Source organism: Sturnira hondurensis, unplaced genomic scaffold (genome assembly GCF_014824575.4).
Source record: "Sturnira hondurensis isolate 20B ecotype Veracruz unplaced genomic scaffold, ASM1482457v3 Scaffold0019835, whole genome shotgun sequence".
In the NCBI taxonomy this organism is placed as follows: Eukaryota; Metazoa; Chordata; class Mammalia; order Chiroptera; family Phyllostomidae; genus Sturnira; species Sturnira hondurensis.
In genome coordinates, this window is record NW_028092466.1 from 4040157 (window position 1) to 4276455 (window position 236299).

Here is a 236299-nt window from a genome sequence, read left to right on the forward strand (position 1 = left end):
ACCAGCACAAGCGCTGGCATATTCGGGTCCCCAAACATCCTCTCTTGTAACTAACACCATGCAGGCCCCGGGGAAACACTTCTCATCTCTAACCTAATAGCCCTGGAACGAGGGTGGCCGTGTCTAATGCATGAATATGTGTGAGTCGTGCTGCGGCCAGCACTGGAGATGGACACAGCTTTGAGGTATGAGAGGATCTGAGCAAGGAAACAAGTGCTCAGGTTAGAGCAAAGACGAATGAACTGCAGTGCCCCGCCCTTCCTCCGGCACAAACGCAGTGGAGCGCCCACTCACGAGAAACAGGTGCCCTTTTCTCCCCCACCTGGCCAAGAGGGTGTGCGTGCTGTACGACTTCTGGGTTTGGGACAGTCTGGTAGGTTACAAATAGAATCTGGGAGTTTTAATTTTTACCGTTCTTATTATGAGCAAGTTGGAGCATTTTTCATATGATTAAGGACCATTTTCTTGTTTTCTTAATTAAACTTACTGGGGGGACATTGGTTCATCGGGTCATATAGGTTGCAGGTGCACATTTCTACGATACATGATCTGTGTGTTGCACTGTGTGTCCACCACCCAAGTCACCTGCTGTCCTCATGTAATTGGTTCCCCTTCCCGTTTACTATCCCCCCACCTGATTCCCTCTGCTAACCATTGTGCATGGTAAGGACCATTTTCATTTCTTTTTCTATGAATTATCTATTCATATCTCTAACCCATTTTTCCGTGGCTGTTACTGGTTATTTTCTCTATTTTTAGAGGCCCCTCGCATGCTAGAGATGTGAACCTTTCTCTGTGAACACCTGCGGCCGTTCTCTACGCTGACTCTGGATTAGATTCGGTGAGTCCAACAAGATGTAGGTCATCGCCCATGCTCTAAAGGAGTTCAAAAACTAAATAACAACAAGAAATATAAATAATATGAAACAAAAAGAAAATATGTTCAAGGAGTACAGAATTAATTATCAAGTATCATGACCTTAGAAGTTCAGAGAAAGGGAGCAATCCGTCTCTGGGGCCCAAAAGGCCTTCTCTAAGGTGTGGTCGGAGAACACCAGTTGGGTCTTCAAGAATAAATCGGAAGCATGTAAAAAGAAGTTGGAAGGTGGGAATCCAACTTCTAGTAGGAAGAGCCTTAAAAGCCAGGTCCAGGAGTGTGGTCTTCTTGGGAAGGTGGTAGGAGAAGAATGACATTTGCTAAGATATCAGATGAGAGAGTCCAGGACATTTCCCTGGAGGCCAGAGTACCTACCTTCCCCCGGCAACTCCCGGACTTCCCCTCAACCACAAGGCAGAGTGAGCCACTCACCCCCCTCCGCGCGCTCCAACACCGACTGAGAGAGAGATGCAGGGGGCAGGGGCAGGGCAGCTATCTGAAAGACTGAACATTACCTGAAAGGACTATTTAAGTAACAAGATGAGACAAAGATTTCAACTGGATTAGCCACTTAGTTCATCCCACTCTCATCCCATGTGAGTCAAGGGGCAGGGGACTCAGAGAGAAGGCCTGATCAGCTACGGACACAATGAGACACTGACATTCTCTCCACACATCTCAGCTGTAGTCAAGTTACAATTTTTGACCTTGCTATATCATAATACCTACTTCATAGGGCTGTGGGAAGGAGGACACGAGAGAATACACACAAAGTGCTAAGCACATAGGCACTCAAACAGTGTGAGTTATTATTACTAGGTGATCATAAAACAGTCACAGGGGGAGTGAATCAAAGGATGAGTGACTGGCCAGTTGGCAACAGTCCTCACCAGTAACAATAAGTGCAATGAGGGTCAGACAAACTGGTGCCCCATGCTGCTCTCCCGCCTACAGCCATGGGCAGCCCCTGCCTAAACCCACACTTTCCCAGTGGGAACCGGAGCTGGTCTGGCACACGGATTCCTTGGCTGTGTTTCTTCCACAATTATAGCTGAGGAATTCAGCTTATTTTGGGTGAGATCCCTGGAAGTCCAAGTTCAGATCTCAGTCTGAGCGATGCAGCCACATTTTCCAATGAGTAACTCCCTCCAATATAACTCCTGGCAAATGACCCTATCAGTCGCCGAGTGTGCCGTCATGCATGGTAAATAGTAAGACCACTGTGTGAGGCTTGACTCATCCGTCAGAGGAGTATTTTGAAACCTTGACCTCATTTGCCAACATGTGTCTGAACATACCTCTTGTCAGATGCAAATTTTCCGATCCCAGGATAGCCCTTCCAAATTCTCCTTGAAATGAAGGACATGGCTATGAAGAGAGAAACTTTTAATAGGTCTTGACTCCAGGTATATTCCAGGGAAGCTCATCTGTCTCTAGGCCAACTTCTTATTGACTCAGGAGCCAGGACTATGGGGACAGAGAAGCAAAGTACCAGATGATCACAGCCATTGTTTACTGAGGAGTTACCTGTGTCCCAGGCACCGTGATTACCACTGTATGGCTCCTGAACCCACATGGAGAAAGAAAATTGGAGACACAGAGAGGCTGAGTAACTAGTCCTAGGTCAAGTCACTACCGAGCTGGGATTTGAACCAGGCTACCCACCTGCAAAGCATCTCTGTTTAACCACTGCACTAGACATTATCTGAATGTTACCTGCATATACATATGCATGATCATATGTATGATCCAAGAGCCTCTGCCCATCCAGTGGGGACCTGGAAAAAGTTTGAGGCATTTCATAGGCTTTCAAGCCTTGTGGGAAGAGAAGGTAAGTGGAGGCTTCTGTGATTTGTAAATAGACACTTTGGGGAAGACTGGGCATCCTTTTTAAAAATCTCCCTCTGGCTTGTAGGTCTGGCTCCCCATCACCCTGACGCCCATGCCTTCCTCTCCACTCTTGTGCCCGAGCTGAGCACAGCCTGTTTCTGTGGATTCTTTCTCATTCCTCCTCAACCCCTCACCTAAACACACCAGCACCTTCTGAATTCTAGTGACTCTTCCTGAGATGATCTGTGTTATTTCCCCCCACAAATGCTAGAAGCTCTGTATACAATAGGAGCACCACAACATTACTGTGGCTGACCACGAGGACACACGAAGGACCCTGGATGGAGATGGGGCAGGTGATTTAGGGCTGAGCCCTAGCTCTGCACTGATTTGCTGTGTGCTCTTAGGCAAATCTCCCACTCAGACCCTCAGCTATGATGTGATGACCGGAGGGCTGCCACAGCCTCTCCTGTGGGAGTCTAGATTCTGTGATGCCCACATACCCACATGAAGGGTGGACACAGAGCCTGGACTCCATCAATAAAGCCGGGTTGTATAGCCAGGCAGTGAAAGACAAATACCATATGATCTCACCTTTAACAGGAAGCTAGCAACAAAACAAACAAGCAAGCAAAATAAAAACAAAGACACTGAAATAGAGAACAGGCTGACAGTGACCAGAGTGTAGAGGGGAGGGAATTTCTGGGGGAAAGGGGAAGGGTTTACAGGAACTAGTATAAAGGACACATGGGACAGCAACTAAGGGGGGTGGAAATGGGAGGGAGGTGGGGAGCATGGCGGCGTGGGCCGGGATGGGAATAAAAGACAGAAAACTGTACCTGAACAATAATTAAATAAATTAGTTGATTAAAAAAATAAAGCCAGGTTCCTGGGTAGGCTCTCTGTCTCCCACCCACAAGCCAACTTTTAGACACCTGGAGCAGAAAGTGGTGTAATCAGTGGGTTCACGATCATCAATGTTTTCCACAGAAGAAAATTGGGGAATCCCCCTTCATGGGCAGAGCAGGAATCACCATGTCCTAATGTGCCAACAACACAGCACAACTGATGAGGAAACTTGGGTTTCTCACGCTGCAGAGCTTCATTGAGGCTGCCAGACACACCGAAGCCAGCGGTGCCCTTGGGGGCTCCCCAGCCACCCACTGGCCAGACTCCTTCCAAAAAAACTTCACTAACTTAACTAGGGTATTCATGCTCGTATACAGATGGGATCCTGGAATCACTCTCTCAGTCTCAGGTGACATGTGCATCTTATGGTGGCACTCTATTGCAGTGGTCCAAACCAGAAGAGTCATTCGAATGGTGGGAAGTTTTGGACGGATGGCTGGGCAGCACCATGGCAAGTCCATGGAAAAGGGTGCCCGGACAGAGAGAGCCTTGCACTAGCCCCTGAGAGCAGGGACGGAAAAGGCCACATACTTTGTCAAAACAACAGGTCCGTCCTCACGTAAAATACTGTTGAACGCCCAGCCAGCATCCCAGAGTGCCTGCCCTGTAGGGTGTTACCCTGGCAGGTCTAATGTTTGCTGCACTATTGCATCAAGAAGAGTGAGGTTTGGAGGATATCAAGGACTTAGTCCAGTCTAATAAAAAATCCAGTTGGTGTTCCAGCCTCTGCCACAGATGCCTCACTATCCTGGTAAGAGTTTTGGCAGCTGCCACATCTGAAAACTGCCTCTTGAGTCTGTTCCTTGGCCCGGCCACCGTTTAAGTCCCTAGGAGAAAAGAAGTAAAGAAGCAAATTGGAAAGCTAACATGAGCCAGAACAGCTGTTAGAAAGCATGTGGTTTACTAATTAGATGATTATGAAACAGGAACCATCATTCAATCAGTCAAACTTGAGTCTATATCAAATGTCTTTCAAGAACCTACAAAAGACGCAAGAGCATGCCCTAGTGCCATGGGAGTACAGAGTTAAGCAAGGTATGGTTCTTCCTTTAAGGTCTTCACATGTCTAGAAGGAAACATGTCTCATTTACAAATCACATGAGCACTAGAAAGATTATGATCAGTGTTATAAGGAAGGGACCTGGCCAGGAAAGCAACCTGGGTCCATGAGGCTTCCCCACAAAATCAGCTGTAACATGCGCATGCCTGGGGGGGGGGGGAGAGCATCCATAGCTTCTGTGAGATTCTCAAAGTGGTCAGTGATTTTTCTTGGCAAAACTGTGTTCGAATTTAAATCCACGGTTCCAGAAATTAAAAGAAGAAAAGATCCACATTTCGTTGGGCTGGGGGTGAGATAGGGAGTAGAAGCGAGGCCTTTTGGAGAAAGAAGCAGGCAAGACAAGCCTCCAGAAGCAAGTAGAATTTCAGCAGGCGGAGACCCAGGGAAGTCCGTGGCAGAGCAAGTTTTGGTCATAATGAGAAAGTGTGGAATCCAGATTAATCCAGTCTACTGAGTCATCAGGATAAGGACCAGAACAAACTGAATCAACATTTGCTATTGAGCCCTGGCTGGTATGGCTCAAGGGATTGAGTGCTGGCCTGTGAACCAAAGGGTCTCCTGTTCAATTCCCACTCAGGGCACATGCCTGGGTTGCAGGCCAGGCCCCCAGTAGGGGGTGCTCGAGAGGCAGCCATACATTGATGTTTCTCTCCCTCTCTTTCTCCCTCCCTTTCCCTGTCCCTAAGAATAAATAAATAAAATATTAAAAATATATTTGCTATTGATTAAATATTTGCCAGGGGCCTGCTCTGTGCCTGCCTCGGGGCTGGATGGTCTCTATTTTAATTTAGAGGGGAAAGTATGCACGGGCAGAACACAGTCGTTTTAAGTACCACAGGAATTTATAGACAATTTGGCTAGAGTGTTCAGAGAAGCTTCAGGAAGGAGGTGAACTTGGAGCTCAGCCTTAATCAGTGGGGAGGACTCAGCCAGGTGTATTTGTGGAGATAGGGCCTTCCAACAGGAACTAACACAGACTAAGGGGAAAAGGCCAGAAAGAAACAGGCAGGTGGAGAAGACGGGGGAGAAAGGACAGGGAGAAGCAGGTGTGTTGAAGAGGCAAGAAACATAAATTTGAGGCCAGATTATGCTGGATTGTGAAAATCAAGCTGAGGAATTTCTTATTTTCTCTTTGATCTCATTTTCTTTTCCCTAGAATCAAGTCTCTCAGTAGAGATCATTATCAACAAAAAATTTTTTAAATTTCCTGTTATAGACAAATTCAAATATATGAAACAGTAGAGAGAATAGTAATGCAATGGAATGCATGTGTCTATCCCCCTGATTCCTGCTGAGCCTCTGGGAGGTGATTAGGTCATGAAGGTGGAGCCCTCATGAATGGGATTAGTGCCCTTATAAAAGAGACTCCAGGGGCTCCCTTCCCCCTTCCTCCATGTGAGGACACAATTTGCCTCTGCAAACAGTCTCTTATTTAATTCTTAAAACAAGTAAAACTCTTAGTCTGTGCTATCATCATCACCATTTTACAGATGAAAAAACTTGGTCAAGGCCACATAGCTGTAAGAGGTAGAGCCAATTAAACTGATTGCCAAGTTCAGACATGTATCCACTGTGCCATACTACCTACTTCCAAATGCTGGTTTTGTGTAATGTCAAGGTGCGTTGAAAATATCGGGATTTTCCTTCATCTCTTCACATTTCTCTTGCTTAGATACACAGAGCAAATGCTCCTAAGTTCATGGAGGTATCTCTTTGTCTATCAGAGTGGACCTTTCTATGAAAGGTTATTTTGTGAACTTATGTGTGTATACAACTTCCAGTTAGCATTATTTTTCTTTTTCTTCTTTTTTTATTAATTATATTTTATCAGTTATGCTATTAGAATTGTCCTGCTTGTTTCCTCTTTACCCTCCTCCACCCAGTGCCCCCTACTCCCTCAGGCAATCCCCTCACCGTTATTCATGTCCAAGGGTCATGTGTACTCCATTTCCTATACTGTAATTTACATCCCCATGGCTATTCTGTAACTACCTATTTGTACTTCTTAATCCCCCACTTCTTCACCCATTCTCCCCCTCTGCCCTCAGAGGGAATCTGGCAACCATCTGATAACTAACTTCTTTTCTCTTGCTGCTTTCAAGTGTCGCTCTTTATCTTTAAACTTTGTCCTTTTAATTATGATGTGTCTTGGAGTGGGCCTGTTTGCATCCATCAGAATTGGGGCTCTGTGCTTCCTAGACTTGCATGTCCATTTCCTTAACCAAATTAGGGAAGTTTTCTTTCACTATTTTTTCAGAGAGATTTCCAATGTCTTGCTCTTCTTCTCCTTCTGGCACCTCTATGAGGTGAGTGCTGGGCCTCTTAAAGTTGTCCCAGAGGCTGTTTATATTATCTTCATTTTTTAAATTCCTACTTCTTCCTGTTGCTCTATGAGGGTTTTTGTTGTTGTTGTTGTTTGCTTCCTTGTGTTCCAAATCATTAATTTGATTCTGGGCTTCATCCACTCTACTGTTATTTCCCAGTAAATTATTCTTTATTTTAATGAGTGTATCCTTCATTTTTGACTAGGTCTTTTTTATGCTGCTGAGGTCCTCACTAAGTTCCTTGAGCATCCTTATAAACAGTGTTTTGAATTCTGCATCTGACAAATTGTTTATCTCCATTTCATTTAGCTTTTTTTCTGGAGTTTTGATCTGTTCTTTCATTTGGGCCATTTTGTCACTTCATTTTGGCAGCCTCCCTGTGTTTGCTTCTATGTATTAGGTAGAGCTGCTTTGACTCCGTGTCTTGGCAGCATGGCCTAAAGTAGTAGGTGTCCTGTAGGGTCCAGTGGCACAGCCTCCCCTATCACCCAAGCTAGGTACTTGAGGTGCACCCTTCATGTGGGCTGAGTACACCTCCCTCTTGTAGTTGAGCCTTGGTTGTTGTTGGCACATCAATGGGAGGGATTTACCCAGGCCAGTCAGCTTCAAGGATTGGCTGTGACCGATGGCCACCAACCTCCACCATCTGTGGAGCATTGACTGTGCAGGGGCAGGGTGGTGGTGCTCTGACATGGTCTGTAGCTATCCCTGGAGTTTCCCAGGTGGTGCAGGCCAAGGTCAGCCCCTACTTGTGCTTCGCCCAGGGAATCCTGCCTGAGCTGTAAAGCAATCTGAGATGCTGCAACTTGTGCTGGGCTTGGAGATTCCCAACTGAAGCCAAACTGTGACTCTAATCTGGCTGCCAGATTAGAGTCACAGATTAGAGAACACTGAAGCCAGCTGTTCCTTGTTTGATAGGATTTAGGAGCCAAGACCAGCCATTCTTATGGAAAAGTAGCTTGGGTGGGCCTGTAAGGTGGGTGGGGCAGAGCCTCAGGATTATCTCCAGGGCAGGTCAAACAGTGTTCATCAAGTTGATGGAGTCTCAGATATGGCACCAGCTTACTGGCTCTGTGGGAGGAGGGTTTAGCCAAGGGACAATGGCCTCTGCTCACCTTGATGCCAGACACTTCAGTTTCTCCCTGTGTACTGTGATGCCTTTCAGGCTGCTACCCTGCTGCTGGAGCTCAGAGGGAGAGTCTGAGTAAATGAGTGTGTGGGTGGGTTGGTTAAGAGGAACTGCTTGGAGATCCAGAAGTTTCTTCCACCAACTCAATCGCATTCGTTTTTGCAGCCAGAAGTTGTGGGGACTTATCTTCCTGGAACTGGAATCCTGGGCTGGGGGCCCGGTGTGGGTCTGGTACTACTCAGTCCTGAGATATCCTTCCTGAATTTTTGTCCATATGGGTGTGGGACCAGCCCATTCCGAATTTGTGCCTCTCCTCCCAGTCTGGATAGATGTGGTTTCTTTAATTCCATAGTTGTCAGACTTCATTCTTCTTGATTTAATAGCTGTCAGACTTCCATTCAGCTCAATTTCTTATGTTCCTGAGTGATGGTTGTTCTATATTTTAGTTGTAATTTTGACGTGGTTGTGTGAAGAGGCATGCCATATCTGCCTATGTCACCATCTTGACTGGAAGTCCTATTTTTCTATCGTATATTTTTCTTATATTTTCTTTATAAGAACTTTGATAGCCTTAGGTGACTTCTGCAGGTTATGAATTTTTCACACATCATTTAAAACTCTATACCAGGAACAACACTCTTATACACTGATAGAGAATAATGGAAGGAGACTATTAATTCCTGTGAAAGGACCTTTTCAAAGGACTTTTGAGAAGGTAATGATTCTGATGATGAATATAATAGTAATAATAAAGAGTAACTGGGACTGATTGTTAACCTGCGTTATTGTCATCCCTGTTTTGCCATTACATTAAGGCTCAGAGAGGTCAAGGACTTGCTGAATATCATGCAGGATATTTTAAACAAGAAAAACCTTTGATAAATGATACCTTTGAATGAATTTGGGTTTTTTAAAACAATGAGATGCCCATGCACTTTTTTCCCTGAAGAATTATATTTATTTTCATTCCATCTAAGGCAATTTCTTGATTTTTCTCTCCACCTGGTGAGTAGGACAGACCCAAAGGAAAGCAAACCAGCCCTTACTCTTTCAAGACCAGGTGGCAACAGTGCTGTGCCCTGTGACAACAGTCATGCCCCATTCGAACCTCAGGCCTCTGCACCAACACTTGGCTCTCCACGTCCCCACCAGGCCCGATCTACCAGGGACCAGCAGACACTCCGAGACGCAGGACACTGTTTTCATTTCTATCCCTGGACCAGACTTCAGACTTCTCCGACTACCTCCAGTAACCGGCTCTTCTTCCCATCACCCACCAGGAGGATGATGCCCCGGATCCTCTGCCTCGATTTCCTATGTTTGTTATTTGCCTACGTTAACACCAGCCATGGTTAACTACTTGTCTAACATTTTCCTTTCTTTTTGTAAACCTTTTCTCTCTTCTGTTACCTCTTCCTCTCACTTCCCTTTTCATTTTTTTCTTAAATATCTACTGATGGAAATTACACTAGAAGCTTGAGAATCCCCCGATGTGTAGAGAGTTTGGTGTCAGCTTTGAGGAACCCCCAGGGTGTGTACCATACTTTCATCAAGCGCTGCTACTTTCCACCCTTTCTGGTGTCACTTTTCTTGCCTTTGCCCATAATTTGGTTCCTGGCAGCCCACCATCCTCTATCATCACCTGTGCTGTAGTCCTGCTCACTTTTGGGGCTCAGCTAAAATGACCCCTGGATATTTGGAAGAGACCTCCTCATCCACCCACCCACCCATCCATCTTTCTATCTGACAAACATTTAATGGGCACTGCAGCACTGAGTTGGTTCCTTGGGACACAAGCTGAACACACTGGCCTTCCTGGCCAGAAGTTGGCAGTCTAGCACTAGGCTGTCCTCTGGGGCGGCCGTCGGTTACTCGTAGCTGTTGAACACTTAGAACGTGGCCAGTGTGAAATGGCATGTGCCATGTGTCTGAAACTCACATTTGATTTTGGATACTTAGCATCAGGAAAAGAATGCAAAGCATTCTATAAATGATTTTCAATTGGTTACATGTTTAAATATAATTTTTTATGTTGAGTTAATGTTATTAAAGTTAATTTCAATTATATTTCTTTACTTTTAAAATATAGCTCCTAGAAAGTTTAAACCTACACATGTGGCTTGCTTTGGTAGCTCACATTCTACTTCTCTTGGATAGTACCGGTCTTAAAGGGGGTAAGAAAAGAGTGAAAAATAAAATGAAGTCACTGTAGTCCAGTTGCTAAATTACTAAAATTAAGTAGCTTGAGGCATGAGGAAATGAGTCCACTCTTATTTTAACTAGCTTGGGAACTTAGGCTTTTGAACTCTCCAACTATGCCTGGAGATACATATGCATATGTGTATAAATTCTACAGATAACCCCCTAGTTGTCCCCTGAAGGACTTGGGAAAGAATGTCCAGATACCCAGACTGCCTAACATCCACTCTCCAGGCAATGGGGAAGATTATCATCTTAGACCAACTGAGAAGTAAAGAATGCAGGGCTGATCCTTGTCAAGAACGAACTTTTCTCTACAATAACTTTTAGCTTCTTTTTCTTTTTCAGAGTAGTCTGGGTATTGCCCAGTTGTGTTTCTAGTTTAAAAACCCTAAGACCCCTGAATAAATTTTTATCATTCAGTTTTAGCCAAAGCCTCCTCATTTACACTCAGTTCACATGCGGTACAGGGATGGATTTGAAAATGTGTAAGGAATTTTTACAGGTGCTTTTATAAAAGTATGTACAGGATACTGTGAGGGATCATGTTCAATTCAGAAGGCCATGAGAAGAAGGAGAAATGAAATCAATTTGTAATGCGTCCAGCATTACACTAGGCATTATAGACATCTCTGTGCACTATGCTAGGCACTTTAATATCTTCATTCATTGGCTTGGTACCTTAAAACCCCCTTAACCCTTTAACCCTTGCAACAGCAATCACCACACTCTGACCATGTCTTTCCGTCTGCTGTCCTCTGATGAGACCAAGCCACCCTCCTCTCCGAGCTGGACCATTTGCTATTGCAGTCTCTTAACTGGTCTTTCCTGACCCCACCTCAACCCATTCTCCACGTTATGACCAGAGTGATTCCTCTAAAACACAAACCTTCTCATGTTACTCTACCAATCAAAACCTTTCTATAGTTCCCCATTGTCCTCTGGATAAACTCTGCATTCTGCCTCATGGTTTATACTTACAGTAATACCCCCTCAGTCCCAGCTTTCGCCACTTCTCTGCGCTTGTTCTCTCTCCTCTGGCTGCTCTGAACTTCTTTCTGGGCTTGAAAACACCCTCCATTCTTCCTCCTGTCTGCTGCTTTTTCTGGAAGATTTTCCCTCCTGTTTGTCTGGTTAATGTCTTACTCTTCAGATTATATTTTCAACAAAACTTTTTCTAAGACTTTCCAGAACTTCCCTTCCCCCCACTCCCGCCACAGTCAGAGTGAAGTGTCCCTGGATCTTGCTGTACTTCCCCTAATGTAGTACTTACCATACTGTATTGCATTCTCTCAACCTTTTTGGATTGGAGGTCTCTATGAGAATCTTCTAAAAGCTATAGATCTTTCTGGGGGGGGGGGGAAGCCCCAGCACAATAAATTTTGCATACAGTTTCAGAGGTTTTACAGAATCCGTAAAACTTTTAGGTTTCCATGGACTCCACATTTAACCGCCCTGCTTTATTATAATTTGCTGCCTGTTTGCTTACATTTCCCACTAGCCTACATGCATCTTAAGGGTATGTTGATACAGGTATTTCCTCACCACCTGACACAATCCCTAGACATAAAGAACACTCAATAAACATTTGCCTCAGGTGTGACTTGTCCTAAGACATTAGGACACAAGGACTACCACACTTTCATTTTTCTAAATCAAATTAAACCTCACTTAGCCTTATTCTACACGGTTGGCAAGAGGTTCTAAATTAGTAATTTTCAGGAACTTCTCATGGTTTCCCCCTGAACTCCAGAGCTTAAGGGGCACAAGAAAATTCTGGAAGGTTCCATCTTTCTCAGATTACCAGAGTCTCTCTTGATCATTACTCCTTTTATTTCGAGATGCCACAGTTTATTGTTCACATAGGTCAGGTATGATTGCCCTGGATGGGCGCTGAGATGGTGACCACGGTCCGCGCCCCAAAGTCCTACCACCTCCCAGGGTTCATGCTGACAGGAAGGCCCTGTCTGTACTTCTCAAGGACACTCCAAACCCCCTACTCCTTCACCACAGTTGGTGAACAGCTCTTCAACTCAAAAATACCACCTTTCTTCTTATCTCTCTGGAAGAAACTGACATGAAATCCCTCAACACGTGACAGGGACTGAACACTAAACTAAATGCCTAAAAAGACCAGGCAAAGAATGTCAATGAACAAAGCAAGTCAAGTTTAAGAGACAACAGGGAATAGTGGCAACTGCAGCACCCTGGAGAGCACATGCTTTCTTTAAAAAGGAGCAGCAGGTAAGGCATCAACAAATTGTTGCTAAATTTCCAGATCTTCCAATTTTTCCAGGGATGCCCTCCTGGATTTTCATGTGCTAGCTCTTTTTTCTTTATCTAAAAATTTACCTACAAAGATACATTTTGCAAATTATGTAATTCACATTATAAAATTCAATGATTTTTAAAAAGTAGATTTACCGCCCTGGCTGGCGTAGTGCAGTGGATTGAGTGTGGGCTGTGAACCAAAGGGTCTCCAGTTCGATTCCCAGTCAGGGCACATGCCTGGGTTGCAGGCCAGGTCCCCAGTAGGGGGCGTGTGAGAGGCAACCACACATTGATGTTGCTCTCCTTCTTTCTCCCTCCCTTCCCCTCTCTAAAAATAAATAAATAAAACCTTAAAAAAGAGACTTCCTTAAAAAAAATAAAGTAGATTTACCAATTGTGCAACCATCAGCATAAATAGTTCTAGACGATTTTCCTCATTGCAATCAGATACCTCATGCCCACTTACCATCGTTCCTTCTGCCGTCCCTCCCTTCCAGGCAACCACTGTTTCCCTTTCTGTCTCTGTAGCGTAGGTGTTTATCAACATTTCACATAAATGGAACCACATAACACGTGGTCTTTTGTGACTGGCTTCTTTCACTGAGCATATTTTTAAGGTTCATTCACATTATTGCACCTCTCTGTAGCTTGTTCCTTTTCATTGCTGAATAGTATTCCAGTGTGTGGACGTAAGACATCTTGTCTATCCATTCGCCGCTTGACAGCCATTCTCCTGTTTTTGCTATTGTGAATAATGCTCCTATGAACACTTGTGCACAAGTCTTCTTGTCCATATATGTTCTACTTTTTGTTTGTTTTTCTGGTGGGTACCTATGGGTAGAATTATGGGTCACAAGGTAAGTTTATGTTTAACTTTTTAAGAAACTGACAAACCATTTTTCAGAGACGCTGCACTATTTTGCATTCCCACCAGAAATGACTGAGGGGTTCTGTTTCTCTGCATTCTCATCAGCATTTGTTATGGTCTATCATTTTAATTATAGCCATACTACTGGGTGTGAAGTGGGATCTTATTATGGTTTTGATTTGCACTTTCTAATGGCTGATGATTTTGGATAGACCTTCATTTTTAAATGTTGGAATTCATTCAATTTTCTTTAAATGCTGCATATCAGCTCTGTGCAGATGGAACAAAACAGGTTCATGGGCGGGACCTACACTAAGGGAACAAGTTTGGACTTCTGACCTAGACTCTGAAAAACAATGGACTGTTAACTTTTCCTTTCAGGGCTAAAATCAGCCTAGACCAATAGCAAAAATTACTGTAGAGAGAGAGAAAAATTTTCTCACTCTTTTGTAATGAACTTGTAGACTAGAAAAAAAGAGATAATTTTCTATCTATATAGTCCTAATACCACTTTTATCCCTAGTAAATCATCCTGTTATACATTTATTGAATGAGTCCTTTACACATATATTTGTACCCCCTTTTTAAACATGAGATTGAGAAATTTGTCAAAGATGGATTAAAGCCAGGTCTATCTGGATTTAAATCCTGTATTTTCCTCATTGAAATGGCAATAGGTTCTGGGACGGAGCTACACGGGATGAGACTGGAGTCAGAAGTCCCTGGCCGGATGGCTGATAGAGGTGGAGGGAGATATGACGTAGGAGCAAGGGAAAGGGATGAATGAAAGAAGTTTCAAGACTGGTTTCAAGACAAAGGAGGTTGGGAAGAGAGAATGTTTTAGGTGATGGCGTAAAGTGAGAGTGGGAAGAAAATAAATTTGGGACTTTGCAGTTTTCCTGCCATCTAGGCAGAGATGCGTAGTAGACAGTTGAATGTAGGGCCTAAGTGCCGGAGAGTGCCTGCTCCAGTGATACATGCAGTGACATTCTCATTATTATTGACTTCTCATCAAGGTTAACATCTTTGTGCCCTGGCTGGTGTAGCTCAGTGGATTGAGCACGGGCCTGTGAAGCAAAGGGTCTCCAGTCCGATTCCCAGTCAGGGCACATGCCTGGGTTGCAGGCCAGGTCCCCAGTAGAGGACACATACATGAGAGGCAGCCACACATTGATGTTTCTCTTCCACTCTTTCTCCTTCCCATCCCCTCTCTCTAAAAATAAACAAATAAATAAAAGATGAACATCTTTGTGATGTTTAATTCTGGTGAGCTTCCTGCCCTCCTCGTCTGGTGGTCCACTAAATTTGTTTTAAAAATTATGGGAAACCACAGGCTGGGTAGCTAATGGGGCTATTCTTATGCGGATGCTCTCAGCATGGAACACTGCATTCAGAAATGACTTGGGTGGCTCGCAAAGCTGAGATTCAGGCCTTAGAGACAAAGTCTTTGGTTTTCTCTAGGAAATGTTTTAAAATTCACAATAGGAATATCATTCACGTTTTGCACAGTTCACTTGTACTACACGTGCGGACTGCATTAAGGATAGATCTCTTTATGCAGCCAAGTCACAAGACGGGGCAGCTTACCTATCAGGGACAAGGGGCAGCTTACCTATCAGGCAGGTGGGGATGGGAGACCAAGTGCCCTAGGACAAAGGACAATACAGGACCTGATTCGGACTTCCCCAGGAAGGTCGCTGCAACTGGCCGCCTTGGAACCTTCTCTGAATTCCACCAACCCTTCCTTATCATTTCCTGCCTTTTTGTTTTTTGCTTTAGTCACATTTTTTTTTTTTTTACTCCAGGCTGGATGTTTCCTGAGCTTAGCCACTTTCATCATCTCACGCATATTAAAATGCACAATGCACCCATATCCAACATGAAGTAACTATATCTTGCTGTAAAATTTTTTCATTTTGATAATTTTTAGTTTTTGTAAAAAATCATTATTTTTATTCTTGTGACTTAAACTTTGTTATATCTATATATAATCATTTGAGTCGTGTGGCGTTGACTAGATTCTGCAGACATTCCACTAAATAGTTATTTAATTTGATCTTTCCAGTTTCTTTATTTTGGAGCCATTTTTTCTTCAAGTCTCAAACATTTCTAAGGCTTTTGAAAAGCTTATCGGACATGAGGGGATTTGACCGCCCAGCAGAACCTCTTATAGACCTTGTCACGAAGGAAACTCTACTTGATGAATGAATGAATGAATGAATGTATGAATGAACAAATGAATGAGGTGAATTAAGTCCTTCTCCCAAGTCTTCTCTTCAAGGCGGGAGGTTTCACATTCTTCTGGAATCTAAGCCCAGCCTGGAGGCTGGGTAGGAAGTTCCCTCCCCTCGAAAACACTAGAACTGCAGCAGCGGAGGAAGCTGTCCCGAGTCCAGACCTCAGCAGACCTGGACACCTAGAATGGAGACAGTGGCCAGAGCGTGAAACACAGTCGGTGCCCCGGCCGAGCGGGTGCGCATGGGCAGAGGTGTACCCCGAGCCCTGCCTCCCCTCCCCCATTGCAGGTGAGCCGCCGAGCCGCGGTCCCCACCCCCTGCAACCCCGGGGGTGACGTAAGGCCTCTGGACTGCGCTCCTGCCCCGCCCCTGCCGGCAGCGCTAGGGGCCGCGACTCCGCGGTGGAAGCCGGTCCTGCCACAGGACGCGCCGGCTGCAGCAAGCACAGAGCAGAGCAAGGCGCTCAAGTGGGCTGCTGCGGCGGCCCGACGCCAACGCGAGGCACGTCGGGCAGAGCTCTGTGTTCCTACCGCGGCACACCTGCCCCACTGTCCGCACTGCCGCCGCCCCAGCAGAGTCCGCACCGGCTGCCCCGCGGGATCGCCGGGCGTTCTGCCAACCTCAGCTGTCCATCTCTGCCCAAGCCAGCCAATCGCCCGGGACTGCTCCGGCCGCACCTCCCGGAATCTGTGACGAGCGTGCAGATCAGCCTATGAGATTGGGGTTTCGGCGGCCAGGGTTGGGAGCGAGAGCCAATGAGCATAATTTCAGGTGGGTGGAGGGCGCGGACCTCGGGAAGGTAGCTTCGTTCTGGTTGCTAACGTCTTCCCTTGGAGATGGGCGCGCAAACGGACCAGTGGGTCTGGGGGCGGCGGTGACGGGCGTGGAGCTGGCCCAATGAGGCTGGGGGTGGGTGGGGCAGTCCCGAGCAGCAGTGCTAAAGGAGCCCGGCGGAGGCAGCGGTGGGTTTGGGACTGAGGCGCCGTATCTGTGGTCGCGGCTCGGAACGTGCGCCGGCGCCACCATCTTCGGCTGAAGGTGAGAGGTGCTGCTGTACCGGTCCGAGAGCGGCGGCTAAAAGCCGTGGGACAGTTTGTCGGGTAGGGAAGTATCCTAAGTTGGGGGACCCGTTGGCTCTGGACGGCAGGAACGGAGCCGAACTGGGACCCGGGGGGAAGCTAGAGGGGCTCTAGGCAGAGGATTTGTGGTGCGGGGGTCGTAGATTCATCCAGGAAGGGACCAGGGAAGTGGGGTAACGGAACCCCAGTGGGTGGAGAGACTCCTGGAAGGGCCGGGAATGAGGCCCTTGAGAGTGAGACCCCTGCAAGGATCAGGGCCTGGGTGTGCGGGAGGACCCTTGGGGGGCTGGGGATGGAGATCTGGGGTGGGGATGTAGGGAGCTGGTACTCGTTGTGTGGGGTCCGAGTGCCCCGGGGTTTGGGGTCCTGGTGCCTAGTCCCAGGGTGTCCCGCGAGTCTGTGTCTGACCCCCAGGAGGGGAGGGAGTCTTGGGCGGGCTGTAAAGCGCGATCCTGGTTGGGGGTGGGGAGACGCTGGACGTGAAGGGCTCCTGGTGGGTTCTTGGGGTTAGGCCGGATTGGGCACTCTGAGTACGCTAAGGGGTTCGCCGAGGGCTTGGAAGGCGGGCGGAGCGCCCCAGACCTGTGGGGCTGGAGGAACCAGAGGGCAGGGGCTCTGCACCGCCGGGAGAGCGCGCCGCGAGTGAGGGTCCTAGGAGTCAGCCGCCAGCGTAGGGAAGGTCGGGCTCAGCTGGTTGCGTGAAAGAAGGGCAGGAGCTGGTGTCCAATAATGCGCTCCGTGGCCCGCGGGAGCCGGGGTGGACGCCGGGCAAGGCCCCGGCGGTTTGGGGGGCGAGGCGGGAAATGTGGCGGGGGCGCGCTGCAGCAGGGCGGCCGGGGGGAGGGTCAGCCCTCGCTTCGGGATCCCTTTATTGTGTAAGTGATCTGGGAATGGCTCACCGCAGAGTCTTCCTGGCATTTGGGGTCACAACCGGATCCCATAAAATCAAACTGGAATGGGGTCGGAGGGAAGTTGAAGCCGCAGAGTCCTAGACTCTGCAGGGCTTTGTGGGCCTGTGGTGGGCGGATGGGGCTCAGGGACCCGGGAGGCCCCTAGCCTGGCCTGCCTGGGAACTCGGGCCTTAGGAAGGAGGTTAGCGACTCGGTGGGTTTGAGCTTAGCTAGGGAGGTTTGGGTAATGTGGCCTCTGCCTATGACCGTTATCTGTTTCTTAGGGCCTCTGCAGCTCCCTTCAAGATCACTGCGGTTGGTGGAAGGGGGTGGGGTGGGGTGGGGTGGGGATAGGGGAGAGCAGGCGGGGTAGATCCAGACTGCAAATGAAACAAAGACTGCTGTTTTCGCCGAAGAATATAATACAAAATATAATACTTTGGCTTTGCTGAGATTTTGCTTATTAACATTGAAACTGAGAATTCTGGAATCAGGCTTAATTGTTCATGATAGTATCTCAGTCAGGAAAACTTTAATCTATTTATTGTTTTATTTCCTTAATCAGTCTGTCCTTATTAATTATGCTTTTAATCCCGTGCTTTTAGTGTTTACGTATGCCCTGTCTGTCTCAGATTCTGGAAAAGTGGCCATTTTATGCATCTCCTTACTTCTGCATCTTAAATTCAGTTCTTCCCGTGCTTATCTGGAGAAAGCATATGGTGTAATTGGGTGATATAACAGGAGCTTTTGCAGCAAAGGGATGTGACCCGAGAGCCTGGCTTTTTATTTGGGCTCCTTGGGGAAATAATTACAATGAAGACAGACTGCATGGAAGGTGAGATGGAGGAAATTCTGAAGGGCATGTTGTATGGTGAAAGACTATATGCTGCTGCGGTTTATGTACTTTCTCATCATATATGAATTAAAATTCCTGGTGTTGAGTTCACATTTCAAAAATATGTGACACAAATATTAACTGAGAGGTGGTGCATGCCATGAATAGCCATAGCATCCTTTTGCATTTGGTTTGTATTTGTGATCATTTGATTAAGCAGAATATTGATAAATTAACAGACTTGCACTATGTCTGTAGCGCAAGTGACCTCCACAGTAGCATTACACAATTGGAACAATTCTGTTTTTATCTGTCTTACAGGGATGCTGTATCATGGAATATTTATCCATCATCTTTGTTTGACTTTTTGTACAAGATATTCATAAAATTGAATTGTTTTCCAGGATCCACACTGATAGTAGGTGCTGGGAGGCAGTTGAGAAATTTTCTGTGTGGCATTTCATTGGAAGAGGGAGGGAGTCAGGAGTGTGTGCACCTACGACCAGTGAAGGCCGTGGGGTTTGGACTGTTCAGATAAATGATTTAACTCTATAATTAGGCAGTTACTTCAAATAATGCCAAGAACCTTTGCATTCTTTATGTCTCCTGTAAAGAGGTTCCTATTTATTCCGCGCCCCCCGTCAAGTATAAGGGTTTTTCCTTTCTCTAAAATATAAAGTATTTTCCAGATTGTGCAGGTGTGTTCATTGGCTGAGCCTCTACTCTTGAAGCCATAATCGATAGGGTTTTTATTTAGTAGAGAGGCACTATATAGTGTACCTTGTGCCCTTGAAAATTTCCTTCCTCTTACCTTCTATCACTGGAGAATGAATCCAGGAGCTGAACTCGGGGTTTAATCCCAGCTCTGCTACTTGTTAGCTCTGTGATCTTGGGCTGGTTTTTGGCTTTCTCTGTACCTCAGGTTCCTCATCGGTAAAAAGAAGATATATGTAGTGCCTACCTCATAGGGCTATTGTGAGGATTCAGTTGATATATGTAAACTGCTTAGAATAAACAGTGTCTGGCCATAATTAGTGATGTATAACAACAGTATTTGCTATTTTAAAAATTATGGTGTTATCCTTTCTGCAAGGCAAAGCATTTGGAAGTGGTTCACTATTAAATACCAGTTTTATCAAGATCGGGTTCCAAATATACAACGGAATGAAAAAAATACAGCATATTTGGCAATCACAAATGAAGAGTAAAAATAAACGAAAAAAGTCTTCACTGGCCTCGTGAACACTATAAATTAAACAGCAGCTTGAATACCTACTACCTGCTAAGCCGTCTGGGACATGCAAGGGAGGGCAAGAAAAATGCCGGAAGGGCAGCACAGAATGTTAGAAGGATGGGGATTAAATTGCCAGATTGACCTGAAAAGAATTTCTGAAAGGGTGTCATTTAGGTCAGGCTTTGAAGGCACGGCAGGTTTTTGGTTGTGGAGGAGAAGCCTACTGTGAGAGAGAGGGTGAGGACAGGTTACATAATGTTCAGTCAGTGCTTCTAGGCCCCTTGATGGACAGGGAGTAGACCAAGTGCTTACCATGTAGCAAGGGACAAGAAAGTGTCCTCGCAGCGTTTATTAGTTCATTGTGGGAGGCTCTGGAAAAGTAAAAATATGTAATCAATTTCACTACCCAATGAAGACCCATGAATAATTTGTGCCTGCTTTAAAAAAAAGAACATATATGTAATTTCCACCTACGAAACCAGGAACATTTTGTAATTATACTTTTGTGATATGTTGGATTTTCCTTAAATTATAGGCATTTCCCCACCAAAATAGTACTGATTTAATCAATTTTAAATCCATAATTTACTTTTAAAAAAAAGACCTGTTATAGAAATAATCTAAATTATTCTAATGTACAGGCACCTGCTAAATTTAAGTGTACCCAATGTAAAATTAAAGAGCTGTGTGGGACTGCTGGCAGTAGGACGGTTTACGGAGTGTTGTATGGGATATACAGTTAATACCTGACAAGAATAGTAAGACTAACTTGTTATTGTGTTTTATTATAGTTGGATATTTTCACTTTTGATAGACTCTCCTTTAGGCAGGATGTTTGTCTGGATGTCTCCAAATCCATCCAGGATAAGTCCCACTTCAAAGCTGTGCCTCCTTGGCAGTGCTCAGTGTAAAAGACAGAAAACTTGTTAATAACCTTACAGAGCAGCCCCTAGAGGTACCAGGCTTTTGAAACCGTTCTTCAGACAGATTGTACATGTGTCCACGAATATTTTCTATAAGAAGGCAAATGCAAGTTTGGTTGAAAAACATGTTAGCACTTTTATTTGTAGAAGTCGTAATGTCACATGTTTTGGGATTTTTGGCATTTCATTTTGGGATTTTTGTGTTATCCAATTCCATTATCCTTAAAACATTAGCATAGTCTTTAAATCTTGGTATGAATTAGTCTAGAACATTGGTTTCCAACCCCCCCCCCCGCACCTCAAATACCTGTTAATGACAGCGGCTCACTGTGGCAGCCCGAGAACTAGGGAGCAATAATTCTCAGTGTGCTCCCGGACCAGCAGTGTCAGCATCACCTGGGGATTTGTTAGAAATGCAAATTACTATTCTCCACCCCAGATTTACCGAAATCAGGAATTCTGGGGATGGGGCCCAGCAGTCTGTGTTTTGATGAACCTTGCAGGTGCTGCTGCCTGGTGTACATGCCGGCACGTGAGAAGCGTACTCTAGAGCAGTGGTTTTCAGCCTTTTTCATCTCATGGCACACATGGACTCATTCCTGAAATTCTGCAGCACACTAAAAAAATGTATTTTTGTCAATCTAACAAAAAACGATAGGTATAATTTTGATTCATTCACACCGAATGGCTATTGTTGGGGTGGCTGTTGTGCAGGGGACAAGAGGTCAGTGCCCCTGACTAAGTAGTCACGTATTGCATGTTTTAAAAGTGCTTGCAGCACAGCAGTTGAAAATCTGCTCTAGTGCCTGGGTGTTCATGATGCATTACAATGTAACAGATAATTTCTGAAGACTCTTAGTTACTTGATTCTAGTAAATTCTTACTAGAGGGAAAGGGGTAGTATCTATACCTGCTCTCAGTGGTCATTAATCTTTTAGGACACAAATAGATCCCTTTAAGAATCTGAAGAAAGTCATGCGTTTTCTCCTTTTAGAAAAGCACACATGCACGTATATAGTAAGTGTATAACATTTTTATACCATTTCAGCTTGAAATTTATCTATGGACTCAAGGTTAAGAACCTCTTAACTTTGGACTACTTTATGGTAAACCTCTCAGCCTTCTATCTTGCATACAAAAAATCCCCATCATTTGGGGAGTGGAAGAAGTTGGGAGGACTTGGTGGAGCAAGAGCAGGTCCTCAGTTGGCATCTTGCATTCATTTGGATGAAGTCATGGGTGAAATCCATGCTTACAAAGTTTGTAATTGGGAGTGATAACAAAAGTGTTTAATGATGGTATTGGATTCCAAAAAGATGCTGTCAGCTAGGAATGATTAGTCACATAAGAAAGGTGAGTGAGGAATGTAAACTCTGGTCATTTGATCCAAAAAGCCAGTTGCGTGAGTGTAAGCAGCAGGGAGGTGACGCAGAGCAGCACGTGTGGAGCTTTGGCTGATAGTTCATGTGAGCCAACAGTGAACGAGTGCTAAGTAGACCAACTAGGGCTTGCGATACGTTAATTGTAGAAGTCATAGAAACTGCTTTCCCTAGTGTGGCCCTGTGGTTGTTAATGTTTCCTTTTTCTTCTGTACTGGTGAGACTGTATCTGGAATGTTATGTTTGCTTCTGGGTCCCACACTCCAAAGGGGCAGAAGCACATGGAGTCTGTTTAGAGGCAAGAGCTCAGGGTAGTGGAATGAGTCTTATGAATGATGGAATGCTGAAGACACAGAGGGAGTAGGAGCAGCTGCAGGGATGGGAGTGGAGACCTGAATAGCTACCATCACATACTTGAAAGGCTGTTGTGTGAAGCCAAGTTACGCTTGTCCTCCGTGGCCTTATTTGATCATATTAAGACCACGTTGGCCATAGGTAAGCTATGGGGGCCTGCTTAGGGGTATTCGTAAGGCAGAGCCTTAAGTGTGTTGTCTGAGGGTAGAATGGGAGGCCCGTTTTAGCCCCTGTGCTTTACTCTTCTGACCTTCCTTGTGTGCTCTGTAGCTATATCCTGGTGGTCAAACTAATCTTGGTACCACTCCATAGGCCTTTCATTATGAATCATTTTCTTTTTCTTCATTCTCCCTTCCCTTCTTAATTCTCTGTTTGATTTGTGGTGAGGGTAAAAGAGGAGATAAAGAGGAAAAAAGGTCAAACTGGAACTTTACTTTTTCCTTCTGCTTGTTTTTCAGTCCTCAGTAACTGAGGGCCTGTCTTGAGTGGTCTTCAGATGACCAGAGTCATAATTCGTGGTCACCCTTGAAATTTACTTTGGAAACTCGGTCAGTATGGCTCTAAAGAGGAATACCCCAGCTTCTTAACTCAAAGTGTATGTTTTCTGTTTACCAAAGGTTTTGTTTTCATTTTCTTAGAAGAGTAAAATTTGTGGGTCATTTTATATTTTAAAGTGCCTAACTTTATCCTTCTCTTTTCCTAGAGGCGACTGCCCTTGGATCCTTGTGTTTACGATGGCACAGAGGAGTGGACTTGAAGATCCAGAGAGGTATCTCTTTGTGGACAGGGCTGTCATCTACAATCCTGCCACACAGGCTGATTGGACTGCGAAAAAGCTAGTGTGGATTCCATCCGAACGCCATGGCTTTGAGGCAGCTAGTATCAAAGAAGAACGGGGAGATGAAGTTATGGTGGAGTTGGCAGAGAATGGAAAGAAAGCAATGGTCAACAAAGATGACATTCAGAAGATGAACCCACCTAAGTTTTCCAAGGTGGAGGATATGGCAGAATTGACGTGCTTGAACGAAGCTTCTGTTTTACATAATCTGAAGGATCGTTACTATTCAGGACTTATCTATGTAAGTATGCTCTCTAAATAAACATGTGAAATGTGGTGACTGGGAATTAGTGTAAATTACATCTACGGTCATAATCAAATGAGAATGTGGACTGCCCACACTCTCTATTTAACATTGTTTCTATTACAGGTAGTCTCTTTCTCTCCCCAACTCTTGCTGTGCTTTAAATTTTAACACATAATTTTAAATAATCGAGGCTGCAGTTAAACAGACTGAATGGTATGTGAAGACTTTTGTGGTGTTGCTCTGGAGCATAATGAGATGGAAGCAGCACGTGGCGGAAAGACCAGGGAGCTTGCTGGGGGCTGAGGGTCGCATTGACAGTAGGATGCAGGCAGCAAGTGGGTCGGAAATCCAGAGTGTACCCAGGAGTGGAGAGCGGGAGGGCTGCAAGCTTAGCGGTTCGGTGAAGAGGAAGAACAAGTTCGCTGGATACAGAAAATGGGAAAGATGAGACTGAGGTCTTTAAGAGGAAATAGTTCAGGGCGAGATTGAGGCTGGGGTTGTCCTGTGGTTAGTGGTCCACCATACATATGTGGCAGTCACTGACAGTGGTGCCGACCATATTAAAGTTATTGAAAATAATAAGGGATACGGTAGAGAGGAAAAATGCAAGCCAGGTACTGAAAAAATCTAGAGTGACAAAACAGGTTTAAAGGGATGGTAGATGTAGTTGGCAAAGTTGTAAAGAAGGTGGTATAGCTAGAACTTAGACTTAAATTGAAGAGAAGTAGAGAGAAAAGTCGACATAGTAATGGGCTGAATTGGGAAAAGAATTTTTTGCAAGGGGCATGATAGTGAAGCTCATGCATAACCCAAAACTTCAACAGGTCAGAACTAGCTTTACTGGAGGAATTAGTTTATTTGGTGAATACTTGCTGAGCACCTTCTGCTGGGGAGAGTGTTGTGGACAGGACAGGTCCCTACCATCCTGATACATCCTATACGGAAGTGAAACACAGTAGAGTGAATAGGAGACTGACTTTCCACAGCAGGTCAGTCAGTGAAGGGCTCTTTGAGGAGGTAGCATTTGACCTAGAATATGACAGATAGGAGGGAGCTAGCCATGGGAAAATCTGAGAAATGAATAGTTCATTCATGACCTTCGCCAAAGAAGTTTCAATCAAACCCAATGGCCTCTCTCTCTCTCTGTTCTGCCATGAGGCAGGATGTAAAGTAAGAGAGCAAGAGGCACCAGGTTTGAGAAGGTGGCTTGAGGGGAATGGGAAAGGTTTGGAAAAGAAGAGAAGCCAAAGATAAGAAAACAGTTGGAGAGTAGCTTTGAGAATCCAGCTGAGACTGAATGGCATGTGTACAGGGGCCCCATTTTTGTCTGGCTGTGTGGTTTTGCCAGATTTATAGGCTTGTCCCAGGTCTGTGAAGGCGGGGAACCTGTTCACTGTTGTGTCTCCAACTGCTAGCAGTTCCTCTCCCTCCTGTCCCTTACCAAACAAGGCGAAGGGGTCTGGAGCAAAGGTAGTGGGAGTGAAAGAGGGAGAAGACGGGAAAACTCAGAGAGCGTGGTCAGATCTTAATGTTGACAGCAAAGATTTGAGCTGCCGGTCAATTTTGGACGACAGGTGGTGCAGCGACCTGTGCAAGGCTGGAAATGTGATGGCACAAGCAAAAAGCTGTGGAGGACTGGAATGTGGAGAGGAGCCAGGCTCTCTTTCCGCCAGTCTCCACTTTGCTTCCCCGCCTTGGACCCTGTAGGTTCCTGCAACCAGGAGGAAGAGGGAGAAATGGAAAGGGGAAGGAGATTGTGGGTGAAAGACACGGGTGAGGGAAAAGACGTTTTATTTGTAGTCAGGCTTCATGATTCTTCTACAGCTTTCTTTGCAAGTACCTTTTATTACGTTTCAGTTTTTCCAACTTAGGTACAAGTACAACCTGAGTGAATTTCTGAGTTTCCTTTCAAAAGCATGGACCCCTTGGTCTTTAAAGAAGGGAAATGAGAGTTTTTCCTGAAGTATTAAGGTCACAGCAGAAGGGAGGTTTTCGAGGATCATGTCTGCAATTTGTGGGATGGAGAAAGGGTTTCAACCCGAGGTTCAGGTTGGAGCACTGGACTCTAGAGAAATCCTATATTGAGAGCACAGGGCTGTGGACAGCCATGGCTGCTGGCGTTGTGATGCGTGTGTGTAGGGCTTGGGAATTAACCAGTCAGTTGAATTGATCAATTGAGGTGCCAAGATATCAGCACTTTAAAAACTTGCATTGGATCTTTTTGTACATATATATTTCTACAGATAAGATACAATATATGTTCATTTAAATAAGTTGGTTATTCACAGGTTTAGTTTCCTTATTTTTTCTTTTATTCTCCCCAACATACATCTTCTCATCTTTTCATCCAATATTCATTTTTTCTAATAAAACAATTTGAGAGCCGTGAATATTCCCTCTGATACTGATTTAGATCGCTTCACGTGTTTTGATCTGTAGTATTTGTATTATTTAGTTATAAATATTTTCTAATTCCTATCATAATTTCTTCTTTAACCTATGAACCATTTAAAAGTATACTTTTAAAAGTTCCAAATGTTGGTTTTTAACCTATCTTTTTGTTGTTTTTAAATTAATTGCATTGCAATCAAAATTAATTGCAACTGACAATGGTATATGGTCAGTTTTTATGAGCATTCAATATGTGTTGGTAAAGAAGGCATATTCTGTTATTATTGGGTGTGGAGTATATGGTCCTTAGACTAAGATTTTCAATTGTTTAAATCTTCTATAGCCTTACTAATTTTTGTCTGCTTGGTCGCTCAGTTGCTGAGAAGTACCTTAAAATCTTCCAGTGTGTTTTATCAACTAAGTATGCATTCCTAAACCACACAGTTTAGTTTTGCCTATTTATGAAATTTTTATATGAATCTTATATAGCCCTTTGTGTCTATTTTTTATTTGCTCAGCATGGCATTTTAAAGATCCACCCATATTGCTTTGTGTTGTTACAATTTAGTAGTTCTCAAAGTGTGGTCTGTGGACTCCTTGGTTTTTTCCCAAGACTCTTTTGGGGGATCTGCGAGATCAAAACTGTTTCCATGATTATGCAAAGATGTTATTTGCCCTTTTCACTGTTGCCATTGGTAATGATATCAACAGTGACAAGGCGGTGGTCAGGAAACTGTTGACACATTATCATGAAAGGCAGTGACCCCACTAGGTGCAATGACCTTATGGTCACTTTAACTCAGTTTCACTCAAGAATGTCTTTGATAACACTCCTCCTGGGAGCACACCCACACCACGTGTCTTCCCCCACAGGCGCATCTCCTGAACGCATCTTCCAAAAAGATCCAAGGTCCCCACAAGACTTGCAACCAGGGGAGCATCGGGCACTGGCAGCTCATCCTGGCTGACTGCCCCCCCCCCAGCCCCGAGCCTGTCTCTAAGGCCCCTTTCTCTGATTTTCTGAGGAGCTGACAGCAGCCCCGCCTAGACTCTCCCATTGCTTCTTCTGTCCCAAGCTTTTCCCTGTTTCACTATCCCCAGCTTTCATAAACGTACTTTCAAAATAACAATAAAAAATAAAAGAATGTCTTTGATAAAGCAGAGAAATGATTAGTTTCATTAATTCTTGACCCTTGAGTACCTCTTATTAGTATTCCATATGGTGAAATGGTGAGTATGCGTTAAGCACTTCTGCTGCGTGTTGAACTATAAGGGGTGCCCTGAGGAGAAGCATGTAATTATTTAAGTTGCTTGATACCGTTATTCAAAAGCCTTTCTGATGAGATAGGTGAATGCAGTTATGAGTGCAATGTCATTATTTGGAAGACTTTCATACTTCAGTGAATCTGTTTTCCAAGTGATGTGTGTAGATGTTCCAAAATTGTGCGTGGGTAAAAGATTTCTTTCAACATGCAAAATAAGATGGTGGATTTCGCTGAACATAGCTTGAAAAGTTCACTGACAGGTTTTCAGAAGCTACACTGCCCCTGATCATTAAGAAATGGTCAGTTGTTGAGTTTCGGTGTAGTATCAGAGAATACCCACCATTGGTTGAAAAGACTGTTTAACTGCTTCTTCCTTTCCAACCGCATACCCGTGTCAGGCTTTCTTCATATGCTTCAGCCAAAACAAAATATCACAACAGATTGAATGTATAAAAAGGTATGAAAATTGTGCTGTTTTCTGTTAAGCCAGATAATAAAAGATTTGCAAAACATAAAAAAATGCCGCTCTTCTTACTTTTGTTTTAGGAAACATAATTTTTTTAAAAACAAGAAATGTTACTTACATTAACCTATATTCATTGTTATTTAAAATGAATACGTATACATTTCAAAAGCTCAGTTATATAAAGCAAAATGTCTTTGGAATCTTTTTGTAAAAGTGTAAAAAGGGCTCTGAAATAAAAAAAGTTTGAGTTTTTTGTTTGAATGTAATATTCCATTATACTTTTTTTTTAAGAGAGGGAGAGAAATATCAATGTGTGGTTGTCTCTCAACGCGTTCCCCGCTGGGGACCCAGCCTGCAACCCAGGCATGTGCCTAGACTGTGAATCAAACAGCGACCCTCCACCTCGCAGGCCAGCACTCAGTCCCTGAGCCACACAAGCCAGGGCCCATTATATGATTTTTTGACCCATTTAAAAAAATCCAAATGTTTTTGGACATCTGTTTTTTCCAGTTTGGAAACTGGAACATTATGAACATTGATTGTTTCAGTGAACAGCACTGGACATGTACCTAGTGCATATAGGCACGCCTTTGTGTAAGTTACAGCACTAGGAGTAGGGTTACTGGATGTTAGAATATGCGTATTTTTAACTCGTATTTTGAGCTTGTTTAGGTGACACCTGATTTAGTCAGAGTCTAACCGGAAACAGAAGGCCCTCAAAGTAGATGTTCTAAAAGTTTTATAAGGGGACGATTTACAAACATGTGGGTAGAGTTTAGAAAACAAATGCTAGTTGAACAGTATCCAGCTCTAGTGGTGGCTGAGAGCCCTCGATACAACTTGATCTTTAAAGGAGCTGTTGCCTCAACCAGCAGAGAATAGCTGTGTGGACAGGACTTCCTGGTAGGAATTGTGTCCACAGCTCATGACAGCTGGCAGGAAAGATCCTGGGGCATAAATATCCTGTCTCCTTTCACCCCAAGTCTCCTGCTAATGTCTCAATTGGTCAAACTCAGTTTGAAGCCAGAGGAGAGGAGAATTTCATGATACATATTTTAGGCCATTCTCAGCCCATTTGCAGTTGAATTTATGTACAGTGAAAGATTAATTTTCTTTTGCAAATGGCTCTCCAATTGACCCGGTGCTATTTAGTGAAACTCCAGTCTCCACACTCGGACATGTCACCTTTGTTATAAACCAGGTGTTCCTAACTCCCTCGTCTGCTTCATGGGTCTGCCTGCTTGTGCTTGGACCAGTAGACAGTGCTATTTAAAAGTGGTGTTCTAAATGTTCCTTTTTAATTGTTATCATTATGTACAAATACAGTTGCTGTATATTTCTTCTGTAGATGAAAGGAAATCCAAATCTATAGATAAATTTACAAGAGTTTGAACCAAACAGTTGAGGACTGACCCAGAGCAAAATCTCAAAGGATTGAGAAAATGCTCTGGAGAATGACAGTTTTGCAGTTTCTTCCTTCTTCCCTCCCTCCCTCCCTCCCTCCCTCCCTTCCTTCCTTTTCCTTCCTTCCTTCCAGCTTTTAAACCAGGCTGTGGCCAGTTTTATTCAAGAAAAATTTTTGCATGATTTACTTTTACCAGTCTGTTCTGACATGCTTCTGATATCTGAATCACCTGGATCAGTCATGGCTAGTGTGTGTACTTGGTGGTATTTTCCACACACTGTGCCCAATTCAGTATCATCGCCACTTTGGTGATGGGCAGCAGTCTTCGCCAACATGGTGTAGTGCTCTGTTTCAGATTTCCTCGAGGTTGGACATTGCTGGCAAGCATGACCAGTTTCTCTTTGCCTTGTCTGATCATCAGAGTCTGCCTGTACCCCACCACATACTTTCCACTTTTCATAACAAGTTGGAGCCGAGAGTCGATCGACTCCGGTGACTTTTTCATCTCCTTCGCAGCCACCATCTTCCTGCCTTAGGAGCGGGATGGCCTCTAACCGAGAGAAGCCTTTTTATACATTTGGAATCAAAGGAGGTTACATGCAATCCATTAGTTGTAAAGAGGTGGGAGAAAACCAGGGAGAGGTGTTTCCAGGATTGATACAAAGCAAAATGGAGAGATACATACTTGTTTTACATCAGTGGGTACAGGACAGTGAACATTGAACTTTTCCAGTAAATAGAGATGGTATGGGACAAGACCGTGAGGAGTTTTGGGGTCATCCTGTGAAGGAGGGTGGTTATGCCTCTGTCATGTCTGGAAAAGATAGTTACTGACATTCCAAGGGTATGTTCTCTTAGATGCACAAAAACAATGGACAGGGCTCCCTTAAGGCAAAGATTGACCTTTTATTAAGGCATCTGTAAGTCCAGCACATGACTACGCCCCATGACCTGCCCAGTTAGGAAATTTATGATCAGACCATTCTGTGTGTCTATGTGGTCCCTGCCCTTGTTAGGCTTGCTACAAAGCCCCTCTTTTCCATTCACACTTTAGCTTGCTTTATTGCACTGTTCAGGACCCTCAGTAAATAAATGCATGCTGAATAGAAGGACTGATTGGAGTCATCTTTCTACCATTTCTGATTTCAGAGGGAAAGCTTTCAACATTACGCCATTAAGGATGATGTTTGCTGATGAAAGGAGATGTGGCTTGGGGTGAACACACAATACAAGGTTCAGATGATGCACTATTGTACAGTCCTCAGAATTGTATACCTGGCCCTGGCTTGTGTAGCTCAGTGGATTGAGCATGGGCTTGCAAACTAGAGGATCGTGGTTCAATTCCCAGTCAGGGCACATGCCTGGATTGCAGGCCAGTTCCCAGCAGGGGACACACGAGAGGCAACCAAACATTAATATTTCTTTCCCCCTCTCCTTCCCTTCCCCTCTAAAGATAAATAAATAAAATGTTTTTTAAAAAAGAATTGTACACCTGAAATCTATATAATTTTGTTATCCAATGTCACTCCAAAAAATTTAGTTTTAAAAAATACCATTTGGAGAATTCTTACCCTGTTCTTAAGTTCTCCACAACATCTTTTTTTTTTTGTAATTTCAAGTGTTAAAGAGGCATTCATGAGAACAAATATTTAATATGGTAAAACAAACCAACAATAAAACTTATTTATATTTCTTTCTGTAATCTATGAAACATTGCAAGGTTCCATGATCGTGAAAGATTTTCTTAGTAAGAATAGAATTCTAGATGAGTTCTTTTGTGTTCTATGGGGTAACTTTTATGGAAGGTGACTGACGAAGAATAAAAAACAATGTAAACTAACTACTTAATTTCTACTATTTTAATTGACATATTATAAAACATTAATTTATGTTTTAAAAAATGCAAAATAAAGGTTTCTTAAATTAATAAAAAATGAATGATCTTTGTAATGAACTGTTATTCAACCATTAAAAAAATGCATGAACTCTTGCCATTTAGGACAACATGGATGGATTTAGAGGATATTATGCTAAGTGAAATAAGTCAAACAGAAAATGACAAGTACCATATGATTTCACTTATTTAGGTAATGCAAAAAACAAACAATGGTCACCAGAAGGGAGGGGGTGAGGGGGATCAGGTGAAAAAGGTGAAAGGGATTAAGAAGTACAAATTGCCAGCTATAAAAATAGTCACAAGGATGTAAAATATAGCATAGGGAATATAGTCAGTAATACTGTAATCATTATTTATGGTGTCAGATGGATGCTAGACTTATCAGGATGGTCACTTTTTTAAAAGTATTTTTTATTGATTATGCTTTTTCAGTTTTCCCAGTTTTCCCCCTTGATCCCCCTACCACCCTGCTCCCTGCAGCCCTCCAGCATTCCTCCTTTTAGTTCATGTCCATGGGTTGTACATATAAGTTCTTTGAGTTCTCTGTTTCCTATACAATTTTTTAATCTCTCCTTGCCCATTTTATGCCTACTAATTATGCTGCTTCTTCTCTGTACCTTTTCCCGTCTATTCTTCCCCTTCACCTCCCCACTGAACTCCCTCTGTGTGATGTCCATTTCTCTGATTCTGTTCCTGTGAACTGGCTGTTCGCTTAGTTTTTGTTTTCATAGTTTTTCTTTTCTTTTAGGTTCATTTGTTGATAGTTATAAGTTTGTTGTCCTTTTATTGTTCAAATTTTGTATCTTTTTCTTAGATAAGTCCCTTTAACGTTTCATATAATAATGGCTTGGTGATGATGAGCTCCTTTAACTTGACCTTATCTGGGAAATACTTTATCTGCCCTTCGATTCTAAATGATAGCTTGGCTGAATAGAATAATCTTGGATGTAGCCTTTCATGACTTGGAATACTTCTTTCCAGCCCCTTCTTGCCTGCAGGGTTTCTGTTGAGAAATCAGTTGATAGTCTTATGGGATTCCTTTGTAGGTAACTGTCTCCTTTTCTCTTGCTGCTCTTAGGATTTTTTCTTTGTCTTTAATCTTGTATAACTTAATGATGATGTGCCTTGGTGTGTTCCTCTTTGGGTCCAACTTGTTTGGGACTCTCTGGGCTTCCTGGAAGTCTATTTCCTTTGCCAGACTGGGGAAGTTTTACTTCATTATTTGTTCAAATAAGTTTTCAATTTCTTTTTTTTAATATTTTTTAAATATATTTTATTGATTATACCATTACAGTTGTTCTATTCCCCCCCTTCATTCCCCTCCACCCGCACCCACCCTCCCCCACCATTCTCCCCCCCCTTAGTTTATAACCACGTGTCTCAAGTTCTTTGGATTCTATATTTTCCCACTGTTCTCGCCCTCCCCCCTATCTATTTTCTACCTACCATCTATGCTATTTTCTGTGCCTTCTCCTCCTCCCACCCCCCTGTTTCTAACCCTCCATGTGTTCTTCATTTCTATGGTTCCACTCGTGATCTAGCTGTCCTCTTGGTTTGCTTTTGCTTTAGGTGTGGTTGTTAATAACTGTGTGTTTGCTGTCCTTTCACTGTTACTATTTTTCATCTTCTTTTTCTTATATAAGTCCCTTTAGCATTTCATATAATAAGGGCTTGGTGATGATGAACTCCTTGAACTTGACCTTATCTGAGAAGCACTTTATCTGTCCTTCCATTCTAAATGAAAGTTTTGCTGGATAAAGCAATCTTGGCTGTAGGTCTTTGGATTTCATGACTTGGAATACTTCTTTCCAGCCCCTTCTTGCCTGTAAGGTCTCTTTTGAGAAATCCGCTGACAGTCTGATGGGTACTCCTTTGTAGGTGACTGTCCCCTTATCCCTTGCTGCTTCTAGGATTCTCTCCTTCATTTTGGTCTTGGCTAATGTAATTATGATGTGCCTTGGTGTGTTCCTTCTTGGGTCCAACTTCTTTGGCACTCTCTGAGCTTCCTGGATTTCCTGGAAGTCTATTTCCTTTGCCAGACTGGGGAAGTTCTCCTTTATTATTTGTTCAAATACGTTTTCCACTCGTGGCTGTTTCTTTCCCCCTTCTGGTACCCCTATAATCCGGATGTTGGAACGTTTAAAGATGTCCTGGAGGTTCCTAAGCCTCTCCTCATTTTTTTGAATTCTCATTTCTTCATTCCTTTCTGGTGGGATGTTTTGTTCTTCCTTCTGGTCCATTCCATTGATTTGAGTCCCAGTTTCCTTTCCATCACTATTGGTTTCCTGTGCATCTCCCTTCATTTCAATTAGTTTAGCCTTCATATGTTCCTCTAATTTGTGACTTTGTTCCTCTAATTTGTGACTATAATCTACCAGTTCTGTGAGCATCTTGATAAATAGTGTCTTGAATTGTGCTTCTGAGAGGCTGGCAATTTCTCGGTCGCTTAGAGTTATTGGCTCTGGGACTTTGAGTTCTTCTTGTGCCATCTTTGGGGTTGTTCGTGCCTGTTCCATAGCAGGATCAGAGCCCTAAAGTGTTCACTAGAACAGGGCAACTAAGTTGCTGGGTTGTGATGCTGCATGTGGGGGCGGGGTCAAAGAGGGACTATGGCGTCCTGTCCGCCGCCTGCCGCCACGGCCCTCACCGGTGCCGCAGTTGCTGCAGTCACTGGGCCCACGCGTTTCGTCCCACTACACGCGAGTGTGCCACCGCCGTCAGCCCTCGCCCCCTGGGGCCTGCGTGGTCTGTCTCCCTGTGCATGAATATGCGCCGCGGTCTGCCCCACACCCCAACTGGTTCCTGTCTGGCTGTGCGCCTGGGTCAGGGGGCCCTGTCCTGCCCGACCCTGCTCGCTGCTGGCTCCGCCCCTCTTACCGTCCCCTGTTGAACGGTTAGATGTAGTCGGACTTCCGTATAATTCAATTTTCTGTCCTTTGGTTGTGTCTTTGTTTCTCCAAACCTTTGTTGTATCCAAACTTGGTTGTGGGAGAAGGCACAGTGTTTCCACCTATGCCTCCATCTTGGCAGAAGTCTCGGGTATTTCTCCAGTTTTCAATTTCTTGTTGTTGCTCTTCTCCTTCTGGCACCCCTATAATTCTGATATTGGAACGTTTCAGATTGTCCTAGAGAGCCCTTAGCCTCTCTCTGTTTTTTTGGATTCTTCTTCTTTGTTCTGATCCAGTTGGATGTTTATTTTTTTTCTCTTTTGTTCCAAATCATTGCTTTGAATCCTGGTTTCCTTCTTGTCACTGTTGGTTCCCTAAATATTTTGCTTTATTTCATTTTGGGTATCTTTCATTTTTTGACCAAGCTCAGTCAGTTCTGTGAACATTTGTTACCAGGGCTTTAAATTCTCCATCAGTTAGTTTTGCAATGCCCCTGTCGCTTAGTTCTGAGGTTTTGCTGTGTTCTTTCATTTGGGTCATATTTCTTTGTCTTGGTGCCCCTAGGATGGTCACTTCTTAAGTTATATAAATGTCTAATCACTACATTGTACATCTGAAACTAATATATTATGTGTCAACTGTAATTCAAAATTAAATTTAAAAAATGTTTTAAATGGTGCTTGCTGTAGTTTTTATTTTGAATATTCTTTTTTCAAATTAAGAGAAGTTTCATTCTACTCTTAGTTTTTACCCTGCATGGATGATAGTGTGATTTTTCTGATTATTTTGTAATTGTGGTGAATTTTAGTGTAAGAACTAGCCTTGCCAAGGACCCAAATATTCTTTTTATGGATATGTTTTATGTGTGGTACTAAATTCCTAGATTCTGTATTTTGTTTAGGATTTTTGCATCTAATGAGTGAGGCTGAAACTTACAATTTTCCTTTCTTGCACTGTCCTTGTCATATTTTGCTAGCAAGATTATGCTGGCTTTGTAAAATGAATTGAGTAATAGTTTATCTTCATGTGTTCTCTGGAAGATTTTGGATAGGATTGATGTTATTTCTTTTAAAATAATATAGTTTTCTTTGTGGGGCAGTTTTTCTTCAATAGTTGTATCAGTTTTGGTAACTTTTTCTAGGAATTTGTCCATGTTATCTAAATCTTCAAATTTATTGGCCTCAGGTTGCTCATAATACCCTCTTATTTTCTGCAGGATTTGTAGTGATGTTCACTTTCATTTTTGATACTAATAATTTGTTCTCTGTTTTTTTAATGAGTCTCATCAGAGGTTTATCCATGTTATATGGACAGGAAGGGGCTGCATACTAACCTCAACAAGCTCAGGGAGGTCTGCATGGCAGCCTCACAGACTCAGACCAAAGTAGTCACTTAGGATGGTCTGAAATGAAAAACTTTGTAACTAAAATTAAGTCATGGCAGGCAATCATGTTCTAGGCTGGAATTTTCCCTGACAAAAGTCAGCCTTTGCCTTAACTGAGCCTGTCTCCTGTCTCGTTTTTTTGCATGTAGGATAACAGACCTTGGGAATGTCAATTCCCAGACCCCTCCAGTGCACAGGCACTGCCCCGGGGCAGACCCCAGGTCTCCTCATTGTTATCGTTGTTGTGTCCGTTGCTGACTGTTAACCACCCCATACCCATCTATGTAAAAGACTGCCCATCATTTTACTTTTTATCCAATCCCAGAGGTTTCCCCGCTTTGCTTTCTTCCACCTCTCTAATATATCAACCACGGCTTTCGTGGAACCCACTTACGTCTTCTCTTTTTATTGTAATGTATAAAATAAGGTGCAAAACTGCCATTTTCCAGAGCATTTCCTCGGTCTGTTGAGGTTCTGCTTTCTGGCAATTATTGTTAGTTGGCTCAACTAAACTCATAAAAATTCTTCCAGGTTTGGCCATTTCTTACAATGGCAGTTATTAGCCTTTTCAAAGAATTGACTTTGTTGGTGCTTCCTTCCCTCCCTCCCTTACCTCCTTTCTTCCTTCGTCCAACCACCTTATTCTTTACCTATCTATCTACCTTTAATACATTTGTTTCCTTCTTTTACAGTCATCTGCCACATGATGTTTTGGTCAGTGATGAACTGTTAATATGACCGTTGTCTCAAGATTATAATGGAAGTGAGAAATTTCTGTCACCAAGTGAGGTGGTACTGTTGGAGCACAAGGCATTACACAAATGCTCACCATGGTGTTACAGCTGCCCACAGTATTCAGTACAGTAACATACTGTACAGGTTTGTAGCCAGGGGGCTTATAGGGGAACAGAATTTGTCACCCCAAAATATGTCCCTGGCTTAAGGATTATTTTAGGCTGGTTAATTTTTAAGAAACAGCAGACTTGGGAGAAGCTCTGAAAGCACACAGCAGTTACCCTTTGTAAAAGGTGACTTAAATTTGTAAGGGAGATCTCCGCTTGTCAGGGTGCCTCCCTCCTGTACCTGGTAGAGGGGGTGACTTTGTCTCTAGAAACTGAAATCAATTTGGAATATTTCTATCAGCCTAACAGCCTTACCATGTTTACTGGCTTCTTTTCCCTAGTAAGATTCCATAAATCACACCCCACCCCCAAATCTTTTGTCTTCAGCTGACTATGGTATTTAAGGTAGTGGCTTCAGCCATTTTGGAAACTGAGCCAAAACTGAGCCATTACTCAGTTTTCCTGGATCTTCCCATGTATATGGGAAGTATACGTGTTACTAAGCTTCCGTTTTTTTTTTCTCCTATTAATCTTTTATTATAAGGATGCCTCAGACAGGATCCCAGTCAGAGAGAGAATTATTTTTCCTCCTCTGCAGAGCAGTAGGCTGTACTGTGCAGCCAGATGTGCAGTGGTTATCGCACCCGGGTTTGCGTAATGCGCCCTGTGATGTTTGCGCGGGGACGCAGTCACCTGACGCCCTGTTTCTCAGGTGTGCCCTTCTCATAAGTGGCCACCATGCTGTACCATTAACCTAAAAATAAAGGGCCAAAGTGAGAGACAACATGCATTTATTTTGAGGAAAGCACTGATTAGGCAGATGCCCAAATAATCCTTCCATTAGGAGAGAAAGGCAAAGGGCCTTTATGAGAAAGGGAAGGGGAGCAACAACATCTGTGGACGGAAGGCGTTTCTATAGGTGCAGATAAGCCAACTAGTGACTAATTCTAAAAAACGTTTTTTAATTTTTCAGTCTGGTAGTCATCAGTCCTAGTAGTCATAATAGCTGATTTCTTGTCATCTTTGCAAACAATTGAGACACGGTGCGTTTTAGGTTCAGTCCAAGGCTTATTCCGCGGCTTTAACGTTCTGAAGCTTTGAGGCGTGTGATCTGCAAGGTAGGTCCTCCAGGATGGGGCTCCGACTCCATCTGAAGTGGGTGTGCCCGTCCCCCCACCCCACAGAGTCCGGCAGAAGTAAGGCCTGCTTGAGTGTGGTTGGTAGGGTAATAATATGGGTGTAATAATTGACAGTTTTAATTTCAACATTTCATCTAAAGTGTCATATGGTGTGCTTGAGTGTGATATTGTTATGATTATAGAACTACATGCTTATGATTTTGTAATAAAAATGTTATTTGTGTTGGATGCTGTATTTCTTTTTTATAGTACTTTCTATGAGGTAATTTGTTCATTATCTAATTTTTGAGATGGGTACTTAGATCACTGATTTTTTTTCAGTTAGTCATTTTCTAATAGGTACTTTAAAGGATATATATCTCATTCTAAGTAATAAACTTTAGCGGTATTCTACAGGTTTTAATGTGTGTTTTTTTATTGTCATTTGGTTCAAAATAATGAGGATATCTTTGTTGCCTTCACAAGTGATTTAAAACTAAATTGCTTAATTTCCAAACACAAGATGATTTTCAGATTTATTTTGTTATTTCTAATATAATCTTCCCATGGTCAGAGAACACACCCTGAATGATTTTAGTCCTTTGAAATCCATCTCATGATCAGTTTGGATAAGGGGGTCGTCGTACACCTGAAAAACATGCACGGCCATCACTGGGCGCAGTGTCTCTTACACGTGCATTGTCATTCAGTCTTACGTGTTCCTACGATTTTTTATTTGTATCTGCTTGTTCCATGTTACTGTCTTTGTTTCTCTTTTTAGTTCTGTCAATTTTTTGCTATATACTGCTGAAGTTATCACATATGTACAACCGTAATTTTTATATCTTGCTAGTGAATCATCATGATTTCTTCTCTTTTTTTAGAGACAGAGAGGGGAAGGGAGGGAGAAAGAGAGGCAGAAAAACATTAATGCGTGGGAGATACATGGTTGCCTCTCACATGGCCCCAAGTTGGGACCTGACCTGCAACCCAGGCATGTGCCCTGACTGGGAATCAAACTGGTGACCTTTCGTTTCACAGGCCTGCTCTCAATTCACTGAGCCACACCAGCCAGGGTGATGATCTTTATTTTCAGTGTGCAGCTTTGTCTGACATTAGTATTAGATTGGACCTCAGAACCCTTAAACTCCATTTACTCCTCCCTCCCAAAGTTATGTGCCACCGCTGTTTAACACTCTGTGTTTCAAAACCCACAAGATACTTATTCCTTCTTAGTCAATACCCACTTAGTCTTATCCATTTACTTTCTACTGCTTTTAATTTTTTTCTACATCTCTTAGCTTTCATCTTTGAGAAAGGGTTTCTTTATTTGTGTGACAGTATTTCATCTTCATTTTAAAGTTCTTTTTTCCCCTTGTTTAGAATTTCAAGCTGGCAATTATTATTTTGTTTGCCTTTAAAGATACCATTGCAGTGTGTTATCCCTTCCACTTTTTAATTTTATTTTGTTTCGTTTTAGAAAGAGGGGAAGGGAGGGAGAGAGAGAGAGAAACATTAATGAGTGGTTGCCTCTCACTCACCCCCTACTGGGGACCTGGCTCACAACCCAGGCATGTGCCCTGACTGGGACTCGAACCAGGGACACTTTGGTTCACAGGCTGGTGCTCAGTCCACTGAGCCACACCAGCCAGGGCCCTTCCACTTTTTTATGTTGAGAATTAAGTTTATCATTTTATTACTATTTCTTTAAAGATAGTCTTTTTTTTCCCATACACACACCCCATTGGTTGTTTCTAAAATTTTCTCTTTGCCTTTGGCTTTCAGCAAGCAGTTTTACTTTGATGTTCTGATGTGCTTAGGTAAGGTGTTTTGTTATTGCTGTTTTTGTTTTTGTTTTTTTTAAAATACATTCTGTTGGGAGTTTGTAGGGTTTTTGAATCTGTGGTCTGATGCCATTTGTGAGCTCTGGAAAATTCTTAGCCATTATCTCTTCACATACGCTTCTACTCTGTCCTCTCTTTTCTTGCTGGACTCAAATATCTTGTATTTCAGACATTTTCATCATGTCCTATAGATCTCTTACATCCTTCTATATTTCCATCCTGTGTTCTTCCATAGATATTTGCTTCTAATTAAAATGTCAAGTAACTAATTCCTCAGCTGTATTCCCAATATGTATTCAAATTATGAATTCCTAACAAATTCCTAATTTGCTGTTACACACAGCCACTGAATTCTTTTTCTTTTTTTAATGATTTTATTTATTTATTTATTTACAAAGGGAGGGGAAGGGAGAAAGAGGGGGAGGGGAACATCTACCAGTTAATTGCCTTTCTCCTACGAGCCAAGGGGGGTGTACCTTGACTGAGAATTGAACAAGTGACCTTTTGGTTCACAGGCTTTAGCAGTTCAGTATTTCCAATGGCTTTACTAGACATTCTTCTGGCCTCACCTATTATAATGAGTCTCAAAATGTTAAAAGAAGATTCAGTATTTTTCCCACAAATTAAATTATTTTCTTTGTCCAACAGAAACTCTTCTAATCTCTAAAGCTTGCAAACCCTAGAGTCTTTAACTTGTATCTTAAGTAGTTTTTCTCTGTCCAGAGTTCCTGAGTACTGTTTAGTCTCCATCCAGCTTTCTCCGTGACTCGCCCCTTCTCCGTTCCTGTGCTGCCTCTTCTCCCACCGAGGCTGCGCTGGTGCCAGGACTGTTCCGCAGTCTCCATTTCCTGCTCCTCACCTCTTGCCCTTCTCGCTGTTTTCCACATGGCTGCCAGATTTATACTGTTTCAGAAATGCTTCTTTCTTTTCATCACTCTTCTGTGCTGAACCTCTAATACCTAATCATGGAGAGAGGACAACATCTAAATGGTTCAGTGTGACCTTTTAGGCCCATTACCTCTCACATTCCACTGTACGGACAATTTTCAGCGAGACTGGACTTCTCACCCTGCCTTGGTTATATCCTATCACCAAGTTTTATGCTCTTACTATTTTAATAGGGTTTCCTTTATCCCGCCTTTTGACCTCATAGTCTTTAAAAAGAACATCAAAGACTATCTAGGTCTGAATTTTTGTACCCAGTCTTCGAGTTTCTGGCATGATGGCCATGGGTTTCAGTACCTGGGGCTTGTGTGTTCTGCTTCAGTAGTTTACTTATAATTTGTATAAATCTTTCTCTGTTTGTACCACTCTCTTTTTAGTGCTGTATATTGTGTCTTGTTTTTTAACCATGTATTCATTGTCCTCATCTCTGGAGTGTGTGTTTTTAAATACTTCAGTGGAGTTTACTTTGAACTTTAGGGTGTTGAAGAAATTACTGAGATGTGCTGCTCTCCTACCCCGTGCCTCGGGGAAAGACAGAAGCGATACATATCAGTTACGCAGGAGCCGGACATGTGAGCTAATTTTCTAGATAGAAATTACTTCTTTAAGTACCTCGATTTAATATTTCCATTAAACATTTATTACTGCCTCTTAGGCATGTGCAGGATACTGGTGATTATTTAACCTTGTTTTTTGATGACTTACTCATATTTGTGAGACTTACTCATTTTTGTAATCTTAGTCCTCAGAAAAGTACCCAACACATGGTAGGCACATGTTAGAATTATTTCTGAATAAAGATATCATTGTTACGATTTGTTACCATGTCATACATATAGAATGTATGTTTCTGGGAGCTTCTTTTTTTCTTCTTTTTTCTTTTTGCCAGTCTAATTATTTGTTTCTTGTAAAAGTAAAGTACAAAATCTGTAGCTTCATGAAGTTATAAATATAAAAATTCATTATGATATATAGTTATGATTTGTAAACTTTACTGTATGTAAATAAACCCAATAACAAATTATTCAGATTGCCTCTCCTCAGCTGTCTTACCCTTCTTAATACAGTCTTGGTTTTTATTGTCCCTCGGTGCCTCTTCGTCACATGGGCAGTGGAGAGAGGCTAGACCACTGGGTGAGAGACTTGATTAGGAAGACTTGCCCAGTCCATGGTGTGAGAGGCCCGGGAGTTAGCCAGGGCTGTCTGAGCTCTGTGCTGCACTGTGAGGAAGCCAGCGGTCTGAAGACCTCAGTGGTCAGCAAGGAAGGGGCAAGTGCAATCATTACCCTGGCTCAAGTAGACAGGGACGCATGTCCGTCTCATCACTTCGGGTGTAAGGCAGACAGCCCAGATCAGTGACCTTCGGAAAGGGCTCCTTGCCCTTTGTCCTCTCCTATAGCTCTGATCTAGCATTAGAGCCTACCATTGTGAGTTAGGGAAAGATAGGGAACAGCTACAGAGACAGTTCTGAGCACGCTTAACAACCATTTTTCTGGCAGGCTTTCAGCCTCTTGTTTTAGCGTTAGAACTGCAGCATTCAAAATACGGTGGTCCCTGGAGTGCCTTCTGGTGGCAGCCGCCAAGGGTTTCAGTCCTTCCCAACACAGCTGTGGTTAGTTTCCCTTAGTGCTTTCGGGGAGGCAGGCCGCGGAGCTGGGCACCATCGGTTCTCGTCCTGGGTTAGTGTCTTCCTGCCTTTGGGTTTGGTTTACCCCAACCACCTTAAATAAAAGGTCTGCGTCATAAGTCATAATGCGACTGAGCGTGCTTCCAAGTACGGCCAGTCCCTCAGAGGGCTGCAGCATCTGGCAGCAGTCCTGACTGGCCTTGTTTTTCTGTGTGATTTCCCAGGGTCAGTTTTGCAGATTGTTCTCAGAAACTATTCCATGTGCAATTACACCCCAAATTCACAAGTATCAGCTCTGCGTGCTGATGTGGATCAGGAAAGGATTGTGTCTTCCAGACTAGTGGCTCTTAGAAGTAGTTGAGGACCCCCAGAGATTTCGTTTATGTGGGTTATATTTATTTATATTTACTATTAGAAATTAGACCAAAATTTTAAAATATTTATTAGTTCATTTATTTAAATAAATTCATTTAACTATATAACAAGTTACTGTACATTATTTTTATGAAAAAAGCTATATTTTAAAAAAATCAGAAGAGTGAAAAGTTTTCTGTGTTGTGAATCTCTTTAATAATCACCTTTTCAGATCATTGTGGACATTCTTTTTTGATAGAATACCCAACTTAAATGGTATTTTCTTTACAATGTGTAATCTGAAACTATATTAATGAACTTTCCATACCCAGTACTCTGGGGAAAGAATGAGCATGAAGAGACAAATAACCTTGTTTGAACCTTATAGTAGCCCTGTGAATACATGAAGTATATATTATTATTTTCATTTTACAGATGGGGGATTGAATCCAGGAGAGACTCACTTAATAATCTTTCTGTGACAAAACTACTTGTGGTTTGGAATTGCCTGTTGTGGGCTAGATTTAATTTTGGGAGTAGATTAATTATCCAAAGGATAGAGTCTCCCTGTTCAAATTACCGTGTGATTGTTTGTCCAGTGTATGTGTTTTTTAAACATTGTATTTTATTTTTATTCTAGACTTATTCTGGACTCTTCTGTGTAGTCATAAATCCTTACAAGAATCTTCCAATTTACTCTGAGAATATTATTGAAATGTACAGAGGAAAGAAACGTCATGAGATGCCTCCTCACATCTATGCTATATCTGAGTCTGCTTACAGATGCATGCTTCAAGGTAACTGGGAACGTTAGCACACTAAATGCTTAAGATCTCTTAAGTGTGGTTAGGTATTTTACTAGATGCCAGTCTTTTCAAAAAAGATTAAAATTTTAAGTCTTTTTTAAAAGATTAAAAATTAAAGTAACAAATGTTATTGTAAAAATTTATGAATTCTTACGATTAGAACGGGTGAATGGCCATTTTTATAGGAAGCCGGTATGTTTGTTGCTTCATAAATACTCCATGTTAATTTTTATGTTAAAAAGCACCTAGTTTTTAGATATCTGATCAAGACTGAGGTGTAGGTAGACACAGTTTTGCCTCCTAGCACAACCATATAGAAAGAATTACAAGTAGATCTAAAAAAAATCCACCCAGAATCGTCAGAAATCAAGCTGTATGGAAGTCTGACAACCAAGGATTTAAAGAAGCCACATTCATGCAGCTGGTTAGGAGGGGTAGAGTCACAGAAAGGGTGAAGATCTGGTGTGCCGGGGAGGGGTGGGGATGGCATAACAGACAATTCCACATTCACGTGTGGTGGGTGAAAATTGGGAGGGATAACTTGGAAGCCAGTGATCTTAGCTCTAGGCCCAGCACACAGCTCAGGGTTCCAGCACTGGGAAGATAGATCCCCACAACTTCTGACTGTAAAAACCAGTGGGGGTTGGGGCAGCAGAAGAAACTGCCAGAGAGACTTTCAGGAGACTCGGCTTAAAGGGCCCACACTGACTTAGAACATATGCACACACACCCATTCTAGGATTTGCCACCAGGGCAACAGCTGGAAGGGCACCAGTTGCGTATGGGAAGTGGGTGAAGTGACTGAAAATGGGGCAAGTGCCAGACAAACCTCCAGAAACCAGGCAGTGACATTGTCCCCTCCCCCTACACAGAGCCACAAGGCGAAGCATGTTGCCCTGCTTTAACCATTACCTAGGCTCTGCCCCACACAATTTATACACGGGTAACTTTTCTACAATAGGCCATACTACTAAGAAAGGGAGTCAAAGCACCTCTACCTAAAACACACAGGGAGGCTGCCAAATTGAGGAGACAAAGATAGAGCCCAAATGAAAGAACAGAACAAAACCCCAGAAAAAGTACTAAAGGAAATGGAGATAGGTAGCCTATCAGGTGCACAGTTCAAAACATCAGGATGCTCAAAGAACTCATTGAATGTGGCAGTAACATAAAGGAAGAAATAATGTTTATAGTAAGTAAAATAAAGAAAAACCTACAGGGAACCATCAGTGGAGGGGAGGAAGCCAGGATTCAAATCAATGATTTGGAACATAAGGGAGAAATAAGCATTCAACCACAACAGCAAGAAGAAAAAAGAATTTAAAAAAACAAGGGTAGTATAAGAAGCCTCTGGGACATCTCCAAACGGGCAGACGTCTGAATCATAGGGATGTCAGAAGGAGAAGAGGAAGAGCAAGAAATTGAAAACTTAGTTGAAAAAATAATGAAAGAAAACTTTCCTAATTTGGCAAAGGAACTAGACCTACAAGTCCAGGAAGCACAGAGAGTTCCAAACAAGTTGAACCCAAAGAGGACCAGACCAACATACATCATTAAAATGCCAAAATGTGAAAGATAAAGAGAGAATCGTAAAAGCAGCAAGAGAAAAGCAGAGTTACCTACAAAGGAGTTCCCAAAAGACTGCCAGCTGATTTCTCAAAAAGAAACTTTTCAGGCAAGAAATATTCCAAGTGATGAAAAGCAAGGGCCTACAACCTAGATCACTCTATCCAGCAAAGCTATCATTTAGAATCAAAGGGCAGAGAAAGTGCTTCCCAGACAAGATAAAACTAAAGGAGTTGATCATCACCAAGAACCCTTATATGAAATGTTAAAGGGACTTACCCAAGAAAAAGAAGATAACAACCATGAACATTAAAATGGCAACAAATTCACAACCATCAACAACTGAATGGAAAAAAACAAACTAGGCAGATAACAAGAACAGGAACAGAATCATAGATGTGGAGATCATTTGGAGGGTTATCAGCTAGGAGGAGGAAAGGGGAGAATGGGGAGAAGGTGCAGGGATTAAATATATTTGGTAGGTACAAAATAGGGGGATGTTAAGAATAGTATAGATAATAGAGAAGTCAAGTAATTTGTATCCATAACCCATGGACATAAACCAAGGGGGGATTGCTGGAGAAAAGGGGGGTACTGGGGGGATGGGGAAAAATTAGGACAACTTGTAATAACCTAATAAAAAATATTTCTTAGAGCATCTAGTTTTTATATACACTTGATCTGCACCACAAGCCAGTATAATAAAAGCTCTTTAGGTTTGAAAACCAACAGGAAGGGCCAACAGGAAGAATAATAGAAAAGGTGAATGCTTCATTGGGGAAATAAGAATTGTAAAATATTTCTGATTTAAATGCATATGAAACAGGCAGCAAAAGTTAAATTAAAATGTATGTGTTGGATTGGTTGGTTTTGATTGTTTTCTTTTGGATTTAGAATGAAATATAAATTTAAAGAGTCATTCATTTGAATCATGGCTTTAAACTCAAGGGTTTATGGAGGGATGTGTTTTTAAAAAGACAAAACGTAGCAGTTTTGAATGCATTTAACATTGCTCAAAAAGGCTACATTGTACGTGGGACTTCCTAGTGCTATGTGAAGTCTTTTATAACTTTCCCCTCTATATCCGTTTATTTCTTTAAAAACAAATTCTATAAAGTATATTAAAATCTATGTGGTTCTTACACCACAGTAGTTCCCTGATCATCGGGAAATAGGATACACTAGCCCTGGCTGCTGTGGCCCAGTGGATTAAGTGCCATCCTGCAAACTGAACGCTGGTTTGATTCCCAGTCAGGGCACAGGCCCAGGTTGCAGGCCAGGTCCCCAGTAGGGGGCGTGTGAGGGGCAACCAACTGATGTTTCTCTCCCTCTCTCCCTCCCTGCCCCTCTCTCTAAAAATAAATAATGTTTTAAAAAAAGTAAATAGAGGATATGCTATATCCACCTGTCATCAGATCTTGTAGGTCATGAAAAGGCTGTCTTGGTGACTGGGTCTGAAGGGGAGTGAGAGGGGTCAATAAAGTACACCACCCATTTCTACTTCAAGTGTTACTTGGATAGTTTTATACACCAGGTCCTCTGAGACAAATAAGAGATACTTCAAGACTAGACTAGAATAGAATAGTGTCATAGATTGGTAAGGACAGGTGTGATATCGGTTCGATATCCAAAATTAGCTTAGGCTTAAAAAAAGATTAGATTTAAAAACCTTTCTTGCCCTGGCTGGGGTGGTTCAGTTGGTTGGAGCGTTGTCCTGTAAACAGAAAGGTCAGAGATTCCATTCCCAGTCAGGGACTTAAGAGAGGCAACTGATTGATGCTTCTCTCTCTCTCTCTCCACTCCTTCCCATCTCTCTAAAAATTGATGAGCATGTCCTCAGGTGAGGGTAAAAAAATGACTTAAAAACCTTTGTTAAGTTCGGAGCCAAAGAATACTAAGTGGCTATGGCAGTGATACTAGAGAATGAAGAAAGAAGCATTGTCAGCTTCTTTGTTTTTGGTTTGTGTCTCTGTTAAGAGTAATCTTTGTGTTCGGAAAAGCATTTGTGTGAATGAGCAAACTTTGCCTTATATGGGAGAAGAAACTGGAGAGAGTTTGCTCCTCTAATTGAATCATAGTCTAAACAAATGCATCCTTACTGTTGAGATTGCTGACTCCCCTGGTCTTTGAAGTGTATAGAAGGAGCATATCCCGAAGGCTGGGGTGGGCTCACAAATGTAATTCTAATTTTTAAAAGGGAAGAAGCTCCAGGCTACTGAGCATTAACACACCTGCCAGGAAAGATTCTAGACTCTATTGTTAACAGTCTGAAAACAACATGAGAACATTCACCATATTACTTCAGCTTAGTAGGAAGGGAAATAGAATAGACAGTGTAAACAGACAACTAGGACACATGGCATGTCATAGTCTGCCGTGACATCCTTGTGGCTGTATGCTAAAAAGTTGCACTTGAGGTGCTGTTAATGATTGAGGTTGGCTGGGTTTTTCAGGGTTTGCACAAAGGCCTTGTGTCCTTTTCAGCATCTTTATCAATACACTTAAAGATGTGGGATGCATGCCCATAAAATTTGTAGATGATGCAAAACTGGGAGGGAAAAAAATACATTTGATGAAGTAGAATTTTAAAAATATCATGGCAGGTTGAATGGGGAGTTAGATCTAACAAAATAGTTAATGAGGATAGATGTTCATGTCCCAATACGGAACGAGTGGCTCTCTGGCTGCACACTACCTAAGGCTGATGTCGCCAGGATCCTGGGCGTGGGAGGCTCAGCCGTCCTCGTCTTTCAATATAGCTGTTGGTCTTAAAAAAAAAATGAAGATGTGGCTAATCACTACATTATAGTATTATTACTATTAGTACTATTAATACTATTAATGTTAGAATGAACATTTATTGAATATTACTATGTGCTAGGCACTGAGGTAATTGCTTATATGTATTATTTAATACACAACACCAATCCTATAAAGTAAATAGGATCACTTATCCCTATTGTATGGGGCACAAAAAGTTAAAAATTTGACCAAGAAAGTGTGAATAGTAAGAAATATGATCTAGGATTTGAAACCAAGTCAGTTTGACACATTCTTACCCACAGAAATAAACTTCTGTGTGAAAGTTAGAAAGTGTTACAGTAGTTGATAGTTTTGATTATGTAATAATTTTAAAAATTGATACAGAAAAGAAAGAAATGCTAAACAGTTTAGCTGTATTCCATTCTATAATTAGGGTCTGCTGGCTGATGTACTATATACACAGTGCAATTTGGTGGAGACATCTGCTAGGGTCAGGTACACCTAGATTGACTGATGAAGCTCATGCTACCTTTCAGTACTGATCAATCTAGGCTTTCAATTACAAATGTGAGCAAGTAGCTGAATATAACTGGGCATGTAAAGAGGATCTATGGCTAGAGAGGGTACCATGCAGAGGATTCAGAGCATACAGTCCCAGTGAACAGTTTGTTTATCTAATGCAAAAACAGAAAGAGCTTAACTTGTTTTCTTAAGTTTGCATTCTAGAAGATAGTGTGTCAATAAAATACTCAAGAAATAATTTATTGAATGAATGAAGGTAAAGTTCTTAGACATAAATTTTATTACAAAAATCATAAATTTGCCCTGGCTGGTGTGACTCAGTGGATTGAGGGCTGGCCTACAAGCCGAAAGGTGGCCAATTTGACTCCCAGTCAGGGCACATGCTTCGGTTGTGGGCCAGGTCCCTAGCAGAGGACCTGCAAGAGGCGAGACAACTAACTGATGGATGAATCTCTCACACATTGATGTGTCCCTCCCTTTCTTTCTTCCCTCCCTTCCCCTCTCTCTAAAAATAAATAAGTAAATTTTTTTAAATTACAAATTCAGATTTCATTAGGTTTATATTTAAATTATAATATATACCTTAATATAACTATCTCATGTTTTTAGTATTAGGTGGAGCTTTCTTTTTAATATCTGTTTCCTGTTAGTGTATAGAAATATTCTTTTTCAAATAGACAGTATATTAACATTGTATTTTGTGACCTTGCAGAACTCACTTATTCTGGGTGGGTTTTTTTGTAGATTGGGATTTTCTGTGTGGGCAGAAAATTGTCTAATCTTATCCTCTAAATAGAGACGTTCTTTCCTCCCTTCTAGTCAATGTCTTTATTTATTTTTTTCATCCCTTGTGATGGTGAATAGGTATGAGGAGAACAGCGTCCTTTTGTGTTCCAGAACTGAGGAGGGCAGCCTCCTGTTCCGCACTGTTGAGGATGATACCAGCGAGAGGGTTTTCTGTGGATGTCCTTTATCACGGTGACGAAGTTCCCTGTGCTCCTCCTGGCGTGCTGAGGTTCTGTTTGTTTGGTTAATCACGAGTGGGTGTTGAGTTTTGTCAAATGCTCTTTCGACATCTATTCGGATGATTATATGGTTTTCTTCTTAGTCTGTTGATCAGAGAATTAGATTGTTTGCCTTTTGGATGTTGAGCTAACTTTGAATTTCTGTGATAAATACCACTTGTTCATCATGTGCGTTATCCTTTTTATATTTCGTTGGATTGGATTTGCCAACATTTTGTTAAGAATTTTTGTGCCCTTGTTTGTGAGAGATATTTGTATGTCATTTTCATTTGTATAATGTCTTTTTCTAATTTTAGTATCAGAGTAAGGCTTGTCTTTTAGAATGGGTTGGAAAACGTTTCCTCCCTTCAGTTTTTCTGGAGTTTAGATAGAATTGGTGGTATTTTTTCCTTAAACGTTTTGTAGAATTCATCAGTGAAGTTATATTTTCTTTGTGGGAAGATTTTTAATTACACATGCAATTTATTTTTTTACTGAGGCATAATTGACATACAATATCGTATCAGTTTCACACATCCAGTTTCTTTAATAGGTATAGGACTGTGCAGGTTATTATTTCTTCTCGAGTGAGCTTTAATAGAAATTGTTCCTTTTATCTTAGTTATCCATATTTTTTGACATACAGTAGTTCCTAATATTTCCTTATTATCCATTTAGTATTTGTGGGGTCTGTAGTGGTGTTGCCTTTCATATTCCAGATATTGGTAATTTGTGTCTTTTTCCTAATCAGTCTGGTTAGAAGTGTATTGGTTTCATTGATTTTTCTCAAAGGACCAGCATTTGGTTTCACTGTTTTTTTTTTTCTTCCCTTCTGTTCCTTATTTCATTGATTTCTTTAGCATTTTCTTCCTTCTACTTACTTTGGGTTGGATTTGCTCTTGTCTAGTTTTTCTATAAAGTAGGTGCTGACATCGTTGATTTGAAACCTTTTTCACTGTTGAAAATAGGATTTAATTTGCCATGATTTATTAAGTAGCCGCATAAATGGTCGGTGGTTTGGGGCAGGTGCTTTGGAAATATGTGTTATCAGATGAACCGCTAGTCTTCAAAAGGCTAGTTGCATTTTTGAGATTGAAATTGTTTCCCTTAAATATCGATGGAAGGCTGTATCTGGTCACATTGATAAGTTTTTTAAGATCTTTGTGTAAACTGTTGTAGTGCTGAGTTGGCCCTTGAAGGACATTGGACTGAATGAAGCAGAAGGTGGGAGTGAGGCAACCGTAGTTGGAGGGAATCTTGGTCATGATTCCCTTGGTCATCTGTCCCCTGCATCCTGGGGGGTGCACTATGGGGCAGAGCTGAAGGGCAGATTGCAGTTGTGTAGGCCTCAAATTTTGGACCATGATAATAGCATGTACAAATGTGGGAAGAGAGCCATTCTGAATGAATTAAGAAGCAATTTAATTTTGTCTTTAACTTTTTTGTCTTTCAGTTTCTTTAAATCTGTAAACCAGTTCACAAAAGCCATAAAATAAATAAAAAATGAATGAATGAATAAATAATTTTTTTAAAAAAACCTTGGTGTAGTGGAGTTCTATAGATATTGTTTAGACCAGAAGAATTTACCAATCTGATGGTTCATGTTTAGAGTGAATAAGCAGACTTGTTAAAACCTAGTTTATGGGTAAAGAAGTTGAAACCAGCAAGGAATCAATGCCTCATTTATAGACACATTGGTCAGTGTGCGGCAGAGCTGGAACACGAACAGAAGAGTCCTGTTCCCACTGTTTGCCGTTGCCCAGCATGGTACCTAGCACGAAATTTCTCTCAGCAGACCTAAGCCAACTGGCAATTCTGGTAATAAAGAATTAGACAGTTTCCGATCTCAGTCAGCACATTCTACTGGGCAAGCAATTGGCAGAATTGTTTGTCTAACTCCAAAATATGGTTCAAAGAGGGCAACAGTGAGGAGTCAGAGGGGGAGTATTTGGGAAGGTTCCCCAGAGGAGATCCAGCTGAGCTGATCAGGAAAAGACACTGGGGATATCCAAGTATTTGTGGATCTGGGAGGAGTATGTCGAAGAAGTGGTGACCTCTGGGAAAGGGAACCAGCAAAGGAGGCAGACACCAACTGTGTGCTAGGAACGCTGCCTACAGCAACCAGAAGGAAGGGACTGGGTAGGACAGACCACGTTTTACTCTACTTGGTTGTGCTTCGCAGATGTTGCGTTTTTCCTTTTTTCTTTTCTTTTTTTAAACAAATTGAAGGTGAGATCCTCCACCAGCAAATTAACCACTTGCTTAATTGCAATATTCCTTTGATTGTGGTGGTCTGGAACCCAGCCACAGTATTTCTGAGGGATGCCTGTTTTAGGAATTAAATTATGCTTGAGGGGTCAGGCAGTAATATAACTCAGTTTATACATAGAATATATGAGTGGATTTACTTATTTTGCTAGTATTATGTGAAAAGAGTGTGACATAGTGATGAACTATTCATTTCTCCTTCATGACATTTCTCTGTACCTGAATGACTATGAGACCCTCACTGGGCCGCAGTGGCGTCCACAGAGGGAGGGCAAGCACAGCAGAAGGGAGTGACAGGAAAGCAAACTGGCCTTGTTGGGGGCACAGGCGCTGGGAGCAGACCTAGCTGGCTGTCACCCCAGCATCCTTGCCCTTTGGTGGCTGTGTAACTTGGGAAGGTTACCTGACCTGCTCGTGGAAGGAACAGTTCTCATCTGTAAACTGGAGATAGCGATGCTTGTAAGTGATTGGAAATCACACGCCCTACATTGGTGGTTTTGCCCATGGGTTACATGTGAATTTGAACTTCACCTTTTCATTTTAAAAATTGAGTTGAATACTTAAATCATTAATCACTTTAAAATCATGTTAGACTTTTTTCACTGTGCTTTCTTTCCTTATTTTTAGTGTATGTAACACTTTGACTTGATAGTGGCTAAACTTCATGTGGATATTTATCCTCCTTCAACCTTCTTTTCTGCTCAGTGTTTGATACTAGTTTTTTTTTCTTCAAGGTCACATTAGTACCAGTTGTGGGTATTCTTGAAGCCATTCTGAAAGGCATTAGTTTTCCAAAATTGGTCCTGCCTCAGACTCACCTACGGAATTTGTTTAAAGTGGGATTTTTCAGTTCCTACAGCTCCTGAAAATGATTAGCAAAGGTTGGAGCTCCAGGAAGTACATTGCTACAAAACTTCCGAGCTGAATTTGATAAGCATGAAGGTTTGAGAATCAGGGTTGACTAGGTATATAAAGTCTTCCAAGCCTGGGTTGTTATTTACTCCCAGAGAATCTGGCAAAAGAATAAATGAACTTGGCTGGACAATAACAGGGTTGGGGGAGAGTTGACCTGAGAGGTGTAGAGTTACTAATAGGCTGTTACTGTAACTTTATTGTATCAAATATTTTAAAAACCAGGCAAATGGTCACCCTCTTCTTTTGTTTTGTTTTCTAGATCGTGAGGACCAGTCAATTCTTTGCACGTAAGTAAATGCTGAATGTTCAGATTTATTTTTGATTCTGTTGAAAAGTAAAGCAATTAATTTTTTTGTATGGAGGGAGGGGGTAAAATAGAGTGGTGATTTTTAGGAGTTTGATGTAAACCTTGTCGATATTGTTTTAAGACTAAGATTATATAAGTTGCTTAAATTTAGTATTACTGTTTAATCCTCAAATTGGGCTTTTCACACATAATCTGTGACATCTTTGGTTTGTATGTCCAAATGTTGACCTACTAAACATTTCAGTAATTTATCCATGTTACCCAATAGATATTATTGGTTATTATGTGCCTTGTGTGCCATATGCTAAGTACTGAAGACTCAAGGTTGAATAAAACAATATCCGCAGAAGGAAATTATTAGATTTGCATATTAGAAAGACCGCTTTGGCTATGGTGTGAAAAATGGACTGGAGGAAGAGTTAATAAAACAGCAAGACCAGCAAGGAGGCTGGCTTTTCAGTTATCTAGGCAAGAGTTGGTAGATAGGAACTTCAGGTGGAGGAGTTACCATGAACCTAGAGAAAAGTGGATGAATTTAAGTGGCGTTCAGTTGAGGAGACAGCTCACAGGACTTGGTGGTTTGTATGCCTAAGAAAGAGAAGCTGAGCCCTGGCTGGTGTAGCTCAGTGGATTGAGCGCGGGCCTGTGAAGCAAAGGATCACGGTTCAATTCCCAGTCAGGGCACATGCCTGGGTTGCAGGCCAGTTCCCAGTGGGGGACGCATGAGAGGCAACCACACATTGATGTTTCTCTCCCTCTCTCCTTCCCTTCCCCTCTCTCTGAAAATAAATAAATAAAATATTTTCTTAAAAAAAGAAAGAGGAGCTGAGAGAGAAGGTGGAGTTACCATGAGTTCAGGATGTTTCCTGACATGGGAACATGGGAGAAAAAACAGACTCGCAGTGGAAGATAATGAGTTTGGTTAGGGACACATTGGCTTTGAGGTGCCTGTGACTCATCTAAGTGGAGCTGTCCACCGGCTATTGGGTACGTGGATGTGGAGCCCAGGAGAAAGAGCCCTGTCTCACTGGGGACTCACTCCCACGCCTGCAGTCGCCTGCTGGGGCTACCTGGGGCTGGCTGACAAATGGCTGCATGTCTCGGCTTCTTCTCCACATCTGCTGCCTAGCCTCGGTTTCAACATGGTAGTAGGACTCCAAAGGTAACCAGAGAGCAAGCTCTCACGTGGGACCATTCAGGTTGCTGCTTGTGTCACAGGTACTGCTGTCCCCTTCCCAAGCAAGACACATGGCTAGGGCCAGGGCCAGGGTCACTGTGGGAAACACTGCCAAAGGCAGTAGATGCAGCGGGATCTGAAACAAGTGGGGCCCTTGCTGAGTCCCCATGAGAGTGTGGAATGGAGCCAGATCCAGTCCACCAAGGGCGGAGCAGTTGCAGTTGTTGCAAGTGGGTGCAAACGGGACAGTGGAACACAAGGGTTGAAGATACGGGCAGGAGAAACTACCACAGTGGGCCACGGGCCATGGGCGAAGAGGAGGGAATTGATAGGGAGGAAGTACATGGGTCGAAGAACTAGATCTGCAGAAATGGAACAGTTGATCTTGGAGATCCTGGAGTGTCAGAGCCGGAAGAGGAGGCGGCGTGGCCACACAACGTGAGAGGGGAACACCTAGTGTGTGGCAGCAGGAGAGGGTGAGTGAAGAAGAGGGGTAGGAGGAGGGCACAAGGAGCCAGGCGGCCTGGGGTTTGGGACCTCGTTCTCCTGAGAAGTGGGGTTTGGCAACACACGCACCAGTGACCTGAGCAGTGGCTACTGGTGAGCACTTCGTGAGGCTTGGAGGAATGTTCTTTATTCCCAGGTAATGTGCTTCTTACTCTTTTGGAATGAAAACTGCTTACTTTTTTGAAACAATACTATGTTTTGTTTTGTTGTTTTTAATGATCTTACTAGTCAAAATAAATCCAGAGGGGGAACCAATGTTCCTACTGTATGTGACGTCAGGAGGAGGGGTAAGGGGGAGGAGCTTTTATGATAAGAGAGTCAGGAAACAGCATTCCAGAGAATAAAAAGGGTGCTGCCAACTTTCTCCCTGACTTGTGTGTGTGTGCTCACGTGCACGCATGTGGGCGTTTGTCGCATATGAGGGAAAGGGTGGTGTTCACTCGAGAAGGCTGCCTGGGGGAGCACCAGGGCTTGGTAGGGCCAGCGGGATTGGGGGGAGCTCAGTGAAAAGGCTGAGGGTGGAGGTAACTTTGCTCACCATGGTATGGGGGTCTCAGAGAGTACAGTTGAAACAGTGCCGGGGGGGGGGCAGAAAATAAGGGCTTGGTATCAGGAGAAAGGAAACAGTGTGAGAGCAAAGTGGAAGAATGAAAAGTGACCAGAGGAACTGACATTTGTAGCAGTGAACAAGGATGTTGGGGGGGGTGTAAGTCTGAAGGAGTCCCCAAAGTGTTTATGTCTATACCCCTGGTGGATAGAAGAGGGAGACTGGGCCTTGGGCAGCAAATGCCGTGGCTGGCACTTACTGCCTTCCTTTCCAGTGGATTCCTAGCTCAGGTGGGCAGGCACTCAACCAGGTTAGCTTCTAGACCCTCATCCTCCTCACAATCCCGGATGGCTTTTTGAAGAATCAGTGTGCCATGTGTACAAGGGCGGCCTGATAAACCTTCCAGGCATATAGGACAGCAGACGAGAAATAGTATCAGGCAACTTACAAGTAATTTGAGCATAAGATGTGAAGCAGAGCATCCATGCCAGTTAAAACTCAACATGCCCAAGAATTAACCTTTATTCCTGTACAAACACAACTCATCTCCCAATTTTCTTATTTCTGTCATCAACCCTATGTGTTTTAGGACTTAAGACTTAAAGTCATGCAGTCTGCTTTGACTCCCCCTCTTTTTTATGCCCCTGTTTCTAGTTAGTTGCCTCATTTGACATTTCTTCCTTCTGCCTCCCCCTAGCCTGGCCCATCGTCACCTGACAGCTCACTCAGTCTGACGGGCCCCAGCTGACTGCCTCGCCTTTAGCCTCTTTTTCCCTCCAGGAAGGAAATGTGCCCAATTCGGAATCCCACCTGTACAAGAAGTTCCAGCCCACATTGCTTTTCTTGCACCAGGTCCTTCTTTATTTGGGTCACATTCCTTATTTGGACCATATGTATATTGTTTTATAAATACATGGTGACATAGGAACTGACTTACCTTGATTGCTTTTTAATTATCCCTTGAGATCCTGGCACAGTGTACGGAGGAAACAGTGGGGTGGGGCGGGCAGTGATATGTACTTAGAAAATGGATAACATTCTGAACAATGGGATGAGTCTCGTAATTAAGTAGGAGCCAAAAAAACAAGCTTCAGTGTAGATTAGAAAAATTTATTAACTAATGACACTGTATGTATTTTCAAAGGGTAAAGCCTTTCTGATACCATTTTAAAAAGGCATTTTATTTTGAAACTGCAAACCTACACATGTAGAATACTGTGTGACCCCTTAAATGCCCATCTCCCAACCTCAATGATGTAAAAAAAATTTACTACCTTTTCTTTACTTCATTTTTCCTCTTTTAACCTTTGCTAATGCATTTCCCCAAGTTTTTATTTTAAAAAATTCAAACCTGAATTTTTCAAAAAATTCAAAACCTGAAAAAATACAAAATTTTACTGAAAAGTTGAGAAAATGGTACTTTACGTACCCATATAACCTTCACTTATATTTGTCAGTTCACTCTCTCTACACACAAGCACTTAAAAAAAAAAAAAAAACATTTTCAAGTCAGTTGCAGACATCTGGACACTTGACCTCTAAATACTTCAGCAGGCATCTCTTAAGAACAAAGGACAGAGGGGGCTTCCACCTTACCACAGACCATCATCACACTTAAGAAAGAAGATTAACATTGATTCAATCATAGTGTCTTATACAGAATCCATATCAAATTTCTGTAATAGTCTTCAACATGCTTTTGTAACTTTTAAAAATCCATGATTCTGTCAAGGTTCACTCCTTGCATTTGTTATATCTGTTAATTTTTATTCTATATTCTAGAGTAATCTCTCTCTTTTTTTTCTGCTTTTAAAAAAATTACCTTGGCTTGGATTGTTCAAAAAAAAAAGTCACTTATTGAGAACCTAATCTGCAAACATCTAAAAATCGTCTGCTGCAATGCGGACCTCTGACACTGCGGACCTCCGAGGGCACGCGGTGCTCACATAGGGCCACCAGCCGCGAGCTCAGGGCTTTGCAGGCCATGAGCACTTCTGACAAAATAACACAAGTTTGGGGGTTGTCACTACCCCTTCAGATTCAGTAACTCTAGAATGGTCTTCCTGAGCCAGCCAGAAGAAGAGGCACAGAGGGTGAGGCCTGGGAGGGTCGCAAAGAATCAGCCTCCCTGCCTCTTGGACGCTCCCTCTGCACGTCACCAGCCAGGAAGCTCCCCTAAGCTACCAAGTCCGGAGTTTTTATTGGAACTCATTTTGTGGGCGTGATTGATTGAATCACTGGTCACAAGGCTGAATTCCCTCTCTAGCCCGCCCCCGTCCCAGGAGACCCGCCTGATACTACAAGGTTTATCAGCCCAAACCTCTAAACACCCTTTTGATCTTTCAGCCGGTTCCCCTGCAGGATCTATCTGGGTACCACTATGAGTCCCCTCATTAGCATAAACTGTATGGGCCCAAGTGAATCAGAGACATTCCAAGGACTTAGAGGCCCCCTCCCAGGAACCAGGGACAAAGACCAGCCAAATTCTTTTTTCCCCTCTTTTTTTTCTTTTTCTTTCTTTCTTTATTATTCAGCATGAGTTGGTAGAGGAAAGTCATAACCAGAATCTAGTCACTGAAACTCTCCATGGAATGGGGCCTGTGTGTCCCTGTCCACAGCCCCAAAGTCAGGGCAGTGCTGCACAGTCGCCAGGGGTCAGGTACAGGACGCCCGCTCTCCTTGACTGGGTGGTGGGGGCTTGGGTGACCATTTGTGGTGGCCTTTTGGGATATCTGGGAGCAGGAAACGCTTGGGGAGGGAATGACTGCTGTTGGACAGAAGGAAAGGTCAATGAGTCCTAATTTACTTTTGCCACCAAAAGTGACCATTACAGGCACTAACACGTGTAATCAGATGGTTATTTTTATTCTAGACTGACTTTTTCTTCAATTCTTAGGCTTCTGTTTATGAGGTGAGTCTCCTTAGCAGCTGGGTACAAAGTAGCAGCCAGCAAGCACCATGTCGGTTTTGTTTCCTCTTGCCCTCCCTCCCTCCCTTTCCTTCTCTCCTTCCCTTTCCTTCTCTCCTTTCTTCTTTTTTCTTTCAACTTTTCTGAACATCTTGTTATATTTTTACATAAGCAAACTTGAAAGAACTTCGCATTCAAGACCCGAACATCCCCGAGATCCTACCATTAGTACCGTTCTATACATGCTTTATTGTATATTGGTCTGTTCATTCCTCTAGCCAGAAACCCATTTTATTGTTTTCGTGAGAGGAAAACTAACCTTTGCAACTGGGGTCCAGTGGTTGAGGGGGTGGTCTGCAAATTAACTGACAACAGATGGGTTAACAGTAGAAGACGGTGTATACACACATTCGTGCGATGGGTAACTTGCTGAAGAACCAGAAGGAAAAAGCTTATAAAATACACTAAACTTTGGCAAAAAGGTGAGAGTGGGATGATTAGGACTTCAAGGGGAGGGTATGGGCCTCACGATGCTAATGGACAGCCAAATTTACACTTCATGGTGCTCAGGACTGGTCTCTTCCCATCAGGAAACTGTCTGGGGTGGGGATCCATTGGCAGCTGTATTTTCAGGAGGCCCTACTTAAGGTTAGATAATGTTTCTTTCTATGGCTGCTGATTGTTCAGATGTTTTCAGTTTAAGTTTTCATCTCACTTTGATGGGCTATTAATCCCTTAATTTGATGCATTTCAAGTTAAATGTAGACATCCGCCTTCCCCTTCGATAACTTCAGCATATGGTACATTAACTAAAGTCCAGAATTTTCTTCTTTATCTTTTGAAACAATTTATATTTAATGATTGAAATCCACAAATTTTAAGGGTGCAGGTGCTGAGTCATTTGTGTAGTCTAAACCCCTATCGAGATGGAGACTGTGACTGTTAACCGTCACCCCAGAAAGTTCCCTTCCAAGTCCTTCCAGCAAAGCCCTGCCCACACTTCTTGTAGTGTCGCCATGTTTTCTTAATTGTTAGGTAGATATTTAATAGCCACCTGTTGTGTTTATATCTAGTATAAGCTACATTGAACTTGAAAAACCTGACTATGTGAAACACATGTATTCTAGGTTTAAGAAAAATATGCTCTGTGGTTCCTTTAAGAACCCACCAAAAAAAAGATCTCCTAGAGTGTGTAACTAGGGTCTTCTTTAATTGAATACATAGCCAACCTAATTAAGTTTTCTGTATGAGAAGGATTGTTTAGTCGATTTTATTTAATAGTTATTTTATACTAAGTGTATATGTTTGCATAGCATCATAAAGAGAAAATACAATTGGAAGCAACATTTCCTTAAGTAGTTTGGTAGCTTCTGGTTAAGGTTTACTTTTTTAGTCATTTACTTTCTGATTTACTTTTCTCCGCAAAATGGTGAGCATGTAATTTACCCCCCAGCCTCATCTGCCTGAAACTCCCCAGCCAGCCTCTATTTTTGCAGACTCAGGCCAGGCAGTGCGAGCTCCCACTCCAGGGTCCAAGCCACCTGCTTCGTCACTGTTCTAGTGTCCTGACAAGTGCTCTGGATTTTCTCTGTTGCCAGAGAACAGGCCAAGATGGAGTGCTTTTGCATATCCACTCCGTCTCATTGGAAGCGAGGTCCTGTTAAGAGTATAATCCTGTTGAATTTCCTTCTCATTAGAATTAAAATTCACAAAACAGTCACTCCAGGTGATGAATTTACTTTGTTGGTTAAGCCCCTCCTTTAAAGAACACTCTGCTTTTCATTTTATAACTAACTTTTGGTTAGCTCAAGTTATTTCCTTTAAAGTATATTTGAATATAATGCAGCAATTATGAAACAATGTTTACTTCAACCTGCTATCATGGTGTGACAACAGATATTTTTTGCTAAGGAGTTTTACCTATCATATATAAATATAACATTAAATGGTGCCAACCAAGCCAGTATGGATATAGAACACTTGATACTTGCTACGAGTAACATATTTTTAAAATGTTAAGATAATCATATCAATAGGATTGATCAAATAGCTAAGGCAGCACAGAAATGGACCCTGTAAAGGTCTATCATAGGATCAGAGGCAATACAATGGAGCAGAGATAGTCTAACAAATGGCACTGGAACAACTAGACATCCACATGCAAAAAAAAATCTAGATCCAGAACTTATACCCTTCACAAAAATGATCTCAAAATATATCATAGACCCTAATGCAAAATACAGAACTATAAAACTCCTCGAAGAAAACCTAGCTGCCAGTTTTAAACAACATCAAAGACACAATCTATGAAAAATAATTGATAAATTGTACTTTATTAAAATTAAAAACTCTGCAAAAGATATTGTCAAGAGAATGAGAAGATAAGCTACAGATTGGGAGAAAATTTTTGGAAAAGATGACATAAAAGAATATTATCCAAAATGTACAAAGAGCTCTTAAAACTCAACACTAAGGGAAAAAACAAATGGCCAAAGAGCCCTGGCCTGGTGGCTCATTTGGTTGGAGTGTCGTCAAAAGACTGGGGGTTCAATTCCTGGTCAGGGCACACACCTAGGCTGGGAGTTTGATCCCCAGTCGGGGCACACATGGGGGGCAACCAGTCGATGCTTCTCTCTCACATTGCTGTTCCTCTCTCTGTCTCTCCCTTCCTTTCTCTCTAAAATCAATAAACATTAAAAAAAAAACTTTTAATGGCCAAGACCTTTACAGACACCTCACCAAAGAAGATGCACAGATAGCAAACGAGCGTGTGAAAAGATGTTTCTCATCACACACTTTCATCACTGTACACCTCCTCGAATGGCTCAAATCTGGAACACTGACAGCAAATGAGATGCAAAGCAACAAGAACTCTTGTTGTTGTTGTTGGGAATGCAAAATGGTACAACCACCTGAGAGTTGGGTGATTTCTTATAACACTAAACATACTCTTACAGTGTCATCCAGCAATCGAACTCCTTGGTATGTACCCAAAGGAGTTTGCATGGAAGAGTTTGTAGCAGTTTTGTTCATAATTGCCAAAACTTGGAAGCAACCATGATGTCCTTCAGTAGGTGAATGAATAAACAAACTGTGGTACAGCCAGACATTCAGTGCTAAAAAGAATGAGCTCTCAAGCCATGAAAACACACAGAGGAACCTTAAATGTGTATTACCAAGTGAAAGAAGCTAATCTGAGAAGGCTGCATACTACGCGATTCCACCAAGATGACATTCTGGAAAAGGCAAGACTATAGAGACAAGCTGATCGGTGGTTGTGGGGGTGGGGGAGGGGGGTTGGAGATGAATAAGCAGAGCGCAGGATTTTTAGGGAAGTGAAAACACTGTATTCTACTATAATAGTAGATACAAGTCATTCTACATTTATCCAGACCCATAGAATATATAACACCCAGAGTGAACCCTAATGTAAACTATGAACTTTGGTCTCATCCTGGGTTAAAAAGAAGATGTTCCATTCTGCTGAGTGATGTTGATAGTGGAGGAGGCTATGCATGTTGGGGCCAGGGGCAGGGTGCAGGGGTGTACGGGAAATCTCTGTATCCTTTCAATTGTGTTGTAAACCTAAAACTGCTATTAAAAAATCAAGTCTTGAAAAAAATAGCTAGGGCAGCCCTAGCTGGTGTGGCTTAGTGGATTGAGTGCCGACCTGCAAACCCAATTGGCCCACTGGTTCAATTCCCAGTCGGGGCACATGCCTGGCTTAGAGGCCAGGCCCCTGGTTGGGGCCCCCTGAGAGGCAACCACACATTGATCTTTCTCTTTCTCTTTTTCACCCTCTCCCTTCCCTTTTCTAAAAAAAATAAATAAAATCTTTTTTTAAATTAAAAAATAAAAATTTGTTTAAAAAAAAGTAGCTCAGGCAGAAGTGTGGTGTAGTGGAAGCATCACTGTGTTGTCGGATCCTTTCTAGCACTGATCGAGTACTCCTTCTTGTCGTACTTTTACTGTGAACTAGCTCTGCGACCCCAGGTCAGACAGTTAGCTTTTTCAGACCACAGTTTGCTTTTCTTATAACTCTGTTTTAGATGTTCTCACGTCTTAAAACGTGAGAACATCTAAACATCTATGGGAATTTTTAGATTATTGTAGCTGTGTCTCAATGATAGCTATGTTACAGGGGAAAAGAAGTATGCAAATCAACTTATATTTCTAAGTTTGAAGTATTCTAGGCAAATCTGCGAGGAAACGTAACTAACATCTTTGCAGATACTACCTCCCTTAATCTATGCAACACCCCTGTTACTCCTGTTTGCATGTGTGATGGGAAAATTGAACCCAAGCCTATCTTGATCATAAAATGTCTGCTGTTCCTAGTAGCCTGCTTTCTAACAGTTTTAAAACTAGAAGAAATTGACTAGCGTTTTGCATATATATGTGTAATACATATGTTGTTTTTCAGATTGAGGTCATCTAAAGCAAGAACTTCAGGCAAAGGTTCTTTTTGAAGCTAGACTGAATTTGATGTTACAAAAAGCCAGAGAGTAGCCAGAGAGAATAAAAACAAAACTAATTAAGACCTGGGAGAGGGGTTGCTAATTGGGGAAACACCTGTGGTCCAGAGGGATTCAGAGCCAGATCCCAGAATTGATCACTCACTAATGATCTGCTTTGCTGCTACTCACTGCTCTTGTTTCTTACTTTTTTGTTTTGGGTTGCACATCCCTTTGAGAAGCCAATGAAAGCCATAGACTTCTCTAGAAAACGCAGATACCTTCAGATTATAGATGCCTGATCTTTTATCTCTGAAAGTGCTGCTACCCCTCCCAGCAGGCCCCTTGTTTTGTTCTCCTGTTAGCCTTGCCCTTGTACCACGGAGACCAGCAATGAAACAAGCAGCCACTCAAGTTTAAAACCACTGTATCAGCAGATCGTGCATCCTTGAGGGAAATGAGGTCAGGTTCCCTTTGTCCTCCTACTCTTTGAGATCTTGTCCTCTTCTCCTCTCAAGATTCTCCTAATTTCTTCAAGGGAAGTCTGCTGAGCATTCTTTTTGGTTCCTTTTCCCTGTTACTTTTGTTTAAGTTGTTTTATTTTCTTTGCTTCCATCTGGGATAGATGTGCCATTGCCCTCTTTAAAAAATTTATTTTTCCAAGAATTGTATTCCTTTGATATGGCCACCTCTTTCATATTCAAGTCAGAGATTTTTATAAAACTTCTGTTAATAAATATCTTTATCATTGCCATTGTTAATCATCATCATAGCTGTTAGCACTGCTACAGCCATTTACTGAGAGACTTGGCCAGGTGCAGTGCCAGGCTCTTCACATGTGCAATCTCAGTCCTATGAAGCAAGTAACTTAATCTAATTTTTAAAAAGATTTTATTTATTTATCTTTAGAGGGAAGGGAAGGAGAGAGGGAGGGAAACATCAATGTATGGTTGCCTCTCATGCATCCACTGCTGGGAACTGGCCTGCAACCCAGGCACGTGCCCTGACTGGGAATTGAACTGCGATCCTTTTGTTCACAGGCCCGCACTCAATCCACTGAGCTACACCAGCCAGGGCTTAATCTCATTTTTAAAGGAGTGTAAACTGAGGTTCAAAGAGCTAAGCAACTTGCCCAAAGCCCCATAGCCTAGAAGTGGTAGAGAGGATTTGATTATAGGTAGGTCATTTTGACACTGTAGCCCAGACTCTTAACCACGACACTACCACTGTCGATTCATAAAGTAATGTGGAGTTTAGTCAGATGACCTCATGTATAGTGGATGAACAGTAGAAGGGGCAGTAATGGTAATGTTTATTGAGTAATAATTATGTGCTTCAGATGGATGGTACTTTTCTTCGCAGCAACCTTACACAGTAGAGGCTATCCCGTTTTAAGACGGAGAGTATAAGGCTGGTCATCCTCCCTTCTTGGGAACTCAGCAGTAAGGTTTTGGAGCACATATAACTTTGAAGCAGCATTTTCTATAGCAAAGTTACCACAGACCTGAAATATGTAAAAGGTATCAGAGTTCACAAACAGTTACTGAAGTACTGCCTGGAAAGTGTGATGGGGGTGAAAGGATGCTTTCGTGATAAGCATGTCCAGGGGAGAGGGCTTCACTGAGAAAAGTAACTTCGCAGAGGCCAACTCAGCTGAAAAGTAACGAGTAGAGCATAACTGTTTTCAAAACAAGTCATCATCAGTATAAGTGAGAGGCTCATTTCTTAGCATAATAAAAATTACCTGTTTAGAACCAACAGCCAACATCGTAATTAACCTTGAAACACTTAAGTATTTTGAGTAAAGTTAAGAAAAACACAGAGAAGACCACTACCATAATTATTAAGAAATTACGTGAGTAAAATCCAAGCTCTTTCCCACAACTCCTGGGTCCATCACATCTACCCGTTCCTACGTCAGTGTCTCCTGCCATTCTCTGCCTTGCTGGGTATTTGTTTCACATCCTCCACTCTGGCTGCCAGTTCCTAGAATATATACCAAGCCTTTTTCTGCTTTGGAGCTTTTGTGTTTGTTGTTCCATCAGCCTGCACACTGTGTCCCTTGCAAGTTCCTGCTCATCTTGCAGGAAGCTCTTCCCTAACCCTCACATGTGCAGGGAGGGGTCCTCGGCTCTCCTCTGCTTCTTCCCTCTCCGCCTCCTTCTGCTAGCGTTCCTCGTGTCCTGTAATCGTCGTATTTTTTTGTTTATTTTCTGTCTCTTCTCCTCAACTTGAGCTCCCATGAAGACACGGTTTTTTTCACAGCTATATCTGTAGCACTTAATGCCCAACACATGGAAGTTGTCTTGTAAATATTTGTGGGATTATTATCTGTGTACCAGTGGCAGCCAGGTAGAAAATAGAATGGTGATGGGAATACGTTAACGACAGGAACAAAAATTATTTAAAGGGGCCTAGAAATATAACATTACATGTGTAGGGCCAATATTCGTATATTCAAAAGCATTTACTATGATTTTAAAGATGAACAAGGCAAATAAATGGCCCCTGCTTGTTTTGAACTTAGAAAAATACAAAATTACCCAAGAATCAGAGATGAAGACATCATTTCTTCTAAAAATAGCATGTATATTAATATTATTTAACTCAAAATTCCACCTGTTCTTTTTTATTTGGCGGGGGCAGGAAATAGGAGAGGCATAGTAGAACAAGATTATATGAAATTTATCTGAAAAAATAAACCTCAGAGACTACCCGGTATTTTTTTCTTGAAGAAGAACGATGATGGATACTTTGACTAGTCATATTTCAGACCTACTGCAATATGGTACTGGCTTTGGAATAAGCCATACGTATAAGAAGTGAGTATAAGATAAAGATAACATTTCTTTTTTTTTTAAGATTTTGTTTAGAGGGGAAGGGAAGGAGAGAGAGAAATATCAATGTATGATTGCCTCTCATGTGTCCCCTGCTGGGAACTGGCCTGCAACCCAGGCATGTGCCCTGACTGGGAATCAAACCACAATCCTTTGGTTTGAAGGCCAGTACTCAATCCACTGAGCTACACCAGCCAGAGCTAAAGATAACATTTCATATCGCGGGATAATGACACTCTTTGTGAACCATTGATATTAGGATATAGGCTGAAGCATTTGGAGGGAAATTAAATCTTTACCTCTAACCATGATTTTTTAAAAATTGATTAAAGGTTTAATTCTGAAAAGTGAAGCCCTCAGAGTTCTGGAAGAAAATACAGATAGATTGAATAAAGTAGATAGTTAAAAATGAGAATATAGATGGTTATAAACTTTGTTCAGAAAAAGGCCTTTTAAAGCATGACTAGCAGGCAGGAACCTGGCAACAAAGTTTGTAAATTTGAGTACCTAAGAGTCAAAACTTCTACATGGCAAAACAGAGAAGGTGAAGAAGTTTAGTATAACATAGATGATGGTTAATAAGCATAGTATATAAAATAGTCTCATAAAGCAAAAGGTGGGTTGTATCCAGAACCATCAAATCTTGGAGCTACATAGAATCTAATCCAGTTCCCACACTTTACAGATGGCGATGCTGGGTCCCAGGGAGGAGAGGTCCTTTACTCAAGGCCCCGGCTAGTGGGGCAGCAGGGTGGGTGCCCGGGCCGCCCCCCTGCAGTTGAGACTGTGGGTGGCCGTGCAGGGAGTTAGGAAGGGAGTGCAACCAGTACCTGCTGAGAAATTTAAGTTAGTGGACAGTTCAAATAGTGCAATTCTAGGTACAATTCCAAGAAAGGGTCAGAGTTTGTTAGAAAAATTAGATTTTTCACGCCTTAGCTAAAACAGGCTTAGAAGGATGTTAGTTGGCAATGTGTCAAAAGATTTTTGAGTATCTGGTTTAAAAAAAAATTATATATTACATTTTAAATTTTGATCTAAATTGAGTTTTTAATTGTCACAGTAGGTTTGCTTCGATATGTCTTAGGGAACCTTAACTATTTGAGCAGAGAGGCCACAATTCAGGTATCATTGCATGCTAGCAGCTTACCTGAATTTCAAGCTTAGCCCTCAGTAGAAATAAGCAAAATATGCCAGTCCTGTTTAAAAATATAAATCATATAAAATGATGGAATTTGTCCCACCTAATTCATAATGAAATTCATAGTATTCACTCATTTTCTCTACAAAGTGCCTACTGGCCACTCATCGACACTACACAAGGTTGTATAGAGCAAACAGAAACCTATGCAAACAAACACGGGCACACAAGTAAACAAATGCACACAGCCCGGGTCCTTGCCGCAGGGAGCGCGGCGGGAGGCCAGCCGTCACTGTGCAGGTGTCTAACTGAGATGTGTACCGGTAGTGGACAGTACTGGGGAGAGAACCGTCCTTAGCGTGGAATAAGGGGCAGGCTGGGAAAACGTTGACAGGTTTAGCAGATGAATATCAGTGATCAGTGGGCACTCCACAGTTTGCTCAATTCCTACAGATTGAATTATCGTCACTTAATTGTTTGAAGAGTTTCGTTGCCAGTGCTGGATATGTTTCTTCTGGTGCTAAGGAAATTCTTCAAAAACTGTCTAATAAATTGCACTTCTGTGGCAGAACCCACAACACCATGGGGGAAAAAAAGCATTATGAACATTTTCCTGTGTCTGCTTACTGCCCTTTACCAAAAAAATATTTGGGTTCACTTAATAACTTTTAAAAATAATAATTTTCTAACGATCGCTGACAGTTTTTTTTCTATTTATGTTCTTTTTATTTTCTAGTAGTTCCTGTTTCAACTCGTTTAATTTTGTCAAGTATAATTTTGGAATGTGTGTGCTATGCTTTCTTAAAGGCAGCCTATGTTAATATTTCTTCCAGGGGTGAATCGGGTGCCGGGAAGACTGAAAATACTAAGAAGGTCATTCAGTACCTTGCTCATGTTGCCTCTTCACATAAAGGACGAAAGGACCATAATATTCCTGTAAGTTTCTGTCCTATGGTAGTTTTAAATCTTGCATTTATTCTTTTATAATTTCAGAAACAGTAAGGAAGCAGACCTGCGCAGTGCCGCTGGGAGGGGCGGCTCCCTTGTTCCCACCCCGCCATGGAAAAGGGAGCAAATTGATCAGAAATTTGTTGTCACCTAGTTGTTCTAACAAGGAAAACTGGAATTATGGTTGTGGTTTGAAGCCTAATTTCTTGCCAAGATTTGGTAAGAATTGTTCATGGATGAGCAGTGCCTGTGAAGACTCATTTTCCACCAAAAGAAGACCCTCAAATATCTTTAGCAGTTCTTTGTGAGCTTCTCAGGGCAGCCTGTTGCTGCCCACAGCAGCTTGCGGGGAGGGTAGAAATTTGGGAAGAATTTCCCGAAGGTAGAAAAGGGGTAAGAATATAAACGTCATTTATCCTTAATTTGTAGAGGTGCAGAGTGTTAGTCAATATGGCCTGAAAATACGCCCACCAAACCAGCGCTCACAGTTCTCGCAGGCACGGTGGCGGGTGCTTTGGATGTGGCTTACTGCTAGGAAAGACCTGATCTTGCTAACATTTGCATTTATCTGTTTGTAACAAACAGCAGGAATCGCCTAAACCGGTGAAACACCAGGCAAGTGCTTTTCTGTATGCTTCTTAGTCTTGAGTGTTTGCACTAATTTTTGTCATTAGATCGAATTTCTACTAGAAACAAATATCATTAGTTCTCAGTAAAATCTATTATGAAAAATTTTGAAAACGTGTTGCTTAGATGCTTATTCTTTTCATGAGAAGCAGCATGCCATTTTGCTTTAACTTTGTTTTCTAGATGAATTTTAATCATTATTTACCCTTTTATCATGACATTGAATCACACATTAATGAAGTCAATAAACTCAAGGTTTCACATGCCAAATACTAGGTGGAATTAAACACATGGAAGCCTGGCTTCGTGCCATATTTTAAATTTTGAATTTAGGCCTGCAACTTTAAATATGATACCTTTTGTGTTAACATATTTCTAGTCTATTAAAATTTATGACCATATGTGTTTTGATCTAAAGGCCTCATATTTTATAAAGTCAGAATTTTTTAAGCCATAGCAAGTAGTAGGGTAGTATCATTCTTCCGTCAGATGCCCACTGTGTTAACTCCGCACAGCAGAGCAGCGAACAGACCTGAACCAGAGCTTGTGCCGCTACCTGGCAGGAGAGGAAGGGCAGAGCCGGGCCAGGTGCCTGGGGTAGAGCCGTCGCCTGTACGGGATTTAATCCTTTCCCTAGCACCAGAATGGTTTGGGTTTGTCTGTCTTCCACAAACAGTACTACAAAGCCAATAGAAAGCAAGAAAGGATGTTAAGTTACGGAAACAATCCATGATATTACTGTAAAGAAACTATCATAAATTTACATTCTAAATAGAATAGAATAGAAATAAAGGAATCGTCACAGATACAAAGATTTTCAGATCTTTCTTAAAATTCTCAGAAATCCTCAGATTCCCAGAGCTGTACCTCTACCTCTGAAGGCCTGTGATGTTCTCTTGCTTGGTTAGCTACACATCAGACCACTTACAGTAAGTGGAAAGACTGATAAAATAATACCCTATAGGGTATTTAAAGGCCTCTTTTCCAGTTAGAGAAGGAAAAGCTGGCTCAGAAAGCAGCTTTTCTTTGTGCTTTATAGGTACATGCTAAATGACCTTTTAATATGTGCTTAGATCACCACTTCAATGAAGTACAGATGTAGGTTTTCCAGTCCTCTGTGGAACACAGAAATCATTGTTAACATTTTGTTTCGATGTCATTGTAAACTACCACGTGGACCCTTGTTGTGTGTGAGTCGCATGCCTGCCTCTAGATTTTACTTTGGGGCCCCTCGATCCCTGAGTCACGAGCTCCCTCAAAGGAGGCGACAGCTGCTCTGGGCCGAACTTCACTGGCCTTGATTTGCATGTCCTGCTGCATGTGTTTCCTGCGCATCAGTGCTGCTTTTCCCAAGTTTATTTTAATAACAGTAAGGAGTACCTATGCTTACGTTTTTAGAAACGTGAGAAGAGCCCTGGTTCTCAATTAATTGTTCTTTCCCGGCACACGTAAGGACGATGCGATACTCATGAGTGGTAGGGAATGGTTATACCCTGGAGAGGGTTCTGTTGAGAAATTCTCTCAAATTTGTTAGCTAGCAAGCGCAGGAGCGAGGGCCTGCCAGTTGAGAGTAGAGTCTGTTTCTCATCACCTTCACTAACTGCCCACACGCCCTTCTCCCTCCGGGGGTGTCCCTGTGCATGACTTCGGAACTCCATTTTAATATTACATATTAAAGTAATAGCTATAATGTTGAAAGTCTATAATTGTAAGACAGCGTTTCTTCTAGTTTGATATTACTGGTTTGGGAATTTACATTGAACTTCATAGGCAAAACTTACTCAGGTTCACAGGGACCATTTGTATAAATTTCTAGCATTTAATCATTAGTGGTCTGAGTTGTAAAAACTGAAAGGAAAGCATTTCTAGGCTCCTGCTTTTGTGAGTTTTTTATTTACTATTTTGTCTATTTGCTTATTCTTAAAAATCAGCTTTATTTATTCAGGTTTAATTTATGTATTATAAAATTTACTCATTTAAAGTATACAATAGTGTTTTTAAGTGTATGGAAAGTATATCACTACAATTAATTTTAGAACATTTTCATCACTCCAAAAAGAAGCCCCTGTACCTATCAGAGGTCATCTTCCATTTCTTCCCAGCCCCTGGAAATGACTAATCTAACTTCTGTCTCAATGCATTTGCCTATTCTGGGTATTTTATATGAATAGAATCATATAATATATGGTTCCCTGTGACTTTTTCACTTAGCATAATGTTTTTAGGGTTCATCTATGTTGTAGCATGTATAAATATTCCATTTTTTAACTCTGAATATTTCATTATATTAAACGTGCCACATTTTGTTAATGGACATTTGGAATGTTTCCATTTTTTGGCCATTATGAATAATGCTGCAGGGAACGTTTGCATGCAAGTTTTTGTGTGAACATAGATTTTTCAGTTGTCTTGGGAGTAGTCTTAGGAGTGGAATTGGTGGGGGTCATGGTAATTTCTGTTTAACATTTTGAGGAACTGCCACACTTTTTCAAAGCAGCTGTGCCATTTTACCTTTTCACCAACACTTCCGGAGGGGGCCAGTTTCTCTGCATTCTCGCCAACACGTGTTATTGTGTTTTTATCATAGTCATCCTGGCATGTAAAGTGACCTGTCGTCTTTATATTTGCCTTTGACACTTAATCTTCATTGTGGAAATATGAACAAACATACGAGACATCCGTTTTTAAAATTAAGCTCACAGTATTTAAGTAAATCTTATATAAACATTTACTACAACATAACTACGTAACTACATAACTTTTTATGTAGTTTTTGTGATAATAAATCTTATTTGGCTTTACCCCCCAGCCACCTGAAAGCACGGTGTTCAGTGCCGCACCAAAGTCTGAGCGCAGTGCGAGTTCAGAGAAGATTTGAAAACGACTAATTTCTAGAACTTAGCCATTCCCTAACAATGCCTCCTTCCAGCCAATTCGCCTTCCTCGCCGGCTGTTGAGTCGTCCAAATCTAGGCGACAGTCTCCGGAAGACTTTGTATCTACTGGTCTGAACTGCCTTGAACTAAGACAAAAATTTGTTAGCTAGCAAGCGCAGGAGCGAGGGCCTGCCAGTTGAGAGTAGAGTCTGTTTCTCATCACCTTCACTAATTGCTGCTGCCTAGTTTCATCCCTTCTCTTGTGGTTAGTGAGACGCCTGCGTCCTTGTCCTGTCAGCCCACAGAATGGTACAGAATGATCTCAGCCTAAGTCCCCTTGGTGGCTGAACTGAAATTTTGACAGAGGTATATATATATATATATATTCTTTATCAATTTTAAACTCATCCGCTGCCTATCACATAGCAAGTGTACATTATGCACTATATAATAAAACACAGGGTTTTCATTATGATTGGTAAACCTTTAACACATAATGTAATTCTAAATACTTAAAATTTTAAAAATAACTTCAAACACTGATACTGCTTTTTTCTACATTCCCAAATGATATTTCTCATTGCATTGAATAGAAATAAGGGACACTGCCCACCCGGTTGTAGCGGAAAGGTTAACACTTAGTCGCTGCCCCCTGATGGCTTGTGAGTGGTTTCACAGCTTGGTTTAGAGATCTGGGCACTGTTTGAATATGAAATTGCTCAACTCAGAAACGATCAAATTTAGTGGTAATTTCTTAATTTAAGACCATTTTTGTATATTTTATGGTATTAGCTTTGTTTCAAGCTTTTTTTGTGATCCATCTATGAGTGTCACAGACCCGTTAGGACAGAGGATACACCACAGCACTATTAATGTGGTCGCCCCAGCAGCAGGGACACGGAAGTGCCCACGTCTACAGTTAATACCATGACTCTGAGGACACTTAACCCAAATGTTATTACCACCTTTCAGCTCCCCACTATCCCTTCCCCAAATACTACTAGCATGTCTTAGGGTCCCTGATTATACAGTCATTCATCAAGTATTCCTGGCGCATCATCTTGACTTATTACTGACGGAGCTAGGTACAGGAGATAAAGCCAGTAACTACACACACAAACCGGTGTGCCACAAGAGGTTTTAAAACATGCAATGCTTGGCTATTTAGTCAGGGGCACTGACCTGTTCCCCTGAGACTGTCAAATTTTAAAAAATGACAATAGCCAACACAACAATAGCCGTCCAGTGTGAATGAGTCAAAATTATACCTATCTATTGTCAGATCAGCAAAAAGTACATTTTTGGGTGCTACAGAATTTTAGTAATTAATTTATATGTGCCACAAGGTGAAAAATGTTCAAAATCACTGCTATAAGCCAATAGGAAAAAGAATAGAATCAGATCTGTCTCTTTCTCTCTCTCTTTCACATACACACACACACACACAAGGAAAAGAATCAATAAATTTGACCCAAAGTATTCTTGTTGCCATGACTAAGAAAAATTAAAATGTGAAATGCAATACTGGTTTCACCTCCAAAGTTAGGGAAGTTTAAAGGCTATGTATTTGGCATGTAGTTTTATTACTTAAAGTATTTACACTATGGTTTTATTTGGCAGGATAGTGTGTAATCTTGAAGAATCTGTATTCTAATTATTTGACCTAACACAGATGTTTAGCGTTGTCAAGGGAACGCACCCCATGCGTCAGAAATCAGTTTTCTCACAGTTGCTACATTCTGCTTACGTACCCTGAGTGAGGCAATGTGGTTGCAGAGCCAGCACACCAGGGCTTTTGCAGGGTGTTAGCCAAAGGCACACTGACAGAGACCTCAAGGGGAAAGGCACTCGGTTACATCATTGTATGATAACTAACATTTTTAGTGATGATTCTCAGTCATTAAAGGTGGTTCAGGGCATCATATTTAAGAAATTTTGGTAGCATATAATATTCAGAAAAACTTACATTAGAAATAATCTGGTGTTTTGAAGTTAATAAACTAAAAGATTCACTGTAAAGGAAGCATATTATCTAATGCCAAGAAAGTGACCCAGTACTTTGTAGTGAGAAATTCATGTAGCTCGGGGCTCTTAAAGGGACTGGTTCTTGATGGTCTCAATTAAACACAGTCATAGACTATAATTAAGACCTATGAAAGCCTGGACAATCCAGAAATATGCTAGGGAGTAGACATAAGGAACATACCTCTTCACTGTGTCACGTGCCTCACCCTTAGGAACACTTCCCCACCTTTTCACCTGAGTACAGGAAGCCAGACTAGGAACGGAGGCTGAGACCGTAATATGCATGGCATGTAGTTTTTGGATTGGATTAGGTTGGCCAAAAAGTTCATTTAGTTTTTTTCCATAAGTTAACTCTAGTAGTACGTAGTTGTCTTTAACTTCATTTGAAAACAATTGTGTTAGGTTGTATTGTGATAGCTGTTTAAATGATAACATGCATTTAAAAAATTTTATCAAAATTGGTGAATTTTTGTGTAGCCATTTTAATATTGAAGATAGAAGAAAATATGCAACATTTTTTGTATACTGTGCCTTTATTATTTCAAGAAAGGTAAAAATGCAACTGAAATGAAAAAAAAAGATTTGTGCAGTGTGTGGAGAAGGTACTATGACTGATGGAATGTGTCAAAAGTAATTTGGGAAGTTTCGTGCCGAAGGTGCTCCACAGTCGGGTAGACCAGTTGAAGTTGGTAGCCATCAAATGGAGACATTGAGAACAGTCATCATTTTCCCACACGGGATGTAGTCAACTACTCAAACCATCCAAATCAGTAAAGTTATCGGTGAAAATGAAAAATATGTCTTTTACTTTATGGGGAAAAAACTGAACAGACTTTTTGGCCAACCCAATATAATTACTCACGTAGCAACTGGCTATTAGTTAACAAATCTTACGTGAGGTTCTTTATATTCTTTTTTTCCTTAAAGGCTCACATTTTCTAGTGGTTTTTACTACTTTCTTTTGTTAGGTCCAGAATACTGTGGGTATTTAAAAACATAGTGGTAAGATTTGTGTTCAGAAAAAGCAGATTGATTGAAATCATACAATATAATTCTGAAATTACATTCCAGGAACATGGCATCACTTTCTAGTGCTTTTATGGCCCGAAATGACATCATGCTTTCTCACACAGCTTTCTACTGTATTTCATGATTAAAGCACTTATTAATATACACACATCTTTTTGTGAAATCTGTTTTATAGCCTAATTTGTATATTTAAGACACTGAGTGAAACACTATATACTTAGCCTTTTAAATTTGAGCAAGAAGTCAGTAGTATCGCCATCTTTGTCATATCCAATCATGGAGATAGATGAGGACATTGCCTGGTCTACATTATTAACATAGTTTGAGAGACTGCCAGTCAAGATGGCGGCATGGGCAAACATGGCTTTCCTCTTCACACAGTGACATCAAAATTACAACTAAAATATACAGCAGCCATCATTCAATACTGTCAGAAATTGAGTTGAATGGAAGTCTGACAACTACAAAGTTAAGTTGAATGGAAATCTGACAACTACAAAATTAAAGAAACCACATCCATCCAGACTGGTATGAGGGGCACAGACGAGGAACAGGCTAGTCCCACACCCACATGTGGTGCATACAAATTCAGAAGGGATATCTCGGGAGCCAAGAGTCCTAGGCCTCCTGGCCCAGGGCTCCAGTGCCAGGATGATAAGTTCTCACAACTTCTGACTGCAAAAACCCATGGGGGTTGAGTTGGTAGAAGAAACTGCGGGAGCCCCAGGCAGTTCCTCTTAAAGAACCCACACACAGACTCACCTACTCAGATTCACTCTGAGCTCCAGCACCAGAGCAGCAGCTTGAAAGGCACCACTGATATACAGGGAGAAACTGAAGTGTCTGGCTTCAAGATGAACTGAGCCCATTTTCCCTTTTCTAAACTCCCCCCCCCCCCCAACAAAGCCATTAGGCTGGTGCATATCTGAGACTCCATCAACCTGGGTAACATGGTTTGACCTGTCTTGGAGATCCCCAGAAACTCTGCCCCACCCAACTTATGGGCCCACCCAAGCTGCTTTTTCATATGAATGGCTGGTCTTGGCTCATGCCTTACAACTTCCTAAATCCTATCAAATAAGCAACAGCTGGCCTCCATGAAACTCAGGCCCAGCCTCAGCAGCAGCCAACTTAGATTCACAGCTTGGCTTTGCCAGGGAAACTCCAAGCCCAGCAGAGTAGCAGCCATCTCAGGTTGCTCACTAGCTCAGGCAAGGTGACCCAGGCTAAAGATAGTGTGGGCTGACCTTGGCCTGCACCACCTGGGGAACCCCAGGGCCAGTGCACCCAGTGGATACCTACAGACCACACTGGAGCACCACCACCCTGCCCTGCACAGCTAATCCTCCACTGGAGGTTGGAGGTTATGGTCAGTGGTCACAGCCAGACTGTGCAGCTGGCTGGCCTGGGTAAATCTCTCCCATTAATGTGCCAACAGCAACCAAGGCTCAACTACAAGAAGAAGGTATACTCAGCCCACATGAAGGGTGCACCTCAAGTAATAGTAACATCCTTGGGTGATAGAGGAGGCTGTGTCACTGGACCCTACATGACACCTACTGTGTGAAGCCACACTACCAAGACACAGAGTCAAAGCAGACCTACCTACACAGAAACAAACACAAGGAGGCTACCAAAATGAGGAGATAAAGGAACATGGCCCGAATGAAAGAACAGATCAAAACTCCAGCAAAAGAGCTGAACTAAATGGAGACAAACAATCTATCAGATGCAGAGTTCAAAACAATGGTTATTAGGATGCCCAAGGAAATTAGTGAGGACCTCAGCAGCATAGAAAAGATTCAATCAGAAACAAAGGATACACTAATTGAAATGAACAATTTACAAGGAAACAACAGTAAAGTGGGTGAAGCCAACTTCAGATCAAAGATTTGGAACATAAGGAAGCAAAAAAAAAACCCGACCAATCAGAATAAGGGAAAAAAATCCAAAAAAAATGAGAATATAAGCAGCCCCTGGGACAAATTCAAGAGGTCCAACATTTGTATCATAGGAGTACCAGAAGGAGGAAAGAACAAAAAGTTGGAGATCTATTTGAAAAAATAATGGAAGAAAAATTTTCTAACTTAGCAAAAGGAATCGACATGCAAGTCCAGGAAGCATACAGAGGCCCAAACAAGATGGATGTGAAGAGGCCCACTCCAAGACACATAATGAAAATGCCAAAGGTTATAAAGAGAGACTCTTAAAAGCAGCTAGAGAGAAGTTAGTTACCTGCAGGGGAGTTCCCATAAGGCTGACATCTCAAAAGAAACTTCTCAGACTAGAAGGGATTGACAAGGAATATTCAAAGTCATGAAGAGCAGGGACCTACAGCCAAGATTGCTCTACCCAGCAAAGCTATGGTTTAGAATTGAAGGGCAAATAAAGAGCTCAGAGAAGGAAAAACTTACAGAGTTCATTATCACCAAACCATTACTATATGAAATGTTAAAGGGACTTATTTAAGAAAAAGAAGATCAAAACTATTAACAATAAAGTGGTAATAAATACATATCTATCAACAATTAAATCTAAAAAACAAATGAAACATACAAGAAGAACAAAGACAGAATCATGGATATGGAGAGTGTTTTGATGGTTGCCAGACAGGAGAGGTGTGGGGATTAAGAAGTACTAATAGGCCCTGGCTGGTGTAGCTCAGTGGATTGAGCTCGGACCTGCGAACCATACGATTGCGGTTCAATTCCCAGTCAGGGCACATGCCTGGGTTGCCAGTCAGGGCACATGCCTGAGTTGCAGGCCAGTTCCCAGCAGGGGACTCACAAGAGGCAACCATACATTGATATTTCTCTCCCTCTCTCCTTCCCTCCCCCTCTAAAGATAAATAAATAAAATATTCTTTAAAAAAAAGAAGTATAAATAGGTAGTTACAGAATAGCCACGGGGATATAAAGTACAGTGTAGTACAGTGTAGGTCAACTTATTTGCATGACTCATGGACATGAGGGGGCAAAGGAGGAAAAATTGGGAACCATTAATAGCATAATCAATAAAATATAACTTTAAAAATAAAATATGTGAAACCCTTGGAAAAATGGCAAGCTTTATACCATTAATTATAAGTATTCGTATATTCTTAATTAAAATGTCATGCTAAATTTCATTCCGTGAGAGCCAGTTTTTGTTTTATTTTCAGAATTCTCTGCCTAACTTATTTGCCATCCTTCGATTTATTTCTTCTGTTCAATGTGACGTCTTCTTCGTGTGATCACTTTATAGATGCTGTTTTTTTCCCCTTCAGCAGAGGCTCTTGTGACCTAGAGTAAGAATCCAGTGAAGGTTGCTGGACAGCAAACTAAGTGACAGAAGTGAGGGAAAGAAACGGTTTTGTGTAGCTTTGTTTTTTCCCTGAGGACTGGGATCACATCACTGGGTTAACATGCATCTGCTTTTGTGTGTGTGTGTGTGTGTGTGTGTGTAATGTCTTTTAGGGAGAACTTGAACGGCAGCTTTTGCAAGCCAATCCAATCCTGGAATCATTTGGAAATGCGAAGACTGTGAAAAATGATAACTCATCTCGTTTTGTAAGTTGAAATTATCGGAAACTTTTCATTCCTCAGATCTCTAGTTAAATGTCTGCTATGATTAACTACATACTATACTTTCTAGAGTTTTAGAAGAAGCTAATTCATGTGGTATGAAACAGTACTATCTAATAGAAATACAATGCAAGTCCCCTGTAATTTAAAATTTTCTAGTAGCCATATTTTAAAAAGCAATAAAAGGGAAAAATGTGAAGATAATTGTAATCACATTTATTCTATACAAATATATAATTATATATTATTGTATGGATATATATAATGCTATAACCTCTCTGAGTTTAACTTATTACCTTTGATTGGAGATGATATATAATGCCTTTAGGGGGTTGGTGTGGAGATTTAGAGATGCTTGTTTTCTACTAAACACAGTATTGGGCATAATAAATGGTCAACAAATAAGGTTGGTATTCAATATAGTAAGTTGTCCTTTTTGTACCTTATTGTTTCTATGGCATATGGACTTCAGAATAATTTGTCATTACTATTACTTTTCTTTAAAAATTCTTCTTCCCCTGGTCAGGTTACTCAGTCCCTTGGAGCATTATCTCATACTCCAAAACATTGCCAGTTTGATTCCTGGTCAGGGCATGTACCTAGGCTGTGGGTTCAGTACCTTGTCAGGGCCTGTACAGAAAGTACCGTATTTTTCGGACTATAAGATGCGTACCCTCCCCCCACTCATTTGGGAGGAATAATGGTTGTCGATGCTGGTGTGGAGTTCTGTTTACATTAACGTTGGTGAAATATTTTTATTAAATATTTTACCACTTTTTTTTTTGCTTCAAATTTTTGTTTTCTATTTTCCTCCTCTAAAACCTAGGTGCATCTTATGGTCCAAAAAATATGGGTAACTGATTGATGTTTCTGTGTTACATTGATGTTTCTCACTTTTCTCTCTCTCTCTCTCAAATTGATAAAAACATATCCTGGGATGAGCATTTACAAAAAAATTCTGTTCAACTATCTTAATTCATTGAAAGCTTTTCTTGCTCCTTCAGTGTGGTCAACTATAACAGTTTGCCTGAGAATATTGTTGTAAGTGATAGGCACATCGGTATTGGTATGAGGATACCATCCCCCTTGTTCCATCTGCTCAGAATCAACCTTTAATGGCAAATCATCTCTAAACACACATTCAGCAAAGTAAAATGGGCATTCCTTGGGTAACCGTTTACTCTGGATTATAATCATCAAGATTCAATGACCATTTCTGTGGTCATTTTGGAGAGGGTCTACAATTTCAGTTATTTCTACTTAAATTGTTTGAGTTAATTCTGTTTTTTCTCCTTCTTCTGGTATTAGAAGTATTGGCAAAAGTATTGGGAAATCTAAAATCATTGTCATACAGTTTTTTATTCTGGGAATGTAAAGTCATGGTTTGCATGTTACTTTTCTGATGACATGGTCTCTTTGCTCAGTGGAAGTGACCAGATTCGAGATCACAGAGGGCCTGGTAAACAGAAAGGTAGCCCTACGGCCCTCTGAGTTTGCCAGGGTGGCCCTAGAAGCACCACAGACTGGGGGCTTAAACCACAGAAATTGATGTTCGCACACTTGGAGGCTGGAAGTCTCTGATTAAGGTGTTGGCAGGGTTGGTTTCTTCTTCTCAGAAGACCTCTCCTCTTGGCTTGCAGGTGACCATCTTCTCCCTGTGACTTCAAGTGGTCTTCCCTCTGTGTGTGTCTGTGGCCTATTCTTACAAGGACCACCATCATTTTGGATAGGATTAGGAGCCTCCATGATGACCTCATTTTTTAAACTTAATTTCCTATGTAAAGACCTGATCTCCAAATATCCTCATGTTCTGAGGTCCTGGGAGTTAGTGCTTGAATATATGACTTAGGAGGATGGGGGCCCAATTTAGTCCATAACACCAGCAGAGATAGTGGAAGTACAAGAGGCTTTCCAAGCTGTGTAATAAATAGGGATCTATTTGCTTGGAATATTGTTTATTCCTAGTAAGGCAAAATTTGACGATTCACTTAATCCACATTCATCTAGTAATTATTTTGTTTTATTTTTTTATGTACAAAGTGAGGTAACAAATATGCCTGTGGCAGTAGGAGCCTGGCTGTGACTTCTGGGTCTACAAAGCATCTGGGGAAGCTGCACTTTGTTTACAGAGTTTCTGTCATTCCATGGGTCAGCGCCACTGAGCCTGAGCCGCAATTCAATCTTAAAGTTTTCCTACTGAAAGCCCTGTGTTTAGTGGCTGTATCATGAGACAGAAGAAACAGTGAGCTACCCACTTAGGTATGTGAATCTCCCTGAAGATTTTCAAAGACTTCTTAGTGGAAAATATTTTATTTCACCACATAAATCAAGTTACTAGTCTATTCTGACTTTCTCCCCTAAAGAACACTTTAAATTCAGGAGAAAGAGTTTTGAGCCTGTTTGTCTCATTTTTGCATAGAAAAGATAAATTGCTACTAATCAGTCATTTGTGTCTTTGACTGTAGTCATTTGTGTCTTAGAATGTAGCGATTCTGTTACTAAGTGGTTAGGGTTCATATACTTGCCAGGGTTTCTGCATTTGAGAGTCAGAAGTGCAATTCTGTGTCAGTGACCATTGCTGTGTAACAAACTACCCCAAAACCTAGTGACTTAAACAGGGTCCCTGTGTGGTGGGTGGTTCTGGCTCAGGATCTCTCATGAGGTTGTCGTGCAGATGTTGTTGGCTAGAACTACAGTGGTCGGAAGACTTGGTGAGGCAGCAGGGTCTTCTTCCAAGCTTACTGAGGTAGCTTTTGGCCAGGAGCCTCAGTTCCCCAGAGTGGTCGCCTCCATTCCTCGCACCTTGAAGGCCCCTCCGTAGAGCTGCGTGCTCCTGACATGGCAGCTGGCATCCCCCAGAGCAAATGCTCCAAGAAAGCAAGACACGAGCCACACAGTGTTTTTATGACCCCACCTTGGAAGTCATAGGCCATCTTTTTGATGTATTCTATTGGTCACACAGACCGACCCCAACACAGTATGTGGAGGGAACTACATGGTGGCGTGGATATCAGAAGGTAGGGATTATTCAGCTCACCTTGGAAATTGGCTACCACAATCATTAGTGAGATTTCCATGCTGACATATGTAGGTTATAATCTCTAATTTGCAATATTTTAAATCAGTACTTCTCCACTGGGGACCCCCCAGGGGACATTTCATAGTGTCTGGGGATGGTTTTGGTGGTTCGACTTGGGCAGTGGGTAGTGGTGTGCATCTGGTGTCTGCTGGGTAGAGGCCGGGGATGCCACCAAACATCTGGTGCACAGGACAGGCCCTGCAGCAACGGGTTATCGAGCCCAAAATGTCAGCCATGTCGAGGTTGAAAAAGAAACCCTGCTCTAGCTTGTTCCTTTAAATTATAGTCTAAATTAGCATAGTTAACTTGCCAAAATTTATTTGCAAAATAACTACTATACATGAATCTACTTAATGCTTGTTATTTACATATCCTAGTTCAAATATTAACAATTCTGGTAGAAACTCGTATGTTCTACTGGTAGGAAGAATTCCTTAGACTGTTTACTAGCAAGATTGGTTCTAGGCAGAATCCCCCGCCCCACCTAAGTTCTCAGCAAACCTGTTTCTGAGGGTCCACCTACCACAGTGCAAGTGCTGCTGTGTAATAATCTGTAAGTGTGCTCAACCTAATTGAAAGCTAATTTTCAATCCAGATTGAAAATTTCTCAATCTAGATTGAAAGCCAATCTAATTGAAAGCTAATCATTTTAGAAAAGATATTTTTGATTAAGGCAATATTCTTAGACATAGCTCTTCAACCAAGACACAAAGGTATCTTTAAGTTGTTGGCTTTGGGCTTTAATTTTTAGAAAGTCAACTTTATATTGTTTAGGATAGTATCTTTTTAAAAGAAAGTTTAGCAGCTGGCTACTGATCTCTTAAGGCATTGACTACACAAGGCTACGACAAGTGGCGATTTTAGTGGTTCCATAAAAAATAGTGAAGTAATTGGTTCCACTGATTGACTGGGGTTCAGGTAAAACATCCCTTTAGCAGTCGTCATGGGTGTTGCTAACACTTTGGTTCTCAGGGGTTTAGAGAATAGCCAGTATTGGCTCGTTTTTTAATTAAATTTTGTATAATTTATGTATATATGCTTTGTTGTTGTGCAGTTCAGTTCATCATTAAGCACCTATTCCTTGCCAGGCACCGTGCTGCCTACTTGTTGTTTCTACTTGGACGTCTAATACACTTCTCAGATTCAACATACTCCACACGGAACTTTATTTTTCCTGTTCAAAATTTGTTTAAGTCTTATTGTCAATATATGGTTCCATCAAATCACCCAGTTGCTTAAGCATAAATTTTTTTTTAAAAAACCTATAAAAACAAAATACCTAAGAGTCGCCCTTCATTCAGCCTTTTTCTCCCGGGCCATGTCCAGGCCAGGGGTAAACCCTACTGGTTACACTTCCAGCATGTATTTCAGATCTGTCCACATTTCTCCTTCTCCCTCTCTCAAGAACCTAGTTAGTCTAAAACCCTAGCTGAGGAATTTCCTCTGTTCTCTATCACAGTGTCTTATTGACTTCTCTCATAGCCCTAATCATAATCTGTAGTTAATTTCTCTGCTTATGTCTGGCTTTCCTGTGAGAATGTGAGATCTCTGATGGTAGGGAGCTGTCTGCCTTGTTTTCTGGATCCTTAGTTTCTGTCTGTGCCTCTCACACGTGAGTACATAGCAGTTGTGGGATCCCTTTAGTTGAAAGGCGGTTGCCTGCTAAGTGCTGGACACTCTTCCAGGCCCTGGGAATATGTCAGGGGGCGAAAACCAGTCTCTAGTCTCATAGAGCTCACCTTCATTTAGATTTTACCTTTAATCTACTTTCAATGGCATGCCGTACGGTAGAGCTGAGCTCAGGGAGCATGTTGTGTGTGCATGCCCCGTGTTCGGAGGATTGGCAGAAGATGTGTCAGATGTGTTTGGAGGATGTGGCAGAGGCGGTGGCTCTGTGGACAAGTCAGGCCTTGGGTTGGGACTGGTGTTAGACCTCATACTGGAAGAGTAATGAGATATCAGAAAAGTGAGCTGGTTTACAGTGGAATTCCATGTAGTCAGTGTGTACAAACCACAGCCTTGCAGTGAAAAATATTTGAAACTGTAAACTGGGTAAGCTTTAGTACCCATTTGTTTCCATTTCTTTGATCTGAAATAGACAAGTAATTTCCTGAAGAATATCTTTATTTCCAAGATACTAACATACGGTTTGTATTAAGGGGGATTCTTTAGGAGAGCATTACCCTTATGAAAATAATCGTTCACAGTTACTCCAGTTCTCAGCTTATGGAGAAGTGAAATGCAGTCCAGATGGAGGGGATCTTACGTAAAATGAATCTCTTGTAATGAAACTTTAAAAACAGGGATTTCAATTTCAAAAAGATTGTATCAGCAGATGTATCTTTCTTCAGAAAGTTTTAGTAGGAATCACTTTCTGTATTTGTGCAAATCTTTTTTTCCAGACTTACGCAAGCCACTTTGGCTATTCCCACATTTATGTACCTTTAGTAATTAGCTTCCAATAGTTACAGCTAGATCGAGGCTGTAGGTAGGTATACTGCCTACCACTTGGCTACCAGATTACAATGAAAGCAAGTGAAAATTCTGCACCCTCACATACTTCATTTAGCAAGTAGACATTTTAAAAAGTTTTGTGAGCCCTGGCTGGTGTAGCTCAGTGGATTGAGCGCGGGCCTGAGAACCACATGATCGCAGTTCGATTCCCAGTCAGGGCACATGCCTGGGTTGCAGGCCAGTTCCTGGCAGGGGACACACCAGAGGCAACCATACATTGATGTTTCTCTCTCTCTCCTTCCTTTCCCCTCTAAAAATAAATAAATAAAATCTTACAGGTGTGGTCTGTACCAGGCAACCAGCATCCTCCAAATCGGTGGCTGCACATAGCTGTTTTTTCCCTTTTTAAAATTGTATTTTATTGATTAGGCTATTAGAGCTATCCCCATTTTTTCCCTTTTGCCCTCCTCCACCCAGCACCACCACCACCACTACCCCCCCGCCAAGGCAATCCCCACACCATTGTTCATGTCCATGGGTCATGTATGTAAGTTCTTTGGCTACTCCTTTTCCTGTACTGTACCAAAGTCAGCCCCAACCTGTGCTCTGCCCAGGGCCACCCTGCCTGAGCTGTTAAGCAACCTGAGGTGGCTGCTACCTATGCCCTTCACTTGGAGATCCCCAAGTGAAGCCAAGCTGTGAATCCAGGCTGGCTGCTGCTAGTGCAGAGCCTGGGGCCACTTAGCAAGAGGTCCAGGGGCTGGGGCCTCCCTGAGACTGGCCACTGCTTGCTTGAAAGGATTTAGGATGTTGTGAAACATGAGCCAAGACCAGCCATTTGAGTGGAGCCCTAGACAGCCTTCCAACACTACAGACTCAGGGCCTTCTAGAGTCTTCAATACCTTGTTCACACCAGAGTGGGGTGGGGGATGAGCTGTGTATTTCTAATCAGTCCATGTCTCTTAATGCCACTCATTTTACCCCAGGAATTTTTAATATCCATGATACTAAGTAACAAAGCTACTTAGTTCACACAAAACCCATTTTACTAATTACCAAAGCTTCTGGGGTAGTTTGGAGATTAGGATAGCAGAAGCATATAAAATAGTCATCTGGTCTTTAGGTTAAATTCTAGCTAATTACTCCTAGAATGGGTTTTCCCATTTACAGTGAAGAGCTGCCTCTAGGCAGTGAAGGTTTTTAGTGGATAACTAGCACACATACATAGCACACTATGCTGACGTGTTTTAAAGTAAATTGCAGCCCTGGCCAGTGTGGCTCAGTTGGTTGGAGCATAGTCCTGTGGCCGAAGGGTTGCAGGTTCAATTCCGAACCTGGGTGTGTACTCTCCGTGTTCTGGGTGCAAATGGAAGACACCCAATCAATGTTTCTCTCTCACATCCATGTTTCTCTTTCTCTCCCTTCATCTCTCTCTAAAAGCAATGAAAAATGCACTCAGGTGAGGATTTTTAAAAAGTAAATTACAGATTTTATTTTATAACAACTTTAAATACCAAGTTAGGAAGGAGAAAAACATTTTCAAAGTGTGAAACAAACCTGCATTACTTTGTTGTAAATTGCTGACAAACTAGGTTTAATTACTACAGATACATTTTAACCACCCAGACAAAAAGGTCTAGAAAACTAATGTGGATTCAAAAGGAATAAAATTTTAAAATAACATAATTTTCTTATTATTTTCTTTTTTAAAATATATTTTATTGATTATACCGTTACAGTTCTCCCATTTTCCCCCCTTCACTCCCCTCCACCCTACACACCCTCTCCCACCCACATTCACGTCCATGTGTCATACTTCTAAGTTCTTTAGCTTCTACATTTCCCATACTACTCTTGCCCTCCCCATGTCTTTTCTACTACCATCTATGCTACTTATTCTCTGTACCTTTTCCCCCCTCTCTCCCCCTCCCATTCCCCTGTTGATAACCTTCCATGTGATCTCCATTTCTGTGGTTCTGTTCCTGTTCTAGGTGTTTCCTTAGTTTGTTTTGGATTTTGTTTTAGATGTGGTTGTTAATAATTGTGAGTTTGCTGTCATTTTACTGTACATGTTTTTTATCTTCTTTTTCTTAGATAAGTCCCTTTAACATTTCATATAATAAGGACCTGGTGATGATGAACTCCTTTAACTTGACCTTATCTGAGAAGTACTTTATCTGCCCTTCCATTCTAAATGAAAGCTTGGCTGGATAGAGCCATGTTGGATGTAGGTCCTTGCCTTTCATGACTTGGAATACTTCTTTCCAGCCCCTTCTTGCCTGCAAGGTCTCTTTTGAGAAATCAGCTGACAGTCTGATGGGAACTCCATTGTAGGTAACTGTCTCCTTATCTCTTGCTGCTTCTAGGATTCTCTCCCTCATTTTTATCTTGGGTAATATAATTATGATGTGCCTTGGTGTGTCCCTCCTTGGGTCCACCTTCTTTGGGACTCTCTGAGCTTCCTGGATTTCCTGGAAGTCTATTTCCTTTGCCAGATTGGGGGAGTTCTTCTTTTATTTGTTCAGATAACTTTTCCACTTGTTGCTCTTTCTCTTCTCCTTCTGGTACCCCTATAATTCGGATGTTGGAACATTTAAAGATGTCCTGGAGGTTCCTAAGCCTCTCCTCATTTTTTAAAAATTCTTGTTCCTCCATTCTTTTCTGTTTGGTTGTTTCTTTCTTCCTTCTGGTTCACTCCATTGATTTGAGTCCCAGTTTCTTTCCATCACTATTGGTTCCCTATACATTTTCCTTTATTTCACTTAGCGTAGTGTTCATTTTTTTTCATCTAATTTGGGACCAAATTCAACCAATTCTGCGAGCATCCTGATCACCAGTGCTTTGAACTGTGCATCTGATAGGTTGGCCATCTCTTTGTTGCTTAGTTGTATTTTTTCTGGAGTTCCAATCTGTTCTTTCGTTTGGGCCATTTCTTTTTGTCTTGATGCACCTGTTAGGTATAAGGGGCAGAGCCTTAGGTGTTCGCCTGGGCAGGGCAACCCAAGCACTGGGTTGTGATGCTGAATGCGGGGGAGGTGTCTGAGAGTGAACAATGGCGCTTGCTCGAGTCTTTGCTGGATTTCAGTCCCTTCTGCCGCTTCCCCCAAGCAAACTGGGCCCTTCTGGTGCTGATTCCTAGGTGGGTGGGCCTGTGTACGTTCTAGGCTCCTGTGGGTCTCTCCAACAAACTGTCCTGTGAGGCTGGGAGTCTCTCCCAGAACCTCAACCCCCACAGGTGTTTTTAATCAGTGTTTTGATGCTTTATTTCCCCACACTAGGGCCCTGGGTTGTATGGTCTGTCTCGCTCCTCAGTTTCACCTGGTTTATCTGCGCGAATGTGGGACTGCCAGGCCCTCCAGCTGCCTTGTACGCTGTGCCCCTCCACAATCCATAGCCTGGCTGTGTCTGCCCACCGCTGCTGTTTTTTCCACACGGGATCCACCAACACCGTTGCTTTCTTTCTTTCTTTCTTTCTTTCTTTTTCTTTTTTTTTTTTGTGGAGACCCCTTTACGCCCCACCTCCCAACGCTGCCCCTCCTTACTTGTCTGGATGAATGTGTCTACTTTAACTCCTTAGTTGTTGGACTTCCATACAGTTCAATGGAACTGTAGTTCTGGTTGTTATTTTGTTTCTAAATTACTGTTGTCCTTATTTTGGTTGTGTGAGGAGACACAGTGTGTCTATCTATGCCTCCATCTTGGCCGGAAGTCTTATTTTCTTGACAATATGTCAATATATCCAGGTTGTCCAATTGCAACTTTTAAGTGAAGTTTTTGATTTCTGTTTTACGTACAGGAGCGGATTCTAGTTGTTACTGCCCAGAGCTCCGGCAGGGGGTGTGTAGCCTCGGTGGTTCTTGGATTGGCACTCAACGCGTGTGTGACATCAAATGCGTGCTCTGTAATTCACGCATAATGTACTTGTCATGTTTTTGGCTTTTTTCTTTTTGTTTTTATAGCTGAAATTCTGGTCAAATATTCTGAGTACCGTAATCTAACCTGTGGAAATCCTATACGGAGAGGGGGCACTTTTACCACCAGTTTGTTTACATACTGTGTAAAAGATTAGCAGACCCACTTGAAAGAAAAACTCTGTTTTCCATTTTAGTCTAGATCTGTATTTTAGTAAAAATATTAATTCTGAAAGAATACTTATCACTGTGAAGAAAAGGCTTTTTAACTTAAAAAATGTATTTCAACCCTTCCAAGGAGGAAGTGATTTTGTATTCCACGGCCTGCTTCTTGCCTACTTTGTCGGGGTCATCAACTTCCTGGACTGTTTGGGGATATTCAGTAAACCATTTCTTTTTAGTCCTGAAATTTCACTTCGTCATGTTATCAAATGGCTTGGATAGATCTCATAATGTAACTGAATGTGAGAGTCACTTAGCATAGAGAGTTGATGATTTTCAACTTTGTAAGGTTTTTGTTTTGTTAAAATGTTTTCAAAAGAGAATCAATTTTAGAAGTTTTGGCTTATAACTGGGACTTATTAGTTACTAAATATGCTGTTTTGTGAGACACTCATTTCTTTGGGGTCTGTATAGAAGAAGCCGGGGGAGGGCAGCGGAGAGTTGGAGGGCTACCCTAATCCACTCTCCCTCCTCCCCACAAGGCAGGCTTCCACTGTCCCATTTCTGCCCTCATTCTGTCCCGTTTTTGTTACTCTCTGCCTGACCATTCTCATTTAGCCAAAAGCTACCTCTCTGCGCTCCCCATGTCGGCTAGAACAATGGTGGGCACCAGTCAGCTACGAGAAGAAAGGGAGCAAGCAGATTTGACTGGGGTACTGATGATGAAATCAGATGTTGGTGACTTCTTTTATCCAAGTTACTGACCACATGTATAAATTATTTTGAGACAATTTCTTTTTAGGTTACCTGTTCAAAAAGCCAAAAACCTTTGTTTCTTCCACTTCTCCTTTGACTTTCTTTCCTATTTTATAATTTCCCTGGAAGTAAGGAAAAGAATAAATTCACTAAATATAAAATAGGGTAATGTTCAGTTTTATATTTTAAATTTGTTAGAGTTTAAAGTTATCAGTGTAATAACTTTGTCTTATTTCTCAAGATTATCTTGTTTAATGAATTTGAACGTCTAATTTAGGTGATCAGGAAAAATGAATAGGAAATACTATAAGAAATAGAAAGCTTAAACAGCATGTTGATATATACATAATCAAAAGTTAGACATGTTGAAATTGGAAAGTCTGTATCTCTATGTAATGAATTCTTTATTTTCTTTGGTGAGAATTATGTGACGCCATATGATTTTGATTAACTTTTCTGCCGTGTTAAAATGAGTTTGAGAAAGTTTTTCCTTAAATAGTTACGTTGGCAATGTATTCCTTGCAACTTTAAGTAATAACATTGTCTTTTGACTACTGTCTCTTAAAATAGCAATTTACTCTTAACTTGATGAAGTAGTGTATAGATAATACAGCTGTGTAAAATTTGTAAAGAATTTTAATGCATAGTATAACATCAAGACCTGATTTTAGTTTCTGAGTTTCTTTTTTGAGGCGTTCCAAGTATTTATAAGGCCTAATTATTTTTTATCTATTCTTTTTAGGGTCTTTTGAAGAACAAAGACAAAATTTACTTTTTTGGAGGGGTGGCTTAAGCAATGGATATCTAATATAGTTTCAATTTTCTCCCAGTTCTGAAGGCTGACATCAATTTTTTTAAAGTTCTTCATTATTAGAGTTTCATTTTTATTATGTTATAGTCCAGGAAGGTTGCCTGGCCTACTGCTACTGTTTTGGAATTTATTGAGGCTTTTTCTTTTTTCTTTTTTATTTGAGGCGATAGTTAAGGTCCATTTTTAAAACCAACTCATGGATACTTTGCAGGGCACCATTACTTTGTTGGGCTTATTATTTTATGATAGTATTCAGATCCTCTGTGTCCTTACTTATTTTCAGTTTCCTCTTTGTAATTTATTTTCAGGGCAAATTTATTCGGATCAACTTTGATGTAACTGGCTATATCGTTGGGGCCAACATTGAAACATGTATCCTTTTTCAGACGGTATAATCCAAACTAAAGAGTCGTCTCATCCTCCTGTGGCCACAGAGCAGCCCTTTGTGATATCACTCCCATGATCAAGATGTTAGGCTCCAGCCCAGAGAGATTGCGACTTGGTCAAATACTTCCAACTACTGAATATTAAGTCCAAAGTGATGTTCACTTGTTGTTTGTTTATAACACCAGGTTGTAGCCTATGACATGGCTGGGGAGGTGAAGAGCCCTGCTGAGGCGAGGGTTACCTGGCGATCATTATATGGGGCGACTACTCTTCGGTTACTGTTGTGTCCGCTTAGTGTTTACCATCTGTCTCTGATATTCGTGGGGTGGGCACGCGCCCATTGAAACAAGCCTTATACAATAAAAGTACAGAGTTAAAGCAATTTCAGTTAGTGTTAAGCAAAATAAAACTAAAGGGAAAAAATAAATACATAGCCTAGTCCTAAGAAATGATAGGTCTACATAGAATTAATTTGAGCAAAGAGATAGTAAAATAGAAATGATTCTGGATTGGTACTGCACCGGTTAGGAAGGCTGCAGATGACAGGTCCTGGTGCTTGTTAGAGTGACCTCCAGTGATAGCAGTACGTTGTTCCTGTCCCTCAATTAAAGGATAGATCGACATTTTCTTGTGAATTCAGAACTGTGTTTCGTGTTTCTAAATACACTCAGCCAGAAAACACAAACACTTGAAAATGATGGGAATGGCGCTAGAGTTTCTTCTCGTTGGTTTGCTGTGGCATCATTCATCCGAGTGTGCTTTCTACCAAATGTGGAGGATGTGCTTGGTGTAGTGTGATTTAAATTTTAGGCCATGGGGCACAAACAGAATTACATCAGTTGGTGGCCCCAGAAGTGGCTGTCATCTTCCCAAGCAGTGAAACGGCGGGGGGGGGGAGCCCAGTGTGATTGTGGAGACCCAGTGACAGCCCAGGAGCAGCAAGGCAGGGTTGACCAAAACCCCAAACAGATCTCCGGCGTGTGCTTCAAATACACAAGCAGGTGTGCGTACTCCGAATGAAGGAGCTGACTGGGGCTGGGCACTTGCACGGTGGAGGCCCGGCCAGAGTGGGCAGCAGCAGGCTCCAAGTCCTGGCAGTAGCGGGTCTCTAGGGTGTATGTGGAAGGAAGGCCAATAGGTCTTCCAGTCATGGGTCTCTGGAGGCATCATGTAGAAAATGTGCATGAAGTGATGGGTGGTAAGTGGCTGGCACCACCTCTGTGAAGCTTTTGATGAAGGGGGGCTCTCATGGGTAGCCCAGTGGAGAAGCACGTACATTTTGGAGTTCAAGTTTTGATTCCTAGCTCTTCCACTGACTACCTTTGCTATTTTAAGTAATGTCTTTGTGTCTTGGTTTCCTTACTTGTAAAATTGTGATAATTCTGATATTGTAAGGCTTTTCCTGTCTTAAACAACTCAACATCATATTTTATAGATTCTTACAGTCCCTTGTATGGTGCTGTGTTCTTTGAATATAATGCAGGTCAGGAGCAGCGTGGGGCTGAGTGGGTGCAGGAAGCACTCTGAGCTTTACACTCCCTGTTAGTCCAGGAGTGAGAAACATAACTGTGTGTATTTTCTCTGCTTACAAAGTTTCTTGCAGGGTAGTTGATATATATCAGAGAGAGAAAATGCTTTACAAATTAGACACAGAAAGAGCACCACCTTTTCCATTTAACCCTTAACCATCTTTGCTCAGACCTTCTGGAAAAATCTCGTGCTGTTCGTCAAGCAAAGGATGAGCGTACTTTTCATATCTTTTACCAGCTATTATCCGGAGCAGGAGAACACCTGAAGTGTACGTTACAACGTTTTTTACTATTTTGCATTCATTTAAATATCTTTGTTAATGTTATTTTTTTTTTTTTGAGAGGGAAACATTTGGGGAAGTAAATGTCTCTCAGTATTCTAGCTGGTCACATTGTGAACATGCAAATGAAATTGAGTTTCAGTGCCGAGGGGAAATACTTTTAAGTGGCAGGCATGTGGGTGCTGTTATGTTATTTCTTGTCCTTTTGCTTCTTTTTAAAACATTTTAAATGAGAAGACAAATGATGCATTTTCATAAAGTTTCTGTGTCAACATTTATATAAATATAAGAAAAAATAAATTTACTTAAGAAAATTAAGTTGAATAAACATTTGTATTACCAGATTAACCATTAAATATATGTTATGCTTCTACCAGTAGTAGGAAGAGCCTATGGTGGGTTTTCCTTTTCCTCTTTCTTTTTTTTTTTTTTTTTGTTGTTGTTGTTTTTGTGGGATTTTTTTGTTGGTTGTTGTTGTTGTTGTTGTTGGGTTTTTTGTCCTGAATCACAAGAACTAGAAGCTTGGGCCTGAGCAGGGTAAAATGTAGAATTCTCTTCTGAATCAGAAATTTTCTGGGTATTTGAGAGAGAAGAGAAGATGCACAACTTTCCAGTTTTTCTTGAGTCTCAAATTCAATGCTTTTGTGTGACTATTATACACATTCTCTAACTCACAAATAGATGCATGCACGCTCTGCCTTTCCCACCAGAGGTGTAGGCTTTCTCATTGAAATGCTTTTGCTGTGAAAGCATTGAACCCAGAAGTTGATTAGAAGACCTGCAAGGAAAAAAATAAGCAACACATAGATAGATAATAATTCAAGATTATATATATAGCACAAGGGTGTCAAACTCATTTTCACCAGGGACCATGTCAGCCTCATGGTTGCCTTCAAAGGGTTGAATGTAATTTCAACTCCTTAACAGTTAAGGAGTAGTTACATTTGTACAATCCTAAAATTATGTTATAGCATGTGATGCTGAAGAGAAGAAAACCCTCAGGCTTCCAGATGGCGAGTTAACTCTGCAATAGTAATGATCAAAAAATAAAATCAAAGTGTTAAAGATATAGAAAAAGAAAGCAAGCAGTACACAGTTGAAGTTAATAAAATGTGATGTTGGTAAGCATTAAGGGCCAGGATGATCAGAAATTATCTGTAGGCGAGCATTACAAAGAAAGCTGGGAGCAGGGGATAACATCCATTATAGGGATAAATAGCCCTGTCTATTTTGATCCCTCCCAAGAAACATCCTTCTGCTCTCAAGGAACATGTTTATCAAAAGATTAAGTTCTCTCTAACCTGTGGTCCCTAAAGTACAAGTAGGCAGTGGGGGCATCGTTATAATATTCTGTCATAGTATTATACAAGTCGTATGTTGCACATCACGCAAAAGCAGATTTGCCGCTGACTGGCTGGGAGAGAAGGTTTCAGGGCTTTGGCCGGGCATGCCTGGCTCATCCCTTCTGTGTCCGCGTCCTTGTCTTACACCCACCTGATCTTCGTGTTGATCCTGTATTGTTTGCTATTAACTAAAATAAGCTAGCTAAAATAAGAATAAGGAATATGGGTTTAAAAGCTTTGTAAAATACATATTTAAATCTGAAAACAATAAGGTTTTGGTTTTGTGGAAAAGCTACATCCTTTGCCACTATCTGATTTCAAATATAGTATTGTATGAGCCACTGTCCCCCAAACTCTAGTTGAGATGTTTGCAGTTTACATTATTCTGATCCTGACACAGATGATGGAAAACTGTGTGTGTTTATTTACCGTGAATACCTGAAAAAAGAGAAAGCATGGCGGTAGAAAGTGTGTGGGGTGGGGGCGGGGTGGTGAGCCCCTGTTCTCCTGGGCTGCCAGTGCGCCTGCGTGGGGGCGGGCTTCAGTCGGCTATTGGGTATTTACTTAATTGTATTCCATTCTATTTTCTTTTAGCCGATTTGCTTCTTGAAGGATTTAATAACTACAGATTTCTCTCCAATGGTTATATTCCCATTCCGGGACAGCAAGACAAAGACAACTTTCAGGAGACAATGGAAGCAATGCATATAATGGGCTTCTCTCATGAAGAGATTCTGTGTATGTGGGTTTTCTCTAAGATTCTGATACTCATTTACTCATTTAAGTAAGACCTAGATTGGGGGGAAATAACCTAAACTAGAAAAGGATTGTGTAACTGAGAACTGCCCGTAATTTTATGAAATCCTGAGACATATCTCACTGAGAAGTTTTGTACAGCTAATTTTTAGTCAGAATAAATTAGAATGTGTCTCTACTGTATGTTGATGCAATATTTTTATTAGTTTTTTTTTCCTTTTTAATAAAGCAATGCTTAAAGTAGTATCTTCAGTCCTTCAGTTTGGAAATATTTCTTTCAAAAAGGAACGAAACACTGATCAAGCTTCCATGCCAGAAAATACAGGTAAACTGATGACTGATGATCTTGTATTTCTTTTTTTGTTATATTTTATTGATTGTGCTGTTACAGTTGTCCTGATCTTTCCCCCTTAATCCCCTCTACCCACCACCCCCCACTTCCTGAGCCAGTGCCCCCAGCTTTGGTCATGTCCATGAGACACGCCGTGAGTTCTTTGGCTGCTCCGTTTCCCCTGTAACTGCCTATTTGTACTTCTTAATACCCTTGCTTCTCACCCATTCTCCCCTCCCTACCCTTCCATCTCTTTACCTTTAACATTTACATTTTAATTATGCTGTGTCTGCGTGGGCCTCTTTGTGTGCATCCTGTTTGGGACTCTGTTTCCTGGACTTGCATGTCTATTTCCTTCACCAATCAGGGAAGTTTTTCTTCATAATTTTTTCAAATAGACTTCCAATTTCTTGTTGCTCTTTCTTTTCTCCTGGTACACCTATGGTGTGAATGTTGGATTGCTTAATGTTGTCTCATAGGCTGCTTACACTATCTTTGTTTTTTGGATTCTCTTTTTTTCTGTTGTTCTGAATGGTTGCTTTTTATTTTCTTTATGTTCCAAATCATTGATTTGATTCTCAGCTTTATCCACTCCACTGTTGTTTCCCTATAAATTTTTCATTATTTTAGTTAGTGTATCCTTTGTTTCTGACTGGATCTTTTTTGTGCTTCTGAGGTCCTCACTAAGTTCCTTGGGCATCCTTATAACCAGTGTTTTGAACTCTGCATCTGATAGATTGTTTATCTCTATTTAGTTTAGCTCTTTTTCTGGAGTTTTGATCTGTTCTTTCATTTGGGCCATGTTTCTTTGTCACTTCATTTTCGCAGCCTCCCTGTGTAATAGAGCTGCTTTGACTCCATGTCTTGGTAGTGTGACCTAAAGTAGTAGGTGTCCTGTAGGGTCCAGTGGCACAGCCTCCCCTGTCACCCAGGCTGGTTCCTTGAGGTGCACCCTTCAAGTGGGCTGAGTACGCCCTCTTCTTGTAGTTGAGCCTTGTTTGCTGTTGGCACATCAATGGGAGGGGTTTACCCAGGACAGTCAGCTGTAAGGATTGGTTGTGACCACTGTCCACCAACCTCCACCCTCTGTGGAGGATCAGCTGTGCAGGGGCAGGGTGGTGGTGCTCTGATGTGGTCTGTAGCTGTCCACTGGGTGCGCTGGCCCGGGGGTTTCCTGGGTGGTGCAAGCTGAGATCAGCTGCCACCTGAATTTTGCCCGGGGCTGCCCTATCTGAGTTATAAAGCAATCTGAGATGGCTGCTACTTATGCTGGGCTTAGAGATTTCCAGGTGTAGCCAAGCTGTGAATCTAGGCAGCTAGTTCTGGGCCTGCAGTTCTCAACATGGAGGCCAGCTGCTGCTTGTTTGAGAGGGTTTAGGAAGTTGTGAAACATGAGCCAAGAGCAGCCATTCACATGAAAAGTAGCTTGGGTGGGCCCATGAGTTGGATGAGGAAGAGCCTCTGGGGATTTCCAAGGTGGGTCACACAGTGTTAACCAGGTGGATGGAATCTTTCATAAGGTACCTGTCTGCCAGCTGTGTGTGGGGAGGACCCTGAAAAGGGACAATGATGAGATTTTATGTTTGTAGTTAGATGGTTTGTTGTTCTATTCTCCCACAATATGTTTCAGTGCAAACATACTATCCACTCCTGAAGCATTTCCACTAGGCTACATGCCTGTGAAACGGCCAATCTGATGTCATAAATGAGGGAAGAGGGTATGTGCAGGACAGAACGTGGTGCTGGAGGCTCTGCCGAAGCACTGGGGTGCATTAGGAATTGGTGGACAGGAGGAGACGAGAGCTGCGGCTACTGAGTTCTGACTGATTTTTGCCCAGTCTTTGTCTCTTGTGTCTTTGACACTTTTGAAGAATGTTGGCTAGTTATCAATAGTTTGGAAAGTGTTCCTGCTTTTGGGTTTGTCTGATGTTTCTTCCTCATTAAATTCAGGTTATGCACTTGATAAGAATATCACAGAAGTGATGCTGTGTCCTTCTTGATACATTGTATCAGGAGGCTGTGTCAGTTTGCCGCATTTTGGGGGCGTTAACGTCATCGCTTGGCTAAGGTAGAGTCTACTAGGTCTCTGCCCTATCAGATTACTGTTTCCCCTGTGTACTAAGCATCTGGGAGAGGAGGGAGGGAGACACTTTTTGACCTACTAGTTAGAGCAAGGGTCAAACAAACCTGAGGGCTGAATCCAGCCCTCCACCTTGTTTTATTCTGCCCGGCACCTAGTTTCTACCCGCCAGCGCCAAGCTCCCTGCCCCTAGTTAAGGAGTAGTTACACTTACACAGTCCTAAAATTGTATTCGGCCCTTTGAAGGCAACCTCAAGGCTGATGTGGCCCCTGGTGAAAATGGGTTTGACACCCCTGACTTAGAGCATCCATTTATGATTCTTACCCAAAACAGTATTGCTTGTGGTATATGTGAAGTGATAACTTTCCATTTACATCATTCTTTTATATTTATTCCCTGGAATTCTGCTGTAAGGAAGAGCTTTCACTTTTTTATTTATTTAATTATTTATATTAGTATAAACCCATGGACTCTAATTTAAACAATTCTATGGGTTTGAAATTCATTTTATAGTTATTTACTTTACCTTGTCCTAGATTTGGTCATTAGAAGTTAGAACCTCTTCAGGTTAGCTCTTAGGTTATTTTGACACAACTCTGTCACTTTTTTAAAAAGCAGTTTCTTACTTTATGGCACCACAAAACGTTCCAGGCTCATTTTGCATTTTTCCGACCCTGGCCCTGGCATTGGCCTCTTCTCTCCTGTTTCCTCACACTGAAGAATGGTGTTTTACTTCCAGGGTCTGGGTGCTGGTGGTGCAAGGGTCTCTCTCGTTTGTTTCTGGCTCCTCTCAGAGGACACTCACAGAGTCTCACAATCCTCTTTTCATTTTTGTGTGTATGCATATTAAAGACCACAGACTTACACTGATACCTCCAGTTTTGATCCAACACTACAAGGTTTATTCTAGCCATCTTCTGCACTTTATTTGCAACCCCATTCTCTGACACCAAGAAATCTGGCTTCTCTACAATTTGTTTACTTTTGTTCGATCCTAGAATACCCATAAAATAGCTTCATAATCACTAGCCTCTAACCCTCTGAAAAACCAACGTGCTAATCTGCTAATGTGCAGTGTCTGTGTACGGTTCTTTAGTGTTAGAGTGTGTAGTCAAAATACCGTTTCACTCTTCCCTACTGACTTCACATGTTTTCATTTGTATTGTAGGTAGCTTCATTTATTTGTTCATATTGCATTTTGCACCCCCCACTACCATCCTTTGTTTGCTTATTTTTTAGTATATGCAACATATAAATAATTCTAAAAGTCAGAGCTGCAGAAAACCGTGTAGTTCTCTTTGACTTTGTTTCCCCCAACCGCCGTCTCTTCCACTGTGTTCCCTTCCTCCACCCTTTCTGCCCTGTTCCGCCTGTCCGTCAGAATCCGTCTCATTTGTTGCTGATATATTCTTCCTTGAGCAGTACTTTTCAGCCCCCAAGGTGCCAGCTCTCCATGAGATGAATAAGTTCCGCTATCTGTTTAAACATTTAGTCGCATTTCTTTATGATAACATCATAAAGTCCAAGTGTGCTTGCCATGGCCCAGATGACTAGTAAGTTTTCTGTTTCCTAGGCTTTAATTATTGTGTTTTATTTTACTTCTGGGACTTTTTCCCCTAAGCTTGACTCTTTGAAGTAGTCAGTCTCAGTAAGAGGGAATAAGGGGTAGACAGAACGTACATTGTGCCGAAAGATACACGCCTCAGCATTTTAATGACAAAGAAGGAGCTACCTTAAAATATCCAATAGAATGAAGTAAACCAAGATATAACCACACCGTGAAGTATATTTGTTAACTGTTAAAATGGCATTTATCATGATGCAAAGCAAAGGTGTGTGGGCAATTTCCCTTTGGTACGTCTTCATACTTTTTAACTTCCTGTCCAGTACATATACCCATGCATTCATACACTAACTAAAAGGAGCCAAGACCTCACGGCTCAGGCAGAGCAGTCGGTGAGAGCCCGAGAGAAGAGTCCCAAAGCAGAGGAAGCGTTCGCTGAGGCCCAGCCTGCCCTGCCCAGCCCAGACAGGGAGCCTGGTCGGGTGCCAACAGCTAGCCTGGACTAGGGCTTTGAAATAACTTGGGTAGGTTACGCTTGTAATAAATATAATGCAAAGTATGCTTACCCTTGAGAATTTTATTGTTATTTTAACACTTAATTCAAAAGTAATTGTAATAGTGTGTACACTCGTTGGACCTTGGGCATATTAGACAGTGAACTTCTGGTGAGGCAGGTGCCCTAACGCTGATGAGAATCGACAATAACGGAAGTCGCAGCTATGTGCTGAGAGCTTCATGGATAGCCATGTATTCAAATAATTACTTTTTCTAAAGCTTTTAGATTTTTGCCTACAAAATGTTATTAGGATCATTATGTGAGCATACCCAGTTATCTTAGTAACATGATGATTTCAACTGGAATCAATACCATTTCTCTCATTCTGTGTGTTACCTATGGGTTCTAAGACTTAGTGACCTGCATTATTAGCCATAATAATAAGTAATTGTTGGCTAACCATCTCTCACAGCCAAAGATGAATGTTATTCATCTGAAAGAATGAGGTGTTTTTTCATCAGGCCTAAAACTTTCATTTAGTTTATTTCTTGATATAAATTAATAATCATTAAATTTTATTAAATTAAATAATGTTGTGTTGATTATTAAAGGTTTTTCAAGTGACCGTGACTAGATAATAATTAGGAGTCTAGTATTCAGGAGACTTTTTTATACTCCAGCTGCACAGAAGCTCTGCCATCTTCTTGGGATGAACGTGATGGAGTTCACCCGGGCTATCCTTACTCCCCGGATCAAGGTCGGCCGGGACTATGTGCAGAAGGCCCAGACCAAAGAACAGGTATGCTTATCATTAATTATTATGCATTTGTTTGAATGATTGGCATGTAACAAACTAAATCAGTTAACTCTGTGTGATGTGGACGTTTCTTGGTACTAATGGAATTTTTTTTCTTGCATAGTTTTGGTTTTTTAGAAAATTTTAAAGCCGACTTTTTTTTATTAAAGGAAATGTGAGATACCACCTTGAGTTTTCCCCAGGTAGATAGATTTTCCAGGGGGACAAAGCTGTCTACTTCTGGAGCCCACCCAGCAGGGAGGATCCTGCCCCTTGTCCCTGCATGGGCGGCGCAGCCTCAAGCGTCCGGGGGCCAGTTCACCCATTTCCTGACAGGCTCCTTCAAGACTCCAAGCAGATAGGCTGCACAGAGCCCCAGGGGCATGAGGAGGGGTTTGTTTTCCGTGGGCATCTTCACCCTTCCTCTAAGTTCATAATCTCTAGTTTACATTTAATTGTACTGATACCCTTTGTTGATGTGTAAAATTGAACTATGATTAAGCACTTAAATGCTATTTCAATTTTTTGAGTGCTGTAGAACATTAAGCTCCATATAACAGCCATTAATGCTTTGTTGAGATCATTTCAGAATAAAAGGTTGGTGTTGTGTAATTATAGGCAGATTTTGCAGTAGAAGCCTTGGCAAAAGCTACCTATGAGCGGCTCTTTCGCTGGCTTGTTCACCGTATCAATAAAGCTCTGGATAGGACCAAACGCCAGGGAGCATCTTTCATTGGAATCCTGGATATTGCTGGATTTGAAATTTTTGAGGTATGTCTCTTCCCTCCTGCTCTTCCTTCAGCTTATTCTTTCAACAGCTATTAATTAAGTCTCATGTGTACACTCACTGCGCTGGGCAGGCACTGGGGATGTAACGGTGGATAAGCAGGTGTAGTCCCGGTCATTCAGAGTCAAACAGTGAATGAGAAATAATCATTAAATTCTCAGAACTGTAAATAATGAAGTGGAGGGGGTGCTGTGACAGGAAAATTGGGGGGACCCACCTTGGACAGCTGAGTCATGGGAGGCATCTCTCCAGTGGGGACATGAAGCGTGCTTCGAGGAGGAGACGCCCCAGCCTCTGCGGTTTTCTAGGCAGCAGTCCTGTCTGGGAGAAAATCTGTCAAATGTTAGAGGTTGCTAGAAAGCCGGTGTGACTAACTGTAGCTGACCGAAGGGGACTGTAGTGCGGTATGGGGCAAAAGCAGAAGCACGGAGAACATTGAGGCCATTGGCCATTCATGGTAGCAGACTGGGGCCCGGGGATGGCGCTGGCTCAGGAGTCAGGAGTGGGCTGGTGAGATGGAGACGTGAGGTGAGATGGTGACCTCTGTTTTAAAGATAAAACCATAGGATGCGATGATGGGTTTCAGTGTATTTTATTATTGATCTGACTAGATTTTTCCAAACATTTACTCACCATCAATCCATCAAAGGCTTATACAATAGTCATATACCTGCAAAGAAAAGTTGATAAAATTCTGGTCTCATAAATCTATCTCTACCCCTCCTTTAGTAGGCTGGCTGACTGTATGTGTACATGAGGCACGGACAATAAACTAAGTACTCCCTGGGGTCACTGTGCCAGTTTGACTGTTGGGCACAGAATTGCTTTTCTAAGTCTCTTTTTAGAAATCAGGAGTGTTACTGGTATAAGCAGTTTTCTCTGAAATGGCAGCTGCCACAATAAGAAATGGCTTTATTTTTTTTCTTTTTCTTAATATATTTTATTGATTATACCATTACAGTTGTTCTATTCCCCCTTCATTCCCCTCCACCTGCACACTCCCTCCCCCACCATTCTCCCCCGCTTAGTTTATGACCACGTGTCTCAAGTTCTTTAGATTCTATATTTCCCCCACTATTCTCGCCCTCCCCCCTATCTATTTTCTACCTACCATCTATGCTATTTTCTGTGCCTTCTCCCCCCTTCTCCTCCTCCCACTCCCCTGTTGCTAACCCTCCATGTGTTCTTCATTTCTGTGGTTCCACTCCTGATCTAGCTGTCCTCTTGGTTTGCTTTTGTTTTAGGTGTGGTTGTCAATAACCGTGAGTTTGCTGTCCTTTCACTATTAACATTTTTCATCTTCTTTTTCTTATATAAGTCCCTTTAGCATTTCATATAATAAGGGCTTGGTGATGATGAACTCCTTGAACTTGACCTTGTCTGAGATGCACTTTATCTGTCCTTCCATCCTAAATGAAAGTTTTGCTGGATAAAGCAATCTTGGCTGTAGGTCTTTGGATTTCATGACTTGGAATACTTCTTTCCAGCCCCTTGTTGCCTGTAAGGTCTCTTTTGAGAAATCTGCTGACAGTCTGATGGGTACTCCTTTATAGGTGATTGTCCCCTTATCTCTTGCTGCTTCTAGGATTCTCTCCTTCATTTTGGTCTTGGCTAATGTAATTATGATGTGCCTTGGTGTGTTCCTTCTTGGGTCCAACTTCTTTGGGACTCTCTGAGCGTCCTGGATTTCCTGGAAGTCTGTTTCCTTTGCCAGACTGGGGAAGTTCTCCTTTATTATTTGTTCAAATAAGTTTTCCACTCGTGGCTGTTTCTTTCCCCCTTCTGGTACCCCTATAATCCGGATGTTGGAACGTTTAAAGATGTCCTGGAGGTTCCTAAGCCTCTCCTCATTTTTTTGAATTCTCATTTCTTCATTCCTTTCTGGTTGGATTTTTCGTTCTGCCTTCTGGTCCATTCCATTGATTTGAGTCCCAGTTTCCTTTCCATCACTATTGGTTTCCCGGGCATCTCCCTTCATTTCAATTAGTTTAGCCTTCATATGTTCCTCTAATTTCTGACTATAATCAACCAGTTCTGTGAGCATCCTGATAAACAGTGTTTTGAATTGTGCTTCTGAGAGGCTGGCAATTTCTCGGTCACTAAGAGTTATCGGCTCTGGGACTTTGAGTTCTTCTTGAGTTCTTCTTGGACTGTTCCTGCCTGTTACTATCAGGATCGGAGCCCTAGGTGTTCACCAGAGCAGGGCAACTCAGTTGCTGGGTTGTGACGATGTATGTGGGGGCGGGGTCAATGAGGAGCAATGGCGGTCTCGTCTGCCACCTCCCGCAGCTTCCACTGTCACCGGGGCCCACGCGTTTCGTCCCACTGCACGTGAATGTGCCACCGCCATCAGCCCTCTGCCACTGGGTTCGCCTGCTGGGGCCTGTGCGGTCCGTCTCACTGTGCGTGAATGTGCGACTGCAGTCAGTCTGCCCTGCACCCTGACTGTGTCCGGGCTGCCTGCGTGCCTGGGTCGGGGGATCTTTCCTGCCGGACCCTGCTCCACTGCTGGCTCCGCCCCTATTACCCGTCCCGGTTGAACGGTTTGTTGTTGTTGGACTCCGTATAGTTCAGTTTTCTGTTCTTTGGCTGTGTCTTTGTTTACTAAACCTTTGTTGTATTCAAACTTGGTTGTGGGAGAAGGCACAGTGTTTCCACCTATGCCTCCATCTTGGCGGAAGTCTCTGCGTACGGTTTTAATTTTATACCACGCATCACCAATTTAAAAACTGATTATTTTAATTGGTAGCTTAAATATGGAAGAAAATAGAAATTTATTTTAAAAAAATACTACCACACGTAGCAGGCTAGACAGAGAGAAAAGGCAGAGCAAAACCATTCACATAAACATGAATAAGCACAATTGGCAGTCTGCAAATATTTCTGTGCTTCACTAGAAATACTGAGTTTGAGCGAGCAAACACCACCCCTGCCTTGCTAGCATGACCTCATTCCAAAATAGTGAGTGTAACACCTCTGCGGGGGTGGAAGACCGGAATGCCTTTTCAGACTATAAGTTGTTCCTCGGAGACTGATTACGCCTGCCCTGATTGAAGATCACTCTTCATAATGAAAAAGGTTATTTATGGGCACATGCTATTGTGTGAGTAGTGTGCAGGCAGGAAAACAGTTTAAGTACTTCAAATGTAGAAGGTGATTGTTTTAAGAATATTGTACCTACCGATTCATCCATTGTCCATTCATCCTATTTACAGCACAATAGAAAAATGGGCAGAGTTCACAGAGAAGGAAACAGAAATGTCTGTAACTTAAGAAAAGATGCTCAAGTTCACTTCATAAAAGCAATGCGCTGTCACTTTTGACACTGGCAAAGGTCAAACACTTGGGTGTGTGTGATGGGGAGATTGAGAGAGACCCCCCCCTCAGTTCAGTCACTGTCATTAGATAGAAGCAGTAATGTAGATGATACCTAATTAACTTCTAATGAGTTTTTTGATAACTAGGTGACTATTCCGGTTTTTCCTTCCCCTCCCCATGTTTGGAAAATCATTCTTTCAACATTGTAGCTGAACTCCTTTGAACAACTTTGTATCAACTACACCAATGAGAAGCTGCAGCAGCTGTTCAACCACACCATGTTCATCCTGGAGCAGGAGGAGTACCAGCGTGAAGGCATCGAGTGGAACTTCATTGATTTTGGCCTCGATCTGCAGCCGTGCATTGACCTGATAGAGAGACCCGTAAGAGTATTTACTTGTTATTTGGCTTCCGGTTGCTCTGCAGGCAGGGCCTTGAGTGTTTTCTTGGCATAATCTGAGACAAATTACCCTTCTTCTAATCAGCACTGATTTTCTAATCTAAATTTCCCAGGAAGATGATACTTTGATAAAATACCTATTTAAAACGTAAGTAACATGCCCATAAGAACCTTCTTTGGCTCTCTTTTCTTGCAGCCTTATTCTTTTGCTTGTGTGTGTGAATACATTGGCTAATGTACCCTGGGTCTTCACAGACCGCAGGTACCACAGAGGTGGTAGCAGCCACATTTGCCTTCAACCCTTAGCACCTGTCAGAGGGCGTGGGGCTCCACCCGACTCACTTCCCAGGCGATGTGGGGAGACTTCATTTAGCCAAAACTAAGACATGGCATGCGAATCCATTTTTTAGATAACTAAAACCTATCCTTGTAGTACAGAGATAACTCTATTTTGGCAAATAGTTTATTGGGGGTTTTTTTAAAATTAAAAAAATTTTTTAAAATTGAGGCAAATATATTTTTATATCAATCTTAGCAAGTATCAAGAGATTATTTTCTTTTGGTCCATTGTCATGTAGAAGTACATGAAACATGTATGACTGATTCACTTATGAAACTCTATGACCTCAAGCATATTGATGATTTGGCTTTGTATACCCTGGTAGCAGGTAGCTTGAGCTCATTTTATTTTGCTAACTACCAAAATGTAGGAAAACTACGACAGAATTAAGCACTGATACCAGTAATTGGCATTAGGTTCTAATGCTAGTTCAGTAGGTGTGTTCTCACCACGAGGGGTCTCCGGTGAGGAGCTCTGGGCTTTGAATTGGTTCTTTTTTGTGCTCTCGGGTCTCTGCCCTCTGTGCTCTCCATGTGTGAGGGCATCTGAGGGTTGATGCCCACAGCCTGGATGCCATGGTGCCCGCAGTCAGAAGCAGGGAGAAAAAGGCCTAGAGGACCATCCCTGTGGTAGAGGTATATTGGGGCACATGAGGAATTGGGGGTGAGGGAAGTCACAGTTTTGTTTCACTCATACATCTGAGATGCTTTTGCCTTTCCGGGCACTCGAGCTGCTGATTTAGAGCAGAACTTGGGAACCACTAGTGGCTGGGAGGAACCTGCTCCCACGTGCCTGAGTGCGTTATTTAGAAGTGGCAGTCCAGGCGTTCTGGTACTGACTGCCGGTGAGTGCCCATGTGTGCACAACCGTGTGACTGTATTTGCTTGCTGCTCTGTTGTCCAAAAAGTTGTTTGGGAATTTATATAAATAAAGGAATGGAATATTTCATATTAGTATTATCAATGATCATACAATTTATTTAAATGTATTTATATAAATTTGGAAGCTCTGTGTTTTAAAGTATTAGCTATGTAATACTGCACTTATAATTTAGGATGGAAAAGAATCCATAAGAGTTGCTAAGGGCATCTCTTTGCAGGAATAATTGTACCAAAACTCTTCCAAATGGAAAATTATCAACCCTGTTTTTAAAAATAATTTTAGAGGGTTTTAAAATCTGATGGTTTTGTGACATTTAAATGAATCTTAGGAATATACATTAAAATTTTTTTTTTAATTCTCACCTGAGAATATGGCTTCTAAATTGATTTGAGAGAGAGAGGAAGGGAGAGATGGGGATGGGGGTGATGGAGAGAGAACATCAATGTGGAAAACGCCAACCAGTTACACATCTGTACACACCCCATCTGGGGATTGAACCCGGAACCTGGATATGTACCCTGACTGGGAATTGAACCCACAACCTTTTGATGCACAGGATGACACTGTAATCAACTGAGCCACTGGCCAGGGCAGGAATATACATTTTTAATGTTACTCAACTGCATTCCATTTGCTTTATCTTCTAAAACAAAGTACTTTATATATCTTTTTTCCTCACTCTCACATGATACTTTCACTGTAAAAATGAGAATAATAGGGAAAAGTAAACATTTCCACCTTAGTGATTAACTCACTGGAAAAATAGGTGAGGCAGAAAGGGTTTGATGGTCACATTTTTAATTGCTTTGTTGGATTTCAGTTATTTTATTGGGTATTGTTGGGTTAGGATAAGATCAAGGCAGCAAAAAATTATTAAATTCTCAATCACAGCCTGGAAATAAAAAGATTGGGGGTGCTGTCGGGTTGTGGGAGTAGGTAGCATGGCCCTGGTCCTTAGGGGCCTTGAACTCTAAACCACGGACCAGAACAAAGCGTGGTGGTCAGTTCATTGGTTTTCACGGTTCCTGGTCTCAGTGATGCTGTGAATTTAGTGAAAGTAAAGGCCACGCTTGGCTGCCAGTGTCAGGAGGTTTCACAAGGTAGGTGTCATGAAGGCAATAGGAGATTCCAGAGCTACATTCCAATAATTAGCATGTGAGCAATGTATTGATAGTAGTATTTAAGGAAAATTATTCAGTCAGGGTGTTCAGAAAGTATTGGAATGGGGAGGATCTGCCAGCGACATCTGGATATTGAAGGACAATGAGCAGAGTAAAGTACTTTCTCTTTTTCCTCCTTTCCTGCTCCCTTCCGCCACTCCTCTCCCCCTCCCTCCTCCCTCTCCCTCCTCCCTCCTCCTTCCTCCTCCCTCCCCCCTCCCCCCTCTCCCCCTCCCTTCTCCCTCCCTCCTCCCTATACTTCTTGTACTTCTAGACTTTTCCCAAAAAATCTTTTAGAATGTACCTTTTTATTTCTTCCTTGAGTAGTCATCGTAAAGGAGAGCCATTTCAGAAAGGGGAGGGAGGGAATTCAGGACTTAGTGCTGACTTGCTCTTCAGGTCAGTTGTTCTTTAGGGTTACCTTATTCTACTTATCCATAGAAACCTGCAGAGTGCATAATAGTAGCAAATTTAACTACAGCCTGTAGAGTGATAATGGATAATGATTGTTGATGGTTCTTTCAAAATAGAGAGTGAGGACGTTTTCCAGAAGGAGAATAAATACCTGAAAGCGACTTGCCAGTCTTCACCTCCTCTCCACAAACCCAGCCCCTGTCCAGCTTGGGGAGGGACAGCACGGGGGGAGCCCCTATGCTCGGAAAGCTGCTTACAAAACCCACGACAGTCCCTCTGGCCTCAGAGGGAAAATAGTCTCTCGTACTTACAGCTCTTTAAGAAACCCCTGATGGAAAGAAGTGTGTTACCAGTGAACTTGACATTGAAGGATGAAGCAGGACAGATAAAAAGGAGATACAATAATGGATATTCATAATTATGCTGTCACAGAGTCTTTTAGAAAAGACAATTACATTTGGGACCCTATTTTGTAAGCTAGAAATATTTTTATTAGAAGGGAATTGAAAATGTAAAAATTATGGTAAAAAATGGAATGTTGCTTATCTTAGTATTAATATGGTACTTCATTTCTCAAAGTTGTCAGATGACTAGGGCATTGAGTTATCTGCCACTCTGAACCTTTGCTTTTCTAGGGTTTTTTTTTCCCAGTTGCCTTTGATTATAATCTCCTTTTAGCTACTTCAAAACCCTGCAGTTTCTTTTCAGTAGGAGAGCCAGAAACGAGACAGCCGTGGAGTGAGGGCCTGGGTGTCAGGGCTCACTGCAGAGTGGTTCTAGCTTCTGCCTGCTGCGTTTGGTTCCACCACCACCTTCCTCTGACCGTATCACTATGTTATCTCGTTTATATTTAGCTATAACCTCTTGTTACTTCTTAAGCAGTATTTGTATAGAGCCTTCTCTTCCCCAGTAAACATAAAGGCTTTGTCAGTTGAAGAAAACTAATCCTAGAGATTTATTCAAAAAACTGATACACCCCAGAATTGGTAAGTTCAGTCTTATATCACAAATTGCCAGGTTGGCATCATGGCCATGAATAATGATCCGGAAACATGACAAAATAAACCACAATTTAAATATTTTATTTAGCTTGCCTGTGTGCCCCCACCTTCCTCCAAAAAAAAGAAGTCATTGCACTGATTTTGAGTCCCCAGAGAATGGCAGGCTGTAGGCACATACCCTAAAACTTGCTCTTTTAAAGTGTACAGTTCAGTGGTTTTGACTGTTTTCATAAAGTTGTGCAGTCATTGCCACTGTCTAGTTGCACGTCTTCACCATCCCACCAAGAAACTCCGTACCTGTTAACAGGCGATCTCTGCTCCCGCNCCCCCCCCCCCCCCCCCCCCCCCCCGCCCCGGGCCTGGCCGCACTCATCTCCTTCGTGTCTCTAGGTCTCCTTCAGGGAGCTAGTTGAGTGAAATAAGTCTCTCAAATCTTTGTTGAAATAAATGTATGAAGTATTTGATAAATCATTTCATCACCTTCCATATACTCTACGTATTAATAGTTTAAAATATGTCACCAAGTGTGAAGCAGTGCATCCTATTTAATCTTTACTTAACCAGAAACTTAAATTGATTAAGATATAAAATATCTGAAGCCTTCCACCTAGTGGAGGTTTTTGAATAATTTATCCATGCAGTCATTAAATGCAAATATTCAGTTTCATCTTTCCGTATCCTAGTTCCTTTTTGGTGTCATTTGTTTGCTGTGTTTTTGAGACTGTCTACTTAGAATAAATTACCTGCAGTTTACAGATGATGTGTTTATGAGGTGAGTGGCTCCTCCGTTGTCTCACCAGCACTTGCTTGGCAGTTTGAGACCTGTGTTTGCATTATACGCGTGGTTTGGGCACTACCGTCTCTCTCTCCTAACAGTTTGTGTTTCGTAGATCTTCATAAAACTCTGTTTTTGGAAGTTAAACAGCCAAACCTAATGGATATTTAAAGTGACATGCAAAACTTGTCGGTTCCCATTGCCTCTCATTACCAGGCCAACCCCCCCGGCGTACTTGCCCTTTTGGATGAGGAGTGCTGGTTCCCTAAAGCCACTGATAAAACCTTCGTTGAAAAACTAGTTCAAGAGCAAGGTTCCCACTCTAAGTTTCAGAAACCTCGGCAGCTGAAAGACAAAGCTGACTTCTGCATTATCCATTATGCAGGGAAGGTAAGAGTGGAATACCTGATTAAAAGTGCTGAGTTTGAAGTTTCAGCACATTTGGTGAAGTTTATAAGAAATGTGCTAATAAACATTTGCAAATCGTTAGATATAGTGTACATTACAGATGCATTGCCTTTGAGATGATCTGTTGTTTTAGATCGATCTGTGAACATTTGTGGGGAAGACTTTCAATGTTTCATGGGGTTCTGTTTGGTTTTTTTCTCCATCTCACCACGTTTGCCTCTGCCGTGGGCAGGTGGACTACAAGGCAGACGAGTGGCTGATGAAGAACATGGACCCGCTGAACGACAATGTGGCCACGCTCCTGCACCAGTCGTCAGACAGATTTGTTGCAGAGCTTTGGAAGGATGGTAAGAATGTGCTTGTGTTTGTGGTTAAGATTGGCCAGAATCGTTTACAATTAAGGATTATATGTTGTTCTTTTATATATATAAATGTGCATATATATCAATATTTTACTTTAAAACTCTTTCCCTAGAGCAGGGCTGCCATTCTCTCGGAATTATCCCACTTTAAGAATGCGTGGGTAACAAGACATCTGCCTCCTTGGGCAGTCGCTATCAGGAGTGGAAACACTCTGGCTTGGAGACATAAAGACCTGCGCCTGTGCCTCAGGCCACCCTGGTCCCAGTTAGGTTATAATCCAAGGGTCCTGAGACGTGCTGTGCACTTTCTCTGTGGCATACAGGTCAGCTGAGCCGTGTCCTTAGCCATTGCCAGCCTTCCACACACACGCACAAAGTGACTGATGAGCACACTCAGATACCTGAACATAGATCAGTTTCTATTTCCATAAGTCCTCCTGGTTTACATGAACCTCAGGCAAAGATTTTAGTGATTTTTTTAAAAGACTTTATTTTTTAGAGAGAGGGGAAGGAAAGGATAAAGAGAGGGAAAGAAACATTAATGTGTTATTGCCCCTCACATGCCCCATGATGGGGACTTGGCCTGTAACCCAGGCATGTGCCCTGACTGGGAATTGAACCGGCGAACCTTTGGTTCTCAGGCGTGTGCTCAATCCACTGAGCCACACCAGTCAGGGCTTAGCGATTTTTTTTTTTATTGTAGGCTAGAAAGTTTTGCTAGTCCCAGAGAAACAGACCATCTTGTGTATTTATGCCTAGTGGGATCCCGTGTCTTTCAGAGCTGAGCTCTCACTGCTACGTTTCCTCCTCTTCACTTGGCCTCAGGCCATGCAGGACCTCAGTTCAGATCTGCCCCTTGTGCAGCCTTGACCCCAAGGCAGGGCCTGTTCAGTAACCTGCCTCGCTGGCTGGCTTCTACCTCTTCTGTATTAGATCTAGAGCTGGTAATCTATCTAGCTGTCTTCTCAGAGGTAGAGAGAAAGAAATACAGAAAACAGAAGAGAAGCGTTTAGCCAGGTGGGACAAAAGGAAAGACATAGAAAAGAAAAGCGAAGACAGAGAAAGTGAGTAGAGGGAAAGATAACCCTATCAAAGGTAATCCAGTCAATAACAATCTTGTACATCAGCCCAGGTGAATGTGAGGAGCCTGTGGGGTGGGGTGCGCTGTACGCAAGGGGGTGTGGGTCCTGGGAGGAGACTGTGTAAAAGGAGGGATTTGTGAAACACGTTAGATGCCCAGCGAGTAAAACGGAAGCTTTTTACCGTTATGCTGTTGGGTGAAAGTCTTCAAACCATGCTGAGTGTCATTGTGCTTGTGGTGACCTGGTCTGGCGGATGCCACCGGAGGAGGAGAGAAGCAGGAAGCTCATGTGGCATTGGCGGTGCTTCATAGTTGTGGGACTCCTGACCCTGTCGCTGTGAAATGTTAGAGTGGAATCTGAGGAACTGGTGCCAGAGCAGGAAAAGGACTCTGGACTCCGCTTGTCATAGGGTGTCCACAGGTGCTCAAAAAACAGCACCGGCGAGGTGAAACTGCACGTGGGAAGTGCCACAAAGGGAGGAGAAAGGAGTGATGCTGCCAGTCGTGAATACCTGCATCTGTCAGGAGTCCATTCTGTTGTGCCTGGACTGGGCTTGGTGTGGGTTCCCCTCCTCCTGGCATTCTTCTTCAGTCTGAGAGCACGCGACCAGGGGTGAGCCACGTAGCCAGGTTCGAGGACCAAAGATACCCGGTGAGCGCTGTGTGAGTGGTGCAGAACAAGCTTGTAGCCATGCACAACACAGCGAGGGCCTACCTTTTTCCTTGGGTACTGAGGTACAGTGTCATGGAGGAGGAGGCAGTTTTCTTTGTCTTGGAAAGATAATAATTTGGTGAAAAAATAAGGAAAACTGACATTTACTGAACACTTACTGCAGTTTTTCAGCACTAATTTATGAGCGTCTGTGTCCTGATCATGCCTTAAACAATGAGCAGTGAGGAGGTTCGGGTCAGCCAGCTCAGCTAGGGCTGGGGAGCGTTTAGGGGAGCGAGGTTGGCATGCGCAGAGGAGGGGGTGAGTGGTCACACCTGGGAGTGGGAGACCACAGCCCAGGGTAGGTGTTCCCTTTGGGCTTTGGAGCAGAGCTGGGGCAAAGGGGTGTGAGCAGGAAATGAGGCCGGTGACAGGTGGAGACCAGACCGTGGGGAAGGCTGGCTGCCAGCCTCAATGGACTGGACTTGATGGAATAAAGAGCTTCAGCTGGTTTGTGAGCCAGGCGCAGGGAGACAGTGTGGACTTGAAGAAGTGAAATTGGCAGTGCTTGGCTGGCTGGATTGATGGGAAATGACCTTGAGGTGGACATGGAAGGAATGAACAGGAAGAGAGGAACAGAGGACACTGTCATTTTTATTCTGGAAGCCTCAAATATTGATTTTTTTCTTCATTTTGAAGGGGGAAAGATGCAGGTAGTTGGGAAATTAAAGATGGAAATAGAAGAAATTATGTCCTGAGTTTACATACTGGTTCTGATGTTGTGAACCACTAAGACTCTTATCTTTAAATTTAAGAGTGGAAGCCCCTGTGGAGCACCTGACCCATTTGTGCAACAACTGCGTGTGTAACCCTGTGCACCCTGGTTGTCATCTGTGAGGTCTGTCAACTTGGGAATGCAGGAGGACATGGCCCCACCCAGCCTTGCAGCCTGTCGATGGTTAGACACGGGATGGGCATAGACACGGTCATAGGACTGAGCGAGCCTCTGTCTTGGCTCCCAGCTTCCGTGGCTCCCTCCTTCCACTCTTCTCCTGTCACTCCATGCCCCGCCATCCCCCAGAGCAGGGGGGCCTTTGGCAGCAGTGGGTCAGAGGCTTCAAGAATTTAAGGTCTGGCCAGCATGGAGGGGTGGGGTGGCAGTTGTGTCAGAGATGATGTGCCCAGGGGCTGGGCTGGGTCTGCAGAGGACTCCCCGCCTTTCTGTGCTTTCCAGAGCTGCAGGGAAGCCACTTACTTGATTCCAGAAATGCTGAGTGAAAACCCTTGCAGCCTCGAGGAGCCCCTTCAATCCTGGCCTGAGCCCTGTCCCTCTGTGTTCAGTCCACAGCTCGGACCCCAGACTGTATAGCTCTGTATAGCCCCATGGTCACCCTTGCCTTTCTACAGATAGGTGTTGGGCAGTGTGTGTGGCCACTTTTGTCAAAACAGGCTGATAGGAATCTTACCTCCCCTGGTTTGATTTGGCTGTGTTAATATCTGCTCTGTGTTAGTATCTGCTCTGGTGTGTTCCCTCATGTCTGCTCTGCTGATAATGCTGCTATTTGTAGGAAGTCCTCTTGCTCATCAGCTTAGGTGGACAGTGATTTGGCGTCATCTGAGTGACAGGATCTGGGAGGTCACTCCCTGTTGGGGGAGGGGCAGGCAGAGCAGCAGGAGCGTGCTGGTGCAATTTTGAGGGCTGTGCGTTCCATACATGAGGTCTGAGGGGGGTGCTAAGGTGGAGTTCATCACCGCTCACTCTGCGTGTGGAGATCACTCGGGCCAAGGGTAGCTTTTTTTCCAGGAATAGAAAATCGCCTTTTCTACCTTTACAACTACCTAAATGCCAGGGCAGAAAATAACAAGTGGACTCTGAGTGGATGAGTATGTGATGTAGGAGTACAGTGCGCCTGTGGGGGCGCCATGCCTTATAATATAAAGCACTATGTGCTGAAATAGCTTTGTGTTAGAGTTTTACAGTTTTCTCAAGGCCGGACCAGGAGAAATAAAACTTGGGGTGGCAGCCCTGCCCTAGAGATTCGTAGTGCCCTCCTTTTTACTAAAAGCTGTCTTGGGATCTTGCTACCAGCTGCACGGACTTCTTTGCCACTTCTTGGGGCTTATATACAGGAAAGAAAACCAACAACTAAAGGTTGCATTTTTAATGTAAATGTGCCCCATTGGCTGTTTTTAGGAGGAATGGTATGATAAGTTTCTTCCTTATGATTTAAAGTTACTTTAACATTTTCTTGCAACAGAACTTGGATTTTGCTTTCCTTAATTGTAGTTACCTGTTAGTAATTTGTGTTTGAAGTAAATTATATTTCTAAAGTCTGTACTGGAAGTAAAATTACAGGGCAGTGTAAATTTTGACAGTAAAAGCTACTAATATATACATTTCTCAGAATGCTGTGATTTATTGCAGCCTTGCTCTAATTTGCTAATTGCAAGATCATTTTATGAAGGACAACTTAACTAGTACCTTATAACGCTTAGAATTTCATCCTGCATTTACATGGAGGTAATCATTTAACATTGTTGTGATAAAATGTTCACACCTGGAGTTGGGAATATGCATTTTTTTAAATTCAGGTTAAGTTTATTTTATAAAGAACTTTGTCCAAATGTGCAATTTCTCTAAATAGTAATGTTTGCATGGGATCTTCCCTGGACTGGCTACTTTTGTAGCTCAGTTTCAAAGTTTACTTGTGATGTCGAATGTCTTTCACACTAACTGAAGTGTTTGTGTATTTGCTCTTCTGTCCTCCTGTTTTTGCTGTTTCTCTGCTTTAGAGATTCAGAATATTCAGAGAGCTTCTTTCTATGACAGTGTTTCTGGTCTTCATGAGCCACCAGGTGAATGTATGAAGCCTGTAGGTCTTCCAAAGCAGAAGGGTTTTATGCCCACAGGAAGAACTTGCAGGGGGGGTGGCAGGGGGGCCTGGGAGGGCAGGGTAGACTGGGGGCGGGGCTGGTTTCTGGGTTTCGTTTTTGTTTTGCTCATAGACCTGCATGAACCTTTCATTTCATGCTCAGTTTTATTCTACTTCAAGGCAACTGTTTGAGTGCATAAACAATTCGATTGCTACTGCCTACACATTGCTTCTTATTTTACGCATAGCACTTACAGCGCTGCATATTAAAAGGTATGTCACTACCTTTTCCAATAGTGCCACTTGGATGCGCAGTCCTCAGGGAGTTGTTAGGGATTAATCTACTAAATAATGTCGTCTTTGTCACCGAGTTACCTTTAAATATTCAACTCTAAGAAATTCTAAAGAGGAGTTTTTTCTTTAAGTCATTAACATTTTGTGAACAAATAAGTCCATATTTATCTCCCATGTGTTGGTCTCATCATTATACCTTTTGTTTGGGATTTATGTGCATATCTGGCTACTTGGCTTTTTCTTTTGAACTGGAAATAATAATCAATAATAATGTTTGATATATGTAAGGCGAGACTAAAAGTGGACTGGTGTTAGAATTTGTACATTGAATGTGACGTTGAGCTCCCAATGCCTGGGCCTTGTGGTCTAAACCCCGCTTTAAAATACACCCTAACTATGGCTGATGGTTCTCCCAAAAGCCCAATATAAAGTGAATATCACTCGGCCTTGCAGTTATTTAGTGAAGTTATCACATAGCGAAACGTAAAAATACAGTCCAATTTTCCCTTTTAAATTTCCCTTTAAAATGTTTGGATCATGATAATGCTGAGATCTATATTCAACTCAAAAGTTTTTTTAAAAATATGTTGGAGGAGTACGTCCATTTTCATCCAAGTCAGGATTCCTGCCATCAGGTCTAGTTCACGTACTGTGAACAAGTTCATTGCAAGCAGTGGGGGTAGGGGAGGGAGGAGATAGAGTATGCCAGAGACCCTCCCATGAGCGGGAGTGAGTACTCCTGGGGAGAAATCTTCATGCTCTGCTGTCCTGGGCCTTGGGCAGCACGGGCAAAACTGAGTTAGTCGGGAGAAGGGGAGAGCGCTAGGAGGTAGTTTTAAGTGTACAGTCTGCCTGTGCCTTGTGCTTGGTTAAAGGGTTAAAGTTAGTGCTTGACCTTTTGGACTTTCTCCCAAAGTGGAGTGCCCTCCTTAAACTAATTCCCTTTACCTTTTTTGGATTTCTAATTTTTCAAGGGAATTCCAGGTTGTGAGCTCCTTGAGAGCCAGGGCAGCGCCCGTGTTTGCTTACCCTCATTTCCTCAGCACCTGGCACGGGGTAGGCACCATAAGTAAGTCACCGAGTGAGGGAACTGGTGCAGCATCTCTGCCTCGCATGCCCACCGCGGCCCCCCTCTCCCGCAGGGTAGCTGCTCTTTCTTGCGGATCGTGATCTCCAGGGTGTATGAGCCAGGTGTTTCTGGGCCATCAGGATCAAGGACAGAGCCACTCTTAGGTGGCATAGTTCTGGCGGAGCCTCACTGTGGCACTGAAAATGCCTCGTTCTCTCTCTCTGTGAGGTGTGCTTTGGTTGAATTACTCAGTGGAACTAAGCATCAGGGGTCTCAGCCTCTCTTCCCCTTACAGGGCCTTCCAACCCCTATGGCTAAGCGTGGTCTTTCTGTGGAGTGCGAAGTGTTTCTACACCAGCCGCCTTCCTCCTCTGTGTGTGGCCATGGATTCAAACCCCAGGTGGCAGGTTTGACGTGAAAATGTGGTCTTTCACATTTTCAGTGATTTCTCAGACGACGGTGGTAGGAAAATAGCATTATGAAGAACATGAAGGCTTTTGAGAATAAGAACGAGAGACTAGGATAAAAAGAGGTTTCCAAAAAGCATCAAAGTAACAGAATTTCTGGAGACAAAATAGGGAGGTCATACAAGTTTGTGTTACAAACCAAAGGACTGTTTTCTTCCAAATATGAGTCTAGACATCTGAGCTAACTAGTAATGGAAGATGTAAGCCCAGTGAACCAGCGAAGAGGGATCTTAACCTCAAAGTTACAGGTGGGGTGTTTAGATTCAAAGGGTCTGTGACAGGGCTTATCTGTGGCTTTAGTTCTGATCCAAAACCGTGTGGGAGGAACAGTTGTGGCTAATCCACCCTTATGCAGGTCTGAGCTTGCTGTCCCCCTCACGGAGTAGTGCCCATTTAGGTTCTGTGAGCCGTCAGGAATGCGGGGTGGCCGCAGACATCTGGAAGGTACCACCAGAGAAAATGTGAGAAGTACGTTAAGCAAGTTTTAATTATTGATACAGAAGTCCCTCAATCTTCCATAGAAGCCCTACTTGAGAAGTGGTCACAGCAGTTCAGCGGAGACTGCGAGTCACCCAGGAGAGGCTGGCTGCCGCTGCAGGGGGCCTTCCCTGGTTGCTGCCAGCTCCTGAGTCTTCCCTCATCCGCCGATTCCCGCTGAGTCCTTAGCTGCCTCCTGTTACCTCAGGGAAAGGCTCTGCCTTAGCCACACTTCAGACGAAGACATTCCAAAACTTGGAACCAACCTTTTTTTTTATCCTAGTAAGTCATTAAAGGAAGTTCTTCTTAGATTGTAGCATGACTGATAAAATAGTAATCATTTATTCTCCTTGTAGGTTATTGTATCAACTGGTCATGAATCTCTATTTTTAGTGCCATTTTTAGGATCTATTGTTTAGGCTGGACACGGTTTATGTACTTACTAGTTCACCTGCCGTCATTTTCAGCAGCTGAAGGTTTGTGTTGTTTCAGTATATAGTCTACTCTCCCTATTATATTTTGAGTCTGCATAGAAGTTGGGAACCCCAGAAGAATCAGCTTTCGGGTACTGCAGTTTGAGTGAGTTCCTGAGGTCGAATGGGGACAGCGGCACTTAGTGCTCAGGGTACTTGTGAGACTCACACAAGGCAGTGTGAGCCTGCACCTGACACACGAGGCGCCCAAGTGCAGGACAGCTGGCATCGCACTTGCCGAGGCTGCTCCGCAGTTGTTGCAGTTGCTGGTGCACCATTGTTGCCGTTGTAACTATGAAAACCAAAATCAAGTAATGTCTGTTTCCTTGGCTATTATTTAATGCAAGTCCGCTTTTATTCACAGTGCCCCAAGGCCAAGCAGATCAGCAGTCATGCTGCACTGCCCAGTGCCAGCATGAATTAAGTGCGTGGGACCTCCCAAGGGGAGAGAGCGAGCAGATGAATGGGGCTTCCTGTTTGCCCAGCAGCTTTGGCTTCTGCCAGGGATAGGAAAGTACAGTTGAGGGAGCTAAAGGAGGCAAATTCAAGTTCAACTTACACTAGAGCTTGGGAGAAGGAATATTGCTGTCAACCTCTGGATTTCCTGCAGTTTTTCTAAAAATTTCCAAATATTGCAGAAAAATGAACAGCCATTGTAAATTGGTTATTGTTGTGTAATAGGAACGTTCTATTAGGAGATATTCTATTTGATGTTAAGATTGTTTCTGGGAATTGATAGCAGTTAAATATTTGTTTCTGAATTTGTTTTTAACTTTTAGTTACATTTCAATATATGTTAGAGTAGAATTGCCGTAATTCGTTTAAATGAGTATTGAGAACGTGCTGTATGCCTAGAACAGCGTCAGGTACCTGAGGCCTTTTGAAGGAGTATTGGATGGAATTTCTATTTATCATCATTTGGCTGTTAAAATAAGTTTTTCTCCCCTTTTGTAGTTTTTAGCTATATTAACTGCAGTGAGATTTTGAAGAGCTGGCTTAAATACTTGAAATTAAGCTTAGTAACACTAATGTTTGGGCCCATATGCAGATTTGGAGGACGTGAAACTCTCATACACCTCTTACCCCTGAGGCCACGGGCCAGTGAGCTCTCTAGACGGTGTCGTCCCTGATTGGTAAAAACTGCTAATAACAACAGCTTTATGAGGTAGCTGATTACCAACTGCATTTTTCTTCTGTTAAACTAATATGCACTTACAGATTACAGGTCCATGGAGCTCATCTGATTTCTCACTGTCCAAATCAGTTTGTATGTTAATAAATTGTTTGTTTAAAATACTTGGGAAATCTTTTCGGGCTACTGGGCAACCAGGTAATGAATTACGGTGCCCACCAGCAGCCATCACCAGGCTCCCCACTACCTCAGAGAGAAAAGTTGGCAGGAGGAGGATAAATAAAACCAGTCTCCACCCGGAAACCGTGGGCACTGAGATACTTGCAGTATTAGGTCCCAGAAGGAGCAGAGATGCTCATTTTAAGGAGCTGCTAGAATCTTGTCTTTGCACTTTCTGCCTTTCTCTGTCTGATTCCTGCTCAAACCATTTTCAACAATAACATTTTTTTGTAAAATTGAGGTTATAGTCTTGATTTTTTTTTTTTTTTAGTGAACTCACATATTATTAATGTGGCTTAAATCATTTAACACAGTTCCCAAAGATAATTTTACCCGCAAGGTAATTTGGCTCATTAGTGAAAGCTGACCCTAAGTTTAATTTTTTTTCAAGTTGATAAAAGTCATCTTTTATTTATTTTTTAATGTTTTTTATTTCTTATTTTTAAGTATTTTTATTGATTATACTATTACAGTTTTCCCAAATTTTCCCCTTTATTGCCTTTCCACCCCGCCCCCCCAACCCTCCAGCATCCCCTGCTTTAGTTCATGTCCATGGGTTGTACGTGTAAGTCGAGTCCTCTGTTTCCTATACCATTTATTTCTCCCCGTCTGTTTTATGCCTACTAATTATACTTCTTCCTGTACCTTTTCCCCCTGTTCTCCCTGCTCCCCCTCCCCACTGATAACCCTCCATGGGATGTCCATTTCTCTGATTCTGTTCCTGTTCTAGTTGTTTGCTTAGTTTGTGTTTTCATTGTCTGTCTTTTCTTTTAGGTTCATTTGTTGATAGTGTGAGTTTGTTGTCAGTTTACTGTTCATAGTTTTGATCTTTTTTTTTCTTAGATTCTAAGTCCCTTTAACGTTTCATATAATAAGGGCTTGGTAATGATGAACTCCTTGAACTTGACCATATCTGGGAAGCACTTTATCTGCCTTTCCATTCTAAATGAAAGCTTTGCTGGATAGAGCAATCTCGGATGTAGGTCCTTGCCTTTCATGACTTCAAGTACTTCTTTCCAGCCCCTTCTTGCCTGCAAGGTTTATTTGAGAAATCAGCTAATAGTCTTAAGGGAACTCCTTTGTAGGTAACTGTCTCCTTTTCTGTCACTGCTCTAAGGATTTTCTCTTTGTCTTTAATCTTGGGTAACTTGATGATGTGCCTTGGTCTTCTCCTTCTGGCACCCATATAATTCGGATATTGGAACGTTTCAGGTTTTCCCAAAGGTTTGTAAATCTCTCTTCACTTTTTTGAATTCTTGTTTCTTTATTCTGTTCCAGTTGGATGTTTTTGTTTTTTTTTAATATATTTTATTGATTATACCATTACAGTTGTTCTATTCCCCCCCTTCAATCCCCTCCACCCGCACCCTCCCTCCCCCACCATTCTCTCCCCCTTAGTTTATAACCACGTGTCTCAAGTTCTTTGGATTCTATATTTCCCCCACTATTCTCGCCCTCCCCCCTATCTATTTTCTACCTACCATCTATGCTATTTTCTGTGCCTTCTCCCCCCTTCTCCCCCTTCCACCCCCCTGTTTCTAACCCTCCATGTGTTCTTCATTTCTATGGTTCCACTCCTGATCTAGCTGTCCTCTTGGTTTGCTCTTGTTTTAGGTGTGGTTCTTTTTTTTTTTTAATATATTTTATTGATTATACCATTACAGTTGTTCTATTCCCCTCCTTCAATCACTTCCACCCGCACCCGACCGGCCGGGGGGGGGGGGGGCGGGGGGGGGGGGGGTGGGGGGGGGGTGTTGGGGGGGAAATGGAGACAACTGTACTTGAATAACAATAAAAAATGTGAAAAAAGTATAATATCCAAACAAAAAAATAAATAACTTGATGAGCTTTCACAAAATGAATACATCTGTACAAACAACAAACAAATCAAGAAACAGAGTGTTTCCAGAACCCCAGAAGCCCCACATAGTCATCACAACACCCTGCAAAAGGTAACCAGTATCCAGAATTCTAACACCACAGATATTTTGTTTGTTTTTTCTACTTCATATCTGTGTATGGATCAGAGAATCATACAGAATATATGTAAGATTCATTCTTCAAGTTGTGTGTTAGAAAAACTCATCATTGTTATTACATGATTACATTTTAGTACTTTTTAAGTAGATATACCATTATTTATTTATTTATCTATTCTACTCNGGGCCCTGTCCTGCCCGACCCTGCTCGCTGCTGGCTCCGCCCCTCTTACCGTCCCGTTGAACGGTTAGATGTAGTCGGACTTCCGTATAATTCAATTTTCTGTCGTTTGGTTGTGTCTTTGTTTCTCCAAACCTTTGTTGTATTCAAACTTGGTTGTGGGAGAAGGCACAGTGTTTCCACCTATGCCTCCATCTTGGCGGAAGTCCGGATGTTTATTTTTCTCTTTTGTTCCAAATCATTGCTTTGGTTCCCTGAATATTTAGCTTTATTTTATTTTGCGTATCTTTCATTTTTTGTTTGTTTGTTTGTTTTCATTTTTCGACCAGGCTCAATCAGTCCTGTGAGCATTTTAATTACCAGGGCTTTAAATTCTCCATCAGATAGGTTGGCTATCTCCTTATCGCTTAGCTCTCTGTCTTTTCATTTCAGCCATATTTCTTTGTCTTAGTGTGCTGGTCTAGTTGTTCTGGTTGATTTTTTTTTCTTTAATTCCTTGGTTGTCGGAGTTCCAAGGAGTTTGATTGCAGTTTGATTTTCTGGCACTTCTGGTTGTTTGTTGATTTTAGATTGGTTGTTATTCTCCTTTTTGTTGTGTGAGGAAGCCAAGGGTTTCTACCCTACATCTTGGCTGGAACTCCTTTTTTTTTGTTTAAGATTTTATTTATTTATTTTTAGACAGAGGGGAAGGGAGGGAGAAAGAGGGAGAGAAACATCAATGTATGTTGCCTCTCACCTGCCCTCAACTGGGGACCTGACCCACAACCTGGGCATGTGCCCTGACTGGGAATCGAACTTACGGCCCTTTCTTTCTCAGGCCAGCACTCAATCCACTGAGCTACCCCCAGGGCTAGAACTCCTAAATTTTTGAATTAAAGAAAAGAAAATTCAATGCATGCTGAATTTTGAGCTTTGTATTACCTTTATTAAAAATAAATTTGAAAATTGGATACATTGTGATTGTATTTTCTGGTTAGTACTGTAAAAAGCAGTTTGGTGCTGGGGCCTGCTTTGTTAGGCCGCCATCGTGTTGTGTGAGGAGCAGGCCAGAGAACTGCAAACCAGTGTGCACAGTCCCCGCACAGTAATAAGCACAGTGCCTCCTTTTGTTTTGGGCTGGCTTGTTTTGGGGGCAATTTTATGTTCATTCAACAGATACTAAGTAGTTTAATTAAATAGCTACTGTGTGCCAGACACCACATTCAGGCCAACATTATGTGGGGGTGGAGGGTGCAGAGATTCGCTGGGGAAGCTCAGTCCAGTGAGAAGGTATACAGAATAGAGTGAAGTGGTACCAGGGATCTGGCCTAGGTAATCTGAAGACTAGAGGAGGGTATAGCCTATTTAGTTTGGAGGCAGGTGGAAACCAGAGCCTAAGAAGAGGTAGCTGGATAAAGAATGGAGGGGCCTGCCTTCCAGGCAGAGAAGAGATGGAGGCTTGAGGGCCTTACTTTGGCACGTGTGGGGAAATGGCAAGGGCAGGACCTTGGCTGAGCATGGGAATGTTCTGCAGGCCCCCCACCCCCCGCCTCCAGTCCTGAGGTGGGTCGCACAAGCTCCATTTCACAGAGGAAGATGCTAAGGCTTGGAGCAGTTGGGTAACTTGACTCCAGATCACACAGCTCGGGAGTGGTGGGTGTTTCTGACGTGCTGAATTGAGTTCTTCATCACTGGGTTAGATTTCTGGGCTCAGTTATCTGGACCATATCCTGTAAGCTATAGGAGAAAATGAAGGATTTTAAGTATAGGAATAAATAATGTATATAGTTTTGTCTTTTAGAACTACCTATTCCTCGTTACACTGGGACCAGAGGCATAAATGCTGAGAACGTTGTGGCGGAAGGGGAGAGGATGACATTGGAGAGTGAGGCCAGAGGAGGGAACCGGTAGGAAGGAACCGGTAGGAGGGTACTGCAGACTCCAGGGGAGAAGGAGAGCCGAAGCCAGGGCAGGAGAGAGCAGGATGAGGATTGAAGACACTTGGAAATTTGGCTTGGCCCTTGCTGGTGAGCAGCTGGACGTGAGAGGAATCAAGTCTGGTTCCTGGTTTCTGGGCTGAGCAAAGGTGGTTCCATCTGCGTAGGAAGCGGGGGTGGGGGGGCAGGACAGAGGTGGGTAGAGACTGTGCTCTAGGTTAAGGTGTTGACCTCTGTCCCTCCTAGTCCTCATCCTCCTCATCCAGCTCTTCCTCCTCTCCAGCTTCTCGGGGCTTGCTCTCAGGCTGTCTTTCTATTCACCCTTTAGATGGTTCGTCCAGTCTCATAACTTCAAGCACTGTAAGTCAACAACTCCCGAGTTTACCTTTCTAGTTTAGACCTCTCTTCTTAGCAGCGGACTGGAATGTCCACTTGGCATCTCATCCCCACCTTAATGTCTCCCAGGCACCCCAAGCTTACATGCAGTTGGGATCCTGTCTTCTGACCTGCAGAACCCACTTCTTCCCACCTTCCCAACGGCAGGTGCCGCAGGCCGCTGAGTTGCTCGTGCTAAAATCCTAGGATCTATTCTTGACATGTCCTTCTCCCTTATTTTCCTGTCAAGTTAATCATTAATGCAAGTCGAATCTCCCACCAAAAAATGTCTTGAATTTTCCTTCTCTGTCCATTTCCTCTGTAATCTCAGTAGTTCAAGCTACTCTCATCTTTCTTAGCACCTGGATTGCTACAGTGGTCAGCTCTCTGGTCTCCCCGGCCTCTACCCCAGCCAGGTCTATATGTAGGTGCCGAAGGAGCATCCCTCCTCATGGTGCTCTGTTGGCACCCACTGCTTTCACGTCTTCCTGGCCCTGGTCCTTCACACATGCTGTTCCCACTCTTTGCCGGCTTGTTCTTTTCCTTCAGAAACGTAGTTTCTCCAGAGAGAGCTCTGACTACCCATCTCTCTCACAGCATCTTGTTCTTTACTTTCAATTCATTTCTCACTTTGTGATTGTAAATGTATTTTATTTCATTTATTCGCTAACATGCATGTGTCAAGCCTGTCATATGCCAGACCTCATGCTGGGTGTGAGGGGTGCAGTGTTGTAAAAGCAGACAGGACAGGCACTCACCAAGACTGTGTGGGAGGCAGAGAAACCTTTATGACTCTAAGTGGAGAGGAGAGTATAGGTTTTTGGTAATTGGTGCTGGGGAGCCAGGTGTAGCTAACTAAAGTCACGCGTGCGATCACCCAGGATGAGGCTATGGCTTGAGAAAAGCAGGTCAAATAATGTTTGCCTATACCTGCTCCTTACCTTAGTCCGAAAGACTTCAGGGGAGTTGAGTCTGGGCCCCTAGGGAGTGCCGCGGGTGATCGGAGAGCAGAAATGACGTCAACAAGGAGCCTGCGGTAGCTAGGGAGGTAGACGGAGGTCAAGGAGAAGACGGAGTTGACAAAAGAAGCCAGGAGAGTCTTCAGACCGCTGCTGCTATGGCCAGCAGGTAAATGTACCAGGGTCAGGTGAACCCGACGTTGGACAGTGGGCTGTGTCAGGTAGAGGGAGGGGGCGAGCTGGAAGCCAGGTAGCAGCTATGCAGTGGGAAGTGAGTGGGAGAGGGGCGGGGTGGTACATGTGTGGCCCCTCCAGGAGGAAGCTGGGCTCTGAGGGGTCAGAAAGGGAAGTGGGCAGTTCATGGTTTCGTAGCACATACCAGGTGGGGTTTGGTGCTGTTTTTCGCTGGAGCAAGTAAAGACGGACAGGTGGAAGGCACAGGAAAGAAAGGTGGTCTCTGAGGCGGACAGTAGACAGACTCCAGGCACAAGCAGGAGGCGCTTTGACCGAAACCCTGGAGTCTGGTGGCTTCACATGGGAGAGATGGTGGTGTGGTGTGTGCGTGTGTGGGCCTGGAAATGAACCCAGTTTTATCGCCCTCCTCCGAGTTTCCATTTAAGACCTGCATAATTTGAGAAGTTACCTCCTGGGTCATGGTTTTCTCTTCTGTAAAAACCTCATTGCAAATCAAGACTTGCATGAGGTCTGGATTATAAAGCTCTGTATATAGTGCCAGTCCCTGTGTACTTCCTGTTCTGGGAACAAGTGAAAGAAATGGAGGTGGCTGTTAAAACTGAAAGGGCATTAACAAGCTAGTTCGATCAGTGTTTGAATTAAAATACTTCAGTAGGTGTTTTGTTCATTTAAGAGTTTTTAAATGTGTGCATCCTGCGCACCGAGTGTGCCCTGCCCGCAGCTGGTGCGCCGTGTCAGACTTCTCTTTACAGCCCCATCATTAGAAGTGTTAGGTCCCTGCAGTAATGTGAACTGTCAGCTGCTTTAACAAGAGCAAAGCCTCTGAGAAGCGTGACCATCATTAAACTTAGCGTAGGCCTGACTCTTTTTAGGAGACCCTTTCTTGTTTTGTGTTCTTGTCCTTTAACAAGTACTATTTGATCTTTGAGGAGAGAGCCAAAGTTTACTCCGCCCTAAGTACCTGAAGTGATGGAATCTAATCTTCCTGCAACTTGAATGACTTTTTTTACTGAAATTCTTATGACCAATAAGAGATGACCTTGGTCCCCAATCCCTGAGCCGTATTTGTTAAGTGGACCGGCTTGCTTTGTACAGTTGTGTATGTTTATGTATATCTTAAGCCATTTCCTATTTTGAGACTTGTCACAGTATCAGTTTGTGTATCAATAATGCCAGCCAATGATCTCATTTACCAAATAGTTGTATATGTAACAGGCAAAACGTTAACAAAGACAGTGAATTCCTGAAAGTAGCGCAGCGGAGTCATCTGCGGGTACGTGGTGTGGAGTGGTCGGCGCTACAGCCTCCTGCCGTAGAAGTGTGTGGCTGTCAGTCCCACGGCTTGTGCAGTGTCTGCGTGTGCTGACCGCCTGACCTCTATGGCACCTCTTCCCATTCGTTCCACAAAGCTTGTGCTGCTGCACTGTCACTGGCTCTTCTTTCCCCGAGAAGGAGTTAGATTTGACTTCTTTCCCTTTTCCTTTTTATTTTCACCAGTGGACCGTATTGTGGGTCTGGATCAAGTCACTGGTATGACTGAGACAGCTTTTGGCTCTGCCTATAAAACCAAAAAGGGCATGTTTCGCACCGTTGGACAACTCTACAAAGAGTCTCTCACCAAGTTGATGGCAACTCTGCGCAATACCAACCCTAACTTTGTTCGCTGCATCATCCCAAATCACGAGAAGCGGGTAGGTGTTAATAAGCAAAACCTGGGCTGGCGTTTGAGAATGACAGGGGTCGGGGTGCAACAATTGAAGTATGGAACTCTCCTTTACCTGACTAGGCTGGGAAACTGGACCCGCACCTGGTGCTGGATCAGCTGCGCTGTAATGGTGTCCTAGAAGGGATCAGAATCTGTCGCCAGGGGTTCCCCAACCGGATAGTTTTCCAGGAATTCAGACAGAGGTATTGCTAACTTTTCCCTTTTCCGTATGTATCAAAGCTTATCTTACATGCATCAAAACAGGGAGGTGATGAGGAACCGTGGATCGTGTCCCCGGGGCAGTTTCAGTTCTCGTCTCACGTGGGCAAGGGGTGACCGTTGGCTGTTGGTCAGGAACACGGAGGGCCTAGTGGGCCGGTGGCGGCTGTGGGGCTCCGAAGGCGGTTCTGTCCTCAGGGTCCTGAAGTCAGTTGTGCGATAAACATTTAAAGCTGAGAACTTACAGTTACCTCATGTAAACACTTCTGTCTGGACTTTAAACATAATTACTTTTTAAGCTGATACTTTAAAGTACGGTCACGTGCCACACAACGACATTTCGGTTAATGACAAGTCTCAGATATGATGGCGTTCTCACAGATTACAGTGGAGCTGAAAGGTGCCCACCACCTGGCGACCTCACCGCCATCATGTAGTCACAGCACAATACGTCACTCGCGGGTTTGTGGCGATGCCGATGTAAACAAGCCTGCTGAGTCGCCATCCGTAGGAAAAGATAGCACATACGGTTATGTGCAGTATAAAATACGTGACAGTATAATAAATGACCACAGATCTGTGCGCCTCCTGTGCTGTACTTTATCGTTATTGGAGAGTGTACTTTCTATTTGTTAAAAAATGTTGGATGTGAAACAGCATGCCACGCTTCACTGGCAGCAGGCTCATTTCTCCCGGGTTCTCCGCATCTCTTGGTCACGTCATTTTCTCCGTGCTTGATTCAATCTCATGTTTTATACGGTGACATGCTGTACTGGCTTGTGGGTTAGGGACAGCCTGGGTGTGTGGTGGGCCGTACCATCTAGGCTTGTGTGAGTGCACCCCGTGATGTTCGCACAATAACAAAGTCACCTAACAACACATTTCTGAGAACATACCTGTCGTTAAGTGGTGTATGACTCGATGGATACATCTGTATTTATGTGCAGATGTACATATTGCTGCAGTGCGTGGGTGCGCGTACATGCACTACAGTCCTCTCACTAGTGCAGAGTAGGGAACAGGATAGATTAGAACAGAAGGGTAAAGAGGAAAACAAAAGGGAGGAGATCTGTAGAAATGGATGCAGTAGAAATTGATGAAAACATATGATGGAAAACTTATTTTTTAAATGTACTATGTAATTTTCTTTAACATTTAGTTCCCTTTTTTCTTTTTTCTCCTGGAAATTGGATTTCTGACTGTGACCGCACGTGTCCCCTAGACTACACAAGGCTGTGGGCCCGAGAACGGCTCACTCCCCACTGTCCCAGGTGGAGTCCGGTGGGGAAATCGTTCCAGTCCTCATCACGGGCTCGGGGGGAGCCCTCACTGTGGCCCCCATTGCGTGATGCGCAGCCTGGTAGATTGTCACTTGCTGTGGATGAGAGGAGTGTGATTAGCATCCAGAGTACAAAGTTGATAGATATAACCAGGATTTATCCTTTAACTATCTATTTGCTCAACTTGATTTTTATTGAGGAATAATCTACATAAAGTGCACAGATCTTTTCTTTTTTAATTACAGTTTATATTCAGTATTACTTTGTATTAATTATAGGTGTAGAGCACAGTGGTTAGATAACCGTATGCTTTACACAGCATTTCACCCGACACTTCCAAGACCTGCCTGGCACCACACATGGTTCCCGTGAAGTGCTCGGCGCAGTGAGTGTGCACCTAGACCAGTGCTGCTGTGAACGTCCCCCGGTGTCTTCTCGGGTTCCAAACAGGGGCCTCTGAGCGCTGCTGTCCCCGCCTCCTCTGTTGTCAGATAAATACATACAGATCAGTGAGCAAAGAGCCAGGCTCTCCTTGCATCTTCAGGATGTGAACATTTGGGGGGAATATAAAAAAGTTTTTTAAAATACCATGCTTTTATTCCTCTCTGCCACAGTTTTTATACCTAGTCCTCAACATGGGAGAACTAGCCTCATACTCATTTTGTTTCTTACTTTAAGAAGTAGAAAATCTGGTTGTCACCATTACCTGTCATATTATTACCTCCTAGAGAAAGCAGAACTCACAGTTAGTAGGTAAATATTTTCACAAATTATTACAAAACATCTTCTGTCTGCTTTTCTTGCAGATATGAGATCCTAACTCCAAATGCTATTCCAAAAGGTTTTATGGATGGCAAACAGGCTTGTGAACGAATGGTAAACTTTTCTTGATTTTTCTGGCTTGTGGGCTACTGGTCTCTTTTCCTGCAGCAAAAAATAAACAAACTCTATCTCTTTTAGATCCGAGCTTTAGAATTGGACCCAAACTTGTACAGGATTGGACAGAGCAAGATATTTTTCAGAGCTGGAGTTTTGGCACACTTAGAGGAAGAAAGGGATTTAAAAATTACCGATATCATTATCTTCTTCCAGGCTGTTTGCAGAGGCTACCTAGCCAGAAAGTAAGTGGATAATCATAAAAGAGGAAGGGATGTTTCTTCAGTGACAGATCAGAGGAAAAGGGAGGACATAGCTACTGAAGGAGGAGTAAATCAGGCACGCAAAGGGAAGTGGGGAGCCTGTGGCACCCTGTGTTCATCACCTCAGGAAAGAAGGGTATTTACTTGTACCCAAGAGTGCGCACACGTGTGCGTGTGGGGGTGGACGGCAGAGCAGCACCGTCTAGGGCAGCACCTCGGAAGAAGGTGCAGGGTGTCTGTGACCCGAGCTTGAGGTCGTCCGGGCAGGCTCCTGAGCTGACATGGGCTCGCAGGCACTCCCAACTGCCCCGTGCATTTCACCCGACAACTCCATCCATCTCACACTCCCCGCCTCAGCCACAGGAGAGTGTTTGCCTTCCGAAGTGGTCTTATGGCAACAGCTATGAAGACACATTTTCTTTACATAATAAGTTTTCCTTACTGTTCTTCAGGGCCTTTGCCAAGAAGCAGCAGCAACTCAGTGCCTTAAAGGTCCTGCAGCGGAACTGCGCCGCGTACCTGAAACTGCGGCACTGGCAGTGGTGGCGCGTCTTCACAAAGGTGGGCTCCCCGGGCTTCCCTCGGAAGAGCGGCGCCAGACGGTAGCCATCCACAGGAAGGAGCTGTGATGGTAAACTGCTCAATTTTGTCGTAGGTTAAGCCACTGCTACAAGTTACACGCCAAGAGGAAGAACTTCAGGCCAAAGATGAAGAGCTGTTGAAGGTGAAGGAGAAGCAGACGAAGGTGGAAGGGGAGCTTGAGGAAATGGAGAGGAAGCACCAGCAGGTGAGCGCACCGCCTTCCCAGTCACGGGCTCCCGAAGCAATGCGAGCGCTCCCATGGCAGGAGCCTGGTTGTGGGTAGCTAACCCTCCCACGCCACCTTGGCTTACATGTGTTTTCACTCCTTTCCAAAGCATATGCATTTGAGAACAGGCAGCAGACACATTATGCCACACATTTGGTTTTCTGTAAACCGAAATCAACCTCACCTCTTGTATCTTTGCCTTCGTTATTCTTTGGACACACAGTGGATCTGTTTGCTGTCAGACGTGTTCAGTGCATTTTCAGTGAAACTCCCAGCATTAGTTATCACCTTCCTGGACTACTCGTGAGGAAAATCGAAAAAAGTGACAGGGTGAGCTTGTGCAAGGTCACCCCCTGCCTCTTCTCCAGCCACAGTGGTCGCAAATCAGAGTCCCTTTCCCAGGCAGGTATGCTGCCTGGACAGAGCAGAGCAGAAATGTTTATAGATGACAGTAATAGGATTGTGGTGTTCAAGGCCAGAAACATGAACACTAAAGGCCAAAGCGTGGTACTTGATACCAAACAGCTTTAGTAGTTACTGTGACTACACTTAAATATTCTCCCTCACCTGTTTTTCTGTCCCTTCATAAGTTACCTTAATAGAAGAATGGGGGTCCCTACAACAACATAAGTTCAGCACATATTACTCAGGAAAAACTGAGACAACAGCAACAACCGAAAGTGTTTTCATTTAGCTTATTTTGCTACAGCCAGACATATTTGAGAACGCTTTCTCAGTAGTGTCAATATATTTTTAACTTTCATTTGCTTTGGGGAGGTGTGCTGCCCCTTGAAATCACAGTGACTGGTTCCCGTGTGTGTATGGGGGCAGTCATAGCACTGGACACTTTATTGTGGTTGCAGCTTTTAGAAGAGAAGAATATCCTTGCAGAGCAACTTCAAGCAGAGACTGAGCTCTTTGCAGAAGCAGAAGAGATGAGAGCAAGACTTGCTGCTAAAAAGCAGGAATTAGAAGAGATTCTACATGACTTGGAGTCTAGGGTTGAAGAAGAAGAAGAACGAAACCAAATCCTCCAAAATGAAAAGAAAAAAATGCAAGCACATATTCAGGTACCTATGATCTTTTTTTTAATATGATTTTTTTTCACTTAGAAGTGTATTTGGGGTTTTCCAAGTGGATCTATTGAATAAATAGAAGCCATGGGTTTGGCTTCTTAATTGCATTTACGGGCAAAAGGAATCTAGGTTATAAGTAGCTACTCTTTTTTATTGAGTTTTTCAGGGTGACATTGGTTAATAAAATTATATAGGTTTCTGGTGTACAATTCTGTAACATATCATCTGCATGTTGTATTGTGTGTTCACCACCCCAGGTCACGTACCTACTCTTAAAAGACGACCATCATTCCAAGCACATGAGTAATAGATTTTCTTCAAATATAGACTTATTTTGAATAGGAATCTTTTTTTATGTTCTGATGTGGCATCTTGCAGTATGCAGAGTGATTCAGAGTAGAAATCTCCCAGGATCTGTACCCTTGCGTAGGACACCTAATTTGTTCTTTGTGTGGTCGCCAATAATTCTGCTGCTCATCCCACTCGTTAGGTAGGCATCTATTAGGTGGTTTGGTTTGGTTCACAAGGAATACTCAGCACTGACACAGGAAGAGGCCGGGAATCAGAATAAAACACTCAGGCCCTCCTTGTTACTCTCTTAGAGATACTGACTGAACTCACGGGAAGCACAGCTACCTCTGTGGTGGAATACCCAGATGGGTGAGGTCCCGTCTGGGTAAGGCGACCAGCCAGTACTCTGCCCTCAGCCCAGGGTCTCCATCCCTCGGCCTCTCCAGGATGCTCCTGAGTGTCAGGGCATCTGCATCTGCCACCATTGCTCCAAACTTGCTTTCTTTCATGTCTCTCCCTTAATTTTTTCTTACCCCATGACTTACTGCGGAACATAGGCAATTCAGGCCTTTGTCAAAACCACAAAGGATACATTATTTCTTTGGCAGGTGCCCCCTACAGTAAATCATCTGGACACTTTCTGTTCTTCAATTAACTGCCTTCAAATATCCCATAGTAAATTAACAAAAGTGGTAATCCAGCAGTTCTGAATCTGGACTTTATTCTAGGAATAAATCAATGGAAGCCTTCTAGTTATCTAATATTGGAGAATTATTAAACCATGGTAATGCTATATGTGATAAATGTAAAGATGTTTTCATAGGTATTTATAATATCGATATAGTTGCAAAAGAGTATACATAATAAGATTTAAGTTAAAATATTTGTATATAGCTTTCAAATTTATATGTATGATTTTATATTGGAACATACAGAAGATCTAGAATAAAATCCACCAACAGTGAGTTTTCCCTGGTGGCATTATCAACAGTTTTGGTTTTCTTTTCTCTTTGTTCAAGAACAAGTGTTCATCTCAGTGATGTATTTTACTCATGTAGAAGCCAGACACCCAACTTCATCTCCAACCTCCCCAACCTGTTTTTAATATAAAATCTCAGCAATTTACAATGAAATACTGGTATTTCTCTGCTCTATTTAGGAAACGATATGTCCTTGCAGAAACGGGATGTGTTTTCATTTTCCTTTGGTTTGTCAAGGCTTTTTACCTTCTTCACATTGTGTAGCAACTCTTTTATATTTCTAGTTTTTTGCACTGTTATCTAATTTATCTCCCTTTTTGACTACATAAATTCATTCAAACACATTCTAAAGAGACGTATGGTGATACTGTTATCACTAAGCGTGTTTCTTTTTCTTCTGTGACATCTCGGAGGTTCTCTGAGCTGTGTGGACCTTGGGGAGCACCTACCCTTGTTGCTCCCTTACTTTTATTTTTTTTGGCTTATGAGGTTTGATTACAATGTGTGAACCTCATTTGGATTTTGATTTAAACAAACAAATGTATGTTTTAGTGCTCTTTATCTGTTAGAGTTGCTGCCTGGAGATTTTACAGATGAAATATGATGTTTGAGATTTGTTTCAGAATGTGGGCTGGGGCAGAGGTGGGAGGTGGAGACAGGAGATGAGGCCGGCCGTGGCCCACGGCGCCTGTGAAGTCGGGCCGACGCATCTGTGTGGGGCTCGCTGTGCTGCGCTTAGTGTCTGGGTTTGAAGTGGACGTAATAAAGGGTTTGTCTTTTGCAAGTGTGTCATTTCAGGATCAACCATGAGAAAATTATTTAATTTAGCCAAAGTTACCCTTGAAAGTTTTTTTAATAGACCATATAGTGATTTGTATATACAGTCCTGTTCAATAATGTACGTTATTATATACAATAATGTTAAAGTATAAAATAGAAACGTGTCACCATAAAAATAGGTGTAAGCACTGGAATCGCCCCCGGCTTGGTGATAGGCTCGTGTTGCGAGAGACGCGCTCAAATGGAGGCGGCTGTTTCTCACTGACTCGGGATTGTTGTCACGCTCCCGTTCTCACCTCTTTGGGCCAAACGTGTGATAGAATACAGACAAATTAAGTATGTGTTTGGTAGAGCTTTACTGTATTATTTATATTTCCCTGTGTCACTAATTATTCCAAAATAGGAATTTTAATTACTTTGTTATCCCATTTTATAAACATGCCAACTTTTAATTACCAAGACTTTTATGTAGCATGTTCACAGTTCCTCAATATTATACATATTTCACTTTTTTTATATGAATCACCTCTGTGACTATTTCCTAAAGTTGCTGACTTAAAAGCAATGCTTATTTTAGAAGCTTGCCACACTTTCTCATGTTGGGTTCTAGAAGGATTGACCCAGTTTGTACTTGAACCTGTAGTTCACACGAATGTCTGTTTCACCTAACTGCATTTCGTATTTTGAGAAATGTCCCTGCCGTTCTGCAAATTGCCAGCTGGGGTTTGAACATGTATTCCTTTGACTGTTATTAACGCCTGGCAGAATTTTGTGGAGAAGGTGCGAGGCTGACTCTGTGTTCTTCACAAGGACCTGGAGGAGCAGCTGGATGAGGAGGAAGGGGCTCGGCAGAAGCTGCAGCTGGAGAAGGTCACGGCCGAAGCGAAGATCAAGAAGATGGAAGAGGAGATTCTGCTTCTCGAGGACCAGAATTCCAAATTTATCAAAGTGAGAGAATATTTCCATTAATAAGTTAATTTTAGAATATGAAAATATTCATGTTGAGGCATTCATTGAAAGTGGCCTCAAACAAAAAGTTCTAAAAAAGATTCCAAGTTCATTAACCTTCTAAGTCTCTACCTGGATAGATTTCTAAAGACACAGTAACAATTTAATTTTTTTAACTCCACTAGATATCCTTGTAATCCTTTAGACTTTTAACTTGCTCGTTTTGTACATGCGGGTCATTCACTGATGACTTGCTCCCATCCGTTCGCGCATACATCCACTCAGCACTGGTTGTGGGAACCCGAAGGCCAGGCGGCTGGGCCAGGCTTGGGGGGTCGGCCCTGCGATGCGGGAGCCTTCCTGCCTCTTTGGCATGTGTGATCTGTTGGGGGAGGTGGCACCATCACATGTTAACTTGTTTTCTAAGTTATACCAAATCCTAGTTGTTACTGTGAGTGCCTTCTCTGAAGCAATTTTTTTTCTATTCAGGAAAAGAAACTCATGGAAGACCGCATTGCTGAGTGTTCCTCTCAGCTGGCTGAAGAGGAAGAAAAGTCAAAAAACTTGGCCAAAATCAGGAATAAACAAGAAGTGATGATCTCGGATTTAGAAGGTTAGTGTGTGGGGCTGGAAAAATTTAGGGATGGGACGTGTGAAATGTTTAGATTTTACTTTAATTAGAATGTGCAATAATAGAAAGTGTATGTGATTAGAAATAGTAAGAACCACATATTGGTTTATTTATTAACTTAGGTCTAGTCACCACATATAGCAATAAATTGTTCTCTAATCAGTTCCTTTTTGAATTAGGTCCTGTGGTAAAATGCGTTGCCCTTGGTGGGTATATTTGGAATCTAGGTTGTGTTTGAGTTTACAGGCCACTGGGCTTATGTGGGTTTAATCTAGAAAGTGCATCTAGGTTTCACTTCACGAGGGGGCCTGCTTACTGCCATAAAAACTGGCAGGGACAGGAGCAACTGCGGAGGGTAACAGTGTCCCACTCCAATGGCAAAAGTGAGGTCGGGAAGTCCTAGGAATTTTTGCAGAAGCCAAAATTATTGCTTTCTTCAAAAGAAAGAGAAAAGGGGGTGGACGTTGGAAAGCTCACGAAAAACCTTCCCTTCGACTGGCAGCTGCAGGTGGGGCTCGAGGCTCAAGAAGCCCGTGTAAGGCAGGTGTGCCTGTTCTCGCTCCTGTGTGATGAGCCTGTGATACTCGCTCTCGTCTTCCCAGCATCTCGGTTCCCACTGGAGAACACAAAAGCATGTGGTTCTGTGGCTGTGAGAAAGCATTTGATTGGAAGGGTCACTGGAGTTAATTAAAGAATCCCTGCAGAATTTTGGAGAGGGCCGGGGAAAGATGCATGACCCTCACTGCCCACACCCTGCCCTCTCCGCTCAGTGCTTGGAAACTGCGGTCTTGGCTCACACCAGAGACTCCCAGGGAAAGGGGAGTGGGGTGACAGGCCGTTGCCCACACTGCCCTGGCGTCTCCAGCCCTGGGCATAGTGATGGATGTGTCACGTGAAGGTTTCTGATTACTTCTCTCTACTAGTGTGGGCTCACTTCCCATGAAAGGGCATCCTTAGGATCCACCCAGTTTCTCCCTTAAAATACCCCCCTCCCACCAATTCATCTTGCCCTTGGTCTGATCCTAACGGGTTTTAAAAGACTTGAGTTATTGGTACAATGTTATCAACACAGTGACATGTTTTGAATAAAATGCTTATTTTCAACTTGAATCCATTTATATTCGGAGTTTGTTCATATGGCGTGTGATTCAGTACATTGAACATCTTGTGTCTTGCCTTAAAGAACGCTTAAAGAAGGAGGAAAAAACGCGTCAGGAACTGGAAAAGGCCAAAAGGAAACTGGACGGGGAGACAACCGACCTGCAGGACCAGATCGCCGAGCTCCAGGCACAGATCGACGAGCTGAAGACCCAGTTGGCCAAGAAGGAGGAGGAGCTGCAGGGCGCTCTGGCCAGGTCTGCTGCCCCGCACAGGCCCTTGTACTGGGCGCGTTACTGTGGGGTTTGTTTCCGAAGGGTGCCTCGTGTCCAGATGCAGACAAAACCCCAGGAGAGTGACCCCCAGTTTCCTTGTTGTTGAGTTAGACATATGACCCTAAAAACCCAGGAGTACATCATTTAAGTCGGGGCAGCAAGGAAATCTAACCTGTCCTCCATATTTACACTTAAAAATCATTAGTCATATCATGAAATCCTTGGAAATTCACAGCAGCAAAAGTGATTTTGCCATATCATTTTGGTTTCTGTACATTACAGATTTCGTTCAGTATGTTTGTTTTGTTTTGTTTTTAGTGTGAGGTTTTTTTGTAGTTGTTGTTTTTGTTTTTAGACAGGGGAAGAGAGAAAGAAAACAGGAGAGAAACATCAATGTGTGGTTTCCTCTCACGTGCCCCCTGCTGGGGACCTGGCCCACAGCTCAGGCATGTGTCCCGACTGGGAATCCAACTGGCAACCTTTTAGTTCACAGGCTGCCACTCAATCCACTGAGCCACACCAACCGGGGTAGATTTCAGTATATTTTTAAAAATTAGAGAAAATCACTTTTCAGAAATGGTATATATCCACCACGTACACTTAAAGCATTGAGTTGCTATTCAGTTCTAAATCATTCACTTTTAAAATGGAAATCATACAGCAAATACATTTATATCTAAAATTGTCATTTCTTTATGAAGAATGACTGGCTACATGGTCATAGGAATTATAGTTTATTATTATTACAATCAAAATCCCATGACAAATTTTTCTGTTCTCTATCACTGTTACTCTTACTTTGGCCAGATCTCTGCTTTTTCACTTGAGAGCTAGAATCAGAAATTCAAGTTCGCCACCGCTCACAGTCGTATCTGTCAGCTTCCCCTCCCTTGTTCGCAAACATCCCGACTTCCCAGTGAGAAAACGTCCCAGCCTTAAACCACACGCCAGCAGAAACATGCACTCTAGGAATATAAAGTGTAAGGTAGAAGGTTTGAAGGTGGCGTGTCTCTTTCTTTACTGTGCGTTCTAAAAACTCCTTTGAATCTGCTACTGTGCATAGACTAGAATGCTGCCATGAGCAGCGTTCTAATTTTAATACGCCTTAAGAGGGAATTTTTTTTATGTTCTAATCATGAGAGTGAGATTGTCCTACCTTTTAATGGAGATATTTAGCCCTTTGGAAAGGGGGCTGGGCTCGATTCTGATTCTGGCTTTGCCATACCAGCTTTCCGGCCTTCGCATCATCGCCTGCGTACCCTGTGCATAGCCAGCAGCCCTGTGCGGCGGCTCGGGCCACGGCAGAGGGTCTCCTTGTGGGGAGGTGCTCGGGCGCTGGCTCACCCACGACACGGGCCATCCACGCACCAGCTCTGAGCCCTTCCCATGCCTGTGTGTTTTAACAGGGGTGACGACGAAACACTCCATAAGAACAATGCACTTAAAGTCGTGCGAGAGTTGCAAGCCCAAATTGCGGAACTTCAGGAAGACTTCGAATCTGAGAAGGCTTCACGGAACAAGGCAGAAAAGCAGAAAAGGGACTTGAGCGAGGAACTGGAAGCTCTGAAAACAGAGCTGGAGGACACTCTGGACACCACCGCAGCTCAGCAGGAACTACGGTGAGTGAGGGGAAGGCGGCGTGTCACTGCCGAGCTCTCCCCCAAGGTCGCACAGGAATGCTCTGGCTGAGCTGCCCCTCTAAGACGTAGTGTGCTTACGTTCTCATTTTGAATATCCTCTCTCCATCCTGGAAATAATGGCAGGTAGAACAGTAACAAAATAGCAGTGATTGAAAACAAACCAGCCTAAGAGTGAGCGTGAACAGCAAAGCCACAGTCAGTGATGGACGTCTAGGGGGAAGGCAGGACAGATGCGTGCACGCCCCCCCACACAGAGGACCGGAGGAGTGCGTGGGGCAGACAAAGAAAGGGGGCACACGGGCAGCCAGGCATGTGCTGGCAACACCTATTGGTGTGAACGATGGTGAGCAGACAGATGGGGAGGGAGGTACACATTCATGGCGGTGAAGAGAAAGGTGAGGCACCCAGATGGAGGCACACTTGGCGGAGGCACGTGCTGTAACAGAGGAGCCAACAGCCAGGTGGAGGCAAGAAGAAGGTGACCAGCACAGTCAGGGGAGCACAGCTAGAGAGGTTTCATATGACCTTAGTGTGTCTGCCTGCAGAAAGTCACAGGAGAGCTACAGCAACGAGCGGTGAGCGGAGCAGGTACAGAGGCCAACCTGTGGCTCTTGCTGGCAAGTAGATAGGGTCCTCTTAGAAGCCACCACGTGTGATCTCCGGGGCTGCTGTCTCAGCCTCCTCTGGACTCCAGCTGCTGGGTATGTTAGTCCCGCCCAGGTTGCCTAGGCTGGTAGATTGAGCTGGCCATTTGCCCCTGCCAGCTGGTGCAGAGCGTGAGTGATGGGAAGGGTAGCCCGTCACTCTGAGATAGGTGACTGTGGTTAAAACAAGGACGAGGGGATCACTGATGAAGGCAGGTACGGTCCGAGAGGCAGGAAGTGATTTGGAGCAACGGGGGGGAAGCGCGTTGTGGTGGAAGCCTGTGCTCTCCCCCAGGAAGAAGGGCCGTGCTCGTCCAAGGGCCTGGGACACCGCCGTCACCCGGCCTGCAGAGGAGGCTGCCCTGAGACTGGTCAGATTGTGGGTGTCGGGAGCGGTCAGGGGTGAGGAGATGGGGGTGTGTCGGGGGCTCACCCACAGGTGCACAGTAGCAGCACTGCAGGAGGCACGTCCCCAGACAGCCCGTCTCGGCTGGAGCCCCTCTGGGCAGGCAGGGTGAGAGGCTTCCTGCCCCTCATCAGCAGACCACCTGCTTCCAGTCATTTTAAGTCCTGGCCTCTCTGAAACGTCTGCTTTTTTAAGACTTGGAAACCACCGAACTAGACTTGGTTGAAGTGTTTATTCTCAGGTGGTCTTCTGAACACAATGGAATAAAAGTTCTGGTCATTTCTTCCATCGAAGCACGGGTAGACTCCGATAGACGCTGCTCACTGGCTCTACCCCTCGGAGACTCACGAGTGCCTACAGCCCAGAGGTGGCAGGTCGTGCCCTCATGCTAGGCACCCAGGCCCCTACCCTGCACCGGTCCTTTCCTGAGTCACATAATTAGTATAAAAGTAACAGTCCTCAGCAAATCAGACAGTCCGCATTGGACTCACTCTTCAGTGGGTGAGTGAGCTCTCCTTAGGACTTAGGAGAAATATTGGGGAGGGCGGGGCCAGACCAGTGCCTGTCTTTCACCTCTGGTGCGTTATGGGTGAGCCAGGCTGGGCCCAGAGACTTGTGGCCAGTTCCTTCTGTCTGGCTACACGCACCCCAGAGCAAGCAGTCGCTCGGGCCCCTTCCTCTCGGCCCCCCGGGGCTGCCCCGCCGCTAGGAAAGGCGGGGCGTGTGCGCACTGTCCCGACCGGTTACTGACTCACGGTATAGAGTTAAAGCGTTTTCCAGAGTAGAGCGAGTTTGCCAGAGTTGTGCTTCAGGGTTATGGTAAAGGCGTAGTTGTTTAAATTCTTGATGTTACTGTAGCTCTTAGCAGGAGTGTTATTTACCTTCATGGTTTCCAACTTCATCATGCTCTGTGCTTAAAGATGGCGTTCAGATTGACAAATTTAAAGAGTGGCTTCTGGCTGGGGTGAAGTTTCTTCTAGTCAGTGAAATGATAGTAACTGGTTTTTCAAGTCCTATATATAATAAACAACAAAAGCATTGGAAAGCCAAATAAAATACTAATGTGATCGTCATACCCTATTTTAGTATATGTGCTACCGAAGCGAGCACTGATCTTCATACCCTAAAAGCACATTAGATAACACCTCAGTTTATCTCAGGACATTCAAAGTGTATGGTCTTGTACCTGCTATGTTCTCAATCAAATTCTAGAGACCCTTTCTGAACCAGACATGTGACCCTTCAACCTGCCTTCTAATTTTCCCGCCTCTCCTCCCAGCCGTAAACCATTTCTTGATGGAGTGGTGGGGGGGTGTTAGTTAGCTTCTGCTGTTTCCCACAAATGCTAAGAAAGGTGCCCACTTTTTGTCAGGGTGCAGTGTCCTGGCTGGTTTGGCCTCTAACCCCCTTCTGTCTTGAACGCCTCTCCGGGATTCACCCTTGTGCAGTTTTATGGAAGTGTCTGCTGGTGCTATCGCGGGCAATTTGGCATCCACGTTAACCAGCTCCTGGCCTGGAATGCGACCAGCCTGCCCAGAACAGTACGAAGCCCCATGGGATGCTCCACGGCCTCCCGACTGTGAGGTAGATGTGGCGTGGGAGCCGTGCTGGCTCTGGAAGGGTGCCCAGTACCGCAGTAACGGCGCCCCAGCCCGCCGCGCAGCACGCCAGATACTTGTCAAAGGAATTGATGTAATTGATTTTAAAAAGAAGCACTTTAAAAAATGTATTTTAATTTAATTAGTCATTCATTCTGAGTGCCTTTCTGTAAAACTGTCTCTCTAGTACAAAACGTGAACAAGAAGTGGCAGAGCTAAAGAAGGCTCTTGAGGAAGAAACCAAGAACCATGAAGCTCAGATCCAGGACATGAGACAGAGACACGCCACGGCCCTGGAGGAGCTCTCGGAGCAGCTGGAGCAGGCCAAGAGGGTAGTAGGGGCGCCATCGGTCAGGCCGCCATGCAGCCCGGTCCGTTCCCAGCCCCGCACAACAGCCCTGGGCCGGCGCAGAAACACCTCCTCAGCGGCCTTTCCAAAAGCACACTGCTGCTTTTTAAAGAGCCAGTGGATCCAGCCACCATCTCAGATCCCGTAGTCCTTCCCGATGCCTCCTTCCACTAGTATCCGCCTTCTCCTGGTGTCTTAGCTCCAAAACCTTGAACAGTTTGAAGGCTTTCTCTCACTCATCTGCTGCCAGCAAGTTGCCAAGCCCTGCCTGCCGGTGTTCCTTATTCCTGTCTCTCCCTCCCTGCCCCTCCCTCCCTGCCCCTCCCTCCCTGCCCCTCCCTGCCTCTGATCCCAGACCTCCATACACATTGTTGCCCCTCCCTGCCCCTCCCTGCCCCTCCCTGCCCCTGATCCCAGACCTCCATACACATTGTTGCCCCTCACTCCACTGTTCGCTCTTCTGTGTCTGAGACATGGGCTTTCCACTCGAATGAAACTTAATTCCATGTACCCTCAAAACCAAACCCTCCTCCTGCGGGGACCAGCACTCCTCCCCGACCCCGTGTCTCCCTGCCGTCCCTTTCCTCTTGCCATTGGCTCTTGCTCTTCCTCCCCCATCTTCCTCTTCTCTGCCTTGCTCATGCCACCTGTTCATTTACACAGTGACAGCAATAACAGTTGCTGAATGTTTACATTTGTATGTGTCGGTCACTGCTAAGCACCGTCAGAGTGCACAGCAGTCACGGGCAGTGCCTTAACCTCCGTTACAACCCAAGAGGTTAGTCTCTGCTATTCAAGGATGAGGAAACTGGGGCCCAGTGGTGTTAGGAAATTAAGCCGGGGTCCCACAGCAGTAAGTGGAAAGGCAGATTGAAGCCAGGCAGTGTGGCCGAAGAGCCCCATGTAACCCCCATCCCGTGTCCCGTGTCATCCCCCAGGTGGCCCCTGCAGGCACCCAGCCTACTGCGATTCCCTCCGCCCACACGCGCTGCTCACTCGTGTCATATACCACCTAAACCAACAAAACTCATCTCAGACGGGATGACATGAACAGTTACTCTTTGGACGGCATGTGTCCAGTTTGTCACCCCAGTCTGCACTGACAAGATAAATGACAGTGCAGTGAGCCCTAAATATCTGTGTCTACCACTCTGAGTAGTGTGTACACAGGTGTCCTTTCATAGAAACCCTCACACACAGAGTACAACAGATGTGTTCCTTCATGTGTTCATCCCACAGATGTTGGTTGCAGACTCACTATGTGTCAGGCACAACTGACGGGAATGAAAAAGCTACGCCTCTTATGGAGTGTTACACAAATACTATTTTCCCCTTCCCCCTCCTAGTTCAAAGCAAATCTGGAGAAGAACAAGCAGGGCCTGGAGACGGACAACAAGGAGCTGGCATGTGAGGTGAAGGTGCTGCAGCAGGTCAAGGCCGAGTCTGAGCACAAGAGGAAAAAACTGGACGCCCAGGTCCAGGAGCTCCACGCCAAGGTCTCAGAAGGAGACAGGCTCCGGGTGGAACTGGCTGAGAAAGCCAATAAGTTACAGGTAAGCCCAGAAAACCTTCATGCTGGACATATCCCACAGAGCGCATGCACAGACTACCCGACTCACCCCTCCGTGGCCGGAGGAGAGCCACAGCCCGTGCGCCTCAATGCCCAACACGTGCCCAGTGAGCACGTCCAGTATCGAGTCCCTGGGGTGCATCTCTATGCGTATTTCTGCAGTTAAAACAATGTCCTCGTAATAGATGAGTATTTATTGGTGAGGAGAGATGGACATTATGTGTTGCTGTCCTGAAAACAAATGACCAAACCGTGTTGTGTGGGAGACCCAGACTTAGCATGTGGTCCTACTCACAGCCCAGTGAAGGGCAAAGGTACCAGGCGGTGTCTTGAGGAACCGCGCAGCTTCCGGCGCCCCCTCATGGCGCAGGCAGTGGGGACAGACCCACCCCCCCACAGTGGGCGGTGCCAGCAGCAGCGGTTGTACCCGGGTTTGACCCAGGTTTGACCAGCTGGTCACAGGTGCCCTCCGCTGACAGACCAACACTCCAGCCTCCAGGAGGAAAGCGGGTGTTTGGCATAAACCGCAGTGTCCCCACAGGTGTGTTCTGTTGGGGACCCAGCCAGGGCCACCCCACACCTCAGAGATTCACTGGGCAGACCCAGGACTCGACTGTAGTCCTACGCCTGGTTTCCGGCCAGTACACCGTCTTACTGTTTAGGGAATGGCAGGAGGACTCCCAGCCGTCCTCTGTCCGCTCTTTTCTGTAGTGAGACAGTGTGTGTGGGTGCACAGACAGTTCTCACAACCCTGGGGCAGTGAGGCTCCTGGTGTTTATTCTCCCCTCCCCAGTCCTCACCTCGCCCCTGGGGAGCCTGGTAGATGAGGAGCGCGAGGCTCAAGGAAACTAAGCCGCTCACCCGCTCTGGTGACCCCTGGCAGGTCACAGGGCCAGAGTGGACGGCAGGAGGCGCATGGAGGCCAGAGCCCTTCCCCACCACTCTGTTGCCAAGGCTGATGGAGGGCGGGCTCCCCGAAGGACGTGGCTAAAATGAGTAGAAAGAGAAAGGCAGTTCGCCTGAGTAACACGTTTAGATGTGCCCTCCGTGTGCCCTCTTTTGCTAATAGGGCTGCAGGACAGACTAGAACAAAGGGGACTCTGCTGTCCCTTCTGAGTCCCTCTACTTCTTTCTTATTCCCACTTCCTCGCAAAAACTCGGTAACGGGTCTTATTATACCACGGGGATTTTAAAGGGGATGTGAGGGCAGTATTTTAGAGTTATTAATTGGGGAAAAAGAAAAAATATTTTTACCACATTATTATAAAATTTGACCATGAGAAATAGCTAAATATTTGTGATAAATATATAACATCAGGTTTAAATTTTTTTTATTAAAGTATAGTTAGCATACAATATTATATACTAGTTTCTACATTAGTGATTCTACATTTAATATTCCTTGTGGTGTGATCACCACACTAGCCAGGCAGAGTTATCACAATCTTACTGACTGTATTCCCTGAGTTAACAACAGATTTTTTTAATTTTAAAAAGAACTTTGGACTGTGACTATGAGAGTTTAAATTTTGAATTTCTATAATAAAATGTTCAAGTTGTATAAGAATATGAATTATATTTGTCCTTGTCCCCACCCTGCCAGAGCCCGTGGTTACTGCATCTTAGTGTGGAAAGGGGTCAGAATTGCACACAGAGTGCTTAGCTTAGCGCCTCTCTCCACTGGCCAGCAGCTGGAGAGCCTTTGGTATCGCGATAAAAAACAAGTCAGTGAACTGGTTCGAACCCCCTCCGCCTATGGGCTCCACAGTTTTCAACTCCCCCTCCTTTCGTCCTCTCGGCAGGCTGTTCCTCTGTCTGTGGTGGCTGGTGCAGGGCCTGCTTACTTGGGTGCCGTTGGGAGGCGACCCACTCTTGGTGATGAAAGCTCAGTCAAGTTTGGCAGTTTCAAGTTCGCCCTGTCCTCCCTGCAGTACTGCGCTTTTTATATTCATTTAAGAGTGCTGATCTGGACCCTTTTATCTGCTTACTGGTTCATTGAATTTAATCTTTTACTCTTCCTTGCAGAATGAATTGGATAATGTCTCAACTCTTCTGGAAGAAGCAGAGAAGAAGGGCATTAAATTTGCTAAGGATGCAGCTGGTCTTGAGTCTCAACTACAGGATACACAGGTATCGTGTGGGGGCGTGAGGGGCCTTTGATAGTAACTCTGCCATTTCTGTAGTTGACACACTGGTGAAACATAGTAGCCCCAGAACGGCCTTTTTACCACCTCCTTCTGGTTTTGTGCTGCGCACTTAGGTGGAGCCACCTGCACTGTAAGCAGCCTTGATACTCAGGAAGTGTCTGAGGTTCTCGTGTCTCACAGGCAGGTGGGGCCTGGGAAGCAGGTCCTGCTGGCACCAGCGGCAGTCCTGCCATTTGCCACGTACGAATATTGCTGGCCACTTTTTAAAAAGATTTTATATATTTATTTTTAGACAGAGTTAAGGGAAGGGAGGGAGAAACAGGAAGAGAGAAGTATTGATATGAGAGAGACAGTAATCAGTTGTCTCTCGTACAAACCCTTACCAAGGACCTGGCCCGCATGCCAGGCATGTGCCCTGACCAGGAATCAAACCGGTGACATTTCACTTTACGGGACAACACACCGGGCAGGGTTTGCTGGCCGTTTTCATTGAGATTTTGTGGTTAAAGTTTCATTACACTGACCTAGGAGAAACAGCCCATTTTGTAAAAGGGTGGGTTGAAGCTCACTTATCATAACCTTTTAAATTAAGCCTTGTGTTGAATTATTTGTTAGGGCTGTTTTTAAGTAGGATGGAAGTTAGGTTAATGACTATTATAATATGAAAATAATGTAGCAACTTTCTTGGAGTTCTACATCTTATTTTTGTTAAGTTTGCAAACTTAAAATGGATGCATATTTGTCAGATTCAGGGCTCAGTGCTGGGGATACAGATTAAAAAATCTCAAACAGAAACTGCAATAAGCAGGTAACTGAGAACAAGTCCATTGTAACTGGGTCTCACACTATGACGGGCACATTCTGGTGAGTGAGATTAGAGACGAAGGGCCACATCACAGAGAGCTCCAGGCGTGTGCCTTTGAAAATTTTAAGTCTGAGCATAATGGGAAAGACATACTTGCATTTACATTGTAGAAAAATTCCTCTGGCAGAAAGTGTAATGGAGAAACAAAGGAGAGTTTGCCCAGCATGGGACGTAACCCTTGTGAGCAATGCCATGCGCCTGAACGGAGGGCAGGGGCAAGGCAGAGGCAGGGCGGGACTCCGGGAGGGAGGAGCTGCAGGCCAGGGGGGCGTCTGGGCCCCTCACAGGTTCCTGGCCTGGGCCCTGGGTGGTGAGACAGCACTGCCGTTCCTCCTGAATGAGTTTAAAGCATATCTGTGTTGAGAGCTCTTATAACATTATCATGTGTGCTTTAAAATCATTTGTTTATTAGTATCCCTAGATAGTTCTCATACACTGAGGCTCTCTGTTCTCTATGACATGATTTTTTTTAATGGAGATGTTTTGTTTCGGTGGTTAACCTAAGTATGATCTCGTGTCAAAATAAACAGGAGCTTCTTCAGGAGGAAACACGCCAAAAGCTGAACCTGAGCAGTCGGATTCGGCAGCTGGAGGAAGAGAAGAACAGCCTTCAGGAGCAGCAGGAGGAGGAGGAGGAGGCCAGGAAGAACCTGGAAAAGCAAGTGCTGGCACTGCAGGCCCAGGTGTGTCCCCTTAGGGCCCGTGGTGGCCCAGAAGTGTGACTGCGCACCTCGTGTCCCCGCCATACTGGATTGCCTCGACTCGGTCTGGCACAGTCGATGAGGCTGCACTAAGCGAAGCCCATGAGGTGTTTTCTCTTTGACCCAGCCAAGTGCTGATGCTTGACTGGTTCTACTGTTGGAGGCATTTGAAACAAAGATGCGGGCCTGGGCCATCTGTGTAAGGCTTTTTAATCCAATCATCATTTTATAGATTAATTGCTAAGAAATTGAGGTGCAGTCTAAGATTGATTTTCTCAAAAATCACATAGTACTGATTTATGTTATTTCTTCTCACGGAATGTTGAAAACAATTTTTTTTTCTCTTCTTCTCAAATGCCAGAACCAGTTGGGTTCTTCAATACTGATCTTTTCTTCTTTACTTAAAACCTAGTTGACTGATACAAAGAAGAAAGTAGATGATGACTTGGGAACAATTGAAAGTTTGGAGGAGGCCAAAAAGAAGCTGCTGAAAGACATGGAGGCATTGAGCCAGCGCCTGGAGGAAAAGGCTTTGGCCTATGACAAGCTGGAGAAGACCAAGAACCGCCTGCAGCAGGAGCTGGACGACCTGATGGTGGACCTGGACCATCAGCGCCAGATCGTCTCCAACCTGGAGAAGAAGCAGAAGAAGTTCGATCAGGTAGGGTCTTGCACTGCATTTGTGCCCTTAGGCTCCAGGACCAGTGCCTTTTGTTGTTTCCTCCTGGCAAAGCTCTCAGTTTTATTTTAGTTTAAAATGCTTTCATATTTAAAAGCAATACCCATTTACAGCAAAATGGGGAGAATAAGTGGAAAAGCAAAAGGAAATAAGTGAACACTCATGATCTTCTAGCAGTATTCTTAGCAGTGAGTCGGACATATAATGAATAAGAAGAGTTTACTTTTAAAATTCTTTTCAATGTTTCCCCATGCTGTTTCGTGTAGCTGTTAGCAGAAGAGAAGAACATCTCTGCTCGCTACGCAGAGGAGCGAGACCGCGCAGAAGCAGAGGCCAGAGAGAAGGAGACCAAAGCCCTGTCGCTGGCCCGGGCCCTCGAGGAGGCACTGGAGGCCAAGGAGGAGTTCGAGAGGCAGACCAAGCAGCTGCGAACAGACATGGAGGACCTGATGAGCTCCAAGGATGACGTGGGGAAGAACGTGAGTGTGCCCAGTGGCAGGTCCCTTCAGGGGTGCAGGCAGTGCCTTCAGCACCAGATGGATCAGGGGACGCCTAGCCCGACAGCAGCATTGTCTGGGAGCATTCGGCCTGTGTGTAAACGTGGGGTTGAAGTCTTCTGGAGTAAACCAGCTGGGTCTCTGCAGTCTGTTCTCAGCGAGGGGCTCTGGGAGCAGCACCTGCAGGTGGGGACGGTTTGTCTCTCTCGCTTTCACGAGCCTCCTGGCCCTAACGCGCATCTGGCAGGGGACCTGCAGGTGAAGGAGTTCCTTGTTCCTGAGTCGGCAGGTCCTTACCAAACATAAGCACTGAAAGGTCCCTCAGATAGAGGAGTGGGGTCTGTCCCCAGCACGGAGAGGAGTGACTGGGGGGCTGCCATTCCCTCTGACCTCGGACTTCCTGGTGAGACCCCACTGTTTTCTCTGAAGATTCCAGATGCTCTGGGGACTTACAGCATCTGGAAATTCCTGTGATACTGTTTATCCTTCCACCGCATACATACACCTCAAGAGCCGCGATGGTTTTTATTTACCCTGCACCCTCCCTTAGAGTATAATGTGTGGATCAGTGAAGCAAGCCCAGGACTAGCAATCAAAAACGGGTTCAGACTTGGCTATTCTACCAGCTTCCGTCCGGACCAGGAGAAGCCACTTAACCTCCCTAAGCCCGAGTTTCTCATCTGTCAAATGGGCGTTATACTTGCCCGATTTCATGAGGCTCCTGCAGATGCGCTTTGAAAAGCACAGGGTCCTCTATGAAGGAAGTCTCGTTTTCATGAGACGTGGACCCTGCAGCCACATCGTAAGGGAAAGGAAACTCCTTTCTCTGGGTCTTTCCTACAAACTCTTGCCCGGGGGACCAGCGCTGTGGATGAGGAACGGCCCCCTAGGGCAGAGGTGGCTGTGATCACATAGTAAAGTGTAGAGCGAGGACTCCAAACTCGATTCCTTTTTCTTGTTCCATGTTCGTTTTCTCTAGAATAACTGACAGTGGTACATTTATTCCACAAACATTTCTTTTGTGCCTGTGAAGTGCCAGATACTGCTAAGAGTCAGAGGCCCCCCACCCCACCTGCTCATATGGTCTTCTCCTGCCTGTCCCTGGGAACTGACGTAGCCGCGAACCTCAAAGGGATACACGGCTGCACCTGCGCACACCCGTCTGAGGGTCCTCTTGGGAATCAGAGGGGACGTGAGGCGGGAGCACTTGGCCCAGAGAACTAGGCGAATGTTTGTGGTGGGGATCTTGGTCCAGAGAAAGGTCAGGCCTCTTTTATCTGTCTGTACCCTGCTTCCCAGGCCTAACACACCCTAGTATTTAAGCTTCCAGTTGGGCATTTTCAGTACAAATAATCTTTCCACAGCAAGAAAGGATGCGCTACAGTGCCTGTTACAGACAGCAGGCAAGCGCCAGCCAGTGGACAGTCTCTCTGACTCCACACTCTTTTCACTGTTCTTAGGCGTTTAAAGATTTCCCTGCGTCAGGCCACCAGAATTGGTTGCTTGCAGAGCCCATGTGAATGACGAGAGGGAACTGTCGTTGAAGGGGCAGCCTCTGCAGAGAGCACTAGCAGCCGCCATGGGAGGGAAGGGAAGCATGTGAGCGGGTGTCAGAAACCTGGGCTGGGCTGAGCGCGTCCAGCGGGCTGTGCGGGGCCTGTGCGGGGCCTGTGCAGTAGGAGACTGCGTCCTTGCTGGGCTCAGCTGAGGGTCCACTCTCTCCCGGTGCTTTCTGTGGTTTAGGTTCATGAACTTGAAAAGTCTAAACGGGCCCTAGAGCAGCAAGTAGAGGAAATGAGGACCCAGCTAGAAGAGCTGGAAGATGAACTTCAGGCAACAGAAGATGCTAAGCTTCGCCTGGAGGTCAACATGCAGGCCATGAAGGCCCAGTTTGAGAGAGATTTGCAAACCAGAGATGAGCAGAATGAAGAAAAAAAGCGGCTGCTGATTAAACAGGTGGGTTGGGGGGTGCGGCCTCCAGAGGGAGAGCCGTTCGCTCTCAAAGCCCGTTCAGGGTCAGTAGCCCGTTCGTTCACGTTAGAAACATGAACCGAAGTAAAGTTAGTGTGTTTGGTCACTTAGTAATTTTATTCTGACAATTTAATGTAGTTGGTTTGATTTCCTATTTCCCAGACAATAGCATTGCTGCTCCCAAGACAGGATAGCCATCAGCTGAAAAGCCCTCGGTGTGTAGTCAGGTTCCAGTTCTGTGAGTTCTGAAAGTGTAGGGAGGGAAAGAATCAAAATGCCCGGCACGTGACCGAGCACACGTCTGAAGTTCAGATCCATGTCCTCATTAAAATACTTTTTGAAGGAGAAAAAAGATATTCATATTGTTTTATCTTAAAAAGTTGCTAGGCACTTATGATTTGTATTATTTCCTAAATGTATGCTAAACTTCTAAAAGTTTACTTTCAGATATTTTCGTGGAAATTGTGACACTCCTTGGAGTCCATGGTATCCACCTTAGGTTATTTAATTTTTTAATTTTCATTCCACTGATGTTTATTGTTTTGGTCATTTAGTGCTAGATAATAAACGACCTCAAGTTCAATGGCTTACAGCACTACCTGTTCAGTCACAGCTTCTGTGGGCCAGGAACCCTGAACTGACTCAGCGGGGAGCGCCATCAGAAGGCCTGGCAGGGCAGGGGGGCCTCGTCCAGCTGGCCCACCCACATGGTGTTGGCCGCAGACCTCAGCACCTCGCCCCGTGGGCCTCTCCAGGCTGCTTGAGTGTCCCTGGAGAGGGTCCCCTGGAGGGAGCTTCCCCAACAAGCTTCCCTGTGTCTGTCAGTTTTGTTGGTCACCAGAACATGAGCTTGAAATCAGGACTCTGCCTTCTTAGTTACCCTTATAGTAGTCGGTGGAAATGGTGTGTACCAGGTCGTGTTTTTTAGCCATCTCTCTGAACAATATTCAGCTACTGTGGATTTCTGTTAATAATAACAACTGCTTGTGAGCAGAGAGTGCCTGTGCAGAGCCATCAGAGCCATCGTGTGACAGTGGGCTTCCCGTTCTCTACAAGGGGATCCCTGGGTCTAACCAGACCTGACCCAGTGCTGTCCATTAGGTGCGGGAGCTCGAGGCGGAGCTGGAGGACGAGCGGAAACAGCGGGCACTTGCTGTTGCTTCCAAGAAGAAAATGGAAATAGACTTGAAGGACCTAGAAGCTCAAATTGAGGCTGCAAACAAAGCCAGGGATGAAGTAATCAAGCAGCTTCGAAAGCTTCAGGTATGTGCAGCCAACCGTCAGTCTTTGGTGGCATCATCTGGCCCTGCTGAGAGCGAGCATGATGGGAGCCATGGGCCTGGGGGGGAGCTCTGTGAAGCCCCTCACCCGCCGTCGTGGCAGCGTGGCCGTGGGCTGTGGCAGCAGGCCACAAAGCTGGCACACGCCCTTGGCATGGACAGTCAGAGCCGGGGTGGAGTCTGCCAGCGGGAACGTGCACTTCAGGCTCTGAACAGCTGCACGTGGTGCATACATAACTAGTGCAGTCACTTGAGCCACCAGAGCAGAAGGCGGTGTTGACGCCCCTTTTATTGCCATGAGCTTTAGTACTCTTCTCAGTCTGATTTAATCATCACTTTTGCTACTTTTGTCACTCTCACAATGACAAAAAGGAATTTCTATGAAAATGTCCTACTCGGCAGGATGGAATGGGCTTTCTCATAACTTCTCTGGGGTGGTATTTGTCAGTCGCGACAAAAGCTGTAGAACAATTCCATCCCTTTGACCTCGGTGATTCCACATCTCCGGAATTTATTCTAACAAAATATAAAGATGGGAAGAAATATTCACACACCAAGATCACAGCTGACATGTTATTTCTGATAGCAGAAATGGAAACCACCTAAATGTAAGGGGACTGACAACCATTTAACCTTACAGAGGCCACACTCAAAAAAATACAGCGGAGGTCTTGTGTATCACACACCCTTACAAAACACCAGTTATAACCAAACTGCTTAAACGTTAAGGCTTAACGTTAGTCACTACATACACGCAGCTGGTCATGACCTTGAACCTATGCACCTAATATATGTAACAATGTTTAAGAAAAGAGTTTGTATCTCTCGGATCAGGTGGGACCTCCTTGGGGTTAAATGATGGAGATGCGTATGCAGTGACAGCAGGCCTTCAACGAGGGTGGAAGTCGCCATGTGGGACAATTGCATTTATAACCCTGCACACATGTCTGTGTGCTGGGTTTGTGCATATGGACACACAGATACACATACTTAGAAAAAGTTGTCAGGGGGTCCAACCTTTTGGTGTCTCTGGGCCACACTGGAAGAAGAGTTGTCTTGGGCCACCCATTAATACACAAACACTAACAAAAACTGATCAGCAAAGGAAAGGTTTTAAATAAATTTATGATTTTGTGTTGGGCTGCATACATAGCCACCCTGGGCCGCAGGTTGGACACCCCTGATAGGGGAAGTCATCCCCGGATGTAGGTTTATGAGTAACTGGTTTGCTTGTACATTTTTTAAAAAGCTAAGTACAAAGGTGTTTATTTTTAATAGCTAATTACAAAGGTTATTAAGTTAAATTACAAAGAATATCAATAACATTTATTTAATAGCTTTATTGAGATATAATTCACATACCATACAATTTACCTATTTACAGTGTTTTGTGTTTTTTAGTAAATTCATAGTAGTTTCCAACTGTCACCACTAATTCTGAACATTTTGGTTCCCTCTGAAAGAAACCCTCGACCCATTAGCCGTCACTCCACACCCTCTGCCACATCCAGAACTAACCGCCCACTACCCTGCTTTCTGTCTCTGTAGACTGGCCTCTGCTGGGTATTCGGTATACGCGACACCATACAATGCGTGGGTTTTGTGGCTGGCTTCTTTTACATGGCATGTTTTCAAGGTTCATCCGTGTTGTAGCATGAATAAGTATTTTGTTCCTTTCTATTACCAAATACTATTTATTCTATCGTATAGATATTTGTACCACATTTTATTAATCCATCAGTCAGTGGACACTTGGATTACTTCAACTTTTTGGCCACTATGATAATGCTGCTATGAACATTCATTCACGTGTCTGTGTGGACCTGTGCTTTCGGTTTTCTTAGGTATATATCTAGGACTGGAATTGCTAAATCAGAAGGTAACTTCTGTTTTAAGGAACTGACCTGACAAACCTTTGCACAGTGACTGTGCCACGGAGACACTCCCACTGGCTGTGTGTGAGGCTCCAGTCTCTCCACACCCACACCGGCACTTCCCGCGCCTGCCCTCCCACGGCAGCCCTCCCGCCGGCGTGGGGTGGCTCCTCACGGTGCCTTTGATCTGCATTTCCCTAACAGCTGAGGCTGCCCACCCTCTCTTCTCTTGCTCATGGGCCATTATCTTATCTGGAAAAATGTCTTTGAATCTTCTCGTCTTTTTGAGTTGTTTTTAATAATTGAGTTGTAACATTTCTGAATAAATGTTGAATGTTTCATAAGATACATGACTTTCAGATATTTTCTTCCATTCTCTGTATTGTCTGTTCACTCACTCAGTGATATTATTTATAGCGCAAGTTTTTAATTTTGATGGAATCCATTTTCTTTTGTTCCTTGTGCCTTTTTAAATTATATCTATGAAACCACTGCCTAATCCAAGGTCATAAAGACTTTTTGCTGTGTTTTCTCCTGTTTTGTACTTTACTCTTTTTTTTGCCCTCATGTAAGAATATGGATTTTGTTTTGTTTTGTTTTTAATTTATTTTAGAGAGGAAGTGGAGGAGAGAGAAACACTGGCTCCTGTATGCACTCCGACAGGATCAAACCTCAGATTTTTGGTGCTTGGGACAGTGTCCCAAGCCCCCTGGCCAGGGCTATTTTGCTCTTTTATAAACTTCATTTTGAATTAATATGTTATATGGTTTTATGTATGAACTCAACTTTATTCTTTTGGGTGTGGATATCCAGCTGTCCCGGAACCATTTGTTTAAAGACTGTTCTTTGCCCCATTGAATTGCACATATCCCTTTGATCTGGGTGTCTGTCCTGTGCAAGCACCACACGGTCTTACCATAGCTTCACAATTTTGAAGTCAGGAGTGTGACTTCCACTTTGTCCTTTTCGAAGACTGTTCAACTGTCCAGTTCCTTTGCCATTCCGTATGAATTTTGCCAATTGCTGCACAGGAAAATAAATAAAACTTAAAAAGCCAGCTCAGGTTTTGATGTTGTGTTGACTCAATGGATCAGTTCGGAGAGTGTTGCCACCTTCATAATTTTGTCTTGCAGTCTGCGACCACAACCATCTTCCCATTTGTTTAGCTATTCTTTAACTTTTGTCAGCAATGTTTTATAGTTTTTGTGCACAAGTCTTACACTTCTTTAGCTAAATTGATGCCTAAGTATTTTATTCTTTTGGTGCTATTTTAAGTATATTCACTTTTCCTAATTTTTAGAATGTTTATAATTAGTGTACAAAAATACAACTGATTCTTTTCTATTGGTCTTGTATTCTGAAAACTTCCTGAACTCATTTATTCATTCTAGTTTTTCTTTGGGGTGGGTGTATGAATTCCTTAAGATTTTCTGTGTACAAGACCGTACCATCTACAGGTTGAGCGGGTTTTCTTCCTTTCCACTATGGGGGGCTTTTGTATCTCTGTCTTGCTCTAACTGCTGCTTTGACCAGAACCTCCGTCCATGCTGAATGAGAGGGGCAGGGGCAGGCACACACCCCTGTCTTGCAGCTGCTGTTAAGAGGGAAGCAGGTGGTCTCTAGCGGTTACGTGTAATAGTCATCGGGTTTTCGTGGATGTCCTTTCTCAGTTGAGGAAGTTTCTATTCAGCTGATCGTTTTTATAATGAAAGGGTGTTAGACTTTCTCAAATACTACTTCTGAATGTTGAGATGTTTATCTGGTTACATTAATTCATTTTTGCTGTCAAACCAATGTTGCATTGCTCATGTAAATCTCAGTTGGATGCTGGGATGTAGTGAAGTATAAATATACATGGTGTACAATTTCTTATATGTTGCTACATTTAGTTTGCTTCTATTTTGTTGCAGATTTTTGCACATATATTCATAAGAGGTATTGACTTGAAAGTCTTCTAGTGACATCTTTGTTATTTCTGTATACTTATATATTTATAATAAATGTATATTACTTTTATAATCTGGAAAAACATGTTTTAAAACTACCTCAAGACATTGTTCCTATTTATCTTTAGGCTCAGATGAAGGATTACCAGCGTGAACTAGAAGAAGCTCGTGCATCCCGGGATGAGATTTTTGCTCAATCCAAAGAGAGTGAAAAGAAATTAAAGAGTCTGGAAGCAGAAATCCTTCAGTTGCAGGAGGTTTGTTTGTTTGCTGCTTATTCATCTGTTTATTCAAAAATAGTTGCCCTTGCAGTTTCTCCCAGAGCAGATAACTATGTCTAAATATCTTTGTAGCCTTGTGAAATTTAACTATCTATTTTTAATGTTACTGGACCACCTTATTGCTTCAGTTCAGCAAAGTGGTTACACTTTGACGCTTCTCATATATATGCCTCTGCCTGGCCAAAGGCAGGGGAGCTGATTAGTGACTTCTCGAGCCACTTTCCAGGCTTATTCCATGTGTGAAGAAAGGAGTGATCGTTGTTTGTTTACTGCTGGTTAGCATCAGAATCACTTACCTCAGAACTCTGACCAAAGTGATACATAAGATTGCCTTGTTGTACGCAGAAGCGCACTATGTGTGATACTTACATGGAGAGAAGTTATATTTCATTGCATTTCTAAGTGAATCACCTTGCAATCCAACAATTCTTTAATGAATCTTTGGTAAGTTCTCCTGGGAAGGGGCTGATGAAGAGTTCCATATGGTATGGGGTTGGTTATGTCAATGCTAGGCACACTGGAATACATGTGTACATTTCCTTTGTAAAGGTCACTGGGGTATCAAAGAACAGCACATATTTAAGGTATACATAAACTTCTATCTATGTAAATGAAAGACTATCAGATTTATTTGAACCTGGAAAGATACGGCATTTGAACCTGGAAAGATACGGCAACTTAAGTTGAAATGCTACCAGTTAATATGAAAAAACTCCTAGAAATTCTGGATAACATGTTACCAAAGACATAAATGGGGATCGAGTTTCCAGAAAGGAAGGGGACTCCCTAGCAGTCAGGTGTGCGGAAGGAACTGAAAGCCAGGTAGGGATGCAAACACTGCGCAGACCCGATGCCATCTTTTGGTTCCCGTCCCTCTTTGTTTTCTACTCCATTAGTTTTCGCTTATACCTTTATTCCTTTGGATTTCTTTTCCTGACACTCATTAATTTCCAAGCTTTTCTTTTGTCTATTATGTTCATAGAACACTGTAAATTCTGCTCAGTGTACTGTTGTTTTGTTTTTTATAGTTTTATTGCTTGTGGTTAGAGAACACTGAGAGTCGAGCAGCTCTAGGGCCTAGAATGTAGTCAGTCTTTATAAAGATTCCACACGCACTAAAAAAGAACACATATCGTCAATGAAGGAGAATGTTCAAGACCCATGTGCCTCATCGTGTAGTTGGTCAGCAATGTCCCCAAAGGTGATGGGGCTCTGGGGCCTGTCTCCTGGAGAGCTCCTGGGATGTTACGCAAAGTCCCCACAGCCCAGTACTCTGTTCTCAGAAAACTGAACGCATGTCTTTTAGGCCTTCAGACGAGGGATCGTTGCAATAGAGGGAAGACTGATCTGGAAAGCTAGCCCCATTTATCTGGTTTTCTGTCCCTCAGACAGACGCCTTTGTTCATCTGAGTGGTAGGCCCTGGGGTCCTCTCTTTCTCCCATGGGTCCCTCAGCCTGCCTGTAGCACACTCAGCCAGTGGTCAGGAAGGAGCCCTCCTGGGCCCAGGAAACTAGACCCCCAAAGGCCAGATGTCGGGGTGGGTGCTTACACAGTGTTTGTTAATCAGAGGCCGTCGGGTCAGGCCCTAAGTATTGTGCCTGCTGCCTTCAGGTCCCAGACCCACACTGTGTCCCGTATGTTAGGGTTCTGTGTGTTGGAACCCAGGCCTTTCAAGGGGCAGTGGGCACAACACCCTGTGCTTGAACATAAGAAGCAGGTGCACATGCAGCCCTTACTCCACGGGCATCTTATGGTGTGCGTTTGCCCAGTACAGCATCTTTTGGAAGGAGCAGCTGGTGGGAGGAGGCTTTGGACAGGGTGGGAGTCAGAAACAAGTTTCTACTATTGACCAACCTTGAGACTTGAGACTTTGGGCAAGTCCCTCATCTGTGTGGGCCTGTTTCATCCATAAAATAAGGGATATAGTGCAGTTCTCAAGTCCTGAGAATATGATCTTTAACCAGTTGGGTAAGCAATGACACCTGCCTATGGAAAATCCTCTGTCCAAGAAAATCTGTGGGAAAGCAGCCATCGGGCAGTTCTTCCTAAGGAGGGCCACCAGCCGGCACCTGTCGATTCCTTTTTCCTGCCCTGTTCCCTGGGAGGGCCCTGCAGAGCTGCAGTAGCCTGACTGGCCAGGGCCCCCCTCTCCTTCCAGAAAAAGGCCCTGCTCACCACAGAGGCCCAGCTCTGCCCCGGCGGTCCCACACCACCCACCTTCTCCCATGGGACCTGTGATCCTCATTGCACGGCAGGAGCACCTCATCTTCTGGTGCCTAGCTAGTTAGTGTACTTGATCTCTAAACTACTACTCGTATATGTGACAGATACTTTCATGACCATGAAATAGTGTGACTCTGAGTCTGCATAAAGTTTGCACTCCGTTTATGATAAAGAAACAGCAGCTTCCTGGGGAGGGCAGGGATATATGTAGCTGTGTCTTAACTTGGGACAGCCATGCCCTTGCATAGAGTAGGACTTCCCTCTGTGGGCACATCACCTGGCTGACCTGCACCCAGACATTCTCTCACCAAACCTGCCAGTTTAGTTCTCACATCAAACTGCGGTTTGAGGCATAAACAGTGCCTAGAGCAAGGTGGCTACTGCCTGTAGACATTGCCAGATTTCATAAGCTACAATCATGGTCTCAACTCATTTAGGAACTTGCCTCATCCGAGCGAGCCCGCCGGCACGCGGAGCAAGAGAGAGATGAGCTAGCTGATGAGATCGCCAACAGCGCCTCTGGCAAGTGAGTCTCCCGGCAGCCAGTGGGATGAGGTGGGCATCCAGAAACCAGTGGCAGCCCCGCTGGTTCCCTCGGGCACCTTCAGTTTGTGCCCTTGGACTTGCCAGCTGTACTGAGGCAGCCATGGTGTTGTCTGGAATAGGAGTCCATAGTTGGTTTGCTCAGCTGTTCAAACTCTGGAAAGATGAACACAGGATGCTGGGCCTCTGGGCTGCCCCCGCCACTGCTGGCTGCCCGATGAGGGCAGCTCACACCTTATTGCCTGTCATGCCTGCACTGGGCGTGAAGGAAGTACGTTCAGAGCTAACCTGGTTTGCACAGCCTCGAAATGCAGGTCTCCACTCTCAAATTCACTAGGTTTGGCAAGTAAATTCCTTTGACTTACCTTTCCCTGAATGACTTTTCATTAAAAGATACCCTTTTTTTCCAGTTAGAAAATTGCTTTCTCAGATGGAGAGGTCATCATGGTCATTTCCCAGCATGCCATGAGGAGGAGTTAGCATCTTATCTCAGTGCACTGGAAAGCCAGTGCAGGTTAAACTAGCAATGGCAGGATCTACTTGTGCTTTTGAAAGCTGCTAGGGGAACAGGCAGAGAAGCAGCAGGGAGGTGAGCAAGGAGGCTGCCACAGGGGTGCAGGCGAGACGTGGTGGGGCTCAACTGGGGTGACAGGTGGGAGGGTAGAGAGAAGTGGGTGGCCTGTTTCGAGTGTGATCAGAATTTGACAGATCAGGCGATGGGTGCGGGGGAGAGAAAAATTGAGACAGCACTCAGTTTATAGTGGCAGCGTGGAGGAGCCACCCCACTGCGAGCCCCTGTGTTGTGCTAAGCTGGGTCCTCCTTGCCCCGCCAGGTCCGCGCTGCTGGATGAGAAGCGGCGTCTGGAGGCTCGAATCGCACAGCTGGAGGAGGAGCTTGAAGAGGAGCAGAGCAACATGGAGCTGCTCAACGACCGCTTCCGCAAGACCACGCTGCAGGTGGCTCATGCAGCAGCCCATCACCTGGGAAGGGCTGTGCTGTCCCTCAGGCACAAATGACTAAACCCGCCTGTCCTCTCCAGGTGGACACACTGAACACAGAGCTGGCGGCAGAGCGCAGTGCTGCCCAGAAGAGTGACAATGCACGACAGCAGCTGGAGAGGCAGAATAAGGAGCTGAAGGCCAAGCTGCAGGAGCTAGAGGGTGCTGTCAAGTCCAAGTTCAAGGCCACCATCTCAGCTCTGGAAGCCAAGATTGGTCAACTAGAGGAGCAACTTGAGCAGGAAGCCAAGTAAGAGGTTTTTGATGCAATAAATCAGCACTCACTGCGCCTGTGCTACTGAGCAGGTCCAGGCTCAGCTTGTGAGCCAGAGACCAGACAGACACTTGCCCTGTGGGGGTTCCTGTGGTGGGGAAGAGATGACGGACAAATAGAGCCAGAATGAGAAAAGGAAGTGGTGTGAGCCCTCCAAGAAGGCTGGGCTCACCTGTCAGCTTTTCCAGGACTCAGCTGGTCATACTCTGCCCCATGGTTGTCTAGGCCCATAGTTTATACCTCTACCCAAAGTTGGTTTTCCAAGTTGGTGGCATCACATGAAACGCTATAACTTGTTGCCAGGAAAGGAAAAGTTTTTCTTTACCCATAGGGACAGCTTGACAGTTTGTTCTATTGTAGTAAACCATTTTAGTTTTTGAAGAGTTGTCCAGCACAGCTTTTGGCAAGCATTTACAAACCTATCAGACCTTCAGAGTTACTGTTGTTGGAGAGCTCGGGCCAGAAGTGCAGGGCCTGTGCTCAAAGCCCTGCACCCTCCCCGACCCGGGATTCCTACTTCCGCCCCACTCTTTCAACCCCAGTGAGCTCAAATAAAACAATTGAGGGTTTGTTGTTAGCTGTAATTAACACGACTCACCCTTCCAGCTAATTCTATCACTATCCATTTTTGCATAATGTGTGTCGAGGAATAGAAGGACCTGTTCTGTTTGCAGTGTAGTTCACCAAGTAAGTTCTCGTTCCTCCATAAGGAACAATGTAGGCTTGTCGAAAAACATGGCAATCTGACTGCTGACTAAAGAGGGTGGAGGTTCCCCCAGTGTTAGCTGCTGTGCCCGTAACATCATGGTGGGTCTTTGTTTTCCAAGCTAACGATTTAGGAGATTCGGGTAGCCAGCCAAGGTCTTTGTCTCCAAAAGGCCTGCACTCAGCGTGACAGGTAGCCTGTATCTAACGCTGGATCTTCAGATCACTAAAGTGCTTCACCTGCGTGTGAAGGAAGACACTTTTTCTACCTATCAGTGTTAGGCTGCATTAGAGGCTGTTCATACTGTGACCGGAAAGGGAAAGTTTTTGGACCCTATTAATCCTGATGTTGTTCTCGTCAGAGAGGTCCTGGAAAGCACTCCAACATATGTCATCTTCCAGAGGAAAAGGACTTTAAAAAGTGCATTCCCCATCCTACCTTCATTTCAAGAACCACAAAGACTGATAATTAATGGGTTGATCACCTTCATAGGGAGCGAGCAGCAGCCAACAAACTGGTCCGACGCACTGAGAAGAAACTAAAAGAAATCTTCATGCAGGTTGAAGATGAGCGTCGCCATGCCGACCAGTACAAAGAACAGGTAAGGAAGGAGGTGGGGCAGGGCGAAATGTCTCCCACCCTAGAAATGACTGTGTAAGGAGACTGGTGCAGACTGGCTAAATTCAGAAAATGCTATTTGAAACTCGTAATTCCAGTGCCCTAACAAACATGTGCTGTTTCCGCCAGGCACTCCTGGGTGCTGGGAGTATAGAGGTAATCCAGACACGGCCCCCACCCCTCAGGGCTCGCCGAGAACCCCAGAAATGCAGAGAAGTAGGGGAGAGCACAGGGTGAGGGCTTTGAAGTGTGAGGCCATAACTCAACCTTGAAGTTCTCTGTTTCCTCCACTGGAGCATGTGTCTCCTGAGTGCCGAGGCTCCCGCCTGTCAGCCAGTGTCAGTGGTTCTGACCTGTAACACACCTGGAGTGGCTCCTGGGCGTAGAGGGCTGGCACTGTCTACTGGCTGGGTGGAGGGGTAGGGGCTGAACAGAAAGCAGAGAGAAAACAAATGTGCTGCATGCGGGACCCCACTGGTTTTCCTTGTCTGCATCCAGGCATCCTTTTTCTCTTGAAGTGTCAAGAGAATGTTCTGATGCCCTGGCCAGGTAGCTCAGTTGGTTAGAGCATCCTCCAGAAAGTTGTGGGTTTCATCCCTGGTCAGGGAACATACAAGAAATACAGGAAGCAACCAATGAATGCATAAATAAGTAGAACAACAGAATCGATCTTTCTCCCTCCCTTTCGAAAATCAATTTATTTTAAAAAGAGTATTTTAATAAGATGTGGTCAGGTCTGCATAGATAACAGCCTAGGTCGCTGAGGTGGGTGGAGCTGAGGATTCTGCTGCCTTTGACCCAAACCCTTTTCTTCCTCTACCCCAGTCAGGCACCCAGAGCCTCCCCTTCTTCCCCCACCCTCAGAGTCTAACAGCACTGAGGGCAGTTCTGGAGGTGCGCCTGTAGGAGTGCATGATCGTGTCAGGTCCTCACAGTGCCAGTGCACTTAGGTCACAGCACATCATCCGAAACCCCCACGCTGAAAGGCGTCCTCTCCTGGGGCTGGAGACTGACGCACTGCCAGCCCTTCTGGGTTCTGCAGAAATAGCAATTCCCTTTCACAGTCCCATAGGTCACTCAAGAAAAACCTCAAAAGGGTGAAAATAGGGTTTTAAGTTTCCTCTGTAGATGCTCCCTTTGCTGAGAATAGCAGGGCCATCCACAGTCTGAGCACGCTGGTGTGGCTGGTGGGGCCGGAAGCTGTGTTGACACATGCAGTATGCGGTGGTCCAGTCAGGTGTGACTTGACTCATGTGACTCCCCCAAGATGGAGAAGGCCAATGCCAGGATGAAGCAGCTCAAAAGGCAGCTGGAGGAAGCAGAAGAAGAAGCTACCCGTGCCAATGCATCTCGGCGTAAACTCCAGCGGGAGCTGGATGATGCCACGGAGGCCAACGAGGGTCTGAGCCGGGAGGTCAGCACGCTGAAGAACCGGCTGAGGTGAGCGGCCTGGGGGAGCCTGCGCCCTAAGCTTGCCCAGACAGCCAACCAGGCCTGGGGCTCAGGCTTTGTCTTTTCTGAAGTGCTTTACTTAGACTCCTGTAGAGTTACTTGTTCTCGCTGTTAAATCACCTCCCCTTTCCATTCAGGATTTCTGGCTCTCAGTAGTCCTCAAGGAGAAGAGAAGAGACATGGCTCCCCTTACTCCTTTTTTTTGCCATTTACTAATGGACCGCACAGAGCTTAAGCCTGTCCAGGTGTCCATCCATGTTCAAGGTCCGCAGTGAGGAGAGGTCCCAGCCTCACCACCACACTGCGTTCAACGTGCACCGGGGAGCGGGCAGGGCACAGAGCGCTGCACTGCTTCCTCCCCCAGAGAAAGAGGGGAGGCGGGTGCCAACACACTGGCCCACAGCCAAATTCTGAACTGCCCGGCTTCTGTATAGCCAGTCAGCTGAGGGTGGCTTTTACATTTATAAAGGTTTAGGGGAAAAAGGAGAATGTGCAACAAAGACCTGATTTGGCCCACAAAGCATAAATAAAATATTTACTATCTGCCCTTCATAGAAACATGGCTGTTGGTCAGCAGGTGGAGCTTTGCCCTCAGCCTCCTGCTTGGCCCCACTGCGTGTTGGCCAGGGCGCTCGTCCACGGGCTGCAGTGGGGTGGAAACCCCAGGGCCTGTCCTGACCCTGCCCGCCCACCCTGGGTCGGGTCGTGTGTTCTGAGGAAGGGGTGGGAGTTGGGTGTCACGAGGTGATTGAACAACTTGACAGCCACACCTTCTTGTGCGTTGACCCCGCACGTGTCTACTTTCCCTTCCCTCCAGGCGAGGCGGCCCAATAAGCTTTTCCTCCAGCCGATCTGGCCGGCGCCAGCTGCACATCGAAGGGGCTTCCCTGGAGCTGTCAGATGACGACACCGAAAGTAAGACCAGTGACGTCAATGAGACGCAGCCGCCTCAGTCAGAGTAGTCACAGGAAGCCAGTGGAGGCAGTACAGTGGGACACCAAGGAACTCCCTGCACCAGCCTGCCTTGGGCCGCCTACAGACTTAGGAAACGGGCAAGCTACGGGGCTCCTTCCTGAAAGGTCAACTGTGTCTTAAGGCTTTCCAGCCTGCACATACTGTGTCCTGCTTCAGATTAGGTACAACTGCTCCCCTTTTTATATATAAACATACACAAAACATGCACATTTTAAACAGATTGTCTCATCATTGCATCTATTTTCCATATATTCATCAAGAGACCATTTTATAATACATGTTAAGAAGAGAACCCTTTTTCAAACAAACTTCAGACCCTTGTTGCCAGTCGCCGGGTCATCGGGGCAGCCCTGTGGTTGTTGCTCAGTCGCTCTGCATGCTCTGTCCTACAGACAGGTAACGTAGCTCTGTGTTCCTGTGGCCCCGACTCCTCAGCTACATCGAGTCTCTTAGAACATTGTGAAGCCTAAACTGCACTTGTATCTCTCATTTCCTTTGAATAATGATGAACACTATTTCAGTGAGCAAACTGTGAAAGGGGCTTTGGAAAGATTAGGAGGGGTGGGTTGGATTGGGGGGCACAGCATTCATTTAGGGTTCCCATCTTCCTTGGGTTGGTGGTATCCCCACATCTTGTCATGTGAACTGTCCTTGGCCAGGGCCGTTCTGTGCGTAGAAAGGATAGTGGCCACAATGCAGCTGCAGCCCCAGAGGTGGCAATCGCGTTGACCTTGGGGCAGTCTCCCGCACCCTGTGGCTTTGCCAGTGTCCTTCCCTCACTTCAGGAACAAGCAGCTGCAGGCTCCGGAGCAGGAGTCAGCGGGAGGCCCTCCCTTGCCAGCCAGACTTTCGTGCTGACCTTGCAAATTCAGCCGCTGCTTTGAGCCCAAAATGGGAATATGGTTTTGTGTCCGAGACTCGTTCCAAGCTTGTCGATGAGGTTTACAGACCTCAAGAACAGACGCCATCTGCCTGAATGTTGACATGCCAGTGGATGTGAATCCTTTTTCATTTTTCCTTCTCCCTTCCCTTTGGACAGTGTTACAGTGAACATTTAGCATTTTTGGTTGATAGTTAAGCAAACTGACATTACAGAAAGTGCCTTAGACACTACAGTACTAAGACAATGTTAAATATATTATTTGCCTCTGTAACAATTTAATGTATTAAGTTTTGACTGTGCTTCATATCATGTACCTCTAGTCAAAGTGGTATTATAAACATTCGGTGACAATGAATCAGTGTTAAATATAAATCCCTGATCCTCTGCAACGTGCTTGAAAACACAAACCTTTTGGGTTAAAAGCTTTAACATCATTAGGAAGAATTTATCATGTGGGTTTGGAGTCTTTGATTTTACCCCTTTATGAATTGTACTGGCTGTTGACCACCAGACACCTGACTGCAAATATCTTTTCTTGTATTCCCATATTTCTAGACAATGATTTTTGTAAGACAATAAATTTATTCATTATAGATATTTACGCCTGCTCTATTTACTTGGAGGAAAAAGCACCCGTTAAGAATAAACAGACCTCAATAAACAAGAATAAACATGTGAACGTGGAATGTTTTCTCACCTTCTGTTCTCATTTCCCCTCTGATCTGATGGGAGGTTGGGAACTACACGGACTTAAAATGCCGACTGCCAGGTCTGCTTTTTGAGGGCACTGCACTCCCCCAAAAGTGTCAGATGACAGGCTAGTTCTTTGGGCAGGCTTGGCTCAAGTCTTATTCTCACCAATGGCCTCTCTGTTTTGAAGATGCACTGGGAAGGAAAGGGCCATGGGGGCTGGAGACCTGATTGTTAACAGAAAAGGGAGCCTTGGGGGCTGCAGGGTGCGGCCTTGCAGAGGGTTTCAGTTGCTGTTTACTGGATTCGAGTATTTTAAGAGAGCCAAGAAGTTTCAGACTGCATTTCCAGGCAGTATACACACTGAAAATGATTTCAGGAGGATTCAGTGATAAGACGCAAGGGCAGCCTTATTAGTGTGGGCCAATTAGGATGGGCCTGAGAAGTAACTAAGGGGGCACAAAACCACAGAGAAAATGCTGGATTTTTTACTTACTCCATAATATTCTTAGGCTGGTTCTGGTGGTATAAGGTATATATCCAGGCTTCTTGGCAGTGGTGGGAATGTAAAAAAATGGGCAAAAGTGCTTTTCTCCCATGTCACTACCATGGGGGAAAACAGTGAGTTGCGGTTACCATGTTTCATGATGTGTTCTCACCCTTATACTCAGGATCTCAGTCCAAGTGTTTGTGGAATTCAGAGGCTGGTATTTCTCAAAAAGTAAGAATGCTTCCCACCTGGCTGGTTTAACTGGTATTAAAGTCACTGTTTCCCAGCTGCTCAGCCCATGAGGAGAAGCACGTCATCTGCATAGACCGATTTCAGTTCCTGATTCCAGAAATACCAACTAGAGGGAAGCTCTTTCTTTACCAACCACCATTTCGCAGTCTACAGAAAGGTAGCTCATAAAGCTTCTGCTGGGCGTGTAAAGCACAAGGAAGATAGTTCATGGGACCAAGCTCTGTGTCAGCCTCAAGCTGGCTAGCTTCCACCCAGCAAGAGTGGCTCACCTGGAGAAGGAATCCAGGTCAGACTGGGAAAGCCTTAACATTTGCTAAGATAAAGTTTAGATGCAGTGAGATGGGGGGGTTTAACGTGCAGCTTTCGTGCTAATGAATGCCCTGTCTGCCCTTGCCACATCAAGGTGCTTCCTTCTTAATGCATACACTCCAGGGAATTAAATTGCTTCCACAGGGGTAACACAACCAGTGTTCCTAGTCTGACTCACCTGAGGGACTTCTGACATCAGAGGGACTCTAGAACCCTGTCACACTTCCTTTCTGTCGCCAAGTTTCCCATTCCTGGATACCTGAGCTAAGATGAAGTGGAGCCAGAAGACCAAATTATAAATTGTTCTCAGGGCCAGCCATCCCTGCGGCTCTGCCTGTGACTGACCCATGGCCCTGGATGCCAATGTTGCCCCAACAACATTGGGGAAGAAGAGAGCTCAAAGCTGTCAAGGGACAACCACTTCCTGTCCCCATCCTGACCCAACTAAAAAAGAAAAAATCAAGCCAGAACAGGCCTTTGGCTCTAATATTTAGAAAGTGGAAAGGATGTCTCCTCCCACTAGTCCCAGGCAAGACTGAGAGTGAAGCCTGTGGCTGAGACCCAAGGTGAGTTCCTGTACACAAACGGTTCCCAGTCACAAGGGCACCAAATTCTAAGCTTTTGCTAGAATGCCATTTCCTGTGCCAGCTGTCAGGACCAGGCAGAGCAGTCCCCTTCCTCTTGTAGGCAGCCTCATGTCATTTGGGAATCTAGCAAATCATGTGAAGCACTCATACGATAGTCAGAAATCTCATATGAAACTATCAGTAAGGGAATACTGGCATGATGTCAGTTTCCAAAGACAACTGCAGTTACTGTACCTGTGTACAGTATACAAAAAGTGTGACCATGTCCCTCAACCCTTACCAAGGCTAGAAATTCATGTTTGATTCATTACAACACTGAGGTCTGTTTATTTTTTCCACATAGCCCAATAATGGACTTCCTACTGACTGGGTGTCATGAAGCCTCATTCAAGAAGTAAAGCAACATAATCTATTGAATTTGGGGTCTGACGGGCATCCAAGCACAGCACTGCCTCCTTCCAAGTACTGCGTAGCTTCTAAGACACCCGCGTCCTCACTTGTGTAAACTCCTGCGTCTCGCAATGACCACCAGTAGGTGGCAGCTGTGTCAGGGTTGTCAGGGTAGGGTCAATAGAGCCCAGCATCAGATCTCACAGAATGGGTATTGGCAGCTTAGAAGACAACTCTGGAGAATGTGCTTTTCAGAAATGCTCCATCACCAGCGCTCACCAAGGCTCAGAGGACAACGCAGCTTGGGAAGACATGCACAAGGACAATTCTAGGTCGAAGTGTGGTTCAGAACATCAGAATCACAACAAGTTTTAGGAATGTTCACATTTTCCTTTTTTGTACAAATTTTGTATGAATTAAGGGTAATATGATGAAAATCTGTCCAAAGTCTAAAAGAGCTCTTTCAGTAAATATAAGAAGTCAAAATAAGCACATTTTTTCTAACTGGTACATTTTTCTTAATGGTTCACAAAATGAAGGTGGATCTTACGACTGCTGGTGTGTGAGACTCTATGAAATGCAGTGCTCTCTTCACGAGGCTGGGGCTGGGGCGGAGCCTGGGGGCTGGTTTTTAGGTCACCCAGCAGTCAGGGAGCCTCTGCTTTGAGCTACTTGTTCAAATCTCAGAACTTCTCAGCGCAGGTCTTCTGGCCAATTTAGGTAATGAAAGAAAATCAATCCCATTACTTAAATTTTTCTAAAAAACAAATTTTGGCAACTTAAAAAAAAATTTGAACCCTAAAGAAGTAAACCACTTGCATCATTTGAATTTCACTTCTAATTCCTTTTATACAGCTGTATTCAGCAAGCTCGCTTGGTTCCTGTCCTCCTCCCACTGGTCATCTCCATTGCTGATCACCACACTTCAGGTTCAGTGGCTCTGCGATGCCCCATACAGCTGCTCAAGTCTCCCTGACCACTCCCCACTGTCAATTATCACCACTGGGACTGATTCTATTTGTTCTTACTGCTGGAAAGACGAGTTTTTATAGCATATGTTACTCTGATTCAAGACTTACACAGACTAATTTAGTGACACCAATAATGTAAAGGTGTACCTATGCCCCTAAATTCTAGGTGACAATGAGATTTTTCCTAGTTAAAATAATCCCATTTTTCAATGAACAAAAAGAAAAGGAAAACAGCGGTCCTCCGTCCCATCCTCCCCTGACCTACTGACAGGGAGCACAGGCTCTGAGCCAATGCAGACACACACTCTGCCTGTGCCAAACAACTGACCGCCTGCGCCGCTCCCACAGCACCGCCCAGGCCTCCGCCAGCGAACCACAATCCAGGCAGGACCTCTATTTTAGTGGCACAGCAAACCTGATACCTAATTACAAATACCCCAAGTAAACAGGTTAAATTTCTGTTTGGTTCGCATGTTTCCCTTGGCGTCAGTTATGTTAGACTCCTGTGGGTGCGGACAGATACCATGACTCCAAACTGTAGCCCACACAGCACAAACCCACTTGGTCCCCGAAAACAAGCCCTGTAAGCTTCGCTGTTTCCACATTTGCCTCTTTACATGTGCTACCTTATAAAGGAAGTCTCTTAAATTAACACTCATTCAAGATTATTACTTTTCAACACCTAAAAAAGGGCTACTGTATTCCCATAGATTCTATTTTTAGTACTCACAGCAACAGTCGTCAGATAAGAGGCTTTAAGTCGTCTTATCCTCCCCTGCTCCCATTTTTAGTAACAAACTATAGAAATGATCCCTGAAAGTATAGTCTTCCATTTTTAGGAATGAATCAAATAACATCTAAATTTTAAAGGCCCAGTTAGTGTTCTCAAGTTGTTTTAACCTTTGGGGCAAATATAGAGAGGAAAACAATCCTTGAAATAAACATTGAGGAAAACGCTTGCCTCAGCATTTTGTAGGCAAACAGAGAAAAAGAGTCGACTGCTTGGACCCATCCCCTTTCTGGGCTTATTCCTACCAGAAGCCAAACTGACCGTCTCAGTGTGAGCCAGGCAGGGCAAGCTAGGGCTGGTCCCTAAAGCTGTGGCTCCACCCCAGGCCACCTCCCCTTCCCTAGAGGTACCTGCTTCCGCCTTGGCTCTCAGATGCTAATGGCACTTCTGGGACAGCTTCTGAGAGAAGCACCGTCAACACTCCACAAGCACAGGACCAGAAGAGGGCTGGGTGCACCATCCCTCCTGTTGCAAGGACTGTGCCAGCCTCACAGCTCAGCTCCAAGTCAGCTCATCTCCTGAGACACAGGACAGAGTCAAGGCCAGCAAGGCCTCAAGTTTGGACAGGTGGAAAACACGAAGAAAACGACCCTTAGCTCGTTTCCAATCCTGGCTTTTCTTTGAACTAGCTGTGTGAGTTCAGACCAGTCACTTACGCTCTGGGCCCACCTTCCCGTTTATAAGATGAGCTGAAACCAGCTCATCCTACTCTCAGGACACCTGTATCTAATTCTCACGTGCCTCACTTGTGACTCAACAACCCAACTTTGGCTACTGGATCTGAACTGAGTTGGCTGGGTATAATATAGTTTCTACCACTCTGGGCTGAAGTTCTAATGAGAGCCAGGCAAACCTGGGCACTGTGCAGCCCCAGGCAGAGAACCCACCCAGAGGCAGGTGGCTGATAGGTCATTTTTAGCCAGATGGGCAAACAGTACGTAGTAGCTTTCATGCTGGGTAGCAAATGCTCTACCTGAGCAAGTACAAAGAAGCGTCTTGAACCAAATAATCCAAACAGTTGAAAACAGGCCAAAGGAGTCAGCCAGCTTCCTCATGAGGTCATAGGCCAAGGGCAGCTGTAGCTATTAATATATATATATATATATATATATATACACACACACACACACATATACATATACATACATATATGGAGGGGGGGTCTTCTCCTAAAGGAACTGGAAATAAGCCTAGCAGCACACTGCATTTTCGTAGACCTGGCCTGTGCTCTCCTGGACCCAAAGCAGTGGTGATGTCCAGTGAACAACATGTGGGCCTCTGGGGCCTGGGCCCCTCCGCTCCATCATCTGACTGAACAATTAACCATCTGGATGAGAACCATCTGGATGAGATGACCCCAGGGGTGTTCAGCTGGAAAGGAACTGAGAAGCCACTGGGTAGCCAGGGACAAGGACTCAGGGGTCCAGAACTCATCTCTGCTTTAACCAGAGTAGCTCTGCTTATCGTGTGTTAGATTTGGGGTCCCTGCATAAGCAAAGAAGTCTGCTGAATGTTTAAGCTTGTGATCTACTCCAACCCTTCCAATGACTGGGAAAGAAGCGGGAGTTGGTGCCCATCAGGAAGAGGCCTGACGTTTTCAGCTGCTCAGCGGGCACAACTGGCAGACACAGCGCACACCACTGCAACATCTCTCGGTGAGCCCGCTTCCTGGAAAACCTCTGGGAACAACTAATAGAAGACATTTCTACCCACATACTAACAGACAGAAAAAGAATGTTTACGTGTATCCTACTTAAGGTTTCCTATTCACTTAGGAATTGGATTCACTTCTCATTTATGGTTTTAAAACTATACACTATACTGTTATGCTCTTTGTTATAAGCAATGTCCAGAATCTGATACATTCATTGACTCCATTTACACATTTCTCAAGTCCAGTCACCTTATGCTCTGCTACCAGACATCTGGCACCTTCTCTCACTTGCCAACATCAACTTAAGGGAGAAAAGCCCCAACCCAAGTAACCTCTAGCCCCAGAACACCAGCGTGTGCCGTGAAAGGCAACACAGCTGATGGGCCCACTCCTGGATCCATCCTGGTTATCCTGCGACCTAGCAAACTGCCCCCTCAAGGTCCCAGTCTTTCCTCCCAGGTTTGCATGAGGGGTTGGAGCCACTCTCAGGCTGCTCCTGGAGTCAGAGCGAGGACACCGTCTGGGCAGAGCAGCAGGCGCAGCTGAACGCAGCTCCGTAACTCCAGTTCTTCTCTCGCAGGATGGCAGGAACACAGTAACACAACCTGGATACTTTTTTGTGTGAAATTTATTTTTTCCACATTAAAAGATTTTTTTTGAGGGGAAGTATTTTCTTCTTTTTTTTTAACCACATGATGATCCTATACAGCTGCCCAGAGTAGGACACCATCGTAAGTCATTAACATGCCATATGAGTTCTGAATAAATAAAAGCCACAAAGCCCAAGTTATATACAAATATCTTAGGCAATGTTTACGAACCTATGTACAATAAAACAAATGTAAACAGTAAACGCAGCATGAGAGCAATCAAAGGACACACAGGGACAGCCACCCAGTCTGCCCCCCGGAGCCGGCACCAGCCAGCCCCTGGAATCAGGCCACTCACTCCTCCCTTCTACACTAGAGAGGCCCTCAGAAGACAAAACAAAAAAGCTTGTGAAGCCATCACTTAACTGAAGGACCAGAAATGCCACCACCTCCACCCCTGGTCTGAAGAACCCGGAGGAGGAAAAGACAGCGCAGAGGCCCAGCCCCATTTGTGCCCAGGTCCCGGAGGCCCCTGCTCTGGGGTGGGGGCAGGTCTACGGGATGACAACTGCTGAAGTCAAATCAGAAGGTGCAGCAAATGTTTCCTAACTCAATGACCTTCCTGACTTGGCCAGCAACAGGCCCAAACTGTGTGGGGCGGAGCTGGGGGGCACGTGATTGTGAGCACTGAAGATGCTGGGCAGGAGCTCAGGAGGGCGCACGTTGACCTGATTTGGGAGAGAACTTCTAGAAGATTTGCAATGTCCTAAATACAACTAAACCCTATCAGTACTGCAGGGTGGAGGTTGAGGCAGATGTGATGAATGGGTACTTCTGTATCCGGAGACCAAGTAATACACGTATGTATCACTGTGTGACCCACAAAGTGCAATCGTGTGAAACCAACGGCACTACGGCGAGAAGAGAAAATAGCCAGTATTGATATCGCGCAGAGTCCTGGGGCTGGGCAGGGCCAGCAGCTGCCACTGCATGCAGCCCACCCTCGGCCGGCCCTGGGGAGGCAGACAGAGGGGCGCAGGCCGAGCCCAGGCGCCGAAGGGTGAGGCGTGGGTGTCCTGGGTTGATGGAGGAGGGCAGGAGTCCTGGCCTGGAGGCTGGGCACTCACACGCTGAGAGGCAGCACACCCGGTGCCGACGAGGGACGTGAGGAGCCCAGACCAGGAGGAGGAGGAGCCGGGTCAAAGCCGTTTACTGCCCTGTGGGGGTGACCAGAGCAGAGAAGGGAAGGGGGAAGAGAGACACTGTCATTTAAAAATCATTGACACACAGCAAGAAGTTCATTTGCTCTCTAAAACTGTTTCTCTTCCTGGCCTGCAGTGGAACCCTCAGGGCCCAAGGGAACAGTGGCGCCTAGGAAGCACCAGTGGGTCAGAGACCTGAGCACTCAGTGGTTGTCCTCAGTGATGAGACCACGGGTGGTGCAACCCTGACTTTCCCCACAGAACAGGTCTAAATGTCTGCCAACAGGGAACTAGCTAAAGCAATATGGTACAACCATATGATGAAATAGTATACAACCATTAAAAACACATTCCAGAGTTCTTCAATAGCATGGAAAAATATTCAGAATGTAATTAATGGGAGAAAAAGGTTACCAAACGGTATGTGTTTGATGATATAAAAGAAGAAAACTTAAGTAGCATATATTCCAGATTCCAGATTATAGGCAGGCACTGCTATCTATGTAGCTAAGTCTAGAACGTGTGTGGCCCCTCTCACATGCACACACATATATGCACATAAAATCACATACTGTAGAAGGAAAATTTAACAACAGTTACTTTTCCTCCCTCTGAGATTGGGAATAAATTTTGTTTACTACTTTATACTTTGTTATTGTTTTTCAAATCTCCTACAATATACATAAATATCTTAATGAAGGGGGAAAAGTACCTTTTTATGTTATTAAGCAAGCAAAGCCAGATGGTAGGCTTCTCTGGTGACTGATGAGTGGCCAGCCCAAGGAGGACCCAGCTCCCCAGCCCCACGAGGCAGAGCGCCCCAGCCCGCGCCCCAGCCCCAGCCGCCTGGCAGCGCAGCCATGGAAGCAGGGAGGGAGTGAGAGCGAGGCCTGGACCCTCTCTCAGGAAACTGCTCCTGCCTTCCCATCCTAAAAAACTTTCCAGGAAATGCTGTCCCACCAACAGCTGGGGCAGCACAGCCAACTGCAAAGTGCCACACTGCACCTGCTCACCACTGTGCCCCCACCACTCCTGAGAGGGGTCTAAAGAGTTGAATACAGACTCATGGAGACAGTGCCTCTCACCAAAAATGCACCCATTTTCCCCACAAAGGCTAACTGTTCTGTTCACTGAGAGGCGAGTTTAATCTCACAGAGAAAGAGGCATGCAAGGAGTTCAACTACTCTGAAGAAACAGAGTTTCTGAAGAAACTAACCTCAGAGGATGGACTTCGAGTTTGAAACAAGTCTCCCACACACAGGCCAAGAGCAACAGGAGGGACTCTGACAGGTAACTTCTCCCTGCCGTACACTGTCCTACCTCGGTGACACACAGCCAGGGTTTCCCCTTATCCTTATGGCATTGGGGAGGTCAGAGAGTTGAGCCTCATAGCATTTGAAAACTTTAAATCATCCCTCCCTACACTCCCAAGGCCTATGCCTGTGCCTCCTCTGGCTCCTCATGCAGGTTTAGGACTGACAGCCAGCATTTTCAAGTTACGCGGACCTTCAGGGAACATGAAGTTCATCCCCACTGTTGTATTGCTAAGAAAACCAAGGCAGGAGAAGGTCCAACCATTCACCTGAGTTCACCTGTGAGCCCACCAATGGGGAAGCAGGGCTCATGACCTGCCTCCAGATGTCCAGACCGTTACCCTTTCCCGGGATCCTCCTGGCCAGAGGACATCTGACAGCCCTCAGTGAGCAACCACTTGGTGCTCCCGGTGCCGGTCAGCTCCAATGGGAAAAAGCAGCAGTGTGACCCGGAACACAAAGGGGAAACAAGAAACCAGGAAAGCCCTTTCTCTGTGTGAGTGCAAATGGAAGTTCTGGTTTACAGGATGGGTAGAATAGAGAGAGAATAACAATCTGCTAGGTCTCGCCCAGCACTTCTTTTCTGAGTCAAGAAGTGGGAAGTAAGAGGCTCAAGGGAGGAGAAAGCTGACCCCAGAGGTAGGACTGTCAGTCTGGTGATGTACCCTCAGGGAGCTGCCAGGTTGCGAAATGGGAGAGAAGAAAACACCTCCACACTCACCACACAGCAACAGAGCGACTGGAGACGTCCCGGTGGACCACACAGGAACGAATGGAAAGAGAACAGGCAGGGATGGAGCTAAAGATCAGGGAATCACCTATGCAAAAACGGTTACAGACGCTATGAAATTCCATGGTCTCATCACTTAAATCCAGTTAAAGTGTCTGAAAAATAGAGAATCCAGCTGAGAAAAGAAACTAAGGTCAGCTGGAAAATGGCAACAAAAGGAGGAAAAGGGGGGAAAGAACCAAGGCGCATGTAGTAGCTAGTCAGAACAATAAATCGAACACAACAAAGTATGGATACAGAATCCATCAAAGAAGCGAGGTGGAGCGCACCTGAGAAGGCAGTATAGCTAAGCATGAGTGGGCTGGAGCCAACTCAGGAGAGCAGGTGGACCACTCCACACCCTAGGCTCCCTAGTTAGATGAGCAAATGGAACACAGCACACTCCAGCCAGCTGCAGTGCCCACCCCAGGCTCTACAAACTGAAATGTACCTCCCTGAAAACTGAAAAGGAAGGCATCTACCATTCCAATGCACTTTGGGAAACAAGAGTGACTGCAGAGGGGAGAGACTCCACACAGCAAAGCTCCATAACCATTAGCTCCTGGTTAACAGGACACACCAAGTAACAGGAAGAGCCCCAGTCCCACGAAGACAGTCAAATGTGGTCCCAGGGCCTGCCAGTGAGGCTGACCCCAGTGTCACCACCACAGCACCTGACCACACACCACCAGTGCTGTCGGGCCTACTGCGCACAAGTGTCCCAGAACCACCATGACTCACAAGTGTTTGTTTTGCGTAGCTGAACCAATAGTAACTGTATACAGTCAAGTCAAACAGGAACTTGAAAGCTCACATATGGGCCGTAAGTTGGTTACAGCAGAGTCAGCCCCATGCAGTTAGTAAAACCAGTCTGTTAATCTGTCTTCCACCACACACCATGATTAAAAAAGAATGAAAAAGAGCACAGCAAACAAATTCAGTTACCCATGAACAATGTGGGAAATATGACTTTTTCTTGCCTAATAAAAAAAAGGAAAAAACATTAAACAGCAATACAAATACTATTTTCACAACATGCCCTAAAATTAGTTTATGTCCACCTGCCTACACACCCCCCTCCAAATCTAAATGGTTTACAAAATTAGGGTGATACATTAAGGAATTAATACAAGCTACAGAGGAAAAAAGAATGTTTGAGAGAGAACTGAAGTGCCCACACCACACAAGAATTTGTGTAATCCCAGGCAAGTGACATTACGGGCTGTGAGTGGCAGGAAAAAATAGAACAACACCTGGGAGGGAGGCCCAGCCAGCCACATTTTAGGAACTCACAGACATGACCACAGACTAGATAAAATCCTGATTCCAAGAAGCCCTCACATAACCGGACTCACAGATATTTTCAAATCCCATAGAGTTAATATGTAATAATAAGGTTTTTAATGCAGTAAGGCCTCATTCCACCTGAAGATTTGGAGGAAGGTGGGAGGGTGGGGTATGTATGTCTATTCCCACACATGTACATGCACACGAACCAGCTCTGAGTCACCCTGCCCCAAAGATGCCCCTCAGTCTCCGGGAGCACTAGGAAAACTGGTGCCATGCTACAGACACACTCCTTGGGAGTGAGAGGTAGGCAGGTGCACTCTAGAGCCACAGACTTTAAAATGAAGAGTTTTTCCTCATACTGAAACTAGAGGCCACACACAGTCTAAGAACTGGCATTTCTTCTTTTAAACTGACAGACTCAATAATGGAGCTGGGAGTTGGAATGCTCCCCCTTCCTGTTGCAGCTGGCTGGAAAAAGCCCTCACGGTTTTCATCTAGTCAATAGGTCTGCAGGGAGAAAGGCCAGAGGTAAAAAGCCAGGGAGGCCAGAGGGAAGGCAGAATCAAAGCAAAACAGTGGGGAAGTCAGATCACAGCAAAACCTATGAGAGAGAGTTAGCCTCAGGAATGTGGCAATTAGACAAATGCGGCTAAAGCAACAGGTTAACCTTTGAGTGTGCATATACAATCCCTTTATCATGTACACTAAGCACCTGAGCAAAGGCCAACCCACAAAAGCATATTTATTTCTTAATAGAAACAATAGTTAAAAATCTGTACTATTTAGACCAAAACTAAGTATCATCTATAACTTTCCATCAGGAAGTACATTCCAGGTGCAGTTCAGGCAGTAAAGCCCACAGCCACATCTCGGGATGGAGTGCCCCACGACAGCGCCCAGGCTCACACCTGGTTCCAGGTTACTCTGAACCCTACCGAGGGCTGGGCTCGCCTCTGGGCAGTCGCCCTGGTGCTCTGCATCAGGGGTCAAGCAGAAGCCAGTCTCTCATGAAGACAGGAGCAGTGAGCCTGACAATATTATCCCTCCTTCATCAGAACAATCTAAGGATTTGCTACATGCAAAGCCATCTGCCCAACCAATCCATTTCTGGTCCATGCCTATTCTCACATCATAAGGTGCCCAAGGCAAGAAATTGGATTCCAGATAGAAACTAGTAACTACTCTATTGGAAGTCATTCCAGGTTGCAGGAAAAAATAATTCGGCATTATTTCTAACACTTGGGAAGACTACCCTTAAATTTTCCCCATATTGTTTGAGGTAAATGGCAGTTTTAGTGCCAAATACCTGTTAATTCCCTTTACTATTATAGTAGAAAATGAGCATCTCTCAAGGTTGACTAAAACTCCTAAATCTGAGCAAAATTAATTTTATACTTACTCCCCCTAAGGGATCCCAATGGTCAGAATAAAGTTCTGATTTATATATTGATGTTTTAAAATGTGCTCCTTAATGAAATGTGTATACTTCAAGGTTTAATTATCTAAAGGAAGAGAAGCCAAAACACTCCACTCCACAAGGACAGACATAGGAAGCTTTTTAGAGCGGACTGGGTACCAAATCAGGTCCTCCATAAACATGCCACAGTTTTTGAGGAAAGCAGAACATACAAGCTCCTTTAAGAAACTGTGACAATTTTCAGAGTTGCGTCTGTATTGCTATCACAGACCAAGAATGAGCAGCTTCTATGACTCTAAACAAAGACAGGGGCAGGGTCCCCAGGCCTCAGGCTCTGTCCTAATAGCAGCTGCCTTCCTTCCGTAGTGGTCAGCATGCCCAGGCCGCAGGTCTAACTAGTTACCTAAGTTAAGGCACGCCCACAGAGGAGTATAACCATGCAATGTTTTATTTTTTTTTTAAATTGAGGTAGGACAATATCGACTGACATAAAAAGATATTGGCAATATAAATCATGATAGGCATGTTGTAGAACAATATTTGAAGTATAATCCCATAAATTTCTAAAAGCATAAAGATACATAAAAATATGATTTTTACATGCTTAGAAATAAGCATAAGGATACAAAAAAAGTGTGAAAACAAAAAACACTTTTTACTTCATATACTCCTGCTGAAACAAACTGAAATTTGTTTGTATTAAGAATATATCACTGCTTCAATGTTAGGACACTTTTTAAAATTCTCAATTCCTCAAAAACCATCTTTACATCATGCAAAAGTTGTATCTCCTAAGCTATATTTGATCCAGTGGTCTTATATCTTTCTGAAATCTTCAGGCAGAAGGTTTGTTGCAGGCTTGCACATATACATAATTATAGTGTTTTCTTCTACCCTTAACCATCACAGGGAAGCAAAAGTAGGTTTAGAGTTGTGCATACGTGAAACACAGTTTATTCTTGAATTATTTATTATTGTATTATTTTCCATACAAACAACTATAAACCTACTTTTGCCCCAGCCTGTATTTGCTAGGAACGTCTTCTAAACACCTTGAGAACAAGGAATGTGTCAAAGGCGTCTGCAAGCCCCAGAGCCCTGCACTGCGATCTTTCAAGAGTCTGCTTCCAAGGACAGAAGTTTCAGAGTCAGAGTTACCAGGGCAACAGACTCCACGGGGACCAGAAGACAACAGATTTCATGTCCCCTAAGACTTGAATGATAACAGACTTCAGGTAAACTTTTCAAATTGTGTTTACCTTTTCAGAGCTTCAACAAGCTCACTTAATAAATGTGTAACTTTACCACTCAAAAAAAAAGATTTAAAATTCCCAAGACTTACCCTTTGTCGAAGAATGACGTATGCCCTGATCTAGAGAACTTTGTGCCGTTGCTATTCATCACCCCACAGTTAACATTCCCTGACATATAGGATTTCCGTGATGCTTGGTCCTTTGCAAAATTCCTGCAAGCTGCTAATTTGGATTCTAAAGCCTACAGAGGGGAGAAAGAATGATTTGGTTGTCAAAACAGTACCTGCATATAAAAATACGCATTTCACACCATCTCTATTTCAAGACTCAAACGTTACTCTTTCAGTTGATAATGGTGGCTACTTAAGCTAGAATCAATCACCTTTTTAGTAGGAAAAGGAAATGTTTATGCTGACTCCCTTTCTAATGAGCTCAGAATAGTTTACTTGTTCTTATTCCTCTCTGTATTACTGAGGGACACTTGGTAACCCTCGCTCATATAAGAAAACCATGGCATAAGCAGGCAGAGACCGGACCCCAGGTCTCTTGACCCCATCCGTGGTGCCTGTCTGAGTTGCGCAGTTAGTTGGCTAGCTGGGGTAGGGGGCAGGGTGAGTGTGGGTGTGGAAGGAGGCTATTTGGCAAGCAAACACGAAAAAGAATGCAAATATATCACTTGAGAATTCTTTAAAGCAGCCAATTCTTCCTATAGCATTTCAGGTTAGTTATTTCTAATGCATTTGAATGGATAAGAGCATTTACAATACCTCATGTAAGGTTAAGAGTTATTCTATTTCTTAAAACACAGTGTAGTGCCTAACTGATACCCACTGTCTACAATTAAGTCATTCACCTAAAAATGACACCAGGCCTTCAGCACTTACCTCTAAACTGGGTGCCCTTCTTAGTACCTATCACCACAATGCCTGGCCAGTGCCAGGCTCTACGAACAGATGCCATGAAGAAGACAGGAGGACCTCATCTATTTCCATCACACACAGACACCACCAACTCCCCTTTCCCATAAACAAAGTCAAATCCCTCTCCCTGCCAAAAAAAAAAAAAAACAGGCAAAAAATAGCCTATTTCTATTATTCGTGACACCAAGGGATTAGGAATAAGATTTACATAAGCATTATTTCAGCAACTTGTTGTATGAACACATACACAGTAAAAATTGAGAGCCATATATGCCCTATGCTCAAGACACTCTTTCATTCAAATATGTACTGAGCATCAATTATGTAGCTGGCACTCACTGCATCTGAGACACCCAAGTACAAGTACTGGGTCTGGCCCTCAAGAGAAAAAAGTGGTCTAGAAATCAAGATTTAAAAGTATCTGCACCAGGCCCTGGCTGGTGTCGCTCAGTGGATTGAGCGCAGGCCTGCCTACCAAAGCATCGCTGGTTTGATTCCCAGTCAGGCACATTCCTGAGTTGTGTAGGCCACATCCCCAGTATGGGGTGTGCTAGAGGCAACCACACATTGATGTTTCACTCCCTCTCTTTCTCCCTCCCCTCCCCATCTCTCAAAAATAAATAAGTAAAAGCTTTAAAAGATATCTGCACCAGGTAGTAGGCAAAATCATAGTTGCAAAGATGAGGAAATCAAAGACAGAGCTCTGAATAAAATTAAGGCAGAATAAGACCCAACAAGATGGCAGAGGAACGGGCAGGAAGACAGGAAGCAGACATGACATGGCATCAGAGGAACAGAGGAAAGAAAGCATCCCCCACCCCATCTCACCCCCTAAAATTGGTGTTGAGTATTTCAAATAAAATCAGGACAAAACTGCATCGTCTGCACCGAGATCATCAACGAGCAACTTGAGTGGGGAGAGCAGGGAGAGAGACTAGGACGTCTGGAGAAGAGCACACGCAGTCACCGATGTTCAATGGAGACGTGCTTTCAAAAAGCTTGGCTGGCAAAGTAAGAAAGGAAACAAGATGATGGCTAAAGAAAGATGGAGGGTAAAAGGGAAGAAGACCTGCTTTTACTTTTGCATTCTAAGATAAAAAAAGTATATAATATGTACTACAGAAATATCACACACAAATATTAACATATATGGAATAGAAAGCTAAAGATCCAGGAGACACGAGGATGAGAAGTCTAGAAGGAATGGGATCCAAAGCACAAAAGGACAAAATTAGCAATGGGCAGGAATGATACTTTCACTACTGAATAAAAAGGAAGAACAGCTACAGAGGTAATAAATAATAAGAGAATAAAAGAAGGAAAAAGAAGCAAACAAAACTTGAAATCAGATGACCTTGACTCCTTGGTGGAAGATGGTGCAAAAGTAGGGAGACTTCTAGGTAGCTCTAGTCAATGGGCAAAGGAGTGCAAAGACGTAAGAAAGCAAATAGTCATAAAAGTACGCAGTAGCTGGAGAGAAGCAGACCAAAGTTTTGATGACATCTTAAGACAGGCTGTCAGGTGAATAGGTAGACCATGCAAGGACTCCAAGTTCAACTTTCATGCACCATTTCTGAATAGTTTACTTATTGGCACTAAAGCAAAATAAATACGAACAAAGAAAGACGACAACTTGGGGTTCCAGAGCAGGCAGCACCAACCCAAGAGCACACAAGGAAGAGAAATCCAAAGGTGACAGTGGCGCTGCAGCTCGACAAGCGTATCAGTGTTCGGCACAGAGAGTGAATAAGAAGCTGGAAGGTATGAGATATTGCAAAGAGTTTATTTTTTCTATCCACAAAAAACTGGAACACTAGGAAAAGAAGAAAAAGGCTTACAAGTCAGCTCTGGCACAATACAAAACCCTGTCATGATTCTGAGTAAATGACAAAGAACAAAATGCTTGACCTATCTGCTGAACAGCACATATAAAATGACCCAAGAGGCCAGCTCCTCCTCTGTGATTTAGCAGGAATACGTACATGGGCATATTATAGATGCTGCTGACTACTTTCCGGTCTTCAGAAACAACCAATGAAGAATCCAAGAAGGTAGAGAGAGAGACACACAGTAAAGAATTGAGATATAATCTAACAAATTCATAAACATATGTTTCATATTTAAAATTATTTTAAAAAACCTAACAAGACAAAAAATAAAAAATTGGGAGGATGTGAGTTAAATTCATCTTTTTGCTTAAAACTGATAAGTCAAAATACAGAAAAATAAACACATTACTTCAAGTTATAGAAATAAATACTATAACTCTTACACCAAATGGGATAAAAACTACTCTATGTACTCTGAGAGACTTGTGCACATTACTCTTTACAGTAACTTTAAAATGTAGTTTAGAGTTAATCTGATGATTAAAAATAATTCTATAAGCCAGAAAAGGTAAACAAGAGACCTGCATCCTGGCCTCTCATTTCGTCATAGAAAATATAATGCAACTTCTTTTTTCAAAAAGTGTCTCACAAAAAAATAAGTGAAAGGGTACTGGACGGAGGGAAGTCGCAGGGGTAGATTATCCAAAAGAGAGCTTAAAGTCATGAGGGAAGTAAAAGGGGAAATAACTAACACTAACTTTATAGTGGCTTAAATCCAAACAGTTATATTAACATTATTGTTTCCAGTGATCTGGATGAAGGAAAGGAGAAGTCCAATTTCTTGACTGATCCAGATGGCGGGTCTCTCCTCCAAGGCCAAAAACACCGTGAGCAACAGTAACAAAGCAGGCAATCTGCGGGATCACGAACGAACAGGAACAAAGCAAGAGCAAGAGACTGCTACGAAAAACAGAGTACTACTCTCGCAATGAGGTTGAAGAGTATTATTACACAGAGTAAAACACTGAATAAGCAGAAAAACAAGTTTAATGTTTCAAAAGCCAAACTGTTCTGGAACACAAGTCGGAGCCAAGGAGATGGCACTGAAGTTGAGGTGGCCAAGGAGCAGGCAGATGCCACAAAGAGCAGCAAGTCACACCCCAGGTGGTGCCAAAGGCCTACAGAGAAAAACGTCAGGGATAACCAGGGGGGTGGGTGACAACAGCAAAGGACAGAATGAGAAGGAGGTAGAAGACCCACAGCAGGAAGTGAAAAAAAATGAAGGACTCGCGGCCTTACAGAAAGAGCCATGGGGGAACACGAAGAATGCCCAGGGGACACTCAGGAGCTCAGCGCACTGGGGCTTCTGCAGAGATACGCCCTGGAGAAGTCTATCTGGCCCCGCCTCTGCTGGTCACTGGATGCTTCGGCTTCTCAGCTTAATCACAGCCTTTATGACAGAAAGGCACCCTTTTTTCTTCCCTCACTTCAAATTAAGTAATAATCCAATACCTTGGCAACTGTAACGCCTAGTGATAAATAACTGAATGCTTACCCCCACTTTCCGTAAGAGATCCCCCACAATGTTTAGTGCTGATATCCTAGCTGAAGGAGTTAGTGGACTGGTACCAAAACCATTTGGTATAGCTAGAGAGAGATAAAACACAGGTGATTATTATACATGCAATTTGGGTTTCGTTGTTATTACAAAGCAGTATACACTCAATGTCAACACTCAATATCGTATTCTAAACTTCAGATAAAGTATAAAGTGGGCATACCATGCTTAACTATTCATCCAATTGATGGATGTTTAAATTACATACAAGTCTACATCATTGTAATGCTAAAAAGATATATATCCTTAAAACATCCAGACAAGTATTTCTGAAGAAGAGACCCCTAAAAAATAGGACTGCAGGGTCAGAGGACACAATACACGTGTTTTGCTTACCCTAACAAATACCGACCGCCAGAATGATCTCTACAAAGGTTATGTCAATATCAGCAATTTGTATGGTGGTGTTCTCAATAATACTGGACTTTTTTTTTTTTGCAAAATTTGACAGTCACTTTGTTTAAATTTTTATTTCCTTAATAACTAGTCATTTGAATCTCTTCTGGAAATCATCTGTTTTAACCTTCGCATTTGTTTCTACTGGGTTCTTTCCTTTAATCAATTTGCGAGGGCACAATACATTACAGATATTCGCCCTTTCTCTTATGTATTTATGTATGCATGTATGTATGTATGTACGTAGGTATGTATTTCTCAGTGTGACATTTATCTTTAAACTTTGTGTTTTGGGAAGGAAGCCTTTGGCTCTTTCATCTCAATATTATAAAAAAGGTTCCTCATATTTTCTCCTAATGGCTTCCTAAAATTTTTTTACACTTAGATCATTTAACTCATCAAATATTTTCATATTTTTCCTCCAAATGAAGCCAACTGTCCGAATACTACTTACTGAAAAAAAAACTTATCTGAAATGTCACTAAAACCATATACTGAGTTCCCTATGTATTTCAAGTTCCATTAAATTATTAGTCTACCCCAGCAGAGAGATGCTGCTTTAGTTATTAGTGTTAAAATAAATTTTGGCATGTTGAAGGACAATGCCTCTTCCCATTATCAACCTATTTTAAACTTTTCTTGGTTATTCTTACACATTTATTTTTCCAGACTAACTTCAAAATCAACTTGACAACTTAAAAAATCCTGTGGAGATTTTTATTAAAAATTTAAATAAGCAATTGATCTGGGGAGAATGGATACCACAACAAAATTAAGTCTTCCCACTCAGAACCATGGCATTGAGCATGGCATTTTTCATGCTCTTTGTCCACACCCCTCAGCAAAGGTTTTCAACTGTGCACGTTTGACTTATTTTTGAGATAATATAGCATAATGGTTAAGAGAGCGAGTGAAACTGCTAGATACAAATCACTGCCATTTAACAACTGTGTCACCTTTGAGTAAGTTACCCATACACAAAAGAAGCTAATGATTAATTTACTTCATAAAGTTGTTGTGAAGTTTAAATTAGTTGACCTACTTTTAAAATGCCTAGCATAGTAAGTACTCAATAAACGTTGGCTATTCTTTTTTTACATTTTCTACAGAATACAAGTAGGCACATAAAATGTTTTGTGCAGCTGCTGCGGTTGTTTACTGTCCTCGTCCTCTAGAATGTAAACTCATTGAAAACAGGGACTTTGTCCTACTCCCCGCTATACTCCCAGCATCTAGAATAACACACAGACCCTGGCTGGTGTGGCTCAGTGGACTGATCACTGGCCTGTGAACCAGAGGGTCACTGATTCGATTCCCAGTCAGGGCACATGCCTGGGTTACAGGCCAGGTCCCTAGTTGGGGGCCTGTGAGAGGCAACCACACATTGATGTTTCTCTCCCTCTCTTTCTCTCTCTCATCCCCTCTGAATAAAAATAAATAAATAAAATCTTAGAGAGAAAAAAACGAGTAACGCACAGCATACAATAGCTGTACTTCCCTTGGCAGGGATTTCTGGATCTCAGTTCTCCCCATTCTCCTAAAATTTCATACTTTAGGTATTAAACCCGTGTTTTATGGTGAACTGCATTAATACAATGCCATTAAAGACAGACCATCCACAGAGATCAGCTCTTCCACCTTTCCACTGATTTCTCTGACCTGCTGCTCCGATGTCTGTGTTGGCCTCCTTGTCACAAAACTGCAGTGACCCAGCATACAGCAGCTCAGGTTAGTAAAAGTTTATGCTGTCAGTTCCAGTCCAAAACTGTGTCTATCTGGACAAATATTACTGCCATAGGGTTTACTATCTTAATCCTGTGCTGGACTAAGCTCCATGTCCTCCTGACACTCCCCACCCCAAGTTCTTGCATGAAAACTCTAACGAGCTATGAAAGAATGTACATCTCCCTCTGGAGTTACCTTAATTTAAGCTCCTGACTACTCTGATTAGTGCTCAAATAAAGAATTTTCCGAAATAATCTTCAGAATTCTAATTAGCAACATAAAAGCAAAGCTTTGTTAATTCTTAAATGTTAGCAATTCTGAGGGCCTCAAATACACAAGGACTGTTCCAAAAAATGAACAGTGAAAGCTTCTGACGACTGCTATAATCCACGCACTCCAGCTTCCTATTGACTATTTGGCGTTTTCACACACCTTATCCAATTTTATCTCACAACAAGGAGAAAACAGGATGAATTCTCTATTCAAGGGCTACTGAGCAAGTGAGATGTGACTAATGCAACCAAAAACTAATTTTTTTAATTTTTTTAAAATTTGTCTTTAGAGGGGAAGAGAAGGAGGGAGAGAGAGATGTCAATGTATGGTTGCCTCTCGTGTCCCCTGCTGAGAACTGGCCTGCAACCCAGGCATGTGCCCTGGCTGGGAATCGAACCACAATCCTTTGGTTTGCAGGCCCGCGCTCAATCCACTGAGCCACACCAGCCAGGGCCCAAAAACTAATTTTTAAATTTTAATTCATAGCAAATTAGTAAAAATTTCAATTTAAATATTTGCAGGAAGCTGGTGGCTACCATATGGTCAGCACAGACACAGAGAGCATATGCACAGACCGCCTGGGCAGGAAACCTTCTATCACCATGAAGGGAAAGTCCTATGTTTAAAGAGCAGTAGAAAGATGCTTCCATTTGGGGAGAAAAAAGTACAGGGGAGTCGGAGTGGCTGAAGTATGATCCGCAAGCGGCAAAACTAAGTAAATCCGAACTGGGGGTCTAGTCTAAGGGTCTATTCTAGTGACTAAATGGTTTTCCTGCTTATCAAGATTAAAAAAATACATTGGCTGATGGCAAAAGGAATATTCTCTATGAACTACTCAATAGTAACTCTAAATGTCGCTTACGAAAATAGCAGCTACGGAGGCATGTGTTAGAATGCACATGTCTATCTAAGCCAATCTTACTCGAGTCTGGTAACTCGAGTCTCTATATACCCCATGTATAAAGGCTTCTAGTCTCCCCATGATATGTTAAGTGGCAAAAGCAAGAAATAAAACTGTATTTAAACATAGTCCCAAAATGTGTGTGTAACAAAGAGGAGGGCACAAACACAAATAAGCACACACAACAGAAAAAACTCCAGTGTTAAGAGTAGTTAACTTTGCCCTGGCTGGTGTAGCTCAGTGGATTGAGCACGGGCCTGCAAACCAGAGTATTGCGGTTCGATTCCCAGTCAGGGCACATGCCTGGGTTGCAGGCCAGTTCCCAGCAGGGGACTCATTAGAGGCAACCACACATTGATATTTCTCTCCTTCTCTCCTTCCCTTCCCCTCTAAAGATAAATAAATAAAATATTTTTTTAAAAAAAGAGTAGTTAACTTTAAGCAGTAAGATTACAGGTGGTTTTTCTCTTTTATTTTCTGTTTTCAAATTTTTCTACATGAATATACCTTACTGCTATGATTAAAAAATAAACTTTTCTTTAAAACCTTCAACTTCTCAAAATCCCAACTTATTAAGCTACTCATGTCTTAAATGCAGCATCATTCTCGTTTCCTATATCTGAGTGGCCTAGGAAAATAATTCCTTCTCCAATACACAGTGCTAGATTTAACCAGCTTTTAAACTGAAATTATTGCTTAAACCTAGCAACTTCTGCTCCATCAGCAAACCCTCTTAAGGTGATAATCTACCACAGGGTCAAAAAGACAAGATTACAAACCTTTTGGTGAAGGAAAACTGTTCTCTGTTCCTTTTCCAACAGGAGTAGCTGGTAACGAAAGTGAGGCCTGGACAGCAGAATCCGTCTTTTCACAGTCTAGAGTTGGAGAACTGGGGGCTGATTTTCTGGTCACTTCCTGTTGCCTTTCCCGAACGGCTAGTTCTTGTCTTAAATCTGTAAAATGTTGCAAAGAAAGTAATACTCACTAGAGGAAGCAAATACATACAGCAAAGTCACATCTAATGCCATAAAGACATTCTCCCTAAATGATTATTTCTCAAGTATAAATTTTTATTTCTAGAGGAATAAACATGATAACCCTATTGTCTAAATGACCTTTTAGAATTTAAAAATGCTATAACCAAAAAATGCTGTAACCTAAGAGAACAGTTATCTTTGCCCATATACAAAAGGAAACAGAGCAAAGTCTAAAGTGAACATGTATGACACAAAAATGAATGTTTTTTAACAACTCACTTGTTTTTACTTTGAAATGATGTAGTACGGCAATCATTACAAAAATCAATAAAGTGCATTTCTATCATTTTAAATGGGTTGGTACTTTTTATTAATTGTCACCATGAAATATATTGTTTTAGAAAATAAGTCAGAATAGTTGCAATATTTTTCCTGCTTTCAAGGTTGAATTTTCAGCCCAAAATTAATGTATTCTTTTCAGTTATGCAACTGACCTACAGAATACTTGCTCATGATTTTAAAAAAAGGATACAAAGTTATCCCACTTGGGGGTACATATCCAAAAGAATTCAAAACAAGATCTCCAGCCCTGGCTGATGTGGCTTAGTGGACTAAGCGCTGGCCTACAAACCAAATGGTCTCGTTTGATTCCCAGTCAGGGCATGTAAGAGGCAACTACACACTGATGTTTCTCTCCCTCTCTCTCTCGCCCTTCCCCTCTCTCTAAAAATAAGTAGATAAGCATTATTTAAAAAAACAAGCTCTCCAAGAGATATCTGCACATCCATGTTCAATGCAGCATTATTCACAATAGCCAACAGGTGGAAGCAACCCAAGTGTCCACGCACAGATAAATAGATAAAAAAATGTGCTGTACACACACACACACACACACACAGGGGAATATTATTCAGCCTTAAAACAAAAGGAAATTCTGACACATGCCACAATGCAACAAACCTTGATGAACCTTTAGGATATTATGCTAAGTAAAATAAGCCAGTCACAAAAAAACAAGCACTTCAACAGTTTGACTTCACTTATATAAGGTATTTAAAACACAGCAATGAAAAGCAGAATTGTCGTTGCCAGGGATTGGAGAAAAAGGAAAAATGGGGAGTTGTTCCTCAATGGGCACAGTTTCAATTTTGCGACAAAAAAGACTCTAGAAAGCTGTTACATAACAATGTGATGTAGTGAACACTGTTGAATTGTATACTTAAAAATGGTTAAGATGGTAAATTTTATGTTATGTGTTTTTTAGCACAACTGTAAATAAATAAAATACAGTTAATATTTTATACATTATACAAATTATGAGTTCTTCAGATAAAGTTCTCCAAAAAAAGGGCATAAAAAAACTATTTTTAGACATTGGACCAAAAGTTTCACAAGCAGCCCTGGCTGGTGTAGCTCAGTGGATTGAGCGCAGGCCTGCGACTCAGACGATCGCAGTTCGAATCTCAGTCAGGGCACATGCCTGGGTTGCAGGCCAGTTCCCTGCAGGCCAACTCCCAGCAGGGGATACACGAGAGGCAACCATACATTGATGTTTCTCTCCCTCTCTCCTTCCCTTCCCCTCTAAAGATAAATAAAATCTTAAAAAGAAAATAGATCTCGTGTTACATTAAAAAAAAAGTTTCAAAAGCAGTAATCAAACATAAATTTTAAAAAGATACCACTTTCAGCTTTCAAATGAATTTTTAAATAATTTCTAAATCTATTTTTATTATTCACAATGCTAATTACCAGTGTGAGAAGGGCACTCTCAATCACTGCCACAGGGAGTGTAAACATACAAACTTATCTAAAAAGTAATTTAGCAGTGCCTTTTTATATCATTTGCCACTTCTAAGAATTTATTCTAAAGAACTTATCAGGACTTGGCCAAGATGGAGGTGTACGTGGAAACACTGTGCCTCCTCGCACAACCAAAATTAAGGACAACAAAGATTTAAAAACAAAAACACAACCAGAACAGACAGAAAACTGAACTGTACGGAAGTCTGAGAACCATTCATCAAGACCCGTAAGAGGGGTGGAGTCTGCAGCCAGTGGAGAGGGGTTGCAGCAGAAAAAAGTTGTGGCTGGCAAACCTGGGTGCGCAGGCAGCACTGGGCTAGTAGATCCCGGGCGTGGGGATGAAACAAGCAGATCCAGTGAGGCGCGCAAGGCAGCTGGCTGACCACGGACACACATTCGCACGCTGATTAACTAGGCAAAAACAGGCAGCAAGACAGACCATGCAACCCAAGGCCCCAGTGATGGGAAATAAAGCCTAAAAGCACCAAATGAAAACACTTGTGGTGGTTGAGATGCTGGGAGAGACTCCCAGCCTCACAGGAAAGTTTTTTGGAGAGAGCCACAAGGTCCTAGAACGTACACAAGCCCACCCACACAGGAACCAGCACCAGAAGGGCACAATTTGCTTGTGGGAGGTGTCGGAAGGGACTGAAATCCAAGAGAGAATGGAGCAAGCGCCACTGTTCGCTCTCTGACCCCGCCCCCACATACAGCATCACAACCCAGCAACTGGGTTGCCCAGCCCTGGTGAACACCTAAGGCTCTGCCCCTCATACCTAACAGGAGCAATGAGACCAAAAATTATGGCTCAAACAGAAGAACAAATCAAAGCCCCAGAGCCAATACTTTCAAGCAACCAAGAGATAACCAACCTATCAGATGCACAGTTCAAAACACTGGTGATCAGGATGCTCACAGAATTGGTTGATTTTGGTTGCAAATTAGATGAAAAAAATGAAGGCTATACTAAATGAAATGAAGGAAAATGCACAGGGAAACAATAGTGATGGAAAGAAAACTGGGACTCAAATCAATGGAGTGCACCAGAAGGAAGAAAGAAACATCCAAACAGAAAAGAATGAAGAAATAAGAATTCAAAAAAAATGCGGAGAAGCTTAGGAACCTCCAGGACATCTTTAAACGTTCCAACATCCAAATTATAGGAGTACCAGAAGGAGGAAAGGAACAGTAACAAGTGGAAAACTTATTTGAACAAATAAAAAAGAAGAACTTCCCCAGTCTGGCAAAGGAAATAGACTTCCAAGAAGTCCAGGAAGCTCAGAAAGCCCCAAAGAGTCTACGGCCATACCAACCTGAACGCGCCCGATCTCGTCTGATCTCGGAAGCTAAGCAGGGTCGGGCCTGGTTAGTACTTGGATGGGAGAAAGCCCCAAAGAAGGTGGACCCAAGAAGGAACACTCCAAGGCCCACCATAATTACATTACCCAAGATTAAAATGAAGGAGAGAATCCTAGAAGCAGCAAGAGATAAAGGGACAGTCACCTACAAAGGAGTTCCCATCAGACTGTCAGCTGATTTCTCAAAAGAGACCTTGCAGGCAAGAAGGGGCTGAAAAGAAGTATTCCAAGTCATGAAATCCAAAGACCTACAGCCAAGATTGCTCTATCCAGCAAAACTTTCATTTAGAATGGAAGAACAGATACAGTTCTTCTCAGATAAGGTCAAGTTCAAGTTCATTATCATCAAGCCCTTATTATATGAAATGTTAAAGGGACTTATCTAAGAAAAAGAAGATGAAAAATACAAACAGTGAAAGGACAGCAAACTCACAGTCATTAACAACCACACATAAAACAAAAGCAAACTAAGCGGACACCTAAAATAGAAGCAGAGCCACAAAAATGAAGATCACATGGAGGGTTAACAACAGGGGAGTGGGAAGAGGAGAGTGGGGGAGAAGGTACAGAGAATAAGTAGTATAGATGGTGGGGAGAAAATAGACAGGGGGAAGTTAAGAATAGTGTAGGAAATGTAGAAGCTAAAGAACTTATGGCACATGGACATGAACTAAAGGGGGGAATGTGGGTGGGAGAAGGTGTGCAGGGTGGAGGGGAATGAAGCAGGGGAAATGGGATAACTGTAATGGCATGATCAATAAAATATATTATAAAAAAGAAATTATCAAAGATACCCTTAAATATTAAGTACAAGAATCCTATTCACAGTAGTACTTACAGTAAAAAATTAACTACCAATAATAAAGATCCTATAAAATATGTATGGTAAATATCACGCAACATCTTTAAAAACTTGTTTTAAAGGTTTTTTTAGCTATGGCTGGTGTGGTTCAGTGGATTCAGTGCCATTCTGCAAACCAAAGGGTCACTGGTTCAATTCCCAGTCAGGGCACATGCCTGGACTGCAGGCCAGGTCCCCAGCGGGGGGCATGTGAGAGGCAACCACTCATCGATGTTTCTCCTTCTGCCTCCCTTCCCCTCTCTAAATAAATTAAAAAAATCTTTAAAAAGAAAAGATGAAATATTTCTCAAAAAAAAGATTTTTTTAAAGGCATAGATTATATTCACTTTATTAAGTAGTAAAAAAAGACAGAAAATACATATGTATATATAGTGTGGTCCTGATTATATATATATGACAAAAAACACCAAACTGTTACTGGGTTCTTCCAAGATAAATGAATTGGCACTAATTTTTATTTTCTTCTATTATTTTGAATGATAGATACCATGCATTTTTGAAAAAGAGGAAGGAAAGGAGAATTTCAAAGCAAAGTATACATTCACTATATATAATATGTAAATGGCAACATATGTACATGTTATTACGTATATAACAGAATTCTTTAGGTAGAAGCAAAAGGGGGAAAAAAACCTCAAACTAAGCAAGCAGTATGTGCACAATGGTAGCAGTTTGGGCTTTGGAAAACAGACCAGGGTTTGAATCCCAGCTGACAGGCTACAGACTTTGGACAAAATGCATACTTTCTGTGCCTCAGTTTTATGCCTATAAAAGTAGGGATGATAATACCTACCTCCTAGAGATGATGATGCAGGTATTTAGTACTTAGCGTAGTGTCTCACAAAATATATAGACACAGAGCTTTGACAAGTTGATCCTGAAGCTGGCTTAGGGCTCTGGCTGAGAAACAGTAAGGTTTAGTTTAGGTTATAAAGTTTACCTCTTGCTTCATCCTTTAACCTCTGTACGGAGACCAACAAAGATTCCTTCTCATCAAGTTCACTTTCTAAAAATGCATTTCGTTCAATGGCCTGATTTAGCCTTTGTTCGAAGTCTTCCAGTGAAACTATTGTTGCCCTAAAAAAACAATTAGAATCCATGAATTAATATTGTGCAAATAGGTAATAGAAAAGGAAACTGTCAGTTTATCTCATATCACTTCCTGACCTAGTAAGGACGCCTGCCCTAGAAGGCTGCCCAGTTGAAAGAGAATGATCTCGCTCCCTCTGACCTCTCTCTGGTGGCATTTAGGGCCATTAAATATATTCATTTCTCCTAAAGTCCCATCTAAATTCCTTAAAGTTCCTAAAAGGAAAGCCACTTACTGTACTATTTATATCTCCCCACTGGATTTTAAGCAAGAAAATTTTAATCAGGAAAATTTTTCAATAGTTTTTTTAGAGTAGGTAAAAATAAACTAAGGATGTGTTTAAAACACAAAATGCCAGGTCCCACTCCATTTACTTTCTGCCTACCAACCCTTTCTTCTTCCTGTACTTCTCACCTTACTCCTTTATTCAACAAACATTAATGTGTACCTACTATATGCCCACTACCTGCTACAGGTATACTGTAAAGTTCCCTAACCTCAAGTCAGCTCTCATAATGCCACACTGAAGTTTATCACGTCCTGACAACTGTCAAAATCTCTCTCAATTCCTTGTGCTGTCCCCTTCAAAATTCGCCCTGGCTTAAATCTCCACCCCATCACCTGGATTACTCCTATATGGTCGTTACATCTCTTCCTCTCCTTTCCAATTCCTCGGTATTATCTTCTCAAATCACAACTGGCAATCACTCTTCTGTTTAAAAAGTCCTTAAGGAGACCCTCATTGCCTAAAGAATGATATCAAATTCAAACATCACACACAAGGTTCTTCACAACCTTGCCTCAACCAACGTCCATTTACCTCCTGTTTGGCCATGTCTCCGTACATTTCAATCAAAATGAAACATTAATACCTCACACACTTTCCTGCCTCTCTGCCTTTACATCTCCCTCTTCACCTGGTTAATGTCTATTTCTCCTTCTAGGCTCTGCTCCCCAGTTCCCCCAGGGCACTTTAGCTGCTCCCTGCTCTATGCCCCGGAGCAACCCGAACACTCTTTTTACTACAGCTTTTACCACATGGAATGTCCATACCTGTTGCACCCAAGGGCAATGACTAGTTTACCTTTGAATCTTCAACTCTAACAGCACATCAGTCATTTAAAAGTCATTCAAATATTATGGAAAGAACTACCAGACAGTAAAGTAATAGGGATGAAGTGAGAGAAATTAACTTGGAATGGTTAAGAAATAACGAGTTTACAGATATATGAAAGCTTGGCAACAGTAATGGCAACCCACTAATAGTTATTCAGCAAAATCATAATGAAAATAATATTTTGAGAAGATTCATCAGTCAGTATTAAAACAGAAGAGAATAAAAAGAAGTACAAATTTAAAGACAGATTGGCTAGGAAATAACTGCAGAAATCAGGTGTAACATGGGAGGGACCTACAAAAAAGTGTGGTGGTACAGAGAACAGAGAGGGAAAAATAGAGGAATGAAAGAAGCATGTTTTAATGAAAAGCCAGCAAGAACAACAATGGTACATGAAAGAAGGAAAAAGAAAACGGGGGAAAAAAGCTTAGAAGGGCATTCTTGGGGAGATAAAGGTTTCTGATAAGTTTCAATGCAACTGAGTACCAACAGGAAGTGATGTGGGACTAAGACTAGGTAATAGATTGAACTTAAAGATAAGTGCTTTATTTACTGATTGCCAACTCTGGTTACACTAACAAAATGCCCATCATTCACCTTTTTGCTCGCTCAAGGTCATCATTGGCCTGCTCCAACTCTCTCACATACTTATGCAGCTGCTCCTTAATGGCTCGAGTCTGACTTAAATCATCTTCTAACACTGAGACTTGCTTGTAGCTTTGTGCGTACTGATGTTCTAGTTTCTCCTAAAGGCATGAGTATACAAAAAGGTATGTGTCATTAATATACAGTTTTCTATAGTAAAGGATGCAACCCAAGTTAAAGGGGAGGAAAAATCCAAGGAGTTCACCCACGATCCAAGTTGATGGTACTGTATGAGGGTGCAGCCAGGGGGCCCCCAAAAGAAGAATTTTCAATGGGGTCCAGAACTCAGGGTGTCCAGGAAATATTAAAATATAGTATGTCCTCACCCCCACAAGTCTGAGCTGGGGGATGGGATACAGGGAGCAAGGCCATTGAGCTGTTTTTGCATAAGCAACAGTTTCGAAGATAACCTCTAGAATGGTCATTTAATACATCTATAACCTTTAACTGGTTTCATAGATATGTTAAATAGTTGTGGTCATGCTTTGAGCCAGGGAGAAAGGAGTGACTTCCACTCAAGATGTAACTAGGAGGCAACTCCCCAGACGTCGTTATAGCACCTGTGTGAGAGCTTGGAGATGACTGGCTCCACGCCTTGGGGCCACACCTGCCCAGACTCACTATGGCAGCCCAGTAAAGCTGGGAGGATATGGGAGTCCTGGAGGGTGTAGCCAATTGTGGGAGGAGTCGGAAATGGGACTACAGAGGAAGATTGGCCCAGGGATTTAAATGCAAACGCAGCAGCCATTGGAGGGAGAAACACGTGTTTTGGGCCAGAATGGGGACTCTCACAGCCATGTGACAGAATCACCATGTAGCTTTATCAGAGAGAACCATGCGGCTTTGGCCAGAGTGGGAGACCCCAAGGACCACCCCCACAGCCATGAAAAGAATCATCATGCAACTTTAGCAAAGAACCACCACGCAACTTTAGCAGAGAACCACCATGCAGCTTTGGCAGACAATCTCCACGTGGCTTTCTATTTCTTTTCCTGAGATACGGTACCTTGGACTGGGCAAAGGGGGAAAGAAGGACTGTGTGTGTTTGTGGGTGTTTTAAGGGACTTTGAGATTTTGATGAAGATATTAAGTCATTACTCTTAAGTCTGTATAACTTGAATAAATAATTCCTTTCCTTTTCACCAATCTCTAACATGGAGAGCTGTAATTCTCTGGCGAAGGGAAAGGCAAACCTAGTACAGGGGGACCCCAGGAGAAAGGGGGTCAACTAGGTAATATTGTGGGACCCTCTTCCCTGGTGGCCAATCCGGGAAAACCACGGGAGACTGTTACCGAACAGAGGTCGGGGCGGGGGGCAATATTTGGCCCACCCAGTGATGCCAAAAACTGCTACAGAAAACAGGGGCTCCTCCCAAGGACAGCATGCTAATACCTACTGGGCTCATCTATCTGCCGCCAGAGGAAAGACATCTCTCAATGCCAGAGATTTGTGAAAAGGAAAGGAAAGGTTTATTTAAAGCTGTACAGACTTAAAACAGTGACCCAATGTCTCCATTAAAATATCAAAGTCCTTTAAGATAACCACAGACGCCCACAGCACTTCCTTCTCCCCCTGCTCTAATTCGGGGTACCGTATCTCAGGAAAAGCAGCACACATCCATGTTTCAGGTTGCTGGTACCATCAGCTGTGTTCACGTCCAGGCAGGAGCTCCAAAGTCATGCGGCACCTTCTCAGGGTCCACTGGCAAGAGTTCTTTGTACCCATTTTTCCAGTCAAAGTCTCTCCTGCTTCCCAAGCCATGCGGCCAAAGGGAGCACCCCAAAGCCACGTGGGCGTCTTCTACCAAAGCTGCAGGGGTCAGCACTCTGACCAAAAGCATGTGGCTTTCTTCTTCACCTGGCTGCAGGGGTCCCCATTCTGGCAAAGCTGAGTGGTACTCTTTCACCTGGGCAAGAGGGGGTCCTAATTCTGCCCAAAACTGTATGGCTCTCTCCAATGGCTGCCGTGTCTGCGTTTAAATCCCCGCGCCAGTCCTCCTTTGCAGCCCCATTTCCGACTCCTCCCACAATTGGTTACACCTGCCAGGACTCCCATACTATTCCATGATTACTGGGCTGCCATGGTCAGGCTGGGCAGGTGTGGCCTCATGGACCAGCCCCCAGTTACATCCTGGGTAGAAGCCACTCCCTTGGCTCAAAGCATGGCCACAACTATTTAACATATCTATGAAACCAGTTAAAGGCTATAGACACGGTAAATGACCATTTCAGAGCTCTCAATGGCCCTGCTCCATTTGTCCCTTCCCCCAACTGACACCTGGTGGGAAGGGGTGAGGACATCTTATATGTCCCTCCAATATTCCTATACACTTTGAGTTCTGGACACCATTCCAAATCTTTTTTTGCCCCACCCCCACCCCGGCTGCACCCTGTATCAAGACTACATGTGCAGTAGCTTTTCAACTACTTGTCACAGTAAAAGCCTGCCAAAACTAGCCAGGAAGGATCTGCCCTGTAAGAATAGAGTCCCTCCAGCCCATGAGGTCAATCTCTGCTTGGAGTTCACCTGTTCCCATGTTCTCTGCTATAAATTCTGGGTGTTCAGTTCAAATCTTTGTCCCAATCACCAAGAACCTAGTTACCTGTGCCCACCTGAGACAGTACCTCTTCTTTTTACAATATTTATAAACAATTACACATTCATTCCAACTCCTTAACTTGTATAAAATTTAAATAGTCAACCACTCCCCTTTCCGAATCTAATAATAATTTCTCAGAAAAGAAGTAAAATAATAAAACCATTGCCTCAAAAAACCCCGAACACGGTAGAGGAACTTCTGGGTTCTCAGGCTGCATGCATCTCGGGGTGAGCACAGAGAAGTAAACTGACAGAGTTTAAATTCCCTGCCCCTTACCCACCCACTCCTTACCCTTCCACACCCCCCACACCCCACTCTCTCCTTCCACAAAACCACCTACTCCCCAGAAACTGAAAATCTCCACACATTTGGCTAAGGCAGGTGGTTAAGAACAGCGAAAGGGGCTAATCATTTTACTTCTGAAAATTCCTTTTTAGAAGGCAATCTTTAAATCCAAACTAAACTCTAAAACTAAAAGGACTATGAACAATAATGAAATAAATGTGTATACTCCATACAGATATAATTTTAAAGTGCCACAAAATAAAGCAATATGTCAAAACAAATAATCAGTCACCTTCTGAAAATTAAACTACAAAATTAAGCCTCTTTTTATGTTTTTTGTACCCTGCTGCTCTTAAGCTTCCCTTAAACAAACATATTTCTCATTTTTTTAAATCCTCACCCAAGGATGTGTTCATTGATTTCAGAGAGAGGAAGGGAGGGAGGGAGAAAGGTCGGGGGAGACGGGGAGGGCAGAGAGAGAAATTGATGGTAGAAACATCAACGGGTTGTCTCCTATACATGTCCCAACCAGGTAGTAACCCACGACCCAGATCTGTGCCCTAGCCGGCAGGGATGGACCCTGCAACCTGTTGGCACACAGGACAATGCTCCAACCAAGCCACCCAGCCAGGGCTACCTTTCTCATTTTAATAAAACCCGCACATTAGACACCAGAGCTTCTACAACCACCATTACCTTTAACGCTTCCACTTCATATTTCAGTCTTTGGTTATCAGCTTGCAAGTCTCTATTTCTTTGTTCAGCCTGTACTAATTGTGCCTCCAACTCTGCTTCTAATTCTCTGCTTCCTTCCTGAAATTCAACTAGCTCATCCCGAGCTTCCTGGAAGCTAATCAAAAACAAAGTGGGAAAGATGAGTTGTAGTAGGCCATAAAAATCATGTTAAAGATGATCATATATCAATTCAAGAATTTTTACCTAAATGCTATGCTATAATAAAATATACTAAATAATAAAGACAATCTGTTTCAAATCTCTTACCCTATATTTAAGACTCAATGACAATTATTTATAGGCCCTAAAAGGATTTATATTTTATACACTTGCTACCTCCTTATTTAATGTATTACTAAAGAAGGCAATTACCATATCACAAGTAAGTTTGATAATTGGATAAGTTTTTCAATATAATTGCATTTTCAATATAATTGGTTTCCTTTGTAATTCTGTTATTTGATTTTATGCATTTAAAGACATTATTCTTTTTTTTACGATTGTGTTTACTTTTAGAGATAGGGGAAGGGAGGGAGAAAGAGGGAGAGAAACAAATCAATCAGGCTGATGGATTATCTCTCACAGGCCCTCAACTGAGGACCTGGCCTACAACCCAGGCATGTGCCCTCACTAGGAATCGAACTTGCAACCTTTGGGTTCACAGACCAGCACTCAGTCCACTGAGCAACACCAGTCAGGGCAAGACATTATTCTGAGAAGGGGTCTAGGCTCTCTGACTATTAAGTGTCTATGGCACAAAAAACGATAAAGCACTCCTGCTATTGACACCTTTTATATCCACTGGCACAATATAACTGGCTTCAGCAATAACAACAAAATAACAGTAAAAGGTTTGATAAGGCTTAGAAAACTCCTTTAACCAAAATACAAAAAACAATATTTTTTTTCAGAAAAATCCCATTTTATAATGAAATTTAAGACCAGCTTTGGTTCTCAAAAAATTATGTAAAAGTTCTCCCAACTAATTAAAATATTTGAGATTTTTTTAAATTCCCCATATGTCTGAAGCTCTTGAAAACTTTTCTGGCTCCACCCACTGATAATGCTGGCCTACAGAGAACTCAAGTCTGCTGCGTGAAGCCCCAGACAGCCTACCAGAATTTCCAAAAGATCAAAACAATGAGACAGAAATGGTACACATGCAGCAAACCAAAGATGGTCAATGAGAGTAATAAACATAAAAGGAGGTAAACTATCAGAAAAAGAATCATGAATGACACTAAATTTTTTTACTATTTTAATAATATGAGTAATATAGGATTTGTGGCATTTTTGTACTATTTAAATACAAGCAATGTTAAGACTATTTCTAGAATCCCACTCCCAAACCTAAAACTCTAATTTTAGCTTTATGTTTTATTTTTTAAATGCACATGCTAGAAATGGTGTATTCCAAATTCCCTCCTCTAATTTTTTGATGTTTTTCAACATTACCTTTGCTTATACTTTATGGACAGTTCCTTCCAATAAGCAGTTTCCTCCTTTAAACTTGAAAAATTTGGTATATCTTCACCATCCATGATCAAGAAAGCCTGTGAAATATTAAAAACAAACTTAGAAGTTAACAGAGAACCTGGGAACCTAAACCTAAGTAAAAGTATAAAATCTGGGATAACACTAAATCTGCAGCATTTTGGAATTAAATAAACATGAAAAATACTAAGAGTGGTTAAACTTTTTTAAGGGCGATTAACTCTTTAGTGTAACCCAGGCACAAAAATCACTTCACTCCCCACTCTTGGGGACCGCCAACTAAGGATCAGCTCATGACAGGTGAACAGACCAACAAAGCTCTTTGGTGCAGAGCCTTTTCTGCCACAGCCCCGGGTTCCAGTGAACTGGCCCTACAGAATCAGCCTGCACACAGGACTCCAGCTGTGGAGCTTAAAGCCAACTGCTCTTCTCAGAATCAAGTGACAGAAACAATCTTATTGCCAGAGTGGATGCTAATGCATGCCGCTCTCTGTTGTGTAATTGCTTCAAAACACCTGCGTGAAACATTTGATGTGAGGTGATCATACTAGGAGAGTGGATACCACATTCCCAATAACTCACTATTACTACATTTCTAAAACCTTCCTGTTAATTGTCTTTTGAGTCCAAAGCTTCCTCCATTAAATCCACTAATCCTCCAACTTCAATTTCTTTCATCTTGGTTCTTCTCCCACGGAATTCAGAGAGGGGAGAGAAAAAACCTACCTAATTACCTTTGCATTTGGACAGACTACCTAAAACTACCAAATGATTGCCAAGGACAAATGGAATACCAAAGACAATGAGCTCTCCCTAGATTCACTCCTAACTTCAAAAAACAAAATTCTGTTGAAGTCTTACCTCCTATAACCACCTCCCCCAAAGCATTCCACTTTATATTCCAGCAATAATGTTCAAAATTGTCTTAACACACCACTTGTTTCACTTCTGAATGTTTTCTCTATCAGGGGTGTCCAACCCGCGGCCCGTGGGCTACATGAGGCCCAGGATGGCTATGAATGCGGCCCAGTACAAAATTGTAAATTTACTTAAAACTTTTTTTCAGCTCACCAGTTTTCATTAGTGTTTGTATATTTAATGTGTGGCCTAAAATAACACTTCTCCTTCCAGTGTGGCCCAGAGATGCCAAAAGGTTGGACACCCCTGCGAATGGCTCTCCCTTCCTTGTATATTTGGAAAGCTCTTTTTATACTTTTAAAAACTAGCTGTCATCTCTTCCAGAAAGCCTTTCCCACCCTCACCAGGATGGCACTAAAATCTCCCACACTCCTGGCTACCTGTACAGTCACACATGCTTTTGTGAATGTATTTTCCACACAGCTTACACTTGCAGGCCCCTTCTTAGGCTGTGTATTATTCTCACTTATTTCTAGCCCAGCATATGCTTGCACAGTAGCAGATGCTCGATATACCTACTAAATTAAATCAGAATGGATTCAACCTAACCCATACCAGGCGGCAAGAATTCAAGACCAGGTTTAAAAGTAAATTAACAAAAACTTGAAGTGCAGAATGCCACTTGTGAAGGTTTAGTAACAAGCCACAGACAAGAACTAACACACACAGAGAACCTCAATTTCAGGGTAGGTATACACCAAAGAAGTAGTGGTTTCCAGTTGAATAGAATTAACATGTAGTTATATAGACTTAGTGTCATTCCTTTGGGGCCTACTGCAATTCCACTTCTGGAAATCTAACCAAGAAACCCGAAACATTAACTCAAAAGAAAATAAGCACCCCTGTGTTCACTGCATCACTATTTACAATCACCGAACTGAGATATGGAAGCAGCCCAAGTGTCCGTCAGTAGATGAGCAGATAAAACAACTATGGGACATTTACACAATGGACTACTACTCAGCCATAAAAATGAAGACAATTTTACCCTTTGTGATAGTAGGGATGGACCTGGAGAACATTTTGCTAAATGAAATAAGCCAGTCAGAGAAAGACAAACACCATATGATTTCACTCATATGTGGAATCTACTGAACAAACTGAACTAAGAAGCAAAATAAAGACAGACTCAGAGAGAGCAGGCTGATAGCTCTGGGGTGGGGGGTGGGTTTAGGGGGTAGAGGAAAAAACTATGTTTCTGATTAGTAAATAACACTGATTAATTTTATAATACTATTCCTTCATCAAGGTTCCCAATTCCCACTCTATTTTCCCAGATGTAGGAATAATCTTTTTTTTAAAAAAGATTTTATTTATTTTTATATTAGAAGAGAAGGGAAAGGAGGGAGAAAGAGAAGGAGATAAATATTCATTGGTTGCCTCTCGCACTCTTCCAACCAGGGACCTGGCACACAACCCAGACATGTGCCCTGACTGGGAATTCAACCAGCAACCTTTCACTTTGTGGAACATCGCCCCATCCACTCATCCATGCTGGTCAGGGTGGAATAATCGTATTCATAACTGTAATAATCTATAATAAAGTATGAATGAAAATTTGGCTAATCCAGCAGCAATATGTATTTGTATTTCAAAACAAAATCCAAAGCACTTAAAGGCATCACCATACAATACCAATAACTCCTGAGATTTATCGCCTAAGTATCCTTAAGAAGAGGGACATATTTCATATTAACAGCCCAGTTGAAGACATAATTACAGAACATGAGAAGTTATCTAGGAGTGAAGCAACAACCACTGAGTCACCTGAATGCTCTACACAAGGTCTTTCACCAAAATGTTCCAAAAATATTGGTTACATTTAAAACCTATGAATCCAGCCCCAAAGAAACTATAGGCACTGAGGTCCTCAAATTTGGACAGATCCACTTGCCATTCGAACACTGCCAACCATGTATCGATGTGCAGCTCAAATATTCAGTTTCTGATACACAATCCAATAAAGTATGGTTTTGCAAAATGTTACGAAGATCAAAATGACAAAAGAAGCAAAGTTCACCTTAAACAAAAAACATATTTTAAAAAATAAAGATTCAGTCTCTCTGTTACCACCACAGACATCCAGTTGGAGCACCAGGGAGTCTGCCCCACTGGCCAAGACGGTGCAGGGAGAGGTTACACTAAGCATGCCAAAAGCTACAAAGATGAATGGATAGAGCCCCAAGCATGCCAAATGCTAGTAGCAAGATAATTGGATAGAAGAAAAGCCCTCCCTATCCCTATAAGAACTGAGAGCTTAAGCGAGAAGGGGAGATGGTCACCCTGGCCAGTGTGGCTTGGCTGGTGTGGCTCAGTTAGTTAGAGCTTCACTCCATACATGGAAAGGTTGCGGGTTCCAACCCAGGCAGGGCACATACTGGACATGGCTACTTGATGCGTCTTCTCTCTCTCACATTGATGCTTCTCTGTCTGTCTCCTCACTTTCTGTCTCTCGCTGACTCTCCCCCTCTATCTCTAAAAGCAAACAAAAAATGTCCTCAGGTGAGGATTTAAAAAAAGAAGGGGAGATGGTCTTTGAGATAAGAGTCTACCATTCTCCCAAGTCCCACGGCACCTGAATAAAACCTCCTTCCTTCTGCACCAGTACCTGCCTCACAAGTTTGGCTTTTGTTGTGGCAGGCAGCCAAACCACCATTTGCTCAGTTACCTCTCCAACTGGTTCACTGAGGGCAAGACCTGTGTCTTATTTATAAGCACCTCTGCATGGCCAGAAACACGGAACACACCAGATATCCAACAAATGTTTCAACTGGCTTATGATCTTTCATTATTCCCTCTTTACTTTCAAAGTAACACTTTACTAACATCTAAATTCCTATTTCAGGATGCAGTAAGCAAAAAGATGTGTGGCTAATTTATTTCTACCCCATACTGTACCAACATGTATTAAGTCAGGATTATAAAACCTATCATTCTCGGCTAGACAAAATTATTAGTCTGATGCGTGCCAAGCCACATTTACAGTCACCTATAAAGCTCAGTGTATTCTTCTCCATATCAAAGAATAGGGAGCTGATGGAACTTGCCGGAGAGCACCTTGGAGATACCACTGCACACTTGCTACCTAAAATAATCATTGCCCAGAGCTTCAGTCTTAAATAGGAATGGACAACCAAGAACCATCAGACGAGTAAGAAAACCCAGTAGCATGATTAAGAAAATTCTAAGAACTACTGAACTGAGAGGAAACAGATAATTCAGGAAATTAGAGAACTTTTTTCTTATACAAGAACTCAGAAGGGTTACCTCCCACACACTTCCAGAGACAGTTTCTACAGAGGGGAGAAAGCCAAGACCTGGACAGCACAGGGTACAAGAAACAATGACTCCAATCTAGGACTGCAAAGAAGGAAGGTCCCACAATGAAGCGTAGTTCAACAGACCCAGAGAGTAACTCGGCCAGATGGACAGCTCCAGGAAAAATGAAGAATCCCACATAAGAAATAGAATGATTGGGAACCAGATAAATCTAAGGTTGTGGTGAATGCACATTGCTCATGTGTCAATAGAAAAAAAGCAGAAGAAACTTCAGAGAAATCAAATCAAAATGCAGTATAAGCCCTGACCCTTATGTTAAACAAGACAAGGGTCTCAAGGTCTGAGCAATTCTAAATGTTAGTTCTTGCTAAATGTTAAAATGTAATATAGTACTTTGCAGATGTAGCACTAGGATAAAAGTGATGGGAACCCAACCTGATAAGTGAATTCAAATGCAAAGAAATCAACATGAAATTGACCTAACAGTGTATATGTGCAATGGCTAAGCCTCCTTCAGGGAAACAGAACTTTAGGTATGAATCCCCGGTCTAAACATTCTCCAAGTGAATGTTTAAACCAACATTTTGTGGGTCTACACTTAGACCAACTACTTTGAGACAATCACATCTCATTCTCAACTAAAGCACCCCAGGAGCAAACACTTACACAAAACATTTTTAATTAAAGATTTCAAGTCAAATTTTTATTAACTTACTGATTTTTATATTATTGTATGGAATTGAGGTAAATTCCATAATTTTATAGCCATCAGTGAATTTTCCCCTTTTGGTTTAACTTTACCATTTGTTTCGTGTGTTGGTGACTTGTAAGGATCTAGGATTTTTTTAAACAAGCTTACATTCTTTTTTTATGCTCTTTCCGATTTTGTAGACTTTGGTAATAATACTCTCAGCCTTCAGCTTCTCAAAGTGAGTATCCAGTCTTTTTAGTTTATATTCACTTAACAGCCATCTCAGGCCCTTAAATATTTTCACAGCCTGCTCTAGATCTGCTCTAGATTGCATATATACCTTTCTGGAGTTGAGTGGTGATATTTCAGTATTTCGTTATTTAATTCACAGGTAAAGTACTTTTTCTTTTAAGTTTTGAGTACCCCTTCTAATCACTGTCAGTGATTGTGTGGTCCAGGGCCAGTGTCCTATATGGAAAATAATCACAATGGCTATGATTTTAACATTTATTTGAATATATTTGAATATGGAAGCCAATGCGTCTACAAATAAGGTTAGGGCTGTTTTTATCTATGAATGTTATTCTCATGCCCATTTTGAAACTTTTCTGTGTGAGGCTGACTTTCATTGTTGTTACTAACCCATTATTACAGAAGGAGAGGGCCTACTAGCAGTTACTACTCTGAAGAAAGTTTAGCTAAGTATTATTCCCTGAGAAAACGCACTGTTCACACCTCTGGGTGTACTATAAAGTATCCATTTGTCCCTAATTTTTGTTTCTTGAATAAGGCCATATTCTTAATACAACTACCAATTTTTCCATCATTATCCCCTGGTGACTCAGGTTTTAAATAGCCTTTCATGGGAAACTTCCTGAGAACCTAGTTCTATTTCTTATATCCTACTTATCTATTAACTACTTAATTCAGTCAAATTGTAGCAAAATTATTTTGATTTTTTTCCACATACGCTTCTCTATTTTCTTGCTAAATCTTACGTAGACTTAAAGTTGGTCATTTTTCTAATTAACAGACTACTTTTACAACTTGCTTCCTGGCCCCTCAAACAGTATTATAATCCATGCCAGAAACCTTTTACTAAAATGACCATCATCTTTTCCAAAATAAACCAGTTAAAAATATTTAACCAGGGAACATTTAACCAGTGGTAAGAGCACCAAAGCACAATGGTTAAGAACCTACACCCCAAAACCCAGCTGCCTGGCTTTGAGTCAGACTCCTCTACTCACTAGTTGACCTCAGGCAAGTTACTTAACCACTCAGTTGCCCCATTTCCTCACCTGTAAAATGAGGATAATAATTTAAGTAATAATAATAATTTAAGCCTTCCCTAGGCTTGTTATGAAGACTGAGTTAATATTTGTAAAATACTTAGTACAGAGCTTGGCAGATAATATATGCAGCATAAATTTATTAAATTATATAAAACCGGTTAGTTCAGTAGTGAACCTTTCAAGTCTGACCACAAAACAAATGTGCTTCAGGCTCTCCAAGCACCGGCATCACCAGGCCAAGCTGCTCCCCTTGGTCCCTGTTGGCCACCTGGCTGCTCCAGCCCACACTGAACTGCCACCTCCACCATCGTCCCTTCCACCCCTCAGAAGTTCTAAATGAAGCTGTTGTTATTTTAGGAAGGAAACTTGCCAAGTAGATCAAGCAGGAAGTGCAGCTGGAGGTGAAAGCGTGGATAGCATCAGGCAACCAACAGCCACACCTGACAGTGGTTCTCTGGTGAGAATCCTGCAAGGCACTCATTCCTATGTCAACAAAACCAGGGCTGCTGCAGATGTGGAAATCAACAGTGAGAATACTGTGAAACCAGCTTCAATGTCAGAGTAAGAACTGTTGGATTTAATCAATAAACAATAATGATGATAATTAGATGGCCTCCTTGTTCAGCTGCCTCTTCCAGAGCATACTGGGTGAAAGATCTGCAATGCTGTTTCTCCAGACAAGGATGTTAATGTGTTTGGCCCAGTATTCCATGTTACCACCTACTCCATGGGGTATAAGGCAATAATTAAGCAAACTACCATTCCAACCCTAGGGAAGAATGTGGTTGTAGCGGGAAGGTCAGAAAATGTTGGAATGCCCATTGCACTATTACTACATACAAGTGCAGTACACCAATGTCCTACAGGTGATGTCACTGTCACAATATCTCGATACAATACACTCTCCAAAAGCAGCTGAAGAAATACATAATTCTTATAGATACTGTGATCTCCACTGTAGGTATTCCAAATCTGATCACTGCATACTAATATATGGTCAAGGAAGAGGGAATAAATAAAAATTCAAGATCCCATCACTACTGAACTCGACTTGGTCAGAGCTGTGAATTTTGAAGGAGTCTCGAAAAAGCCAGTTACATCACTCCAGTCCCTGGGGATGTTGATGCCATAGCAGCGGTGACGCTAATAAAGAATCCCTTTATTCCTGAAAAAAAGGTGCTGAGGCTTGAAGATCAGGAAGTACTGAATTCTAAGGAACTCGTAGTGGCAACTAATTAACTATTGTGTCTTCTGTGTCATAAACAGTGCAGCCAAGCCAGTTCAAGAGGCACAAGCGGCCAATAAAAATGCAGTATTTTTAATTGATGCCACTGACATGGTTTTAAATAATGTGTTGTATTTATTGAAAGCTTAAATGGTGGGTGTTTGCACAGTTTTGCAGTGCCTTACCAAGGAGCACCCATTACTATGCCGGGTCATGTGACCTAGCCATAGGAGAAGCCATTAACCTAGTTAGTAACTGGGGGACATTATCACAATAAGAACGGCTGCCTAATTTTATCAGAACACTTCAGTTACACTTTGCCTTTTCTAGGATTTTCCCAAGTGCTATTCCAATAAGGGTTGATACGCACTTTAGGTCCCTGGTCAAACCAAAGGGAAAAAGTTGCTAAAGAAAATTAGGAAAAAGTTAAAAAGGAAGAAATGATAATAAATGAGTAGAAACAATTTACCCTAATTGTATATATATAAACTGATAAGTAGAAGAAAAGCTACATGTTAACGGTATCCTGAGCTATTTTATAGCTTAGACAGTCATTGGGGAAAACGTCTAGGTTTGTTCTATGTGCTATTAGCCTTGTTTCGTGTGTGTTACCATTCATGACGCCTCGCCACTAGGATTGAAGTGCTTATTTTTTAAATAATTCATATGTACTGTCATATTTGGTTTTCCTTCTATCCTTAAACTTTATTGATCAATTTTTGTACTGTTGGGGGTCTATATAGTTTCTTTGGTAAATCTTGAAACCTGTTTTCCAAAACTGAAACTTGGGCAGCTTTTCTACCAAAGTACTGTCAGCAGCTTCAGTTAATACTGAATTTAATCAGACTGTCTGTTTAAAGGATACACCTCTGACTGGGGAAAAAATATGTTTCAGAACTTAAAACATACAAAAATGATGGCTTAAAATTAATCATTTCCATAAGTTACATGCATATACCAGTGATACCATCATTACTGAAAACATTTCCAAAACCTTTCTGAGAACTGTCTTCAAAAGCCAGACTGAAAACAAAGCAGCCCTGGCTGGTGTGGCTCAGTTGGTTAGAGCATCATCCTGTAAACTGAAAGGTCGAGGGTTTGATTCTGGTCAGGACACAGGCCTGCAGGTTCAGACCCTGATCTGGGTGAGTACTAAAGGCAACCGATCACATCAATGTTTATCTTTCTCTCTCTGTCTCTCTCCTTCCCTTACTCTCTCCCTAAAATCAATAAGGATGTCCTCCACTGAGAATTAAAAAAAAAGAAAAACCTACGAAAAGTTCTCTGTGGTCCCACCTCATTCTCATATTTATTGCTTCCTTAACTGGTATTACCCAGCTTTATCACTCCAATTTTATTCACCACACTCACCTTTTCCAAAAATTGAGTTTTTTACAAATGTCAAAAGTTTGCTACTGCTGTGGCTATTCAGGGGCTGCAGTCTGTTCAGTTGGATTCAGGTTGCAGTGGGAGGATATGTTCACTGTGTTATTTGAAACTACGTAACTAGAGATATTAAGCCTATAGAAAGTTAGCCAAAATAGAAAACTATACTCCTAAAAGGGGTTTTAATAATACATCTATAAGCTCCTGAAACTGAAATAAAAGCAGGTAATTATGTTCCTTACCACCCAAATCTTCCCTCAATACCATGTCTCACATGCATGGAGTTATATATCTCTAAAGTATAACAACTTTTACATGGGGCACTATCATACAGTATATATCCTTCAGGTATCTGGCAATTGACAAATCAACTCATCTGGGTATAAAACAACTTGTCAAAAATGCTATATTTAATAACAACAAAAAACAAACTCCTCTTTGTGCAATGGTAATGATATTGTCTTCTTATTAATAGTTGTAGAATGTGCTAATGAGAAGTTCTTTTGCACTTCACTGTAGGTCAGTGACTTTCAACCTTTTTCACCTCATGGCACACATAAACTAATTACTAAAATTCTACAGCACACCAAAAGACATAGTTTTTGCAGAGCTGACAAAAATAGATATAATTTTGATTCATTCACACCAGATGGCTATGCTGGGTGAGCTGTTGTCATTTTTTTATCTGGTGACCTACAGGAAAAGAAGTCAGTGCCCCTGCCTTTCTACCAAAATTCTTTTATTTCTCGCAAAAGTACAGAATGTTTAACTTTGTCAAAGTTGGTCATAAATATGGTCTCCCGTTTGGTAATACCAAACTTTTTTCTACCTTATGAAGTGCTTAGAAACTTATGTTAGAAGCACTTGTAAGCTTTAAGTAACCAAATTTATCTCAGCACAGTTTAAAATGAAAATAAAAGTAAGTTTTGCAGATGTCACGAAAGCAAGAACTAAATTTTTACTGAGGTTTCTACATATTTTAAGTGTTCCTTCTCTAACTTCCAATTACTTAAGAGTCAAAACAGAACAAAAAAAGAAGAGCTTCATTAGATTTAGCAACTTCTATCCAAACCAGGGCTAGCCATAGGTTTTCTCTGTTCCTTGTGATCTCCAGTTTCAAATAATTTTAATAAAAATTCAGAAGAAATATCTCACTCAGTTCCCCTTCTCTTCAACCCATGATTTAATGCTACACCAACAAGTTCACGATTTAGCAGACATTACCTCTCTATTTGCTAAGTGGGTTAAGAACAAACTATCAGAAACAGACAACAGTATGGTGATTCCCAGAGGAGGAGGGGAATAACAGGGAAAGAGGGGTGGTGGTGGAGTTGATGTAGAAGAGGATAATAGGGGGATAAATGATGATGGAAAGAGACATGACTTGCGCTGGTCTCTTACAATATACAGATAACGTACTATAGAAGAGTACTTCTGAAACCTATATAATTTTATTAACCAAGATAACACAAATAAATTCAATTTAAAAAAAAGAACACAATTTATCAGACAAGATGATTATCTAGCAACCCGTGAACTCGTTTCAGAGTAGGATTTTTCTTGTAACTGAGTAGCAGTTCTTATCCTGAGTCTGCTCAAAAACATTTAAATAAGTCTTCTACTGGCTTCTGGTATACAAGTATTTTTGGCACATCAAATTTACTGCTTTTCTTTACAGCTGAGAAGAGTATAAAAACCTCACCCTGCCCAGAAAAAAAAACAAAACCCATAACTCTGAGCCTAGAGATGTTAATTCTGAGCCAAGGAAACCCACTCACAAGTTAGTAGAATCCACAGTATAAATCACTTAATGCCTCCCACCCAACCCGGGCTCAATTTCCCCATCCGTCAAACAGCGATAACACAATCAGGCACAACCACAGGCTGATGAGGGTCAAGAGCCATAGCCAAGAGTGTTCTAATATATGTGAAAGCGCTGTAGTGAAAGGACCTTCACTTCCTTCGCAAAACTTACAGGTTTACTTTGTCGCTTACCAGCAAAAAGGAGGCGAGCAAAAGCAAGGCAAACCCGCTTGATGACACTTCCCTGAACTCCAAGAGGGGTGGGTGACTGGCCGTTCGGGGCGGACAGTCACGGGAATGCCGTCGGAGCCCCAACGTGGGCTGCTTCCGCTCTCGCCCCCGGACAGGAGAAGCGAAGAGAGCTCAAATTCAACCAGGCTCCAAACAACCCTTGCAGCTGAAGGCACTAACGAGGGAAGGGGCGGGGAGAAGGTTGGGCACAACGCTGCCACTCCAGCTGAGCCACTCCTTGCGCCACCAGCGTCCAGGCCCACGGTGCCACGTCCCGGCCTCCGTCCACGCCAACCCTCACCCCACCCCCGAACGCGGGCACAGCCTCCGGGGGCCACCGAGCTCGCTCCCTGGCAGGCGCCTCCAGCACACCACACCTCGGACCAGGGTGGCCAGAGGGCAGTTAGAGAGGGTGGAACAGTTGCCCCGGGGCTGGCTGCCCCAGAACTCTGCTCCGTCCGGCCCAACGGGTCCTCAGACAGCCCCAGGGCCTGGCAGGCTCCCCAGGGAGAGGCCTCCGCGCCGCCCGCTCGGCCAGGCACCCTCGGAGCGGCCCCGCACCGCAGGCTCACCTCCGAGACGTCAAACGCGCATGTTCGCCGCTCCCCGACCGACGTCTCCGCTCCGCTCGGCTTACCAGGCCAGTCAGGCGCTCAGCTCCGCTCCCCTGCGCAGCCCTGAGCTCCACTCCGCGTACCTCCGCGCGCGGCTCCTCCCGACACGTCAGGGACTGCTCGGGTGTCCGAGGCCATTCTGTGACGCAAGGGGGCGGGGTTCGGAGCATGCGCGGGAGCCTGCGGGCGTCGGGGCGGGAGCTGTGGGAAGGATGGCGTCACACGGGGTCGGCTGCGCCCCACGCGGCCGACCTCAGGCTGTGGCAGCCAATGCGCAAGCGCCCTCGGCGCCGGGGTGTGCGAAAATTGGCCCACGGAGATCCGCGGGACGCTCAGCTGATCGAGAAGGGGCGCCAGGGTGGGTGGGAGCCGGCCTCCAGTTTTTCACCCAACAAGATCCCTCGCGTCTATGTATCATCCGTGTTCATTAAATGAACCTTGGATCAGATTTCATCTACGAGTCCGCCCCGATCACCCAGTAGAATATCGGGGGTATGCAGTACTCTTCATCACAAAGACCAGTGTTGTTTTTAGGGCATTTGCTATCGCTGAAATTTCATATTTCTTAAGTGTTTCTCAGTAGAATGTAAGTTTTATGGCAGCTAGAACCTCTCTACACTTTTCTTCTAACAAATACTTTGGTGCGGACGCAAAGTGGGCACTCAACTATTTGTTGAATGAATGGATTCCTAGAGGACACAAAGGGAATATAAATATATCCATTTATATACTTTATATAAAATAAATGTATATTTATTTATGTAAATGTGTGTGTTCATCCCCCTGGGTCCCGCAAGAAATGGAATCCATTTTATATTCTATACATATTCCCCCTAGGACACTTGGAGAAAGAAGAGGGCTGGTGGGGGTTGGGTAGCTCAGGAAGGGGAGAGGTGGGAATGAGCAATGTCTTGGGGAGTGGAAACTGGAAGAAACAGAGCTGTTTTTAAAACAATTCTGAGAACTTTTGCTGTATATTGCACAATGCAGTTTTCTGATGTCAGTGCTCTTGGGATTGGATGTGGCTTTTTTGGACCCAATAATGATGTGAAGACAGGCCTCAAGGTGGGAGCAAGGTGAGCCTGAAAGGTTCAGTTATATTTTTTGAGGGCACAGTCATAAACAGAAACAGTACAAGATGGATTGTAAGAGGAATCCAAATCAATGAAGATCAGAAAAGTGATTAATGGGGTTTGTGGGAAGGATGGCACTTTGAGCTAGACTCTGAAAGATACAGGGTTGAAAAGATCACAATAATAATGGTAATAGTAGTAGTGGTAGTAGTCTTTCCTTTTTGTTGTACCTTTTGTATGTACTGGCAATTGTGCTAAATGTTTGGTTTGCGTAATTCAATCCTCACAGTGACCGTGTGAGATAGGTACTGTTATTCCCATTTTATAAAGGAGGAAATTGAGTCTCAGCAAAATAAAGTTTCCTAAAGTCACTCAACAAGAAAAAAGAGGACTCAAAATTCAAACCCACCTAGTCTGCACTGTCTAACTCCAGAAACTACACTACTAATCACTACCACACTGCTGTTCAAGAAGGGGGTCTATTAATAATAACTACCACTAGGCTAGAGCATAGTGCTAAGTGCTTTACATTCTACATTATCTCCCTCAATCTCATAAGTGGCTTGTGAAGCTAAAGTTATATCCTTCATATTTTACGTTGAAAAACTGAGAAGCTGGGGTTTTAAACCCCAAGGAGCTCTTAGTCCAAGCCTGGTGACTTAGGACGCCATGGAAGCTCTTTTAGGCTCAGGAGCTCTGCTTCCCTGACTGAAGCTGATGAGTTTTTGGCTGATGAGGTCACAGGAAGAGAGGTAATTGGTCAAGGAGGTCTTTCTGTGGATCTAGTGCCAATCCCAAGAGGAAAAAAATAAATAAAGGTTGCAACCCTTGTCCCTGCCTTCTGGCTGAAGTCCTGGGGAACACACTGAGTCACCTAATGGTAGGCCAGGCCCTGTAGAAACAGTCAGCCTCATTTCCCACCAGCCTGGACCCAGAACTGGTGTTTGTCAGAACTGATATGTTGGCCCTATCATATTGAACGGGCTTTGCTTGGCAGACCTCTCAGACACATCAAAGCCTTGAATCTCCTCCCTCTGTGTTGGTTGAGCTTTCTCAGCAGCCTGTGCCCCACTCCCTGCTTCTGATATGCCCGTCTGGGGAAAATAAAGTGTAAGTGAAGATGGTAGGCGACCTCTAAGGAGAACAGAAGTCACAAAATCAGCTCTGTGAAGGTAGAAAAGGTGAGTGATGGTTGCCCCACCCTCCGCTTTCATAATTCTCCATCAGGAAGGGATTCGCTGAGGCATGGGTCCCAGCACAAGGTCTTTCTTGGATAGAGCCAAGGGGGTCAATGTCATGATCCCTGAGAGCACACACAAGCATTGCAACATCTTCCCTGTTGCAGACTCTGACACTTGGGAAACAGGCCAGGTTCCACCACTGAGAGAGGTGGGGGCTGACCAGCTACCTTAGGAGAGGTCTACACACTACCTCATGAGGATGCTGGACTCCTGCCACATCACACAGTCTCAAAAAGTGACACAGTGCACACAGGCCTGCCATGAACACTCTGAGGAAATGGGGCATATGTAACTCTATTGAATCAGATGAGCATACACCTTGAAATCAAAAGTTTAATTCAGCCTAATCTCTCCACATTTGGGGGGGGCAGCATTTTCCGCTAAGCATTAGGGGCATAGATCAGGCAGGGCAAGGGACCCCAATGGCTAACTGGCTACTAATGGCTTGCTGGGTACATCCACCAGATGCCCCACCACAACCTCAGGCTCTTCATGTCTAAACCCCCACACAGATTCTCATTTTTCCCCAGCTGAAATTTCCCGCACAGTCTTCACGTTTCTGCCCAAAGTGTCATCACTGCTCTAGTTCCTAAGGCATGAAGCCTTCATCAAGTCACCCTTAATCATCTCCTTCCTCAGCTTTCATTTCCACTCACGTGGTCACCAAACCTGAAAGACTTTCCCTTCATAAACTCTAGCAAATAAATCCATTTCCCGGTGTGTTCCCCCTATGACTCCCCAGTCCAAAGTTTCCTGTTCATTTGTCCCTCCCTTTCTAAACATCTCTTCCTCAATTTTCTCCTTTTTCCAGCTCAACAGTCCACAGAGCCATCAGAATAATCTTTCTAAAACCCCACTCTACAGAGCTTCACTGGCTCTAAAACTTGTTTTGGCTTCCTGTTGCCTTTGTGATAAAGTACAAGCTACAAAGTCTGGCGTTCAAGGGCCTCCCAGAGCAACTCCAACCCAATTCCACAGTCCGCTTACGGTTCCCCTGTCTGGGCCTGAGCAGAGCCTCCGCCGCATGCCCCAAAGAGACAGACCCTTCCTCTCTGGGCCTTTTTGTGACTCCCACCACCCTGTGCACTACAGCTGCTCCCTGAGTTTGGCCAGCCCGCCTTTCTGCCTTTCACTCATACGCTACCTCCATCAAGAAGCCTTCCCTGATACCTAAAGCCCCCAAGTGAGTGCTTCTTCTTCTGAGCTCAGGTAGGGCTCCGCATGGTTCACAGGAGACTCACCGAACAGCCTTTTTTGGTCATGGAGGTGTCTGAGCTCCCCAAGGAACCAAAGCTCATTGAGCACAGAAACATGCCGAAGGTCTTAACACCCCCCAGCAAAAGGGACTTAGGGAACACTTGTGTAATATGTTTCATTAAAAATGAAAGACTGAACCAATGACTCAGTGGCTATAATCCAAATGCCAGAATGATAGCACTTTCTGGGAAGTGCCCAAATTCTGAGAAAAATGACCTAATAGAGAGAAGACTTTCACTGGTGTGAAAGTAAGGCCAGGTAACAAAGGAACTGGGGTTTGGGTCCTGGGCAATTGTGGCTTTTCTCCAGCTGAAATCTTAAACCCAGTTTATAGCAGCTATGCTCCCCAAAACATCTTTTGCTTTTGTGATAAAAAAAGAGTACTAATAATAGTTTTTTAATTTCAAAAGTACACACTTGGACCTAGAGGTGTAAGTGGTTTACAGAGAGAGGAGAGTCTTTCATTCACCAGTTACGGGTTTAGTCCTCGCTCCATTCTAGGCCTGAGGGATTCAACCGCCCAACAGTAAAGGCACATCCCACCCGAACCCATCCCCATGGAGCATATATGCTAATGGGGAAGATAGACAATATGCAGATAGACATGTCAGGTCATAACAAGAGCTGTAATGAAATAAACTAGGGCAAGAGAATAAGGTGTACAGGCGCTGCTCCCTGAGTAAAAATAGATCTTACATGTTTATGGGATTCTTTTTCTCCATAAAAAATTTAAGGCCCTTAAATACAGGTATACCTCATATTTTTAAATACCTTTTCTTTTTTTTAAGATTTTATTTATTTTTAGCCCTGGCTGGTGTGGCTCAGTGGTTGAGTGCCAGCATGAGAATTAAAGGGTCCCTGGTTCAATTCCCAGTCTAGGGCACATGCCTGGGTTTTGGGCCAGGTCCCCAGTGAGGGGTGCGTGAGAGGCAACCACACATTGATGTTTCTCTCCCTCTCTTTCTCTCTCCCTTCCCCTCTCTAAAAAAATAAAATAAAATAATCTCTTTTTTAACATGACTTTATTTATTTTTAGAGAGAAGGGAAGGGAGGGAGAAAGAGAGGAAGAGAAACATCATATGCAAAAGAAAACATCAGTCGCCTCTCACACACCTCCAACCAGTGACCTGGTCCGCAACCCAGGCATGTACCCTGACCAGGAAATGAACTAGCAACCTTTTGGTTTGGGGGATGATGCCCAACCCACTGAGCCACATTGGTCAGGTCAGTATACCTCATTTTATTGTGCTTTGCTTTATTGCACTTCACAGATGTCACATTATTTACAAATTGAAGGCAAGACCCTCCACCAGAAAAAGATCATGCTCTATTACTACAGTCTGAGACCGAACCCACAATATCCCTAAGTTAACCTGTAAAAGGCTGCTATATAAAAATGCAAAGATGCCTTAAACAGAGAAGTGTATCTTACTCTCCCTCACAGTACCTGGCACAGAGTGGGCATTCAATAAATACTGGTTGGATGAATGACTCGCTAGGTGGTTTAGTGAATGCCATAGCCTTCAAGCAGATGATCAATTTCCCCTCCAAGGCTAAGGAATTGTAACCAGTTCATGTTTAATACGAAAATGCCCACTTCTGGTTGGTCCCTGGCTCTTGGCCCAGTCCTCCATGAACTGCCACACCTAGGGTATCCTTGTACCCCTCAAAGGGAAAAGAAAGTTCCATTTGTTGTCTTTATTGCCTCCTCAGTAGCTTCTTGAACAAACAATGCCCACCAACTACCTAAAGCAACTCAGGCTTCCAACCTCAGTCCTTCTACCACAGTTTGTCCCCTAAAGTCCAAACTCCAGTGGCTGTAAGTCAACAGAAAGACAAGAGTTGGGTGTGATGGATTTGCTGCTAGGTATTTTAGGTTCCAAACCTCCTTACTGTTCTTCCCATTCCCATCATGCCTGAGAATGCAGCCCTCTTCTGGCCCTAGGACCACTTGCCAGCAGGGTGCTTCACTCATTCCTATTTCCAGGTGTAGCTTTCCATAAGGTGGCTCTTTACAGAAAAATGAGGACAATTTAGGTTAAGGCTGTAACAGACCTTTCCATCAGGGTCCTACCCTGATTGCTGGTACCTGGAAGGAAAGGGACCTCACCCTCACCCAGGGGAGTAAACTGAGGTTTCAAGAGTCTCTGCTTAGCCTTTTTTTCCCCTATTGATGGAACACGAAACGCTGCCTTGCTCCCATGAAGCTCTCGGAGCTGCCTCCATCTCTCCCCAGCAGCCTACCTGAACTGTGGGCTTCCTCCTGTTCGGGGACTGTCTGCAGCCTCTTGGTGGCCTTTCTGGCTTCAGAGCCTCCACTCCCCTAAACTTCAGCTTTCCCCTAGCCCAGCCCCTTGACACTCACCGCCCACACCCCAGAATGCCAGCTACCTCCACAGGAAAGGATGGTACAACACTGTTGATTGCTAATTTGGTTCACACCCGGCAACCCCAAGAGCTGTTGGCATCACACCTATATAAACAGTGTGACTACCCCTGGACAAAAGCCATATCTTCTCACATAGCTTTTACACAGACAAGGCGGCACCAGTTTTACCTACTCCCAACCCACTCTAGTTGAAATGACTGGGCTTAAAAGAAATGGAATGTCTCTTACCAACCTGAGCCGATTGCATCAGGCAATTCCAGGCAAATTCCCATCAGCAGGTAAGCCGATGAGTCAAAGTTACCGGAACTGAAAGATCACATATTCAACCATTCAGCAGATATAACTGAGTGTCTTGCACTGCCCTAGGCCCCAGAGGTAGTTTTTACCGAAACAAGCTTACAGAAAAGAAAGAAAATAGAAGGGAAACAAAATAAAGAAACAATACGTTGGGCAATAAATACTGAGGAGAAAAAATTAGCAGGAACTTTTCAATACTTTATATTTTTAGGGTGACATTTAGAGCAGCACCTAGCATGTGATAGGCACTTAACAGTTGTTGAGTAAATAAAAAACATTGGGTGCTTTTAAGTTTGAGATATTTTCATTGCTCTGCTACTGCTGCATGTTCTTTCTTGCATCAAATCACTAACATCATTTAGAACTCTACTAGAGAACTCCCCCATAAAACAATGAACAACCAGACGCAACTAACACAATTGTGAAAATACAGGTGGCTGCCCTGGCTGGGTTGCTTAGTTGGTTAGGGCATCATCCCGATATGCCAAGGTTGCGGGCCAGGGCACGTACAACAATCAACCAACAGATGCATAAATAAATGGAACAAGTCAGAGTTTCTCGCCCCTCCTCCCTCTCTAAAATCAATATTAAAAAAAATTTTTAGTGCAAGTGGCTAATGATCACATCATAGTCCACATTGCTCTAATCAAAAACATTCTAAGTAAGACAACAAAGAAGAGATTCCATATTTCATCAAACAAACATATGAGATTTAATTTTATTTTGCAAAAGACTTCATTTATTTACTTTTAGAGAGAGGAAAAGGGAGGGAGAAAGAGAGAGAGAAACATCAATCCGTAGCCTCCCACAGGCCCCCAACCCAGGCACGTGCCCTGACTGGGAACTGGACCAGTGACCTTTCTGTTCGCAGGCCGGCACTCAATGCACTGAGCCACACCAGCCAGAGCCCAAGTGTATGGGATTTTAAAATATTTAGACTACAAAGTGCAGACACAAGCACAAAGAAACAGCACTCCTCTGGAATGGTGACAAGGGGGTGTCACTACGTGTGAGTTTTCCTGATGGACAATTTAGCTGTGTGAACAAAAACTTGAAAATGTGCAACCCCTGTAATCCAGTCTCTCTCGGGAATTTACCTGAAGAAAAATAAGAATGCATCCAAACTTAACAAAGCAAGATAATTTCCTCAACATTCTTTGCAAATTACTTTCCTTGGTTTTAGGACCTTTTTAAAATTCAGCCTTTCAGCTGAGTCACTTCAGCAGATGCAAGATTGACATGGACACTCTGGTCACCACTGAACTTTGACAAGAAGATTCCCACTTCTGTGGCACAGATCATAGGAATTCATTCCTTTTGCTTTCACTCCCTAGTTCGCCCAATCCGATATTACTCCCTTTTGTAAACATATACAGGGTGGAGCAAAAGTGGGTTTACAGGTGTTCATGTGGGAAAATGATACAATAATTCATCAGTAATAATATAAGAGTAAACTTGCATACTCACAAACATAACCTACATTTGACCACCCCATACATGCTGCTTCTACAGATGTACAGTTTCCACTTCACATATTCTGAACGCCTACTAACTGACAGTATAATGATATTTGGGACTTTAGTAGAACTACCTGGAATGTCAACTATAGGTGACCTGGAGTGTAAGGATTGCTTCTCCCGGGATGATTTGTCTGGTGACCGTTGTCTAAATAAGGGGAACAATACCCTGACCATTTATAATTACAACCTAATAAGAGATCTTAGAGGAAATTTCACTCTAGTTTTCATCAATTCCTGAATAACACAACACAGGCCTTAAGGTCTACTTTGAAAATTGCAACAAGTTTTGTGGCCTTTATATGGAAAATATTTTCTGCTTAAAATTAGGAGATTGGGCTTTATTTACTCAGGAGTGTCCATTACAGAGAGGACAATTTTGATTCACAAATGCTGAAATGCAGGAATGAAACATCCAGGTTTCCTGATAATCACAAGTAGAAAAATCCCTTCTGTGGAAAGAAAGTATTCATCCTTTTGCAGAGCAGGCCAGGCAGAAAAGGAGACAACTTATGGGCTGAAGTCAGGATAAGAGGGTAGCAGGGAATCCCTTTCTCCAAGTAGCTGCCGTTTCAACAGTTTTCTGAAGTTGCGATATTAAAACCCTGATAAAAGATGTTAGAGGAAGCAGTGTGAAAGCAAGAGGTGAAGACAGAAGGTGACCAAAGGATAGTAAGATCCACACTCCACCCCCAGCAAAGGTGCAAGCCCCACCCGTCCTCGGGGCTCCCCACCCTGGTGTGAGAAGCCAGTCCTGCCTCCGTCAGCTGCCACTAGCTGCCCCTCCCTCCCACCGCCTTAGGAATTCAGCTGTTCATTCTTCGCAGCCAGATCAGCCCTATCACAGGTGCTTTTGATTCTTCCATCGTCCCTTCTCAGAGCTTCAGTTTCTTCTTCCGTAAAATGAGCAGGTTGAACCAGTTCCCACCAGTCAGGACCCATCCTGTCCTCTAGCTGCTAAGCACCCTCCTGGGGGACTGAGAGCCCTGCCTCTCCTTGGCCAGTTGCCCATGGTGGCAGGGTCAGCCCTCTCCTAGACAGGTGCAGGGTAGGGGACCAAGGACAGTCTTGTTCATGCCAGTGTTCCTTTCCTATGTCCCGAGGAATTGCTGAACATGCAGAATGCACCAACTTCAAGTGCAGCTAACATCTAATGTATTCATTTCCTGTGATTGTCATAAGAAATTACCACAAACTTAGTGACCTAAAACAACCGATTTCTTGAGAATTCCAGCCAAGATGGAAGCGTAGGTAGAAACCCTTTGCTTCCTCTCACAACCAAAAGGAGGATAACCACCAATCTAAAATTAATAAGTAACCAAAAGCACCAGAAAATCAAACTGCATGGAGCTACAACAACCAAGGAATTACAGAAAAAATCAACCAGAACAACCAGACCGGTAAGGTGGACCGTGAAGGCAGACTCAGAAAAACACCTGCGAGGCGGCTGAGGGGCGAGGCATAGCTTGTCGGAGCTCCTCTGGAGGAACTGACTTAAGGGGAAAACTGAACCCCAGGGCTGACTCTGGGCTGTGGCTGGGGTTGCTGCAGTGAGAGATACTCCCAGTCTGACACGAGAGTCTGTTGGAAAGTGCCCTAGAGACGAGCAGGCAAACTGCATTGCTCCCTCTCTGGCCCCTTCCCCACAGGCAGCACAGCAAAGAGGGTTGCCCTGCCTGGGCGAATACCTAAGGCCCCACCCCCTTTCAACCTATCAGGTGCTCCAAGACAAAGAAATAAGGCCCAAATGAATGAACACAGCAAAATCTCAGAACTAACCAATGAGGACATCCTCCAACCTAACTGATGGAGAATTTGAAGCCGTGGTAATCAAAATGCTCACAGACCTGATTGAACTTGGTTGAAAAATAAAAAAACAAATGAAAGACACCCAAAATGAAATAAAGCAAAATATTCAGGGAACCAACAGTGACAGGAAGGAAACTGGGACTCAGAGCAACAATTTGGAACAAAAAGAAGAAACAAACATCCAACAGGATCAGAACAAAGAAACGAGAATCCAAAAAAAAATGAAGAGAGGCTGAGGGCTCTCTGGGACAACCTGAAATATCTGAACAATGTTCCAATATCTGAATTATAGGGGTGCCAGAAGGAGAAGAACAGCAGCCAGAAATTGAAAACTTATTTGAACAAATAATGAAGGAAAACTTTCCCAATCTGGCAAAGGAAATAGACTTCCAGGAAGTCCAGGAAGCTCAGAGAGTCCCAAAGAAATTGGACCCAAAGAGGAACATACCAAGGCACACCATCACTAAGTTACCCAACACAAGATTAAAGACAAAGAGAAAATCCTAAAAGCAGCCAGAGACAGCTACCTACAAAGGAGTTCCCACAAAGCTGAGTTCTCAGAAGAAACCTTGCAGGCAAGAAGGGTCTGGAAAAAAGTATTTGAAGTCATGAAAGGCAAGGATCTACATCCAAGATTGCTCTACCCAGCAAAGCTTTCATTTAGAATGGAAGGGCAGATAAAGTGCTTCTCAGATAAGGTCAAGTTAAAGGAGTTCATCATCACCAAGCCCTTATTATATGAAACATTAAAGGGATTTATCTAAGAAAAGGAGATAAAAAATATGAAAAATAAAATGACAACAAACTCACAACTATCAACAAATGAACCTAAAAGAAAAGAAAAACAATGAAAACAAAAACTAACCAAACAACCAGAACGGGAACAGAATCAGAGAAATGGACATCACACAGAGGGACTTCAGTGGGGAGGGGGAAGGGAGGAATAGGGGGGAAAGGAACAGGGAAGAAGCATAATTGGTAGGCATAAAATAGATGGGGAGAGATAAAAAGTGGTATGGGAAACAGAGGACTCAAAGAACTTTTATGTACAACCCGTGGACATGAGCTAAGAGGTGGGAATGTTGGAGGGTTGCGGGGACAAGGTGGAGGGGGGATAAAGGGGGAAAACTGTAATAGCATAATCAATAAAAATACTTCAAAAAATAAATAAAACAACACACTCACTCTCTTACAGTTCTGGGGGGTCAGATGTCCAAAATGAGACAGGGGTAAAATCAAGGTGTTGGCAGGACTGGCTCCTTCTGGAAGCTCCTAGGGGGAAATCAGTTCCTTGCCACTTCCAGCGTCTAGAGTTTGCAGCATCCCTTAGCTCCTGGCTGCATCACTCCAAGAACTGCTTCTGTTATCACACTGCCTGCTCTGACTTTGGTCCTCCTGCCTCCCTCTTACGAAGACCCTTTCGATTACCTTGGGCCTGCGCAGATAACCCAGCCCAGCAAGCTGAAAGAAATAGGTTTATTTTCTGGAAAACTAAACCAGAGAAGCTCTAGGCCTGGGGAGACTGGGCATACCAGAGGGCAAGGCTAAGTTGCTACATTTTGAAGGGAAGCAGGACAGAGGGAGGGAGAATTCTTCAAAGGCTGTACATTAAATAAGGAGACCCAGCTTCCTTCCCCCAGGACCTCCCGGAACGCTGGCAGCCTGGCATGTACCTTCCAGGCAGGAGACCAGAGAGTTTTTCCCTTCCATTGAGCACGGCTTTGGGAGGGACGCACATGGATCGGTGAGGAAGGAAGGGAACACACGCCTAGACGGCCAGATTGCCCGCACATCTGAGAGTTTTTCTCAACAGAATAAACTTCCCCATCTCAAAATCCTTAACTTAATCACATCTGCAGAGTCCTTTTTGCTGCATAAGGAAGCAAACATAGGTCCTGGGGATTAAGACGGGAACATCTTTGGGGGGCTATTACTCTGCCTACCATGTCTGATATTCCAATTCACAACCTTCCCAACAGGTGCCATTTCTGCATGTCATCTTTGATTTTTTTCTTTGAATTGAATCATTTTTCAGAAAATGAACTAAAGCTTACTTTAGCCTTGTTCTAAACAATCATAACTAAAATCATAAAAATAGTTGGTAGCCATTTCCCCTAATATTCCATAAATTTAAGAAATATCAAAATGCCAAATGTTCATCTCTGTACCAGGTGACATCACTTTCCATTTCTCCAGTAGTACACAGATCAGCCTCTGGGGAACAAAAATAGAATCCAGCCTCCTGGTTTTACAGAAAAGGGGAATCTGTCCAAAAGTACACGGCAGCAGAGAGCAAAATTTCAGCTACCTTCACAATTTTTTCCTCCCCTCTCCGTGTTCATTAATCACAACTTCAAAGTACGTCAGTTTTTTTAACATCATTTCTACATTGGTGATTCACAGCATTGAGGCCTCAGTTCCCCCTCTGTTACACTCATGGATATTTTATATTTGAAAGTGGGGTTTCCCATTGCTTCCCCTGTCGATCGGCACTCACGCACCCTACTTATCTGTGTTAAACAGTTCCCTGTTCACTGACCCACATCTGGGCAGCTTCCAAGCCCTGGGGAGAGTGAACTGAAATGGAAGGTCCATGGCTAGTGGTGACTTTGTACTATGCCCCTGGGCTGCTTTTCCACATGCAAAACGACCTTTGAAAACTACTTTTGAGGAGACAAAGTTCTTGCACAGAGCATAGATGATGTAATTGTCCTCCTCTTACATAACCACCAGCATGCCATAAAAAAGCTCTCANCCACATCTGGGCAGCTTCCAAGCCCTGGGGAGAGTGAACTGAAATGGAAGGTCCATGGCTAGTGGTGACTTTGTACTATGCCCCTGGGCTGCTTTTCCACGTGCAAAACGACCTTTGAAAACTACTTTTGAGGAGACAAAGTTCTTGCACAGAGCATAGATGATGTAATTGTCCTCCTCTTACATAACCACCAGCATGCCATAAAAAAGCTCTCATTTATTGGACAATTTAGTTTGGGACAAGCCCTGTGACAAGTGCTCTACATACCTCCAGTCACAATAACCTTATAAAGTAGCTATGAGTGTTCCCACTTCACAAATAGAAAACAATGTCTGCGGAAGGTTAAGCAACTTGTCCAGACTCTGTCCAGGTGTGACAGAGTCTGTGTTCCCAGAACCTCAGAAGATACAAGAGAACTTAGAAATCCAGTCAAGATGAGACATAACAGCCCTGGCTGGTGTAGCTCAGTGAATTGAGCGCAGGCCTGCAAATTACACGGTCACGGTTCAATTCCCAGTCAGGGCACATGCCTGGGTTGCAGGCCACTTCCCAGCAGGGGACTCATGAAAGGCAACCACACATTGGTATTTCTCTCCTTCTCTCCTTCCCTTCCTGTCTAAAGACAAATAAGTAAAATCTTTAAAATACATTTAAAAAAATGAGATATGACAATGACAACCGGGGAGGTTGAGCAATCTGCCCAAGGACACAGTGGCAGACTCAGGGGCAGAATTCAGGTCTTCAACTCTTAGACCAGTTCCTTCTTTTAGATTTCCTCTCTTTTAAGCTATTATTTCTTGGATGATTTCTTCAGAAGTCTGCTTGATTTTCTTTTTCCTCATCATTCCATATACAACTCCTTGCTAGTGCTTTAAAATTTTTTATAATTGATTTTACAGAGAGAGTGGGGGGGAGAACAAGAGAGAGAAACATCGATTTGTTATTTCACTTATTAATACATTGATCACTTGCTTTTAGTATGTGCCCTGACTGGAGATCAAACTTGCACCCTTGGTGTATTGGGACAATGCTCCTACTAACCGGGCTCCCACCAACTGGGCTCCCTGGCCAGGGCCTCACTGGTGCTTTTGCCCCTCTTGGTGCTCACTCTAGCTGAAAGCTGTAGAGGAATCTAACAAGAATCTCAGAGTGACCCTTCTCCCTCTCTCCCTCTGACCCAAAAGACAAAGTGACAGAAAATCTCCATGAGTCCGTATTCATTAATTTGGAATTGGTAGTAATTTAACCAAAAAAGCATTAAAGTTGACCTTTATCCTTCCCTCCCCCCAAAAAGAGATTGCTAAGCAGCTACACGATGGAAACAAGGTTAAATGGGTTCAAGATCAAAAGAAATTTGTACATTAAAATTTTAACCCCATAAGAACCTAAATGTCTGTCAATAGGGTATTCAGTAAATAAATTATCCCATTTTCACACAATGAAATACCATGTAGCCACTAATGATGGTGTTATAGAACAATGTAAAATAATATGAGAACAGCCCTGACCAATGTGGCTCAGTTAGTTGGGTATTGTCCTACAAAGAGAAAGGTTGCCAGTTCGATTCCAGGTAAGTGCACATGCCTGGGCTGCAGGTTTAGTCCAAATCAGAGTGTGTACAAGAGGCAACTGATCACTATTTCTCTCTCTCTCTTCTCCCCTTCCCTCTCTCTAAAAAGAAATAAATAAAACCTTATAAAATAATATAAAAACAAATTATAATTTCGTAAATTAAAATCATGAATACAAAATAGAAAACTTTTATTTTCATAAGTACACACCCACAGAAAAAGAAGACTGGAAGGATATATTTATAACCTGTGGCCATCTCTGGGTGATCTATTTTTTTGTATGTTGATCTGGTTTTTTCCAAATTTTCTATAGAAAATTTATACAGATATTTTTTATAATCAAAATTTTAATCGTCAAAAATTTTAGATGTAGTCCTGGCTGGTGTGGCTTAGGGCATTGAACACCGACTTGCAAATCAAAAGGTTGCCGGTTCGATTCCCAGTCAGGGTACATGCCTGAGTTGCAGGGCAGGTCCCCAGTGAGGGGTGTGTAAGGCAACTACACATTGATGTTTCTCTCCCTCTCTTTCTCCCTCCCTTCCTCTCTGTCTAAAAATAAATAAATAAATAAATCTTTAAAAAATTTTTTAGATGCAGTCATTAAGAACTGCTACTTTCTGAAGCCTGTGCTGAGACCACATATATAAGAAAATAAGGGATCAGCGCTAAACTTCTTTGCAGAGCTGGCCATACATCAACAATTTAACAGTTACTCCTACCCCAGTGGAAAAATGGGCAGTGGATGTAAATAAGTGATTCATAGAAGACATACAAATGGTGAATAAACACACAAGAAGATCTTCAATCATATCATTAATAACTTTTTAAAATGTAAATTAAAATGAGAGATATTACCTTTTGCTTTTCAAATTAGCAAAGTTTAAAACAAATGATAATGCCTAGTGCTGGTAAGCATGTGTGGAGGACAAAGCTCTGGGACAAAGCTCTGGTTGGAGTGAAAATGCTACAACCACCTCAGTTACCATGATGGTTTGAATGTATGTATCTTTACTTCCTCCTGAAACACTACAAAACACACAGGACAAGAATTTTAAAACATAAAAACCCACAAGAACAGAGTACGGGAAAGGAGACAACAGTGGACAGAAATGTTAACAGAATCTTGGAAAATGGAAAGAGAGTGGCAGTTGATGGAGTGGATCACAGAAGGCTGGAGATTCAGCGCCAACCAGAAGCAAACAGTTTTGTGCCACTGAACCACAGAAAGGCTCAGGAATTGGAGTGGCCAGCTACGTCAGAAGGCGTCAGAAGTCAGGGTGCGGTAGGGCCAAAAACAGGAAGTATGGTGTGTGTACAAAGCACTTAGACTTCACAGTTCAGGCAATTGACAAGCCAAGGCATCTATCTCTCCCCCACACCTGCCGGAGGAGGAGGTTTGTTTTCTGGAGAAACTACACCAGGGAAACTCCAGACGCCGGGCACACTGGGCACACCAGAGGGAAAGGCTAAGTGTGCTATAAAAGGAAGGGAAGTGGGATAGAGAGAGGGGGGATTCTTCAAAAGCCACATATTGAATGATGAGACTCCAGCTTCCTTCCCCCGATGGCCTGCCAAGAATGCTGGAGGCTGGCTAGTAGCTTCCACGCTGGATATCAGAGAGGACTGGCAACCACATGACATGGTGCACCCCACAGAGAGGCTTAAAGCCAACAACCACCCCACCCCAAACACACACACTTGACCTCAATCAGCATCCAGGTCCTTGATCATAAAAATGAACATTGAATAAGGAATCAACAAACATTTGAGAAAGCCTCCAATGCAAAAGATAAAATTAAAACTCAGAATAGTAGATAAAATGCAGGGAGCAGAAATAAGCCGGAAAAAGAACTTTAATATCTTCATGGAAATAAAGGTATTATATCCGTGAAGCAGAACACATGGCTACAAAAGGAGCGAGAACAAGAACACTTTTTTAATTTTTATTTATTTTTATTTTTTAAATATTTGTTAAAGATTTTATTTATTTATCTTTAGAGGGGAAGGAAAGGAGAGAGGGAGAGAAACATCAATGTATAGTTGCCTCTCATGCGTCTCCTGCTGGGAACTGGCCTGCAACCCAGGCATGTGCCCTGACTGGGAATCAACGGAAATCCTTTGGTTCACAGGCCTGTGCTCAATCCACTGAGCTACACCAGCCAGGAGAAGAATCCTTTCTTTAAATGAGGGTTGAAATAAAAGGGTATGACCACAAAATTGAAAAAACATCTCCAAAAAAAGAACAAAAAATAGATTTCCCAAATAGGATATTGAAAGAAAGAAAATGAAAGGATAAACCCAAAAGTCCAACATCCAAATGAAAGGAGTTCCAGAAAGACAGACAGAAAACATGAAGAAAAAGAAATTAACCCTGGCCACTGTGACGCAACTGGTTGGAGCATCGTCCGGTAAACAGAAAGATCACAGGTCGATTCTGGGTCAGGGCAAATACCTACATTGCAGGTTCAGTACCCAGTCGGAGCATGCAAGAAGCAACTGATCAATGTTTCTCTCTCATACTGATGTTTCTCTCCTACTCTCTTTCCCTCTCTTCCCCTCTCTCTAAAATCAATGATGTACTTGGGTGAGAAAAAAAGAGAAAGAAATTATTTTTAAGATAATAATTCAATAAATTTTTTCAGAATTGAATATCATCAGTACTTTGATGGGAATGGTCTCCTGAGTGTACAGCACTATGAATGAAAAAATACCCACCAGTGAAATTTCAGAACCTCAGGGATGAAGAGAGAATCCTAAAAACTTCCATAGACATAAAACCAAGAATCAAGAATCAGAAGAGCATAGTACTTCTCAACAGTAGACCAGAAGAAACTTTAAGACAATGAAGCATTGCCTTTAAAATTAGGAGAAAATTCCCTGGCTGGCATAGCTCAGTGGATTGAGCGTGGGCCTGCGAAGCACAGTATCGTGGTTCAATTCCCAGTCAGGGCACATGCCTGGGTTGCAGGCCAGTTCCCAGCAGGGGATGAACAAGAGGCAACCACACATTGATATTTCTCTCCCTCTCTCCTTCCCTTCCCCTCTAAAGATAAATAAATAAAATGTTTTTAAAAAGACTTGTTGAATTCTTTAAAAATATAAATAAATAAATAAATTAGGAGAAAATTATTTTCAACCTAGCATCTATATCTAGCCACACCATTAAACAAGTGTAAGGATTTTTTAAAAGGCCTTTTTCTCAGAGAGTCAACAACTCAAAAAATTTACCTCTTATATCTTAGAAAATGTCACCAAAATAAGGAAGTAAATAAAGAGGAAAGTATGGAATCCACACAAAAGGACAAGTACTGTATGATTCGACTCAAAAATCATAGAGACAGGAAGCAGAGTGGTGTTGCCAGGGGCTGGGAAGTTAGGGTTTGATGCGCACAGAGACCCAGTCTGAGAAGATGAAAAAGTTCTAGAGACGGATGGTGGTGATGGTTGTGCGACAGTGCAAATGTACTTGATGCCGCTGAACTGAGCACTAAAAAAGGGTTAATATGATAAATTTTATGTTATATACATTTTCCCACAATTCAAAAAATGCAAAATATCATTAAAAAATGTAGGATCCAAAAGGGAGAGAATCCACATAAGAGAGCAAAAAGGGATTTCCAAGATGAAGCTAGGGGTGTCCCAGGACAACGCTCAGCGAAAAGTGGAGAAGGCAACCAGCCCACCCTGAGCAGTTGGATGAGGCTGCAGGGAGATGTGTCTGAAGAATTAAAAACAGACAGAACGTGAACACTGAGGCATTACCCAGTGTGTCTGATTGCACTGAGAGGAATTTAACAGTTCTATTGGAGAGGAATCAGTGATATGTATTTAAAATTAAGAAAACGTAAAACTGAGGCAACCACTAACTCTAGGAGGGAAACTGACAAAAGAAAAGATATAATCAGCAGCAGTAGCAGCCATGTAGCTCAGAGAATAATACTTAACATAGTCACAGGGAAACTCACTTATAAAACATAAACGTGAACATCGATTGAAACAAAACTTGTGATATAACAATGTTAGGAAAATGCGGGAGCAGTAATGTGGATAGGGTGGTATGAGTGCAATATCCTTACCTTTGATAATAAGAAGTCAATAGATAGTGACCAGAATAGAAAAAAATAGCCATATAAGCACTTTCTTTGGAAATAGAAACAACTAAGCTTATTAAATATGTTTGTTTCTTGCCCTGGCTGGTGTAGCCCAGTGGATTGAGCACAGGCCTGTGAACCAAAGGATTGCGGTTCAATTCCCAGTCAGGTCAAATGCCTGGGCTGCAGGCCAGTTCCCAGCAGGGGACGCACAAGAGGCAACCATACATTGATGTTTCTCTCCCTCTCTCCTTCCCTTCCCCTCTAAAGATAAGTAAACAAAAAATCTTAAAAAAATATGTTTGTCTCTACTAAGGAGAAATTGGAAGTAGGGAAGTAGAATAGGGAATTGCTATTTTTCACTGTAAGCTTGTGTGTTTTAATAAAAGTGGGTATGAAATTTAAAATAAAGTGGTATGGCATTTATTAAAGGAATCTGGAAAATGAATTAAAGCTATACATATATATATATATATATATATATATATATATATATATATATATATCTTCTCACCCAGAAATCAACTTGTAAGGATTTGTCCTAAGGAAATAACAGGACTTGTATGTAAAGATGTATTTTCAATGATGTTTACTGTAGCATTCTCCTTATTATTATATCAATAAATTGAAAATAACCCGACTATCCATTAAAGATATTGAAGATGGATATTGAAGATACCCACTGGAGGAGAATGGCTTAATAAATCCCAGTGCATCTACGTATTAGAATACTATGCAGCTATTAATAAAAACAAGGCAGATATTTACAAACTAATATGAGATAATACTCAAGAGATGTTATTAAATGAAAAAGGTTACATGAGAGTAAGTAAAGTTTCACATAAAAATATTTGTTTTAGCCTTGGCTAGTGTGGTTCAGTGGATTGTGTGCAAGCCTGCAGACCCAAAGATCACTGGTTCAATTCCCAGTCAGGGCACACACCTAGGTTGCAGGCCAGGTTCCCGGTAGGGGGTATGCAAGAGGCAACCACACATTGATGTTTTTCTCCCTCTCTTTCTCCCTCCCTTCCCCTCTCTCTAAAAATAAATAAACAAAATCTTTTTAAAAAATAGAATCTTTTTAAAAAATTTATTATTAAAGTCTAGAAGTCTAGTTAATTTCCAGAATATATAAAGAACTCATACAAGTAAAAAAAAAGCAATTTCACTTTTAAAAAGGTAAGAAAAGGACTAGAAGAAACATTTTGCCAAAAAGATACACAAATGGCCAATAAGCACATGAAAACATGCTCCACATCACTAATAATTAGGGAAATGCAAGTCAAAACTATGAGATATTACTGCATACCCATTAGGATGGCTACAATTTTAAAAAACAACAACAGAAAATAACAAGTGTTGCCGAGCGTGTGGAGAAATTGTGCATTGCTAGTAAGAATGTTAAATGCTGCAGCCACTACAGAAAACAATTACTATTGATACACTGATGTATCAAAAATTATCTTTGGGGATGGAATTATATGAAAGCTTTCTCTGTATAATGAAGGTTCCTCATAAAATTAAAAAATGCAATTACCATATGATCCAGCAAATCTACTTGTAAGTATATACCCAAAAGAATTCAAAGGACTCAAATAGACATTTGCACACCCATGTTCACAGCAGCATTATCTACAGTAGCCAAAAGGTAGAAACAGCCCAAATGTCCATCAATATATGAATGCATAAACAAAATATGGTATATACATACAATGGAATATTATTCAGCCAGAAAAAGGAAGGAAATTCTGACACATACTAGAGCACAGATGAACTTTGAGGACATTATGCTGAATGAATTCAGGCAACCATAAAAAAACAGAGGCTGTATGACTCCACTAGAATGAGGTAAGGTACCTGGAGGGGCCAAATCTGTAAGGAAGGCACGTACAGACAGAAAGTGGAGTCGTGATCGCCAGGCCGTGAGGGGAGAGGGCAGCACAGTGTTGGTGTTTATGGGCACAGAGTTTCTGTGTGGGGAGATGAGAAGAGTTCTGGAGATGGATGGCACAATGAACTGTACGCTTAACAATGGTAAATTTTTTAAATTTTATAGTAAGTATATTTTATCACAATCAAAAATTGTTTAAATTCCCAGTCAGAGCACATGCCTGGGTTGCAGGCCAGTTCCCAGCAGGGGCCAGTTCCCAGCAGGGGATGCATGAGAAGCAACCATACATTGATGTTTCTCGTCCTCTGTCCTTCCCTTACCCTCTAAAGACAAATAAAATCTTTTAAAAAATTGTTTAATTGTCTTAATCTAGAAGTGTGTACACCAATGTATCGATAGTAATCTTTGGGGGTAGAATTATGTGAAAGCTTTCTCTGTATTATTTGAATTTTTTCAACTATCATATTATCATCTTAAAAAGTCTAGTTTCATTTAGAAAATGAAATAAAAGGAACCTCAAACCCTGAAGCATACCATCTTACAGTTTACAAAGCACTTCACAATCATTATTCTGCTTAAGTATCACAAGAAATCCCACAAAATAGAGATGTTTTGTCATTTTGTAGATGAGGAAATAGGCTCAGAGGGGAGCGAAGTGACTGGCAGCACATAAGTAAAACCGGGAGCTGGGACTTAATCACCAGCCCCTGACTTGCTCAGCTCAGCAGAATTTCAAGCATCACACCAACTGTGTCTCAGTCGGTCCCAGGTAAACCTGTCTGAAGCCAAAAAAACTCTCTGCACCCCAGAACAATGCTACCTGGGCAGCCTGGGACACAGAAAACCACATCAAGGTTTTGATGTGGTTTTGAGAAGAATGCAAGCAGACAATGTGTTTTAGGAAGCCACCGAAGCAAACCGTGGTCACCCCCATAGGAGCATTACCAACTTCACAAACTAACTTTAACCTTTGACAGCCCCCCACAACATGGACAGAGAGGGTCCTCAGACCACCAGGAAGAGCCCCCACTCTGGTGTGTCCCAGAGAAAAGTCTGTCCCAGACTAGCCCTCACCTGGCTCAGACCTTCTCCCAGAAGACCCCCCACTGTCCCAATGTACCTGGTTCTGTGTCCCAGTCGTCACTGATCAGATCAACAGTGGCACACCAGGACCAGCTGAAACAAAGCAGAAATCAACAGGAAGCATGAGAATCACCTTCTGACAAAAGAGGCACGAGAACAGGAAGTGGGTTTGGGCCAGGAAGGCTGGGGCTCGCCTTCTAGAGGTGAGGCAACAGTGTCTGCCTCACTGCTCAGCTGAAATTGAGCAAGACTTCAGTGCTGAGGAAAGGAATAAAGAAATTTAAATCCTGTCTCCCTAGCCAGGCCTCCGAGATGCCCCATTTCCACTGCACGTGTGTATGCTGTCGTCCCTGTGTTTGGAGGGGAAGCGCTCTCACCCGCCAAGGGGAGGAGATGCACAAGCCCTGGTGTAGCGCATACATGGTACTCGAGAGAATACACGTCTCATAGACTGACTCCACCTGCCACTTTTAGCTACCAGACCTTGGATGAGTTGCTTGCGTCTCTGAGTCTCCTCATCTATGAAATGGAGGTAACACAGTACCAACTTCACAGCATTGTGTAGGCTTAAATGAGAGCATGTGTCCAATTTGTCTGGTTACCAATTGGTGATGTTCCCCCTCCTTTCTGTTGCTCCAAATATGACCAACTCCTGCAGTCTTTATCAGATCAGACCACCCTGGTCCGAAGCGTCACCCTGAACCCCTGTTGCCACCACAGTGACTGCAGGTCTCACGTGTTATTTAGTCTCACCATATAGGAGAAGCACCATTGTGAAGAACCGCTCCTGAGGCCCTTCGTTGATTACTTCTTTGCTGTAGTGCTGTTTTATCTCCCCAGGCCACCCACTGAGGGTAGGGGCTGCATGGATTTGTCTCCGTATGCCCAGGAGCATCCCTCAGAACACTGGAAGTTAGTCTATCAATGTTAGAGGACCTTCAAGATGCAGTGGAAACACCACCATCTTTAAAGCTCTGAGGTAAACGTAAGTACCTGGGCTGAGGACTCCCCAGCAGCGGGGCTCAGTTTGTGCAGGCTGCAGTGGAGCTTGCATGAGGGTCAGGCCAGGGTGTCCTTGGCTCCTCTGAGCTCCTCTCACAAACCCCAAAAGGCGGGAAGTGGGGGAGTGTGCAGAAAACCCAATCTTCCTCTGCCTGAAGTCCTGCTCCCAACCACCCTACCGTTTCCAGAAGGAAGCCTGCTTAGCCTGCAGCATCCTTAAATCTCCCCCAAAAGCAACCCTTAGGTTTGCCATCTGCTCAGGAGACCTTCCACCTCTCTCTCTGTCCTCACCTCTTTAATTTCTCTCTTTTCAGACAATAGCACCTTCTTAAAGATTGCCCCTCAGCTCACCTCCCTCCAATTTCCCACCCCACCAGGGCCACCCACCTCACTGCATACTTTCTCAGTGTACCCCGAGCCTTGTTGAGGCTTATTATGTGCCAGGCACTGTGCCAAGTGCTCTACATACAACACCCTGCATTAACCTTTAAATAACTTTTGAAGGTAGAGACTGCTACTATTCCCATTTTACAGATGAGAAAACTGAGACCCAAAGAGGTCATGCAACTTGCCCAAGGTCACACAGTAAGTAGATTCACACTCTAACTGGTACTACAGACACCATAGTGATATTTCACTCTAGGAAGATGTAACTACGGGTGCCCAACCTTTTGGCATCTCTGGGCCACACTGGAAAAAGAAGAGTTGTCTTAGGTCACACTTCAAATACATTGCAACATGTAATCACAAGAAAATTCAATGTTTTAAGTAAGTTTCTGATTTTGTGTTGAGCTGCATTCACAGCCATCCTGGGCCTCATGGGGCAGCTTCAGAAACTCAGAAGGCAGAAACCCTTCCCCCCCCACCCCCGCCCTGTGTGGCACAGAGATGGGGCACCTTGCAGGCAGTGGGTTATGAATATTAGAATGATTGAGTCATCACCAGAGAGCTTGTTAGAAATGCAGAACCCCAGGCTCCACCCCAGTTTTACTTAATCATAATTTACATTTTCCCAAGAGAATGAAGTGATTGATTTGCTCATCAAAGTTTGAGCCACACTGGTCTAAATTGAATTGATGTTTCTCTACAGGCACCCCTGATCAAGGTAAGCATAGACAAATAAAGAAAACGCAGGGTTCTGAATCTTTGGGATTTCACCTTTGGAGGAAGAATAGGGCCAAATTTAGGGCTAGAATTCCCCCTAGGCTTCCATTAATTTCCACATCCTTGGTGCTCAAGCTGGGCCCTGGCTGTCTGGATGGCAATGGGACGTCGTTAGAGCGCCACCTTCTGGTCCTTATTAGGTGTGCATTACACATTTCTGCCTTTAGCATCTCCCCTACCCAGAGCGGCAGCTCCCGGGTTTCCTGAAGGCTGCATTTGGTCTCCAGGATTCCTGTAGTTTTTCGAAGGGATTTTTTAAATTCCTTTTATTTTTGCTCCTTTTTTGGCCTTAAACATTCACCATTCACTACTCCTGCCACGGGTTCGGATAACTCCCTATTCTCTAAATGACAATGATGTAGCACCTCACGTTTGTGTATTAGACCCTTGACCTCAATTGAATTCAGTTCCTCAGGCATTTGTTGAGCTCCTGCTGAGTACAAAACACAAGACTCAGGACTTCTCCTCACTAACGTCAGAGCAAGTGGTCAGACCAGGCCTTGCTATTCTAACCAGGGCATAAAGATTTAAAACTAATTCCTACAAGAAAGTATTTGCAACATTCACATGGACATATTTCTATTTACCCATATTTATATCCACCTGAAATCAATAGGAAGAGAAAAACATTCGAATGTTTTTCTGAGCAAAAGATGAGCAAAAGATGAAAACTGAGCAAAAGATGCAGACACGTTCATAGCCAAAGAAATACCAATAGTCAGTTTAAAGAAATGTCCTCATTTTAAACCTTTTTAAATTAGATTTTTTATTCTATTTCTCCCATTAACTCCTTAGTCATACATTATTTTATTATTCTCTTAATAGTTATTGAGGAATTACAACATGCATACTTGAATTATTAGTCTACTATAATTTACCACACCCCAGGTAATGCAAGAATCTTACAATTTAACTCCACTTATTTTCCTCCTGACTTTTGACAATTATTGTCAAATATTTTATTTATATAAAATAATACCTTAATATATTATTATTGTTCTATGCAGTTAATATTTATATATTTTCCCATACATTTACCTCATCATTAATTTATTTCTGCATTTCTTTGCTTCCATTGGGATTATTTTCATTCTGATAAAGAACATCCATTTTTCACCCTGGCTGATGTAGCTCAGTGGATTGAGCTCAGGCTGAGAACCAAAGGGTCGTGGTCTGATCCCAAGGCAGGGCACATGCCTGGGTTGTCTGCCCAGCCCCCAGTGGGGGCCATGTGAGAGGCAACCACACATTGATGTTTCTCTCCCTCTCTTTCTCCTTCCTTTCTCTTCTTTCTAAAAATTAAAAAAAAGAACATCTGTTTTTCTTTTAATGCAGCTATCTTGGCAATGAATTCTCTGTTTTCATTTTTTAACCTCTTCTTTCCAACTTCCCTTTTGAAGAACATTTTTCTCTGTATAAAATTCTACATTGGCAGCTATATCTTTTCAGTCCTTAAAAAAGTATAACACATACCCTTGACTTCCACTGTCTTCTGGATTCCACCATCTTTCTTGAAAATGAACTGTCAGTATTCTTGCTCCTCTAAAGGAATGTGTGCTTTTTTTTCTCAGCCAATTTTTAAAATTATTTTGTCTTTGTTTTTCAGAAGTTCTACTACAATGTGCTTAGTTGGGTTTGTGGTTTGTTGTTTTTTGGGGGGTTGTTTGGTTGGTTTTTTTTTCTTAAGATTTGTAGAGTTTCTTGAATCTGAAAGCATTTTGGATTTAGAAATGGTTTAGGTTTAAACCTGGTTCAGGTTTAAAGCATTTCAGTAATATTGTACAATCTGTATTCATTAACTCTTCAACTGAACCAGTCACTCATTCTCTTAAATAACTCCAATTGAATGTATACCTTAAGAAAAGAAGTAGAGAAGATCCCCCTCACCTCAGTGTTTTCTGTCTTTTACAGGATCAGGGTTATTTAAGTTCTGCCCACTTTGGCTACTCTCTGCAGCCTTAAAACAAGGGTGTACATCTGTGTGTGATCTAATTTTTACATTTTTCTCTAAAGGAATCCTAGTCTGATACAAATCAGTCTGTCACGACCAGAAGCAAAAATCAACACCTATACATTTTTTTAAAAGTAACTGTTCTGTGGAAAGCAGATGACAGGGCAGGTGAGGGGAGGGGGTGGGAGCAGGAAGGGAAGTTGAAAGGCTGCGGCCGCGGCATTCCACAGGAGATGCTGATGGTGTGTGAGCTGGGATATTGACAGTGATGACACAGACAAGTGGAAGATAAAGTTATAATAATACCCAAGCAAGATGAGTGAGGGCGACAAGACATAATTTCATAGACTGCTAAAGGCAGTCTAAACTGATATGACCTTTATGAAAGGAAACTTGACAGCATTTATCACGCATCTTTAACTCATCAATTCCACTTCTAATAATTTTTTAAGGGAAAATACCGAGATTTTGCAATAAAAGCACTTACTACAGGATTTTTATAATAGGGGAAACTGGAAACAAATATAAATCAACTGATTAATTAAATCTGACTACATCCATTGAAAATGATGGCGTAAAAGAATGTTTATTAGGGATCACAAGATAAGTGAAAAAAATCAAGTCCTAAAGTATTATATGTTATAATTATGTATTATATAGTATATAATTATTTTAACACTACCATATATGGTATATATATTATTACATAGACAGCCTGGAAGATTAAACCCCAAAGTATTTATGATAGTTATCAGCAGAAGTGGTGTAGAGCTTACGTTGTTTTTCACATACACTTTTATGAATTTCCCATGTTTTTTCCCAACATTAGTTGTACTTTTATACCAGAAACAATGTAAATTTTCTCCACTCCTAACTCGTCCATCTCAAGCACTGAGGACTCTCAGCCACCAGGGAGCCTTTCAGTTATGGGATGAAGAGTGAAGCGAAGACTCGGGACACCCATCAAAGGCTTACCTCAAGCACTGTATCCCGCGGCTGCCACCACCCCTAGGAAGAGGGACGGTTTCCCTTCCATGTACCTACCGACCGAGAACAAACCTCGGTGCCCTCTTCTTTAGCTTCCCCTCCCCGACCTGTCTTAGAGCATCTCTGACCCTGGAGGTGGCGGTTTTAAGGGCGTGTGTGTTACAACAGTGAAAGGGAATCAGGCCGGGAGCTGCGAGAACCCAGCCCCACGCTGGCTGGCGCGGGCTCGGGGCGCGACTCGGAGCCTTCGCTTCGACCGGCGCCTCTTCTCCCGGGGCCCGCGCCTTCGCCTGCGGGTCGCCGTCAGGCCTTGCCAGTTTCATCCTCAAGTCCAAGCTATTTGTCTCTTCTCTCAGATTCTTTTGATTGATCCCGCTCCGTGGCTTCCGGTGCAGAGGACTCCGGAGCGTTTAAAGCCAGCTTTGAGCTCCGCGGTGAACGTTCCTCAGTGGCCTCTTCCTGGCACTGAGACCAGGAGCTCCCAGAGGTCGGCTCACCAGGCTCTCCCCCTTCTTGCGTCCCCAGTCCGTGTGTGCCAAGGTCTGTGCGCAGGACTTCAGGTGGACGGACCTTTGTTTTACCTTAACAGTATGTATTAATTTCTGTTTATTAAAAGTATGATTAGAACATCAGAACTATCATTTCACAGGTGTGGATGCTTAGAATGAGGTGAGACTGAAAACAACAGTTGTTCCTATGGAAAAATAATACAATAATTAATGAGTAATAATACAAGAATAAATTCTGTTTTGCATAGTTATAACTGTAAACCTACTGAATACTTTTGCCCCACCCTGGATTTAAGTTTAAAAGGCAGCTCAATTTAAAAAAAAAAAAAACAACAACACTATTTTGCTGTGTAATGAGCACCCACAGTTTTGTGCACATTATACCCAGGATTATTATACCCATTATACACACCCCTGGTAGGTAATCTTTATACCCATGTAAAATGCTCTCCCTTCGTTTTTCTCAAAAATGTGGGCAAAGAAGTGTGAATTATACATGGCAAAATATGGTAAACAACTGCACTTGTGATACCTTGCTATAGCCAAAATTACTAAAACAAACTACTAGATTAAGGGCTTTTTTATCCTCACCTGAGGATGTGTTTATTGATTTTAGAGAGAGAGGAAGGGGGGAGAGAGAGGAAAAATGAACACCCATCAGTTGCCTCCCACACAGGCCTGGACAGGGAGCCAAAGCTGCAACTTTTGGTGAACAGGCTGGTGCTCCACCCAACTGAGCACCCTGGCCAGGGCTAGACTAATCTTTGAAGGAGGAGATGCATCCTTCAAAAGCCCCAGAGTCCTTCACAAGTCCCTCACTCTTTACCAGCCCCCCTTCCCTCCCCTTCCCAGACTCACCTCCTGGAGAACCTGCCCAAGACCATGCTTTTTCAAAGACAATAATGGCATACGGTGGCTCCGGGAAGGTTAACCCGGGGATGGGCTCTTTCTCCTATCTCCAGCCAGGCCACAGGTTCTCAGGCCGTTACGATTTTGAGGAGGGAATTTTGGTTTGGATTCCAAAGGAATTCAGAATGGAAAGTAGAATAGCTGTGATCCCCAAACTTCCCTTGCCCACTACCCTTCCTCCAGGCCCCACACTTGAGTTAGGCTTGAGAGAGTAGTGTTATTCATTTAACAAACATTGATGTGTTGAGCTCTAAAGATACCAGGTCCCTGTGCTGGAGCCTACAGAGATAAGTGAGCATCCCTTCCTTCGAGATCTTAAAAGGTGGAGATGCTAGGGGGAGGTGATGAGGTAGAAAGGCATTCCAGCAAGGAATAAAAAAAGCATGAAGAAAAATCCCAGAGTCCCAAAAGTTGAGGCCTTTAAGGGATCTGAACTGCAAGCCACCCTTGTGGCCATGCTGTGTGGCATGAGACAGCCAAGGAGGAGGGCATTTCTGGAGCGAGTCCTGGGAAGGCAGTGAGGCCCTCACGCACTGGCTGAAGAGTGTGGGTTTTGTACCGCTGAGGGCAGTAGGGAGCCAGGGAAGTATTCAGAGGAGGGGAGGTTGGGGTGAGACCTGTGAAGATATTGTGTGGCTGCTGGATTCTGGGGACTAAGGTTGGGCTAAGAGGCTGAGGGCTGAGGGGCGACCGGCTGGGAATGAAAAGCAGTCTTTACCCCACCTACCAAATTGTGTGCCCTGGCAGGGCCTGCATCATCCTGGAAGAGGGGCGTCTCTGTTTTCTGTTCAAAGGCCCCACATTTCCCCTGGAATTCCAGCAGCCCCGGACTATGTAATAACAGCGGGAGTCCAAGGGATTGGGACCAAAGGAACAGGTAAGACAGAGAGATTTCAGAGGGGCGTGCACCCTTGGGGTGAGGAGGTGAACCCAAGAAATTCACAGGGGCGTGAATGAGCTGGCCCCCTAAAGCAGGCTTCTGAGCCGGCTAGAACCAGGCCAGGGCCATACAGCAGCAAATGAGTGGGGAGATGGTCAGGGATGCACCCAACACAGGGTTCCCCTGGTCTCACTGTGGGGAGTGTGGCCTCACCTGGGGGCTCAACCAGCTGGACTGTGCTGGCTGGCAGGTGGCAGACAGATGAGCAGGATACCTTGATGGATTACTGAAGCCTCAGCCTTTGTGCCGGCTTCCCTGGGGACCAGAAGATACTCCTCACCTTGGGGTCCCTCTGCCTTCCCTGCTTAGGCTTTCCCATCTGCCCAAAATCCTCGGCTCAATCAAGATGCTGACGGTGGAGGCAGGGTGGAAGGAGGGTCTAGGGTCACACACTCTCATGGCAGGGAGATGCCACCTCCTGCCCCATGGACATCACTTAATTGCAGCCACCATGAGTGTGCACAGGGGCACAGTCAGCTTGACCCTCCTCCTGGATTTTTTGCATGACTTCGTCTCATCCTGAGCCAGGACTAGTGGAGCCCCCACTGGCCAAATAAGGGCAGTCAGTGCCCCGGTGTCCTGTCTCCAAACCATACACAGTCCTTCTTGTCTCCAGTTAGTGTCCCCAGTTGGGCCCTGGTCAGTGATCCAGGCATCCCACAGGGGCACGTGCAGGTGGGGAACATCATTGTCACATCTTCTCACAGGTGGCAGTGATATAAAAAGATCAAGAGCTTCTGCCCTAGCAAAGACTGGCACGAACCCATCCTCACGTTCTCCCTCTCTCCCTTTCCCACCTCTTCTGCCCTTCACTGCCTCAGGGCCCAGCCTGCAGTTTCTGGCTCCACACTTGCTCCCCTGCTGCCCCCACCCTGCCTCCGGTATTCGGGGTAATTCATTTTTACCCTCAATAGAGTGTTGGCCTTGGCAGAAGGTCCTGAATGGTATGAGTGACTCTGTTCTCTCAGGGTGGCCCCTGCCTGCTGTCCCCACCCTGTCCCCACACAGGGTGGAGGGAAGCTGGAGCAGAGAGCTGTGGAGTGCCCCAGCTGCTGGACACCTGGAGTCCCTGCAGAGCAGCAGGAGGGCCAGGACTAGCGGGACCCCCCTTTCCTGGGGGTGCTGGTGTGGACAGGGCTGCGTGGGGCACTGGAAGATGGTGGGGACAGAGGAGTGTCTCTGTCTGAAAGAGCTGCCTCAGCTCCTGGTCCTCCTTCACCCAGCCCGGAGGAAGGAACATGTGTCCAAGCAACCCCAGGGCCCCAGCCATCTTCCAGGTCGGAGGTTCCCAAACAGGCCACCCTTTGACCTTACCTGGAGAAAATGCTAAAAACTTGGATTCCAAGAACTCAGGCTATCATGTGCTGATATAGGAGAAAGCTCCAAGATGTAGGGTCAAGTAAGATAAGCAAGAGGCAGAAGGGTGCATGTGGTGCACCATCTGTTGGTAAAAAAAGGAGTAATACAAATCTATAATTGTATTCCCTCATGTTGATACAAAGGTAAATAAAATGCACAAAAATGACCACCAATGACAGTGGTTACCTTTTTAAAAATTGTAAAAATTTACCATCTTAACCACTAAAATTGACCATCTTAACCATCCTTCAGTATGTAGTTCAGTAGCATTGTGCACCTGCATTGTTGTGTACCCAGCACCACTATCATCTCCAGAACATCTTTCTTCTTCCCAAACTGAAACTCTGTCCTCATTAAACACCAACCCCATCTCCCTGGCAACCACCACTCCACTTTCTGTCTCCAGAAATCTGACTGCTCTACATATAAGTAGAATCATACAATATCTGTCCTTTTGTGACTGGCTTATTTTACATAGCATAATGTAATATGTG

At 43.3% G+C, this 236299-nt stretch overlaps 2 protein-coding genes and 3 pseudogenes across 6 annotated transcripts; 2 read left to right on the top strand and 3 right to left on the bottom strand.

Annotated features, from left to right (window-relative positions):
- Positions 1–16518: 16518 nt before the first annotated feature.
- MYH10 (myosin heavy chain 10) lies at positions 16519–160652 on the top strand. 2 transcript variants are annotated; one of them, XM_037028367.1, is made up of 42 exons: positions 16519–16742; positions 23102–23477; positions 42550–42706; positions 52013–52040; positions 66462–66564; positions 67162–67191; positions 76588–76680; positions 88177–88240; positions 89955–90053; positions 92003–92146; positions 92394–92489; positions 97317–97435; positions 98051–98203; positions 101747–101920; positions 106726–106899; positions 107150–107264; positions 123119–123312; positions 123408–123529; positions 125632–125701; positions 125786–125946; positions 126417–126525; positions 126620–126751; positions 127636–127842; positions 130710–130847; positions 131337–131460; positions 132662–132833; positions 134258–134470; positions 137327–137471; positions 138835–139041; positions 141084–141188; positions 142601–142753; positions 143184–143432; positions 143717–143929; positions 145691–145903; positions 147020–147181; positions 151147–151275; positions 153961–154049; positions 154900–155023; positions 155107–155315; positions 156538–156646; positions 157931–158103; positions 158933–160652. In XM_037028367.1, exons 2-42 carry the CDS (start codon positions 23133–23135, stop codon positions 159075–159077), a joined length of 5961 nt encoding a protein of 1986 aa, XP_036884262.1. In that variant the 5' UTR covers positions 16519–16742; positions 23102–23132; the 3' UTR covers positions 159078–160652. The 2 variants fall into 2 exon arrangements, with proteins under 2 accessions (XP_036884262.1, XP_036884261.1); XM_037028366.1 differs by lacking the exons at positions 16519–16742; positions 67162–67191.
- LOC118974646 (60S ribosomal protein L30-like) lies at positions 24989–29547 on the bottom strand (annotated as a pseudogene).
- Positions 160653–164403: 3751 nt separating the features above from the next.
- LOC118974758 (uncharacterized) lies at positions 164404–164491 on the bottom strand (annotated as a pseudogene).
- Positions 164492–166756: 2265 nt separating this feature from the next.
- On the bottom strand, positions 166757–227044 carry NDEL1 (nudE neurodevelopment protein 1 like 1). Of its 4 annotated transcripts, XM_037028100.1 has the most exons (10): positions 205969–206156; positions 194530–194627; positions 193036–193189; positions 189407–189555; positions 187543–187679; positions 182382–182555; positions 178245–178336; positions 174030–174181; positions 170926–170960; positions 167820–167913 (listed from the first exon to the last, which is right to left on the bottom strand). In XM_037028100.1, exons 2-10 carry the CDS (start codon positions 194613–194615, stop codon positions 167906–167908), a joined length of 987 nt encoding a protein of 328 aa, XP_036883995.1. In that variant the 5' UTR covers positions 194616–194627; positions 205969–206156; the 3' UTR covers positions 167820–167905. The 4 variants fall into 4 exon arrangements, with proteins under 4 accessions (XP_036883994.1, XP_036883996.1, XP_036883993.1 ...); XM_037028099.1 differs by lacking the exons at positions 170926–170960; positions 205969–206156 and adding an exon at positions 227022–227044 and having other exon boundaries at positions 166757–167913; XM_037028101.1 differs by lacking the exons at positions 170926–170960; positions 205969–206156 and adding an exon at positions 211826–211886 and having other exon boundaries at positions 166757–167913.
- Positions 200952–201990, top strand: LOC118974652 (bifunctional methylenetetrahydrofolate dehydrogenase/cyclohydrolase, mitochondrial-like; annotated as a pseudogene).
- Positions 227045–236299: the final 9255 nt, after the last annotated feature.

What these genes read in the sequence shown, in the direction of transcription:
- MYH10 (XM_037028367.1), top strand. Translation starts at nt 23,133, where the DNA reads ATGGCACAGAGGAGTGGACTTGAAGATCCAGAGAGGTATCTCTTTGTG. An exon ending in TTCCATGCCAGAAAATACAG is followed by an intron (nt 92,490 to 97,316) that starts GTAAACTGATGA and finishes TTTATACTCCAG; the next exon opens with CTGCACAGAAGCTCTGCCAT. An exon ending in AGCAGAAGAAGTTCGATCAG is followed by an intron (nt 143,433 to 143,716) that starts GTAGGGTCTTGC and finishes TGTTTCGTGTAG; the next exon opens with CTGTTAGCAGAAGAGAAGAA.
- NDEL1 (XM_037028099.1), bottom strand. Translation starts at nt 194,615, where the DNA reads ATGGATGGTGAAGATATACCAAATTTTTCAAGTTTAAAGGAGGAAACT. An exon ending in TCCATAAAGTATAAGCAAAG is followed by an intron (nt 193,190 to 194,529) that starts GTAATGTTGAAA and finishes GTTTTTGATTAG; the next exon opens with CTTCCAGGAAGCTCGGGATG. An exon ending in ATCTCTTACGGAAAGTGGGG is followed by an intron (nt 174,182 to 178,244) that starts GTAAGCATTCAG and finishes TCCCCTCTGTAG; the next exon opens with GCTTTAGAATCCAAATTAGC.